Raw genomic sequence first — 262,658 nt, 5'->3', positions numbered from 1 at the left:
ACACTCTCAGACAGAACATTCCAGATCCTAACCACTCGCTGTGTGAATCTGCCTCCACCACACTCTCAGACAGTACATTCCGGATCCTAACCACTCGCTGTGTGAATCTGTCTCCACCACACTCTCAGACTGAACATTCCGGATCCTAACCACTCGCTGTATGAATCTATCTCCACCACACTCTCAGACTGAACATTCCGGATCCTAACCACTCGCTGTATGAATCTGTCTCCACCACACTCTCAGTCAGAACATTCCGGATCCTAACCACTCGCTGTGTGAATCTGTCTCCACCACACTCTCAGTCAGAACATTCCGGATCCTAACCACTCGCTGTGTGAATCTGCCACCACCACACTCTCAGACAGAACATTCCGGATCCTAACCACTCGCTGTGTGTATCTGTCTCCACCACACTCTCAGTCAGAACATTCCAGATCCTAACCACTCGCTGTGTGAATCTGTCTCCACCACACTCTCAGACAGAACATTCCAGATACTAACTACTCGCTGTGTGGATCTGTCTCCACCACACTCTCAGACAGAACATTCCGGATCCTAACCACTCGCTGTGTGAATCTGCCTCCACCACACTCTCAGATGGAACATTCCGGATCCTAACCACTCGCTGTGTGAATCTGTCTCCACCACACTCTCAGACAGAACATTCCGGATCCTAACCACTCGCTGTGTGAATCTGTCTCCACCACACTCTCAGACAGAACATTCCGGATCCTAACCACTCGCTGTGTGAAAAGCTTTCTCCTGTGCTTCAGTAACTGCTCTCTCCACCTGTCCTGCCACTTTCAATGATTTCTGCACATTAACCCCAGCTCGTGCCTGTCCCCCACACTCTCTACACTTCATTCCACTTTCTATTCTGGTTTAGCTCAAAAATAATCTGCCAGGCGATCCTTTCCTGCTCCTAATTCTGACTCCTTGAGCACTGCCAGTTGTGGCTCAGAGTAACTGAGTGACCTGGCATGACTACATCCAAATGATTCATTGAGTGGGAAGAGATCGGAAGGGTGTGGAATTACTGACACCAGAAGTGTGGTCAGATGGTCAATAGGATAGCGGAGGTTTGTGTGGAAATTTAAGAAATTCTAGGTGCTGTTTATTACAGTAAAGTTCAGTGTTTAGGCCTCCTCATTCTCAGCCCATAGTTTTTCAGTTTATTTTAGATTTTTCAGTCAGTTTGTACCAGATTTTGAGTGGAAGATCCAAGTGTGCAGTGTACGTCTGATTACATCATGTTGTGTCGAATATAAGGCCCAGAAACAGATCATTCAGCACAATGAGCCCATGCAGTCCATGTCCAAATGCAGCAAGACCTGGACAATATCCAGGCTTGGACTGACAAGTGGCAAGTTACATTTATACCACACAAGTGCCAGTCAATCAACATCTCCAACAAGAGAGAATCTAACCATCGCCCCTTTACAGTCAATGGCATCACCATCACTCATCCCCACTATCAACATCCTGGGGGTTACCATTGACCAGAAACTGAACTGGATCAGCCATATAAATACTGTGGCTACCAGAGCAGGTCAGAGACTGAATTCAGCAGCGAGAAACCCACCTCCTGTCTCCCCAAACCTTGTCTTTCATCCACAAGGTACAAGTCAGGAGTGTGATGGAATACTTTACACTTTCCTGGATGAGAGCAGCTCCAACAGCACTGAGCAAACCGAAGACCTTCCAAGACAAAGCAGCACGCTTGATTTACACCCCAGCCACCAGCCTCAACATTGTCTTTCCCCAGCACGGACACACAGTCGCAGCCGTCTGTACCATCCACAAGATGCACAGCAGCAACTCACCAAGGCTCCTTTGACAGCATGTTCCAAACCTGTGACCTCTACAATCTAGAAGGACAAGAGCAGCAGATACCTGGGATCACCACCATCTGCAAATTCCCCTCCAAGTCACTCACCATCCTGACTTGGAAATATATCGCTGTTCCTTCACTGTCGCTGGGTCAAAATCCTGGAACTCCCTCCCTAACAGCACGGTGGGTGTACCTACTTCACATGGACTGCAGCGTTTGAGAAGGCAGCTCACCCCCACCTTCACAAGGGGCAGTTAGGGATGGGCAATAAATGCTGGCCTAGTCAGCAACACCCACATGGTGTGAAAGTATTTAAATAACAGTCCATGCCGGTATTTATGCTCGATTTGAACCTCCTGCAATCCTTTCCCATCAAACCATCAACATATCCTGCCTCATCCTTATTTGTTTACTTCACTTCCCCAAAACTGTTTGTCTGCCACTTACTTCAATTCGGAAATAGAGAGGGTTCCAAGTTATTTGTATTTGTGGGGATACAAAGTAAGTTATAGTTTCAAATAAGCTGAATTTTGTGTTTCTGTATTTGTGTGCTAAAAATGAAATAAAACTTCAATTTTAATCTCATTTCTTAAAAGTTGCCTGAAAATCTGTCGGTTGGTTTCGATGCCTGCATTGTAATGATGGTTTTACAAAACAGTGAACAAAAACTAGGCTGTTGCTTAGTAACCAGAAGCCCAGACAAAGACAGTGAGAGCAGTTAGTTCAGGAGAAAGAAGGTAAACGGGGAGTAAGCAGATTTCACAGAAACTGCTGGAACAGACAGCACCATACACAGGGACAGAAAGACACTCCCAAGATAAAGAACAGCAAGTCCTAGAAACCAGGGATTGGGAAAGAACAGAGTTCCAGGAAAACTGTGAAGGCAAAGGAAAGATGAAGAGGAATCTGGAAAAAGGTTCTGTTCAGTGAAGTCAGGAGCAGAGAGAAAGGCTCCCAGTTAAGGTACAGACCTGGGGCATGGCGGCTTGCGAGATGGTAACAACTTATACAGCCTGTGAAAAAGTGGCATTCTGTTGGCACAGCTGGGAACCTGGGGAATTGTGTGAAAGCTTGAAGGCACATGACAATCCAGGGCAGGGGAATACCTGAAGGAGAGTTTGGAACCCTGGAGGTGAATCCTTGGTGAGAACACAGATCCAAAGTTGGCTCAGTAACAGGAAACAAAGGGGAATGGCCAATGGCTGCCCTTGCGAATGGGAAGCTGTTTCAATTGTTGTTCCGCAGGGCTTGGTGTTGGCACCCCTGCTGTTCGTTTTATATATTAACAATTTGGACTTGAACATGGGGTGATGGGGGCAAGATTGGGAAATTTGCAGACAACACACAAATTGTCAGTGCAGTCGATGGTGTAGCGGATAGCTGTCAGCACCAAAATTATATCGGTGGGTTGGTGGAGTTGGCAGAGATTAATCAATGTTTTATTCTTTAGTTAAAAGTTCATGGGCAGTCCTGTGACTCTGTTCTGTAATCTGCCAATTAAGTATCGAAACAGAAATAGCGGGATTCTCTGTCGGCCGACGCTGGAATCAGGAAAGGCGATTGGGCGGAGAAACGGTCGTGAGGCCAAAATGGTGGCCGTTGCTGGCTGCCCGACAGAATGCCGTGCTCCGGTGCCTCAACCGCGGTGTCAATGCGTTCTACTCTGCACGTACAGTAAACGCCGTTCACATATCATTAGCGGCCTGAGCCGGTATTCACCGGGGCTTCCGCGATGCTCCGCCTCCACCGGGAGGAATTACCGACGGCGTGTTTCACTTGTGGTTTCAACAATCGGGAAACAGGCTCCGTGGCTGCTGAGGGAGGGAGAGGGGGCACGAAAAGTGTCCAATATCGCTATAGTGTGCTGATAGTTGTGCCGCCGGCCGGGGAACTTCTGCCAGGGTCTCGGGGGAGTACCGGGGGGCAGCCAAGAGGTGGGGCCGGGCTGGACGGGCACGGAACACCATTGCCGCAGCCGGCAAGGCAGCCACGCGGCTGTGCACGCTGCCGACTGCTCACTGTGAACTTAGTGCCACAGGACTCACCAGGCCACCTCCCCCCCCCCCCCCCCCCAAGTATCCTCTGGCCGCAGCTGACCCAGCAGCGGGATGGGCGCGCTCCAGCACAACCGGTGCCATCCTATTGGCTGGGATGAGTGTGTGTGGGGAGTGGAGTGCGAATATGCAGCTACAGCTTGTCAGCCTCTCGAGTGTCAATCCCGACTCCGGCATATCCAACACCGTTTCCCATTGGAATCGCTCGTGTTCCACAGGGTGCCGCGCTAGCCCCGGAGCACAGTCAGTTCAGGTGAAAGAAGGTAACCACTCTGATACCAGCACGGTAGCACAGTGGTTAGCACACTTGCTTCACAGCTCCAGGGTCCCAGGTTCGATTCCGGCTTGGGTCACTGTCTGTGCGGAGTCTGCACATCCTCCCCGTGTGTGCGTGGGTTTCCTCCGGGTGCTCCGGTTTCCTCCCACAACCCAAAGATGTGCAGGTTAGGTGGTTGCTCGTGGTAAATTGCCCTTAGTGTCCAAAAATAATAAGTGTGGTTTCTGGGTTACGGGGATAGGGTGGAGGTGCGGGCTTAGGTAGGGTCCTCTGGCAAAGGGGCTGTGCAGACTCGATGGGCCGAATGGTCTCCTTCTGCACTTGAAATTCTACGATTCTCAGATTAACGGTTGATTAATTTCTCCGGGAGCGGTGCCAGTCTTGCTGTCGTAGAATTCCATCGGTTCTATCCCGGCGTCAGCACTTAGTCTCTGAAACGGAGAATCCCGCCCAGTATCTCTCAAGCTGGGTTCCACTCTAGCGTCTGATTAGATGCACTAACATCAGCTGGCATCGTAACATTGGAACCACTCAACGTGGGAGCGAGTTCCACATTCCCATCACTCTCTGGGTAAAGGCTGCCCTCTGAATTACCCATTGGATTTATTAGTGACAGCCTGATATCGATGGCCTCTATTTTCACTCTTCACCACAAATGGACACATTCTCTGTTTACTCTTTCAACACCTGCCATCATTTTAAAGATGTTGATCACTCATTTGTCTTCTCTTTTGAAGAGAAAGGGCCCCAGCCTAATTATCTTTTCCCAATTGGAATAGTTTCCAGTCCTGGTGTGAACCTTGTAAATCCTCTTTGCACCTTCTTCAAAGCCTCTATATCATTTAGTCCATGAAAAGAGAATACGTAACAGGTCAACACAAGGTACACAATGTAGTGGGAGAATGATGTTTTAAGAGATAAGTGGTTATATAAGATGTAAGAAGAGGATCTGTGTGAGAGAGCTCCATCCTTCAACAACTAGAATGGACAAGTCTTGGCAGCCTTGTAGGCCTCAGCGACCCTGACATCCGATCCGGTTTCATCACCGGAACCACCAGCCCCGCATAGTTGCTAAAACAAAGTGGCTGAATTATACGTAGGCTCTCCAATCGCTGCAGTTCACCCTCGACCTTCCCAACAATAGCATGAGGGACTGGCCAAACCCTGAAAAAACAGGGCTGGGCCTGCGGATCCACTTGGATTTTCACCACGTCCCCCTTCGTTTTCCCAAGGCCCAGCCCGAAAACACGCGGCACCACTGAGACAGCAGCACCTGTATCCAACTCCATTTGGATTCAATGTCCATTGATCGGCACAGGGATGTGAATCGGTGCCACCCTTGGTGCAGCCACACACTTCAGCTACACTTCCAACTTGTCTCCAGCTTCTTCAATACGGGGCTGCACCTAACTCATCCCGGGCGGGCAGGGCATTGTCCATCACGCTGCCGGCAGCCTCGGCGGCCTTGGTGGCCTCAGAGACCCTGACATCCACACTCCTCGCCGGGGGAGGAGTTGGTACCTCTCGGATCTGGACAGGGTGTGCAGAGTGGCTCAGGGTCTCTATAACTCAGTTCCGCAGCATCGCGGCGGTCCATTCTAGCTCTTGTTGTTCCCAAAGGGAGGAGAATTTGGTTTCAATGATTTTCAATAAATGTTTCCACCATTTACATTTTTGCAGCAAATGTGTCCCTCGCTGTGTGAACTCTTCATGTTAAACCAACTTAATGTGGGCAACTTGCACTCAGTGAATCAGAAACGTCACTTATCAAAATCCACCCAGAAGGGGAGCAGCTATTGGCTCATTGTCGCTGCTTCCTCTTTAACTTCGTTACCTCCTGTGAAAAAGGAGATTAAAGCAGCTTCTGTCGGCTGGGACACTTTGTGTTTCAATGTATTTACTGGACCTGCAATAAACGGTGTGGATAAAGAGGATTGTTATTCTGTTGAGATGATCAGTAAATCTCTTTTTGCTGTGACTCTGTCACTCTGTGTTTCTGGGGGTAAGTACAAGTTTTAGTTTGGTTTGGAGAAGTTTAACTTGTTCTAAAAGAACTCTCCCTGGTTTGTGCTGCGGTGTCTCTGCACCTGTAACTTGTGTGAATTCTAGAGTTAGAACATTCAAACTGGACATGAGAGTTTCAGCAGAATTTATCACCACATTGAGAATGTTCAGTGCACCTGACACAGAGTTACACAGACTGGGAACACGGGTCAGAAAACTCGGTTTCCCATTCTTCTCTGTTACTCATTTAATGTGACAATGGGTTTGAGTGACAGTCTGCACATTGAGTGGGTGTATTTAGGAAGGATTGAATTAATGTGCACATTAAGTGGATGTATTTGGGGTGGTTGAATTAACCTTCACATTAAGTGGGTGTATTTAGGAAGGATTGAATTAATCTGCACATTAAGTGGGTGTATTTAGGAAGGATTGAATTAATCTGCACATTAAGTGGGTGTATTTAGGAAGGATTGAATTAATCTGCACATTAAGTGGGTGTATTTAGGAAGGATTGAATTAACCTTCACATTAAGTGGGTGTATTTGGGGTGGTTGAATTAACTTTCACATTAAGTGGATGTATTTGGGGTGGTTGAATTAACCTTCACATTAAGTGGGTGTATTTGGGGTGGTTGAATTAACCTTCACATTAAGTGGATGTATTTGGGGTGGTTGAATTAACCTTCACATTAAGTGGATGACACAAAGATTGGTCGGGTGTTTAACAGTGAGTTTGAGCTACTTGGGTTACAGGAAGATATATACGGGATGGTCAAATGGGCAAAAAAGCAGCAGATGGAATTCACCCTGAAAAGTGTGAGGTGATCCACTTTGGAAGGAGTAATGTGACAAAGAAGTATTAAATGAATGGCCTGACACTGGGACGTTCCGAGGAACAAAGGGACCTGGCCGTGTTTGTCCATAGATCTCTGAAGGCAGACGCGCAGGCTAATCGGGTGGTAAAAAATGCATATGGGACACTTGCCTTTATCAATCGAGGCATAGATTACAAAGGCAGGGAGGTCGTGTTGGAGTTGTATCGAACTTTGGTGAGGCCACAGCTGGAGTACTGTGTGTAATTCTGATCGCCACATCGCAGGAATGATGATTGAACTGGAGGGGCTGCAGAGGAGATTCACCAGGATATCGCCTGGGGTGGAACGTTTAAGTTATGGAGAGAGGTTGGATAGGATTGGGTTGTTTTCGCTAAAGCAGATAAGACTGAGGGTGACCTGATCGAGGTGCACAGGACTATGAGGGGCATGGACAGTGTGGACAGGGAGCTGCTGTACCCCTTCGTTGAAGGGTGAGTTATGAGGAGAGATAAGTTCAAGGTGAGGGGCAGGAGGTTTAGGGGGGGTTTGAGGAAAAACCTGTTTACCCAGAGGGTGGTGAGGGTCTGGAACGCACTGCCTGGGAGGGTGGTAGAGGGTCTGGAACGCGCTGCCTGGGAGGGTGGTGAGGGTCTGGAACGCACTGCCTGGGAGGGTTGTGAGGGTCTGGAACGCACGGCCTGGGAGGGTGGTGAGGGTCTGGAGCGCACTGCCTGGGAGGGTGGTGAGAGTCTGGAACGCGCTGCCTGGGAGGGTGGTGAGGGTCTGGAATGCGCTGCCTGGGAGGGTGGTGAGGGTCTGGAACGCGCTGCCTGGGAGGGTGGTGAGGGTCTGGAACGCACTGCCTGGGAGGGTGGTGAGGGTCTGGAACGCACTGCCTGGGAGGGTGGTGAGGGTCTGGAACGCACTGCCTGGGAGGGTGGTGAGGGTCTGGAACGCACTGCCTGGGAGGGTGGTGAGGGTCTGGAACGCACGGCCTGGGAGGGTGGGAGAGGCGGGTTGCCTCACATCCTTTAAAAAGTACCTGGATGGGGACTTAGCCGTCTTAACATTCAAGGTAATGGGCCAAGTGCTGGCCAATGGGATTAGGTCGGCAGGTCAGGTGTTTTCCATGTGTGGGTGCAGACTTGATGGGCCGAAGGGCCTCTTCTGCACTGTGTGAATCTGTGATTCTGGGCTTAGCTTCACTGCTGCTGTAGAATGTCAGCCTGCGCTCTCACCAGATCTGTTTCACAGACAGAATACAGTCAGGAACATCCTCATCATCTCCCAACCTGCCGATCAAAGGGACAGGCTCTCTGCCGGGAATGGGATTGGTTAATCTTCCAGAGTTCAGTCCTGCCTTCTCAGAACAAGAAGTGCAAACCGGGCCAGAAAGGGGAAGCACCATTTTCTGCATCAAAGTGGAGCCTCACTGTCCTTGTGATATTGTGATGATCCAAGGGTGATTGCAGAGTGTGGACCCTCCACAGTGTCCTGTAGAGATGGGGGTGGGAAAAATATATCTTCATCTTATTGGGAGTTCTTTTCTGCCTGATTTAACAAGGTCAGTTTTGTGTGAGAAAAGCACACGAGGGATTTAGTACAAATATTTTGCATATTCTCAGGAGAAATATCAGATGGAAATTATACCCCGTTCATCTTGAAATCCTGGATTGCCGAATCCAGTTTGAAACAATCAGACGGGGAGATCAGGGATACCGAAGGTTAGATTAGTTTCAGTGAAGAAAATATGGAAACCAGTTGAACTTTTGTCTGTTGTATTTCCCCCTGAAATACAGTCTCAGTAATGAGCAGTGTGTTCAGCAGCAACATCAGTCTGTCCTGTTGTATTTCCCCCCCTGAAATACAGTCTCAGTAATGAGCAGTGTGTTCTGCAGTAACATCAGTCTGTCCTGTTGTATTTCCCCCTGAAATACAGTCTCAGTAATGAGCAGTGTGTTGTGCAGTAACATCAGTCTGTCCTGTTGTATTTCCCCCTGAAATACAGTCTCAGTAATGAGCAGTGTGTTGTGCAGTAACATCAGTCTGTCCTGTTGTATTTCCCCGTGAAATACAGTCTCAGTAATGAGCAGTGTGTTCAGCAGTAACATCAGTCTGTCCTGTTGTATTTCCCCCTGAAATACAGTCTCAGTAATGAGCAGTGTGTTCTGCAGTAACATCAGTCTGTCCTGTTGTATTTACCCGTGAAATACAGTCTCAGTAATGAGCAGTGCGTTCTGCAGTAACATCAGTCTGTCCTGTTGTATTTCCCCCTGAAATACAGTCTCAGTAATGAGCAGTGTGTTCAGCAGTAACATCAGTCTGTCCTGTTGTATTTCTCCCTGAAATACAGTCTCAGTAATGAGCAGTGTGTTCTGCAGTAACATCAGTCTGTCCTGTTGTATTTCCCCGTGAAATACAGTCTCAGTAATGAGCAGTGTGTTCAGCAGTAACATCAGTCTGTTCTGTTGTATTTCCCCCTGAAATACAGTCTCAGTAATGAGCAGTGTGTTCAGCAGTAACATCAGTCTGTCCTGTTGTATTTCCCCCTGATATGCAGTCTCAGTAATGAGCAGTGTGTTCTGCAGTAACATCAGTCTGTCCTGTTGTATTTGCCCCTGAAATACAGTCTCAGTAATGAGCAGTGTGTTCTGCAGCAACATCAGTCTGTCCTGTTGTCTTTCCCCCCCTGAAATACAGTCTCAGTAATGAGCAGTGTGTTCTGCAGTAACATCAGTCTGTCCTGTTGTATTTGCCCCTGAAATACAGTCTCAGTAATGAGCAGTGTGTTCAGCAGCAACATCAGTCTGTCCTGTTGTATTTCCCCCTGATATACAGTCTCAGTAATGAGCAGTGTGTTCTGCAGTAACATCAGTCTGTCCTGTTGTATTTGCCCCTGAAATACAGTCTCAGTGATGAGCAGTGTGTTCAGCAGCAACATCAGTCTGTCCTGTTGTATTTCCCCCCCTGAAATACAGTCTCATTAATGAGCAGTGTGTTCTGCAGTAACATCAGTCTGTCCTGTTGTATTTGCCCCTGAAATACAGTCTCAGTAATGAGCAGTGTGTTCAGCAGTAACATCAGTCTGTCCTGTTGTATTTCTCCCTGAAATACAGTCTCAGTAATAAGCAGTGTGTTCTGCAGTAAAATCAGTCTGTCCTGTTGTATTTCCCCGTGAAATACAGTCTCAGTAATGAGCAGTGTGTTCAGCAGTAACATCAGTCTGTCCTGTTGTATTTCCCCTCCCTGAAATGCAGTCTCAGTAATGAGCAGTGCGTTCTGCAGTAACATCAGTGTGTCCTGTTGTATTTCCCCCTGATATACAGTCTCAGTAATGAGCAGTGTGTTCAGCAGTAACATCAGTCTGTCCTGTTGTATTTCCCCCTGAAATACAGTCTCAGTGATGAGCAGTGTGTTCAGCAGTAACATCAGTCTGTCCTGTTGTATTTCCCCCTGAAATACAGTCTCAGTAATGAGCAGTGTGTTCTGCAGTAACATCAGTCTGTCCTGTTGTATTTCCCCCTGATATACAGTCTCAGTAATGAGCAGTGTGTTCAGCAGCAACATCAGTCTGTCCTGTTGTATTTCCCCCTGAAATACAGTCTCAGTAATGAGCAGTGTGTTCTGCAGTAACATCAGTCTGTCCTGTTGTATTTCCCCCTGATATACAGTCTCAGTAATGAGCAGTGTGTTCAGCAGTAACATCAGTCTGTCCTGTTGTATTTCCCCCTGAAATACAGTCTCAGTAATGAGCAGTGCGTTCTGCAGTAACATCAGTCTGTCCTGTTGTATATCCCCCCCTGAAATACAGTCTCAGTAATGAGCAGTGTGTTCAGCAGTAACATCAGTCTGTCCTGTTGTATTTCCCCCTGAAATACAGTCTCAGTAATGAGCAGTGCGTTCTGCAGTAACATCAGTCTGTCCTGTTGTATATCCCCCCCTGAAATACAGTCTCAGTAATGAGCAGTGCGTTCTGCAGTAACATCAGTCTGTCCTGTTGTATATCCCCCCCTGAAATACAGTCTCAGTAATGAGCAGTGCGTTCTGCAGTAACATCAGTCTGTCCTGTTGTATATCCCCCCCTGAAATACAGTCTCAGTGATGAGCAGTGTGTTCAGCAGTAACATCAGTCTGTCCTGTTGTATTTCCCCCTGAAATACAGTCTCAGTAATGAGCAGTGTGTTCAGAAGTAACATCAGTCTGTCCTGTTGTATTTCCCCCTGAAATACAGTCTCAGTAATGAGCAGGAAGTTCTGCAGTAACATCAGTCTGTCCTGTTGTATTTCCCCCTGAAATACAGTCTCAGTAATGAGCAGTGTGTTCAGCAGTAACATCAGTCTGTCCTGTTGTATTTCCCCCTGAAATACAGTCTCAGTAATGAGCAGTGTGTTCAGCAGTAACATCAGTCTGTCCTGTTGTATATCCCCCCCTGAAATACAGTCTCAGTAATGAGCAGTGCGTTCTGCAGTAACATCAGTCTGTCCTGTTGTATTTCCCCCTGAAATACAGTCTCAGTAATGAGCAGTGTGTTCAGCAGTAACATCAGTCTGTCCTGTTGTATTTCCCCCTGAAATACAGTCTCAGTAATGAGCAGGAAGTTCTGCAGTAACATCAGTCTGTCCTGTTGTATTTCCCCCTGAAATACAGTCTCAGTAATGAGCAGTGTGTTCAGCAGTAACATCAGTCTGTCCTGTTGTATTTCCCCCTGAAATACAGTCTCAGTAATGAGCAGTGTGTTCAGCAGTAACATCAGTCTGTCCTGTTGTATTTCCCCCTGAAATACAGTCTCAGTAATGAGCAGTGTGTTCAGCAGTAACATCAGTCTGTCCTGTTGTATTTCCCCCCCTGAAATACAGTCTCAGTAATGAGCAGTGTGTTCAGCAGTAACATCAGTCTGTCCTGTTGTATTTCCCCCTGATATACAGTCTCAGTAATGAGCAGTGTGTTCAGCAGCAACATCAGTCTGTCCTGTTGTATTTCCCCCTGAAATACAGTCTCAGTAATGAGCAGTGTGTTCTGCAGTAACATCAGTCTGTCCTGTTGTATTTCCCCCTGAAATACAGTCTCAGTAATGAGCAGTGTGTTCAGCAGTAACATCAGTCTGTCCTGTTGTATTTCCCCCTGAAATACAGTCTCAGTAATGAGCAGGAAGTTCTGCAGTAACATCAGTCTGTCCTGTTGTATTTCCCCCTGAAATACAGTCTCAGTAATGAGCAGTGTGTTCAGCAGTAACATCAGTCTGTCCTGTTGTATTTCCCCCTGAAATACAGTCTCAGTAATGAGCAGTGTGTTCAGCAGTAACATCAGTCTGTCCTGTTGTATTTCCCCCTGATATACAGTCTCAGTAATGAGCAGTGTGTTCAGCAGCAACATCAGTCTGTCCTGTTGTATTTCCCCCTGAAATACAATCTCAGTAATGAGCAGTGTGTTCTGCAGTAACATCAGTCTGTCCTGTTGTATTTCCCCCTGAAATACAGTCTCAGTAATGAGCAGTGTGTTCAGCAGCAACATCAGTCTGTCCTGTTGTATTTCTCCCTGAAATACAGTCTCAGTAATGAGCAGTGTGTTCAGCAGTAACATCAGTCTGTCCTGTTGTATTTGCCCCTGAAATACAGTCTCAGTAATGAGCAGTGTGTTCAGCAGTAACATCAGTCTGTCCTGTTGTATTTGCCCCTGAAATACAGCCTCAGTAATGAGCAGTGTGTTCAGCAGTAACATCAGTCTGTCCTGTTGTATATCCCCCCCTGAAATACAGTCTCAGTAATGAGCAGTGTGTTCAGCAGTAACATCAGTCTGTCCTGTTGTATATCCCCCCCTGAAATACAGTCTCAGTAATGAGCAGTGTGTTCTGCAGTAACATCAGTCTGTCCTGTTGTATTTGCCCCTGAAATACAGTCTCAGTAATGAGCAGTGTGTTCAGCAGTAACATCAGTCTGTCCTGTTGTATATCCCCCCCTGAAATACAGTCTCAGTAATGAGCAGTGTGTTCTGCAGTAACATCAGTCTGTCCTGTTGTATTTGCCCCTGAAATACAGTCTCAATAATGAGCAGTGCGTTCTGCAGCAACATCAGTCTGTCCTGTTGTATTTCCCCCTGAAATACAGTCTCAGTGATGAGCAGTGTGTTCAGCAGTAACATCAGTCTGTCCTGTTGTATTTCCCCCTGAAATACAGTCTCAGTAATGAGCAGTGTGTTCTGCAGTAACATCAGTCTGTCCTGTTGTATTTCCCCCTGATATACAGTCTCAGTAATGAGCAGTGTGTTCAGCAGCAACATCAGTCTGTCCTGTTGTATTTCCCCCCCTGAAATACAGTCTCAGTAATGAGCAGTGTGTTCTGCAGTAACATCAGTCTGTCCTGTTGTATTTCCCCCTGAAATACAGTCTCAGTAATGAGCAGTGTGTTCTGCAGTAACATCAGTCTGTCCTGTTGTATTTCCCCCTGAAATACAGTCTCAGTAATGAGCAGTGTGTTCTGCAGTAACATCAGTCTGTCCTGTTGTATTTCCCCCTGAAATACAGTCTCAGTAATGAGCAGTGTGTTCAGCAGCAACATCAGTCTGTCCTGTTGTATTTCCCCCTGAAATACAGTCTCAGTAATGAGCAGTGTGTTCAGCAGCAACATCAGTCTGTCCTGTTGTATTTCCCCCTGAAATACAGTCTCAGTGATGAGCAGTGTGTTCAGCAGTAACATCAGTCTGTCCTGTTGTATTTCCCCCTGAAATACAGTCTCAGTGATGAGCAGTGTGTTCAGCAGTAACATCAGTCTGTCCTGTTGTATTTCCCCCTGATATACAGTCTCAGTAATGAGCAGTGTGTTCAGCAGTAACATCAGTCTGTCCTGTTGTATTTCCCCCTGAAATACAGTCTCAGTAATGAGCAGTGTGTTCAGCAGTAACATCAGTCTGTCCTGTTGTATTTCCCCCTGAAATACAGTCTCAGTAATGAGCAGTGTGTTCTGCAGTAACATCAGTCTGTCCTGTTGTATTTCCCGCTGATATACAGTCTCAGTAATGAGCTGTGTGTTCAGCAGTAACATCAGTCTTTCCTGTTGTATTTCCCCCTGAAATACAGTCTCAGTAATGAGCAGTGTGTTCTGCAGTAACATCAGTCTGTCCTGTTGTATTTCCCCCTGATATACAGTCTCAGTAATGAGCAGTGTGTTCAGCAGTAACATCAGTCTGTCCTGTTGTACTTCCCCCTGAAATACAGTCTCAGTAATGAGCAGTGCGTTCTGCAGTAACATCAGTCTGTCCTGTTGTACTTCCCCCTGAAATACAGTCTCAGTAATGAACAGTGCGTTCTGCAGTAACATCAGTCTGTCCTGTTGTATTTCCCCCTGAAATACAGTCTCAGTAATGAGCAGTGCGTTCTGCAGTAACATCAGTCTGTCCTGTTGTATTTCCCCCTGATATACAGTCTCAGTAATGAGCAGTGTGTTCAGCAGTAACATCAGTCTGTCCTGTTGTATTTCCCCCTGAAATACAGTCTCAGTAATGAGCAGTGCGTTCTGCAGTAACATCAGTCTGTCCTGTTGTATTTCCCCCCCTGAAATACAGTCTCAGTAATGAGCAGTGTGTTCAGCAGTAACATCAGTCTGTCCTGTTGTATATCCCCCCCTGAAATACAGTCTCAGTAATGAGCAGTGTGTTCAGCAGTAACATCAGTCTGTCCTGTTGTATTTCCCCGTGAAATACAGTCTCAGTAATGAGCAGTGTGTTCAGCAGTAACATCAGTCTGTCCTGTTGTATTTCCCCCTGAAATACAGTCTCAGTAATGAGCAGTGTGTTCTGCAGTAACATCAGTCTGTCCTGTTATATTTCCCCCTGAAATACAGTCTCAGTAATGAGCAGTGTGTTCAGCAGTAACATCAGTCTGTCCTGTTGGCTCCGCTCTAAGTTCCAACAGCTCTTTAAATCCATTCATAAAAAACAGTCCAATTCCAAAAGCAATATTGCAGCTTTCTCCTTTCCCCAGTACTTGTTGTGGAATTGTGGAGTATCTCGGTGTGTGATATTCTGCCTCGAATATACATTATCCAAATTCACAGAGTCCCAGAGTTTTTCCAGCACGGAAAGAGGCTCTTCAGCCCATCATCCCCGTGCTGACCATCCAGCACCGATCTATTCTAACCCCATTCTCCAGCACTTGGTCCGTAGCCTTGTACGTTGTGGTGTTCCAAGTGTTTATCTAAATGGTTGCTCTTTCCCACATTAAAACAGTGACTACACTTCAAAAGAACATCATTGGCTGGAAATCACGTTGAGATGTCGAGTAGATGTGTAAAGTGCTGCATAAATACAAATTGTTCTTTCTTTTACACCCAGATTATTGATGAATTCTGGCTCATTGCTCATTACTAATTCAAATGTGTCCCTAATGCGTCTGAAACATATTCTGAACACTGTTCAACCCACAGGAACCCCTGGCCACGAGCTCACACATCTACACAGAACGTTGTTACTGATGCTGATAAGAAGCTGTCATCAGCCTCAGTAGAGGCCACACACAGAGGCCTCAGGTCAGACAGGAAACAAGGGTGTAAAGAAAAGGCAGCAGCAAACCACATCCTAGAAACCACAAAGTCACCATTTACACCAGAACCTCCTCACAACAGCAAGTGAATTCCAGGTTGTAATGTCCAAGACGTTTTACTTCATTTTTCCCACTCTGTGGAGCGCACGGGAGCACAGTGGTTAGCACTGTTGCTTCACAGCTCCAGGGTCCCAGGTTCGATTCCAGGCTTGGGTCACTGTCTGTGCGGAGTCTGCAAATTAGACCATAAGACCATAAGGCAGAGGAGTGGAAGTAAGGCCATTCGGCCCATCGAGTCCACTCCACCATTCAATCATGGCTGATTTAAACTCCATTTACCCGCTCTCTCTCCATAGCCCTTAATTCCTCGAGAAATCAAGAATTTATCAACTTCTGTCTTAAAGACACTCAACGTCCCGGCCTCCACCGCCCTCTGTGGCAATGAATTCCACAGACCACCACTCTCTGGCTGAAGTTCTCCCCGTTTCTGCGTAGGTTTCCTCCGGGTGCTCCAGTTTCCTCCTGGGGCCTAACCAGCGTTTTATACAGCTCCAGCATAACCTCCCTGCTCTTCTATTCAATGCCTCGGTTAATAAAGACAAGAATCCCATTGGCCTTCTTAACCACCTTATCAACCGTTCCTGCTGTCTTCTGAGATCTGTGAACCTGCATACCAAGGTCCCTTTGATCCTCTCTACTTCCCAGGATCCGACCAGTCATTGGATATTCCTGGGCCTTGTTAGTCCTCCCAAAATGCATCACCTCACACTTTTCATGGTTCAATTCCATTTGTCACTCTTCTGCCCATCTAACCAGCCTGTCCCGCTCATGATACTAAGCTTGGCCAAAACCATCAGCATTTCCTCGTGCCGTATTCCTCTATACCCATCCTATTCATGTGTTTGTCAAGATGCCTTTTGAACGCCATTAATGTATCTGCTTCCACAACCTCCTCTGGCAACGCGTTCCAGGCACTCACCACCCTCTGCGTACAAAACCCTGCCTCTCACATCTCCTCTAACCTTTGCACACGGACCTGAAACCTATGCCTCCTGGCGACTGAACCCTCCACCCTGGGAAAGAGTGTCTGCCCATCCACTCTATCCATGCCTCTCATGATCTTGTCGATCTCTATCAGGCCACCCCTCAACCTCATGCTTCTCATGAAAACAGTCCGAGTCAATTCAGCCTCTTCGAATAGCTAACACCCTCCAGATCAGGCAACATCCTGGTAAACCTCCATTGCACCCTCTCCAAATCCTCCACATCCTTCTGGTAGTGAGGCGACCAGAATTGTGCACAATATTCCAAGCGTAGCCTTGCCAAAGTTCTATACAAATGGAGCATGACTTGCCAGTTTTTATACTCTGTGCCCCATCCAATGAAGGCAAGAATTCCATATGCTTTCTTGACTACCTTGTCCACTTGTGTTGCCACTTTTAAAGATCTGTGGACCAGCACACCCAGATCTCTTTAACTTTCTATATCCATTTACGGTATATTTCCGCTCTATGTTAGATCTACCAAAATGCATTACCTCACATTTGTCTGGATTAAACTCCATTTGCCATTTCTCTGCACAAGTCTCCAACCTATCTATGTCCTCCTGTATCTTCTGACAATCCTCAACACTATCTGCCACTCCTTGGTGTCATCCGCAAACTTACGAATCAGACCAGCGACATTTTCCTCCAAATCGTTTACGTGTACTACAAACAACAGAGGCCCCAGCACAGATCCCTGTGGAACACCACTAGTCCCAACCTTCCATTCAGAAAAGCACCCTTCTACTGCTACCTTTGCCTTCTATGACCGAGCCTGTTCTGTATCCATCTTACCACCTCATCTCTGATCCCGTGTGACTTCACCTTTTGTACCAGTCTGCCATGAAGCACCTTGTCAAAGGCCATCCACCCCCATCCCCTCATCAATCATCTTTGTCACCTCCTCAAAAAACTCAATCAAGTTAGTGAGGCACGACTTCCCCTTCACAAAACCATGCTGTCTATCGCTAATGAGTCATTTGTTTACAAATGGGTATAAATCTATCCCTGCTAATCCCCTCCAACGTTAGCTACTACTGACGTGAGGCTCACCGGCCGATAGTTTCCAGGATTATCCCTGCTACCTTTCTTAAAAAGCGCTACCACATTAGCTATTCGCCAGTCCTCTGGGATCTCACCTGTAGCCAATGAGGATACAAAGATGTGAGTCAAGGCCCCAGCAATTTTCACCCTTGCTCCCCTCAGTATTCTGGGGTAAATCCCATCTGACCCAGGAGACATAGCGACCTTAATATCTTTTGAAAGACTCAATATCTCCTCCTTTTCGATGTCACATGACCCAGACTGTCCACACACCCTACCCAAGAATCATCTTCCACAAACTCCTATTTTTTGGTGAACACTGATGCAAAATATTCATTTAGTACTTGCCCATTTCCTCTGGCTCAACACATAGATTCCCCCCACTGTCCTTAAGTGGTCCAATCCTTTTCCTGGCCACCCCCTTGCTTTTTTACTTGTGAATAAAAAGCTTTGGGATTCACCTTAATCCTACCTGCCAAGGAGGTTTCATGACCCCCTCCTCGCCCTCCTAATTTCCCGCTTAAGTATCTTCCTACTTTCTTTTTCCTCCTCAATGGTTTTGACTGTTCCCACCATTCTAGACCGTACAAAAGCCTCCTTTTTCTTTTTGACGAGGTTCACAATATCCCTCGTTATCATCTGTGAATTTACTTTCATACCTCCCACATTCTGGGTCAAAGTTAATTGGATTAGGCCAGTTTTCAGAGGCTAGATTCACAGTATAAAAGTGATCCCCCACAGTGCAGACTTTGTTTGCACTGAGTGCTGAATTTGGTGCATTTTGAGTGCTATAGTAAGAGTTTGGTGACCGAGGGAGTTAGGTGAGGAGGGAGTAAGGTGCTCCTTTCATTTTGTTTCCGACATTTCCGCAAAGAGTGAGAAGAGAGCCAGGAGTTTACAGACAGTGTAGCTGACTGGAAGCAGAATCGGAGGGCGGAGATCTAGTTAGTCCACAGGGCAGCTATATTCTGTCAGGTAAGAGGGGATGGAGGCTAGGCCAGTTGCATGCTCCTCCTGTAGGATGTGGGTGGTGAGGGACACCACCGGTGTCCCCGCTGACTATACCTGCGGGAAGTGCACCCAACTTCAGCTCCTCAAAGACCGTGTGAGGGAACTGGAGCTGAAGATGGATGAACTTCGGATCATCCGGGAGGCAGAGGGGGTGATTGAGAAGAGTTACAGGGAGGTAACCACACCCAAGGTACAGGACAAGAATAGCTGGGTTACAGTCAGGGGGAAAGGAACAAACAGGCAGTCAGTGCAGGGATCCCTCGTGGCCGTTCCCCTTCAAAACAAGTATACCGTTTTGGATGCTGTTGGGGGGGATGACCTCCCGGGGGAAGGCCCGAGCAGCCAGGTCTCTGGCACTGAGTCTGGCTCTGGGGCTCAGAAGGGAAGGGGGGAGAATAGAAAAGCAATAGTTGTAGGAGATTCAATGGTTAGGGGAATAGATAGGAGATTCTGTGGTCGCGAGCGAGACTCCCGGAAGGTATGTTGCCTCCCGGGTGCCAGGGTCAGGGATGTCTCGGATCGTGTCTTCAGGATCCTTAAGGGGGAGGGGGAGCAGCCAGAAGTCGTGGTGCACATTGGTACCAACGGCGTAGGTAGGAAAAGGGGTGTGGAGGTAATAAACAAGTTTAGGGAGTTAGGCTGGAAGTTAAAAGCCAGGACAGACAGAGTTGTCATCTCTGGTTTGTTGCCGGTGCCACGTGATAGCGAGGCTAGGAATAGGGAGAGAGTGCAGTTGAACACGTGGCTGCAGGAATGGTGTAGGAGGGAGGGCTTCAGGTATTTGGATAATTGGAGTGCATTCTGGGGAAGGTGGGACCTGTACAAGCAGGACGGGTTGTATCTGAACCAGAGGGGCACCAATATCCTGGGAGGGAGGTTTTCTGGTACTCTTCGGGAGGGTTTAAACTAATTTGGCAGGGGAATGGGAACCGGATTTGTAGTCCAGCAACTAAGGTAGCCGATATTCAGGACGCCAAAGCGTGTAATGAGGCAGTGGGGAAGGGAACACTGACAAAGGAGAGTACTTGCAGGCACGGAGATGGGTTGAAGTGTATAGACTTCAACGCAAGAAGCACCAGGAATAAGGTGGGTGAACTTAAGGCATGGATCTGTACTTGGGACTACGATGTGGTGGCCATCACGGAAACTTGGTTAGAAGAGGGGCAGAAATGGTTGTTGGAGGTCCCTGGTTATAGATGTTTCAATAAGATTAGGGAGGGTGGTAAAAGAGGTGGGGGGGTGGCATTGTTAATTAGAGATAGTATAACAGCTGCAGAAAGGCAGTTCGAGGAGTATCACCCGACTGAGGTGGTATGGGTTGAAGTCAGAAATAGGAAAGGAGCAGTCACCTTGTTAGGAGTTTTCCATAGGCCCCCCAATAGTAGCAGAGATGTGGAGGAACAGATTGGGAAACAGATTTTGGAAAGGTGCAAAAGTCACAAGGTAGTAGTCATGGGTGACTTTAACTTCCCAAATATTGAGTGGAAACTCATTAGATCAAATAGTTTGGATGGGGTGGTGTTTGTGCAGTGTGTCCAGGAAGCTTTTCTAACACAGTATGTAGATTGTCCGACCAGAGGAGGGGCAATATTGGATTTAGTTGGTAATGAAACCAATTTACTTGGTAATGAAACAGGGCAAGTGATAGATTTGTTAGTGGGGGAGCATTTTGGAGATAGTGACCACAATTCTGTGACTTTCACTTTAGTAATGGAGAGGGATAGGTGCGTGCAACAGGGCAAGGTTTACAATTGGGGGAAGGGTAAATACGATGTTGTCAGACAAGAATTGAAGTGCATAAGTTGGGAACATAGGCTGTCAGGGAAGGACACAAGTGAAATGTGGAACTTGTTCAAGGAACAGGTACTACGTGTCCTTGATATGTATGTCCCTGTCAGGCAGGGAAGAGATGGTCGAGTGAGGGAACCATGGTTGACAAGAGAGGTTGAATGTCTTGTTAAGAGGAAAAAGGAGACTTATGTAAGGCTGAGGAAACAAGGTTCAGACAGGGCATTGGAGGGATACAAGATGGCCAGGAGGGAACTGAAGAAAGGGATTAGGAGAGCTAAGAGAGGGCATGAACAATCTTTGGCGGGTAGGATCAAGAAAAACGGCAAGGCCTTTTACACATATGTGAGAAATATGAGAATGACTAGAGCGAGGGTAGGTCCGATCAAGGACAGTAGCGGGAGATTGTGTATTGAGTCTGAAGAGATAGGAGAGGTCTTGAACGAGTACTTTTCTTCTGTATTTACAAATGAGAGGGGCGATATTGTTGGAGAGGACAGTGTGAAACAGACTGGTAAGCTCGAGGAAATACTTGTTAGGAAGGAAGATGTGTTGGCCATTTTGAAAAACTTGAGGATAGACAAGTCCCCCGGGCCTGACGGGATGTATCCAAGGATTCTATGGGAAGCAAGAGATGAAATTGCAGAGCCGTTGGCAATGATCATTTTGTCCTCACTGTCAACGGGGGTGGTACCAGGGGATTGGAGAGTGGCGAATGTCGTGCCCCTGTTCAAAAAAGGGACTAGGGATAACCCAGGGAATTACAGGCCAGTTAGTCTTACGTCGGTGGTAGGCAAAGTAATGGAAAGGGTACTGAAGGATAGGATTTCTGAGCATCTGGAAAGACACTGTTTGATTAGGGATAGTCAGCATGGATTTGTGAGGGATAGGTCTTGCCTTACAAATCTTATTGAATTCTTTGAGGAGGTGACCAAGCATGTGGATGAAGGTAAAGCAGTGGATGTAGTGTACATGGATTTTAGTAAGGTATTTGATAAGGTTCCCCATGGGAGGCTTCTGCAGAAGGTAAGGAGGCATGGGATAGTGGGAAATTTGGCCAGTTGGATAACAAACTGGCTAACCGATAGAAGTCAGAGAGTGGTGGTGGATGGCAAATATACAGCCTTGATCCCAGTTAACAGTGGCGTACCGCAGGGATCAGTTCTGGGTCCTCTGCTGTTTGCGATTTTCATTAATGACTTGGATGAGGGAGTTGAAGGGTGGGTCAGTAAATTTGCAGACGATACGAAGATTGGTGGAGTTGTGGATAGTGAGGAGGGCTGTTGTCGGCTGCAAAGAGACATAGATAGGATGCAGAGCAGGGCTGCGAATTTGCAGATGGAGTTTCACCCTGAAAAGTGTGAGGTTGTCCATTTTGGAAGGACAAATATGAATGTGGAATACAGGGTTAACGGTAGAGTTCTTGGCAATGTGGAGGAGCAGAGAGATCTTGGGGTCTATGTTCATTCATCTTTGAAAGTTGCCACTCAAGTGGATAGAGCTGTGAAGAAGGCCTATGGTGTGCTCGCGTTCATTAACAGAGGGATTGAATTTAAGAGCCGTGAGGTGATGATGCAGCTGTACAAAACTTTGGTAAGGCCACATTTGAAGTACTGTGTACAGTTCTGGTCACCTCATTTTAGGAAGGATGTGGAAGCTTTGGAAAAGGTGCAAAGAAGATTTACCAGGATGTTGCCTGGAATGGAGAGTAGGTCTTACGAGGAAAGGTTGAGGGTGCTAGGCCTTTTCTCATTAGAACGGAGAAGGATGAGGGGCGACTTGATAGAGGTTTATAAGATGATCAGGGGAATAGATAGAGTAGACAGTCAGAGACTTTTTCCCCGGGTGGAACAAACCATTACAAGGGGACATAAATTTAAGGTGAAAGGTGGAAGATATAGGAGGGGTATCGGAGGTAGGTTCTTTACCCAGAGAGTAGTGGGGGCATGGAATGCACTGCCTGTGGAAGGAGTTGAGTCGGAAACATTAGGGACCTTCAAGCAGCTATTGGATAGGTACATGGATTACGGGAAATGATATAGTGTAGATTTATTTGTTCTTAAGGGCAGCACGGTAGCATTGTAGATAGCACAATTGCTTCACAGCTCCAGGGTCCCATGTTCGATTCCGGCTTGTGTCACTGTCTGTGCGGAGTTTGCACGTCCTCCCCGTGTCTGCGTGGTTTTCCTCCGGGTGCTCCGGTTTCCTCCCACAGTCCAAAGATGTGCAGGGTAGGTGGATTGGCCATGATAAATTGCCCTTAGTGTCCAAAATTGCCATTGGTGTTGGGTGGAGGTGTTAAGTTTGGGTAGGGTGCTCTTTCCAAGAGTCGACGCAGACTCAGGGGGCCGAATGGACTCCTTCTGCACTGTAAATTCAATGATAATCTATGATTAATCTAGGTCAAAGGTTCGGCACAACATCGTGGGCCGAAGGGCCTGTTCTGTGCTGTATTTTCTATGTATTCACATCCAGATCATTGATGTACACGACAGACAACAAGGGACCCAGCACCGATCCCTGTGGAACATCACTGGACACAGATTTCCAGTCACAAAAACAACCTTCAATCATCACCCTCTGCCTCCTACCACTGAGCCAGGTTTGGATCCAGTTCGACAAATTGCCCTGGATCCCATGGGCTCTTACCTTCTTCAACAGCCTCCCGTGTGGCACTTTGTCAAAAGCCTTACTAAAGTCCATGTAGACTACATCAACTGCATCATCTACACACCTAGTCACTTCCTCAAATAATTCAATTACATTTGGGAGACCTGGGCTGGAGTCTCCGTTTCTGAGACTAAGTGTTGACGCCGACACAGAATTAGTGAAATTTCACGACAGCAAAACTGCCGCCGAACCCGGGTCGATTCAGCTCCTGTGGAGGGGCAGCACCGACACCACGTGGAACACAATCAATTCCAATGGGAAATGGTGCGGGATTGGCCGGGTCCGTGATTGACACTCAGGAGGCTGACAAGCTGCAGCTGCACAGACACAGTACACTCCCCACACACACTCATCCCAGCCACACACACACATTACACTCCCCACACACACTCATCCCAGCCGCACACACACATTACACTCCCCACACACACTCATCCCAGCCACACACACACATTACATTCCCCACACACACTCATCCCAGCCACACACACACATTACACTCCCAACACACACTCATCCCAGCCACACACACACATTACACTCCCCACACACACTCATCCCAGCCACACACACACATTACACTCCCAACACACACTCATCCCAGCCGCACACACACATTACACTCCCCACACACACTCATCCCAGCCACACACACACATTACACTCCCCACACGCACTCATCCCAGCCGCACACACACATTACATTCCCCACACACACTCATCCCAGCCGCACACACACATTACACTCCCCAAACACACTCATCCCAGCCGCACACACACATTACACTCCCCACACACACTCATCCCAGCCGCACACACACATTACACTCCCCCCACACACTCATCCCAGCGCACACACACATTACACTCCCCACACACACTCATCCCAGCTGCACACACACATTACACTCTCCACACACATTCATCCCAGCCGCACACACACATTACACTCCCCACACACACTCATCCCAGCCACACACACACATTACACTCTCCACACACACTCATCCCAGCCGCACACACACATTACACTCCCCACACACACTCATCCCAGCCGCACACACACATTACACTCCCGACACACACTCACTCCAGCCGCACACACACATTACACTCCCCACACACACTCATCCCAGCCGCACACACACATTACACTCCCCACACACACTCATCCCAGCTGCACACACACATTACACTCCCCACACACACTCATCCCAGCCGCACACGCACAGTACACTCCCACACACACTCATCCCAGCTGCACACACACATTACACTCTCCACACACACTCATCCCAGCTGCACACACACATTACACTCTCCACACACACTCATCCCAGCTGCACACACACATTACACTCTCCATACACACTCATCCCAGCTGCACACACACATTACACTCTCCACACACACTCATCCCAGCCGCACACACACATTACACTCCGCACACACACTCATCCCAGCCGCACACACAATTTACACTCCCCACACACACTCATCCCAGCCGCACACACACATTACACTCCCCACACACACTCATCCCAGCCGCACACACACATTACACTCCCCACACACACTCATCCCAGCTGCACACACACATTACACTCCCCACACACACTCACTCCAGCCGCACACACACATTACACTCTCCACACACACTCATCCCAGCCACACACACACATTACACTCCCCACACACACTCATCCCAGCTGCACACACACATTACACTCCCCACACACACTCACTCCAGCCGCACACACACATTACACTCTCCACACACACTCATCCCAGCCACACACACACATTACACTCCCCACACACACTCATCCCAGCTGCACACACATTACACTCTCCACACACACTCATCCCAGCTGCACACACATTACACTCTCCACACACACTCATCCCAGCCGCACACACACATTACACTCCCCACACACACTCATCCCAGCTGCACACACACATTACACTCTCCACACACACTCATCCCAGCCACACACACACATTACACTCCCCACACACACTCATCCCAGCCACACACACACATTACACTCCCCACACACACTCACCCCAGCCGCACACACATATTACACTCCCCACACACACTCATCCCAGCCGCACACACACATTACACTCCCCACACACACTCATCCCAGCCGCACACACACATTACACTCCCCACACACACTCATCCCAGCCGCACACACACATTACTCTCCCCACACACACTCATCCCAGCCGCACACACACATTACACTCCCCACACACACTCATCCCAGCTGCACAGACACATTACACTCCCCACACACACTCATCCCAGCCGCACACACACATTACACTCCCCACACACACTCATCCCAGCCGCACACACACATTACACTCCCCACACACATTCATCCCAGCCGCACACACACATTACACTCCCCACACACACTCATCCCAGCCGCACACACACATTGCACTCCCCACACACACTCATCACAGACACCAAGATGGCACTGATTGTGCTGGAGTGCGCCCACACAGCTGATGGGTTGGCTGGGGCCAGAGGGCACCTAGGCGGTTCTCTGGGGGAGGGACCTCTACATCCCCTGGCCCTAAGTTCACAGTGGGCTGTTAGCTGCATGGCTGCCTTGCCACCTGCGGCAATGGTGTTCCGTGCCCGTCCACCCCGACCCCACAGCCCACCTCCTGACCACCCCCCGCTCCTCCCCCCGGCCCTGGCAGAAGCTCCCGGTGTAGAAGTATAAAAAGATGGCCATGATAAACCGCGAGGCTTGCTGGGACATTATATTTGGTCAGTTTAGGATTCGAGCTTCCTTCAGCAGCTAACACTGATCAAGCTGTCAACCTTTCTAACCACATGTTGCAAACGTTTCTGTAGAAACGTAGACCACCCGTTTCCTTGTTGAAATATAAATACAACAAGGGTGAGATGTCCAACACCAGGCATGAAAATAGCAAAGGGGACAAGGGGAGGTCATTCCTTATAAGGGAATAAGGCTTTAAAGATGAATGCTGATTGGATGGCACTGTTAAAGTGATTAATCAGATAAGAATAACAATGCTGAAAAAGGTGTCGACAAATCGAGAGCTCCGTGTGACGACTCTTCACAGCTCTGTGTGAGAAAGGGACACGTTCAAGCGTACAGACTGAGTGAGGAGATTTGGGCAGCACGGTAGCATAGTGGTTAGCATTATGGCTTCACAGCGCCAGGGTCCCAAGTTCGATTCCCGCTTGGGTCACTGTCTGTGTGGAGTCTGCACGTTCTCCCCGTGTCGGCGTGGGTTTCCTCCGGGTGCTCCGGTTTCCTCCCACAGTCCAAAGATGTGCAGGTTAGGTGGATTGGCCATGATAAATTGCCCTTAGGTTGGATGGGGTTGCTGGATTGCGGGGATGGGGTGGAGGTATGGCCTTGAGTGGGGTGCTCTTTCCAGGAGCTGGTGCGGACTCGATGGGCCGAGTGGCCTCCTTCTGCATTGTAAATTCTAGGAATCTGGATCAAAGCGGGAATTTGGTGCAGAGACAAATTTTTCACCCTTCAGAAAGTTGCCTTATTCTGATACAGGAGAGCAGGCGAGTTATTTGATGAGTATTTCACCTTCTGTGAGGCAGCATTTGGGAAAAAAGACAAATTCAAGGACACAGGAAATTGATGAATTGATTGGTTGGTCAGAGATCAGTGTGAGGAGCAGTGTGTGAAATCCAGTGTCTGAAATAAGGGAAAGTTAGGATCTATATACTGAGGCAATACCAGTCCCAACGTAGAATAGAGTTAATGCTCCAGCAGTAAAGGTAAGACATGGCAGGACAGCTCAGTGGAGTGGAATGTGTGTCCTGTAATGTGGACGCTACCAATTTCCTAAAGGAGCGTGTGTGCAGCAAGTGTTGCCAGCTGCAGAAACCTGAGCTGTGGATTTCAGAGCTGGAGCGCCGGCTGGAGTCACTGTGGCACATCGGCGAGGCTGAGAGCTACGTGGATCGCACGTTCAGAGAGGTGGTCACACCGCAGCTTCAGGGTTTGGAAACAGAGAGGGAATGGGTAACCACCAGGCAGTCCAGGAGCATGAAGCAGGTTGTGCGGGACTCCCCTGGGGTCCCATTCACCAATGGGTTTCTGTTTCAGACACTGGTGAGGGTGTTGATACCTCAGAGGATTACAGTCAGAGTCAGGTTTGTGGCACCGTGAGGGGCTCGGCTGGACAGCAGGAGAGGAAGAAGAAAGGAAAATCAATAGTGATAGGGACTCGATAGTGAGGGGAATAGACGGCCGTTTCTGTCGCCGTAGACGTGATTCCGGGGTGGTATGTTACCCCTCTGGTGCCAGGGTCAAGGGTGAGACAGAGCGGCTGCAGGACATTCATCTGGGGATGGACAAGCAGCCAGAGGTTGTGGTCCACACTGGGACCAATGACTTTAAACAGGAAGGGGGATGGGGTCCTGCAGTCACAATTTAGGGAGCTCATAGGAAATGATCAAGCAGGACCTTGTATGTCATAATCTCTGGATTACCCCCAGTGCCAGATGAAAGTGAGGACAGAAATAGGAGGATGACCGTGAGACATAGAAGTAGAATTAGGCCACTCGGCCCATCAAGATGGCTCCGCCATTCAATCATGACTGATATTTTTCTCATCCCCAGTCTCCTGCCTTCTCCCCATAACCCCTGATCCCGACATTGATCAAGAACCTCTCTATCTCTGTGTTAAAGACACTCAGTGATTTGACCTCCACAGCCTTCTGCGGCAAAGAGTTCCACAGATTCACCACCCTCTGGCTGAAGAAATTCCTCCTCATCTCTGTTTTAAAGGATCGTCCCTTTAGTCTGAGATTGTGTCCTCTGGCTCTAGTTTTTCCCACAAGTGGAAACATCCTCTCCACGTCCACTCTATCCAGACCTCGCAGTATCCTGTACGTTTCAATAGGATTCCCCCTCAGAAGTCCATCCCCGGTCCTGTATTCCCGCCCTCTTGACATGAATGCTAACATTGCATTTGGCGACTCCCGGTGGCGCGTGCGAGCGGAGCGGTCATGCTGGAGAGGGTCTCCCGCTGGTCGGCGGCATTTCGGTGTTTTCCGGGGGTTTCGCCGGTCGGGATTTCTTCGGCCGTTGGGGCCTGAGGGACGGGTGCCGGGTCGGGCAGATTTGGAGCCGGTGGGGACCCCCGTGACCGGCGGAGCAGATGCATCGAGCCCGAAGCAAGCGGCGGGGGAGGAGCGTGGCCTGAGGCGAGGCCTGAATCCAGCCCGAATGTAGAGGGGGAGCAGCGCACACCGGGTGGCCTCCCGCTGAAAATGCATGTTTGGGAAGTTTGAAGTCCGGTCCCAGGGGAAGAGATGTTTTGAACTTTGATTTTTGGAATTTAAAATTTTTTTTATTAAAAAGTTTTTTCTTAATTTAAAAAAAAAATCTAAATGTAGTTTTTCAATTTTTAAAATTTATTTTATTATTTATCTCGAGATTGAAGAAAGAAGAATAAAAATATTAAGTGGTTAAGGGACGCCACAAACAGCTGTGAAGAAGGGAGGAAACGGGGGTTCACCGCCAAAGGAGAGGACCAGTAACAGCGCTGACAAGATGGCAGATGCCGGACCGCGTGGTGGGGCCGCACTGCTTACAGTGGAAAGGATGACCGAGGTGATGGCTGTGGAGCTGGAGAAGCAGTGTGCGAGGCACGTGGAGGCGTTGAGGAAGGAGATGGCGGTCGCACTGAGATCATTGGTGGAGGAGGCAATCGCCCCGGTGAGGGTGGATGTGGCAAAGACATCGGCCGAGGTGAGAGAACAGGGCGAGAAGATGAAGGAAGTGGAGGAGGCCGTGTCGCAGCACAGCGACCAGCTCACCTCGATGGGACACGAACTACAGAGGGTGGTGGAGGCCAACAGAGGACTCCGAGCAAAACCCGAGGACTTGGAGAAACGCTCGAGGCGGCAAAATCTGAGAATTGTGGGCTTACCTGAAGGGGCAGAGGGCTCAAGGCCAACAGAGTACTTTGCTGAGAGGCTGGCGGAGTTGATGGGAGATGGTGAAGACCCCTCCCGGTATGAACTGGACCGAGCTCATCAATCGTTAAGGCCGAAACCCAAAGTAAACGAGCCGCCGAGAGCAGTAATTATCTGTTTCCATAAATACCACATGAAGGAGAAGGTGTTAAACTGGGCGAAGCAGAAGCGGGAGGTGCAGCGGGATGGTGCGAGAGTTCGGATTTACCAGGACTTGGCGGTGGAGTTAGTAAAGAGACGAGCGGCGTCCAGCCGAGTGAAAGCGGCACTGTACAACAAGGGACTGCGATTTGGTATGGTGTACCCGGCAAAGCTGAGGGTGACGGACAACGCCAAAGATCTTTAATTTGAAACGGTGGAGGCGGCTGAGGCGTTCATGAAGGCAGAAGGCTTGGGACAGAAGTGAGCAGTGGAGCTGGAAGAGAGATCATCGACTGTGATTGGGGAGCTGGAAAATGTATAAATGTTATAACTTGCTTTTCACTGACATGTATTGTCACTGACTTGACTTCACATTGTTATAGAGTTTAAGTTTTTGTTTGGTTTGATTGGCATTTTTGCTGCTAGGAGCAGGAGTAGGCCATCTGGCCCCTTCGAGCCTACTCCGACATTCACTGAGATCATGGCTGATCTTTTGTGGACTCAGCTCCACTTTCCGGCCCGAACACCATAACCTTTAATCCCTTTATTCTTCAAAAAACTACCTATCTATCTTTATCTTAAAAACATTTCATGAAGGAGCCTCTACTGCTTCACTGGGCAAGGAATTCCATAGATTCACAACGCTTTCGGTGAAGAAGTTCCTCCTAAACTCAGTCCTTAATGTACTTTCCCTTATTTTGAGGCTATGCCCCCTCGTTCTGCTTTCACCCGCCAGTGGAAACAACCTGCCCGCATCTATCCTATCTATTCCCTTCATAATATTATATGTTTCTATAAGATTCCCCCTCATCCTTCTAAATTCCAACGAGTACAGTCCCAGTCTACTCAACCTCTCCTCGTAATCCAACCCCTTCAGCTCTGGGATTAACCTAGTGAATCTCCTCTGCACACCCTCCAGCGCCAGTACGTCCTTTCTCAAGTAAGGAGACCAACACTGAACACAATAATCCAGGTGTGGACTCACTAACTGATGCACTAAGCATCAAGAACCACAAAGACATGTGAGACTTTAACCAAGGCTTTAATACACTACAAAGGAAGCTTACCCGACACAGACAACCCCAGACAAAATGGGTCAGGTCTCAGAAGCGGGATCTTATACCTAACTCCCGGGGGAGTGGCCAAGGTGGAGCTCTCCGTGACCAGGTCAGGTTACATACAGGTGACCGAACCTCTACAGAGCTACAGTACAATACACAGGATGACAGGGCCACGTTACACACAACTATTACATAACTATGTACAATGCTAGGGAAGTACAGTGGTGTATCACCACACTAACACCTTATACAATTGCAGCATAACCTCCCTAGTCTTAAACTCCATCCCTCTAGCAATGAAGGACAAAATTCCATTCGGATTGGATTGGATTGGATTTGTTTATTGTCACGTGTACCGAGGTACAGTGAAAAGTATTTTTCTGCGAGCAGCTCAACAGATCATTAAGTACATGAGAAGAAAACGGAATAAAATAAAATACATAATAGGGCAACACAAGGTTTACAATGTAACTACATAAGCACTGGCATCGGATGAAGCATACAGGGTGTAGTGTTAATGAGGTCAGTCCATAAGAGGGTCATTTAGGAGTCTGGTGACAGTGGGGAAGAAGCTGTTTTTGAGTCTGTTCGTGCGTGTTCTCAGACTTCTGTATCTCCTGCCCGATGGAAGAAGTTGGAAGAGTGAGTAAGCCGGGTGGGAGGGATCTTTGATCATGCTGCTCGCTTTCCCCAGGCAGCGGGAGGTGTAGATGGAGTCAATGGATGGGAGGCAGGTTCGTGTGATAGACTGGGCGGTGTTCACGACTCTCTGAAGTTTCTTGCGGTCCTGGGCCGAGCAGTTGCCATACCAGGCTGTGATGCAGCCCGATAGGATGCTTTTTATGGTGCATCCGTAAAAGTTGGTAAGGGTTAATGTGGACATGCTAAATTTCCTTAGTTTCCTAAGGAAGTATAGACGCTGTTGTGCTTTCTTCTTGGTAGCGTCGACGTGGGTGAACCAGGACAGATTTTTGGAGATGTGCACCCCTCGGAATTTGAAACTGTTAACCATCTCCGCCTCGGCCCTGTTGATGCTGACAGGGGTATGTACAGTACTTTGCTTCCTGAAGTCAATTACCAGCTCTTTAGTTTTGCTGGCATTGAGGGAGGGATTGTTGTCGCTACACCACTCCACTAGATTCTCTATCTCCCTCCTGCATTCGGACTCTTCGTTATTCGAGATCCGGCCCACTATGGTCGTATCGTCAGCAAATTTGTAGATGGAGTTGGAACCAAGTTTTGCCACGCAGTCGTGTGTGTACAGGGAGTAGAGTAGGGGACTAAGTACGCAGCCTTGCGGGGCGCCGGTGTTGAGGACTATTGTGGAGGAGGTGTTGTTGTTCATTCTTACTGATTATGGTCTGTTGGTCAGAAAATCGAGGATCCAGTTGCAGAGTGCGGCGCCAAGTCCTAGGTTTTGGAGCTTTGATATGAGCTTGGCTGGGATTATGGTGTTGAAGGCGGAGCTGTAGTCAATAAATAGGAGTCTAATGTAGGAGTCCTTGTTTTCGAGATGCTCTAGGGATGAGTGTAGGGCCAGGGAAATGGTGTCTGATGTGGACCGGTTGCAGCTGTGTGCAAATTGCAGTGCATCAAGGTGTTCTGGGAGTATGGAGGTGATGCGCTTCATGATCAACCTCTCGAAGCACTTCATTACGACTGAAGTCAGGGCCACTGGTCGGTAGTCATTGAGACACGTTGCCTGGTTCTTCTTTGGTACCGGTATGATGGTGGTCTTCTTGAAGCAGGTGGGGGCCTCGGAGTGGAGTAAGGACAGGTTAAAGATGTCCGCAAATACCTCTGCCAGCTGGTCCGCGCAGACTCTGAGTGCACGACCAGGGATCCTGTCCGGGTCCGTCGCCTTCAGGGTTCACTTTCAGGAAGGCCAATCTGACTTCGGAAGCTGTGATGATGGGTATGGGTGAATTATGGGCTGCTGGGGCATTCGACAGCGGATTGTTGGTTACCTGCTCGAACCGAGCATAGAATGCATTGAGTTCATCGGGGAAGGGTGCGCTGCTGCCAGAGATACTGTTCGGCTTCGCTTTGTAGCCCGTTATGATGTTTAGTCCTTGCCACAACCGCCGAGAGTCTGTCTGTGACTCTAGCTTGGTTTGATATTCTCTCTTGGCATCTCTGATGGCTTTGCGGAGGTCGTACCTGGATTTCTTGTATAGGTCAGGGTCGTCTTCCTTGAAGGCCTCAGATCCGTCCTTCAGTAGGGAGTCAATCTCGCGATTGAGCCATGGTTTCCGGTTGGGGATTGCACGTACTGCTTTCTTTGGCACGCAGTCGTTCACACATTTGTTGATGAAGTCTGTGACGGTGGTGGCATACTCATTTAAGTTGGTTGCTGAGTTCATAAATATGGACCAGTCCACTGTCTCTAAGCAGTCACGTAAGAGCTCTTCTGTCTCCTCGGAACAGCACTGCACAACCTTCTTAGCTGGATTCTCCTGCTTGAGTTTCTGCTTGTATGCCGGGAGAAGGAGCACGTCTTATGGTCTGATTTCCCAACGTGTGATCGGGGGATGGAACGGGAGGCGCCTTTGATTCTTGAGTAGCAGTGGTCAAGAGTGTTGTCGCCCCTGGTGGGACAGGAGATGAGCTGGTGGAATTTTGGCAGTACACTCTTGAGGTTGGCTTTGTTGAAGTCTCCGGCCATGAGGAACAAGGCCTCGGGGTGTTCTGTTTCGTAGTTGTTTATTACTGTGTATAGTTCGTCAAGCACCTTCCTCACTTCTGCCTGGGGTGAGATGTAGACCGCTGTGATAATGGCTGAAGTGAACTCACGTCTTCTTAATCACCTGCAAATCAACTTTCTGCGACTCATGCACTAGCACACCCAGGTCTCTCTGCACAGCAGCATGTTTTAATATTTGATCATTTAAATAATAATCCCTTTTGCTGTTATTCATACCAAAATGGATTATCTCACATTTGTCAACATTGTATTCCGTCTGCCAGACCCTAGCCCTTGGGTGTAACTCTCGAGCGCCCTGACTGAACCTTCATGTCTCATCTTTACATAAGCCTCCTCCTTCCTCGAGACAAGTGTTTCAACTGCTTTAGTAAACCACGGTTCCCTCGCTCGACCACTTTCTCCCTGCCTAACAGGTACATACTGATCAAGGACGCGCAGTAGGTGTTCCTTGAACAAGCTCCACATTTCCATTGTGCCCATCCCCTGCAGTTTTCCTCTCCATCCGATGCATCCAAAGTCTTACCTCGTCGCATCATAATTATCATAGAATTTACAGTGCAGAAGGAGGCCATTCGGCCCATCGAGTCTGCCCCGGCTCTTGGAAAGAGCACCCTACCCAAGGTCAACACCTCCACTCTATCCCCATAACCCAGTAACCCCACCCAACACTAAGGGCAATTTTGGACACTAAGGGCAATTTATCGTGGCCAATCCACCTAAACTGCGCATCTTTGGACTGTGCGAGGAAACCGGAGCACCCGGAGGAAACCCACGCACACACGGGGAGGATGTGTAGACTGCGCACAGACAGTGACCCAAGCCGGAATTGAACCTGGGACCCTGGAGCTGTGAAGCAATTGTGCTATCCACAATGCTGCCTTTCCCCCAGATATAACTCTTGCCCTGCGGTATATACCTATCCCTTTCCATCACTAAAGTAAACGTAATCGAATTGTGGTCACTATCACCAAAGTGCTCACCTACCTCCAAATCTATCACCTGTCCAATATGGCCTCGCCTCTCGTTGGCCTATCTACATACTGTGTCAGGAAACCCTCCTGCACACATTGGACAAAAACAGACCCATCTAAAGTACTCGGACTTTAGCGTTTCCAGTCAATATTTGGAAAGTTAAAGTCCCCCATAACAACTACCCTGTTGCTTTCGCTCCGATCCAGAATCATCTTTGCAATCCTTTCCTCTACATCTCTGGAACTTTTCGGAGGCCTATAGAAAACCCCTAACTGGGTGACCTCTCGTTTCCGGATTCTAACCTCAGCCCATACGACCTCAGTAGACGAGTCCTCATCAAACGTGGTTTCTGCCACCATTATACTGTCCTTGACTAACAATGCACCCCCCCCCCTCTTTTACCACCATCCCTGAGCTTGCTGAAATATCTAAACCCCGGAACCTGCAACAACCATTCCTGTCCCTGCTCTATCCATGTCTCTGAAATGGCCACAACATTGAAGTCCCAGGTACCAACCCATGCCGCAGGTTCACCCACCTTATTCCGGATGCTCCTGGCATTGAAGTAGACACACTTTAAACCACCTTCCTGCCTGCCGGTACACTGCTGCAACTTTGAAACCTTACTCATGACCTCACTACTCTCAACCTCCTGTATACTGGAGCGACAATTCAGGTTCCCAATCCCAATCCCATCACTACCTCCTTAGAGATAATAATCCTCTCAAGGTCCTCATCTGTCATAACTTCATTTATATCAGTCACTGGCATGTTATTTGTGTCTTCCACTGTGAAGACCGACCCAAAAAATCTGTTCAGTTCCTCGTCCATTTCCTCATCTCCCATTATTTAATCTCCCTTCTCATCCTCTAAAGGACCAATATTTACCTTAGCCACTCTTTTTTGTTTTATAAATTTGTAGAAACTTTTACTATCTGTTTTTATATTCTGAGCAAGTTTACTCTCATAATCTATCTTACTCTTCTTTATAGCTTTTTTAGTAGCTTTCTGTTGCACCCTAAAGATTTCCCAGTCCTCTAGTCTCCCACTAATCTTTGCTACTTTGTATGCTTTTTCCTTCAATTTGATACTCTCCCTTATTTCCTTCGATATCCACGGTTGATTTTCCCTCTTTCTACGTCCTTCCTTTTTGTTGGTATAAACCTTTGCTGAGCACTGTGAAAAATCGCTTGGAAGGTTCTCCACTGTTCCTCAACTGTTTCACCATAAAGCCTTTTCTCCTAGTCTACTTAGCTAGTTCTTCTCTCATGCCATTGTAATCTCCTTTGTTTATGCACAAAACACTAGTGTTTGATTTTACCTTCTCACCCTCCATCTGTATTTTAAATTCCACCATATTGTGATCGCTCCATCCGAGAGGATCCCTAACTATGAGATCATGAATCAATCCTGTCTCATTACACAGCACCAGATCGAGGACCACTTGTTCACTCGTAGGTTCCATTACATACTGTTCTAGGGAACTATTGCGGATACATTCTATAAACTCCTCCTCAAGGCTGCCTTGACCAACCTGGTTAAACCAATCGACATGTAGATTAAAATCCCCCATGATAACTGCTGTACCATTTCTACATGCATCTGTTATATCTTTGTTTATTGCATGCCCCACCATAATGTTACTATTTGGTGGCCTATAGACTACTCCTATCAGTGACTTTTTTGCCTTACTATTCCTGATTTCTACCTAAATGAATTCAACCTTATCCTCCATAGCACCAATGTCATCTCTTACTATTGCCCAGATGTCATCCTTAAATAACAGAGCTACACCCTTACGATCCACTCTGTCCTTCCGAATAGTTTGATACCTTTGGATATTTAACTCCCAGTCGTGACCATTCTTTAACCATGTTTCAGTAATGGCCACTAAATCATAGTCATTCACGATGATTTGCGCCATCAACTCATTTACCTTATTCCGAATACTACGAGCATCCAGGCAAAGTACACTTATGTAGGCTTTTTTACCTCTGTTCTGAATCTTAACATCTCGATCAGTAACCTCTCCTAAGTTATATTTCCTCTTAACGTTTCTCCTAATTTTCCTTGTCGTTGAACCCATATCTTCATGTAACAACCTGCCGTGTCGCTTACCATTAATGTTTTTACTTCCCATTTTTTTCCTTTTAGTATTCCTGGTCCTATTCACTGAGCTCCCCTCAGTCACTGTACCTTGTACTGTCGCCCTTTTTGATTTTTGACTATGGCTTCTCTGCCTTACACTTTCCCCCTTACTGCCTTTTGTTTCTGTCCCTGTTTTACGACCTTCCAACTTCCTGCGTCAGTTCCCATCCACCTGCCACATTAGTTTAAACCCTCCCCAACAACTCGAGCAAACACTAGCAAAAGCTCTAGGACATCGGTTCCAGTCCTGCCCAGGTGCAGAATGTCCAGTTTGTACTGGTCCCACCTCCCTCAGAACTGGTTCCAATGCCCCAGGAATTTGAATCCCTCCCTCTTGCACCATCTCTCGATCCACGCATTCATCCTATCTATCCGGACATTCCTACTCTGACTAGCTCGTGGCACTGGTCGCAATCCTGAGATTACTACATTTGAGGTCCTACTTTTTAGTTTAACTCCAAACTCCCTGAATTCAGCTTGTATGACCTCGTCCTATTTTTTACCTATATCGTTGGTGCCTATGTGCACCACGACAGCTGGCTGTTCACCCCCACCCGCCCCCCCCTCACCCCACCCCTCCCCCCAGATTGTCCTGCAGCCGCACCGCTACATCCTTGACCCTTGCACCAGGGAGGCAACATACCATCCTGGAGTCTCGATTGCATCCGCAGAACTTACGATTGAGTCCCCTATCACTATAGACCTGCCATTCTTCTTCCTGCCCAGCTGCGCAGCAGAGCCAGCCACGGTGCCATGAACCTGGCTGCTGCTGCCTTCCCCTGGTGAGCCATCTCCCTCAACAGTATCCAAAGCGGTAATTCTGTTTTGCAGGGAGATGACCACAGGGCGCACCTTCCTACTCTTGCTCTGTCTTTTGGTCACCCATTTTCTATCTCCCTCAGTACTTTTCACCTGCGGTGTGACCAACTCGCTAAACGTGCTATCCTCAGCATCACGGATGCTCCAAAGTGAGTCCATCTGCAGCTCCAGAGCCATCAAGCGGTCTAACAGGAGCTGCAACTGGACACACTTCTTGCACGTGAAGGAGCCAGGGACAGTGGACGTGTCCCTGAGCTCCCACATCGCACACGAGGAGCATGACACAGGTCTGAGGTCTCCTGCCATGTCTTAAACCGTAGGTAAACTTATACAACTACAATTGCAAAAAATGAAAGAAAAAATAAATAAATTAGACAATGAAAAGAAAAACTACTTACCAGTCACTTCCCAGGGATAAAAAGCACATCCTCCCCACCCAGCTTTGAATTCTCACCTAGATTCAAATTCCTAAACTCACTCTTTGCTGTCTCACTCTGGCTGTGTCTTCTCTGGCTCACTGGGAGAACTCACCTGGAGTGAGTTACAAGTTGCTCTTCTTAAATTGGCCTGAGCTGACTCTCCTCCCCCACCTGTTTGTTATTTCATTGAATTGTATGGGTTAGATTGTTTTTCTTTTTCTTCTGGGACTGGGTGGGAGGGGACAGTACCCTTTTTTGGGGGAGAGGGGGACTACCCGCACTAGCTAACTAAAGTTGGCTAGTGAATGGAGGTGAGTTGAGAGGAGGGCTGCGGAGCCTGGTTAACAGGTTTCAATGGGCCTATGAGGCGAGCAGGCTGGGGGAGGATCGATACTGGGGGAGATTTTCTCGAGGGGAAATGCAGGGGGGGATCCTGGGAGGGGGTTCGATGTTAATAATGGAAAGGAACGGATCAGGCTCACGGGGCAGGACCCGGTGGGAAGATGATGGTGGATAAGAAGGGCGTGAGAGACCTCCAGTTAGGATAGTCACGTGGAACGTGAGGGGGTTCGGAGGCCCAGTCAAGAGGTCAAGGGTGCTTGCGCATCTCGAAAATTTGAAGGCCGTTGTAGCAATGCTGCAGGAGACTCACCTGAGGGTGAAGGACCAAGTGAGACCAAAAAGGGGCTGGGTTGGTCAGGTGTTTCATTCTGGATTTGACGGAAGAGCTCGAGGGGTAGCGGTAATGGTCAGCAAAAGGGTACGGTTCCAGATGGAGAAGGTGGTGGCAGATCAGGGGGTAGGTATGTGATTGTGACGTGGGCGCTGGAGGGGAGGCTAGTGGCGCTGGTAAGTGTATATGGTCCCAATTGGGACGGTGTGGGATTCGCGAAGGTGTGTGGGGCCATCCCTGACTTGGACACAAACTGATAGTGGGTCGGGACCGGAACTTGGTGCAGGAGCCAGAATTGGACAGGTCACAGCCGTGCTCGCTGACCCCATCAGGGGGGGCGAAGGCGCTGGCTGGGCGAATGGTAGAAATGGGAGGGGTGGACCCTTGGAGGTTACTGCACCCGAGGGAGCGGGAGTACTCGTTTTTCTCAGCGGTCCATAAGGTGTCCTCGCGGATTGACCTTTTCATGGTGGGGAATGCGCTGCTGGCTGGGGTCAAAGAGTCGGAGTATTCGGCAATTGCAATATCAGACCATGCTCCGCATTGGGTGGATATGGCACCGGAGAAGGGGATGGTACAGAGACCAGGGTGGAAGTTAGATGTGGGACTGTTGGGGACAGAGGGTTCTGTGACAAAATTGAAAAAGTATTGGAGGAATATCTACGTTTTAACTGCACGGGTGAGGTGCCAAAGGCGGTTGTCTGGGAGGCTTTAAAGGCGGTGGTGAGGGTTGAGGTGATCTCGTTCAAGGCGAGGCTAGACAAAGAGGAGAGGTTGGAACGTCAGAGGGTAATAGATGAGATGCTGGAGGTAGACAGGAGGGATGCAGAAGATAGGGACCCAGCACAGTTGGAAAAGAGGAAGGAACTCCAGGCGAGCTTTGACCGACTATCTACCAGGAAGGCGGTACGCCAATGGAGGCGAGCAAGGGGGGCAGTTTCCGAGCATGGAGAGAAGGCGGGCCATATGATGGTGGGTCAGCTCCGTAGGGAGGCTGTAGCAAGGGAAATTGTGCAGGTGCGGGGCAGGGCAGGGAAGTTGGTGGTAGCTCCAGATCAGATTAACCCGGTCTTTAAGGAATTCTATGAGAGATTGTACAGGTCAGAGCCACCTGGGGGAGGCCAGGAGATGCAGGAATTTCTAGATGGGCTGGAGTACCCGAGGTTAGGGGAGGGGGACAGGGCTACATTAGAGGGGGCGATAATGGAGCAGGAGATAAAAGGTGCGATTGGGAGGATGCAGTCGGGGAAGGTGGCAGGGCCGGATGGGTTTCCGGTGGAATATTATAAAAAATTCAAAAATAAGCTGGTACCGCTGATGGTGGGGATGTTTGAGGAGGCGATAGGGAAGGGGGTGTTACCACAAACCTTGGGGCAGGCATCGATTCCTCTGTTACTTAAGAAAGATAAGGATCCGACAGAATGTGGGTCGTATAGGCCCACATCACGTTTTAACATGGACGCAAAGGTATTGGCGAATGTACTGGAAGGTCGGCTGGAGGAGTGCCTCCCAAAGGTGATAGGTGAAGATCAGACCGGGTTTGTGAGTGTGAGGAAGCTCTTTTCGAACATTAGGAGGATATTGAATGTGGTTATGGTACCGGCAGAGGGGAAGGAAACAGGTGGTTGTGGCATTGGACGCCGAGAAAGCCTTTGACAGGCTAGAAGGGTTTGAAGGGATGATTACCTCGTTCATATGGGGAGGGAAGGTGGCCAGAATTAGAAAGGTGCTACTACAGAGAGGAAGGCAGGCAGGGGGTTTGGGTCTTCCGAACCTGATGGATTATTACTGGGCGGCGAATGTGGAGAAGGTACGGAGCTGGGTCAGAGGGCTTGAATCAGAATGGGTCAGAATGGAGGAGAGTTTGTATGGGGGTTCGGGATTGAAGGTGCGGGCGACAGCGTCGCTCCCGACGGCCTCGAGGGGGATACTCAGGGAGTCCGGTAGTAATAGCTTTGTTGAGAATTTGGAGGCAGTTTCGACAGCGTTTCGGGTTGGGGGCAGGGGCAAGTGAAATGCCAAATCGGGGGAACCATAGATTTGAGCCAGGGAAGTAGGATGGACATTTTCGGAGATGGGAGGAGAAAGGAATTAGAACACTAAAAGATTTATTTCTTGGGGATTGTTTTGCAGGATTGAAGGAGCTGGGAGCGAAGTATGGGCTGCAGCAGGGGGAAATATTTTGATACATGCAGGTTTGACACTTTTCCAGAAAGGAAATACAGAACTTCCCAGTGGAGCCGGCCTCCACATTGCTGGAGGAGGTGCTAACGACACGGAGACTGGAGAAGGGGGTAGTGTCGGCGGTTTACGGGGCTATTTTGGAGGAGGAGAAGGCGCCACTAGAAGGGATTAAGGCAAAGTGGGAGGAAGAGTTGGGAGAGGGTATGGAGGAGGGGTTCTGGTGTGAGGTGCTCCGGAGGGTGAACGCCTCCACCTCATGTGCGAGGTTGGGGCTGATACAGCTGAAGGTGGTGTATAGAGCGCACCGTACAAGGGCGAGGATGAGCCAGCTCTTTGAGGGGGTAGAAGATGTGTGTGAACATTGCGGGGGAGGCCCCGCAAACCACGTTGATATGTTTTGGTCCTGTCCAAAGCTGGAGGATTACTGGAAGGAGGTGGTTCGGGTAATCTCTAAAGTGGTGCACGTGAAACTGGACCCGGGCCCTCGGGAGGCCATATTCCGGATGTCGGACCAACCGGGGATGGAAACGGGCGCTGAGGCAGATGTTGTAGCCTTCGTCTTGTTGATCCTGTTAGGGTGCAGATCAACCTCTCCACCCTGTGCCCTGGAGTGGCGGGGGGACCTGCTGGAATTCGTAACGCTTGAAAAGGTCAAATTTGAACTGAAGGGAAGGATGGAGTGGTTCTACAATTCATGGGCGTTATTCATAGAAGTTACAGTACAGAAGGAGACCATTCGGCCCATCGAGTCTGCACCGGCTCTTGGAAAGAGCACCCTACCGAAGCCCACATCTCCACCCTATCCCCATAATACAGTAACCCCACCCAACACTCAGGGCAATTTTGGACATTAAGGGCAATTTAGCATGGCCAATCCACCTAAACTGCACGTCTTTGGACTGTGGTAGGAAATCGGAGCACCCGGAGGAAACCCACGCACACACTGGGAGAAGGTGTAGACTCCGCACAGACAGTGACCCAGCGGGGAATCGAACCTGGGACCCTGGATCTGTGAAGCAATTGTGCTAACCACTATGTTACCGTGCTGCATGCATTATGCACTTTCGAGAATTGAATTACATCGAACATTAGTGGGGTTGGGGGCTGGGAGGGTGGGGGCGAGGGCGACTGTGCGTGTTAATGCTGACTATGGGTGATTCCTGATTCCTTTTTGTCATTTTTTTATGTTAACATGTGGGCCAATGTCTGGGGTTTGGTGGGAGGGTGGGATCGTTGTTATTGATATGGGGATTGCAATACATTCGTTACTGATTATTGTTTATTGTGGCTGTAAATTTGGGAGAAAATGTGAAAACGGAGGAGAATAAAAAATATTTTCAAAAAACATTCCTGCCTTCCTAACTGCCGACTGAACCTGCAAGTTAACCTTAAGAGAATCGTGAACAAGGACTTCCAAGTCCCTTTCTGCTTCTGATTTCCTAAGCATTTTCCCATTTAGAAAATAGTCCATGCCTCCATTCCTCCTTCCAAAGTACATAACCTCACACTTTTCCACATTGTATCCCACTTCTTTGCCCACTCTCCCAGCCTGTCCAAGTCCTTCTGCAGCCCCCCGCTTCCTCAATAGTACCCGTCCCTCGACACATCTTTGTTTCATCTGCAAACTTAGTAACAGTGCCTTCAGTTCCTTCTTCCAGATCATTAATGTATATTGTGAAAAGCTGTGGTCCCAGCACAGACCCCTGAGGCACACCACTTGTCACCGGCTGCCATCCTGAAAAAGATCCCTTTACCCCCACTCTCTGCCTTCTGCCAGTCAGCCAATCCTCTATCCACACCAGGATCTTACCCTTAACACCTTAACTTATTTAACAGTCCCCCATGTGGCACCTTGTCAAACGCCTTCTGGAAATCTAAATAAATCATATCCACTGGTTCTCCTTTGTCTAACTTCCTTGTTACCTCCTCAAAGAACTCTAACAGATTTGTCAGACATGACCTCCCCTTGACGACGCCGTGTGACTCAGTCCAATTTCACGATGCACTTCCAAGTACTCCGCGATCTCATCTTTAATAATGCACTCGAAAAGCTTACCAATGACCGAAGTCAAGCTATCGGCCTATAAATTCCCGTCTTCTGCTTCCTTCCCTTCTGAAACAGCCGTATTACATTAGCCACTTTCCAGTTCACTGGGGCCCTCCCTGCCTCCAATGATTCCTGAAAGATCATCAGCAATGCCTCTGCAATCTCCTCAGCTTCTCTTTCAGAATCCTGGGGTATAGTCCATCCGGTCCAGGGGATTTATCCACCTTCAGACCTTCCAGTTTCCCCAGAACCTTCTCCTTAGCGATGGCCATGACACTCACCTCTGCCCCCTGATTCTCCTGGAGCTCTGGCATCCCACTGGTGTCTTCCACCATGAATTCTGATGCAAAGTAACTATTCAGTTCCTCGGCCATTTCTTTGTTTCCTATTATTACTTCTTCAGCCTCATTTTTCAGTGGTCCAATCCCTTTACATCTATCTGCACAACTAATTCATCCATTATTTCAAATGATCTGCACGTTCAGGTATAAAACCTTAAGGTTAGTCCTTTTAACGTTCCTTGTTCCATCCCTACACTTTTTTACAACTTCATTATCAGACAAAGGGCCTTGATTTCTCTGCCTATCACTTTTCTTATTTTCCTTCCTGTCGCATCTTCAGAGGTACGATGGTCTGCTCTATGAGGGAGGGTGTGGAGGTGTGAGCAGCGTTGTACCTCTCCTCAGCTCGAGTCTGAGGGTGATGCACCAGAGTCATCAGCCAATGTTAAAGTGGGCAGCCCTGAACCCCCAGCAACCATCGCAGCAGATGTTGTGGATCCAGTTGCTATGGTGATGGACATTCCCACCCTGCCCCATCCCCTCCTCCCCACCCGCACTTGCACAAACCTCCTTCCTCATTGTCCCACTTGTCTTCCTCAGCAACCCGTTCACCACGCACCACACCTCTGGGGGAACGTAGGACCATTGGAGTGGATGGTCCATGGGTCCCGCAGCACATTCTGTCCAAAAAGACCAGCTCTGCTTGGAGCTGAAGGGCACAAACTAGTGGCCCCAGCAGAGAGGTGCTGAGTGTAACAGGAGTGATGCAGCGCGATGGTGGGCAGGATCTGTGTGTTACTCACCTCAACATCTCGAGTGAACATGGAACATAGAACATTACAGCGCAGTACAGGCCCTTTGGCCCTCGATGTTGCACCGACCTCTGAAACCACTCTGAAGCCCATCTACACTTTTCCCTTATCATCCATATGTCTATCCAATGACCATTTGAATGCCCTTAGTGTTGGTGAGTCCACTACTGTTGCAGGCAGGGCATTCCACGCCCTTACTACTCTCTGAGTAAAGGACCTACCTCTGACATCTGTCCTACTTCTATCTCCCCTCAATTTAAAGCTATGTCCCCTCGTGCTAGACGTCACCATCCGAGGAAAAAGGCTCTCACTGTCCACCCTATCTAATCCTCTGATCCTCATGTATGCCTCAATAAAGTCACCTCTTAACCTTCTTCTCTCTAACGAAAACAGCGTCAAGTCCCTCAGCCTTTCCTCATAAGATCTTCCCTCCATACCAGGGAACATCCTGGTAAATCTCCTCTGCACCCTTTCCAATGCTTCCACATCCTTCCTATAATGCGGCGGCCAGAATTGCACGCAATACTCCAAATGCGGCCGCACCAGAGTTTTGTACAGCTGCAATATGACCTCGTGGCTCCGAAACTCAATCCCTCTACCAATAAAAGCTAACACACCGTACGCCTTCTTAACAACCCTCTCAACCTGGGTGGCAACTTTCAGGGATCTATGTACATGGACACCAAGATCTCTCTGCTCATCCACATTGCCAAGAATCTTACCATTAGCACAGTCTTCCTGTTATTCCTTCCAAAATGAATCACCTCACACTTTTCTTCATTAAACTCCATTTGCCACCTCTCAGCCCAACGCTGTAGCTTATCTATGTCCCTCTCGAACTTGTAACATCCTTCCGCACTGTCCACAACTCCACCGACTTTAATGTCATCTGCAAATTTACTCACCCATCCGTCTACGCACTCCTCCAGGTCATTTATAAAAATGACAAACAGCAGTGGCCCCAAAACAGACCCTTGGGGTACACCACTAGTAACTGGACTCCAGTCTGAACATTTTCCATCAACCACCACCCTTTGCCTTCTTCCAGCTAGCCAATTTCTGATCCAAACTGCTAAATCACCCTGAATCCCATGCCTCTGTATTTTCTGCAGTAACCTACCGTGGGGAACCTTATCAAACGCTTTACTGAAATCCACATACACCACATCAACTGCTTTACCCTCATCCACCTGTTTGGTCACCTTCTCAAAGAACTCAATAAGGTTTGTGAGGCACGACCTACCCTTCACAAAACCGCGTTGACTATCTCTAATCAAATTATTCCTTTCCAGATGATTATACATCCTATCTCTTATAAATCTTTCCAAGACTTTGCCCACAACAGAAGTAAGGTTCACTGGTCTATAATTACCGGGGTTGTCGCTACTCCCCTTCTTGAACAAGGGGATAACATTTGCTATCTTCCAGTCTTCTGGCACTCTACCTGCAGACAAAGATGACTTAAAGATCAAAGCCAAAGGCTCAGCAATCTCCTCCCTAGCTTCCCAGAGAATCCTAGGATAAATCACATCCGACCCAGGGGACTTATCTATTTTCACACTTTCCAGAATTGCTAACACCTCGTCCTTATGAACCTCAAGCCCTTCTAGTCAAGTAGCCTGAATCTCAGTATTCTTCGCGACAACATTGTCTTTTTCCTGTGTAAATACTGACGAAAAATATTCATTTAGCACCTCTCCTATCTCCTCAGACTCCACGCGCAACTTCCCACAACTGTCCTTGACTGGCCCTACTCTTACCCTAGTCATTCTTTTATTCCTGACATATCTATAGAAAGCTTCAGGGTTATCCTTGATCCTACCTGCCAAAGACTTCTCATGTCCCCTCCTGGCTCTTCTTAGCTCTCTCTTTAGATCCTTCCTAGCTAACTTGTAACTCTCGAGCGCCCTATCTGAACCTTCATGTCTCATCTTTACATAAACATCCTTCTTCCTCTTGACAAGTGATTCGACTGCTTTAGTAAACCACAGTTCCCTCGCTCAACCATTTCCTCCCTGCCTGACAGGTACATACTTAGCAAGGACACGCAGTAGCTGTTCCTTGAACAAGCTCCACATTTCCATTGCGACCATCCCCTGAAGTTTTCCTCTCCATCCGATGCATCCTAAGTCTTGCCTCATCTCATCGTAATTGCCTTTCCCCCAGATATAACTCTTGCCCTGCGGTATATACCTATCCCTTTCCATCTTTAAAGTAAACATAATCAAATTTTGGTCCCTATCACAAAGTGCTCACTACCTCCAAATCTAACACCTGTCCTGGTTCATTACCCAGTACCAAATATGTCCTCGCCTCTCATTGGCCTATCTACATACTGCGTCAGGAAACCCTCCTGCACACATTGGACAAAAACGGACCCATCTAAGGTATTCAAACTATAGCGTTTCCAGTCAATATTTGGAAAGTTAAAGTCCCCCAGAACTACAACCCTGTTGCTTTCGCTCCTGTCCAGAATCATCTTTGCAATCCTTTCCTCTATATCTCTGGAACTTTTCGGAGGCCTATAGAAAACCCATAACAGGGTGACCTCTCCTTTCCGGTTTCTTACCTCAGCCCATACTACCTCAGTAGACGAGTCCTCATCAAACGTCCTTTCTGCCACCGTAATACTGTTCTTGACTAACAATGTCCCCTCTCCCCTCTTTTACCACCTTCCCTGAGCTTACTGAAATATCTAAACCCCGGCACCTGCAACAACCATTCCTGTCCCTGCTCTATCCATGTCTCCGAAATGGCCACAACATCAAAGTCCCAGGTACCAACCCATGCCGCAAGTTCACCCACCTTATTCCGGATGCTCCTGGCATTGAAGAAGGCACACTTTAAACCACCTTCCTGCCTGCCGGTACACTCCTGCAACTTTGAAACCTTACTCATGACCTCACTACTCTCAACCTCCTGTATACTGGAGCTACAATTCAGGTTCTCAAGCCCCAGCTGAACTAGTTTAAACCCTCCCGAAGAGCATTAGCAAATTTCCCCCCCAGGAGATTGGTACCCCTCTGGTCCAGTTGTAGACCATCCCGTTTGAAGAGGTCGCACCGACCCCAGAATGAGCCCCAATTATCCAGAAATCTGAAACCCTCCCTCCTGCACCAACCCTGTAGCCACGTGTTCAACTCCTCTCTCTCCGTATTCCTCGTCTCGCTAGCACTTGGCACGGGTAACAACCCAGAGATAATAATTTTGTTTGTCCTAGATCTAAGTTTCCACCCTAGCTCCCTGAATTCCTGCCTTACATCCCTATCCCTTTTCCTACCTCTGTCGTTGTACCTATATGGACCACGACTTGGGGCTGCTCCCCCTCCCACTTAAGGATCCCGAAAACACGATGACTGAGGTCCATCTCGTTCATGCTTCTCTTTTTCAATCGGGTTCGAGTCCGACATGATTTCCCGCTGGTGTGATGCACGATAGGAAGGCCTGATGGGATATTGACGAGCGACTGTTAAATTGAATATTCATGAGATGCAAATGAATGCAAATTGCAATCACACCACCAGGCAGCAGGATAACTGAGCCACGAATAATCCGCCTTCAGGGGAATTACAAACTTTTTTATACCCGGGGGTTTCCGGCTTTTCCTCTCCTGCTGGATTCTCTGCTCCCTCCCGTCACCAAACTCTCCCCGGTTGGGATGGGAGAGGGATCATAGAAGCCCTACAGTGCAGAAGGAGGCCATTCGGCCCATCAGAGTCTGCAGTGGCAGAGCACTGCAGCCAGGCTCACTCCCCTGTCCTATCCCCGTCCTATCCCGGTATCCCCGCACATGGCCAAACCACCTAACCTGCACATCTCTGGACTGTGGGAGGAACCCGGAGCTCCCAGAGGAAACCCACGCAGACACGGGGACAATGTACAAACTCCTCACTGACAGCCACCTGAGGCCAGAATTGATCCCGTGTCCCTGGAGCTGTGAAGCAGCAGTGCTAACCACTGTACCACCCAACACCTTCCAGAGCGATCCACTGGTTCACTCACTACCTGAGCTGTATTTCCCACAATTTGCCTCTCCTGGGACCACCACTGGCTCCGTGCCCTTTACCAATATTAAAAATGTCAGTTGGAGGGACAGGGTTTGGCTCCCTCAGGTTTATATCCAGTCTCTCTCAGTTACCCCCACTCCCATGCCCTCTGTGTTGAAGATGGCAGTAGCAGCTGGTAAAGATCCTGTACCTGAGGAATGGAGGGATAGAGACACCATTCTCCCAATCTGACCCTCCGGACCCTAACCTGGGGAGAGGCCTCAGTTTTCACAAACCCAATAGGCTGTGGCTCTGTTGATCCGTGGGGCGGTCCTGTCCCTTTAAATGTCTGACTGCCCCTTCGAATGTTGCAGACACTTCCCATTCTAATTCCCAAACCTACTTCTATTGTGAGAAACACTCTCCCACTATTGGTTCAGTAAAGATAACTCCAATCTCCATGGACTGCAGCAGTTCAAGAAGGCAGCTCACCACCGCCTCCTTCAGGGCAATTAGGGATGGGTAATAAAAGCTGGCCTAGCCAGCGACACCCACATGCCAGGAATTCATTTAGACACTAACTGGGAGAGGTCAGTGTGTTTGAGAGAGCTGTTCCACAGTGTGAGAACAATATTGCATTTCACAATTATATCAACACATCTGTACTGCTGAGATCAGCACAGAGTAACCCCCAGGATAGAAATCATTCACAAACTAACACAACTAGATCAGTCTCAGAAGCTGTTTCCTCTCTTTAACACAGAACTTCTACTGCCTGGACTGTCCCTTTAAATACTCTCAGGAAACTTTCAGCTCAGGATTTAACTCACTGATTTTGTTTTTCTCTTAAAGGTGCGACTGATCCAGTCCTCATCCAGTCTCCGAGTCTGGAACGTGTCACAGAGGGTCAGACTGCACGGTTGCAGTGCACCATGCGGAACGCCGCAGTGAGAGACAACGTGGTTTATTGGTACCGGGAGCGGCCAGGGAAACAGTGGGAGAGCATTTTAACACATTATGCATATAATTACATATACCGGTCTCCAGGTTTCTCTGAGCGTTTCCTGCCTTCCAGACACATCGACTCCAACAGATACATCCTGACAATCAGCAACGTGCAGCCCAGTGACACTGCCGTCTATTACTGCTCAGTGTGGAGCAGGATCGATGGGAGTGGAAGCCGGCTGAATGTAACCAGTGAGTAGAGTTTTCATTCCAATTACCCACAGCAATAGCCTCTTCCAGATGAGTGAATTGGAGATGAGTTTGTGATGATGAAGAGCTAGGAGGTGATGTAAAGTGATCTTACTGATGGGTTCACTGTGGGGAAGAAGCTGAGCTCAGCTTCAGCAATTCCCCAAAGTTCCACATCTCTGGCTGTATCCTGAGGGGGTGTCTGGGGAGGTTAGTGCCGTGTGGCTGTTTACTGAGCTGCAGAGAAACTTTGTCTGAGCCGAGTCCGAATGTTGGACAGACATTTGGAGAGTGTGGAAAGAACATTGGGATCAATGGGGGAGGTGGAGAGACTGATCTGAGTGATGGTGAAGTTGGGAATGTTGACCAGGTTTCTGAGGGTGAAATGAGGATGAGGAGGGAGCCAGGGATGGTGCCCTGGGGACACAGCAGAGGCGATCATTCAGACACTGGAGGAGAAATCCTTTGGTGCTGATATAATGTGGATGATGTGAGCAGCAGGAGTGGGACCGTGAGAGAGCAGTGCCAGGGGCTGGAATGTGGATTCACCGAGACTTTTAAACAGGAACCTGTGCTCAGTGGTGTTAAACAGAGTGGAGAGGTGAAAGATTCTGAGGAGGGATAGACAGTGCCCATCACATTCACACAGATATCAGTTATGATGTTGATCAGTGGAGTGCCAGTGTTGTGGGTGAGAGTGAAGACTGATTGCAGGATCAGGAGCTGGGAGTGGGCAGGAGGTGGCTCCCAATTGCAAACAGCAAGAGTCAGTCGAATGGATGGTTTGATTGTGGAGACAAAGAAATGGCTCCGTTGCTGAGAATGTGTGTGTGAAATGAGCATGGATTGTGTGGGGAGGAGTGGACAGACGGTCAGATCTCAGCACAGCTGTCTTTTCACATCCTGTCATGAATGATGGTGGGGAGCTGTGACGGTCCCGGACCAGACCCCAACTTTTGTTAGGATCCCGGACAGGAAACCCCAAACAATTTACAATTCATAAAACTGTGAGGAAAGGATATTTCACCCCAGGAGTGGTGAGTCTGACCAATAGGCATCTTTTATAGTAAAGCAAACTTTAATTTAAACACAAAATGAACCACATTGTAAGTGTGGTAGTCTGTGTAGCGGTATTACGGTACCTGGTAATGCTGGAACACCATTGGTAGATATTGTATGTTTCCTATTGGTCAAGCTGTATGGTAGCTCCACCCTGCAAGGCGGGGTATAAGAGCCCGTGCCGCCCCTGCATCCTTCACTCTGTACCTGAGCTGCTGGGGGAAACATCTCGCTTATTAAAGCCTTCAGTTGGACTACAACCTCGCTTTAGTGGTCATTGATCGTGCATCAGTGAGTAATTGTAAAGTTACCATAGTCCCAGATGACCACAGGCTGCTTTCCCTTTGAGGGGGAGAGCTGACTGGTGGTGATTTAACCTGAGGGTCACCACACCTCAGGCGAGAGACAAGGTTGAGAAGGCAGGGCCTTAATGAATAACCGCAGACTGTGCGGGAATTGAACCCACGCTGCTGGCCTCGTTCTGCATCACAAGCTAGCTGTCTGGCCCATTGAGCTAACCCGGCCCCTTTAACCACATTGACAGCAAAGAAATAACTATACATTTATCAGTGAAACAGTTCATAAATAAAAGGAAAAAAACTTTCCTCGTGCTCTACTCCTACCAATATATATATTCCAAATAATCAAACCGCTACAGTTCAAAATCATAAATAAAGTTGACAATCAGGGTTACTCCATGTTCTCTGTGCAGACCTTTGGCGAGAGAGGCCCTTTCAAGAACAACCTGAAAATCCTTCTGTCTTGTCAGACTCAAATCCTCTGACAAACCTGTGAAAACCACTGGCAGACCTGGCTCCTCCCATTAATAACATAATCTGTATCCCAATGTGATGTCCCATGACCTGCCCAGCGAAGACTAAACACCATCACTCACCAATTATCTACACTCCAGTGACCTTCCAAAACAGAAACTAGTTCCATTAGCCATCTCTCTGTAAACAAATAAATGGTTAAATTCAACGATGACCTCACATTGACTACTCCTTAATCGCAGCTTTAAGAACAAAGAAAAGTACAGCACAGGACCGGCTCCTTCAGCTCCAAGCCTGCGCCGTCCATATTGCCCATCTAACTGAAAACCTTCTATACTTCCGGGGTACTTATCCCTCTATTCCCATCCTATTTATGGATTTGTCAAGGTGCCCCACAAACGTCACTTTCGTAGCTGAGTTCACCATCTCCTCCGACAGCGAGTTCCAGGCACCCGCTACCCTCTGTGTAATAAAACTTCCCTTGCCCATGTCCTCTAAACTTTGCCCCTTGCATCTTAAACCTGTGTCCCTCAGTAATTGACTCTCCCATCCTGGGACAAAGCTTTTGCCTGTCTACTCTGTCCATGCCCCTCATAATTTTGGAGACTTTTATCAGGATGCCCCTCAACCTCTGCCGCTCTAGTGAGAACAAACCATGTTTCTCCAACCTCTCCTCATAGTTAATGCCCTCCATACCAGGCAACATGCTGGTAAACCTCTGCTAAACCCTATCCAAACCCTCCACATCCTTTTGGTAGTGTGGCGACCAGAATTAAACATTGTATTCCAAGTAGCCTAACTAAGGTTCTATACAACTAGAGCATGACTTGCCAATTTTTATGCTCAATTGCCGGACCGACGAAGGCAAGCATTCCGTATGTCTTCTGGACAACATTCTCCACCTGTTTTGCCACTTCCACTGACCTGTGTACCTGTACACCCACATCCCTCTGCCTGTCAATATTCTCAAGGGTTCTGGCATTTACTGTATATTTCCCAAAGATTTTAGACCTTCCAAAAAGCATAACCTCACATTTAGCCGGATTATAGTCAAGCTGCCATCTCTCTGCGCAAGTCTCCAAACGATCTATATCCTGCCGTATCCTCTGACAGTCCTCATCGCTATCCACAATTCCACCAACCTTCATGTCATCTGCAAACTTATTAACACTGTCCACCAAACAGCAAAGGTCCTCAGCAGGTATCCCTTCACCCTGGGGTGTCCCTCGAAGATGTCGGGGATCTCTGACTGCCCCAGGATGCAGCTGTCGTGCACACTCCCGGGGAAGTGTGCACACACGAGCACGATCTCCATGTGGTGGTCGCTCACAAGTTGGAGGTTCAGAGAGTGGAATCCCTTTTTGTTGGTGAAGGGAACTCCGTGGTACCCGGTGTGTGCAAGTGAACATGTGTGCGATCTATTACCCCCTGGATCTCGGGCATCCCAGTGATGCCCCCCGCCTCCCCCCCCCCCGCCCCGTACAGCTGAGGCAGCAATGGGGCCGTGATTGGAGAACAGGATGCACTCGGCTGGGGGGGTGAGGTGGGGGTGGGGGGTGACGTGAGGGTGGAGGGGTGAGGTGCGGGTGGGGGGGAGGTTGACTGTACACAGCAGCAGAATGATTGTGAGGATTCACTGTCAGGGAAAGTGATCATTCCGAGGGAAGCAGTGAGCAGGATGGGGAGGGGATTAGGGATTTTCCGGCAACATTTCTGCAGCACCGGAGCACAGAGCAGAGAAGCAGAGGAGCTGGAATGTGAGAGGAGGGATTGGGAGATGTGTGGCTCCATGAGTGGGGACAGGGTGTGGGGAGAGCCTGAGGCTGGGAGGTGTAATCAGGAGCTGCCGTCCATCCAGACGCACATCACTCTGCCCACTGACGTAGCTATTCCTCTTCACATTCCCAGCGGCATTCCTGTTGTTCCCTCAGTTCCTATTTCTATTATTTGGTCTCTATCTCTTTTTGTCCATGACCTTTAATTTGAGCAGAAGTGAGGAACACAAGAGTGGGGGTGCTAGATATTACATAGATATTCCATAATAGTTAACCAGTTGTATTTGTTGCTTGTTTAATTAGTTATTTTTAATAAGAAGTTAATTATGTTTAAATGTACAAACCTGGTGACTGTAATTATTGGGCAGCTGAAGACCTCGGGTATTGTAAAATAAAAGTTAACATCAACCATGTTGAGACTCCGGGTCAAGTGGGGCTGGAATTGACCGCGCACTGGCCCAGGGTGTTGTAACAATATGTTTCAACTAATTGACATTTAACTCAGATACTTTTAAACATGAGCTGATGTGTGACTTGCTCAAAGCGAGACAGATACCGGCTGTCTGCAAACAAAAGGAATATGTTCAAGCCGTGCTCCTTTCTTTCAATTCAACAGGAGCTTTGGGAGCCTCTAATTCGAGGTAATTCTCCATGGCAACGTTTCAGTCAATCAGAGTTGACTTTCTTTTTTAATAATCTTTATTGTCACAAATAGGCTTACATTAACACTGTCATGAAGTTACTGTAAAAAGCCCCTAGTCGCCACATTCCGGCGCCTGTTCGGGTACACAGAGGGAGAATTCAGAATGTTCAAATTACCTAACAACTCGTCTTTCGAGACTTGTGGGAGGAAACCGGAGCGCCCGGAGGAAATCCACGCATACACGGGGAGAATGTGCAGACTCCGACAGACAGTGACCCAAACCGGGAATCGAACCTGGGACCCGAGAGCAGTGAAGCAACAGTGCCAACCACTGCGCTACAGTGCCGCCCATTGGCACCATTTCCCCTGTAGAATAAATTGTGATCTTTGAAATTTAACATTCCTGTGTTTTTCTCGATGAGGACAAAATGAAAAACTTCAACAATGTGTCTCTTTTTGACAAGATTCAATCCTAAACAAACAAGTAACTGATTTTTAATTTACTCACACAAATATATTTTGCTTTATTTGAATGAATCAGCCCATCGTTTCAGTCTTAGAATCTGGTTCTCGCTTTTTAACACCGAACATTCCCTTTAAACACTTTGGAACCTTCAGACTGGTGTTTAACTTGTTGATATTTTTCCCTTAAAGGTGCGAATGCTCCAGTCCTTATCCAGTCTCCGAGTCTGGAACGTGTCCCAGAGGGTCAGACTGCACGGTTACAGTGCACCATGCGGAACGCCGCAGTGACACACACCGATGTTCACTGGTACCGGGAGCTGCCAGGGAAAGATACGGAGAGGGTTTTAACACATGATATAAAGAACAACACACGATGGAGTCCAGGTTTCACTGAGCGTTTCTATCCTTCCCGAGACACGTCCAATAAAACCTTCATCCTGACAATCAGCAACATGCAGCCCAGTGACACTGCCGTCTATTACTGCTCCGTGTGGGGAGATATCAGTGGGAATGGATCACAGCTGAATGTAACCAGTAAGTACAGTTTCCATGAGTCTCATGTGGTTTTACTCACAGATAGAATCTTCTTGAACTTATCTTCGAGAACCTTAATTCTTTGACTCCTTTGTTTACTCGGGTTTTTGCCAATGTGGTGCCTCGAGCTGTTTTGTTTTATATTCATACTTTATTGACAAGATGCCATCCCTAACTGCCCTGGAGAAGGTGGTGGTGAGCTGCCTTCTTGAACCGCTGCACTCCATGTGGTGTAGGTACTGCTGTTAGGGAGGGAGTTCCAGGATTGTGACCCAGCGACAGTGAAGGGACGGCGATACATTTTGTTACGACACCCTGGGCCAGCGCACGGTCAGTTCCAGCCCCACAGATCCCAGAGTCCCAACATAAGTGAATTAACCAGTAATTTGTGTATTTTCCTCAGATCTTTGACCCTTGACTTCTCCAATGAGTTACAGGCACCAGATTTGAAATTAAAACATTCGAACTGTTTATTTATAAAAGGAGTAAAAGATGAACAGATAATGGAAATAATGTAACACTGATCTTCTAGTCTAACTATTCCCCAAACACCGTCCCACCCGCCACCCACATGCACACAAGACAGACACACAGGGGAGAAGGGAAAGGATCAAAATGATGGGGATTAAAATGGGTGTGAGATATTTGAGGATATTTGCTGCTGAGTTTGAGGTCCTTGTAGGCCGTGATCTCTTCAGAATGCGAGGTGTTGAACCATCGGAGGGTTTGGAACCTCAAACTGGGCCATTCAGGCCGGATTCTCAGGCCGTAGGATCCCCTCTGGGGACAGGCTTCAACTTGTGTTGAGCTGAGCATTACCCACGGAAGATGCACGTCAAACCTGCTGAGTTTCTGATATGTGGTCAGCTTCAGCAGACTCACCAACAACTTGTCTCAGTTACACAGAATATTAGAGCAGCATTTTCCTGAGGCCTTTGAGAGGTCTGGTACTTTTAATGGAAGAGGAACCGGAAAGGTCCACCTCCCCAGCTCTGTATTCAGGTTTTGAGTACTCACTAACTGCTCTGTGTTCCTGAAGGGGGTTCAAACTGAAATTTGAGAGAGAATCCCCCTCTTCTGGGGGAGAGATTCAAAAGGATTCTGCTCAGCTCTGCAGTTTGGAAAAATCTGGGTTGGCCGGCACCGATTCGTCCTCCAACACGGCCGGAGACTTCTCCGCTCACACTCTCCTTGGCATTCCGTGGGCCACAACAGTTTTACGTGTTTCTGTAACATGGCCAACATGCATTGTCCCCCAGTCTCTAACTGAGACAGAATCTGAGGGTTTAGTTGAGAAGGAGGTGGTTTTGGTGGTTGAACAGGTTTGAAGTCCCCACCATGGGTGGTTAACAGACTGTCCCTGGTACTTCCCTCCAACTTGGTCGACACTCCTTGACACCTTCTCTATACCTGACTCTGTCTGTCCCTCACCACTCGCCATGTGAACCTGTCTACATCACACTCTCAGACAAATAATTCCAGATCCTAACCACTCGCTGTGTGAATCTGTCTCCACCACACTCTCAGGCAGAACATTCTAGATCCTAACCACTCGCTGTGTGAATCTGTCTCCACCACACTCTCAGACAGTACATTCCAGATCCTAACCACCCGCTGTGTGAATCTGTCTCCACCACACTCTCAGACAGTACATTCCACATCCTAACCACTCGCTGAGTGAATCTGTCTCCACCACACTCACAGACAGAACATTCCAGATCCTAACCACTCGCTGAGTGAATCTGTCTCCACCACACTCTCAGACAGAACATTCCAGATCCTAACCACTCGCTGTGTGAATCTGCCTCCACCACACTCTCAGACAGTATATTCCAGATCCTAACCACTCGCTGTGTGAATCTGCCTCCACCACTCTCTCAGACAGAACATTCCAGATCCTAACCACTCGCTGTGTGAATCTGTCTCCACCACACTCTCAGACAGTACATTCCAGATCCTAACCACTGGACCTAATTACTGCTCAATGTGGGGAAGCGTCTATGGGAATGGAAGCCGGCTGAATGTAACCAGTAAGTAGAATTTCATTCCAATTACCCACAGCAATAACCTCTTCCAGATGAGTGAATTGGAGATGAGTTTGTGATGATGAAGAGCTAGGAGGTGATGTAAAGTGATCTTACTGATGGGTTCACTGTGGGGAAGAAGCTGAGCTCAGCTTCAGCAATTCCCCAAAGTTCCACATCTCTGGCTTTATCCTGAGGGGGTGTCTGGGGAGGTTAGTGCCGTGTGGCTGTTCACTGAGCTGCAGAGAAACTTTGAGCCGAGTCCGTATGTTGGACAGACATTTGGAGAGAGTGGAAAGAACATTGGGATCAATGGAGGAGGTGGAGAGACTGATCTGAGTGATGGTGTAGATGGGAATGTTGACCAGGTTTCTGAGGGTGAAATGAGGATGAGGAGGAGCCAGGGATGGTGCCCTGGGGACACAGCAGAGGCGATCATTCAGACACTGGAGGAGAAATCCTTTGGTGCTCATATAATGTGGATGATGTGAGCAGCAGGAGTGGGACCGTGAGAGAGCAGTGCCAGGGGCTGGAATGTGGATCCGAGACTTTTAAACAGGAACCTGTGCTCAGTGGTGTTAAACAGAGTGGAGCGGTGAAAGATTCTGAGGAGGGATAGACAGTGGCCATCACATTCACACAGATATCAGTTATGATGTTGATCAATGGAGTGCCAGTGTTGTGGGTGAGAGTGAGGACTGATTGCCGGATCAGGAGCTGGGAGTGGGCAGGAGGTGGCTCCCAATTGCAAGCAGCAAGAGTCAGTCGAATGGATGGTTTGATTGTGGAGACAAAGAAATGGCTCCGTTGCTGAGAATGTGTGTGTGAAATGAGCATGGATTGTGTGGGAGGAGTGGACAGACGGACAGATCTAAGCACAGCTGTCTTTTCACATCCAGTCATGAATGATGGTGGGGAGCTGTGACGGTCCCGGACCAGACCCCAACTTTTGTTAGGATCCCGGACAGGAAACCCGAAACAATTTACAATTCATAAAACTGTGAGGAAAGGATATTTCACCCCAGGAGTGGTGAGTCTGACCAATAGGCATCTTTTATGGTAAAACAAACCTTAATTCAAACATCCCAATGTGATATCCCATGACCTGCCCAGCGAGGACTAAACACCATCATTCACCAATTATCTACACTCCAGTGACCTTCCAAAACAGAAACTATATCCCATTGGCCATCTCTCTTAAAACAAATAAATGGTTAAATTCAACGATGACCTCACATTGACTACTCCTGAATCGCAGCTTTAAGAACAAAGAAAAGTACAGCACAGGACTGGCTCCTTCAGCTCCAAGCCTGCGCCGTCCATATTGCCCACCTAACTGAAAACCTTCTATACTTCCGGGGTACTTATCCCTCTATTCCCATCCTATTTATGGATTTGTCAAGGTGCCCCATAAACGTCACTTTCGTAGCTGCGTTCACCATCTCCTCCGACAGCGAGTTCCAGGCACCCGCTACCCTCTGTGTAATAAAACGTCCCTTGCACATCGCCTCTAAACTTTGCCCCTTGCACCTTAAACTTGTGTCCCCCAGTAATTGACTCTCCCACCCTGGGACAAAGCTTTTGCCTGTCTACGCTGTCCATGCCCCTCATAATTTTGGAGACTTTTATCAGGATGTCCCTCAACCTCCGCCGCTCTAGTGAGAACAAACCATGTTTCTCCAACCTCTCCTCATAGTTAATGCCCTCCATACCAGGCAACATCCTGGTAAACCTCTGCTATACCATCTCCAAACCCTCCACATCCTTCTGGTAGTGTGGTGACCAGAATTAAACACTGTATTCCAAGTGGCCTAACTAAGGTTCTATACAACTAGAGCATGACGTGCCAATTTTTATGCTCAATTGCCGGACCGATGAAGGCAAGCATTCCGTATGTCTTCTTGACAACCTTCTCCACCTGTTTTGCCACTTCCACTGACCTGTGTACCTGTATACCCAGATCCCTCTGCCTGTCAATATTCTAAAGGGTTCTGGCATTTACTGTACATTTCCCAAATATTTTAGACCTTCCAAAATGCATAACCTCACATTTAGCCGGATTATAGTCAATCTGCCATCTCTCTGCGCAAGTCTCCAAACGATCTATATCCTGCCGTATCCTCTGACAGTCCTCATCGCTATCCACAATTCCACCAACCTTTATGTCATCTGCAAACTTATTAACACTGTCCTCCAAACAGCAAAGGTCCTCAGCAGGTACCCCTTCACCCTGGGGTGTCCCTCAAAGATGTCGGGGATGTTTGACTGCCCCAGGATGCAGCTGTCGTGCACACTCCTGGGGAAGTGTGCACACACGAGCACGATCTCCATGTGGTGGTCGCTCACAAGTTGGAGGTTCAGAGAGTGGAATCCCTTTTTGTTGGTGAAGGGAACTCCGTGGTACCCCGGTGTGTGCAAGTAAACATGTGTGCAATCTATTCCCCCCTGGATCTGGGGCGCCCAGCGATGCCCCCCCCCCCCGCCCCCCCGCGCCGTACAGCTGAGGCAGCCGTGGGGCCGTGATTGGAGAATGGGATACACTCAGTTTGGGGGTGAGGTTGTGAGGGGTGGGTGCATGAGGGGTGAGGTTGGGGGTGAGTTGGGGGTGGGGGGAGGCTGACTGTACACAGCAGCAGAATGATTATGAGGATTCACTGTCAGGGAAAGTGATCATTCCGAGGGAAGCAATGAGCAGGATGGGGAGGGGATTAGGGATTTTCCGGCAACATTTCTGGTGCACCGGAGCACAGAGCAGAGAAGCAGAGGAGCTGGAATGTGAGAGGAGGGATTGGGAGATGTGTGGCTCCATGAGTGGGGACAGTGTGTTGGGAGAGCCTGAGACTGGGAGGTGTAATCAGGAGCTACCGTCCATCCAGACGCACATCACTCTGCTCACTGATGTTGCTATTCCTCTTCACATTCCCAGCGGCATTCCTGTTGTTCCCTCAGTTCCTATTTCTATTATTTGGTCTCTATTTTTTTTTGTCCATGACATTTAATTTGAGCAGAAGTAAGGAACACAATGGTGGGGTGCTAGATATTACATAGATATTTCATAATAGTTAACCAGTTGTATTTGTTGCTTATTTAATTATAGTTATTTTTAATAAGAAGTTAATTATCTTTACATTTACAAACCTGGTGTCTGTAATTATTGGGCAGCTGAAGACCTCGGGTATTGTAAAATAAAAGTTAACATCAACCATGTTGTGACTTCGGGTCAAGTGGGGCTGGAATTGACCGCGCACTGGCCCAGGGTGTTGTAACAATATGTTTCAGCTCATTGACATTTAACTCAGATACGTCTAAACATGAGCTGATGTGTGACTCATTTACACTTGCTCAAAGCGAGACAGAGACCGGCTGTCTGCAAACAAAAGGAATATGTTCAAGCTGTGCTCCTTTCTTTCAATTCAACAGGAGCTTTGGGAGCCTCTAATTCAGGGTAATTCTCATGGCAAAGTTTCAGCCAATCAGATTTGACTTTCTTTTTAATAATCGTTATTGTCACAAATAGGCTTACATTAACACTAATGAAGTTACTGTAAAAAGCCCCTCGTCGCCACATTCCGGCGCCTGTTCGGGTACACAGAGGGAGAATTCAGAATGTTCAAATTACCTAACAACACGTCTTTCGGGACTTGTGGGAGGAAACCGGAGCGCCCGGAGGAAATCCACGCAGACACGGGGAGAATGTGCAGGCTCCGACAGACAGTGACCCAAGCCGGGAATCGAACCTGGGACCCGAGGGCAGTGAAGCAACAGTGCCAACCACTGTGCTACAGTGCCGCCCATTGGCACCATTTCCCCTGTAGAATAAATTATGAATCTTTGAAATTAAACATTCCTGTGTTTTTCTTGATGAGTACAAAATGAAAAACTTCAACAATGTGTCTCTTTTTGACAAGATTCAATCCTAAACAAACAAGTAACTGATTTTTAATTTACTCACACAAATATATTTTGCTTTATTTGAATGAATCAGCCCATCGTTTCAGTCTTAGAATCTGGTTCTCGCTTTTTAACACCGAACATTCCCTTTAAACACTTTGGAACCTTCAGACTGGTGTTTAACTTGTTGATATTTTTCCCTTAAAGGTGCGAATGCTCCAGTCCTTATCCAGTCTCCGAGTCTGGAACGTGTCCCAGAGGGTCAGACTGCATGGTTACAGTGCACCATGCGGAACGCCGCAGTGACACACACCGATGTTCACTGGAACCGGGAGCTGCCAGGGAAAGATATGGAGAGGGTTTTAACACATGATATAAAGAACAACACACGATGGAGTCCAGGTTTCACTGAGCGTTTCCATCCTTCCCGAGACACGTCCAATAAAACCTTCATTCTGACAATCAGCAACGTGCAGCCCAGTGACACTGCCGTCTATTACTGCTCCGTGTGGGGAGATATCAGTGGGAATGGATCACAGCTGACTGTAACCAGTAAGTACAGTTTCCATGATTCTCATGTGGTTTTACTCACAGATAGAATCTTCTTGAACTTATCTTCCAGAACCTTAATTCTTTGACTCCTTTGTTTACTCGGGTTTTTGCCAATGTGGTGCCTCGAGCTGTTTTGTTTTATATTCATACTTTATTGGCAAGATGCCATCCCTAACTGCCCTGGAGAAGGTGGTGGTGAGCTGCCTCTTGAACCGCTGCACTCCATGTGGTGTAGGTACTGCTGTTAGGGAGGGAGTTCCAGGATTGTGACCCAGCGACAGTGAAGGGACGACGATACATTTTGTTACGACACCCTGGTCAGCGCACGCTCAGTTCCAGCCACACAGATCCCAGAGTCCCTACATAAGTGAATTAACCAGTAATTTGTGTATTTTCCTGAGATCTTTGACCCTTGACTTCTCCAATGAGTTACATGCACAAGATTTGAAAGTAAAACATTAGAACTGTTTATTTATAAAGAGAGTAAAATATGAACAAATTATGGAAATAATGTAACACTGATCTACTTGTTTAACTATTCCCCAAACACCGTCCCACCCGCCACCCACATGCACACAAGACAGACGCACAGGGGGGAAGGGAAAGGATCAAAATGATGGGCATTAAACTGGGTGTGAGATATTTGAGGATCTTTGCTGCTGAGGTTGAGGTCTTTGTAGGCAGTGAACTCTTCAGAATGCGAGGTGTTGAACCATCGGTTGGCTTGGACCCTCAAGCTGGGCCATTCAGGCCGGATTCTCAGGCTGTGGGATCCCCTCTGGGGACAGGTTACAACTTGTGTTGAGCTGAGCGTTACCCACGGAAGATGCACTTCAAACCTGCTGAGTTTCTGATATGTGGTCAGCTTCAGCAGACTCACCAACAACTTGTCTCAGTTACACAGAATATTAGAGCAGCATTTTCCTGAGGCCTTTGAGAGGCCTGGTACTTTTAATGGAAGAGGAACCGGAAAGATCCCCACCCCCAGCTCTGTATTCAGGTTTTGAGTACTCACTAACTGCTCTGTGTACCTGAAGGGGGTTCAAACTGAGATTTGAGAGAGAATCCCCTTCTTCTGGGAGAGAGATTCAAGAGGATTCTGCTCAGCTCAGCAGTTTGGAAAAATCTGGGTCGGCCGGCACCGATTCGTCCTCCAACACGGCCGGAGACTTCTCAGCTCACACTCTCCCTGGCATTCCGTGGATCACAACAGTTTTGCGTGTTTCTGTAACATGGCCAACATGCATTGTCCCCCAGTCTCTAACTGAGACAGAATCTGAGGGTTTAGTTGAGAAGGAGGTGGTTTTGGTGGTTGAACAGGTTTGAATTCCCCACCATGGGTGGTTAACAGACTGTCCCTGGTACTTCCCTCCAACTTGGTCGACACTCCTTGGCACCTTCTCTATACCTGACTCTGTCTGTCCCTCGCCACTCGCTGTGTGAATCTGTCTCCAGCACACTCTCAGAGAAATAATTCCAGATCCTAACCACTCGCTGTGTGAATCTGTCTCCACCACACTCTCAGACAGAACATTCCAGATCCTAACCACTCGCTGTGTGAATCTGCCTCCACCACACTCTCAGACAGTACATTCCAGATCCTCACCACTCGCTGTGTGAATCTGTCTCCACCACACTCTCAGACAGTACATTCCAGATCCTAACCACTCGTTGTGTGAATCTGTCTCCACCACACTCACAGACAGAACATTCCGGATCCTAACCACTCGCTGTGTGAATCTGTCACGTCCACACTCTCAGACAGTACATTCCGGATCCTAACCACTCGTTGTGTGAATCTATCTCCACCGCACTCGCAGACAGTACATTCCTGATCCTAACCACTCGCTGTGTGAATCTGTCTCCACCACACTCACAGACAGTACATTCCGGATCCTAACCACTCGTTGTGTGAATCTACCTCCACCGCACTCTCAGACAGAACATTCCAGATCCTAACCACTCGCTGTGTGGAAGAAGTTTTTTCTTCATTTTGCATTTGCCTTTTTTGCAAATTATTTTTTTGCCCTCTGTCTTAATCTTTTCATAAAGGGGAACAGTTTCTCCCTGTCTGCTCTGGTCAGAACTCCAGTGATTTTGAACATCTCTATCAAATCTCCTCTGATCCTTCTTCTCTCCCAGGAGAATGGTCCAACTTCTCCAATATATCCCCGGAACTGAAGTTCCTCATCCCTGGATCCGTTGTTTTGAATCTTTGCTGCTCTCTCTCCGATACCTTCACATCCTTCCTAATGTGCGATACCCAGAACTGGATGTAATATTCTGATTGAGGCTGAACTAATATCTGAAGCTGAATATACTGAAGCTGCCGTGTGTGTAACATTCTGATACTTTACAGAACAATCATCCGACCAGAATCCCGGGACAGCAGATGCGATTGTTTTAAGCACGGGTATAATCCTGGCCTTTGTTGTCTTGTTCTGCTTCGCTCTGCTCACACGTTATCTTGTAAAAACGAGGTTGCACTCTGCAAAGAACTCCACACAAGGGTAAATATGAATCATCTTGTGTCTGATACTGTTACTGCACAGGGTGATTATTTTATAACTTGCTGCTTTTAGTGAGGAGCCACATTCCCCTTGCAGCCTATCGTTCAAGTGTGTGAGCTGCTACTATTGAGACCAACACATGTGCCAGTGCTTGACTGGTGCCAGTCATCTCCAACTGTCCTGGCATCACAACCACCCCAGTATTGACCAACAGGCACCTAACTGCTGCTGCTGAGAGCCAGGATGGTTTTCACAGTTGAAGCACTAAACCTCGCCCTTCGGACATTAGTGCTGGATAATTGCCCCCCTCGCCCTGTGTGCTGGTTCAGTGCCCGTGTCTCGCTGGCTGCACAGTCCCTCATGGTGGTTAGAACAAACAAGTGTTCATGCTCTCTGTCCAAACAGCCCATGTCGGCCTTTATCCTCCCCACAAGGAAATAGTTCTAATCATATTCACACCATATTCCAATATCTCTTCAGCTGTCTTTTTCATCACCTCCCTCTCCAATCTAATCTCAAATGATGACATTATTTCTGCCTCACCCACTAGTCTGGGTGAATCCCACATCCTCCCGACTCTGTGTCAAGATATTTATCTGCCCTATTCTAGTCTCTTCCATAAGCTTGTATCCAGAGCTCCTCAATCTTCACCCTCCCTGTAAAAGTCTGCTTCCATCTCTTCCATCCCAAGTTTAAAGAATTTTGAAGACCTTTGATCATATTGCTCTGCAATCTGGGTTCTGCTAATGATAAAAAATGTCTCCCGTCTTTCTTTGTATTTGTTTTGCTGACACCAGACCCAATCCCAGTGAATCTCTCCTGTTTCCTCACTAACGCCTGACAGCTTAATCAGCTTGGAGTGGAGAGCTCTCTAGCATGTCTTCAAAAACTGAGATAACTTTCACTGTCAGTGAACGACAGACAGTCTCGGTGTTTCGTAACTAACATTCAAAACATTAAAATGTTCCAGGGAATATTTTGCAAAATGGGTGTTGACATTTCCAGGCTGTATCGAGACAGCAGTGAGTGCATGGCCCAGATAGCGGAAAATCCCAGTATTCATTGTGGATTCACTGGGAGCCCAGGGGAATCCTGACCAGTCTGGTTTGGGTGGTGTGACCATGGACATCTGCACAGTTTGCATTGCTTTGATAGAAATGAGATGGATCAGATTTCCCAGGAGAAGTCCGCACTGTTTCCAGCCCTTTCTCAAAGTGTGACATGCTTTGTGTTTATTGAGTTGGGAGGTTAATAGGGGGGTGAAAAAGGCAGATGGGACACTTGCCTTTATCAATCGGGGCATCGATTACAAAAGCAGGGAGGTCATGTTGGAGTTTTATAGAACTTTGGTGAGGCCACAGCTGGATCACTGTGTGCAGTTCTGGGGCGAAATTCTCCGACCCCCCGCCGGGTCGGAGAATCGCCGGGGGCTGGCGTGAATCCCGCCCCCGCTGGTTGCCGAAGTCTCTGGCACCGGAGATTCGGCGGGGGCGGGAATCGCGACGCGACGGTTGGCGGGACCCCCCGTTCGATTCTCCGGCCCGGATGGGCTGAAGTCCCGCCGCTAAAATGCCTGTCCCACCGCGTAAATTAATTCACCTACCTTACCGGCGGGACAAGGTGGCGCGGGCGGGCTCCGGGGTCCTGGGGGGGGCGCTGGGCGATCTGGCCCCAGGGGATGCCCCCACGGTGGCTTGGCTCGCGATCGGCGCCCACCGATCCGCAGGGCGGCCTGTGCCGTGGGGGCACTCTTTCCCTTCCGCCTCCGCCAGGGTCTCCACCATGGCGGAAGCAGAAGTGACTCACTCCACTGCGCATGCGCGGGAATGCTGTCAGCGGCCGCTGACGCTCCCGCGCATGCGCCGCCCGGAGATGTCATTCCGCGCCAGCTGGCGGGGCACCAAAGGCCTTTTCCGCCAGCTGGCGGGGCGGAAATTCCTCCGGCGCCGGCCTAGCCCCTCAATGTTGGGGCTCGGCCCCCAAAGATGCGGAGCATTCCGCACCTTTGGGGCGGCGCGATGCCCGTCTGATTTGTGCCGTTTTGGGCGCCAGTCAGCGGACATTGCGCCGTTTCTGGAGAATTTTGCCCCTGGTAACCATATTATAGGAAGGGTGTGATCGCACTGGAGGGGGTGCAGAGGAGATTCACCAGGATGTTGCCTGGGATGGAACGTTGAAGTTATGGAGAAAGGTTGAATGGATTTGGGTTGTTTACTCTGAAGCAGAGAAGACTGAGGGGTGACCTGATCGAGGTGGACAAGATTATGAGGGGCATGGACTGGGTGGATAGGGAGCAGCTGTACCCCTGAGATGAAAGGTCGGTTACAAGGGGACACAAGTTCAAGGTGAGGGGCAGGCAGTTTCGAGGGGATTAGAGGAAAATCTCTGGCACCGGAGATTCGGCGGTGAGGGTCTGAAACCAACTACCTGGGAGGATGGTGAGGGTCTGGAGCGCACTGCCTGGGAGGGGGGTGAGGGTCTGGAACGCACTGCGTGGGAGGGTGGTGAGGGTCTGGAACGCACTGCCTGGGAGGGTGGTGAGGGTCTGGAACGCACTGCCTGGGAGGGTGGTGAGGGTCTGGAACGCACTGCCTGGGAGGGTGGTGAGGGTCTGGAACGCACTGCCTGGGAGGGTGGTGAGGGTCTGGAACGCACTGCCTGGGAGGGTGGTGAGGGTCTGGAACACGCTGCCTGGGAGGGTGGTGAGGGTCTGGAACGCACTGCCTGGGAGGGTGGTGACGGTCTGGAACGCGCTGCCTGGGAGGGTGGTGAGGGTCTGGAACGCACTGCCTGGGAGGGGGGTGAGGGTCTGGAACGCACTGCGTGGGAGGGTGGTGACGGTCTGGAACGCGCTGCCTGGGAGGGTGGTGAGGGTCTGGAACGCACTGCCTGGGAGGGTGGTGAGGGTCTGGAACGCACTGCCTGGGAGGGTGGTGAGGGTCTGGAACGCACGGCCTGGGAGGGTGGTAGAGGCGGGTTGCCTCACATCCTTTAAAACGTACCTGGATGAGCACTTAGCCGTCATAATATTCAAGGTTATGGACCAAGTGCTGGTCAATGGGATTAGGTCGGCGGGTCAGGTGTTTGTCATGCATCGGTGCCGACTCGATGGGCCGAAGGGCCTCTTCTGCAGAATCTGTGTGATTCGGTGATATAAAGATTAACGTCACCAATCCTGAGCTCCCAGAAGAAAGGGAAGAGACTGAGACAGGTGCTGTCACCTTGTCCCCATCTCAAACTCCCTGTGTTCACTGCTCCTCGCTCTGGACTTTCTCTCTCACTCTCTGGGATACGGGAGGCAAAATAAATCAATCAGGGCTGAAATATTTTCTAAATGATCGGTTTATTGATATTAAGACACAAGGGCAGGGATTCCCCAAAATCGCGGCAAAGTGTTGCCGCCGGAGTAAACACCAGAGTGTTTCACGCTGGCGTCAATGGGCCTCTTGGCCCAGCGATTCTGCACCCCACAGGGGCCCAGCACGGCGCTGGAGTGCTTAACGCAGCTCCGGCTTCCGATACGGGCCCCAGCACATCCGACTGCGGATCCGCGCATGCATACGGCGGCAGGCCGCGGATCCGCGCACGCGCGCGGCTGCCGTATTCACGCCGGCCCCTGCACAACATGGCGGATCCCTTTAGTGGCCCGGCACTGAAGAAGAAATGCCCCCCCGGAGTCTGATCCCCCACAACCCCCCCCCCCCCACAACCAGGACGGCTACTGCAGCCGCGACACCGAGCGCCCGCCGGGTGAAACCATACGGGAACCATGTCGACGGAACTCGGCCGGTCGACCGCAGAGAATCGCCGTGGGGCCTCTTTCAACGGCCCCGGCCGGCGCCGCATCGACTGCGCGCGCTACGGGTGCCGATTCTCCAGCCGGCGGAGAATCACGTCTCGGCGTCAGACCCGATCGCGGGCGTTCTTCGCCCCCGCGCCAATCGCGATTTAAGCGTGGAGGCTCGGAGAATCCCACCCAAGATGTTTCTAAACTTATCCAGGCGTGGAAATTGGAAACAAGGGTCTTCGCTCCCTCCGGGAGACCAAAGGTGAATCGTTCATTTCTCTGATGTTACGGCTGCTTCTTGTCCCGGATGTGAAATCATTGCAAAATGAGAAGTTTCTCAAACAACTCTTTCACTTCCAAAGTCTGAAATTAGAATAAGATGCATGAGCTTGATCAAACTTCCCAGCATGCCTTCTGATTTGGGTCACATTGTGGAGCCAATTCTGCTTATTTAGGAAATGATTCCGGATATCCGGCTCATCCGTGTCATTGTCCTTAAAAACTGGAATCAAAGGCGCATGTTGGAAAACCTAAAATCCGTCTCCGCCAAGAATGTGACCTGTTGTTCTGCAGTAACGCTGCAATGAAGCTAATGTGTGGCATTTCTTTAGGATCCCTGATGAAGACCAGAACCCTGTGCATGCAACAGTGGACGGTGAGTAAACTAATTCAACCATTGTTGCAACGCTCACCGGGAATTACTCTCGATCCCAGATACCCCTTTGATGCTGTTAGTTTTGGGATGTAATTAACATGCTAATAATTTGACCAATTTATTTGTCTGATTTGCAAAGTTTACTATTAAATGCAGTAAAGCTACATCGGACAGAATGAAGATGGTTGGAGGCTGTCCCCAGCCCTGTAGCTGCAGAGTGTGAGACATACCCTCAGGGTGGCAATGTTACAGCGAGTGACCCCAAAAAGATAAACTTTCAGACATAGAAAGTCCACGGAACGGCCTCCTATATTTCACCAGCGTCTGGAATCTCCTTGTAGAGTGATCACATTGTCAGTTCTCAGAGCAATTCCTGGCAATAGAGATGGTTAAGAGTTGACCGATTAGTTTGATATGAGAGTTTTTGATTGAATCGAGAGAGAAAAACTATTTGCTCTGGCGAGTGGGTTAACAACTAGAGATCAGAGATTTAAAATCGTTGGGTAAAGATCGAGAGGGGAGATGGAGAGAAATGTTTTTCACTCAGAGAATTGTCGGGATCTGAAACGCTCGCCCTGAAAATGTGGAGGAAGCTGATTCCAGAAATCATCTTAAAAGAGAGTTGGGCAGGTACTTGCTCTGGAGGGAGAGCAGCGAAGGTTTACCAGGCTGTATCCTGGATGGTGGGACTGTCCTATGAGGAGAGACTAAGTGGGTTAGGATTATATTCATTGGAGTTTAGAAGAGTGAGAGGGAATCTCATAGAAACTTACAAAATTCTAACAGGATTAGACAGGGTAGATCCAGAAAGAATGTTCCCGATGGTGGGGGAGTCCAGAACTAGGGGTCATAGTTTGAGGATAAGGAGTAAACCTTTTAGGACTGAGGTGAGGAGAAATTTCTTCACCCAGAGAGTGGTGAATCTGTGGAATTCGCTACCACAGAAAGTCGTTTGTTAAGTAATGGGTTAAGAGACATTCCTATTAGTTGTCTTATGTTAAGTATCCAATAATTGACACTGATATGTAAAGAGGCTTCAGGTGGCCTTTGTGTCAGGTGATGTGATGTTAGAGTTTTGAGCAGAGTCTGTTGAAGTAAATTAAAGGTGTTTGTGGAAAAGGAGCAGAACTTTTGACTCTTTATACAACAGCAGCTAACCGGCTAACATAGTTGAGGTCAAAACATTGTGTAATTTAAAGAAGGAATTAGATTTTGCTCTTGGGGCTAAAGGAATCCAGGGATATGGGGGGAAGGTGGGATCAGGGTATTGAACTTGATGATCAGCCATGATCATAATGAATGGGGGAGCAGGCTCGAAGGGCCGAATGGCCTCCTCCTGCTTCTATTTTCCATGTTTCTGTGTATGTCTCAGGAATTTACAGGATTCCGGATGAAAAGCAGGAATGTGGGATTGGGCACAATGGCCCTTGAAAGAACCAGCACAGGTTCAATGGGCCGAATGGCCTCCTCCTGTTCTGTGAGTTGCTGATTTCTCTGATGAACTTTATAATGGAGAGGAGGCCTCATGTCTCCCGGGAAAACTGCCCAAGTCACTCCGGAATTTTCATTTGCTGTCATTCCAAGTTTCCAGAGCTCGACCTTTACATGGATTTATTCTGAAGAAACATCTTTGTCTTTTCTTTCAGATAAAACACGGAGCAGCAATCAAGAGGCTGAAGAAGCTCCTTCTGCTCCTTTGGTAAGGAAATGGAAATGGGGCTTAGCTGCTGTTCTTTGCTGAATTTTCGATTTGCTGCCGTTTCCCAAAATAGGCACCACATCAATTAAAGAGGAGGAGTTTGAATGTTACTGTAAGTTTACAAATCAATCCTTGTGTTCCAGACAGGAGAGTGATAGACAACCTGCTCTGATTTCCCCGCTCCACCTGTCTGTCTGCACAACGTGTTTTCAATTATTTTTAAAGTTGGTGGTGGCATATTTTTCAAATCCATGGGTTCTGTGAACCAATTTACTGATAAACTGCAGAAAACTGGAGTTAACAGTAACTCAGAAGGTTAGTTCAAATCTGGGGAGGCAGTTTCATAACTTCCCACTACATCGCACACACCCTCATGCACAACCCTCTCATACACCCTCATGCACCCTCAAACAGCCGCACACTAATAAACTGCAGAAATCTGGAGTTAACAATAACTCAGAAGGTTAGTTTAAACCTGGGGAGGAAGTTTCACAACTTCCCACTCCAAACACACGCACATGCACACGTGCATGCGCACGCACACACTGACCTGATTAACACTACATCCCTGTATGCTTCACCCAATGCCGGTGTTTATGTCGTTACATTGCGTACCTTGTGTTGCCCAATACGTATTTTCTTTTATTTTATTTTCATGTACTTAATGATCTGCTGAGCTGCTCGCAGAAAAATACTTTTCACCCTGCCTCAGTACACGTGACAATAAACAAAATCCAAATCCATACACACTTTCTCTCTCTCATACACACACACACACACACACACACACATCGGGCATCGGGCAGAAGATACAAAAGTCTGAGAACACAAACAGCTTCTTCTCCACTGTTATCAGACGCCGAACGACCCTCTTATGTACTGATCTGATTAATACTCCTGTCTGCTTCACTCGATGCCGGTGTCTATGTATTCACATTGTGGGCCTTGTGTTGCCCTATTATGTATTTTTGTTTCTTGTACTAAATGATCTGTTTGTGCTGCTCGCAGAAAAATACTTTTCACTGTTCCTCGGTCCACGTGACAATAAACAAATCCAATCCAATCCCTACACACACACCCTCTATCTCACACACACACCCTCTATCCCACACACACACCCTCTATCTCACACACACACACACTCACACACACCCTCTATCTCACACACACACCCTCTATCTCACACACACACCCTCTATCTCACACACACACCCTCTATCCCCCACACACACACACACCGTCTCTCACACACACACCGTCTCACACACCCTCTATCTCACACACACACCCTCTATCCCACACACACACACCGTCTCTCACACACACCGTCTCTCACACACACCCTCTATCCCACACACACACACCCTCTATCTCAGACACACACCGTCTCTCACACACACACCCTCTATCCCACACACACACACCGTCTCTCACACACACCGTCTCTCACACACACCCTCTATCTCACACACACACCCTCTATCTCACACACACACCCTCTATCTCACACACACACACACTCACACACACCCTCTATCTCACACACACACCCTCTATCTCACACACACACCCTCTATCTCACACACACACCGTCTCTCACACACACCCTCTATCTCACACACACACTCTATCTCACACACACACCGTCTCACACATACACCCTCTATCCCACACACACACACCCTCTATCTCACACACACACCATCTCTCACACACACACCCTCTATCCCACACACACACACCCTCTATCTCACACACACACCATCTCTCACACACACACCCTCTATCCCACACACACACACACCGCCTCACACACACACACACCCTCACACACACTCACACGCATACACCCTCACACACCCTCACACACACAAACCCTCACAAACCCTCTCACACACACACACTCTTGCATCACTGCTCTCTCCCTCACGCGTGCCACCACCCTCTCTCCTTCATTCTGTCGCAAGCTCTTTATTTCTCTTTCTTCCTCTCTCTCTCTCTCTCTCTCTCTCAAACACTGACTTGCATCATCACTGCTTATTTATATTTTCAGACATTTTTTGAAAAGTTTCTAGCACCTTCTATGTGACCAGGTTAAAGTTGGGGACAGAGTTTCTGTGGGTTTCCAACCTGAAACTTGAGCTGTCATCTTTTGAGTTGTGATTTTTTGAGGGGTGATTTTTTGAGGGGTGATTTTTTGAGGGGTGATTTTTTTGAGCCTCTCCGTCCGTGAGAAAGTCACCGTGGACCCAAACTCTGGAGTGAAGTGAAAAATGTGATTCTCTCCGGCGTGATTGTTGTTTGGAATCTCCCCCCCCACCCCCCCCACCCCCCGCGCCTGGGGAGGAGTGAGAATCACACGGTGCGAGATCAGGAACCTCACTGTAATACATCAGCACACCATTACCCAGCACTCTCTCCAGACCTTACCCCCTCCCTCACGGAATCTTGACTCAGCGTGACGTCCCGCCAGCATCATTTACACCAAGGCTGGCCGGGCGTGAGGCAGTCTCAGAGTCTCCACCTCACCAGAGTGACGCCGGTAACTACACCAATCACTTTTATTTCTGAGAGGCACAAGATTCCATGAGGATTCACACCGTTTTTCCCGTTGAGACTGACCACATTGGAGGCTCGGAATCTAGAAGAGCCTGTGAAGAATATTTAATTCCACAACAAGTCAGGTGCAGGATTCCAAATAAAGTGAAGGAGAAAAGAAAGAGAGAGAGGAGGGACAAAGAGACTGAGAGAAAAAGTGAAAAAGAAATTTCTGAAAATAATTTTTTCCAAATCTCCAACAATAATGAAAAGCTGAATGAATGAGACATGTCGGTTAATTGTCAATTCCAGGGGGGTTCTTTGGCAGCCATTAAGACAGACCATGCCATTAAAAACAATAACTGACATTCCAACACTGGGGACTGGATTCTCGGGCCCCCCAGACACGTGTTCCTCGGCCGCGCGCTGTTCGCTGGCAGCGGGATTCTATCATTGACGAGGTGGGGGTGAGCTGCCTTCTTGAACCGCTGCAGTCCCTGAGGTATGAGGAAATGAAATGTAAAATATTCCCTGGGACTATTTGGAAGATGGGCAAAGGAATCATCCTTTAATGTCCCGGGTTATATTTATCCCCCTAAAAAAATGAGAACTGATTGGTCATTGTCACATTGTTATTTCTGGGATCTTGCTGTGGACAAATTCACAGCTGTAGCAGAGCGACCAGAGTCAATAAAAAGCACATCCCAGCGGCCTGTCAGCATCTTCCAGTGAGAAAGGCAAAGAAGAAGAAACCATTCAGTTATTAATAATAACACCATTTGATCTGTTGACAGACATTCTTTCATTCTGTGTGGAAATAAATACTGATCAATATTTCTACTGGATTACAGTCAGGTGAAGGGGAATGCAAATATGCTGAGCTTCGATTCCATTGCCCAGGCACCAGGCAGCCGGCAGTATCACTGACTGAAAGCACAGCGGAGTATGCTGTTGTTCATCGTTCTTAAACCTCAAAACCAGCAACAATTAACCAGTGGGACAAGCAGCAGTCACCAAAACCTCACCCAATCACAATCACCTCTGCCTTTCCTGCACATTTCAACGGCTTCAATCTCTCAACAATATCAGAGCGAGATTGTAAATCCCAGACCCTGATATTACTGGACACTCAGACCCTGATATTACTGGACACTCAGACCCTGATATTACTGGACACTCAGACCCTGATAATACTGGACACTCAGACCCTCCCAGACCCTGATATTACTGGACACTCAGACCCTGATATTACTGGACACTCAGACCCTGATATTACTGGACACTCAGACCCTCCCAGACCCTGATATTACTGGACACTCAGACCCTGATAGTACTGGACACGCAGACCCTGATAATACTGGACACTCAGACCCTCCCAGACCCTGATATTACTGGACACTCAGACCCTGATATTACTGGACACTCAGACTCTGATATTACTGGACACTCAGACCCTGATATTACTGGACACTCAGACCCTCCCAGACCCTGATATTACTGGACACTCAGACACTGATATTTCTGGACTCTCAGACCCTGATATTACTGGTCACTCAGACCCTGATATTACTGGACACTCAGACACTGATATTACTGGACACTCAGACACTGATATTACTGGACACTCAGACCCTGATATTACTGGACACTCAGACCCTGATATTACTGGACACTCAGGCCCTCACAGACACTGATATTACTGGACACTCAGACCCTGATATTACTGGACACTCAGACCCTGATATTACTGGACACTCACACCCTGATATTACTGGACACTCACACCCTGATATTACTGGACACTCAGACCCTCCAAGACCCTGATATTACTGGACACTCAGACCCTGATATTACTGGACACTCAGACCCTGATATTACTGGACACTCAGACCCTGATATTACTGGACACTCAGGCCCTCCCAGACCCTGATATTACTGGACACTCAGACCCTGATATTACTGGACGCTCAGACCCTGATATTACTGGACACTCACACCCTGATATTAATGGACACTCACACCCTGATATTACTGGACACTCAGACCCTGATATTACTGGGCACTCAGACCCTGGTATTACTGGACACTCGCACCCTGATATTACTGGACACTCACACCCTGATATTACTGGACACTCACACCCTGATATTACTGGACACTCACACCCTCCCAGACCCTGGTTTTACTGGACACTCAGACCCTCCCAGACCCTGGTATTACTGGACACTCAGACCCTGATATTACTGGACACTCACACCCTGATATTACTGGACACTCACACCCTGATATTACTGGACACTCACACCCTGATATTACTGGACACTCACACCCTGATATTACTGGACACTCAGACCCTGATATTACTGGACACTCAGACCCTGATATTACTGGACACTCAGACCCTGATAATACTGGACACTCAGACCCTCCCAGACCCTGATATTACTGGACACTCAGACCCTGATATTACTGGACACTCAGACCCTCCCAGACCCTGATATTACTGGACACTCAGACCCTGATATTACTGGACACTCAGACCCTGATAATACTGGACACTCAGACCCTCCCAGACCCTGATATTACTGGACACTCAGACCCTGATATTACTGGACACTCAGACCCTGATATTACTGGACACTCAGACCCTGATATTACTGGACACTCAGACCCTCCCAGACCCTGATATTACTGGACACTCAGGCACTGATATTTCTGGACTCTCAGACCCTGATATTACTGGTCACTCAGACCCTGATATTACTGGACACTCAGATAATGATATTTCTGGACACTCAGACCCTGATATTACTGGACACTCAGATCCTGATATTACTGGACACTCAGACCCTGATATTACTGGACACTCAGACCCTCCCAGACCCTGATATTATTGGACACTCAGACCCTGATATTACTGGACACTCAGACCCTGATATTACTGGACACTCGACCCTGATATTACTGGACACTCAGACCCTGATATTGCTGGACAGTCAGACCCTGATATTACTGGACACACAGACCCTGATATTACTGGACACTCAGACCCTGATATTACTGGACACTCAGACCCTGATATTACTGGACACTCAGACCCTCCCAGACCCTGATATTACTGGACACTCAGACCCTGATATTACTGGACACTCAGACCCTGATATTACTGGACACTCAGACCCTGATATAACTGGACACTCAGACCCTCCCAGACACTGATATTACTGGACACTCAGACCCTGATATTACTGGACACTCAGACCCTCCCAGATGCTGATATTACTGGACACTCAGACCCTGATATTACTGGACATTCAGAGCCTCCAAGACCCTGATATTACTGGACACTCACACCCTGATATTACTGGACACTCAGACACTGATATTACTGGACACTCAGACCCTGATATTACTGGACACTCAGACCCTGATATTACTGGACACTCAGACCCTGATATTACTGGACACTCAGACCCTGATATTACTGGACACTCAGGCCCTCCCAGACACTGATATTACTGGACACTCAGACCCTGATATTACTGGACACTCAGACCCTGATATTACTGGACACTCACACCCTGATATTACTGGACACTCACACCCTGATATTACTGGACACTCACACCCTGATATTACTGGACACTCACACCCTGATATTACTGGACACTCAGACCCTCCAAGACCCTGATATTACTGGACACTCAGACCCTGATATTACTGGACACTCAGACCCTGATGTTACTGGACACTCAGACCCTGATATTACTGGACACTCAGACCCTGATATTACTGGACACTCAGGCCCTCCCAGACCCTGACATTACTGGACACTCAGACCCTGATATTACTGGACACTCAGACCCTGATATTACTGGACACTCACACCCTGATATTACTGGACACTCACACCCTGATATTACTGGACACTCAGACCCTGATATTACTGGGCACTCAGACCCTGGTATTACTGGACACTCACAGCCTGATATTATTGGACACTCACACCCTGATATTACTGGACACTCACACCCTGACATTACTGGACACTCAGACCCTCCCAGACCCTGGTTTTACTGGACACTCAGACCCTCCCAGACCCTGGTATTACTGGACACTCAGACCCTGATATTACTGGACACTCACACCCTGATATTACTGGACACTCACATCCTGATATTACTGGACACTCACACCCTGATATTACTGGACACTCACACCCTGATATTACTGGACACTCAGACCCTGATATTACTGGACACTCACACCCTGATATTACTGGACACTCACACCCTGATATTACTGGACACTCACACCCTGATATTACTGGACACTCACACCCTGATATTACTGGACACTCACACCCTGATATTACTGGACACTTACACCCTGATATTACTGGACACTCAGACCCTGATATCACTGGACACTCACACCCTGATATTACTGGACACTCACACGCTGATATTACTGGACACTCACACCCTGATATTACTGGACACTCAGACCCTGATATTACTGGACACTCAGACCCTGATATTACTGGACACTCAGACCCTGATATTACTGGACACTCAGGCCCTCCCAGACACTGATATTACTGGACACTCAGACCCTGATATTACTGGACACTCAGACCCTGATATTACTGGACACTCACACCCTGATATTACTGGACACTCACACCCTGATATTACTGGACACTCAGACCCTCCAAGACCCTGATATTACTGGACACTCAGACCCTGATATTACTGGACACTCAGACCCTGATGTTACTGGACACTCAGACCCTGATATTACTGGACACTCAGACCCTGATATTACTGGACACTCAGGCCCTCCCAGACCCTGACATTACTGGACACTCAGACCCTGATATTACTGGACACTCAGACCCTGATATTACTGGACACTCACACCCTGATATTACTGGACACTCACACCCTGATATTACTGGACACTCAGACCCTGATATTACTGGGCAGTCAGACCCTGGTATTACTGGACACTCACAGCCTGATATTACTGGACACTCACACCCTGATATTACTGGACACTCACACCCTGATATTACTGGACACTCAGACCCTCCCAGACCCTGGTTTTACTGGACACTCAGACCCTCCCAGACCCTGGTATTACTGGACACTCAGACCCTGATATTACTGGACACTCACACCCTGATATTACTGGACACTCAGACCCTGATATTACTGGACACTCACACCCTGATATTACTGGACACTCACACCCTGATATTACTGGACACTCAGACCCTGATATTACTGGACACTCACACCCTGATATTACTGGACACTCACACCCTGATATTACTGGACACTCACACCCTGATATTACTGGACACTCACACCCTGATATTACTGGACACTCACACCCTGATATTACTGGACACTCACACCCTGATATTACTGGACACTCAGACCCTGATATCACTGGACACTCACACCCTGATATTACTGGACACTCACACGCTGATATTACTGGACACTCACACCCTGATATTACTGGACACTCAGACCCTGATATTACTGGACACTCACACCCTGATATTACTGGAGAGACTGAAATTGCCCAAATGTGACACTGTGCTCAGAACATTGTTCATGGAATGAAGTCTGTAATTTGTCGAATAAGACATTATTTGCTTTGTGAATGTTGCTACAACCATTTCTGTCTCTCAGGGAACTCTACTGCCACCCACAATGCCTCCTCAGTGTAGGGAAGGCTCTCTCCCTCCCATTGTATCCCAGCGGGAATTTGGAATGTGTGAAAGGGAAATGAGGGTGGGAATTCTCCGGCTGACGGCATTCTCAGTTCCCGCTGGCTGTGTGCCATCGCCACGGTTTCCCGGTGGTGTGGGGGGGCTTCGATGGAAATTCCCATTAACAATTGGCGAGAGTAGAGAATCCGGCTGCCAGCGAACGGCGCTCCGCCGGGAAACACACGGCTGGGGAAGCGGAGAATCCAGCCCCAGATTTATTCAAATCTTTCTTGGGATGTGTGTGTCGCTGGCTCCATCAGGAATTATTGCCCATCCCTAATTGCCTTTGGTAAGGTGGTGGTGAACTGCATTCTTGAACCGCTGCAGTTAATGAGGTGTAGGTACACCCACAGTGCTGTTAGAGTCATAGGCTCATACAGCAGAGAAAATGCCCTTCGGTCCATCGCATCTCTGCTAGTCAAAAACAACCACTGGACTATTCCAATCCCATTCCCCAGCATTTGGCCCAGAGCCTTGTCTGCCCTGGGATCGGGAAGGCACATCTAAATACTTCTTAAATATTCTGAGGGTCTCTGCCTCCACCTCCCTTTCAGGCAGTGAGTTCCAGACTCCCATTCCCCTCTGGGTGAAAAGGGTTTTCCTCACATCCCCTCTGAACCTCCTGCCCCTAACCTGGGCAGCACGGTAGCACAGTGGTTCGCACTGTTGCTTCACAGCGCCAGGGTCCCGGATTCGATTCCCGGCTTGGGTCACTGTGTGGAGTCCACATATTCTCCCCGTGTCTGCGTGGGTTTCCTCCGGGTGCTCCCGTTTCCTCCCACAAGTCCCGAAAGACATCCTTCTTCGGTAAATTGGACATTCTGAATTCTCGGTCTCTGTACCTGAACAGGTGCCGGAATGTGGCGACTGGGGCTTTTCACAGTAACTTCATTGCAGTGTTAATGGAAGCCCACTTGTGACACTAATAAATATTTTTTTTTAAAATTGAACCTATGCCCCCTGGTCATTGATCCCTCCACCAAGGGGAAAAGTTTCTTCCTGTCTACTTTATCCATGCCCCTCATAATTTTACAAATCTCAATCATGTGCCCCTCAGTCTCCTCTACTCAAAGGAAAACAATCCCAGTCAATCCCATCTCTCTTCATAACTAAAACTCTCCAGCCCAGGCAACATCCTGGTAAACCTCCTCTGCACCCTTTCCAGAGCTATCACATCCCTCGTAAAGCTGTGGCCAAACAAATGTTTTACACAGTTCCAACTGAACCTTCCTGCTCTAAACTCTATGCCTCAGTTAATAAAGGCAAGTATACCAGAGGCCTTCTTAACCACTGTATCCACCTGCTCTGCTACATTAAGGGATGGGTGTACATGCACACCAAAATTCCTCGGAAACTCGGTGCTTCCCAGGGTTCTGCCGTTTACCAAGAACCCTCTCTTGTAAGTCCTTCTATATTTATCAAAGTCCTTCTCCCTGGAGATTTATCTACCTTTAAGCCTGCCAGACCACTCCGAACCTCCTCTCTGTCTGTATTAATCTCTTAAATTTTATTACAGTCCTTCTCCCTGATTTCTACACCCACAAGAACATCATTCCTCAGATAAGGACATCAAAACTGCACACAATACTCCAGGTGTGGCCTCACCAATTCCCCATACAATTGTAGTGAAACATCTCTATTCCTATATTCAAATCCTCTCGCTATGAAGGCCAACCTACCATTTGCCGTCTTTCCTGCCTGTTGTTCCTGCGCGCTTACTTTCAGCGACTGACGCACGAGGACACCAAGGTCTCACTGAGTATTCACCTCTCTCAATTTACACCCACTCAAATAATAATTCCCTTCCTATTTTTGCTGCTGAAGTGGATAACCTCACATTTATCCACGTTATACTGCATCTGCCATGCATGTGCCCACGCACTCAGCCTGTCCAAATCCTGCTGAAACATCTCTGCATCCTCCTCACAGCTCAGCCTCCCACCCAACTTTGTATTGTCTGTAAATATGGAGGTACAGGAGAAACTATTCCCACTCAAACGTACATCAAGAACTAGAGGGCACACATTCACAATAATGAGCAAAAGGAGAAGTGAGCCAGAGGTTGAATGAACTTCCTGTGAGGGTGGTGGAGGGAGGTGAAATCGAGGTATTCAAAAGGGAATTGGATTGTTCTCTGGAAAGTGAGACTGTGCAAGGTTCCGGGGATAAGGCAGGGGTGTGGGTCTCGGTCTAATGTTCTTCCAGAGGGCCAGTGCAGACCTGATGGGCCGAGGGGCCTCTTTCTGCACTGGGAAGATTGTGTGAAAGATTCTGAGTGGAATGTACTTTACCTCCTGCTGAATTAAACTGTTTCAGAAATCGGGCACCGTCATGGAAATATAAACCTTCCCAGACTATAATTCCTGACACTTTAGAATCAGGTTTTAGTAAATTCTCATTTTCACAACAGCTACTAAACCCAATCTTCACTGTTTACATTTTGTTACAGAATTTGAAAGATTCCCCAGCAGATTCTGACCCAACGTACATGGTAAATATCTCTCACTACAACAAACTGGGATATGTCTGGTGATCAACATTCACCACAGGATCAAAGTTTCCTCTTTCGACATAGAGTAAAATAAATCCCTTTTTCCCAGAAGCCGCTATGATTAGAATGTAGAACATTTTCAAATAAGCCTCTCATTGTGCACGTGTTACACAATCACAATTTCTAACATGTCTCTATTTTCCCTCAGGCATTACAGCAACCAACTTCATCTGTATACAGTGAGATTAAAGGTATGTTTCTATCGCACTGAACAGAGGTTCAGGAAAAGCAGGTGGATTCTGTCACGTTCTGTATAAATGGTGAAACTGTGGGAAAGCCTGACTCAAAATGGACCCATATCAGCAACACTGCAGAGAATGGACAGAGAGCAGTGAGTCCAGCGTGGAATGGACCATTATTAGCCCCGTGTGGTAATATATGTAATGTTGTGTGTTCAAAGAACAAAGGACAGTACAGCACAGGGACAGGCCCTTCGACCCTCCGAGCCTGCACCGATCGTGATGCCTGTCTGAACTAAAACCTTCTGCAATTCCGGGGTCCATATCCCTCTATTCCCATCCTATTCATGTATTTGTCAAGATGCCTCTTAAACATCGCTATCGTATCTGCTTCCACCACCTCCTCCCGCAGCGCGTTCCAGACACTCACCACCTTCTGTGTCAAAAACCTGCCTCGCACATCTCCTCTGAACTTTGCCCCTCGCACCTGTGACCCTGGGTCAGTGACTTTCCCACCCTGGGCAAAAGCGTCTGACGTTTCACTCTCTCCATGCTCCTCATAATTTTATAAATCTCTGTCAGGTCGCCCCTCCGCCTCCGTCATTCCAATGAAAACAATCCGAGTTTATCCAACCTCCCCTCATAACGAATACATAGAAACAGAGAAAATAGAAGCAGGAGGAGGCCATTCGGCCCTTCGAGCCTGCTCCCCCATTCATTCTGATCATTGCTGATCATCAAGTTCAATACCCTCCAGACCAGGCAACAACCTGGTAAACCTCTTCTGTCCTCTCTCCAAAGCATCCACATCCTTCTGGTAGTGTGGTGACCAGAATTGTACACAATATTCCAAATGCGGCCTAACTGAGGTTCTGTACAGCTGCAGCATGACTTGCCATTTCTTATACTCAATGCCCCGATGGATAAAGGCAAGCATGCCGTGTGCCTTCTTGACTACCCTATCCCCCTGTGTTGCCACTTTCAGTGACCTGTGGACCTGTACGCCCAGATCCCTCTGCCTGGCAATGCTCTGAAGGGCTCTGCCATTTACTGTGTTATTCCCACCTGGATCAGACCTTCCAAAATGCATTACCTCACATTTATCCGTCATATCTCACCAATCGATACACACATATTCACAGGTACAAAGATAGACCTAAATGTCTACAAACAGACACACATTCCCAAATGTACATCGACACACAGACATACAGACACGTGTACACGTTCACATATACTTACACACAGATATTCAATAACGTGTACACACACATTTCCAGCCATGATTCCCAGTGTATGGAGTGGGAATACTGAACTATTTTCCTTTCATATCCACTCGGTGTTCAGACCAACTGTAGCCCCGACTGTCATTCCATCTGGGATCAGCTCACTGTGTGCAGGCTGGAGATGGAGTCTGGGAGTTTCCCGTCATTAAGAACAGAGTTACAATCTGGACAAACTCCTCAGAGGAGCTGAAATTATCCTTTATTCTCACGTTGGCTGCAGCTTGAGTTTTGGAAACTAATCTATTTTTAATTTTGTTTGAACAGGCAACAGACAAGCTCCCGGCTCCTGAACTACAGAAAATATCCTTCGATATGACACCATTCCGAGGCCAGGAGCATAAGGACGATTAGGAACATGATCAAAACAGTGTCCTTATATCAGAGATCAACTCCTTACACTCACATTCTTCCCACATCCCCAATTCTACCCACCACCTTTTTCCATTTCCCCAGGCTGCACTATCAGCTTCTCCCCAATCTATCTCCCTTTATCCCTGTCCCTTTGGTAATTTAAAAGATATAGCCAGCTTTCCGCAAGGAGTTGAAAACTGCAGGAGAGATGGGGTCAGAATCTCAGGAAAACCCAGTCTTATTCAAGTGAGAATGCAGAGTGCTGGGCCACGCTCTTGAAAAGGGTTTTTTGGGTTATTGGATTGTGTTTTTGAATTGGAACAGTTAAGGGGGAATTCATTCAGGGTTATACATAGATTACTGTCACTGTGTGGTGTCTTTATGTTTGTAATTGATAAAAATTCTTGCTGTGTGTTTATATATAAATGTTAACTAAGTTCTTGGAACAAAGCTTGTTTTGATTAAAGTGTCTGGGAAGACTGATGAATCACACCCGAAGGGTCTTGTGCTCAACCTTGCCAAATTCAACAGAACGATTGTAGGTCAGGTGGACTTCATAATATACTTTGGACTTTCTAAGCCCTGGCCCATAAAATTAGACAGAACATTCCAGACCCTAACCACTCGCTGTGTGGCTCTGCCTCCACCACACTCTCAGACAGAACATTCCGGATCCTAACCACTCGCTGTGTGAATCTGCCTCCACCACACACTCAGATAGAACATTCCGGATCCTAACCACTCGCTGTGTGAATCTGCCACCACCACACTCTCAGGCAGAACATTCCGGATCCTAACCACTCACTGTGTGAATCTGTCTCCACCACACTCTCAGACAGAACATTCCGGATCCTAACCACTCGCTGTGTGAATCTGTCTCCACCACACTCTCAGACAGAACATTACGGATCCTAACCACTCGCTGTGTGAATCTGTCTCCACCACACTCTCAGACAGAACATTCCGGATCCTAACCACTCGCTGTGTGAATCTGCCTCCACCACACTCTCAGACAGAACATTCTGGATCCTAACCACTCGCTATGTGAATCTGTCTCCACCACACTCTCAGACAGAACATTCCGGATCCTAACCACTCGCTGTGTGAATCTGCCTCCACCACACTCTCAGACAGAACATTCTGGATCCTAACCACTCGCTGTGTGAATCTGCCTCCACCACACTCTCAGACAGAACATTCCGGATCCTAACCACTCGCTATGTGAATCTGTCTCCACCACACTCTCAGATAGAACATTCCGGATCCTAACCACTCGCTGTGTGAATCTGTCTCCACCACACTCTCAGACAGAACATTCCAGATCCTAACCACTCGCTGTGTGAATCTGCCTCCACCACACTCTCAGACAGTACATTCCGGATCCTAACCACTCGCTGTGTGAATCTGTCTCCACCACACTCTCAGACTGAACATTCCGGATCCTAACCACTCGCTGTGTGAATCTGTCTCCACCACACTCTCAGACAGAACATTACGGATCCTAACCACTCGCTGTGTGTATCTGTCTCCACCACACTCTCAGTCAGAACATTCCGGATCCTAACCACTCGCTGTGTGAATCTGTCTCCACCACACTCTCAGACTGAACATTCCGGATCCTAACCACTCGCTGTGTGAATCTGTCTCCACCACACTCTCAGACAGAACATTACGGATCCTAACCACTCGCTGTGTGTATCTGTCTCCACCACACTCTCAGTCAGGACATTCCGGATCCTAACCACTCGCTGTGTGAATCTGTCTCCACCACACTCTCAGTCACAACATTCCGGATCCTAACCACTCGCTGTGTGAATCTGCCACCACCACACTCTCAGACAGAACATTCCGGATCCTAACCACTCGCTGTGTGTATCTGTCTCCACCACACTCTCAGTCAGAACATTCCAGATCCTAACCACTCGCTGTGTGAATCTGTCTCCACCACACTCTCAGACAGAACATTCCAGATACTAACTACTCGCTGTGTGGATCTGTCTCCACCACACTCTCAGACAGAACATTCCGGATCCTAACCACTCGCTGTGTGAATCTGTCTCCACCACACTCTCAGACAGAACATTCCGGATCCTAACCACTCGCTGTGTGAATCTGCCTCCACCACACTCTCAGATGGAACATTCCGGATCCTAACCACTCGCTGTGTGAATCTGTCTCCACCACACTCTCAGACAGAACATTCCGGATCCTAACCACTCGCTGTGTGAAAATCTTTCTCCTGTGCTTCAGTAACTGCTCTCTCCACCTGTCCTGCCACTTTCAATGATTTCTGCACATTAACCCCAGCTCGTGCCTGTCCCCCACACTCTCTACACTTCATTCCACTTTCTATTCTGGTTTAGCTCAAAAATAATCTGCCAGGCGATCCTTTCCTGCTCCTAATTCTGACTCCTTGAGCACTGCCAGTTGTGGCTCAGAGTAACTGAGTGACCTGGCATGACTACATCCAAATGATTCATTGAGTGGGAAGAGATCGGAAGGGTGTGGAATTACTGACACCAGAAGTGTGGTCAGATGGTCAATAGGATAGCGGAGGTTTGTGTGGAAATTTAAGAAATTCTAGGTGCTGTTTATTACAGTAAAGTTCAGTTTTTAGGCCTCCTCATTCTCAGTCCATAGTTTTTCAGTTTATTTTAGATTTTTCAGTCAGTTTGTACCAGATTGTGAGGGGAAGATCCAAGTGTGCAGTGTACGTCTGATTACATCATGTTGTGTCGAATATAAGGCCCAGAAACAGATCATTCAGCACAATGAGCCCATGCAGTCCATGTCCAAATGCAGCAAGACCTGGACAATATCCAGGCTTGGACTGACAAGTGGCAAGTTACATTTATACCACACAAGTGCCAGTCAATCAACATCTCCAACAAGAGAGAATCTAACCATCGCCCCTTTACAGTCAATGGCATCACCATCACTGATCCCCACTATCAACATCCTGGGGGTTACCATTGACCAGAAACTGAACTGGATCAGCCATATAAATACTGTGGCTACCAGAGCAGGTCAGAGACTGAATTCAGCAGCGAGAAACCCACCTCCTGGCTCCCCAAACCTTGTCTTTCATCCACAAGGTACAAGTCAGGAGTGTGATGGAATACTTTACACTTTCCTGGATGAGAGCAGCTCCAACAACACTGAGCAAACCGAAGACCTTCCAAGACAAAGCAGCACGCTTGATTTACACCCCAGCCACCAGCCTCAACATTGTCTTTCCCCAGCACGGACACACAGTCGCAGCCGTCTGTACCATCCACAAGATGCACAGCAGCAACTCACCAAGGCTCCTTTGACAGCATGTTTCAAACCTGTGACCTCTGCAATCTAGAATGACAAGAGCAGCAGATACCTGGGATCACCACCATCTGCAAATTCCCCTCCAAGTCACTCACCATCCTGACTTGGAAATATATCGCTGTTCCTTCACTGTCGCTGGGTCAAAATCCTGGAACTCCCTCCCTAACAGCACGGTGGGTGTACCTACTTCACATGGACTGCAGCGTTTGAGAAGGCAGCTCACCCCCACCTTCACAAGGGGCAGTTAGGGATGGGCAATAAATGCTGGCCTAGTCAGCAACACCCACATGGTGTGAAAGTATTTAAATAACAGTCCATGCCGGTATTTATGCTCGATTTGAACCTCCTGCAATCCTTTCCCATCAAACCATCAACATATCCTGCCTCATCCTTATTTGTTTACTTCACTTCCCCAAAACTGTTTCTCTGCCACTTGCTTCAATTCAGAAATAGAGAGGGTTCCAAGTTATTTGTATTTGTGGGGATACAAAGTAAGTTATAGTTTCAAATAAGCTGAATTTTGTGTTTCTGTATTTGTGTGCTAAAAATGAAATAAAACTTCAATTTTAATCTCATTTCTTAAAAGTTGCCTGAAAATCTGTTGGTTGGTTTCGATGCCTGCATTGTAATGATGGTTTTACAAAACAGTGAACAAAAACTAGGCTGTTGCTTAGTAACCAGGAGCCCAGACAAAGACAGTGAGAGCAGTTAGTTCAGGAGAAAGAAGGTAAACGGGGAGTAAGCAGATTTCACAGAAACTGCTGGAACAGACAGCACCATACACAGGGACAGAAAGACACTCCCAAGATAAAGAACAGCAAGTCCTAGAAACCAGGGATTGGGAAAGAACAGAGTTCCAGGAAAACTGTGAAGGCAAAGGAAAGATGAAGAGGAATCTGGAAAAAGGTTCTGTTCAGTGAAGTCAGGAGCAGAGAGAAAGGCTCCCAGTTAAGGTACAGACCTGGGGCATGGCGGCTTGCGAGATGGTTGGTAACAACTTATACAGCCTGTGAAAAAGTGGCATTCTGTTGGCACAGCTGGGAACCTGGGGAATTGTGTGAAAGTTTGAAGGCACATGACAATCCAGGGCAGGGGAATACCTGAAGGAGAGTTTGGAACCCTGGAGGTGAATCCTTGGTGAGAACACAGATCCAAAGTTGGATCAGTAACAGGAAACAAAGGGGAATGGCCAATGGCTGCCCTTGCGAATGGGTAGCTGTTTCAATTGGTGTTCCGCAGGGCTTGGTGTTGGCACCCCTGCTGTTTGTTTTATATATTAACAATTTGGACTTGAACATGGGGTGATGGGGGCAAGATTGGGAAATTTGCAGACAACACACAAATTGTCCACGCAGTCGATGGTGTAGAGGATAGCTGTCAGCACCAAAATTATATCGGTGGGTTGGTGGAGTTGGCAGAGATTAATCAATGTTTTATTCTTTAGTTAAAAGTTCATGGGCAGTCCTGTGACTCTGTTCTGTAATCTGCCAATGAAGTATCGAAACAGAAATAGCGGGATTCTCTGTCGGCCGACGCTGGAACCAGGAAAGGCGATTGGGCGGAGAAACGGTCGTGAGGCAAAAATGGTGGCCGTTGCTGGCTGCCCGACAGAATGCCGTGCTCCGGTGCCTCAACCGCGGTGTCAATGCGTTCTACTCTGCACGTACAGTAAACGCCGTTCACATATCATTAGCGGCCTGAGCCGGTATTCACCGGGGCTTCCGCGATGCTCCGCCTCCACCGGGAGGAATTACCGACGGCGTGTTTCACTTGTGGTTTCAACAATCGGGAAACAGGCTCCGTGGCTGCTGAGGGAGAGAGAGGGGGCACGAAAAGTGTCCAATATCGCTATAGTGTGCTGATAGTTGTGCCGCCGGCCGGGGAACTTCTGCCAGGGTCTCGGGGGAGTAGCGGGGGGCAGCCAAGAGGTGGGGCCGGGCTGGACGGGCACGGAACACCATTGCCGCAGCCGGCAAGGCAGCCACACGGCTGTGCACGCTGCCGACTGCTCACTGTGAACTTAGTGCCACAGGACTCACCAGGCCACCTACCGCCCCCCCCCAAGTATCCTCTGGCCGCAGCTGACCCAGCAGCGGGATGGGCGCGCTCCAGCACAACCGGTGCCATCCTATTGGCTGGGATGAGTGTGTGTGGGGAGTGGAGTGCGGATATGCAGCTACAGCTTGTCAGCCTCTCGAGTGTCAATCCCGACTCCGGCATATCCAACACCGTTTCCCATTGGAATCGCTCGTGTTCCACAGGGTGCCGCGCTAGCCCCGGAGCACAGTCAGTTCAGGTGGAAGAAGGTAACCACTCTGATACCAGCACGGTAGCACAGTGGTTAGCACACTTGCTTCACAGCTCCAGGGTCCCAGGTTCGATTCCGGCTTGGGTCACTGTCTGTGCGGAGTCTGCACATCCTCCCCGTGTGTGCGTGGGTTTCCTCCGGGTGCTCCGGTTTCCTCCCACAACCCAAAGATGTGCAGGTTAGGTGGTTGCTCGTGGTAAATTGCCCTTAGTATCCAAAAATAATAAGTGTGGTTTCTGGGTTACGGGGATAGGGTGGAGGTGCGGGCTTAGGTAGGGTCCTCTGGCAAAGGGGCTGTGCAGACTCGATGGGCCGAATGGTCTCCTTCTGCACTTGAAATTCTACGATTCTCAGATTAACGGTTGATTAATTTCTCCGGGAGCGGCGCCAGTCTTGCTGTCGTAGAATTCCATCGGTTCTGTCCCGGCGTCAGCACTTAGTCTCTGAAACGGAGAATCCCGCCCAGTATCTCTCAAGCTGGGTTCCACTCTAGCGTCTGATTAGATGCACTAACATCAGCTGGCATCGTAACATTGGAACCACTCAACGTGGGAGCGAGTTCCACATTCCCATCACTCTCTGGGTAAAGGCTGCCCTCTGAATTACCCATTGGATTTATTAGTGACAGCCTGATATCGATGGCCTCTATTTTCACTCTTCACCACAAATGCAGACATTCTCTGTTTACTCTTTCAACACCTGCCATCATTTTAAAGATGTTGATCACTCATTTGTCTTCTCTTTTGAAGAGAAAGGGCCCCAGCCTAATTATCTTTTCCCAATTGGAATAGTTTCCAGTCCTGGTGTGAACCTTGTAAATCCTCTTTGCACCTTCTTCAAAGCCTCTATATCATTTAGTACATGAAAAGAGAATACGTAACAGGTCAACACAAGGCACACAATGTAGTGGGAGAATGATGTTTTAAGAGATAAGTGGTTATATAAGATGTAAGAAGAGGATCTGTGTGAGAGAGCTCCACCCTTCAACAACTAGAATGGACAAGTCTTGGCAGCCTTGTAGGCCTCAGCGACCCTGACATCCGATCCGGTTTCATCACCGGAACCACCGGCCCCGCATAGTTGCTAAAACAAAGTGGCTGAATTATACGTAGGCTCTCCAATCGCTGCAGTTCACCCTCGACCTTCCCAACAATAGCATGAGGGACTGGCCAAACCCTGAAAAAACAGGGCTGGGCCTGCGGATCCACTTGGATTTTCACCACGTCCCCCTTCGTTCGCCCAAGGCCCAGCCCGAAAACACGCGGCACCACTGAGACAGCAGCACCTGTATCCAACTCCATTTGGATTCAATGTCCATTGATCGGCACAGGGGTGTGAATCGGTGCCACCCTTGGTGCAGCCACACACTTCAGCTACACTTCCAACTTGTCTCCAGCCTCTTCAATACGGGGCTGCACCTAACTCATCCCGGGCGGTCAGGGCGTTGTCCATCACGCTGCCGGCAGCCTCGGCGGCCTTGGTGGCCTCAGAGACCCTGACATCCACACTCCTCGCCGGGGGAGGAGTTGGTACCTCTCGGATCTGGACAGGGTGTGCAGAGTGGCTCAGGGTCTCTATAACTCAGTTCCGCAGCATCGCGGCGGTCCATTCTAGCTCTTGTTGTTCCCAAAGGGAGGAGAATTTGGTTTCAATGATTTTCAATAAATGTTTCCACCATTTACATTTTTGCAGCAAATGTGTCCCTCGCTGTGTGAACTCTTCATGTTAAACCAACTTAATGTGGGCAACTTGCACTCAGTGAATCATAAACGTCACTTATCAAAATCCACCCAGAAGGGGAGCAGCTATTGGCTCATTGTCGCTGCTTCCTCTTTAACTTCGTTACCTCCTGTGAAAAAGGAGATTAAAGCAGCTTCTGTCGGCTGGGACACTTTGTGTTTCAATGTATTTACTGGACCTGCAATAAACGGTGTGGATAAAGAGGATTGTTATTCTGTTGAGATGATCAGTAAAACTCTTTTTGTTGTGACTCTGTCACTCTGTGTTTCTGGGGGTAAGTACAAGTTTTAGTTTGGTTTGGAGAAGTTTAACTTGTTCTAAAAGAACTCTCCCTGGTTTGTGCTGCGGTGTCTCTGCACCTGTAACTTGTGTGAATTCTAGAGTTAGAACATTCAAACTGGACATGAGAGTTTCAGCAGAATTTATCACCACATTGAGAATGTTCAGTGCACCTGACACAGAGTTACACAGACTGGGAACACGGGTCAGAAAACTCGGTTTTCCCATTCCTCTCTGTTACTCATTTAATGTGACAATGGGTTTGAGTGACAGTCTGGACATTAAGTGGGTGTGTTTGGGGTGGATTGAATTAATCTGTACATTGAGTGGATGTATTTGGGGTGGTTGAATTAACCTTCACATTAAGTGGGTGTATTTAGGAAGGATTGAATTAATCTGCACATTAAGTGGGTGTATTTAGGAAGGATTGAATTAATCTGCACATTAAGTGGGTGTATTTAGGAAGGATTGAATTAATCTGCACATTAAGTGGGTGTATTTAGGAAGGATTGAATTAACCTTCACATTAAGTGGGTGTATTTGGGGTGGTTGAATTAACCTTCACATTAAGTGGGTGTATTTGGGGTGGTTGAATTAACTTTCACATTAAGTGGATGTATTTGGGGTGGTTGAATTAACCTTCACATTAAGTGGATGACACAAAGATTGGTCGGGTGTTTAACAGTGAGTTTGAGCTACTTGGGTTACAGGAAGATATATCCGGGATGGTCAAATGGGCAAAAAAGCAGCAGATGGAATTCACCCTGAAAAGTGTGAGGTGATCCACTTTGGAAGGAGTAATGTGACAAAGAAGTATTAAATGAATGGCCTGACACTGGGACGTTCCGAGGAACAAAGGGACCTGGCCGTGTTTGTCCATAGATCTCTGAAGGCAGACGCGCAGGCTAATCGGGTGGTAAAAAATGCATATGGGACACTTGCCTTTATCAATCGAGGCATAGATACAAAGGCAGGGAGGTCGTGTTGGAGTTGTATCGAACTTTGGTGAGGCCACAGCTGGAGTACTGTGTGTAATTCTGATCGCCACATTGCAGGAATGATGATTGAACTGGAGGAGCTGCAGAGGAGATTCAACAGGCTCTCGCCTGGGGTGGAACGTTTAAGTTATGGAGAGAGGTTGGATAGGATTGGGTTGTTTTCGCTAAAGCAGCTAAGACTGAGGGTGACCTGATCGAGGTGCACAGGACTATGAGGGGCATGGACAGTGTGGACAGGGAGCAGCTGTTCCCCTTTGTTGAAGGGTCAGTTATGAGGAGAGATAAGTTCAAGGTGAGGGGCAGGAGGTTTAGGGGGGGTTTGAGGAAAAACCTGTTTACCCAGAGGGTGGTGAGGGTCTGGAACGCACTGCCTGGGAGGGTGGTAGAGGGTCTGGAACGCACTGCCTGGGAGGGTGGTGAGGGTCTGGAACGCACTGCCTGGGAGGGTGGTGAGGGTCTGGAACGCACTGCCTGGGAGGGTGGTGAGGGTCTGGAACGCACTGCCTGGGAGGGTGGTGAGGGTCTGGAACTCAACGCCTGGGAGGGTGGTGAGGGTCTGGAACGCACTGCCTGGGAGGGTGGTGATGGTCTGGAACGCGCTGCCTGGGAGGGTGGTGAGGGTCTGGAACGCACTGCCTGGGAGGGTGGTGAGGGTCTGGAACGCGCTGCCTGGGAGGGTGGTGAGGTTCTGGAACGCACTGCTTGGGAGGGTTGTGAGCGTCTGGAACGCACTGCCTGGGAGGGTGGTGAGGGTCTGGAACGCACTGCCTGGGAGGGTGGTGAGGGTCTGGAACGCACTGCCTGGAGGGTGGTGAGGGTCTGGAACGCACTGCTTGGGAGGGTTGTGAGGGTCTGGAACGCACTGTCTGGGAGGGTGGTGAGGGTCTGGAACGCACTGCCTGGGAGGGTGGTGAGGGTCTGGAACGCGCTGCCTGGGAGGGTGGTGAGGGTCTGGAACGCACTGCCTGGGAGGGTGGTGAGGGTCTGGAACGCACTGCTTGGGAGGGTTGTGAGGGTCTGGAACGCACTGTCTGGGAGGGTGGTGAGGGTCTGGAACGCACTGCCTGGGAGGGTGGTGAGGGTCTGGAACGCGCTGCCTGGGAGGGTGGTGAGGGTCTGGAACGCACTGCCTGGGAGGGTGGTGAGGGTCTGGAACGCACTGCCTGGGAGGGTGGTGAGGGTCTGGAACGCACTGCCTGGGAGGGTTGTGAGGGTCTGGAACGCGCTGCCTGGGAGGGTGGAGAGGGTCTGGAACGCACTGCCTGGGAGGGTGGGAGAGGCGGGTTGCCTCACATCCTTTAAAAAGTACCTGGATGGGGACTTAGCCGTCATAACATTCAAGGTAATGGGCCAAGTGCTGGCCAATGGGATTAGGTCGGCAGGTCAGGTGTTTTCCATGTGTGGGTGCAGACTCGATGGGCCGAAGGGCCTCTTCTGCACTGTGTGAATCTGTGATTCTGGGCTTAGCTCCACTGCTGCTGTAGAATGTCAGCCTGTGCTCTCACCAGATCTGTTTCACAGACAGAATACAGTCAGGAACATCCTCATCATCTCCCAACCTGCCGATCAAAGGGACAGGCTCTCTGCCGGGAATGGGATTGGTTAATCTTCCAGAGTTCAGTCCTGCCTTCTCAGAACAAGAAGTGCAAACCGGGCCAGAAAGGGGAAGCACCATTTTCTGCATCAAAGTGGAGCCTCACTGTCCTTGTGATATTGTGATGATCCAAGGGTGATTGCAGAGTGTGGACCCTCCACAGTGTCCTGTAGAGATGGGGGTGGGGAAAATATATCTTCATCTTATTGGGAGTTCTTTTCTGCCTGATTTAACAAGGTCAGTTTTGTGTGAGAAAAGCACACGAGGGATTTAGTACAAATATTTTGCATATTCTCAGGAGTTTGAAACAATCAGACAGGGAGATCAGGGATACCGAAGGTTAGATTAGTTTCAGTGAAGAAAATATGGAAACCAGTTGAACTTTTGTCTGTTGTATTTCTCCCTGAAATACAGTCTCAGTAATGAGTAGTGTGTTCAGCAGTAACATCAGTCTGTCCTGTTGTATTTCCCCCTGAAATACAGTCTCAGTAATGAGCAGTGTGTTCAGCAGTAACATCAGTCTGTCCTGTTGTATTTCCCCCTGAAATACAGTCTCAGTAATGAGCAGTGTGTTCTGCAGTAACATCAGTCTGTCCTGTTGTATTTCCCCCTGATATACAGTCTCAGTAATGAGCAGTGTGTTCTGCAGTAACATCAGTCTGTCCTGTTGGCTCCGCTCTAAGTTCCAACAGCTCTTTAAATCCATTCATAAAAAACACTCCAATTCCAAAAGCAATATTGCAGCTTTCTCCTTTCCCCAGTACTTGTTGTGGAATTGTGGAGTATCTCGGTGTGTGATATTCTGCCTCGAATATACATTATCCAAATTCACAGAGTCCCAGAGTTTTTCCAGCACGGAAAGAGGCTCTTCAGCCCATCATCCCCGTGCTGACCATCCAGCACCGATCTATTCTAACCCCATTCTCCAGCACTTGGTCCGTAGCCTTGTACATTGTGGTGTTCCAAGTGTTTATCTAAATGGTTGCTCTTTCCCACATTAAAACAGTGACTACACTTCAAAAGAACATCATTGGCTGGAAAGCACGTTGAGATGTCGAGTAGATGTGTAAAGTGCTGCATAAATACAAATTGTTCTTTCTTTTACACCCAGATTATTGATGAATTCTGGCTCATTGCTCATTACTAATTCAAATGTGTCCCTAATGCGTCTGAAACATATTCTGAACACTGTTCAACCCACAGGAACCCCTGGCCACGAGCTCACACATCTACACAGAACGTTGTTACTGATGCTGATAAGAAGCTGTCATCAGCCTCAGTAGAGGCCACACACAGAGGCCTCAGGTCAGACAGGAAACAAGGGTGTAAAGAAAAGGCAGCAGCAAACCACATCCTAGAAACCACAAAGTCACCATTTACACCAGAACCTCCTCACAACAGCAAGTGAATTCCAGGTTGTAATGTCCAAGACGTTTTACTTCATTTTTCCCACTCTGTGGAGCGCACGGGAGCACAGTGGTTAGCACTGTTGCTTCACAGCTCCAGGGTCCCAGGTTCGATTCCAGGCTTGGGTCACTGTCTGTGCGGAGTCTGCAAATTAGACCATAAGACCATAAGGCAGAGGAGTGGAAGTAAGGCCATTCGGCCCATCGAGTCCACTCCACCATTCAATCATGGCTGATTTAAACTCCATTTACCCGCTCTCTCTCCATAGCCCTTAATTCCTCGAGAAATCAAGAATTTATCAACTTCTGTCTTAAAGACACTCAACGTCCCGGCCTCCACCGCCCTCTGTGGCAATGAATTCCACAGACCACCACTCTCTGGCTGAAGTTCTCCCCGTTTCTGCGTAGGTTTCCTCCGGGTGCTCCAGTTTCCTCCTGGGGCCTAACCAGCGTTTTATACAGCTCCAGCATAACCTCCCTGCTCTTCTATTCAATGCCTCGGTTAATAAAGACAAGAATCCCATTGGCCTTCTTAACCACCTTATCAACCGTTCCTGCTGTCTTCTGAGATCTGTGAACCTGCATACCAAGGTCCCTTTGATCCTCTCTACTTCCCAGGATCCCACCATTCATTGGATATTCCTGGGCCTTGTTAGTCCTCCCAAAATGCATCACCTCACACTTTTCATGGTTCAATTCCATTTGTCACTCTTCTGCCCATCTAACCAGCCTGTCCCGCTCATGATACTAAGCTTGGCCAAAACCATCAGCATTTCCTCGTGCCGTATTCCTCTATACCCATCCTATTCATGTGTTTGTCAAGATGCCTTTTGAACGCCATTAATGTATCTGCTTCCACAACCTCCTCTGGCAACGCGTTCCAGGCACTCACCACCCTCTGCGTACAAAACCCTGCCTCTCACATCTCCTCTAACCTTTGCACACGGACCTGAAACCTATGCCTCCTGGCGACTGAACCCTCCACCCTGGGAAAGAGTGTCTGCCCATCCACTCTATCCATGCCTCTCATGATCTTGTCGATCTCTATCAGGCCACCCCTCAACCTCATGCTTCTCATGAAAACAGTCCGAGTCAATTCAGCCTCTCCGAATAGCTAACACCCTCCAGATCAGGCAACATCCTGGTAAACCTCCATTGCACCCTCTCCAAATCCTCCACATCCTTCTGGTAGTGAGGCGACCAGAATTGTGCACAATATTCCAAGCGTAGCCTTGCCAAAGTTCTATACAAATGGAGCATGACTTGCCAGTTTTTATACTCTGTGCCCCATCCAATGAAGGCAAGAATTCCATATGCTTTCTTGACTACCTTGTCCACTTGTGTTGCCACTTTTAAAGATCTGTGGACCAGCACACCCAGATCTCTTTAACTTTCTATATCCATTTACGGTATATTTCCGCTCTATGTTAGATCTACCAAAATGCATTACCTCACATTTGTCTGGATTAAACTCCATTTGCCATTTCTCTGCACAAGTCTCCAACCTATCTATGTCCTCCTGTATCTTCTGACAATCCTCAACACTATCTGCCACTCCTTGGTGTCATCCGCAAACTTACGAATCAGACCAGCGACATTTTCCTCCAAATCGTTTACGTGTACTACAAACAACAGAGGTCCCAGCACAGATCCCTGTGGAACACCACTAGTCCCAACCTTCCATTCAGAAAAGCACCCTTCTACTGCTACCTTTGCCTTCTATGACCGAGCCTGTTCTGTATCCATCTTACCACCTCATCTCTGATCCCATGTGACTTCACCTTTTGTACCAGTCTGCCATGAAGCACCTTGTCAAAGGCCATCCACCCCCATCCCCTCATCAATCATCTTTGTCACCTCCTCAAAAAACTCAATCAAGTTAGTGAGGCACGACTTCCCCTTCACAAAACCATGCTGTCTATCGCTAATGAGTCATTTGTTTACAAATGGGTATAAATCTATCCCTGCTAATCCCCTCCAACGTTAGCTACTACTGACGTGAGGCTCACCGGCCGATAGTTTCCAGGATTATCCCTGCTACCTTTCTTAAAAAGCGCTACCACATTAGCTATTCGCCAGTCCTCTGGGATCTCACCTGTAGCCAATGAGGATACAAAGATGTGAGTCAAGGCCCCAGCAATTTTCACCCTTGCTCCCCTCAGTATTCTGGGGTAAATCCCATCTGACCCAGGAGACATAGCGACCTTAATATCTTTTGAAAGACTCAATATCTCCTCCTTTTCGACGTCACATGACCCAGACTGTCCACACACCCTACCCAAGAATCATCTTCCACAAACTCCTATTTTTTGGTGAACACTGATGCAAAATATTCATTTAGTACTTGCCCATTTCCTCTGGCTCAACACATAGATTCCCCCCACTGTCCTTAAGTGGTCCAATCCTTTTCCTGGCCACCCCCTTGCTTTTTTACTTGTGAATAAAAAGCTTTGGGATTCACCTTAATCCTACCTGCCAAGGAGGTTTCATGACCCCCTCCTCGCCCTCCTAATTTCCCGCTTAAGTATCTTCCTACTTTCTTTATACTCCTCAATGGTTTCGACTGTTCCCACCATTCTAGACCGTACAAAAGCCTCCTTTTTCTTTTTGACGAGGTTCACAATATCCCTCGTTATCATCTGTGAATTTACTTTCATACCTCCCACATTCTGGGTCAAAGTTAATTGGATTAGGCCAGTTTTCAGAGGCTAGATTCACAGTATAAAAGTGATCCCCTACAGTGCAGACTTTGTTTGCACTGAGTGCTGAATTTGGTGCATTTTGAGTGCTATAGTAAGAGTTTGGTGACCGAGGGAGTTAGGTGAGGAGGGAGTAAGGTGCTCCTTTCATTTTGTTTCCGACATTTCCGCAAAGAGTGAGAAGAGAGGCAGGAGTTTACAGACAGTGTAGCTGACTGGAAGCAGAATCGGAGGGCGGAGATCTAGTTAGTCCACAGGGCAGCTATATTCTGTCAGGTAAGAGGGGATGGTGGCTAGGCCAGTTGCATGCTCCTCCTGTAGGATGTGGGTGGTGAGGGACACCACCGGTGTCCCCGCTGACTATACCTGCGGGAAGTGCACCCAACTTCAGCTCCTCAAAGACCGTGTGAGGGAACTGGAGCTGAAGATGGATGAACTTCGGATCATCCGGGAGGCAGAGGGGGTGATTGAGAAGAGTTACAGGGAGGTAACCACACCCAAGGTACAGGACAAGAATAGCTGGGTTACAGTCAGGGGGAAAGGAACAAACAGGCAGTCAGTGCAGGGATCCCTCGTGGCCGTTCCCCTTCAAAACAAGTATACCGTTTTGGATGCTGTTGGGGGGGATGACCTCCCGGGGGAAGGCCCGAGCAGCCAGGTCTCTGGCACTGAGTCTGGCTCTGGGGCTCAGAAGGGAAGGGGGGAGAATAGAAAAGCAATAGTTGTAGGAGATTCAATGGTTAGGGGAATAGATAGGAGATTCTGTGGTCGCGAGCGAGACTCCCGGAAGGTATGTTGCCTCCCGGGTGCCAGGGTCAGGGATGTCTCGGATCGTGTCTTCAGGATCCTTAAGGGGGAGGGGGAGCAGCCAGAAGTCGTGGTGCACATTGGTACCAACGACGTAGGTAGGAAAAGGGGTGTGGAGGTAATAAACAAGTTTAGGGAGTTAGGCTGGAAGTTAAAAGCCAGGACAGACAGAGTTGTCATCTCTGGTTTGTTGCCGGTGCCACGTGATAGCGAGGCTAGGAATAGGGAGAGAGTGCAGTTGAACACGTGGCTGCAGGAATGGTGTAGGAGGGAGGGCTTCAGGTATTTGGATAACTGGAGTGCATTCTGGGGAAGGTGGGACCTGTACAAGCAGGACGGGTTGTATCTGAACCAGAGGGGCACCAATATCCTGGGAGGGAGGTTTTCTGGTACTCTTCGGGAGGGTTTAAACTAATTTGGCAGGGGAATGGGAACCGGATTTGTTGTCCAGCAACTAAGGTAGCCGATATTCAGGACGCCAAAGCGTGTAATGAGGCAGTGGGGAAGGGAACACTGACAAAGGAGAGTACTTGCAGGCACGGAGATGGGTTGAAGTGTATAGACTTCAACGCAAGAAGCACCAGGAATAAGGTGGGTGAACTTAAGGCATGGATCTGTACTTGGGACTACGATGTGGTGGCCATCACGGAAACTTGGATAGAAGAGGGGCAGAAATGGTTGTTGGAGGTCCCTGGTTATAGATGTTTCAATAAGATTAGGGAGGGTGGTAAAAGAGGTGGGGGGGTGGCATTGTTAATTAGAGATAGTATAACAGCTGCAGACAGGCAGTTCGAGGAGTATCACCCGACTGAGGTGGTATGGGTTGAAGTCAGAAATAGGAAAGGAGCAGTCACCTTGTTAGGAGTTTTCCATAGGCCCCCCAATAGTAGCAGAGATGTGGAGGAACAGATTGGGAAACAGATTTTGGAAAGGTGCAAAAGTCACAGGGTAGTAGTCATGGGTGACTTTAACTTCCCAAATATTGAGTGGAAACTCATTAGATCAAATAGTTTGGATGGGGTGGTGTTTGTGCAGTGTGTCCAGGAAGCTTTTCTAACACAGTATGTAGATTGTCCGACCAGAGGAGGGGCAATATTGGATTTAGTTGGTAATGAAACCAATTTACTTGGTAATGAAACAGGGCAAGTGATAGATTTGTTAGTGGGGGAGCATTTTGGAGATAGTGACCACAATTCTGTGACTTTCACTTTAGTAATGGAGAGGGATAGGTGCGTGCAACAGGGCAAGGTTTACAATTGGGGGAAGGGTAAATACGATGTTGTCAGACAAGAATTGAAGTGCATAAGTTGGGAACATAGGCTGTCAGGGAAGGACACAAGTGAAATGTGGAACTTGTTCAAGGAACAGGTACTACGTGTCCTTGATATGTATGTCCCTGTCAGGCAGGGAAGAGATGGTCGAGTGAGGGAACCATGGTTGACAAGAGAGGTTGAATGTCTTGTTAAGAGGAAAAAGGAGACTTATGTAAGGCTGAGGAAACAAGGTTCAGACAGGGCATTGGAGGGATACAAGATGGCCAGGAGGGAACTGAAGAAAGGGATTAGGAGAGCTAAGAGAGGGCATGAACAATCTTTGGCGGGTAGGATCAAGAAAAACGGCAAGGCCTTTTACACATATGTGAGAAATATGAGAATGTGAGAATGACTAGAGCGAGGGTAGGTCCGATCAAGGACAGTAGCGGGAGATTGTGTATTGAGTCTGAAGAGATAGGAGAGGTCTTGAACGAGTACTTTTCTTCTGTATTTACAAATGAGAGGGGCGATATTGTTGGAGAGGACAGTGTGAAACAGACTGGTAAGCTCAAGGAAATACTTGTTAGGAAGGAAGATGTGTTGGGCATTTTGAAAAACTTGAGGATAGACAAGTCCCCCGGGCCTGACGGGATATATCCAAGGATTCTATGGGAAGCAAGAGATGAAATTGCAGAGCCGTTGGCAATGATCATTTTGTCCTCACTGTCAACGGGGGTGGTACCAGGGGATTGGAGAGTGGCGAATGTCGTGCCCCTGTTCAAAAAAGGGACTAGGGATAACCCAGGGAATTACAGGCCAGTTAGTCTTACGTCGGTGGTAGGCAAAGTAATGGAAAGGGTACTGAAGGATAGGATTTCTGAGCATCTGGAAAGACACTGCTTGATTCGGGATAGTCAGCACGGATTTGTGAGGGGTAGGTCTTGCCTTACAAATCTTATTGAATTCTTTGAGGAGGTGACCAAGCATGTGGATGAAGGTAAAGCAGTGGATGTAGTGTACATGGATTTTAGGAAGGCATTTGATAAGGTTCCCCATGGTAGGCTTCTGCAGAAGGTAAGGAGGCATGGGATAGTGGGAAATTTGGCCAGTTGGATAACAAACTGGCTAACCGATAGAAGTCAGAGAGTGGTGGTGGATGGCAAATATACAGCCTTGATCCCAGTTAACAGTGGCGTACCGCAGGGATCAGTTCTGGGTCCTCTGCTGTTTGCGATTTTCATTAATGACTTGGATGAGGGAGTTGAAGGGTGGGTCAGTAAATTTGCAGATGATACGAAGATTGGTGGAGTTGTGGATAGTGAGGAGGGCTGTTGTCGGCTGCAAAGAGACATAGATAGGATGCAGAGCAGGGCTGCGAATTTGCAGATGGAGTTTCACCCTGAAAAGTGTGAGGTTGTCCATTTTGGAAGGACAAATATGAATGTGGAATACAGGGTTAACGGTAGAGTTCTTGGCAATGTGGAGGAGCAGAGAGATCTTGGGGTCTATGTTCATTCATCTTTGAAAGTTGCCACTCAAGTGGATAGAGCTGTGAAGAAGGCCTATGGTGTGCTCGCGTTCATTAACAGAGGGATTGAATTTAAGAGCCGTGAGGTGATGATGCAGCTGTACAAAACTTTGGTAAGGCCACATTTGAAGTACTGTGTACAGTTCTGGTCACCTCATTTTAGGAAGGATGTGGAAGCTTTGGAAAAGGTGCAAAGAAGATTTACCAGGATGTTGCCTGGAATGGAGAGTAGGTCTTATGAGGAAAGGTTGAGGGTGCTAGGCCTTTTCTCATTAGAACGGAGAAGGATGAGGGGCGACTTGATAGAGGTTTATAAGATGATCAGGGGAATAGATAGAGTAGACAGTCAGAGACTTTTTCCCCGGGTGGAACAAACCATTACAAGGGGACATAAATTTAAGGTGAAATGTGGAAGATATAGGAGGGGTATCAGAGGTAGGTTCTTTACCCAGAGAGTAGTGGGGGCATGGAATGCACTGCCTGTGGAAGTAGTTGAGTCGGAAACATTAGGGACCTTCAAGCAGCTATTGGATAGGTACATGGATTACGGGAAATGATATAGTGTAGATTTATTTGTTCTTAAGGGCAGCACGGTAGCATTGTGGATAGCACAATTGCTTCACAGCTCCAGGGTCCCATGTTCGATTCCGGCTTGTGTCACTGTCTGTGCGGAGTTTGCACGTCCTCCCCGTGTCTGCGTGGTTTTCCTCCGGGTGCTCCGGTTTCCTCCCACAGTCCAAAGATGTGCAGGGTAGGTGGATTGGCCATGATAAATTGCCCTTAGTGTCCAAAATTGCCATTGGTGTTGGGTGGAGGTGTTAAGTTTGGGTAGGGTGCTCTTTCCAAGAGTCGGCGCAGACTCAGGGGGCCGAATGGCCTCCTTCTGCACTGTAAATTCAATGATAATCTATGATTAATCTAGGTCAAAGGTTCGGCACAACATCGTGGGCCGAAGAGCCTGTTCTGTGCTGTATTTTCTATGTTCTATGTATTCACATCCAGATCATTGATGTACACGACAGACAACAAGGGACCCAGCACCGATCCCTGTGGAACATCACTGGACACAGATTTCCAGTCACAAAAACAACCTTCAATCATCACCCTCTGCCTCCTACCACTGAGCCAGGTTTGGATCCAGTTCGACAAATTGCCCTGGATCCCATGGGCTCTTACCTTCTTCATCAGCCTCCCGTGTGGCACTTTGTCAAAAGCCTTACTAAAGTCCATGTAGACTACATCAACTGCATCATCTACACACCTAGTCACTTCCTCAAATAATTCAATTACATTTGGGAGACCTGGGCTGGAGTCTCCGTTTCTGAGACTAAGTGTTGACGCCGACACAGAATTAGTGAAATTTCACGACAGCAAAACTGCCGCCGAACCCGGGTCGATTCAGTGACTGTGGAGGGGCAGCACCGACACCACGTGGAACACAATCAATTCCAATGGGAAATGGTGCGGGATTGGCCGGGTCCGTGATTGACACTCAGGAGGCTGACAAGCTGCAGCTGCACAGACACATTACACTCCCCACACACACTCATCCCAGCCGCACACACACATTACACTCCCAACACACACTCATCCCAGCCGCACACACACATTACACTCCCCACACACACTCATCCCAGCCACACACACACATTACACTCCCCACACACACTCATCCCAGCTGCACACACACATTACACTCCCCACACACACTCATCCCAGCCACACACACACATTACACTCCCAACACACACTCATCCCAGCCGCACACACACATTACACTCCCCACACACACTCATCCCAGCCGCACACACACATTACACTCCCCACACACACTCATCCCAGCCGCACACACACATTACACTCCCCACACACACTCATCCCAGCCGCACACACACATTACACTCCCCACACACACTCATCCCAGCCACACACACACATTACACTCCCCACACACACTCATCCCAGCCGCACACACACATTACACTCCCCCCACACACTCATCCCAGCCGCACACACACATTACACTCCCCACACACACTCATCCCTGCCGCACACACACATTACACTCCCCACACACACTCATCCCAGCCGCACACACACATTACACTCCCCACACACACTCATCCCAGCCGCACACACAGTACACTCCCCACACACACTCATCCCAGCTGCACACACACATTACACTCTCCACACACACTCATCCCAGCTGCACACACACATTAAACTCTCCACACACACTCATCCCAGCTGCACACACACATTACACTCCCCCCACACACTCATCCCAGCCGCACACACACATTACACTCCCCACACACACTCATCCCTGCCGCACACACACATTACACTCCCCACACACACTCATCCCAGCCGCACACACACATTACACTCCCCACACACACTCATCCCAGCCGCACACACAGTACACTCCCCACACACACTCATCCCAGCTGCACACACACATTACACTCTCCACACACACTCATCCCAGCCACACACACACATTACACTCCCAACACACACTCATCCCAGCCGCACACACACATTACACTCCCCACACACACTCATCCCAGCCGCACACACACATTACACTCCCCACACACACTCATCCCAGCCGCACACACACATTACACTCCCCACACACACTCATCCCAGCCGCACACACACATTACACTCCCCACACACACTCATCCCAGCCACACACACACATTACACTCCCCACACACACTCATCCCAGCCGCACACACACATTACACTCCCCCCACACACTCATCCCAGCCGCACACACACATTACACTCCCCACACACACTCATCCCTGCCGCACACACACATTACACTCCCCACACACACTCATCCCAGCCGCACACACACATTACACTCCCCACACACACTCATCCCAGCCGCACACACAGTACACTCCCCACACACACTCATCCCAGCTGCACACACTCATTACACTCTCCACACACACTCATCCCAGCTGCACACACACATTACACTCTCCACACACACTCATCCCAGCTGCACACACACATTAAACTCTCCACACACACTCATCCCAGCTGCACACACACATTACACTCTCCACACACACTCATCCCAGCCGCACACACACATTACACTCCCCACACACACTCATCCCAGCCACACACACACATTACACTCCTCACACACACTCATCCCAGCCGCACACACACATTACACTCCCCACATACACTCATCCCAGCTGCACAGACACATTACACTCCCCACACACACTCATCCCAGCCGCACACACACATTACACTCCCCACACACACTCACCCCAGCCGCACACACACATTACACTCCGCACACACACTCATCCCAGCCGCACACACACATTACACTCCCCACACACACACATCCCAGCCGCACACACACATTACACTCCCCACACACACTCACCCCAGCCGCACACACACATTACACTCCCGACACACACTCACCCCAGCCGCACACACACATTACACTCCCGACACACACTCATACCAGCCGCACACACACATTACACTCCCCACACACACTCACCCCAGCCGCACACACACATTACACTCCCCACACACACTCATCCCAGCCGCACACACACATTACACTCCCCACACACACTCATCCCAGCCGCACATACACATTACACTCCCCACACACACTCATCCCAGCCGCACACACACATTACACTCCCCACACACACTCATCCCAGCCGCACACACACATTACACTCCCCACACACACTCACCCCAGCCGCACACACACATTACACTCCCCACACACACTCATCCCAGCCGCACACACACATTACACTCCCCACACACACTCATCCCAGCTGCACAGACACATTACACTCCCCACACACACTCATCCCAGCCGCACACACACATTACACTCCCCACACACACTCACCCCAGCCGCACACACACATTACACTCCCCACACACACTCATCCCAGCCGCACACACACATTACACTCCCCACACACACTCATCCCAGCCGCACATACACATTACACTCCCCACACACACTCATCCCAGCCGCACACACACATTACACTCCCCACACACACTCACCCCAGCCGCACACACACATTACACTCCCCACATACACTCATCCCAGCCGCACACACACATTACACTCCCCACACACACTCATCCCAGCCGCACACACACATTGCACTCCCCACACACACTCATCCCAGACAACAAGATGGCACTGATTGTGCTGGAGTGCGCCCACACAGCTGATGGGTTGGCTGGGGCCAGAGGGCACCTAGGCAGTTCTCTGGGGGAGGGACCTCTACATCCCCTGGCCCTAAGTTCACAGTGGGCTGTTAGCTGCATGGCTGCCTTGCCACCTGCGGCAATGGTGTTCCGTGCCCGTCCACCCCACCCCACAGCCCACCTCCTGACCACCCCCCGCTCCTCCCCCCGGCCCTGGCAGAAGCTCCCAGTGTAGAAGTATAAAAAGATGGCCATGATAAACCGCGAGGCTTGCTGGGACATTATATTTGGTCAGTTTAGGATTCGAGCTTCCTTCAGCAGCTAACACTGATCAAGCTGTCAACCTTTCTAACCACATGTTGCAAACGTTTCTGTAGAAACGTAGACCACCCGTTTCCTTGTTGAAATATAAATACAACAAGGGTGAGATGTCCAACACCAGGCATGAAAATAGCAAAGGGGACAAGGGGAGGTCATTCCTTATAAGAGAATACGACCTGAAAGATGAATGCTGATTGGATGACACTGTTAAAGTGATTAATCAGATAAGAATAACAATGCTGAAAAAGGTGTCGACAAATCGAGAGATCCGTGTGACGACTCTTCACAGCTCTGTGTGAGAAAGGGACACGTTCAAGCGTACAGACTGAGTGAGGATATTTGGGCAGCACGGTAGCATAGTGGTTAGCATTATGGCTTCACAGCGCCAGGGTCCCAAGTTCGATTCCCGCTTGGGTCACTGTCTGTGTGGAGTCTGCACGTTCTCCCCGTGTCGGCGTGGGTTTCCTCCGGGTGCTCCGGTTTCCTCCCACAGTCCAAAGATGTGCAGGTTAGGTGGATTGGCCATGATAAATTGCCCTTAGGTTGGATGGGGTTGCTGGATTGCGGGGATGGGGTGGAGGTATGGCCTTGAGTGGGGTGCTCTTTCCAGGAGCTGGTGCGGACTCGATGGGCCGAGTGGCCTCTGCATTGTAAATTCTAGGAATCTGGATCAAAGCGGGAATTTGGTGCAGAGACAAATTTTTCACCCTTCAGAAAGTTGCCTTATTCTGCTACAGGAGAGCAGGCGAGTTATTTGATGAGTATTTCACCTTCTGTGAGGCAGCATTTGGGAAAAAAGACAAATTCAAGGACACAGGAAATTGATGAATTGATTGGTTGGTCAGAGATCAGTGTGAGGAGCAGTGTGTGAAATCCAGTGTCTGAAATAAGGGAAAGTTAGGATCTATATACTGAGGCAATACCAGTCCCAACGTAGAATAGAGTTAATGCTCCAGCAGTAAAGGTATGACATGGCAGGACAGCTCAGTGGAGTGGAATGTGTGTCCTGTAATGTGGACGCTACCAATTTCCTAAAGGAGCGTGTGTGCAGCAAGTGTTGCCAGCTGCAGAAACCTGAGCTGTGGATTTCAGAGCTGGAGCGCCGGCTGGAGTCACTGTGGCACATCGGCGAGGCTGAGAGCTACGTGGATCGCACGTTCAGAGAGGTGGTCACACCGCAGCTTCAGGGTTTGGAAACAGAGAGGGAATGGGTAACCACCAGGCAGTCCAGGAGCATGAAGCAGGTTGTGCGGGACTCCCCTGGGGTCCCATTCACCAATGGGTTTCTGTTTCAGACACTGGTGAGGGTGTTGATACCTCAGAGGATTACAGTCAGAGTCAGGTTTGTGGCACCGTGAGGGTCTCGGCTGGACAGCAGGAGAGGAAGAAGAAAGGAAAAGCAATAGTGATAGGGACTCGATAGTGAGGGGAATGGACGGCCGTTTCTGTCGCCGTAGACGTGATTCCGGGGTGGTATGTTACCCCTCTGGTGCCAGGGTCAAGGGTGTGACAGAACGGCTGCAGGACATTCATCTGGGGATGGACAAGCAGCCAGAGGTTGTGGTCCACACTGGGACCAATGACTTTAAACAGGAAGGGGGATGGGGTCCTGCAGTCACAATTTAGGGAGCTCGTAGGAAATGATCAAGCAGGACCTTGTATGTCATAATCTCTGGATTACCCCCAGTGCCAGATGAAAGTGAGGACAGAAATAGGAGGATGACCGTAAGACATAGAAGTAGAATTAGGCCACTCGGCCCATCAAGATGGCTCCGCCATTCAATCATGACTGATATTTTTCTCATCCCCAGTCTCCTGCCTTCTCCCCATAACCCCTGATCCCGACATTGATCAAGAACCTATCTATCTCTGTGTTAAAGACACTCAGTGATTTGGCCTCCACAGCCTTCTGCAGCAAATAGTTCTGCAGATTCACTGCCCTCGGATGAAGAAATTCCTCCTCAACTCTGTTTTAAAGGATCGTCCCTTTAGTCTGAGATTGTGTCCTCTGGCTCTAGTTTTTCCCACAAGTGGAAACATCCTCTCCACGTCCACTCTATCCAGGCCTCGCAGTATCCTGTACGTTTCAATAGGATTCCCCCTCAGAAGTCCATCCCTGGTCCTGTATTCCCGCCCTCTTGACATGAATGCTAACATTGCATTTGGCGACTCCCGGTGGCGCGTGCGAGCGGAGCGGTCGTGCTGGAGAGGGTCTCCCGCTGGTCGGCGGCATTTCGGTGTTTTCCGGGGGTTTCGCCGGTCGGGATTTCTTCGGCCGTTGGGGCCTGAGGGACGGGTCCCGGGTCGGGCAGATTTGGAACCGGTGGGGACCCCCGTGACCGGCGGAGCAGGGGCATCGAGCCCGAAGCAAGCGGCGGGGGAGGAGCGTGGCCTGAGGCGAGGCCTGAATCCAGCCCGAATGTAGAGGGGGAGCAGCGCACACCGGGTGGCCTCCCGCTGAAAATGCATGTTTGGGAAGTTTGAAGTCCGGTCCCAGGGGAAGAGATGTTTTGAACTTTGATTTTTGGAATTTAAAATTTTTTTTATTAAAAAGTTTTTTCTTAATTTAAAAAAAAAATCTAAATGTAGTTTTTCAATTTTTAAAATTTATTTTATTATTTATCTCGAGATTGAAGAAAGAAGAATAAAAATATTAAGTGGTTAAGGGACGCCACAAACAGCTGTGAAGAAGGGAGGAAACGGGGGTTCACCGCCAAAGGAGAGGACCAGTAACAGCGCTGACAAGATGGCAGATGCCGGACCGCGTGGTGGGGCCGCACTGCTTACAGTGGAAAGGATGACCGAGGTGATGGCTGTGGAGCTGGAGAAGCAGTGTGCGAGGCACGTGGAGGCATTGAGGAAGGAGATGGCGGTCGCACTGAGATCATTGGTGGAGGAGGCAATCGCCCCGGTGAGGGTGGATGTGGCAAAGACATCGGCCGAGGTGAGAGAACAGGGCGAGAAGATGAAGGAAGTGGAGGAGGCCGTGTCGCAGCACAGCGACCAGCTCACCTCGATGGGACACAAACTACAGAGGGTGGTGGAGGCCAACAGAGGACTCCGAGCAAAACTCGAGGACTTGGAGAAACGCTCGAGGCGGCAAAATCTGAGAATTGTGGGCTTACCTGAAGGGGCAGAGGGCTCAAGGCCAACAGAGTACTTTGCTGAGAGGCTGGCGGAGTTGATGGGAGATGGTGAAGACCCCTCCCGGTATGAACTGGACCGAGCTCATCAATCGTTAAGGCCGAAACCCAAAGTAAACGAGCCGCCGAGAGCAGTAATTATCTGTTTCCATAAATACCACATGAAGGAGAAGGTGTTAAACTGGGCGAAGCAGAAGCGGGAGGTGCAGCGGGATGGTGCGAGAGTTCGGATTTACCAGGACTTGGCGGTGGAGTTAGTAAAGAGACGAGCGGCGTTCAGCCGAGTGAAAGCGGCACTGTACAACAAGGGACTGCGATTTGGTATGGTGTACCCGGCAAAGCTGAGGGTGACGGACAACGCCAAAGATCTTTAATTTGAAACGGTGGAGGCGGCTGAGGCGTTCATGAAGGCAGAAGGCTTGGGACAGAAGTGAGCAGTGGAGCTGGAAGAGAGATCGTCGACTGTGATTGGGGAGCTGGAAAATGTATAAATGTTATAACTTGCTTTTCACTGACATGTATTGTCACTGACTTGACTTCACATTGTTATAGAGTTTAAGTTTTTGTTTGGTTTGATTGGCATTTTTGCTCCTAGGAGCAGGAGTCGGCCATCTGGCCCCTTCGAGCCTACTCCGACATTCAATGAGATCATGGCTGATCTTTTGTGGACTCAGCTCCACTTTCCGGCCCGAACACCATAACCTTTAATCCCTTTATTCTTCAAAAAACGACCTATCTATCTTTATCTTAAAAACATTTCATGAAGGAGCCTCTACTGCTTCACTGGGCAAGGAATTCCATAGATTCACAATGCTTTCGGTGAAGAAGTTCCTCCTAAACTCAGTCCTTAATGTACTTTCCCTTATTTTGAGGCTATGCCCCCTCGTTCTGCTTTCACTCGCCAGTGGAAACAACCTGCCCGCATCTATCCTATCTATTCCCTTCATAATATTATATGTTTCTATAAGATTCCCCCTCATCCTTCTAAATTCCAACGAGTACAGTCCCAGTCTACTCAACCTCTCCTCGTAATCCAACCCCTTCAACTCTGGGATTAACCTAGTGAATCTCCTCTGCACACCCTCCAGCGCCAGTACGTCCTTTCTCAAGTAAGGAGACCAAAACTGAACACAATACTCCAGGTGTGGCCTCACTAACTGATGCACTAAGCGTAAAGAACCACAAAGACATGTGAGACTTTAACCAAGGCTTTAATACACTACAAAGGAAGCTTACCTGACACAGACGACCCCAGACAAAATGGGTCAGGTCTCAGAAGCGGGGTCTTATACCTAACTCCCGGGGGAGTGGCCAAGGTGGAGCTCTCCGTGGCCAGGTCAGGTTACATACAGGTGACCGAACCTCTACAGAGCTACAGTACAATACACAGGATTACAGGGCCACATTACACACAACTATTATATAACTATGTACAATGCTAGGGAAGTACAGTGGTGTATCACCACACTAACACCTGATACAATTGCAGCATAACCTCCCTAGTCTTAAACTCCATCCCTCTAGCAATGAAGGACAAAATTCCATTCGGATTGGATTGGCTTGGATTTGTTTATTGTCACGTGTACCGAGGTACAGTGAAAAGTATTTTTCTGCGAGCAGCTCAACAGATCATTAAGTACATGAGAAGAAAAGGGAATAAAAGAAAATACATAATAGGGCAACACAAGGTTTACAATGTAACTACAGAAGCACTGGCATCGGATGAAGCATACAGGGTGTAGTGTTAATGAGGTCAGTCAGAAAGAGGGTCATTTAAGAGTCTGGTGACAGTGGGGAAGAAGCTGTTTTTGAGTCTGTTCGTGCGTGTTCTCAGACTTCTGTATCTCCTGCCCGATGGAAGAAGTTGGAAGAGTGAGTAAGCCGGGTGGGAGGGATCTTTGATTATGCTGCTCGCTTTCCTCAGGCAGCGGGAGGTGTAAATGGAGTCAATGGATGGGAGGCAGGTTCGTGTGATAGACTGGGCGGTGTTCACGACTCTCTGAAGTTTCTTGCGGTCCTGGGCCGAGCAGTAGCCATACCAGGCTGTGATGCAGCCCGATAGGATGCTTTTTATGGTGCATCTGTAAAAGTTGGTAAGGGTTAATGTGGACATGCCAAATTTCCTTAGTTTCCTGAGGAAGTATAGGCGCTGTTGTGCTTTCTTGGTGGTAGCGTCGACGTGGGTGGGCCAGGACAGGTTTTTGGAGATGTGCACCCCTAGGGATTTGAAACTGCTAACCATCTCCGCCTCGGCCCCGTTGATGCTGACAGGGGTATGTACAGTACTTTGCTTCCTGAAGTCAATTACCAGCTCTTTAGTTTTGCTGGCATTGAGGGAGGGATTGTTGTCGCTACACCACTCCACTAGGTTCTCTATCTCCCTCCTGTATTCAGACTCGTCGTTATTCGAGATCCGGCCCACTATGGTCGTATCGTCAGCAAATTTGTAGATGGAGTTGGAACCAAGTTTTGCCACGCAGTCATGTGTGTACAGGGAGTAGAGTAGGGGGCTAAGTACACAGCCTTGCGGGGCGCCGGTGTTGAGGACTATTGTGGAGGAGGTGTTGTTGTTCATTCTTACTGATTATGGTCTGTTGGTCAGAAAATCGAGGATCCAGTTGCAGAGTGCGGCGCCATGTCCTAGGTTTTGGAGCTTTGATATGAGCTTGGCTGGGATTATGGTGTTGAAGGCGGAGCTGTAGTCAATAAATAGGAGTCTAATGTAGGAGTCCTTGTTTTCGAGATGCTCTAGGGATGAGTGTAGGGCCAGGGAAATGGTGTCTGATGTGGACTGGTTGCAGCGGTATGCGAATTGCAGTGCATCAAGGTGTTCTGGGAGTATGGAGGTGATGCGCTTCATGATCAACCTCTCGAAGCACTTAATTACGACTGAAGTCAGGGCCACTGGTCGGTAGTCATTGAGGCACGTTGCCTGGTTCTTCTTTGGTACCGGTATGATGGTGGTCTTCTTGAAGCAGGTGGGGACCTCGGAGTGGAGTAAGGACAGGTTAAAGATGTCCGCAAATACCTCTGCCAGCTGGTCCGCGCAGGCTCTGAGTGCACGACCAGAGATCCTGTCCGGGTCCGTCGCCTTCCGAGGGTTCACTTTCAGGAAGGCCAATCTGACTTCGGAAGCTGTGATGGTGGGTATGGGTGAATTATGGGCTGCTGGGGCATTCGAAAGCGGATTGTTGGTTACCTGCTCGAACCGAGCATAGAATGCATTGAGTTCATCGGGGAAGGGTGCGCTGCTGCCAGAGATACTGTTCGGCTTCACTTTTTAGCCCGTTATGTTGTTTAGTCCTTGCCACAACCGCCGAGAGTCTGTCTGTGACTCTAGCTTGGTTTGATATTCTCTCTTGGCATCTCTGATGGCCTTGCGGAGGTCGTACCTGGATTACTTGTTTCGGTCAGGGTCGTCTGCCTTGAAGGCCTCAGATCCGTCCTTCAGTAGGGAGGCAATCTCGCGATTGAGCCATGGTTTCCGGTTGGGGAATGCACGTACTGCTTTCTTTGGCACGCAGCCGTCCACACATTTGCTGATGAAGTCTGTGACGGTGGTGGCATACTCATTTAAGTTGGTCGCTGAGTTCTTAAATATGGACCAGTCCACTGTCTCTAAGCAGTCACGTAAGAGCTCTTCTGTCTCCTCGGAACAGCACTGCACAACCTTCTTAGCTGGATTCTCCCGCTTGAGTATCTGCTTGTATGCCGGGAGAAGGAGCACCGTCTTATGGTCTGATTTCCCAACGTGTGATCGAGGGATGGAACGGTAGGCGCCTTTGATTCTTGAGTAGCAGTGGTCAAGAGTGTTGTTGCCCCTGGTGGGACAGGAGATGTGCTGGTGGAATTTTGGCAGTACACTCTTGAGGTTGGCTTTGTTGAAGTCTCCGGCCATGAGGAACAAGGCCTCCAGGTGTTCTGTTTCGTAGTTGTTTATTACTGTTTATAGTTCGTCAAGCACCTTCCTCACTTCTGCCTGGGGTGGGATGTAGACTGCTGTGATAATGGCTGAAGTGAACTCACGTCTTCTTAATCACCTGTAAACCAACTTTCTGCGACTCATGCACTAGCACACCCAGGTCTCTCTGCACAGCAGCATGTTTTAATATTTGATCATTTAAATAATAATCCCTTTTGCTGTTATTCATACCAAAATGGATAATCTCACATTTGTCAACATTGTATTCCGTCTGCCAGACCCTAGCCCTTGGGTGTAACTCTCGAGCGCCCTAACTGAACCTTCATGTCTCATCTTTACATAAGCCTCCTCCTTCCTCGAGACAAGTGTTTCAACTGCTTTAGTAAACCACGGTTCCCTCGCTCGACCACTTTCTCCCTGACTAACAGGTACATACTTATCAAGGACGCGCAGTAGCTGTTCCTTGAACAAGCTCCACATTTCCATTGTGCCCATCCCCTGCAGTTTTCCTCTCCATCCGATGCATCCTAAGTCTTGCCTCATCGCATCATAATTATCATAGAATTTACAGTGCAGAAGGAGGCCATTCGGCCCATCGAGTCTGCCCCGGCTCTTGGAAAGAGCACCCTACCCAAGGTCAACACCTCCACCCTATCCCCATAACCCAGTAACCCCACCCAACACTAAGGGCAATTTTGGACACTAAGGGCAATTTATCGTGGCCAATCCACCTAAACTGCGCATCTTTGGACTGTGCGAGGAAACCGGAGCACCCGGAGGAAACCCACGCACACACGGGGAGGATGTGCAGACTCCGCACAGACAGTGACCCAAGCCGGATTCGAACCTGGGACCCTGGAGCTGTGAAGCAATTGTGCTATCCACAATGCTACCTTGCTGCCTTTCCCCCAGATATAACTCTTGCCCTGCGGTATATACCTATCCCTTTCCATCACTAAAGTAAACGTAATCGAATTGTGGTCACTATCACCAAAGTGCTCACCTACCTCCAAATCTAACACCTGTCCAATATGGCCTCGCCTCTCGTTGGCCTATCTACATACTGTGTCAGGAAACCCTCCTGCACACATTGGACAAAAACAGACCCATCTCAAGTACTCGGACTATAGCGTTTCCAGTCAATATTTGGAAAGTTAAAGTCCCCCATAACAACGACCCTGTTGCTTTCGCTCCGATCCAGAATCATCTTTGCAATCCTTTCCTCTACATCTCTGGAACTTTTCGGAGGCCTATAGAAAACCCCTAACTGGGTGACCTCTCCTTTCCGGTTTCTAACCTCAGCCCATACGACCTCAGTAGACGAGTTGCTCACGGATGGGTGAGTAAATTTGCAGATGACATTAAAGTCGGTGGAGTTGTGGACAGTGCGGAAGGATGTTACAAGATCGAGAGGGACATAGATAAGCTACAGCGTTGGGCTGAGAGGTGGCAAATGGAGTTTAATGAAGAAAAGTGTGAGGTGATTCATTTTGGAAGGAATAACAGGAAGACAGAGTACTGGGCTAATGGTAAGATTCTTGGCAATGTGGATGAGCAGAGAGATCTTGGTGTCCATGTACATAGATCCCTGAAAGTTGCCACCCAGGTTGAGAGGGTTGTTAAGAAGGCGTACGGTGTGTTAGCTTTTATTGGTAGAGGGATTGAGTTTCGGAGCCACGAGGTCATGTTGCAGCTGTACAAAACTCTGGTGCGGCCGCATTTGGAGTATTGCGTGCAATTCTGGCCGCCGCATTATAGGAAGGATGTGGAAGCATTGGAAAGGGTGCAGAGGAGATTTACCAGGATGTTCCCTGGTATGGAGGGAAGATCTTATGAGGAAAGGCTGAGGGACTTGACGCTGTTTTCGTCAGAGAGAAGAAGGTTAAGAGGTGACTTTATTGAGGCATACATGAGGATCAGAGGATTAGATAGGGTGGACAGTGAGAGCCTTTTTCCTCGGATGGTGACGTCTAGCACGAGGGGACATAGCTTTAAATTGAGGGGAGATAGAAGTAGGACAGATGTCAGAGGTAGGTCCTTTACTCAGAGAGTAGTAAGGGCGTGGAATGCCCTGCCTGCAACAGTAGTGGACTCACCAACACTAAGGGCATTCAAATGGTCATTGGATAGACATATGGATGATAAGGGAAAAGTGTAGATGGGCTTCAGAGTGGTTTCAGAGGTCGGTGCAACATCGAGGGCCAAAGGGCCTGTACTGCGCTGTAATGTTCTATGTTCCATGTTCACTCGAGATGTTGAGGTGAGTAACACACAGATCCTGCCCACCATCGCGCTGCGTCACTCCTGTTACACTCAGCACCTCTCTGCTGGGGCCACTAGTTTGTGCCCTTCAGCTCCAAGCAGAGCTGGTCTTTTTGGACAGAATGTGCTGCGGGACCCATGGACCATCCACTCCAATGGTCCTACGTTCCCCCAGAGGTGTGGTGCGTGGTGAACGGGTTGCTGAGGAAGACAAGTGGGACAATGAGGAAGGAGGTTTGTGCAAGTGCGGGTGGGGAGGAGGGGATGGGGCAGGGTGGGAATGTCCATCACCATAGCAACTGGATCCACAACATCTGCTGCGATGGTTGCTGGGGGTTCAGGGCTGCCCACTTTAACATTGGCTGATGACTCTGGTGCATCACCCTCAGACTCGAGCTGAGGAGAGGTACAACGCTGCTCACACCTCCACACCCTCCCTCATAGAACAGACCATCGTACCTCTGAAGATGCGACAGGAAGGAAAATAAGAAAAGTGATAGGCAGAGAAATCAAGGCCCTTTGTCTGATAATGAAGTTGTAAAAAAGTGTAGGGATGGAACAAGGAACGTTAAAAGGACTAACCTTAAGGTTTTATACCTGAACGTGCAGATCATTTGAAATAATGGATGAATTAGTTGTGCAGATAGATGTCAAGGGATTGGACCACTGAAAAATGAGGCTGAAGAAGTAATAATAGGAAACAAAGAAATGGCCGAGGAACTGAATAGTTACTTTGCATCAGAATTCATGGTGGAAGACACCAGTGGGATGCCAGAGCTCCAGGAGAATCAGGGGGCAGAGGTGAGTGTCATGGCCATCGCTAAGGAGAAGGTTCTGGGGAAACTGGAAGGTCTGAAGGTGGATAAATCCCCTGGACCGGATGGACTATACCCCAGGATTCTGAAAGAGAAGCTGAGGAGATTGCAGAGGCATTGCTGATGATCTTTCAGGAATCATTGGAGGCAGGGAGGGCCCCAGTGAACTGGAAAGTGGCTAATGTAATACGGCTGTTTCAGAAGGGAGGGAAGCAGAAGACGGGAATTTATAGGCCGATAGCTTGACTTCGGTCATTGGTAAGCTTTTCGAGTGCATTATTAAAGATGAGATCGCGGAGTACTTGGAAGTGCATCGTGAAATTGGACTGAGTCACACGGCGTCGTCAAGGGGAGGTCATGTCTGACAAATCTGTTAGAGTTCTTTGAGGAGGTAACAAGGAAGTTAGACAAAGGAGAACCAGTGGATATGATTTATTTAGATTTCCAGAAGGCGTTTGACAAGGTGCCACATAGGAGACTGTTAAATAAGTTAAGGTGTTAAGGGTAAGATCCTGGTGTGGATAGAGGATTGGCTGACTGGCAGAAGGCAGAGAGTGGGGGTAAAGGGATCTTTTTCAGGATGGCAGCTGGTGACAAGTGGTGTGCCTCAGGGGTCTGTGCTGGGACCACAGCTTTTCACAATATACATTAATGATCTGGAAGAAGGAACTGAAGGCACTGTTACTAAGTTTGCAGATGAAACAAAGATGTGTCGAGGGACGGGTACTATTGAGGAAGCGGGGGGCTGCAGAAGGACTTGGACAGGCTGGGAGAGTGGGCAAAGAAGTGGGATACAATGTGGAAAAGTGTGAGGTTATGTACTTTGGAAGGAGGAATGGAGGCATGGACTATTTTCTAAATGGGAAAATGCTTAGGAAATCAGAAGCAGAAAGGGACTTGGAAGTCCTTGTTCACGATTCTCTTAAGGTTAACTTGCAGGTTCAGTCGGCAGTTAGGAAGGCAGGAATGTTTTTTGAAAATATTTTTTATTCTCCTCCGTTTTCACATTTTCTCCCAAATTTACAGCCACAATAAACAATAATCAGTAACGAATGTAATGTCAATCCCCATATCAATAACAACGATCCCACCCTCCCACCAAACCCCAGACATTGGCCCACATGTTAACATAAAAAAATGACAAAAAGGAATCAGGAATCACCCATAGTCAGCATTAACACGCACAGTCGCCCTCGCCCCCACCCTCCCAGCCCCCAACCCCACTAATGTTCGATGTAATTCAATTCTCGAAATTGCATAATGCATGCAGCACGGTAACATAGTGGTTAGCACAATTGCTTCACAGATCCAGGGTCCCAGGTTCGATTCCCCGCTGGGTCACTGTCTGTGCGGAGTCTACACCTTCTCCCAGTGTGTGCGTGGGTTTCCTCCGGGTGCTCCGATTTCCTACCACAGTCCAAAGATGTGCAGTTTAGGTGGATTGGCCATGCTAAATTGCCCTTAATGTCCAAAATTGCCCTTAGTGTTGGGTGGGGTTACTGTATTATGGGGATAGGGTGGAGATGTGGGCTTCGGTAGGGTGCTCTTTCCAAGAGCCGGTGCAGACTCGATGGGCCGAATGGCCTCCTTCTGTACTGTAACTTCTATGAATAACGCCCATGAATTGTAGAACCACTCCATCCTTCCCTTCAGTTCAAATTTGACCTTTTCAAGCGTTACGAATTCCAGCAGGTCCCCCCGCCACTCCAGGGCACAGGGTGGAGAGGTTGATCTGCACCCTAACAGGATCAACAAGACGAAGGCTACAACATCTGCCTCAGCGCCCGTTTCCATCCCCGGTTGGTCCGACATCCGGAATATGGCCTCCCGAGGGCCCGGGTCCAGTTTCACGTGCACCACTTTAGAGATTACCCGAAACACCTCCTTCCAGTAATCCTCCAGCTTTGGACAGGACCAAAACATATCAACGTGGTTTGCGGGGCCTCCCCTGCAATGTTCACACACATCTTCTACCCCCTCAAAGAGCTGGCTCATCCTCGCCCTTGTACGGTGCGCTCTATACACCACCTTCAGCTGTATCAGCCCCAACCTCGCACATGAGGTGGAGGCGTTCACCCTCCGGAGCACCTCACACCAGAACCCCTCCTCCATACCCTCTCCCAACTCTTCCTCCCACTTTGCCTTGATCCCTTCCAGTGGCGCCTTCTCCTCCTCCAAAATAGCCCCGTAAACCGCCGACACTACCCCCTTCTCCAGTCTCCGTGTCGTTAGCACCTCCTCCAGCAATGTGGAGGCCGACTCCACTGGGAAGTTCTGTATTTCCTTTCTGGAAAAGTGTCAAACCTGCATGTATCGAAATATTTCCCTCTGCTCCAGCCCATACTTCGCTCCCAGCTCCTTCAATCCTGCAAAACAATCCCCAAGGAATAAATCTTTTAGTGTTCTAATTCCTTTCTCCTCCCATCTCCGAAAATGTCCATCCTACTTCCCTGGCTCAAATCTATGGTTCCCCCGATTTGGCATTTCACTTGCCCCTGCCCCCAACCCGAAGCGCTGTCGAAACTGCCTCCAAATTCTCAACAAAGCTATTACTACCGGACTCCCTGAGTATCCCCCTCGAGGCCGTCGGGAGCGACGCTGTCGCCCGCACCTTCAATCCCGAACCCCTATACAAACTCTCCTCCATTCTGACCCATTCTGATTCAAGCCCTCTGACCCAGCTCCGTACCTTCTCCACATTCGCCGCCCAGTAATAATCCATGAGGTTCGGAAGACCCAAACCCCCTGCCTGCCTTCCTCTCTGTAGTAGCACCTTTCTAATTCTGACCACCTTCCCTCCCCATATGAACGAGGTAATCATCCCTTCAAACCCTTCTAGCCTGTCAAAGGCTTTCTCATCGTCCCCCCCCCCCCCTCTTTTACCACCTTCCCTGAGCTTACTGAAATATCTAAACCCCGGCACCTGCAACAACCATTCCTGTCCCTGCTCTATCCATGTCTCCGAAATGGCCACAACATCAAAGTCCCAGGTACCAACCCATGCCGCAAGTTCACCCACCTTATTCCGGATGCTCCTGGCATTGAAGTAGACACACTTTAAACCACCTTCCTGCCTGCCGGTACACTCCTGCAACTTTGAAACCTTACTCATGACCTCACTACTCTCAACCTCCTGTATACTGGAGCTACAATTCAGGTTCTCAAGCCCCAGCTGAACTAGTTTAAACCCTCCCGAAGAGCATTAGCAAATTTCCCCCCCAGTAGATTGGTACCCCTCTGGTCCAGGTGTAGACCATCCCGTTTGTAGAGGTCGCACCGACCCCAGAATGAGCCCCAATTATCCAGAAATCTGAAACCCTCCCTCCTGCACCAACCCTGTAGCCACGTGTTCAACTCCTCTCTCTCCGTATTCCTCGTCTCGCTAGCACTTGGCACGGGTAACAACCCAGAGATAATAATTTTGTTTGTCCTAAATCTAAGTTTCCACCCTAGCTCCCTGAATTCCTGCCTTACATCCCTATCCCTTTTCCTACCTCTGTCGTTGTACCTATATGGACCACGACTTGGGGCTGCTCCCCCTCCCACTTAAGGATCCCGAAAACACGATGACTGAGGTCCATCTCGTTCATGCTTCTCTTTTTCAATCGGGTTCGAGTCCGACATGATTTCCCGCTGGTGTGATGCACGATAGGAAGGCCTGATGGGATATTGACGAGCTGCTGTTAAATTGAATATTCATGAGATGCAAATGGTTGCAAATTGCAATCACACCACCAGGCAGCAGGATAACTGAGCCACGAATAATCCGCCTTCAGGGGAATTACAAACTTTTTTATGCCCGGGGGTTTCCGGCTTTTCCTCTCCTGCTGGATTCTCTGCTCCCTCCCGTCACCAAACTCTCCCCGGTTGGGATGGGAGAGGGATCATAGAATCCCTACAGTGCAGAAGGAGGCCATTCGGCCCATCGGAGTCTGCAATGACAGAGCACTGCAGCCAGGCTCACTCCCCCACCCTATCCCTGTCCTATCCCGGTATCCCCGCACATGGCCAAGCCACCTAACCTGCACATCTCTGGACTGTGGGAGTAACTCGGAGCTCCCAGAGGAAACCCACGCAGACACGGGGACAATGTACAAACTCCTCACAGACAGCCACCTGAGGCCAGAATTGATCCCGTGTCCCTGGAGCTGTGAAGCAGCAGTGCTAACCACTGTACCACCCAACACCTTCCAGAGCGATCCACTGGTTCACTCACTACCTGAGCTGTATTTCCCACAATTTGCCTCTCCTGGGACCACCACTGGCTCCGTGCCCTTTACCAATATTAAAAATGTCAGTTGGAGGGACAGGGTTTGGCTCCCTCAGGTTTATTTCCAGTCTCTCTTAGTTACCCCCACTCCCATGCCCTCTGTGTTGAAGATGGCAGTAGCAGCTGGTAAAGATCCTGTACCTGAGGAATGGAGGGATAGAGACACCATTCTCCCAATCTGACCCCCCGGACCCTAACCTGGGGAGAGGCCTCAGTTTTCACAAACCCAATAGGCTGTGGTTCTGTTGATCCGTGGGGCGGTCCTGTCCCTTTAAATGTCTGACTGCCCCTTCGAATGTTGCAGACACTTCCCATTCTAATTCCCAAACCTACTTCCTATTGTGAGAAACACTCTCCCACTATTGGTTCAGTAAAGATAACTCCAATCTCCATGGACTGCAGCAGTTCAAGAAGGCAGCTCACCACCGCCTCCTTCAGGGCAATTAGGGATGGGTAATAAAAGCTGGCCTAGCCAGCGACACCCACATGCCAGGAATTCATTTAGACACTAACTGGGAGAGGTCAGTGTGTTTGAGAGAGCTGTTCCACAGTGTGAGAACAATATTGCATTTCACAATTATATCAACACATCTGTACTGCTGAGATCAGCACAGAGTAACCCCCAGGATAGAAATCATTCACAAACTAACACAACTAGATCAGTCTCAGAAGCTGTTTCCTTTCTTTAACACAGAACTTCTACTGCCTGGACTGTCCCTTTAAATACTCTCAGGAAACTTTCAGCTCAGAATTTAACTCACTGATTTTGTTTTTCTCTTAAAGGTGCGACTGATCCAGTCCTTATCCAGTCTCCGAGTCTGGAACGTGTCCCAGAGGGTCAGACTGCACGGTTACAGTGCACCATGCGGAACGCCGCACTGAGAGACAACGTGGTTTATTGGTACCGGGAGCGGCCAGGGAAACAGTGGGAGAGCATTTTAACACATTATGCATATAATGACATATACCGGTCTCCAGGTTTCTCTGAGCGTTTCCTGCCTTCCAGACACATCGACTCCAACAGATACATCCTGACAATTAGCAACGTGCAGCCCAGTGACACTGCCGTCTATTACTGCTCAGTGTGGAGCAGGATCTATGGGAGTGGAAGCCGGCTGAATGTAACCAGTGAGTAGAGTTTTCATTCCAATTACCCACAGCAATAGCCTCTTCCAGATGAGTGAATTGGAGATGCGTTTGTGATGATGAAGAGCTAGGAGGTGATGTAAAGTGATCTTACTGATGGGTTCACTGTGGGGAAGAAGCTGAGCTCAGCTTCAGCAATTCCCCAAAGTTCCACATCTCTGGCTTTATCCTGAGGGGGTGTCGGGGAGGTTAGTGCCGTGTGGCTGTTTACTGAGCTGCAGAGAAACTTTGTCTGAGCCGAGTCCGAATGTTGGACAGACATTTGGAGAGAGTGGAAAGAACATTGGGATCAATGGGGGAGGTGGAGAGACTGATCTGAGTGATGGTGAAGTTGGGAATGTTGACCAGGTTTCTGAGGGTGAAATGAGGATGAGGAGGGAGCCAGGGATGGTGCCCTGGGGACACAGCAGAGGCGATCATTCAGACACTGGAGGAGAAATCCTTTGGTGCTCATATAATGTGGATGATGTGAGCAGCAGGAGTGGGACCGTGAGAGAGCAGTGCCAGGGGCTGGAATGTGGATTGGAGACTTTTAAACAGGAACCTGTGCTCAGTGATGTTAAACAGAGTGGAGAGGTGAAAGATTCTGAGGAGGGATAGACAGTGGCCATCACATTCACACAGATATCAGTTATGATGTTGATCAGTGGAGTGCCAGTGTTGTGGGTGAGAGTGAAGACTGATTGCAGGATCAGGAGCTGGGAGTGGGCAGGAGGTGGCTCCCAATTGCAAACAGCAAGAGTCAGTCGAATGGATGGTTTGATTGTGGAGACAAAGAAATGGCTCCGTTGCTGAGAATGTGTGTGTGAAATGAGCATGGATTGTGTGGGGAGGAGTGGACAGATGGTCAGATCTAAGCACAGCTGTCTTTTCACATCCTGTCATGAATGATGGTGGGGAGCTGTGACGGTCCCAGACCAGACCCCAACTTTTGTTAGGATCCCGGACAGGAAACCCCAAACAATTTACAATTCATAAAACTGTGAGGAAAGGATATTTCACCCCAGGAGTGGTGAGTCTGACCAATAGGCATCTTTTATAGTAAAGCAAACTTTAATTTAAACACAAAATTAACCACATTGTAAGTGTGGTAGTCTGTGTAGCGGTATTACGGTACCTGGTAATGCTGGAACACCATTGGTAGATATTGTATGTTTCCTATTGGTCGAGCTGTATGGTAGCTCCGCCCTGCTAGGCGGGGTATAAGAGCCCGTGCCGCCCCAGCAGCCTTCACTCTGTACCTGAGCTGCTGGGGGAAACATCTCGCTTATTAAAGCCTTCAGTTGGACTACAACCTCGCTTTAGTGGTCATTCATCGTGCGTCAGTGAGTAATTGTAAAGTTACCATAGTCCCAGATGACCACAGGCTGCTTTCCCTTTGAGGGGGAGAGCTGACTGGTGGTGATTTAACCTGAGGGTCACCACACCTCAGGCGAGAGACCAGGTTGAGAAGGCGGGGCCTTAATGAATAACCGCAGACTGTACGGGAATTGAACCCACGCTGCTGGCCTCGTTCTGCATCACAAGCTAGCTGTCTGGCCCATTGAGCTAACCCGGCCCCTTTAACCACATTGACAGCAAAGAAATAACTTTACATTTATCAGTGAAACAGTTCATAAATAAAAGGAAAAAAACTTTCCTCGTGCTCTACTCCTACCAATATATATATTCCAAATAATCAAACCGCTACAGTTCAAAATCATAAATAAAGTTGACAATCAGGGTTACTCCATGTTCTCTGTGCAGACCTTTGGCGAGAGAGGCCCTTTCAAGAACAACCTGAAAATCCTTCTGTCTTGTCAGACTCAAATCCTCTGACAAACCTGTGAAAACCACTGGCAGACCTGGCTCCTCCCATTAATAACATAATCTGTATCCCAATGTGATGTCCCATGACCTGCCCAGCGAAGACTAAACACCATCACTCACCAATTATCTACACTCCAGTGACCTTCCAAAACAGAAACTAGTTCCATTAGCCATCTCTCTGTAAACAAATAAATGGTTAAATTCAACGATGACCTCACATTGATGACTCCTGAATCGCAGCTTTAAGAACAAAGAAAAGTACAGCACAGGACCGGCTCCTTCAGCTCCAAGCCTGCGCCGTCCATATTGCCCATCTAACTGAAAACCTTCTATACTTCCGGGGTACTTATCCCTCTATTCCCATCCTATTTATGGATTTGTCAAGGTGCCCCACAAACGTCACTTTCGTAGCTGAGTTCACCATCTCCTCCGACAGCGAGTTCCAGGCACCCGCTACCCTCTGTGTAATAAAACTTCCCTTGCCCATGTCCTCTAAACTTTGCCCCTTGCATCTTAAACCTGTGTCCCTCAGTAATTGACTCTCCCATCCTGGGACAAAGCTTTTGCCTGTCTACTCTGTCCATGCCCCTCATAATTTTGGAGACTTTTATCAGGATGCCCCTCAACCTCCGCCGCTCTAGTGAGAACAAACCATGTTTCTCCAACCTCTCCTCATAGTTAATGCCCTCCATACCAGGCAACATGCTGGTAAACCTCTGCTAAACCCTATCCAAACCCTCCACATCCTTTTGGTAGTGTGGCGACCAGAATTAAACATTGTATTCCAAGTAGCCTAACTAAGGTTCTATACAACTAGAGCATGACTTGCCAATTTTTATGCTCAATTGCCGGACCGACGAAGGCAAGCATTCCGTATGTCTTCTGGACAACATTCTCCACCTGTTTTGCCACTTCCACTGACCTGTGTACCTGTACACCCAGATCCCTCTGCCTGTCAATATTCTCAAGGGTTCTGGCATTTACTGTATATTTCCCAAAGATTTTAGACCTTCCAAAAAGCATAACCTCACATTTAGCCGGATTATAGTCAATCTGCCATCTCTCTGCGCAAGTCTCCAAACGATCTATATCCTGCCGTATCCTCTGACAGTCCTCATCGCTATCCACAATTCCACCAACCTTCATGTCATCTGCAAACTTATTAACACTGTCCACCAAACAGCAAAGGTCCTCAGCAGGTACCCCTTCACCCTGGGGTGTCCCTCGAAGATGTCGGGGATGTCTGACTGCCCCAGGATGCAGCTGTCGTGCACACTCCCGGGGAAGTGTGCACACACGAGCACGATCTCCATGTGGTGGTCGCTCACAAGTTGGAGGTTCAGAGAGTGGAATCCTTTTCTGTTGGTGAAGGGAACACCGTGGTACCCCGGTGTGTGCAAGTGAACATGTGTGCGATCTATTCCCCCCTGGATCTGGGGCATCCCAGTGATGGCCCCCCCCCCCGCCCCGTACAGCTGAGGCAGCAATGGGGCCGTGATTGGAGAACAGGATGCACTCGGCTGGGGGGGTGAGGTGGGGGTGGGGGGTGACGTGAGGGTGGAGGGGTGAGGTGCGGGTGGGGGGGAGGTTGACTGTACACAGCAGCAGAATGATTGTGAGGATTCACTGTCAGGGAAAGTGATCATTCCGAGGGAAGCAGTGAGCAGGATGGGGAGGGGATTAGGGATTTTCCGGCAACATTTCTGCAGCACCGGAGCACAGAGCAGAGAAGCAGAGGAGCTGGAATGTGAGAGGAGGGATTGAGAGATGTGTGGCTCCATGAGTGGGGACAGGGTGTGGGGAGAGCCTGAGACTGGGAGGTGTAATCAGGAGCTGCCGTCCATCCAGACGCACATCACTCTGCTCACTGACGTTGCTATTCCTCTTCACATTCCCAGCGGCATTCCTGTTGTTCCCTCAGTTCCTATTTCTATTATTTGGTCTCTATCTCTTTTTGTCCATGACCTTTAATTTGAGCAGAAGTGAGGAACACAAGGGTGGGGGTGCTAGATATTACATAGATATTCCATAATAGTTAACCAGTTGTATTGGTTGCTTGTTTAATTAGTTATTTTTAATAAGAAGTTAATTATGTTTAAATGCACAAACCTGGTGACTGTAATTATTGGGCAGCTGAAGACCTCGGGTATTGTAAAATAAAAGTTAACATCAACCATGTTGAGACTCCGGGTCAAGTGGGGCTGGAATTGACCGCGCACTGGCCCAGGGTGTTGTAACAATATGTTTCAACTAATTGACATTTAACTCAGATACTTTTAAACATGAGCTGATGTGTGACTTGCTCAAAGCGAGACAGATACCGGCTGTCTGCAAACAAAAGGAATATGTTCAAGCCGTGCTCCTTTCTTTCAATTCAACAGGAGCTTTGGGAGCCTCTAATTCGAGGTAATTCTCCATGGCAACGTTTCAGTCAATCAGAGTTGACTTTCTTTTTTAATAATCTTTATTGTCACAAATAGGCTTACATTAACACTGTCATGAAGTTACTGTAAAAAGCCCCTAGTCGCCACATTCCGGCGCCTGTTCGGGTACACAGAGGGAGAATTCAGAATGTTCAAATTACCTAACAACTCGTCTTTCGAGACTTGTGGGAGGAAACCGGAGCGCCCGGAGGAAATCCACGCAGACACGGGGAGAATGTGCAGACTCCGACAGACAGTGACCCAAGCCGGGAATCGAACCTGGGACCCGAGAGCAGTGAAGCAACAGTGCCAACCACTGTGCTACAGTGCCGCCCATTGGCACCATTTCCCCTGTAGAATAAATTATGAATCTTTGAAATTAAACATTCCTGTGTTTTTCTTGATGAGTACAAAATGAAAAACTTCAACAATGTGTCTCTTTTTGACAAGATTCAATCCTAAACAAACAAGTAACTGATTTTTAATTTACTCACACAAATATATTTTGCTTTATTTGAATGAATCAGCCCATCGTTTCAGTCTTAGAATCTGGTTCTCGCTTTTTAACACCGAACATTCCCTTTAAACACTTTGGAACCTTCAGACTGGTGTTTAACTTGTTGATATTTTTCCCTTAAAGGTGCGAATGCTCCAGTCCTTATCCAGTCTCCGAGTCTGGAACGTGTCCCAGAGGGTCAGACTGCACGGTTACAGTGCACCATGCGGAACGCCGCAGTGACACACACCGATGTTCACTGGAACCGGGAGCTGCCAGGGAAAGATATGGAGAGGGTTTTAACACATGATATAAAGAACAACACACGATGGAGTCCAGGTTTCATTGAGCGTTTCCATCCTTCCCGAGACACGTCCAATAAAACCTTCATCCTGACAATCAGCAACGTGCAGCCCAGTGACACTGCCGTCTATTACTGCTCCGTGTGGGGAGATATCAGTGGGAATGGATCACAGCTGACTGTAACCAGTAAGTACAGTTTCCATGATTCTCATGTGGTTTTACTCACAGATAGAATCTTCTTGAACTTATCGTCCAGAACTTAAATTCTTTGACTCCTTTGTTTACTCGGGTTTTTGCCAATGTGGTGCCTCGAGCTGTTTTGTTTTATATTCATACTTTATTGGCAAGATGCCATCCCTAACTGCCCTGGAGAAGGTGGTGGTGAGCTGCCTTCTTGAACCGCTGCACTCCATGTGGTGTAGGTACTGCTGTTAGGGAGGGAGTTCCAGGATTGTGACCCAGCGACAGTGAAGGGACGACGATACATTTTGTTACGACACCCTGGTCAGCGCACGCTCAGTTCCAGCCACACAGATCCCAGAGTCCCAACATAAGTGAATTAACCAGTAATTTGTGTATTTTCCTGAGATCTTTGACCCTTGACTTCTCCAATGAGTTACATGCACAAGATTTGAAAGTAAAACATTAGAACTGTTTATTTATAAAGAGAGTAAAATATGAACAAATTATGGAAATAATGTAACACTGATCTACTAGTCTAACTATTCCCCAAACACCGCCCCACCCTCCACCCACATGCACATAAGACAGACACACAGGGGAGAAGGGAAATGATCGAAATGATGGGCATTAAACTGGGTGTGAGATATTTGAGGATCTTTGCTGCTGAGGTTGAGGTCTTTGTAGGCAGTGAACTCTTCAGAATGCGAGGTGTTGAACCATCGGTTGGCTTGGACCCTCAAGCTGGGCCATTCAGGCCGGATTCTCAGGCTGTGGGATCCCCTCTGGGGACAGGTTACAACTTGTGTTGAGCTGAGCCTTACCCACAGACAGAGAACTTCAAACCTGCTGAGTTTCTGATATGTGGTCAGCTTCAGCAGACTCACCAACAACTTGTCTCAGTTACACAGAATATTAGAGCAGCATTTTCCTGAGGCCTTTGAGAGGTCTGGTACTTTTAATGGAAGAGGAACCGGAAAGGACCCCCTCCCCAGCTCTGTATTCAGGTTTTGAGTACTCACTAACTGCTCTGTGTACCTGAAGGGGGTTCAAACTGAGATTTGAGAGAGAATCCCCTTCTTCTGGGAGAGAGATTCAAGAGGATTCTGCTCAGCTCAGCAGTTTGGAAAAATCTGGGTTGGCCGGCACCGATTCGTCCTCCAACACGGCCGGAGACTTCTCAGCTCACACTCTCCTTGGCATTCCGTGGGCCACAACAGTTTTACGTGTTTCTGTAACATGGCCAACATGCATTGTCCCCCAGTCTCTAACTGAGACAGAATCTGAGGGTTTAGTTCAGAAGGAGGTGGTTTTGGTGGTTGAACAGGTTTGAAGTCCCCAAAATGGGTGGTTAACAGACTGTCCCTGGTACTTCCCTCCAACTTGGTCGACACTCCTTGGCACCTTCTCTATACCTGACTCTGTCTGTCCCTCGCCACTCGCTGTGTGAATCTGTCTCCAGCACACTCTCAGAGAAATAATTCCAGATCCTAACCACTCGCTGTGTGAATCTGTCTCCACCACACTCTCAGACAGAACATTCCAGATCCTAACCACTCGCTGTGTGAATCTGCCTCCACCACACTCTCAGACAGTACATTCCAGATCCTCACCACTCGCTGTGTGAATCTGTCTTCACCACACTCTCAGACAGTACATTCCAGATCCTAACCACTCGTTGTGTGAATCTGTCTCCACCACACTCACAGACAGAACATTCCGGATCCTAACCACTCGCTGTGTGAATCTGTCTCCACCACACTCTCAGACAGTACATTCCGGATCCTAACCACTCGTTGTGTGAATCTATCTCCACCGCACTCGCAGACAGTACATTCCTGATCCTAACCACTCGCTGTGTGAATCTGTCTCCACCACACTCTCAGACAGAACATTCCGGATCCTAACCACTCGCTGTGTGAATCTGTCTCCACCACACTCTCAGACAGAACATTCCGGAGCCTAACCACTCGCTGTGTGAATCTGCCTCCACCACACTCTCAGACAGAACATTCCGGATCCTAACTACTCACTGCGTGAATCTGCCTCCACCACACTCTCAGACAGTACATTCCGGATCCTAACCACTCGCTGTGTGAATCTGTCTCCACCACACTCTCAGACAGAACATTCCGGATCCTAAACACTCGCTGTGTGAATCTGTCTCCACCACACTCTCAGACAGAACATTACGAATCCTAACCACTCGCTGTGTGCACCTGGCTCCACCACACTCTCAGACAGTACATTCCAGTTCGTAAACACTCCGTGTGTAAATCTGTCTCTATAACACTCAGGCAGAACATTCTAAATCCTAACCACTCGCTGTGTGAATCTGTCTCCACCACACTCTCAGACAGAACATTACGGATCCTAATCACTCGCTGTGTGAATCTGCGTCCACCACACTCTCAGACAGAACATTCCGGATCCTAACCACTCGCTGTGTGAATCTGCCTCCACCACACTCTCAGACAGAACATTCCGGATCCAAACCATTTGCTGTGTGAATCTGTCTCCACCACACTCTCAGACAGTACATCCCGGATCCTAACCACTCGCTGTGTGAATCTGTCTCCACCACACTCTCAGACAGTACATTCCGGATCCTAACCACTCGCTGTGTGAATCTGTCTCCACCTCACTCTCAGACAGAACTTTACGGATCCTAACCACTCGCTGTGTGAATCTGTCTCCACCACACTCTCAGACAGTGCATTCCGGATCCTAACCACTCGCTGTGTGAATCTGTCTCCACCACACTCTCAGACAGTACATCCCGGATCCTAACAAATCGCTGTGTGCATCTGTCTCCACCACACTCACAGACAGAACATTCCGGATCATAACCACCCGCAGTGTGAATCCGGCTCCACCACACTTTCAGACAGAACATTCCGGATCCTAACCACTTGTTGTGTGAATCCGCCTCCACCACACTCACAAACAGTACATTCCGGATCCTAACCACTCGCTGTGTGAATCTGTCTCCACCACACTCTCAGACAGAACATTCCGGATCCTAACCACTCGCTGTGTGAATCTGCCTCCACCACACTCTCAGACAGAACATTCCCGATTCTAACCACTCGCTGTGTGAATCTCCCTTCACCACAATCACAGACAGAACATTCCGGATCCTAACCACTCGTTGTCTGAATCTGGCTCCACCACACTCTCAGACAGAACATTCCGGATCCTAACCACTCGCTGTGTGAATCTGTCTCCACCACACTCACAGACATTACATTCCGGATCCTAACCACTCGTTGTCTGAATCTGTCTACACCACACTCTCAGACAGAACATTCCCGATTCTAACCACTCGTTGTCTGAATCTGTCTCCACCACACTCTCAGACAGAACATTCCGGATCCTAACCACTCGCTGTGTGAATCTGTCTCCACCACACTCTCAGACAGAACATTACGGATCCTAACCACTCGCTGTTTGAATCTGTCTCCACCACACTCACAGACAGAACATTCTGGATCCTAACCACTCGTTGTGTGAATCTGACTCCACCACACTCTCAGACAGAACATTACGGATCCTAACCACTCACTGTTTGAATCTGTCTCCACCTCACTCTCAGACAGAACATTCCGGATCCTAACCACTCGCTGTGTGAATCTGGCTCCACCACACTCTCAGACAGTACATTCCGGATCCTAACCACTCGCTGTGTGAATCTGCCTCCACCACACTCTCAGACAGAACATTACGGATCCTAACCACTCACTGTGTGAATCTGTCTCCACCACACTCTCAGACAGAACATTCCGGATCCTAACCACTCGCTCTGTGAATCTGTCTTCACCACAATCACAGACAGTACATTCCGGATCCTAACCACTCGCTGTGTGAATCTGTCTCCACCACACTCTCAGACAGAACATTCCGGATCCTAACCACTCGCTGTGTGAATCTGCCTCCACCACACTCTCAGACAGAACATTCCGGATCCTAACTACTCACTGCGTGAATCTGCCTCCACCACACTCTCAGACAGTACATTCCGGATCCTAACCACTCGCTGTGTGAATCTGTCTCCACCACACTCTCAGACAGAACATTACGAATCCTAACCACTCGCTGTGTGCATCTGGCTCCACCACACTGTCAGACAGTACATTCCAGTTCGTAAACACTCCCTGTGTAAATCTGTCTATATAACACTCAGGCAGAACATTCTAAATCCTAACCACTCGCTGTGTGAATCTGTCTCCACCACACTCTCAGACAGAACATTACGGATCCTAATCACTCGCTGTGTGAATCTGCGTCCACCACACTCTCAGACAGAACATTCCGGATCCTAACCACTCGCTGTGTGAATCTGCCTCCACCACACTCTCAGACAGAACATTCCGGATCCTAACCACTCGCTGTGTGAATCTGTCTCCACCACACTCTCAGACAGAACATTCCGGATCCTAACCACTCGCTGTGTGAATCTGTCTCCACCACACTCTCAGACAGAACATTCCGGATCCTAACCACTCGCTGTGTGAATCTGTCTCCACCACACTCTCAGACAGAACATTCCGGATCCTAACCACTCGCTGTGTGAATCTGTCTCCACCACACTCTCAGACAGAACATTCCGGATCCTAACCACTCGCTGTGTGAATCTGCCTCCACCACACTCTCAGACAGTACATTCCAGTTTGTAAACACTCCCTGTGTAAATCTGTCTCTATAACACTCAGGCAGAACATTCTAAATCCTAACCACTCGCTGTGTGAATCTGTCTCCACCACACTCTCAGACAGAACATTACGGATCCTAACCACTCGCTATTTGAATCTGTCTCCACCACACTCTCAGACAGAACATTCCGGATCCTAACCACTCGCTGTGTGAATCTGTCTCCACCACACTCTCAGACAGTGCATTCCGGATCCTAACCACTCGCTGTGTGAATCTGTCTCCACCACACTCTCAGACAGTACATCCCGGATCCTAACCACTCGCTGTGTGCATCTGTCTCCACCACACTCACAGACAGAACATTCCGGATCATAACCACCCGCAGTGTGAATCCGGCTCCACCACACTTTCAGACAGAACATTCCGGATCCTAACCACTTGTTGTGTGAATCCGCTCCACCACACTCACAAACAGTACATTCCGGATCCTAACCACTCGCTGTGTGAATCTGTCTCCACCACACTCTCAGACAGAACATTCCGGATCCTAACCACTCGCTGTGTGAATCTGCCTCCACCACACTCTCAGACAGAACATTCCCGATTCTAACCACTCGCTGTGTGAATCTCCCTTCACCACAATCACAGACAGAACATTCCGGATCCTAACCACTCGTTGTCTGAATCTGGCTCCACCACACTCTCAGACAGAACATTCCGGATCCTAACCACTCGCTGTGTGAATCTGTCTCCACCACACCCACAGACATTACATTCCGGATCCTAACCACTCGTTGTCTGAATCTGTCTACACCACACTCTCAGACAGAACATTCCCGATTCTAACCACTCGCTGTGTGAATCTGTCTCCACCACACTCACAGACAGCACATTCCGGATCCTAACCACTCGTTGTCTGAATCTGTCTCCACCACACTCTCAGACAGAACATTCCGGATCCTAACCACTCGCTGTGTGAATCTGTCTCCACCACACTCTCAGACAGAACATTACGGATCCTAACCACTCGCTGTTTGAATCTGTCTCCACCACACTCACAGACAGAACATTCTGGATCCTAACCACTCGTTGTGTGAATCTGACTCCACCACACTCTCAGACTGAACATTACGGATCCTAACCACTCACTGTTTGAATCTGTCTCCACCTCACTCTCAGACAGAACATTCCGGATCCTAACCACTCGCTGTGTGAATCTGGCTCCACCACACTCTCAGACAGAACATTCCGGATCCTAACCACTCGCTGTGTGAATCTGCCTCCACCACACTCTCAGACAGAACATTACGGATCCTAACCACTCACTGTGTGAATCTGTCTCCACCACACTCTCAGACAGAACATTCCGGATCCTAACCACTCGCTCTGTGAATCTGTCTTCACCACAATCACAGACAGTACATTCCGGATCCTAACCACTCGCTGTGTGAATCTGTCTCCACCACACTCTCAGACAGAACATTCCGGATCCTAAACACTCGCTGTGTGAATCTGTCTCCACCACACTCTCAGACAGAACATTCCAGATCCTAACCACTCGCTGTGTGAATCTGTCTCCACCACACTCTCAGACAGAACATTCCGGAGCCTAACCACTCGCTGTGTGAATCTGCCTCCACCACACTCTCAGACAGAACATTCCGGATCCTAACTACTCACTGCGTGAATCTGCCTCCACCACACTCTCAGACAGTACATTCCGGATCCTAACCACTCGCTGTGTGAATCTGTCTCCACCACACTCTCAGACAGAACATTCCGGATCCTAAACACTCGCTGTGTGAATCTGTCTCCACCACACTCTCAGACAGAACATTACGAATCCTAACCACTCGCTGTGTGCATCTGGCTCCACCACACTCTCAGACAGTACATTCCAGTTCGTAAACACTCCCTGTGTAAATCTGTCTCTATAACACTCAGGCAGAACATTCTAAATCCGAACCACTCGCTGTGTGAATCTGTCTCCACCACACTCTCAGACAGAACATTACGGATCCTAATCACTCGCTGTGTGAATCTGCGTCCACCACACTCTCAGACAGAACATTCCGGATCCTAACCACTCGCTGTGTGAATCTGCCTCCACCACACTCTCAGACAGAACATTCCGGATCCTAACCACTCGCTGTGTGAATCTGTCTCCACCACACTCTCAGACAGAACATTCCGGATCCTAACCACTCGCTGTGTGAATCTGTCTCCACCACACTCTCAGACAGAACATTCCGGATCCTAACCACTCGCTGTGTGAATCTGTCTCCACCACACTCTCAGACAGAACATTCCGGATCCTAACCACTCGCTGCGTGAATCTGTCTCCACCTCACTCACAGACAGTACATTACAGATCCTAACCACTCGCTGTGTGAATCTGCCTCCACCACACTCTCAGACAGTACATTCCAGTTCGTAAACACTCCCTGTGTAAATCTGTCTCTATAACACTCAGGCAGAACATTCTAAATCCTAACCACTCGCTGTGTGAATCTGTCTCCACCACACTCTCAGACAGAACATTACGGATCCTAACCACTCGCTATTTGAATCTGTCTCCACCACACTCTCAGACAGAACATTCCGGATCCTAACCACTCGCTGTGTGAATCTGCCTCCACCACACTCTCAGACAGACCATTCCGGATCCTAACCACTCGCTGTGTGAATCTGTCTCCACCACACTCTCAGACAGAACATTACGGATCCTAACCACTCGCTATTTGAATCTGTCTCCACCACACTCACAGACAGAACATTCCGGATCCTAACCACTCGCTGTGTGAATCTGCCTCCACCACACTCTCAGACAGACCATTCCGGATCCTAACCACTCGCTGTGTGAATCTGTCTCCACCACACTCTCAGACAGAACATTACGGATCCTAACCACTCGCTATTTGAATCTGTCTCCACCACACTCTCAGACAGAACATTACGGATCCTAACCACTCGCTGTGTGAATCTCCCTCCACCACACTCTCAGACAGAACATTCCGGATCCTAACCACTCGCTGTGTGAATCTGTCTCCACCACACTCTCAGACAGAACATTCCCGATTCTAACCTCTCGCTGTGTGAATCTGCCTCCACCACACTCTCAGAGAGAACATTCCAGATCCTAACCACTCGCTGTGTGAATCTATCTCCACCACACTCTCAGACAGAACATTCCGGATCCTAACCACTCGCTGTGTGAATCTGTCTCCACCACACTCTCAGACAGATCATTCCGGATACTGACCACTCGCTGTGTGAATCTGTCTCCACCACACTCTCAGACAGAACATTACGGATCCTAACCACTCGCTGTGTGAATCTCCCTCCACCACACTCTCAGACAGAACATTCCGGATCCTAACCACTCGCTGTGTGAATCTGTCTCCACCACACTCTCAGACAGAACATTCCCGATTCTAACCTCTCGCTGTGTGAATCTGCCTCCACCACACTCTCAGAGAGAACATTCCAGATCCTAACCACTTGCTGTGTGAATCTATCTCCACCACACTCTCAGACAGAACATTCCGGATCCTAACCACTCGCTGTGTGAATCTGTCTCCACCACACTCTCAGACAGAACATTCCGGATACTGACCACTCGCTGTGTGAATCTGTCTCCACCACACTCACAGACAGAACATTCCAGATCCTAACCACTCGCTGTGTGAATCTCCCTTCACCACACTCAACGACAGAACATTCTGGATCTTAACCACTCGTTGTGTGAATCTGTCTCCACCACACTCTCAGACAGAACATTACGGATCCTAACCACTCGTTGTTTGAATCTGTCTCCACCTCACTCTCAGACAGAACATTCCGGATCCTAACTACTCGCTGTGTGAATCTGTCTCCACCACACTCTCAGACAGTACATTCCGGATCCTAACCACTCGCTGTGTGAATCTGTCTCCACCACACTCTCAGACAGTACATTCCGGATCCTAACCACTCGCTGTGTGAATCTCTCTCCACCACACTCTCAGACAGAACATTCCGGATCCTAATCACTCGCTGTGTGAATCTGTCTCCACCTCACTCTCAGACAGAACATTCCGGATCCTAACCACTCGCTGTGTGAATCTGTCTCCACCACACTCTCAGACAGTACATTCCGGATCCTAACCACTCGCTGTGTGAATCTGTCTCCACCGCACTCTCAGACAGTACATTCCGGATCCTAACCACTCGCTGTGTGAATCTGTCTCCACCTCACTCTCAGACAGAACATTCCGGATCCTAACCACTCGCTGTGTGAATCTGTCTCCACCACACTCTCAGACAGTGCATTCCGGATCCTAACCACTCGCTGTGTGAATCTGTCTCCACCACACTCTCAGACAGTACATCCCGGATCCTAACCACTCGCTGTGTGAATCTGTCCCCACCACACTCTCAGACAGTACATTCCGGATCCTAACCACTCGCTGTGTGAATCTGTCTCCACCTCACTCTCAGACAGAACCTTACGGATCCTAACCACTCGCTGTATGAATCTGTCTCCACCACACTCTCAGACAGTGCATTCCGGATCCTAACCACTCGCTGTGTGAATCTGTCTCCACCACACTCTCAGACAGTACATCCCGGATCCTAACCACTCGCTGTGTGAATCTGTCTCCACCACACTCTCAGACAGTACATTCCGGATCCTAACCACTCGCTGTGTGAATCTGTCTCCACCTCACTCTCAGACAGAACATTACGGATCCTAACCACTCGCTGTGTGAATCTGTCTCCACCACACTCTCAGACAGTACATTCCAGATCATAACCACTCGTTGTGTGAATCTGCCTCCACCGCACTCTCAGACAGTACATCCCGGATCCTAACCACTCGCTGTGTAAATCTGTCTCCACCACACTCTCAGAAAGTACATTCCGGATCCTAACCACTCGTTGTGTGAATCTGCCTCCACCACACTCTCAGACAGTACATTACAGATCCTAACCACTCGCTGTGTGAATCTGTCTCCACCACACTCTCAGACAGAACATTCCAGATCCTAACCACTCGCTGTGTGAATCTGTCTCCACCACACTCTCAGACAGTACATTCCGGATCCTAACCACTCGCTGTGTGAATCTGTCTCCACCACACTCTCAGACAGTACATTCCGGATCCTAACCACTCGCTGTGTGAATCTGTCTCCACCTCACTCTCAGACAGAACATTCCGGATCCTAACCACTCGCTGTGTGAATCTGTCTCCACCACACTCTCAGACAGTGCATTCCGGATCCTAACCACTCGCTGTGTGAATCTGTCTCCACCACACTTTCAGACAGTACATCCCGGATCCTAACCACTCGCTGTGTGAATCTGTCTCCACCACACTCTCAGACAGTACATTCCGGATCCTAACCACTCGCTGTGTGAATCTGTCTCCACCTCACTCTCAGACAGAACATTACGGATCCTAACCACTTGCTGTGTGAATCTGTCTCCACCACACTCTCAGACAGTACATTCCAGATCATAACCACTCGTTGTGTGAATCTGCCTCCACCGCACTCTCAGACAGTACATCCCGGATCCTAACCACTCGTTGTGTGAATCTGTCTCCACCTCACTCTCAGACAGAACATTACGGATCCTAACCATTCGCTGTGTGAATCTGTCTCCACCACACTCTCAGAAAGTACATTCCGGATCCTAACCACTCGTTGTGTGAATCTGCCTCCACCACACTCTCAGACAGAACATTCCAGTTCCTAACCACTCGCTGTGTGAATCTGTCTCCACCACACTCTCAGACAGAACATTCCGGATCCTAACCACTCGCTGTGTGAATCTGCCTCCACCACACTCTCAGACAGAACATTCCAGATCCTAACCACTCGCTGTGTGAATCTGTCTCCACCACACTCTCAGACACAACATTCCGGATCCTAACCACTCACTGTGTGAATCTGTCTCCACCACACTCTCAGACAGAACATTCCGGATCCTAACCACTCGCTGTGTGAATCTGTCTCCACCACACTCTCAGACAGAACATTCCAGATCCTAACCACTCGCTGTGTGAATCTGTCTCCACCACACTCTCAGACAGTACATTCCGGATCCTAACCACTCGCTGTGTGAATCTGTCTCCACCACACTCTCAGACAGTACATTCCGGATCCTAACCACTCGCTGTGTGGAAGAGGTTTTTTCTTCATTTCGCATTTGCCTTCTTTGCAAATTATTTTTTTGCCCTCTGTCTTAATCTTTTCAGAAAGGGGAACAGTTTCTCCCTGTCTGCTCTGGTCAGAACTCCAGTGATTTTGAACATCTCTATCAAATCTCCTCTGATCCTTCTTCTCTCCCAGGAGAATGGTCCAACTTCTCCAATATATCCCCGGAACTGAAGTTCCTCATCCCTGGATCCGTTGTTTTGAATCTTTGCTGCTCTCTCTCCGATACCTTCACATCCTTCCGAATGTGCGATACCCAGAACTGGATGTAATATTCTGATTGAGGCTGAACTAATATCTGAAGCTGAATATACTGAAGCTGCCGTGTGTGTAACATTCTGATACTTTACAGAACAATCATCCGACCAGAATCCCGGGACAGCAGATGCGATTGTTTTAAGCACGGGTATAATCCTGGCCTTTGTTGTCTTGTTCTGCTTCGCTCTGCTCACACGTTATCTTGTAAAAAAGAGGTTGCACTCTGCAAAGAACTCCACACAAGGGTAAATATGACTCGTCTTGTGTCTGATACTGTTACTGCACAGGGTGATTATTTTATAACTTGCTGCATTTAGTGAGGAGCCACATTCTCCTTGCAGCCTATCATTCAAGTGTGTGACCTGCTACTGTTGAGACCAACACATGTGCCAGTGCTTGACTGGTGCCAGTCATCTCCAACTGTCCTGGCATCACAACCACCCCAGTATTGACCAACAGGCACCTACCTGCTGCTGCTGAGAGCCAGGATGGTTTTAACAGTTGACGCACTAAACCTCGCCCTTCGGACATTAGTGCTGGATAATTGCCCCCCTCGCCCTGTGTGCTGGTTCAGTGCCCGTGTCCCCTTGTATCCAGAGCTCCTCAATCTTCACCCTCCCTGTAAAAGTCTGCTTCCATCTCTTCTATCCCAAGTTTAAAGAATTTTGAAGACCTTTGATCATATTGCTCTGCAATCTGGGTTCTGCTAATGATAAAAAATGTCTCCCGTCTTTCTTTGTATTTGTTTTGCTGACACCAGACCCAATCCCAGTGAATCTCTCCTGTTTCCTCACTAACGCCTGACAGCTTAATCAGCTTGGAGTGGAGAGCTCTCTAGCATGTCTTCAAAAACTGATATAACTTTCACTGTCAGTGAATGACAGATGTCTCGGTGTTTCGTAACTAACATTCAAAACATTAAAATGTTCCAGGGAATATTGTGCAAAATGGGTGTTGAAATTTCCAGGTTGTAACGAGACAGCAGTGAGTGCATGGCCCAGATAGCGGAAAATCCCAGTATTCATTGTGGATTCACTGGGAGCCCAGGGGAATCCTGACCAGTCTGGTTTGGGTGGTGTGACCATGGACATCTGCACAGTTTGCATTGCTTTGATAGAAATGAGATGGATCAGATTTCCCAGGAGAAGTCCGCACTGTTTCCAGCCCTTTCTCAAAGTGTGACATGCTTTGTGTTTACTGAGTTGGGAGGTTAATAGGGGGGTGAAAAAGGCAGATGGGACACTTGCCTTTATCAATCGGGGCATCGATTACAAAAGCAGGGAGGTCATGTTGGAGTTTTATAGAACTTTGGTGAGGCCACAGCTGGAGCACTGTGTGCAGTTCTGGGGCGAAATTCTCCGACCCCCCGCCGGGTCGGAGAATCGCCGGGGGCTGGCGTGAATCCCGCCCCCGCTGGTTGCCGAAGTCTCTGGCACCGGAGATTCGGCGGGGGCGGGAATCGCGACGCGACAGTTGGCGGGCCCCCCCGTTCGATTCTCCGGCCCGGATGGGCTGAAGTCCCGCCGCTAAAATGCCTGTCCCGCCGCGTAAATTAATTCACCTACCTTACCGGCGGGACAAGGTGGCGCGGGCGGGCTCCGGGGTCCTGGGGGGGGGGGCGCGGGGCGATCTGGCCCCAGGGGGTGCCCCCACGGTGGCCTGGCTCGCGATCGGCGCCCACCGATCCGCAGGGGGGCCTGTGCCGTGGGGGCACTCTTTCCCTTCCGCCTCCGCCAGGGTCTCCACCATGGCGGAAGCGGAAGTGACTCACTCCACTGCGCATGCGCGGGAATGCTGTCAGCGGCCGCTGACGCTCCCGCGCATGCGCCGCCCGGAGATGTCATTCCGCGCCAGCTGGCGGGGCACCAAAGGCCTTTTCCGCCAGCTGGCGGGGCGGAAATTCCTCCGGCGCCGGCCTAGCCCCTCAATGTTGGGGCTCGGCCCCCAAAGATGCGGAGCATTCCGCACCTTTGGGGCGGCGCGATGCCCGTCTGATTTGTGCCGTTTTGGGCGCCAGTCAGCGGACATTGCGCCGTTTCTGGAGAATTTTGCCCCTGGTAACCACATTATAGGAAGGGTGTGATCGCACTGGAGGGGGTGCAGAGGAGATTCACCAGGATGTTGCCTGGGATGGAACGTTGAAGTTATGGAGAAAGGTTGAATGGATTTGGGTTGTTTACTCTGGAGCAGAGAAGACTGAGGGGTGACCTGATCGAGGTGGACACGATTATGAGGGGCATGGACTGGGTGGATAGGGAGCAGCTGTACCCCTGAGATGAAAGGTCGGTTACAAGGGGACACAAGTTCAAGGTGAGGGGCAGGCAGTTTCGAGGGGATTAGAGGAAAATCCTTTTTACCCAGAGGGTGGTGAGGGTCTGAAACCCACTACCTGGGAGGATGGTGAGGGTCTGGAGCGCACTGCCTGGGAGGGGGGTGAGGGTCTGGAACGCACTGCGTGGGAGGGTGGTGACGGTCTGGAACGCGCTGCCTGGGAGGGTGGTGAGGGTCTGGAACGCACTACCTGAGAGGGTGGTGAGGGTCTGGAACGCGCTGTCTGGGAGGGTGGTGAGGGTCTGGAACGCACTACCTGCGAGGGTGGTGAGGGTCTGGAACGCACGGCCTGGGAGGGTGGTAGAGGCGGGTTGCTCACATCCTTTAAAACGTACCTGGATGGGCACTTAGCCGTCATAACATTCAAGGTTATGGACCAAGTGCTGGTCAATGGGAGTAGGTCGGCGGGTCAGGTGTTTGTCATGCATCGGTGCAGACTCGATGGGCCGAAGGGCCTCTTCTGCAGAATCTGTGTGATTCGGTGATATAAAGATTAACGTCACCAATCCTGAGCTCCCAGGAGAAAGGGAAGAGACTGAGACAGGTGCTGTCACCTTGTCCCCATCCCAAACTCCCTGTGTCCACTGCTCCTCGCTCTGGACTTTCTCTCTCACTCTCTGGGATACGGGACGCAAAATAAATCAATCAGCGCTGAAATATTTTCTAAATGATCGGTTTATTGATATTAAGACACAAGGGCAGGGATTCCCCCAAATCGCGGCAAAGTGTTGCCGCCGGAGTAAACACCAGAGTGTTTCACGCTGGCGTCAATGGGCCTCTTGGCCCAGCAATTCTGCACCCCACAGGGGCCCAGCACGGCGCTGGAGTGCTTAACGCAGCTCCGGCTTCCAATACGGGCCCCAACACTTCCGACTGCGGATCCGCGCATGCATACGGCGGCAGGCCGCAGATCCGCGCACGCGCGCGGCTGCCGTATTCACGCCGGCCCCTGCGCAACATGGCGGAGCCCTTTAGTGGCCCGGCGCTGAAGAAGAAATGCCCCCCCGGACTCTGATCCCCCACAACCCCACCCCCCCCAACCAGGACGGCTACTGCAGCCGCGACACCGAGCGCCCGCCGGGTGAAACCGTACGGGAACCATGTCGACGGAACTCGGCCGGTCGACCGCAGAGAATCGCCGTGGGGCCTCTTTCAACGGCCCCTGGCCGGCGCCGCATCGACTGCGCGCGACTGGCGCCGATTCTCCGGTCGGCGGAGAATCACGTCTCGGCGTCGTACCCGATTGCGGGCGTTTTTCGTCCCCGCGCCAATCGCGATTTAAGCGTGGAGGCTCGGAGAATCCCACCCAAGATGTTTCTAAACTTATCCAGGCGTGGAAATTGGAAACAAGGGTCTTCGCTCCCTCCGGGAGACCAAAGGTTAATCGTTCATTTCTCTGATGTTACAGCTGCTTCTTGTCCCGGATGTGAAATCATTGCAAAATGAGAAGTTTCTCAAACAACTCTTTCACTTCCAAAGTCTGAAATTAGAATAAGATGCATGAGCTTGATCAAACTTCCCAGCATGCCTTCTGATTTGGGTCACATTGTGGAGCCAATTCTGCTTATTTAGGAAATGATTCCGGATATCTGGCTCATCCGTGTCATTGTCCTTAAAAACTGGAATCAAAGGCCCATGTTGGAAAATCTAAACTCCGTCTCCGCCAAGAGTGTGACCTTGCAGTAACGCTGCAATGAAGCTAATGTGTGGCATTTCTTTAGGATCCCTGATGAAGACCAGAACCCTGTGTATGCAACAGTGGACGGTGAGTAAACTAATTCAACCATTGTTGCAACGCTCACCGGGAATTACTCTCGATCCCAGATACCCCTTTGATGCTGTTAGTTTTGGGATGTAATTAACATGCTAATAATTTGACCAATTTATTTGTCTGATTTGCAAAGTTTACTATTAAATGCTGTAAAGCTACATCGGACAGAATGAAGATGGTTGGAGGCTGTCCCCAGCCCTGTAGCTGCAGAGTGTGAGACATACCCTCAGGGTGGCAATGTTACAGAGAGTGACCCCAAAAAGATAAACTTTCAGACATAGAAAGTCCACGGAACGGCCTCCTATATTTCACCAGCGTCTGGAATATCCTTGTAGAGTGATCACATTGTCAGTTCTCAGAGCAATTCCTGGCAATAGAGATGGTTAAGAGTTGACCGATTAGTTTGATATGAGAGTTTTTGATTGAATCGAGAGAGAAAAACTATTTGCTCTGGCGAGTGGGTTAACAACTAGAGATCAGAGATTTAAAATCGTTGGGTAAAGATCGAGAGGGGAGATGGAGAGAAATGTTTTTCACTCAGAGAATTGTCGGGATCTGAAACGCTCGCCCTGAAAATGTGGAGGAAGCTGATTCCAGAAATCATCTTAGAAGAGAGTTGGGCAGGTACTTGCTGTGGAGGGAGAGCAGTGAAGGTTTACCAGGCTGAATCCTGGATGGTGGGACTGTCCTATGAGGAGAGACTAAGTGGGTTAGGATTATATTCATTGGAGTTTAGAAGAGTGAGAGGGAATCTCATAGAAACTTACAAAATTCTAACAGGATTAGACAGGGTAGATTCAGAAAGAATGTTCCCGATGGTGGGAGAGTCCAGAACTAGGGGTCATAGTTTGAGGATAAGGAGTAAACCTTTTAGGACTGAGGTGAGGAGAAATTTCTTCACCCAGAGAGTGGTGAATCTGTGGAATTCGCTACCACAGAAAGTCGTTTGTTAAGTAATGGGTTAAGAGACATTCCTATTAGTTGTCTTATGTTAAGTATCCAATAATTGACACTGATATGTAAAGAGGCTTCAGGTGGCCTTTGTGTCAGGTGATGTGATGTTAGAGTTTTGAGCAGAGTCTGTTGAAGTAAATTAAAGGTGTTTGTGGAAAAGGAGCAGAACTTTTGACTCTTTATACAACAGCAGCTAACCGGCTAACATAGTTGAGGTCAAAACATTGTGTAATTTAAAGAAGGAATTAGATTTTGCTCTTGGGGCTAAAGGAATCCAGGGATATGGGGGGAAGGTGGGATCAGGGTATTGAACTTGATGATCAGCCATGATCATAATGAATGGGGGAGCAGGCTCGAAGGGCCGAATGGCCTCCTCCTGCTTCTATTTTCCATGTTTCTGTGTATGCCTCAGGAATTTACAGGATTCCGGATGAAAAGCAGGAATGTGGGATTAGGCACAATGGCCCTTTAAAGAACCAGCACAGGTTCAATGGGCCGAATGGCCTCCTCCTGTTCTGTGAGTTGCTGATTTCTCTGATGAACTTTATAACGGAGAGGAGGCCTCATGTCTCCCGGGAAAACTGCCCAAGTCACTCTGGAATTTTCATTTGCTGTCATTCCAAGTTTCCAGAGCTCGACCTTTACATGGATTTATTCTGAAGAAACATCTTTGTCTTTTCTTTCAGATAAAACACGGAGCAGCAATCAAGAGGTTGAAGAAGCTCCTTCTGCTCCTTTGGTAAGGAAATGGAAATGGGGCTTAACTGCTGTTCTTTGCTGCATTTTAGATTTGCTGCCGTTTCCCAAAATAGGCACCACATCAATTAAAGAGGAGGAGTTTGAATGTTACTGTAAGTTTACAAATCAATCCTTGTGTTCCAGACAGGAGAGTGATAGACAACCTGCTCTGATTTCCCCGCTCCACCTGTCTGTCTGCACAACGTGTTTTCAATTATTTTTAAAGTTGGTGGTGGCATATTTTTCAAATCCATGGGTTCTGTGAACCAATTTACTGATAAACTGCAGAAAACTGGAGTTAACAGTAACTCAGAAGGTTAGTTCAAATCTGGGGAGGCAGTTTCATAACTTCCCACTACATCGCACACACCCTCATGCACAACCCTCTCATACACCCTCATGCACCCTCAAACAGCCGCACACTAATAAACTGCAGAAATCTGGAGTTAACAATAACTCAGAAGGTTAGTTTAAACCTGGGGAGGAAGTTTCACAACTTCCCACTCCAAACACACGCACATGCACACGTGCATGCGCACGCACACACTGACCTGATAGCATTGTGGATAGCACAAATGCTTCACAGCTCCAGGGTCCCAGGTTCGATTCCGGCTTGGGTCACTGTCTGTGCGGAGTCTGCACATTCTCCCCGTGTGTGCGTGGGTTTCCTCCGGGTGCTCCGGTTTCCTCCCACAGTCCAAAGATGTGCGGGTTAGGTGGATTGGCCATGCTAAATTGCCCATAGTGTCCAAAATTGCCCTTAGTGGTGGGTGGGGTTACTGGGTTATGGGGATAGGGTGGACGTGTGGACCTTGGGTAGGGTGCTCTTTCCAAGAGCCGGTGCAGACTCGATGGGCCGAATGGCCTCCTTCTGCTCTGTAAATTCTATGAACACTACATCCCTGTATGCTTCACCCAATGCCGGTGTTTATGTCGTTACATTGCGTACCTTGTGTTGCCCAATACGTATTTTCTTTTCTTTTATTTTCATGTACTTAATGATCTGCTGAGCTGCTCGCAGAAAAATACTTTTCACCCTGCCTCAGTACACGTGACAATAAACAAAATCCAAATCCATACACACTCTCTCTCTCTCCCATACACACACACACACACATCGGGCATCGGGCAGAAGATACAAAAGTCTGAGAACACAAACAGCTTCTTCTCCACTGTTATCAGACGCCTAACGACCCTCTTATGTACTGATCTGATTAATACTGCTGTATGCTTCACTCGATGCCGGTGTCTATGTATTCACATTGTGGGCCTTGTGTTGCCCTATTATGTATTTTTGTTTCTTGTACTAAATGATCTGTTTGTGCTGCTCGCAGAAAAATACTTTTCACTGTTCCTCGGTCCACGTGACAATAAACAAATCCAATCCAATCCCGACACACACACACCCTCTATCTCACACACACACCCTCTATCCCACACACACACCCTCTATCTCACACACACACACACTCACACACACCCTCTATCTCACACACACACCCTCCATCTCACACACACACCCTCTATCTCACACACACACCCTCTATCTCACACACACACCCTCTATCTCACACACACACCCTCTATCCCACACACACACATACACACCGTCTCTCACACACACACCGTCTCACACACACACCCTCTATCTCACACACACACCCTCTATCCCACACACACACACCGTCTCTCACACACACCGTCTCTCACACACACCCTCTATCTCACACACACATCCTCTATCTCACACACACACCCTCTATCTCACAACACACACCCTCTATCCCACACACACTCACACCATCTCTCACACACACACCGTCTCACACACACACCCTCTATCCCACACACACACACCCTCTATCTCAGACACACACCGTCTCTCACACACACACCCTGTATCTCACACACACACCCTCTATCCCACACACACACACCGTCTCTCACACACACCGTCTCTCACACACACTCTATCTCACACACACCCTCTATCTCACACACACACCCTCTATCTCACACACACAGCCTCTATCTCACACACACACACACTCACACACACCCTCTATCTCACACACACACCCTCTATCTCACACACACACCCTCTATCTCACACACACACACACTCACACACACCCTCTATCTCACACACACACCGTCTCTCACACACACAGCCTCTATCTCACACACACACACACTCACACACACCCTCTATCTCACACACACACCCTCTATCCCACACACACACCCTCTATCTCACACACACACCCTCTATCTCACACACACACCCTCTATCTCACACACACACCCTCTATCTCACACACACACCCTCTATCTCACACACACCCCCTCTATCTCACACACACCCCCTCTATCTCACACACACACCCTCTATCTCACACACACACCCTCTATCTCACACACACACACACACCGTCTCTCACACACACACTCTATCTCACACACACACCGTCTCACACACACACCCTCTATCCCACACACACACACCCTCTATCTCACACACACCGTCTCTCACACACACACCCTCTATCCCACACACCCACACACCGCCTCACACACACACACCCTCACACACACTCACACGCATACACCCTCACACACCCTCACACACACAAACCCTCTCACACACACACACTCTTGCATCACTGCTCTCTCCCTCACGCGTGCCACCACCCTCTCTCCTTCATTCTGTCGCAAGCTCTTTATTTCTCTTTCTTCCTCTCTCTCTCTCTCTCTCTCAAACACTGACTTGCATCATCACTGCTTATTTATATTTTCAGACATTTTTTGAAAAGTTTCTAGCACCTTCTATGTGACCAGGTTAAAGTTGGGGACAGAGTTTCTGTGGGTTTCCAACCTGAAACTTGAGCTGTCATCTTTTGAGGGGTGATTTTTTTGAGCCTCTCCGTCCGTGAGAAAGTCACCGTGGACCCAAACTCTGGAGTGAAGTGAAAAATGTGATTCTCTCCGGCGTGATTGGTGTTTGGAATCTCTCCCCCCCCCCCACCCCGCCGGGGGAGGAGTGAGAATCACACGGTGTGAGATCAGGAACCTCACTGTAATACAGCAGCACACCATTACCCAGCACTCTCTCCAGACCTTACCCCCTCCCTCACGGAATCTTGACTCAGCGTGACGTCCCGCCAGCATCATTTACACCAAGGCTGGCCGGGCGTGAGGCAGTCTCAGAGTCTCCACCTCACCAGAGTGACGCCGGTAACTACACCAATCACTTTTATTTCTGAGAGGCACAAGATTCCATGAGGATTCACACCGTTTTTCCCGTTGAGACTGACACTTTGGAGGCTCGGAATGTAGAAGAGCCTGTGAAGAATATTTAATTCCACAACAAATCTGGTGCAGGATTCCAAATAAAGTGAAGGAAAAAAGAAAGAGAGAGAGGAGGGACAAAGAGACTGAGAGAAAAAGTGAAAAAGACATTTCTGAAAATAATTTTTTCCAAATCTCCAACAATAATGAAAAGCTGAATGAATGAGACATGTCGGAGTTAATTGTCAATTCCAGGGGGGTTCTTTGGCAGCCATTAAGACAGACCATGCCATTAAAAACAATAACTGACATTCCAACACTGGGGACTGGATTCTCGGGCCCCCCAGACACGTGTTCCTCGGCCGCGCGCTGTTCGCTGGCAGCGGGATTCTATCATTGACGAGGTGGGGGTGAGCTGCCTTCTTGAACCGCTGCAGTCCCTCAGGTATGAGGACATGAAATGTAAAATATTCCCTGGGACTATTTGGAAGATGGGCAGAGGATTCATCCTTTAATGTCCTGGGTGATATTTATCCCGAAAAAACATGACAACTGATTGGTCATTGTCACATTGTTATTTGTGGGATCTTGCTGTGTACAAATTCACAGCTGTAGCAGAGCGACCAGAGTCAATAAAAAGCACATCCCAGCGGCCTGTCAGCATCTTCCAGTGAGAAAGGCAAAGAAGAAGAAATCATTCAGTTATTAATAATAATACCGTTTGATCTGTTGACAGACATTCTTCCACTCTGTGTGGAAATAAATACTGATCAATATTTCTATTGGATTACAGTCAGGTGAAGAGGAATGCAAATATGCTGAGCTTCGATTCCATTGCCCAGGCACCAGGCAACCGGCAGTATCACTGACTGAAAGCACAGCGGAGTATGCTGTTGTTCAACATTCTTAAACCTCAAAACCAGCAACAATTAACCAGTGGGACAAGCAGCAGTCACCAAAACCTCACCCAATCACAATCATCTCTGCCTTTCCTGCACATTTCAACGGCTTCAATCTCTCAACAATATCAGAGCGAGATCGTAAATCCCAGACCCTGATATTACTGGACACTCAGACCCTGATATTACTGGACACTCAGACCCTCCCAGACCCTGATATTACTGGACACTCAGACCCTGATATTACTGGACACTCAGACCCTGATATTACTGGACACTCAGACCCTGATATAACTGGACACTCAGACCCTCCCAGACCCTGATATTACTGGACACTCAGACCCTGATATTACTGGACACTCAGAGCCTCCAAGACCCTGATATTACTGGACACTCAGACCCTGATATTACTGGGCACTCAGGCCCTCCCAGACACTGATATTACTGGACATTCAGATCTTGATATTACTGGACACTCAGACCCTGATATTACTGGACACTCACACCCTGATATTACTGGACACTCACACCCTGATATTACTGGACACTCAGACCCTCCAAGACCCTGATATTACTGGACACTCAGACCCTAATATTACTGGACACTCAGACCCTGATATTACTGGACACTCAGACCCTGATATTACTGGACACTCAGGCCCTCCCAGACCCTGATATTACTGGACACTCACACCCTGATATTACTGGACACTCAGACCCTGATATTACTGGACACTCACACCCTGATATTACTGGACACGCACACCCTGATATTACTGGACACTCAGACCCTGATATTACTGGGCACTCAGACCCTGGTATTACTGGACACTCAGACCCTGATATTACTGGACACTCACACCCTGATATTACTGGACACTCAGACCCTGATATTACTGGACACTCACACCCTGATATTACTGGACACTCAGACCCTGATATTACTGGGCACTCAGACCCTGCTATTACTGGACACTCAGACCCTGATATTACTGGACACTCAGACCCTGATTTTACTGGACACTCAGACCCTGATATAACTTGACACTCAGACCCTCCCAGACCCTGATATTACTGGACACTCAGACCCTCCCAGACCCTGGTATTTCTGGACACTCAGACCCTGGTATTACTGGACACTCAGACCCTGATATTACTGGACACTCACACCCTGATATTACTGGACACTCACACCCTGATATTACTGGACACTCAGACCCTGATATTACTGGACACTCACACCCTGATATTACTGGACACTCAGACCGTGATATTACTGGACACTCAGACCCTGATATTACTGGACACTCATACCCTGATATTACTGGACACTCACACCCTGATATTACTGGACACTCACACCCTGATATTACTGGACACTCACACCCTGATATTACTGGAGAGACTGAAATTGCCCAAATGTGACACTGTGCTCAGAACATTGTTCATGGAATGAAGTCTGTAATTTGCCGAATAAGACATTATTTGCTTTGTGAATGTTGCTACAACCATTTCTGTCTCTCAGGGAACTCTACTGCCACCCACAATGCCTCCTCAGTGTAGGGAAGGCTCTCTCCCTCCCATTGTATCCCAGCGGGAATTGGGAATGTGTGAAAGGGAAATGAGGGCGGGAATTCTCCGGCTGACGGGATTCCCAGTTCCCGCTGGCTGTGTGCCATCGCCACGGTTTCCCGGCGGTGTGGGGTGGCTTCGATGGAAATTCCCATTAACAATTGGCGAGAGTAGAGAATCCGGCTGCCAGCGAACGGCGCTCCGCCGGGAAACACACGGCTGGGGAAGCGGAGAATCCAGCCCCAGATTTATTCGAATCTTTCTTGGGATGTGTGTGTAGCTGGCTCCATCAGGAATTGTTGCCCATCCCTAATTGCCTTTGGTAAGGTGGTGGTGAACTGCATTCTTGAACCGCTGCAGTTAATGAGGTGTAGGTACACCCACAGTGCTGTTAGAGTTATAGGCTCACACAGCAGAGAAAATGCCCTTCGGTCCATCGCATCTCTGCTGGTCAAAAACAACCACTGGACTATTCCAATCCCATTCCCCAGCATTTGGCCCAGAGCCTTGTCTGCCCTGGGATCGGGAAGGCACATCTAAATACTTCTTAAATATTCTGAGGGTCTCTGCCTCCACCTCCCTTTCAGGCAGCGAGTTCCAGACTCCCACCCCCCTCTGGGTGAAAAGGGTTTTCCTCACATCCCCTCTGAACCTTCTGCCCCTAACCTGGACAGGACGGCAGCACAGTGGTTCGCACTGTTGCTTCACAGCACCAGGGTCCCGGGTTCGATTCCCAGCTTGGGTCACTGTGTGGAGTCTACATATTCTCCCCGTGTCTGCGTGGGTTTCCTCCGGGTGCTCCGGTTTCCTCCCACAAGTCCCGAAAGACATCCTTCTTCGGTAAATTGGACATTCTGAATTCTCTGACTCTGTACCTGAACAGGTGCCGGAATGTGGCGACTGGGGCTTTTCACAGTAACTTCATTGCAGTGTTAATGGAAGCCTACTTGTGACATTAATAAATATTTTTTAAAAAAATTGAACCTATGCCCCCTGGTCATTGATCCCTCCACCAAGGGGAAAAGTTTCTTCCTGTCTACTTTATCCATGCCCCTCATAATTTTACAAATCTCAATCATGTGCCCCTCAGTCTCCTCTACTCAAAGGAAAACAATCCCAGTCGATCCAATCTCTCTTCATAACTAAAACTCTCCAGCCCAGGCAACATCCTGGTAAACCTCCTCTGCACCCTTTCCAGAGCTATCACATCCCTCGTAAAGCTGTGGCCAAACAAATGTTTTACACAGTTCCAACTGAACCTTCCTGCTCTAAACTCTATGCCTCAGTTAATAAAGGCAAGTATACCAGAGGCCTTCTTAACCACTGTATCCACCTGCTCTGCTACATTAAGGGATGGGTGTACATGCACACCAAAATTCCTCGGAAACTCGGTGCTTCCCAGGGTCCTGCCATTTACCAAGAACCCTCTCTTGTAAGTCCTTCTACATTCATCAAAGTCCTTCTCCCTGGAGATTTATCTACCTTTAAGCCTGCCAGACCACTCAGAACCTCCTCTCTGTCTGTGTTAATCTCTTAAATTTTATTACAGTCCTTCTCCCTGATTTCTATACCCACAAGAACATCATTCCTCAGATAAGGACATCAAAACTGCACACAATACTCCAGGTGTAGCCTCACCAATTCCCCATACAATTGTAGTGAAACATCTCTATTCCTATAGTCAAAACCTCTCGCTATGAAGGCCAACCTACCATTTGCCGTCTTTCCTGCCTGTTGTTCCTGCGTGCTTACTTTCAGCGACTGACGCACGAGGACACCAAGGTCTCACTGAGTATTCACCTCTCTCAATTTACACCCACTCAAATAATAATTCCCTTCCTATTTTTGCTGCTGAAGTGGATAACCTCACATTTATCCACGTTATACTGCATCTGCCATGCATGTGCCCACGCACTCAGCCTGTCCAAATCCTGCTGAAACATCTCTGCATCCTCCTCACAGCTCAGCCTCCCACCCAACTTTGTATTGTCTGTAAATATGGAGGTACAGGAGAAACTGTTCCAACTCGAACGTACATCAAGAACTAGAGGGCACACATTCACAATAATGAGCAAAAGGAGAAGTGAGCCAGAGGTTGAATGAACTTCCTGTGAGGGTGGTGGAGGGAGGTGAAATCGAGGTGTTCAAAAGGGAATTGGATTGTTATCTGGAAAGTGAGACTGTGCAAGGTTCCGGGGATAAGGCAGGGGTGTGGGTCTCGGTCTAATGTTCTTCCAGAGGGCCAGTGCAGACCTGATGGGCCAAGGGGCCTCTTTCTGCACTGGGAAGATTGTGTGAAAGATTCTGAGTGGAATGTACTTTACCTCCTGCTGAATTAAACTGTTTCAGAAATCGGGCACCGAAATATAAACCTTCCCAGACTATAATTCCTGACACTTTAGAATCAGGTTTTAGTAAATTCTCATTTTCACAACAGCTACTAAACCCAATCTTCACTGTTTACATTTTGTTACAGAATTTGGAAGCTTCTCCAGCAGATTCTGACCCAACGTACACGGTAAATATCTCTCACTACAACAAACTGGGATATGTCTGGTGATCAACATTCACCACAGGATCAAAGTTTCCTCTTTCGACATAGAGTAAAATAAATCCCTTTTTCCCAGAAGCCGCTATGATTAGAATGTAGAACATTTTCAAATAAGCCTCTCATTGTGCACGTGTGCCAGGGGCTTAGACGGGGCAGAGTTTGTAAGGAGCATCCAGGAGGGCTTCTTAAAACAATATGTAAACAGTCCAACTAGGGAAGAGGCGGTACTGGACCTGGTATTGGGGAATGAGCCCGGCCAGGTGGTAGATGTTTCAGTAGGGGAGCATTTCGGTAACAGTGACCACAATTCAGTAAGTTTTAAAGTACTGGTGGACAAGGATAAGAGTGGTCCGAGGATGAATGTGCTAAATTGGGGGAAGGCTAATTATAACAATATTAGGCGGGAACTGAAGAGCATAGATTGGGGGCGGATGTTTGAGGGCAAATCAACATCTGACATGTGGGAGGCTTTCAAGTGTCAGTTGATAGGAATACAGGACAGGCATGTTCCTGTGAGGAAGAAAGACAAATACGGCAATTTTCGGGAACCTTGGATGACGAATGATATTGTAGGCCTCGTCAAAAAGAAAAAGGAGGCATTTGTCAGGGCTAAAAGGCTGGGAACAGACGAAGCCTGTGTGGCATATAAGGAAAGTAGGAAGGAACTTAAGCAGGGAGTCAGGAGGGCTAGAAGGGGTCATGAAAAGTCATTGGCAAATAGGGTTAAGGAAAATCCCAAGGCTTTTTACACTTACATAAAAAGCAAGAGGGTAGCCAGGGAAAGGGTTGGCCCACTGAAGGATAGGCAAGGGAATCTATGTGTGGAGCCAGAGGAAATGGGCGAGGTACTAAATGAATACTTTGCATCAGTATTCACCAAAGAGAAGGAATTGGTAGATGTTGAGTCTGGAGAAGGGGGTGTAGATAGCCTGGGTCACATTGTGATCCAAAAAGACGAGGTGTTGGGTGTCTTAAAAAATATTAAGGTAGATAAGTCCCCAGGGCCGGATGGGATCTACCCCAGAATACTGAAGGAGGCTGGAGAGGAAATTGCTGAGGCCTTGACAGAAATCTTTGGATCCTCGCTGTCTTCAGGGGATGTCCCGGAGGACTGGAGAATAGCCAATGTTGTTCCTCTGTTTAAGAAGGGTGGCAGGGATAATCCCGGGAACTACAGGCCGGTGAGCCTTACTTCAGTGGTAGGGAAATTACTGGAGAGAATTCTTCGAGACAGGATCTACTCCCATTTGGAAGCAAATGGACGTATTAGTGAGAGGCAGCACGGTTTTGTGAAGGGGAGGTCGTGTCTCACTAACTTGATAGAGTTTTTCGAGGAGGTCACTAAGATGATTGATGCAGGTAGGGCAGTAGATGTTGTCTATATGGACTTCAGTAAGGCCTTTGACAAGGTCCCTCATGGTAGACTAGTACAAAAGGTGAAGTCACACGGGATCAGGGGTGAACTGGCAAGGTGGATACAGAACTGGCTAGGCCATAGAAGGCAGAGGGTAGCAATGGAGGGATGCTTTTCTAATTGGAGGGCTGTGACCAGTGGTGTTCCACAGGGATCAGTGCTGGGACCTTTGCTCTTTGTAGTATATATAAATGATTTGGAGGAAAATGTAACTGGTCTGATTAGTAAGTTTGCAGACGACACAAAGGTTGGTGGAATTGCGGATAGCGATGAGGACTGTCTGAGGATACAGCAGGATTTAGATTGTCTGGAGACTTGGGCGGAGAGATGGCAGATGGAGTTTAACCTGGACAAATGTGAGGTAATGCATTTTGGAAGGGCTAATGCAGGTAGGGAATATACAGTGAATGGTAGAACCCTCAAGAGTATTGAAAGTCAAAGAGATCTAGGAGTACAGGTCCACAGATCACTGAAAGGGGCTACACAGGTGGAGAAGGTAGTCAAGAAGGCATACGGCATGCTTGCCTTCATTGGCCGGGGCATTGAGTATAAGAATTGGCAAGTCATGCTGCAGCTGTATAGAACCTTAGTTAGGCCACACTTGGAGTATAGTGTTCAATTCTGGTCGCCACACTACCAGAAGGATGTGGAGGCTTTAGAGAGGGTGCAGAAGAGATTTACCAGAATGTTGCCTGGTATGGAGGGCATAAGCTATGAGGAGCGATTGAATAAACTCGGTTTGTTCTCACTGGAACGAAGGAGGTTGAGGGGCGACCTGATAGAGGTATACAAAATTATGAGGGGCATAGACAGAGTGGATAGTCAGAGGCTTTTCCCCAGGGTAGAGGGGTCAATTACTAGGGGGCATAGGTTTAAGGTGAGAGGGGCAAAGTTTAGAGTAGATGTACGAGGCAAGTTTTTTACGCAGAGGGTAGTGGGTGCCTGGAACTCACTACCGGAGGAGGTAGTGGAGGCAGGGACGATAGGGACATTTAAGGGGCATCTTGACAAATATATGAATAGGATGGGAATAGAAGGATACGGACCCAGGAAGTGTAGAAGATTGTAGTTTAGTCGGGCAGTATGGTCGGCACGGGCTTGGAGGGCCGAAGGGCCTGTTCCTGTGCTGTACATTTCTTTGTTCTTTGTTCTTTGTGTTACACAATCACAATTTCTAACATGTCTCTATTTTCCCTCAGGCATTACAGCAACCAACTTCATCTGTATACAGTGAGATTAAAGGTATGTTTCTATCGCACTGAACAGAGGTTCAGGAAAAGCAGGTGGATTCTGTCACTTTCTGTATAAATGGTGAAACTGTGGGAAAGCCTGACTCAAAATGGACCCATATCAGCAACACTGCAGAGAATGGATAGAGAGCAGCGAGTCCAGCGTGGAATGGACCATGATTAGCCCCGTGTGGTAATATATGTAATGTTGTGTGTATAAAGAACAAAGAGCAGTACAGCACAGGGACAGGCCCTTCGGCCCTCCGAGCCTGCATCGATCGTGATGCCTGTCTGAACTAAAACCTTCTGCAATTCCGGGGTCCGTATCCCTCTATTCCCATCCTATTCATGTATTTGTCAAGATGCCTCTTAAACATCACTATCGTATCTGCTTCCACCACCTCCTCCCGCAGCGCGTTCCAGACACTCACCACCTTCTGTGTCAAAAACCTGCCTCGCACATCTCCTCTGAACTTTGCCCCTTGCACCTGTGACCCTGGGTAAGTGACTTTCCCACCCTGGGCAAAAGCGTCTGACGTTTCACTCTCTCCATGCTCCTCATAATTTTATAAATCTCTGTCAGGTCGCCCCTCCGCCGCCGTCATTCCAATGAAAACAATCCGAGTTTATCCAACCTCCCCTCATAACGAATACATAGAAACAGAGAAAATAGAAGCAGGAGGAGGCCATTCGGCCCTTCGAGCCTGCTCCCTCATTCATTCTGATCATTGCTGATCATCAAGTTCAATACCCTCCAGACCAGGCAACAACCTGGTAAACCTCTTCTGTCCTCTCTCCAAAGCATCCACATCCTTCTGGTAGTGTGGTGACCAGAATTGTACACAATATTCCAAATGCGGCCTAACTGAGGTTCTGTACAGCTGCAGCATGACTTGCCATTTCTTATACTCAATGCCCCGATGGATAAAGGCAAGCATGCCGTATGCCTTCTTGACTACCCTATCCCCCTGTGTTGCCACTTTCAGTGACCTGTGGACCTGTACGCCCAGATCCCTCTGCCTGGCAATGCTCTGAAGGGCTCTGCTATTTACTGTGTTATTCCCACCTGGATCAGACCTTCCAAAATGCATTACCTCACATTTATCCGTCAAATCTCACCAATCGATACACACATATTCACAGGTACAAAGATAGACCTAAATGTCTACAAACAGACACACATTCCCAAATGTACATCGACACACAGACATACAGACACGTGTACACGTTCACATATACTTACACACAGATATTCAATAACGTGTACACACACATTTCCAGCCATGATTCCCAGTGTATGGAGTGGGAATACTGAACAATTTTCCTTTCATATCCACTCAGTGTTCAGACCAACTGTAGCCCCGACTGTCATTCCATCTGGGATCAGCTCACTCTGTGCAGGCTGGAGATGGAGTCTGGGAGTTTCCCGTCATTAAGAACAGAGTTACAATCTGGATAAACTCCTCAGAGGAGCTGAAATTATCCTTTATTCTCACGTTGGCTGCAGCTTGAGTTTTGGAAACTAATCTATTTTTAATTTTGTTTGAACAGGCAACAGACAAGCTCCCGGCTCCTGAACTACAGAAAATATCCTTCGATATGACACCATTCCGAGGCCAGGAGCATAAGGACGATTAGGAACATGATCAAAACAGTGTCCTTATATCAGAGATCAACTACTTACACTCACATTCTTCCCACATCCCCAATTCTACCCACCACCTTTTTCCATTTCCCCAGGCTGCACTATCAGCTTCTCCCCAATCTATCTCCCTTTATCCCTGTCCCTTTGGTAATTTAAAAGATATAGCCAGCTTTCCGCAAGGAGTTGAAAACTGCAGGAGAGATGGGGTCAGAATCTCAGGAAAACCCAGTCTTATTCAAGTGAGAATGCAGAGTGCTGGGCCACGCTCTTGAAAAGGGTTTTTTGGGTTATTGGATTGTGTTTTTGAATTGGAACAGTTAAGGGGGAATTCATTCAGGGTTATACATAGATTACTGTCGCTGTGTGGTATCTTTATGTTTGTAATTGATAAAAATTCTTGCTGTGTGTTTATATATAAATGTTAACTAAGTTCTTGGAACAAAGCTTGTTTTGATTAAAGTGTCTGGGAAGACTGATGAATCACACCCGAAGGCTCTTGTGCTCAACCTTGCCAAATTCAACAGAACGATTGTAGGTCAGGTGGACTTCATAATATCCTTTGGAGTTTCTAAGCCCTGGCCCATAAAATTAGACAGAACATTCCAGACCCTAACCACTCGCTGTGTGGCTCTGCCTCCACCACACTCTCAGACAGAACATTCCGGATCCTAACCACTCGCTGTGTGAATCTGCCTCCACCACGCACTCAGATAGACCATTCCGGATCCTAACCACTCGCTGTGTGAATCTGCCACCACCACACTCTCAGGCAGAACATTCCGGATCCTAACCACTCACTGTGTGAATCTGTCTCCACCACACTCTCAGATAGAACATTCCGGATCCTAACCACTCGCTGTGTGAATCTGTCTCCACCACACTCTCAGACAGAACATTCCGGATCCTAACCACTCGCTGTGTGAATCTGTCTCCACCACACTCTCAGACAGAACATTCCGGATCCTAACCACTCGCTGTTTGAATCTGCCTCCACCACACTCTCAGACAGTACATTCCGGATCCTAACCACTCGCTGTGTGAATCTGCCTCCACCACACTCTCAGACAGAACATTCCGGATCCTAACCACTCGCTGTGTGAATCTGTCTCCACCACACTCTCAGATAGAACATTCCGGATCCTAACCACTTGCTGTGTGAATCTGTCTCCACCACACTCTCAGACAGAACATTCCAGATCCTAACCACTCGCTGTGTGAATCTGCCTCCACCACACTCTCAGACAGTACATTCCGGATCCTAACCACTCGCTGTGTGAATCTGTCTCCACCACACTCTCAGACTGAACATTCCGGATCCTAACCACTCGCTGTGTGAATCTGTCTCCACCACACTACTCTCAGTCAGAACATTCCGGATCCTAACCACTCGCTGTGTGAATCTGTCTCCACCACACTCTCAGTCAGAACATTCCGGATCCTAACCACTCGCTGTGTGAATCTTTCTCCACCACACTCTCAGACAGAACATTCCGGATCCTAACCACTCGCTGTGTGTATCTGTCTCCACCACACTCTCAGTCAGAACATTCCAGATCCTAACCACTCGCTGTGTGAATCTGTCTCCACCACACTCTCAGACAGAACATTCCGGATCCTAACCACTCGCTGTGTGAATCTGTCTCCACCACACTCTCAGACAGAACATTCCGGATCCTAACCACTCGCTGTGTGAATCTGTCTCCACCACACTCTCAGACGGAACATTCCGGATCCTAACCACTCGCTGTGTGAAAAGCTTTCTCCTGTGCTTCAGTAACTGCTCTCTCCACCTGTCCTGCCACTTTCAATGATTTCTGCCCATTAACCCCAGCTCGTGCCTGTCCCCCACACTCTCTACACTTCATTCCACTTTCTATTCTGGTTTAGCTCAAAAATAATCTGCCAGGCGATCCTTTCCTGCTCCTAATTCTGATTCCTTGAGCACTGCCAGTTGTGGCTCAGAGTAACTGAGTGACCTGGCATGACTACATCCAAATGATTCATTGAGTGGGAAGAGATCGGAAGGGTGTGGAATTACTGACACCAGAAGTGTGGTCAGATGGTCAATAGGATAGCGGAGGTTTGTGTGGAAATTTAAGAAATTCTCGGTGCTGTTTATTACAGTAAAGTTCAGTGTTTAGGCCTCATTCTCAGCCCATAGTTTTTCAGTTTATTTTAGATTTTTCAGTCAGTTTGTACCAGATTGTGAGGGGAAGATCCAAGTGTGCAGTGTACGTCTGATTACATCATGTTGTGTCGAATATACGGCCCAGAAACAGATCATTCAGCACAATGAGCCCATGCAGTCCATGTCCAAATGCAGCAAGACCTGGACAATATCCAGGCTTGGACTGACAAGTGGCAAGTTACATTTATACCACACAAGTGCCAGTCAATCAACATCTCCAACAAGAGAGAATCTAACCATCGCCCCTTTACAGTCAATGGCATCACCATCACTGATCCCCACTATCAACATCCTGGGGGTTACCATTGACCAGAAACTGAACTGGATCAGCCATATAAATACTGTGGCTACCAGAGCAGGTCAGAGACTGAATTCAGCAGCGAGAAACCCACCTCCTGGCTCCCCAAACCTTGTCTTTCATCCACAAGGTACAAGTCAGGAGTGTGATGGAATACTTTACACTTTCCTGGATGAGAGCAGCTCCAACAACACTGAGCAAACCGAAGACCTTCCAAGACAAAGCAGCACGCTTGATTTACACCCCAGCCACCAGCCTCAACATTGTCTTTCCCCAGCACGGACACACAGTCGCAGCCGTCTGTACCATCCACAAGATGCACAGCAGCAACTCACCAAGGCTCCTTTGGCAGTATGTTTCAAACCTGTGACCTCTGCAATCTATAATGACAAGAGCAGCAGATACCTGGGATCACCACCATCTGCAAATTCCCCTCCAAGTCACTCACCATCCTGACTTGGAAATATATCGCTGTTCCTTCACTGTCGCTGGGTCAAAATCCTGGAACTCCCTCCCTAACAGCACGGTGGGTGTACCTACTTCACATGGACTGCAGCGTTTGAGAAGGCAGCTCACCCCCACCTTCACAAGGGGCAGTTAGGGATGGGCAATAAATGCTGGCCTAGTCAGCAACACCCACATGGTGTGAAAGTATTTAAATAACAGTCCATGCCGGTATTTATGCTCGATTTGAACCTCCTGCAATCCTTTCCCATCAAACCATCAACATATCCTGCCTCATCCTTATTTGTTTACTTCACTTCCCCAAAACTGTTTCTCTGCCACTTGCTTCAATTCGGAAATAGAGAGGGTTCCAAGTTATTTGTATTTGTGGGGATACAAAGTAAGTTATAGTTTCAAATAAGCTGAATTTTGTGTTTCTGTATTTGTGTGCTAAAAATGAAATAAAACTTCAATTTTAATCTCATTTCTTAAAAGTTGCCTGAAAATCTGTCGGTTGGTTTCGATGCCTGCATTGTAATGATGGTTTTACAAAACAGTGAACAAAAACTAGGCTGTTGCTTAGTAACCAGGAGCCCAGACAAAGACAGTGAGAGCAGTTAGTTCAGGAGAAAGAAGGTAAACGGGGAGTAAGCAGATTTCACAGAAACTGCTGGAACAGACAGCACCATACACAGGGACAGAAAGACACTCCCAAGATAAAGAACAGCAAGTCCTAGAAACCAGGGATTGGGAAAGAACAGGGTTCCAGGAAAACTGTGAAGGCAAAGGAAAGATGAAGAGGAATCTGGAAAAAGGTTCTGTTCAGTGAAGTCAGGAGCAGAGAGAAAGGCTCCCAGTTAAGGTACAGACCTGGGGCATGGCGGCTTGCGAGATCGTTGGTAACAACTTATACAGCCTGTGAAAAAGTGGCATTCTGTTGGCACAGCTGGGAACCTGGGGAATTGTGTGAAAGCTTGAAGGCACATGACAATCCAGGGCAGGGGAATACCTGAAGGAGAGTTTGGAACCCTGGAGGTGAATCCTTGGTGAGAACACAGATCCAAAGTTGGCTCAGTAACAGCAAACAAAGGGGAATGGCCAATGGCTGCCCTTGCGAATGGGAAGCTGTTTCAATTGGTGTTCCGCAGGGCTTGGTGTTGGCACCCCTGCTGTTCGTTTTATATATTAACAATTTGGACTTGAACATGGGGTGATGGGGGACGATTGGGAAATTTGCAGACAACACACAAATTGTCCACGCAGTCGATGGTGTAGAGGATAGCTGTCAGCACCAAAATGATATCGGTGGGTTGGTGGAGTTGGCAGAGATTAATCAATGTTTTATTCTTTAGTTAAAAGTTCATGGGCAGTCCTGTGACTCTGTTCTGTAATCTGCCAATTAAGTATCGAAACAGAAATAGCGGGATTCTCTGTCGGCCGACGCTGGAACCAGGAAAGGCGATTGGGCGGAGAAACGGTCGTGAGGCCAAAATGGTGGCCGTTGCTGGCTGCCCGACAGAATGCCGTGCTCCGGTGCCTCAACCGCGGTGTCAATGCGTTCTACTCTGCACGTACAGTAAACGCCGTTCACATATCATTAGCGGCCTGAGCCGGTATTCACCCGGGCTTCCGCGATGCTCCGCCTCCACCGGGAGGAATTACCGACGGCGTGTTTCACTTGTGGTTTCAACAATCGGGAAACAGGCTCCGTGGCTGCTGAGGGAGGGAGAGGGGGCACGAAAAGTGTCCAATATCGCTATAGTGTGCTGATAGCTGTGCCGCCGGCCGGGGAACTTCTGCCAGGGTCTCGGGGGAGTAGCGGGGGGCAGCCAAGAGGTGGGGCCGGGCTGGACGGGCACGGAACACCATTGCCGCAGCCGGCAAGGCAGCCACGCGGCTGTGCACGCTGCCGACTGCTCACTGTGAACTTAGTGCCACAGGACTCACCAGGCCACCTCCACCCCCCCCCCCCCCCCCCAAGTATCCTCTGGCCGCAGCTGACCCAGCAGCGGGATGGGCGCACTCCAGCACAACCGGTGCCATCCTATTGGCTGGGATGAGTGTGTGTGGGGAGTGGAGTGCGGATATGCAGCTACAGCTTGTCAGCCTCTCGAGTGTCAATCCCGACTCCGGCATATCCAACACCGTTTCCCATTGGAATCGCTCGTGTTCCACAGGGTGCCGCGCTAGCCCCGGAGCACAGTGAGTTCAGGTGAAAGAAGGTAACCACTCTGATACCAGCACGGTAGCACAGTGGTTAGCACACTTGCTTCACAGCTCCAGGGTCCCAGGTTCGATTCCGGCTTGGGTCACTGTCTGTGCGGAGTCTGCACATCCTCCCCGTGTGTGCGTGGGTTTCCTCCGGGTGCTCCGGTTTCCTCCCACAACCCAAAGATGTGCAGGTTAGGTGGTTGCTCGTGGTAAATTGCCCTTAGTGTCCAAAAATAATAAGTGTGGTTTCTGGGTTACGGGGATAGGGTGGAAGTGCGGGCTTAGGTAGGGTCCTCTGGCAAAGGGGCTGTGCAGACTCGATGGGCCGAATGGTCTCCTTCTGCACTTGAAATTCTACGATTCTCAGATTAACGGTTGATTAATTTCTCCGGGAGCGGCGCCAGTCTTGCTGTCGTAGAATTCCATCGGTTCTATCCCGGCGTCAGCACTTAGTCTCTGAAACGGAGAATCCCGCCCAGTATCTCTCAAGCTGGGTTCCACTCTAGCGTCTGATTAGATGCACTAACATCAGCTGGCATCGTAACATTGGAACCACTCAACGTGGGAGCGAGTTCCACATTCCCATCACTCTCTGGGTAAAGGCTGCCCTCTGAATTACCCATTGGATTTATTAGTGACAGCCTGATATCGATGGCCTCTATTTTCACTCTTCTCCACAAATGGAGACATTCTCTGTTTACTCTTTCAACACCTGCCATCATTTTAAAGATGTTGATCACTCATTTGTCTTCTCTTTTGAAGAGAAAGTGCCCCAGCCTAATTATCTTTTCCCAATTGGAATAGTTTCCAGTCCTGGTGTGAACCTTGTAAATCCTCTTTGCACCTTCTTCAAAGCCTCTATATCATTTAGTACATGAAAAGAGAATACGTAACAGGTAAACACAAGGTACACAATGTAGTGGGAGAATGATGTTTTAAGAGATAAGTGGTTATATAAGATGTAAGAAGAGGATCTGTGTGAGAGAGCTCCATCCTTCAACAACTAGAATGGACAAGTCTTGGCAGCCTTGTAGGCCTCAGCGACCCTGACATCCGATCCGGTTTCATCACCGGAACCACCGGCCCCGCATAGTTGCTAAAACAAAGTGGCTGAATTATACGTAGGCTCTCCAATCGCTGCAGTTCACCCTCGCCCTTCCCAACAATAGCATGAGGGACTGGCCGAACCCTGAAAAAACAGGGCTGGGCCTGCGGATCCACTTGGATTTTCACCACGTCCCCCTTCGTTCTCCCAAGGCCCAGCCCGAAAACACGCGGCACCACTGAGACAGCAGCACCTGTATCCAACTCCATTTGGATTCAATGTCCATTGATCGGCACAGGGATGTGAATCGGTGCCACCCTTGGTGCAGCCACACACTTCAGCTACACTTCCAACTTGTCTCCAGCTTCTTCAATACGGGGCTGCACCTAACTCATCCCGGGCGGTCAGGGCGTTGTCCATCACGCAGCCGGCAGCCTCGGCGGCCTTGGTGGCCTCAGAGACCCTGACATCCACACTCCTCGCCGGGGGAGGAGTTGGTACCTCTCGGATCTGGACAGGGTGTGCAGAGTGGCTCAGGGTCTCTATAACTCAGTTCCGCAGCATCGCGGCGGTCCATTCTAGCTCTTGTTGTTCCCAAGGGGAGGAGAATTTGGTTTCAATGATTTTCAATAAATGTTTCCACCATTTACATTTTTGCAGCAAATGTGTCCCTCGCTGTGTGAACTCTTCATGTTAAACCAACTTAATGTGGGCAACTTGCACTCAGTGAATCATAAACGTCACTTATCAAAATCCACCCAGAAGGGGAGCAGCTATTGGCTCATTGTCACTGCTTCCTCTTTAACTTCGTTACCTCCTGTGAAAAAGGAGATTAAAGCAGCTTCTGTCGGCTGGGACACTTTGTGTTTCAATGTATTTACTGGACCTGCAATAAACGGTGTGGATAAAGAGGATTGTTATTCTGTTGAGATGATCAGTAAAACTCTTTTTGCTGTGACTCTGTCACTCTGTGTTTCTGGGGGTAAGTACAAGTTTTAGTTTGGTTTGGAGAAGTTTAACTTGTTATAAAAGAACTCTCCCTGGTTTGTGCTGCGGTGTCTCTGCACCTGTAACTTGTGTGAATTCTAGAGTTAGAACATTCAAACTGGACATGAGAGTTTCAGCAGAATTTATCACCACATTGAGAATGTTCAGTGCACCTGACACAGAGTTACACAGACTGGGAACACGGGTCAGAAAACTCGGTTTCCCATTCTTCTCTGTTACTCATTTAATGTGACAATGGGTTTGAGTGACAGTCTGCACATTAAGTGGGTGTATTTAGGAAGGATTGAATTAATGTGCACATTAAGTGGATGTATTTGGGGTGGTTGAATTCACCTTCACATTAAGTGGGTGTATTTAGGAAGGATTGAATTAATCTGCACATTAAGTGGGCGTATTTAGGAAGGATTGAATTAATCTGCACATTAAGTGGGTGTATTTAGGAAGGATTGAATTAATCTGCACATTAAGTGGGTGTATTTAGGAAGGATTGAATTAATCTGCACATTAAGTGGGTGTATTTAGGAAGGATTGAATTAATCTGCACATTAAGTGGGTGTATTTAGGAAGGATTGAATTAACCTTCACATTAAGTGGGTGTATTTGGGGTGGTTGAATTAACCTTCACATTAAGTGGGTGTATTTGGGGTGGATTGAATTAACCTTCACATTAAGTGGGTGTATTTGGGGTGGTTGAATTAACCTTCACATTAAGTGGGTGTATTTGGGGTGGTTGAATTAACCTTCACATTAAGTGGGTGTATTTGGGGTGGTTGAATTAACTTTCACATTAAGTGGGTGTATTTGGGGTGGTTGAATTAACCTTCACATTAAGTGGATGACACAAAGATTGGTCGGGTGTTTAACAGTGAGTTTGAGCTACTTGGGTTACAGGAAGATATATACGGGATGGTCAAATGGGCAAAAAAGCAGCAGATGGAATTCACCCTGAAAAGTGTGAGGTGATCCACTTTGGATGGAGTAATGTGACAAAGAAGTATTAAATGAATGGCCTGACACTGGGACGTTCCGAGGAACAAAGGGACCTGGCCGTGTTTGTCCATAGATCTCTGAAGGCAGACGCGCAGGCTAATCGGGTGGTAAAAAATGCATATGGGACACTTGCCTTTATCAATCGAGGCATAGATTACAAAGGCAGGGAGGTCGTGTTGGAGTTGTATCGAACTTTGGTGAGGCCACAGCTGGAGTACTGTGTGTAATTCTGATCGCCACATTGCAGGAATGATGATTGAACTGGAGGAGCTGCAGAGGAGATTCACCAGGCTCTCGCCTGGGGTGGAACGTTTAAGTTATGGAGAGAGGTTGGATAGGATTGGGTTGTTTTCGCTAAAGCAGATAAGACTGAGGGTGACCTGATCGAGGTGCACAGGACTATGAGGGGCATGGACAGTGTGGACAGGGAGCAGCTGTTCCCCTTTGTTGAAGGGTCAGTTATGAGGAGAGATAAGTTCAAGGTGAGGGGCAGGAGGTTTAGGGGGGGTTTGAGGAAAAACCTGTTTACCCAGAGGGTGGTGAGGGTCTGGAACGCACTGCCTGGGAGGGTGGTAGAGGGTCTGGAACGCGCTGCCTGGGAGTGTGGTGAGGGTCTGGAACGCGCTGCCTGGGAGGGTGGTGAGGGTCTGGAACGCACTGCCTGGGAGGGTGGTGAGGGTCTGGAACGCACGGCCTGGGAGGGTGGTGAGGGTCTGGAACTCAACGCCTGGGAGGGTGGTGAGGGACTGGAACGCACTGCCTGGGAGGGTGGGGAGGGTCTGGAACGCGCTGCCTGGGAGGGTGGTGAGGGTCTGGAACGCACTGCCTGGGAGGGTGGTGATGGTCTGGAACGCGCTGCCTGGGAGGGTGGTGAGGGTCTGGGACGCACTGCCTGGGAGGGTGGTGAGGGTCTGGAACGCACTGCCTGGGAGGGTGGTGAGGGTCTGGAACGCGCTGCCTGGGAGGGTGGTGAGGGTCTGGAACGCACTGCCTGGGAGGGTGGTGAGGGTCTGGAACGCACTGCTTGGGAGGGTTGTGAGGGTCTGGAACGCACTGCCTGGGAGGGTGGTGAGGGTCTGGAACGCGCTGCCTGGGAGGGTGGGAGAGGCGGGTTGCCTCACATCCTTTAAAAAGTACCTGGATGGGGACTTAGCCGTCTTAACATTCAAGGTAATGGGCCAAGTGCTGGCCAATGGGATTAGGTCGGCAGGTCAGGTGTTTTCCATGTGTGGGTGCAGACTCGATGGGCCGAAGGGCCTCTTCTGCACTGTGTGAATCTGTGATTCTGGGCTTAGCTCCACTGCTGCTGTAGAATGTCAGCCTGTGCTCTCACCAGATCTGTTTCACAGACAGAATACAGTCAGGAACATCCTCATCATCTCCCAAGCTGCCGATCAAAGGGACAGGCTCTCTGCCGGGAATGGGATTGGTTAATCTTCCAGAGTTCAGTCCTGCCTTCTCAGAACAAGAAGTGCAAACCGGGCCAGAAAGGGGAAGCACCATTTTCTGCATCAAAGTGGAGCCTCACTGTCCTTGTGATATTGTGATGATCCAAGGGTGATTGCAGAGTGTGGACCCTCCACAGTGTCCTGTAGAGATGGGGGTGGGAAAAATATATCTTCATCTTATTGGGAGTTCTTTTCTGCCTGATTTAACAAGGTCAGTTTTGTGTGAGAAAAGCACGCGAGGGATTTAGTACAAATATTTTGCATATTCTCAGGAGAAATATCAGATGGAAATTATACCCCGTTCATCTTGAAATCCTGGATTGCCGAATTCAGTTTGAAACAATCAGACGGGGAGATCAGGGATACCGAAGGTTAGATTAGTTTCAGTGAAGAAAATATGGAAACCAGTTGAACTTTTGTCTGTTGTATTTCCCCCTGAAATACAGTCTCAGTAATGAGCAGTGTGTTCAGCAGCAACATCAGTCTGTCCTGTTGTATTTCCCCCCCTGAAATACAGTCTCAGTAATGAGCAGTGTGTTCTGCAGTAACATCAGTCTGTCCTGTTGTATTTCCCCCCGAAATACAGTCTCAGTAATGAGCAGTGTGTTGTGCAGTAACATCAGTCTGTCCTGTTGTATTTCCCCCTGAAATACAGTCTCAGTAATGAGCAGTGTGTTGTGCAGTAACATCAGTCTGTCCTGTTGTATTTCCCCGTGAAATACAGTCTCAGTAATGAGCAGTGTGTTCAGCAGTAACATCAGTCTGTCCTGTTGTATTTCCCCCTGAAATACAGTCTCAGTAATGAGCAGTGTGTTCTGCAGTAACATCAGTCTGTCCTGTTGTATTTACCCGTGAAATACAGTCTCAGTAATGAGCAGTGCGTTCTGCAGTAACATCAGTCTGTCCTGTTGTATTTCCCCCTGAAATACAGTCTCAGTAATGAGCAGTGTGTTCAGCAGTAACATCAGTCTGTCCTGTTGTATTTCTCCCTGAAATACAGTCTCAGTAATGAGCAGTGTGTTCTGCAGTAACATCAGTCTGTCCTGTTGTATTTCCCCGTGAAATACAGTCTCAGTAATGAGCAGTGTGTTCAGCAGTAACATCAGTCTGTTCTGTTGTATTTCCCCCTGAAATACAGTCTCAGTAATGAGCAGTGTGTTCAGCAGTAACATCAGTCTGTCCTGTTGTATTTCCCCCTGATATACAGTCTCAGTAATGAGCAGTGTGTTCTGCAGTAACATCAGTCTGTCCTGTTGTATTTGCCCCTGAAATACAGTCTCAGTAATGAGCAGTGTGTTCTGCAGTAACATCAGTCTGTCCTGTTGTATTTCCCCCCCTGAAATACAGTCTCAGTAATGAGCAGTGTGTTCTGCAGTAACATCAGTCTGTCCTGTTGTATTTGCCCCTGAAATACAGTCTCAGTAATGAGCAGTGTGTTCAGCAGCAACATCAGTCTGTCCTGTTGTATTTCCCCCTGATATACAGTCTCAGTAATGAGCAGTGTGTTCTGCAGTAACATCAGTCTGTCCTGTTGTATTTGCCCCTGAAATACAGTCTCAGTGATGAGCAGTGTGTTCAGCAGCAACATCAGTCTGTCCTGTTGTATTTCCCCCCCTGAAATACAGTCTCATTAATGAGCAGTGTGTTCTGCAGTAACATCAGTCTGTCCTGTTGTATTTGCCCCTGAAATACAGTCTCAGTAATGAGCAGTGTGTTCAGCAGTAACATCAGTCTGTCCTGTTGTATTTCTCCCTGAAATACAGTCTCAGTAATGAGCAGTGTGTTCTGCAGTAAAATCAGTCTGTCCTGTTGTATTTCCCCGTGAAATACAGTCTCAGTAATGAGCAGTGTGTTCAGCAGTAACATCAGTCTGTCCTGTTGTATTTCCCCTCCCTGAAATACAGTCTCAGTAATGAGCAGTGCGTTCTGCAGTAACATCAGTGTGTCCTGTTGTATTTCCACCTGATATACAGTCTCAGTAATGAGCAGTGTGTTCAGCAGTAACATCAGTCTGTCCTGTTGTATTTCCCCCTGAAATACAGTCTCAGTGATGAGCAGTGTGTTCAGCAGTAACATCAGTCTGTCCTGTTGTATTTCCCCCTGAAATACAGTCTCAGTAATGAGCAGTGTGTTCTGCAGTAACATCAGTCTGTCCTGTTGTATTTCCCCCTGATATACAGTCTCAGTAATGAGCAGTGTGTTCAGCAGCAACATCAGTCTGTCCTGTTGTATTTCCCCCTGAAATACAGTCTCAGTAATGAGCAGTGTGTTCTGCAGTAACATCAGTCTGTCCTGTTGTATTTCCCCCTGATATACAGTCTCAGTAATGAGCAGTGTGTTCAGCAGTAACATCAGTCTGTCCTGTTGTATTTCCCCCTGAAATACAGTCTCAGTAATGAGCAGTGCGTTCTGCAGTAACATCAGTCTGTCCTGTTGTATATCCCCCCCTGAAATACAGTCTCAGTAATGAGCAGTGTGTTCAGCAGTAACATCAGTCTGTCCTGTTGTATTTCCCCCTGAAATAGAGTCTCAGTAATGAGCAGTGCGTTCTGCAGTAACATCAGTCTGTCCTGTTGTATATCCCCCCCTGAAATACAGTCTCAGTAATGAGCAGTGCGTTCTGCAGTAACATCAGTCTGTCCTGTTGTATATCCCCCCCTGAAATACAGTCTCAGTAATGAGCAATGCGTTCTGCAGTAACATCAGTCTGTCCTGTTGTATATCCCCCCCTGAAATACAGTCTCAGTGATGAGCAGTGTGTTCAGCAGTAACATCAGTCTGTCCTGTTGTATTTCCCCCTGAAATACAGTCTCAGTAATGAGCAGTGTGTTCAGAAGTAACATCAGTCTGTCCTGTTGTATTTCCCCCTGAAATACAGTCTCAGTAATGAGCAGGAAGTTCTGCAGTAACATCAGTCTGTCCTGTTGTATTTCCCCCTGAAATACAGTCTCAGTAATGAGCAGTGTGTTCAGCAGTAACATCAGTCTGTCCTGTTGTATTTCCCCCTGAAATACAGTCTCAGTAATGAGCAGTGTGTTCAGCAGTAACATCAGTCTGTCCTGTTGTATATCCCCCCCTGAAATACAGTCTCAGTAATGAGCAGTGCGTTCTGCAGTAACATCAGTCTGTCCTGTTGTATTTCCCCCTGAAATACAGTCTCAGTAATGAGCAGTGTGTTCTGCAGTAACATCAGTCTGTCCTGTTGTATTTCCCCCTGATATACAGTCTCAGTAATGAGCAGTGCGTTCTGCAGTAACATCAGTCTGTCCTGTTGTATTTCCCCCTGAAATACAGTCTCAGTAATGAGCAGTCTGTTCAGCAGCAACACCAGTCTGTCCTGTTGTATTTCCCCCTGAAATACAGTCTCAGTAATGAGCAGTGTGTTCAGCAGTAACATCAGTCTGTCCTGTTGTATTTCCCCCTGAAATACAGACTCAGTAATGAGCAGTGTGTTCAGCAGTAACATCAGTCTGTCCTGTTGTATATCCCCCCTGAAATACAGTCTCAGTAATGAGCAGTGCGTTCTGCAGTAACATCAGTCTGTCCTGTTGTATATCCCCCCCTGAAATACAGTCTCAGTAATGAGCAGTGTGTTCAGCAGTAACATCAGTCTGTCCTGTTGTATTTCCCCCTGAAATACAGTCTCAGTAATGAGCAGTGTGTTCAGCAGTAACATCAGTCTGTCCTGTTGTATTTCCCCCTGAAATACAGTCTCAGTAATGAGCAGGAAGTTCTGCAGTAACATCAGTCTGTCCTGTTGTATTTCCCCCTGAAATACAGTCTCAGTAATGAGCAGTGTGTTCAGCAGTAACATCAGTCTGTCCTGTTGTATTTCCCCCTGAAATACAGTCTCAGTAATGAGCAGTGTGTTCAGCAGTAACATCAGTCTGTCCTGTTGTATTTCCCCCTGAAATACAGTCTCAGTAATGAGCAGTGTGTTCAGCAGTAACATCAGTCTGTCCTGTTGTATTTCCCCCCCTGAAATACAGTCTCAGTAATGAGCAGTGTGTTCAGCAGTAACATCAGTCTGTCCTGTTGTATTTCCCCCTGATATACAGTCTCAGTAATGAGCAGTGTGTTCAGCAGCAACATCAGTCTGTCCTGTTGTATTTCCCCCTGAAATACAGTCTCAGTAATGAGCAGTGTGTTCTGCAGTAACATCAGTCTGTCCTGTTGTATTTCCCCCTGAAATACAGTCTCAGTAATGAGCAATGTGTTCAGCAGTAACATCAGTCTGTCCTGTTGTATTTCCCCCTGAAATACAGTCTCAGTAATGAGCAGGAAGTTCTGCAGTAACATCAGTCTGTCCTGTTGTATTTCCCCCTGAAATACAGTCTCAGTAATGAGCAGTGTGTTCAGCAGTAACATCAGTCTGTCCTGTTGTATTTCCCCCTGAAATACAGTCTCAGTAATGAGCAGTGTGTTCAGCAGTAACATCAGTCTGTCCTGTTGTATTTCCCCCTGATATACAGTCTCAGTAATGAGCAGTGTGTTCAGCAGCAACATCAGTCTGTCCTGTTGTATTTCCCCCTGAAATACAATCTCAGTAATGAGCAGTGTGTTCTGCAGTAACATCAGTCTGTCCTGTTGTATTTCCCCCTGAAATACAGTCTCAGTAATGAGCAGTGTGTTCAGCAGCAACATCAGTCTGTCCTGTTGTATTTCTCCCTGAAATACAGTCTCAGTAATGAGCAGTGTGTTCAGCAGTAACATCAGTCTGTCCTGTTGTATTTGCCCCTGAAATACAGTCTCAGTAATGAGCAGTGTGTTCAGCAGTAACATCAGTCTGTCCTGTTGTATATCCCCCCCTGAAATACAGTCTCAGTAATGAGCAGTGTGTTCAGCAGTAACATCAGTCTGTCCTGTTGTATATCCCCCCCTGAAATACAGTCTCAGTCATGAGCAGTGTGTTCTGCAGTAACATCAGTCTGTCCTGTTGTATTTGCCCCTGAAATACAGTCTCAGTAATGAGCAGTGTGTTCAGCAGTAACATCAGTCTGTCCTGTTGTATATCTCCCCCTGAAATACAGTCTCAGTAATGAGCAGTGTGTTCTGCAGTAACATCAGTCTGTCCTGTTGTATTTGCCCCTGAAATACAGTCTCAGTAATGAGCAGTGCGTTCTGCAGCAACATCAGTCTGTCCTGTTGTATTTCCCCCTGAAATACAGTCTCAGTGATGAGCAGTGTGTTCAGCAGTAACATCAGTCTGTCCTGTTGTATTTCCCCCTGAAATACAGTCTCAGTAATGAGCAGTGTGTTCTGCAGTAACATCAGTCTGTCCTGTTGTATTTCCCCCTGATATACAGTCTCAGTAATGAGCAGTGTGTTCAGCAGCAACATCAGTCTGTCCTGTTGTATTTCCCCCCCTGAAATACAGTCTCAGTAATGAGCAGTGTGTTCTGCAGTAACATCAGTCTGTCCTGTTGTATTTCCCCCTGAAATACAGTCTCAGTAATGAGCAGTGTGTTCTGCAGTAACATCAGTCTGTCCTGTTGTATTTCCCCCTGAAATACAGTCTCAGTAATGAGCAGTGTGTTCTGCAGTAACATCAGTCTGTCCTGTTGTATTTCCCCCTGAAATACAGTCTCAGTAATGAGCAGTGTGTTCAGCAGCAACATCAGTCTGTCCTGTTGTATTTCCCCCTGAAATACAGTCTCAGTAATGAGCAGTGTGTTCAGCAGCAACATCAGTCTGTCCTGTTGTATTTCCCCCTGAAATACAGTCTCAGTGATGAGCAGTGTGTTCAGCAGTAACATCAGTCTGTCCTGTTGTATTTCCCCCTGAAATACAGTCTCAGTGATGAGCAGTGTGTTCAGCAGTAACATCAGTCTGTCCTGTTGTATTTCCCCCTGAAATACAGTCTCAGTAATGAGCAGTGTGTTCAGCAGTAACATCAGTCTGTCCTGTTGTACTTCCCCCTGAAATACAGTCTCAGTAATGAGCAGTGCGTTCTGCAGTAACATCAGTCTGTCCTGTTGTACTTCCCCCTGAAATACAGTCTCAGTAATGAACAGTGCGTTCTGCAGTAACATCAGTCTGTCCTGTTGTATTTCCCCCTGAAATACAGTCTCAGTAATGAGCAGTGCGTTCTGCAGTAACATCAGTCTGTCCTGTTGTATTTCCCCCTGATATACAGTCTCAGTAATGAGCAGTGTGTTCAGCAGTAACATCAGTCTGTCCTGTTGTATTTCCCCCTGAAATACAGTCTCAGTAATGAGCAGTGCGTTCTGCAGTAACATCAGTCTGTCCTGTTGTATTTCCCCCCCTGAAATACAGTCTCAGTAATGAGCAGTGTGTTCAGCAGTAACATCAGTCTGTCCTGTTGTATATCCCCCCCTGAAATACAGTCTCAGTAATGAGCAGTGTGTTCAGCAGTAACATCAGTCTGTCCTGTTGTATTTCCCCGTGAAATACAGTCTCAGTAATGAGCAGTGTGTTCAGCAGTAACATCAGTCTGTCCTGTTGTATTTCCCCCTGAAATACAGTCTCAGTAATGAGCAGTGTGTTCTGCAGTAACATCAGTCTGTCCTGTTATATTTCCCCCTGAAATACAGTCTCAGTAATGAGCAGTGTGTTCTGCAGTAACATCAGTCTGTCCTGTTGTATTTCCCCCCCTGAAATACAGTCTCAGTAATGAGCAGTGTGTTCAGCAGTAACATCAGTCTGTCCTGTTGGCTCCGCTCTAAGTTCCAACAGCTCTTTAAATCCATTCATAAAAAACAGTCCAATTCCAAAAGCAATATTGCAGCTTTCTCCTTTCCCCAGTACTTGTTGTGGAATTGTGGAGTATCTCGGTGTGTGATATTCTGCCTCGAATATACATTATCCAAATTCACAGAGTCCCAGAGTTTTTCCAGCACGGAAAGAGGCTCTTCAGCCCATCATCCCCGTGCTGACCATCCAGCACCGATCTATTCTAACCCCATTCTCCAGCACTTGGTCCGTAGCCTTGTACGTTGTGGTGTTCCAAGTGTTTATCTAAATGGTTGCTCTTTCCCACATTAAAACAGTGACTACACTTCAAAAGAACATCATTGGCTGGAAATCACGTTGAGATGTCGAGTAGATGTGTAAAGTGCTGCATAAATACAAATTGTTCTTTCTTTTACACCCAGATTATTGATGAATTCTGGCTCATTGCTCATTACTAATTCAAATGTGTCCCTAATGCGTCTGAAACATATTCTGAACACTGTTCAACCCACAGGAACCCCTGGCCACGAGCTCACACATCTACACAGAACGTTGTTACTGATGCTGATAAGAAGCTGTCATCAGCCTCAGTAGAGGCCACACACAGAGGCCTCAGGTCAGACAGGAAACAAGGGTGTAAAGAAAAGGCAGCAGCAAACCACATCCTAGAAACCACAAAGTCACCATTTACACCAGAACCTCCTCACAACAGCAAGTGAATTCCAGGTTGTAATGTCCAAGACGTTTTACTTCATTTTTCCCACTCTGTGGAGCGCACGGGAGCACAGTGGTTAGCACTGTTGCTTCACAGCTCCAGGGTCCCAGGTTCGATTCCAGGCTTGGGTCACTGTCTGTGCGGAGTCTGCAAATTAGACCATAAGACCATAAGGCAGAGGAGTGGAAGTAAGGCCATTCGGCCCATCGAGTCCACTCCACCATTCAATCATGGCTGATTTAAACTCCATTTACCCGCTCTCTCTCCATAGCCCTTAATTCCTCGAGAAATCAAGAATTTATCAACTTCTGTCTTAAAGACACTCAACGTCCCGGCCTCCACCGCCCTCTGTGGCAATGAATTCCACAGACCACCACTCTCTGGCTGAAGTTCTCCCCGTTTCTGCGTAGGTTTCCTCCGGGTGCTCCAGTTTCCTCCTGGGGCCTAACCAGCGTTTTATACAGCTCCAGCATAACCTCCCTGCTCTTCTATTCAATGCCTCGGTTAATAAAGACAAGAATCCCATTGGCCTTCTTAACCACCTTATCAACCGTTCCTGCTGTCTTCTGAGATCTGTGAACCTGCATACCAAGGTCCCTTTGATCCTCTCTACTTCCCAGGATCCGACCAGTCATTGGATATTCCTGGGCCTTGTTAGTCCTCCCAAAATGCATCACCTCACACTTTTCATGGTTCAATTCCATTTGTCACTCTTCTGCCCATCTAACCAGCCTGTCCCGCTCATGATACTAAGCTTGGCCAAAACCATCAGCATTTCCTCGTGCCGTATTCCTCTATACCCATCCTATTCATGTGTTTGTCAAGATGCCTTTTGAACGCCATTAATGTATCTGCTTCCACAACCTCCTCTGGCAACGCGTTCCAGGCACTCACCACCCTCTGCGTACAAAACCCTGCCTCTCACATCTCCTCTAACCTTTGCACACGGACCTGAAACCTATGCCTCCTGGCGACTGAACCCTCCACCCTGGGAAAGAGTGTCTGCCCATCCACTCTATCCATGCCTCTCATGATCTTGTCGATCTCTATCAGGCCACCCCTCAACCTCATGCTTCTCATGAAAACAGTCCGAGTCAATTCAGCCTCTTCGAATAGCTAACACCCTCCAGATCAGGCAACATCCTGGTAAACCTCCATTGCACCCTCTCCAAATCCTCCACATCCTTCTGGTAGTGAGGCGACCAGAATTGTGCACAATATTCCAAGCGTAGCCTTGCCAAAGTTCTATACAAATGGAGCATGACTTGCCAGTTTTTATACTCTGTGCCCCATCCAATGAAGGCAAGAATTCCATATGCTTTCTTGACTACCTTGTCCACTTGTGTTGCCACTTTTAAAGATCTGTGGACCAGCACACCCAGATCTCTTTAACTTTCTATATCCATTTACGGTATATTTCCGCTCTATGTTAGATCTACCAAAATGCATTACCTCACATTTGTCTGGATTAAACTCCATTTGCCATTTCTCTGCACAAGTCTCCAACCTATCTATGTCTTCCTGTATCTTCTGACAATCCTCAACACTATCTGCCACTCCTTGGTGTCATCCGCAAACTTACGAATCAGACCAGCGACATTTTCCTCCAAATCGTTTACGTGTACTACAAACAACAGAGGCCCCAGCACAGATCCCTGTGGAACACCACTAGTCCCAACCTTCCATTCAGAAAAGCACCCTTCTACTGCTACCTTTGCCTTCTATGACCGAGCCTGTTCTGTATCCATCTTACCACCTCATCTCTGATCCCGTGTGACTTCACCTTTTGTACCAGTCTGCCATGAAGCACCTTGTCAAAGGCCATCCACCCCCATCCCCTCATCAATCATCTTTGTCACCTCCTCAAAAAACTCAATCAAGTTAGTGAGGCACGACTTCCCCTTCACAAAACCATGCTGTCTATCGCTAATGAGTCATTTGTTTACAAATGGGTATAAATCTATCCCTGCTAATCCCCTCCAACGTTAGCTACTACTGACGTGAGGCTCACCGGCCGATAGTTTCCAGGATTATCCCTGCTACCTTTCTTAAAAAGCGCTACCACATTAGCTATTCGCCAGTCCTCTGGGATCTCACCTGTAGCCAATGAGGATACAAAGATGTGAGTCAAGGCCCCAGCAATTTTCACCCTTGCTCCCCTCAGTATTCTGGGGTAAATCCCATCTGACCCAGGAGACATAGCGACCTTAATATCTTTTGAAAGACTCAATATCTCCTCCTTTTCGATGTCACATGACCCAGACTGTCCACACACCCTACCCAAGAATCATCTTCCACAAACTCCTATTTTTTGGTGAACACTGATGCAAAATATTCATTTAGTACTTGCCCATTTCCTCTGGCTCAACACATAGATTCCCCCCACTGTCCTTAAGTGGTCCAATCCTTTTCCTGGCCACCCCCTTGCTTTTTTACTTGTGAATAAAAAGCTTTGGGATTCACCATAATCCTACCTGCCAAGGAGGTTTCATGACCCCCTCCTCGCCCTCCTAATTTCCCGCTTAAGTATCTTCCTACTTTCTTTTTCCTCCTCAATGGTTTTGACTGTTCCCACCATTCTAGACCGTACAAAAGCCTCCTTTTTCTTTTTGACGAGGTTCACAATATCCCTCGTTATCATCTGTGAATTTACTTTCATACCTCCCACATTCTGGGTCAAAGTTAATTGGATTAGGCCAGTTTTCAGAGGCTAGATTCACAGTATAAAAGTGATCCCCCACAGTGCAGACTTTGTTTGCACTGAGTGCTGAATTTGGTGCATTTTGAGTGCTATAGTAAGAGTTTGGTGACCGAGGGAGTTAGGTGAGGAGGGAGTAAGGTGCTCCTTTCATTTTGTTTCCGACATTTCCGCAAAGAGTGAGAAGAGAGGCAGGAGTTTACAGACAGTGTAGCTGACTGGAAGCAGAATCGGAGGGCGGAGATCTAGTTAGTCCACAGGGCAGCTATATTCTGTCAGGTAAGAGGGGATGGAGGCTAGGCCAGTTGCATGCTCCTCCTGTAGGATGTGGGTGGTGAGGGACACCACCGGTGTCCCCGCTGACTATACCTGCGGGAAGTGCACCCAACTTCAGCTCCTCAAAGACCGTGTGAGGGAACTGGAGCTGAAGATGGATGAACTTCGGATCATCCGGGAGGCAGAGGGGGTGATTGAGAAGAGTTACAGGGAGGTAACCACACCCAAGGTACAGGACAAGAATAGCTGGGTTACAGTCAGGGGGAAAGGAACAAACAGGCAGTCATTGCAGGGATCCCTCGTGGCCGTTCCCCTTCAAAACAAGTATACCGTTTTGGATGCTGTTGGGGGGGATGACCTCCCGGGGGAAGGCCCGAGCAGCCAGGTCTCTGGCACTGTGTCTGGCTCTGGGGCTCAGAAGGGAAGGGGGGAGAATAGAAAAGCAATAGTTGAAGGAGATTCAATGGTTAGGGGAATAGATAGGAGATTCTGTGGTCGCGAGCGAGACTCCCGGAAGGTATGTTGCCTCCCGGGTGCCAGGGTCAGGGATGTCTCGGATCGTGTCTTCAGGATCCTTAAGGGGGAGGGGGAGCAGCCAGAAGTCGTGGTGCACATTGGTACCAACGGCGTAGGTAGGAAAAGGGGTGTGGAGGTAATAAACAAGTTTAGGGAGTTAGGCTGGAAGTTAAAAGCCAGGACAGACAGAGTTGTCATCTCTGGTTTGTTGCCGGTGCCACGTGATAGCGAGGCTAGGAATAGGGAGAGAGTGCAGTTGAACACGTGGCTGCAGGAATGGTGTAGGAGGGAGGGCTTCAGGTATTTGGATAATTGGAGTGCATTCTGGGGAAGGTGGGACCTGTACAAGCAGGACGGGTTGTATCTGAACCAGAGGGGCACCAATATCCTGGGAGGGAGGTTTTCTGGTACTCTTCGGGAGGGTTTAAACTAATTTGGCAGGGGAATGGGAACCGGATTTGTAGTCCAGCAACTAAGGTAGCCGATATTCAGGATGCCAAAGCGTGTAATGAGGCAGTGGGGAAGGGAACACTGACAAAGGAGAGTACTTGCAGGCACGGAGATGGGTTGAAGTGTATAGACTTCAACGCAAGAAGCACCAGGAATAAGGTGGGTGAACTTAAGGCATGGATCTGTACTTGGGACTACGATGTGGTGGCCATCACGGAAACTTGGTTAGAAGAGGGGCAGAAATGGTTGTTGGAGGTCCCTGGTTATAGATGTTTCAATAAGATTAGGGAGGGTGGTAAAAGAGGTGGGTGGGTGGCATTGTTAATTAGAGATAGTATAACAGCTGCAGAAAGGCAGTTCGAGGAGTATCACCCGACTGAGGTGGTATGGGTTGAAGTCAGAAATAGGAAAGGAGCAGTCACCTTGTTAGGAGTTTTCCATAGGCCCCCCAATAGTAGCAGAGATGTGGAGGAACAGATTGGGAAACAGATTTTGGAAAGGTGCAAAAGTCACAAGGTAGTAGTCATGGGTGACTTTAACTTCCCAAATATTGAGTGGAAACTCATTAGATCAAATAGTTTGGATGGGGTGGTGTTTGTGCAGTGTGTCCAGGAAGCTTTTCTAACACAGTATGTAGATTGTCCGACCAGAGGAGGGGCAATATTGGATTTAGTTGGTAATGAAACCAATTTACTTGGTAATGAAACAGGGCAAGTGATAGATTTGTTAGTGGGGGAGCATTTTGGAGATAGTGACCACAATTCTGTGACTTTCACTTTAGTAATGGAGAGGGATAGGTGCGTGCAACAGGGCAAGGTTTACAATTGGGGGAAGGGTAAATACGATGTTGTCAGACAAGAATTGAAGTGCATAAGTTGGGAACATAGGCTGTCAGGGAAGGACACAAGTGAAATGTGGAACTTGTTCAAGGAACAGGTACTACGTGTCCTTGATATGTATGTCCCTGTCAGGCAGGGAAGAGATGGTCGAGTGAGGGAACCATGGTTGACAAGAGAGGTTGAATGTCTTGTTAAGAGGAAAAAGGAGACTTATGTAAGGCTGAGGAAACAAGGTTCAGACAGGGCATTGGAGGGATACAAGATGGCCAGGAGGGAACTGAAGAAAGGGATTAGGAGAGCTAAGAGAGGGCATGAACAATCTTTGGCGGGTAGGATCAAGAAAAACGGCAAGGCCTTTTACACATATGTGAGAAATATGAGAATGACTAGAGCGAGGGTAGGTCCGATCAAGGACAGTAGCGGGAGATTGTGTATTGAGTCTGAAGAGATAGGAGAGGTCTTGAACGAGTACTTTTCTTCTGTATTTACAAATGAGAGGGGCGATATTGTTGGAGAGGACAGTGTGAAACAGACTGGTAAGCTCGAGGAAATACTTGTTAGGAAGGAAGATGTGTTGGCCATTTTGAAAAACTTGAGGATAGACAAGTCCCCCGGGCCTGACGGGATGTATCCAAGGATTCTATGGGAAGCAAGAGATGAAATTGCAGAGCCGTTGGCAATGATCATTTTGTCCTCACTGTCAACGGGGGTGGTACCAGGGGATTGGAGAGTGGCGAATGTCGTGCCCCTGTTCAAAAAAGGGACTAGGGATAACCCAGGGAATTACAGGCCAGTTAGTCTTACGTCGGTGGTAGGCAAAGTAATGGAAAGGGTACTGAAGGATAGGATTTCTGAGCATCTGGAAAGACACTGCTTGATTCGGGATAGTCAGCACGGATTTGTGAGGGATATGTCTTGCCTTACAAATCTTATTGAATTCTTTGAGGAGGTGACCAAGCATGTGGATGAAGGTAAAGCAGTGGATGTAGTGTACATGGATTTTAGGAAGGCATTTGATAAGGTTCCCCATGGTAGGCTTCTGCAGAAGGTAAGGAGGCATGGGATAGTGGGAAATTTGGCCAGTTGGATAACAAACTGGCTAACCGATAGAAGTCAGAGAGTGGTGGTGGATGGCAAATATACAGCCTTGATCCCAGTTAACAGTGGCGTACCGCAGGGATCAGTTCTGGGTCCTCTGCTGTTTGCGATTTTCATTAATGACTTGGATGAGGGAGTTGAAGGGTGGGTCAGTAAATTTGCAGACGATACGAAGATTGGTGGAGTTGTGGATAGTGAGGAGGGCTGTTGTCGGCTGCAAAGAGACATAGATAGGATGCAGAGCAGGGCTGCGAATTTGCAGATGGAGTTTCACCCTGAAAAGTGTGAGGTTGTCCATTTTGGAAGGACAAATATGAATGTGGAATACAGGGTTAACGGTAGAGTTCTTGGCAATGTGGAGGAGCAGAGAGATCTTGGGGTCTATGTTCATTCATCTTTGAAAGTTGCCACTCAAGTGGATAGAGCTGTGAAGAAGGCCTATGGTGTGCTCGCGTTCATTAACAGAGGGATTGAATTTAAGAGCCGTGAGGTGATGATGCAGCTGTACAAAACTTTGGTAAGGCCACATTTGAAGTACTGTGTACAGTTCTGGTCACCTCATTTTAGGAAGGATGTGGAAGCTTTGGAAAAGGTGCAAAGAAGATTTACCAGGATGTTGCCTGGAATGGAGAGTAGGTCTTACGAGGAAAGGTTGAGGGTGCTAGGCCTTTTCTCATTAGAACGGAGAAGGATGAGGGGCGACTTGATAGAGGTTTATAAGATGATCAGGGGAATAGATAGAGTAGACAGTCAGAGACTTTTTCCCCGGGTGGAACAAACCATTACAAGGGGACATAAATTTAAGGTGAAAGGTGGAAGATATAGGAGGGGTATCGGAGGTAGGTTCTTTACCCAGAGAGTAGTGGGGGCATGGAATGCACTGCCTGTGGAAGGAGTTGAGTCGGAAACATTAGGGACCTTCAAGCAGCTATTGGATAGGTACATGGATTACGGGAAATGATATAGTGTAGATTTATTTGTTCTTAAGGGCAGCACGGTAGCATTGTAGATAGCACAATTGCTTCACAGCTCCAGGGTCCCATGTTCGATTCCGGCTTGTGTCACTGTCTGTGCGGAGTTTGCACGTCCTCCCCGTGTCTGCGTGGTTTTCCTCCGGGTGCTCCGGTTTCCTCCCACAGTCCAAAGATGTGCAGGGTAGGTGGATTGGCCATGATAAATTGCCCTTAGTGTCCAAAATTGCCATTGGTGTTGGGTGGAGGTGTTAAGTTTGGGTAGGGTGCTCTTTCCAAGAGTCGACGCAGACTCAGGGGGCCGAATGGACTCCTTCTGCACTGTAAATTCAATGATAATCTATGATTAATCTAGGTCAAAGGTTCGGCACAACATCGTGGGCCGAAGGGCCTGTTCTGTGCTGTATTTTCTATGTATTCACATCCAGATCATTGATGTACACGACAGACAACAAGGGACCCAGCACCGATCCCTGTGGAACATCACTGGACACAGATTTCCAGTCACAAAAACAACCTTCAATCATCACCCTCTGCCTCCTACCACTGAGCCAGGTTTGGATCCAGTTCGACAAATTGCCCTGGATCCCATGGGCTCTTACCTTCTTCAACAGCCTCCCGTGTGGCACTTTGTCAAAAGCCTTACTAAAGTCCATGTAGACTACATCAACTGCATCATCTACACACCTAGTCACTTCCTCAAATAATTCAATTACATTTGGGAGACCTGGGCTGGAGTCTCCGTTTCTGAGACTAAGTGTTGACGCCGACACAGAATTAGTGAAATTTCACGACAGCAAAACTGCCGCCGAACCCGGGTCGATTCAGCTCCTGTGGAGGGGCAGCACCGACACCACGTGGAACACAATCAATTCCAATGGGAAATGGTGCGGGATTGGCCGGGTCCGTGATTGACACTCAGGAGGCTGACAAGCTGCAGCTGCACAGACACAGTACACTCCCCACACACACTCATCCCAGCCACACACACACATTACACTCCCCACACACACTCATCCCAGCCGCACACACACATTACACTCCCCACACACACTCATCCCAGCCACACACACACATTACATTCCCCACACACACTCATCCCAGCCACACACACACATTACACTCCCAACACACACTCATCCCAGCCACACACACACATTACACTCCCCACACACACTCATCCCAGCCACACACACACATTACACTCCCAACACACACTCATCCCAGCCGCACACACACATTACACTCCCCACACACACTCACCCCAGCCACACACACACATTACACTCCCCACACGCACTCATCCCAGCCGCACACACACATTACATTCCCCACACACACTCATCCCAGCCGCACACACACATTACACTCCCCAAACACACTCATCCCAGCCGCACACACACATTACACTCCCCACACACACTCATCCCAGCCGCACACACACATTACACTCCCCCCACACACTCATCCCAGCGCACACACACATTACACTCCCCACACACACTCATCCCAGCTGCACACACACATTACACTCTCCACACACATTCATCCCAGCCGCACACACACATTACACTCCCCACACACACTCAACCCAGCCGCACACACACATTACACTCCCCACACACACTCATCCCAGCCGCACAGACACATTACACTCCCCACACACACTCATCCCAGCCGCACACACACATTACACTCTCCACACACACTCATCCCAGCCGCACACACACATTACACTCCCCACACACACTCATCCCAGCCGCACACACACATTACACTCCCGACACACACTCACTCCAGCCGCACACACACATTACACTCCCCACACACACTCATCCCAGCCGCACACACACATTACACTCCCCACACACACTCATCCCAGCTGCACACACACATTACACTCCCCACACACACTCATCCCAGCCGCACACGCACAGTACACTCCCACACACACTCATCCCAGCTGCACACACACATTACACTCTCCACACACACTCATCCCAGCTGCACACACACATTACACTCTCCACACACACTCATCCCAGCTGCACACACACATTACACTCTCCATACACACTCATCCCAGCTGCACACACACATTACACTCTCCACACACACTCATCCCAGCCGCACACACACATTACACTCCGCACACACACTCATCCCAGCCGCACACACAATTTACACTCCCCACACACACTCATCCCAGCCGCACACACACATTACACTCCCCACACACACTCATCCCAGCTGCACACACACATTACACTCCCCACACACACTCACTCCAGCCGCACACACACATTACACTCTCCACACACACTCATCCCAGCCACACACACACATTACACTCCCCACACACACTCATCCCAGCTGCACACACATTACACTCTCCACACACACTCATCCCAGCAGCACACACACATTACACTCCCCACACACACTCATCCCAGCCGCACACACACATTACACTCCCCACACACACTCATCCCAGCCGCACACACACATTACACTCTCCACACACACTCATCCCAGCCACACACACACATTACACTCCCCACACACACTCATCCCAGCCACACACACACATTACACTCCCCACACACACTCACCCCAGCCGCACACACACATTACACTCCCCACACACACTCATCCCAGCCGCACACACACATTACACTCCCCACACACACTCATCCCAGCCGCACACACACATTGCACTCCCCACACACACTCATCACAGACACCAAAATGGCACTGATTGTGCTGGAGTGCGCCCACACAGCTGATGGGTTGGCTGGGGCCAGAGGGCACCTAGGCGGTTCTCTGGGGGAGGGACCTCTACATCCCCTGGCCCTAAGTTCACAGTGGGCTGTTAGCTGCATGGCTGCCTTGCCGGCTGCGGCAATGGTGTTCCGTGCCCGTCCACCCCGACCCCACAGCCCACCTCCTGACCACCCCCCGCTCCTCCCCCCGGCCCTGGCAGAAGCTCCCGGTGTAGAAGTATAAAAAGATGGCCATGATAAACCGCGAGGCTTGCTGGGACATTATATTTGGTCAGTTTAGGATTCGAGCTTCCTTCAGCAGCTAACACTGATCAAGCTGTCAACCTTTCTAACCACATGTTGCAAACGTTTCTGTAGAAACGTAGACCACCCGTTTCCTTGTTGAAATATAAATACAACAAGGGTGAGATGTCCAACACCAGGCATGAAAATAGCAAAGGGGACAAGGGGAGGTCATTCCTTATAAGGAAATAAGGCTTTAAAGATGAATGCTGATTGGATGGCACTGTTAAAGTGATTAATCAGATAAGAATAACAATGCTGAAAAAGGTGTCGACAAATCGAGAGCTCCGTGTGACGACTCTTCACAGCTCTGTGTGAGAAAGGGACACGTTCAAGCGTACTGACTGAGTGAGGAGATTTGGGCAGCACGGTAGCATAGTGGTTAGCATTATGGCTTCACAGCGCCAGGGTCCCAAGTTCGATTCCCGCTTGGGTCACTGTCTGTGTGGAGTCTGCACGTTCTCCCCGTGTCGGCGTGGGTTTCCTCCGGGTGCTCCGGTTTCCTCCCACAGTCCAAAGATGTGCAGGTTAGGTGGATTGGCCATGATAAATTGCCCTTAGGTTGGATGGGGTTGCTGGATTGCGGGGATGGGGTGGAGGTATGGCCTTGAGTGGGGTGCTCTTTCCAGGAGCTGGTGCGGACTCGATGGGCCGAGTGGCCTCCTTCTGCATTGTAAATTCTAGGAATCTGGATCAAAGCGGGAATTTGGTGCAGAGACAAATTTTTCACCCTTCAGAAAGTTGCCTTATTCTGATACAGGAGAGCAGGCGAGTTATTTGATGAGTATTTCACCTTCTGTGAGGCAGCATTTGGGAAAAAAGACAAATTCAAGGACACAGGAAATTGATGAATTGATTGGTTGGTCAGAGATCAGTGTGAGGAGCAGTGTGTGAAATCCAGTGTCTGAAATAAGGGAAAGTTAGGATCTATATACTGAGGCAATACCAGTCCCAACGTAGAATAGAGTTAATGCTCCAGCAGTAGAGGTACGACATGGCAGGACAGCTCAGTGGAGTGGAATGTGTGTCCTGTAATGTGGACGCTACCAGTGTCCGAAAGGAGCGTGTGTGCAGCAAGTGTTGCCAGCTGCAGAAACCTGAGCTGTGGATTTCAGAGCTGGAGCGCCGGCTGGAGTCACTGTGGCACATCGGCGAGGCTGAGAGCTACGTGGATCGCACGTTCAGAGAGGTGGTCACACCGCAGCTTCAGGGTTTGGAAACAGAGAGGGAATGGGTAACCACCAGGCAGTCCAGGAGCACGAAGCAGGTTGTGCGGGACTCCCCTGGGGTCCCATTCACCAATGGGTTTCTGTTTCAGACACTGGTGAGGGTGTTGATACCTCAGAGGATTACAGTCAGAGTCAGGTTTGTGGCACCGTGAGGGTCTCGGCTGGACAGCAGGAGAGGAAGAAGAAAGGAAAATCAATAGTGATAGGGACTCGATAGTGAGGGGAATAGACGGCCGTTTCTGTCGCCGTAGACGTGATTCCGGGGTGGTATGTTACCCCTCTGGTGCCAGGGTCAAGGGTGTGACAGAGCGGCTGCAGGACATTCATCTGGGGATGGACAAGCAGCCAGAGGTTGTGGTCCACACTGGGACCAATAACTTTAGACAGGAAGGGGGATGGGGTCCTGCAGTCACAATTTAGGGAGCTCGTAGGAAATGATCAAGCAGGACCTTGTATGTCATAATCTCTGGATTACCCCCAGTGCCAGATGAAAGTGAGGACAGAAATAGGAGGATGACCGTAAGACATAGAAGTAGAATTAGGCCACTCGGCCCATCAAGATGGCTCCGCCATTCAATCATGACTGATATTTTTCTCATCCCCAGTCTCCTGCCTTCTCCCCATAACCCCTGATCCCGACATTGATCAAGAACCTATCTATCTCTGTGTTAAAGACACTCAGTGATTTGGCCTCCACAGCCTTCTGCGGCAAAGAGTCCCACCGATTCACCACCCTCTGGCTGAAGAAATTCCTCCTCATCTCTGTTTTAAAGGATCGTCCCTTTAGTCTGAGATTGTGTCCTCTGGCTCTAGTTTTTCCCACAAGTGGAAACATCCTCTCCACGTCCACTCTATCCAGGCCTCGCAGTATCCTGTACGTTTCAATAGGATTCCCCCTCAGAAGTCCATCCCTGGTCCTGTATTCCCGCCCTCTTGACATGAATGCTAACATTGCATTTGGCGACTCCCGGTGGCGCGTGCGAGCGGAGCGGTCGTGCTGGAGAGGGTCTCCCGCTGGTCGGCGGCATTTCGGTGTTTTCCGGGGGTTTCGCCGGTCGGGATTTCTTCGGCCGTTGGTGCCTGAGGGACGGGTGCCGGGTCGGGCAGATTTGGAGCCGGTGGGGACCCCCGTGACCGGCGGAGCAGGGGCATCGAGCCCGAAGCAAGCGGCGGGGGAGGAGCGTGGCCTGAGGCGAGGCCTGAATCCAGCCCGAATGTAGAGGGGGAGCAGCGCACACCGTGTGGCCTCCCGCTGAAAATGCATGTTTGGGAAGTTTGAAGTCCGGTCCCAGGGGAAGAGATGTTTTGAACTTTGATTTTTGGAATTTAAAATTTTTTTTATTAAAAAGTTTTTTCTTAATTTAAAAAAAAAATCTAAATGTAGTTTTTCAATTTTTAAAATTTATTTTATTATTTATCTCGAGATTGAAGAAAGAAGAATAAAAATATTAAGTGGTTAAGGGACGCCACAAACAGCTGTGAAGAAGGGAGGAAACGGGGGTTCACCGCCAGAGGAGAGGACCAGTAACAGCGCTGACAAGATGGCAGATGCCGGACCCCGTGGTGGGGCCGCACTGCTTACAGTGTAAAGGATGACCGAGGTGATGGCTGTGGAGCTGGAGAAGCAGTGTGCGAGGCACGTGGAGGCGTTGAGGAAGGAGATGGCGGTCGCACTGAGATCATTGGTGGAGGAGGCAATCGCCCCGGTGAGGGTGGATGTGGCAAAGACATCGGCCGAGGTGAGAGAACAGGGCGAGAAGATGAAGGAAGTGGAGGAGGCCGTGTCGCAGCACAGCGACCAGCTCACCTCGATGGGACACGAACTACAGAGGGTGGTGGAGGCCAACAGAGGACTCCGAGCAAAACTCGAGGACTTGGATAAACGCTCGAGGCGGCAAAATCTGAGAATTGTGGGCTTACCTGAAGGGGCAGAGGGCTCAAGGCCAACAGAGTACTTTGCTGAGAGGCTGGCGGAGTTGATGGGAGATGGTGAAGACCCCTCCCGGTATGAACTGGACCGAGCTCATCAATCGTTAAGGCCGAAACCCAAAGTAAACGAGCCGCCGAGAGCAGTAATTATCTGTTTCCATAAATACCACATGAAGGAGAAGGTGTTAAACTGGGCGAAGCAGAAGCGGGAGGTGCAGCGGGATGGTGCGAGAGTTCGGATTTACCAGGACTTGGCGGTGGAGTTAGTAAAGAGACGAGCGGCGTCCAGCCGAGTGAAAGCGGCACTGTACAACAAGGGACTGCGATTTGGTATGGTGTACCCGGCAAAGCTGAGGGTGACGGACAACGCCAAAGATCTTTAATTTGAAACGGTGGAGGCGGCTGAGGCGTTCATGAAGGCAGAAGGCTTGGGACAGAAGTGAGCAGTGGAGCTGGAAGAGAGATCGTCGACTGTGATTGGGGAGCTGGAAAATGTACAAATGTTATAACTTGCTTTTCACTGACATGTATTGTCACAGACTTGACTTCACATTGTTATAGAGTTTAAGTTTTTGTTTGGTTTGATTGGCATTTTTGCACCTAGGAGCAGGAGTCGGCCATCTGGCCCCTTCGAGCCTACTCCGACATTCAATGAGATCATGGCTGATCTTTTGTGGACTCAGCTCCACTTTCCGGCCCGAACACCATAACCTTTAATCCCTTTATTCTTCAAAAAACTACCTATCTATCTTTATCTTAAAAACATTTCATGAAGGAGCCTCTTCTGCTTCACTGGGCAAGGAATTCCATAGATTCACAACGCTTTCGGTGAAGAAGTTCCTCCTAAACTCAGTCCTTAATGTACTTTCCCTTATTTTGAGGCTATGCCCCCTCGTTCTGCTTTCACCCGCCAGTGGAAACAACCTGCCCGCATCTATCCTATCTATTCCCTTCATAATATTATATGTTTCTATAAGATTCCCCCTCATCCTTCTAAATTCCAACGAGTACAGTCCCAGTCTACTCAACCTCTCCTCGTAATCCAACCCCTTCAGCTCTGGGATTAACCTAGTGAATCTCCTCTGCACACCCTCCAGCGCCAGTACGTCCTTTCTCAAGTAAGGAGACCAACACTGAACACAATAATCCAGGTGTGGACTCACTAACTGATGCACTAAGCGTCAAGAACCACAAAGACATGTGAGACTTTAACCAAGGCTTTAATACACTACAAAGGAAGCATACCCGACACAGACAACCCCAGACAAAATGGGTCAGGTCTCAGAAGCGGGATCTTATACCTAACTCCCGGGGGAGTGGCCAAGGTGGAGCTCTCCGTGACCAGGTCAGGTTACATACAGGTGACCGAACCTCTACAGAGCTACAGTACAATACACAGGATGACAGGGCCACGTTACACACAACTATTACATAACTATGTACAATGCTAGGGAAGTACAGTGGTGTATCACCACACTAACACCTTATACAATTGCAGCATAACCTCCCTAGTCTTAAACTCCATCCCTCTAGCAATGAAGGACAAAATTCCATTCGGATTGGATTTGTTTATTGTCACGTGTACCGAGGTGCAGTGAAAAGTATTTTTCTGCGAGCAGCTCAACAGATCATTAAGTACATGAGAAGAAAACGGAATAAAATAAAATACATAATAGGGCAACACAAGGTTTACAATGTAACTACATAAGCACTGGCATCGGATGAAGCATACAGGGTGTAGTGTTAATGAGGTCAGTCCATAAGAGGGTCATTTAGGAGTCTGGTGACAGTGGGGAAGAAGCTGTTTTTGAGTCTGTTCGTGTGTGTTTTCAGACTTCTGTATCTCCTGCCCGATGGAAGAAGTTGGAAGAGTGAGTAAGCCGGGTGGGAGGGATCTTTGATCATGCTGCTCGCTTTCCCCAGGCAGCGGGAGGTGTAGATGGAGTCAATGGATGGGAGGCAGGTTCGTGTGATAGACTGGGCGGTGTTCACGACTCTCTGAAGTTTCTTGCGGTCCTGGGCCGAGCAGTTGCCATACCAGGCTGTGATGCAGCCCGATAGGATGCTTTTTATGGTGCATCCGTAAAAGTTGGTAAGGGTTAATGTGGACATGCTAAATTTCCTTAGTTTCCTAAGGAAGTATAGACGCTGTTGTGCTTTCTTCTTGGTAGCGTCGACGTGGGTGAACCAGGACAGATTTTTGGAGATGTGCACCCCTCGGAATTTGAAACTGTTAACCATCTCCGCCTCGGCCCTGTTGATGCTGACAGGGGTATGTACAGTACTTTGCTTCCTGAAGTCAATTACCAGCTCTTTAGTTTTGCTGGCATTGAGGGAGGGATTGTTGTCGCTACACCACTCCACTAGATTCTCTATCTCCCTCCTGCATTCGGACTCTTCGTTATTCGAGATCCGGCCCACTATGGTCGTATCGTCAGCAAATTTGTAGATGGAGTTGGAACCAAGTTTTGCCACGCAGTCGTGTGTGTACAGGGAGTAGAGTAGGGGACTAAGTACGCAGCCTTGCGGGGCGCCGGTGTTGAGGACTATTGTGGAGGAGGTGTTGTTGTTCATTCTTACTGATTATGGTCTGTTGGTCAGAAAATCGAGGATCCAGTTGCAGAGTGCGGCGCCAAGTCCTAGGTTTTGGAGCTTTGATATGAGCTTGGCTGGGATTATGGTGTTGAAGGCGGAGCTGTAGTCAATAAATAGGAGTCTAATGTAGGAGTCCTTGTTTTCGAGATGCTCTAGGGATGAGTGTAGGGCCAGGGAAATGGTGTCTGATGTGGACCGGTTGCAGCGGTGTGCAAATTGCAGTGCATCAAGGTGTTCTGGGAGTATGGAGGTGATGCGCTTCATGATCAACCTCTCGAAGCACTTCATTACGACTGAAGTCAGGGCCACTAGTCGGTAGTCATTGAGACACGTTGCCTGGTTCTTCTTTGGTACCGGTATGATGGTGGTCTTCTTGAAGCAGGTGGGGGCCTCGGAGTGGAGTAAGGACAGGTTAAAGATGTCCGCAAATACCTCTGCCAGCTGGTCCGCGCAGACTCTGAGTGCACGACCAGGGATCCTGTCCGGGTCCGTCGCCTTCCGAGGGTTCACTTTCAGGAAGGCCAATCTGACTTCGGAAGCTGTGATGATGGGTATGGGTGAATTATGGGCTGCTGGGGCATTCGACAGCGGATTGTTGGTTACCTGCTCGAACCGAGCATAGAATGCATTGAGTTCATCGGGGAAGGGTGCGCTGCTGCCAGAGATACTGTTCGGCTTCGCTTTGTAGCCCGTTATGATGTTTAGTCCTTGCCACAACCGCCGAGAGTCTGTCTGTGACTCTAGCTTGGTTTGATATTCTCTCTTGGCATCTCTGATGGCTTTGCGGAGGTCGTACCTGGATTTCTTGTATAGGTCAGGGTCGTCTTCCTTGAAGGCCTCAGATCCGTCCTTCAGTAGGGAGTCAATCTCGCGAGTGAGCCATGGTTTCCGGTTGGGGATTGCACGTACTGCTTTCTTTGGCACGCAGTCTTTCACACATTTGTTGATGAAGTCTGTGACGGTGGTGGCATACTCATTTAAGTTGGTCGCTGAGTTCATAAATATGGACCAGTCCACTGTCTCTAAGCAGTCACGTAAGAGCTCTTCTGTCTCCTCGGAACAGCACTGCACAACCTTCTTAGCTGGATTCTCCTGCTTGAGTTTCTGCTTGTATGCCGGGAGAAGGAGCACGTCTTATGGTCTGATTTCCCAACGTGTGATCGGGGGATGGAACGGGAGGCGCCTTTGATTCTTGAGTAGCAGTGGTCAAGAGTGTTGTCGCCCCTGGTGGGACAGGAGATGAGCTGGTGGAATTTTGGCAGTACACTCTTGAGGTTGGCTTTGTTGAAGTCTCCGGCCATGAGGAACAAGGCCTCGGGGTGTTCTGTTTCGTAGTTGTTTATTACTGTGTATAGTTCGTCAAGCACCTTCCTCACTTCTGCCTGGGGTGAGATGTAGACCGCTGTGATAATGGCTGAAGTGAACTCACGTCTTCTTAATCACCTGCAAATCAACTTTCTGCGACTCATGCACTAGCACACCCAGGTCTCTCTGCACAGCAGCATGTTTTAATATTTGATCATTTAAATAATAATCCCTTTTGCTGTTATTCATACCAAAATGGATTATCTCACATTTGTCAACATTGTATTCCGTCTGCCAGACCCTAGCCCTTGGGTGTAACTCTCGAGCGCCCTGACTGAACCTTCGTGTCTCATCTTGACATAAGCCTCCTCCTTCCTCGAGACAAGTGTTTCAACTGCTTTAGTAAACCACGGTTCCCTCGCTCGACCACTTTCTCCCTGCCTAACAGGTACATACTTATCAAGGACGCGCAGTAGCTGTTCCTTGAACAAGCTCCACATTTCGATTGTGCCCATCCCCTGCAGTTTTCCTCTCCATCCGATGCATCCAAAGTCTTACCTCGTCGCATCATAATTATCATAGAATTTACAGTGCAGAAGGAGGCCATTCGGCCCATCGAGTCTGCCCCGGCTCTTGGAAAGAACACCCTACCCAAGGTCAACACCTCCACTCTATCCCCATAACCCAGTAACCCCACCCAACACTAAGGGCAATTTTGGACACTAAGGGCAATTTATCGTGGCCAATCCACCTAAACTGCGCATCTTTGGACTGTGCGAGGAAACCGGAGCACCCGGAGGAAACCCACGCACACACGGGGAGGATGTGTAGACTGCGCACAGACAGTGACCCAAGCCGGAATTGAACCTGGGACCCTGGAGCTGTGAAGCAATTGTGCTATCCACAATGCTGCCTTTCCCCCAGATATAACTCTTGCCCTGCGGTATATACCTATCCCTTTCCATCACTAAAGTAAACGTAATCGAATTGTGGTCACTATCACCAAAGTGCTCACCTACCTCCAAATCTATCACCTGTCCAATATGGCCTCGCCTCTCGTTGGCCTATCTACATACTGTGTCAGGAAACCCTCCTGCACACATTGGACAAAAACAGACCCATCTAAAGTACTCGGACTTTAGCGTTTCCAGTCAATATTTGGAAAGTTAAAGTCCCCCATAACAACTACCCTGTTGCTTTCGCTCCGATCCAGAATCATCTTTGCAATCCTTTCCTCTACATCTCTGGAACTTTTCGGAGGCCTATAGAAAACCCCTAACTGGGTGACCTCTCGTTTCCGGATTCTAACCTCAGCCCATACGACCTCAGTAGACGAGTCCTCATCAAACGTGGTTTCTGCCACCATTATACTGTCCTTGACTAACAATGCACCCCCCCCCCCTCTTTTACCACCATCCCTGAGCTTGCTGAAATATCTAAACCCCGGAACCTGCAACAACCATTCCTGTCCCTGCTCTATCCATGTCTCTGAAATGGCCACAACATTGAAGTCCCAGGTACCAACCCATGCCGCAGGTTCACCCACCTTATTCCGGATGCTCCTGGCATTGAAGTAGACACACTTTAAACCACCTTCCTGCCTGCCGGTACACTGCTGCAACTTTGAAACCTTACTCATGACCTCACTACTCTCAACCTCCTGTATACTGGAGCGACAATTCAGGTTCCCAATCCCAATCCCATCACTACCTCCTTAGAGATAATAATCCTCTCAAGGTCCTCATCTGTCATAACTTCATTTATATCAGTCACTGGCATGTTATTTGTGTCTTCCACTGTGAAGACCGACCCAAAAAATCTGTTCAGTTCCTCGTCCATTTCCTCATCTCCCATTATTTAATCTCCCTTCTCATCCTCTAAAGGACCAATATTTACCTTAGCCACTCTTTTTTGTTTTATAAATTTGTAGAAACTTTTACTATCTGTTTTTATATTCTGAGCAAGTTTACTCTCATAATCTATCTTACTCTTCTTTATAGCTTTTTTAGTAGCTTTCTGTTGCACCCTAAAGATTTCCCAGTCCTCTAGTCTCCCACTAATCTTTGCTACTTTGTATGCTTTTTCCTTCAATTTGATACTCTCCCTTATTTCCTTCGATATCCACGGTTGATTTTCCCTCTTTCTATGTCCTTCCTTTTTGTTGGTATAAACCTTTGCTGAGCACTGTGAAAAATCGCTTGGAAGGTTCTCCACTGTTCCTCAACTGTTTCACCATAAAGCCTTTTCTCCTAGTCTACTTAGCTAGTTCTTCTCTCATGCCATTGTAATCTCCTTTGTTTATGCACAAAACACTAGTGTTTGATTTTACCTTCTCACCCTCCATCTGTATTTTAAATTCCACCATATTGTGATCGCTCCATCCGAGAGGATCCCTAACTATGAGATCATGAATCAATCCTGTCTCATTACACAGCACCAGATCGAGGACCACTTGTTCACTCGTAGGTTCCATTACATACTGTTCTAGGGAACTATTGCGGATACATTCTATAAACTCCTCCTCAAGGCTGCCTTGACCAACCTGGTTAAACCAATCGACATGTAGATTAAAATCCCCCATGATAACTGCTGTACCATTTCTACATGCATCTGTTATTTCTTTGTTTATTGCATGCCCCACCATAATGTTACTATTTGGTGGCCTATAGACTACTCCTATCAGTGACTTTTTTGCCTTACTATTCCTGATTTCTACCTAAATGAATTCAACCTTATCCTCCATAGCACCAATGTCATCTCTTACTATTGCCCAGATGTCATCCTTAAATAACAGAGCTACACCCTTACGATCCACTCTGTCCTTCCGAATAGTTTGATACCTTTGGATATTTAACTCCCAGTCGTGACCATCCTTTAACCATGTTTCAGTAATGGCCACTAAATCATAGTCATTCACGATGATTTGCGCCATCAACTCATTTACCTTATTCCGAATACTACGAGCATCCAGGCAAAGTACACTTATGTAGGCATTTTTACCTCTGTTCTGAATCTTAACATCTCGATCAGTAACCTCTCCTAAGTTATATTTCCTCTTAACCTTTCTCCTAATTTTCCTGGTCATCGAACCCATATCTTCATGTAACAACCTGCCGTGTCGCTTACCATTAATGTTTTTACTTCCCATTTTTTTCCTTTTAGTATTCCTGGTCCTATTCACTGAGCTCCCCTCAGTCACTGTAACTTGTACTGTCGCCCTTTTTGATTTTTGACTATGGCTTCTCTGCCTTACACTTTCCCCCTTACTGCCTTTTGTTTCTGTCCCTGTTTTACGACCTTCCAACTTCCTGCATCAGTTCCCATCCACCTGCCACATTAGTTTAAACCCTCCCCAACAACTCGAGCAAACACTAGCAAAAGCTCTAGGACATCGGTTCCAGTCCTGCCCAGGTGCAGAATGTCCAGTTTGTACTGGTCCCACCTCCCTCAGAACTGGTTCCAATGCCCCAGGAATTTGAATCCCTCCCTCTTGCACCATCTCTCGATCCACGCATTCATCCTATCTATCCGGACATTCCTACTCTGACTAGCTCGTGGCACTGGTCGCAATCCTGAGATTACTACATTTGAGGTCCTACTTTTTAGTTTAACTCCAAACTCCCTGAATTCAGCTTGTATGACCTCGTCCTATTTTTTACCTATATCGTTGGTGCCTATGTGCACCACGACAGCTGGCTGTTCACCCCCACCCGCCCCCCCCCTCCCCCCACCCCTCCCCCCAGATTGTCCTGCAGCCGCACCGCTACATCCTTGACCCTTGCACCAGGGAGGCAACATACCATCCTGGAGTCTCGATTGCATCCGCAGAACTTACGATTGAGTCCCCTATCACTATAGCCCTGCCATTCTTCTTCCTGCCCAGCTGCGCAGCAGAGCCAGCCACGGTGCCATGAACCTGGCTGCTGCTGCCTTCCCCTGGTGAGCCATCTCCCTCAACAGTATCCAAAGCGGTATATCTGTTTTGCAGGGAGATGACCACAGGGCGCACCTTCCTACTCTTGCTCTGTCTTTTGGTCACCCATTTTCTATCTCCCTCAGTACTTTTCACCTGCGGTGTGACCAACTCGCTAAACGTGCTATCCTCAGCATCACGGATGCTCCAAAGTGAGTCCATCTGCAGCTCCAGAGCCATCAAGCGGTCTAACAGGAGCTGCAACTGGACACACTTCTTGCACGTGAAGGAGCCAGGGACAGTGGACGTGTCCCTGAGCTCCCACATCGCACACGAGGAGCATGACACAGGTCTGAGGTCTCCTGCCATGTCTTAAACCGTAGGTAAACTTATACAACTACAATTGCAAAAAATGAAAGAAAAAATAAATAAATTAGACAATGAAAAGAAAAACTACTTACCAGTCACTTCCCAGGGATAAAAAGCACATCCTCCCCACCCAGCTTTGAATTCTCACCTAGATTCAAATTCCTAAACTCACTCTTTGCTGTCTCACTCTGGCTGTGTCTTCTCTGGCTCACTGGGAGAACTCACCTGGAGTGAGTTACAAGTTGCTCTTCTTAAATTGGCCTGAGCTGACTCTCCTCCCCCACCTGTTTGTTATTTCATTGAATTGTATGGGTTAGATTGTTTTTCTTTTTCTTCTGGGACTGGGTGGGAGGGGACAGTACCCCTTTTTGGGGGAGAGGGGGACTACCCGCACTAGCTAACTAAAGTTGGCTAGTGAATGGAGGTGAGTTGAGAGGAGGGCTGCGGAGCCTGGTTAACAGGTTTCAATGGGCCTATGAGGCGAGCAGGCTGGGGGAGGATCGATACTGGGGGAGATTTTCTCGAGGGGAAATGCAGGGGGGGATCCTGGGAGGGGGTTCGATGTTAATAATGGAAAGGAACGGATCAGGCTCACGGGGCAGGACCCGGTGGGAAGATGATGGTGGATAAGAAGGGCGTGAGAGACCTCCAGTTAGGATAGTCACGTGGAACGTGAGGGGGTTCGGAGGCCCAGTCAAGAGGTCAAGGGTGCTTGCGCATCTCGAAAATTTGAAGGCCGTTGTAGCAATGCTGCAGGAGACTCACCTGAGGGTGAAGGACCAAGTGAGACCAAAAAGGGGCTGGGTTGGTCAGGTGTTTCATTCTGGATTTGACGGAAGAGCTCGAGGGGTAGCGGTAATGGTCAGCAAAAGGGTACGGTTCCAGATGGAGAAGGTGGTGGCAGATCAGGGGGTAGGTATGTGATTGTGACGTGGGCGCTGGAGGGGAGGCTAGTGGCGCTGGTAAGTGTATATGGTCCCAATTGGGACGGTGTGGGATTCGCGAAGGTGTGTGGGGCCATCCCTGACTTGGACACAAACTGATAGTGGGTCGGGACCGGGACTTGGTGCAGGAGCCAGAATTGGACAGGTCACAGCCGTGCTCGCTGACCCCATCAGGGGGGGCGAAGGCGCTGGCTGGGCGAATGGTGGAAATGGGAGGGGTGGACCCTTGGAGGTTACTGCACCCGAGGGAGCGGGGTACTCGTTTTTCTCAGCGGTCCATAAGGTGTCCTCGCGGATTGACCTTTTCATGGTGGGGAATGCGCTGCTGGCTGGGGTCAAAGAGTCGGAGTATTCGGCAATTGCAATATCAGACCATGCTCCGCATTGGGTGGATATGGCACCGGAGAAGGGGATGGTACAGAGACCAGGGTGGAAGTTAGATGTGGGACTGTTGGGGACAGAGGGTTCTGTGACAAAATTGAAAAAGTATTGGAGGAATATCTACGTTTTAACTGCACGGGTGAGGTGCCAAAGGCGGTTGTCTGGGAGGCTTTAAAGGCGGTGGTGAGGGGTGAGGTGATCTCGTTCAAGGCGAGGCTAGACAAAGAGGAGAGGTTGGAACGTCAGAGGGTAATAGATGAGATGCTGGAGGTAGACAGGAGGGATGCAGAAGATAGGGACCCAGCACAGTTGGAAAAGAGGAAGGAACTCCAGGCGAGCTTTGACCGACTATCTACCAGGAAGGCGGTACGCCAATGGAGGCGAGCAAGGGGGGCAGTTTCCGAGCATGGAGAGAAGGCGGGCCATATGATGGTGGGTCAGCTCCGTAGGGAGGCTGTAGCAAGGGAAATTGTGCAGGTGCGGGGCAGGGCAGGGAAGTTGGTGGTAGCTCCAGATCAGATTAACCCGGTCTTTAAGGAATTCTATGAGAGATTGTACAGGTCAGAGCCACCTGGGGGAGGCCGGGAGATGCAGGAATTTCTAGATGGGCTGGAGTACCCGAGGTTAGGGGAGGGGGACAGGGCTACATTAGAGGGGGCGATAATGGAGCAGGAGATAAAAGGTGCGATTGGGAGGATGCAGTCGGGGAAGGTGGCAGGGCCGGATGGGTTTCCGGTGGAATATTATAAAAAATTCAAAAATAAGCTGGTACCGCTGATGGTGGGGATGTTTGAGGAGGCGATAGGGAAGGGGGTGTTACCACAAACCTTGGGGCAGGCATCGATTCCTCTGTTACTTAAGAAAGATAAGGATCCGACAGAATGTGGGTCGTATAGGCCCACATCACGTTTTAACATGGACGCAAAGGTATTGGCGAATGTACTGGAAGGTCGGCTGGAGGAGTGCCTCCCAAAGGTGATAGGTGAAGATCAGACCGTGTTTGTGAGTGTGAGGAAGCTCTTTTCGAACATTAGGAGGATATTGAATGTGGTTATGGTACCGGCAGAGGGGAAGGAAACAGGTGGTTGTGGCATTGGACGCCGAGAAAGCCTTTGACAGGCTAGAAGGGTTTGAAGGGATGATTACCTCGTTCATATGGGGAGGGAAGGTGGCCAGAATTAGAAAGGTGCTACTACAGAGAGGAAGGCAGGCAGGGGGTTTGGGTCTTCCGAACCTGATGGACTATTACTGGGCGGCGAATGTGGAGAAGGTACGGAGCTGGGTCAGAGGGCTTGAATCAGAATGGGTCAGAATGGAGGAGAGTTTGTATAGGGGTTCGGGATTGAAGGTGCGGGCGACAGCGTCGCTCCCGACGGCCTCGAGGGGGATTCTCAGGGAGTCCGGTAGTAATAGCTTTGTTGAGAATTTGGAGGCAGTTTCGACAGCGCTTCGGGTTGGGGGCAGGGGCAAGTGAAATGCCAAATCGGGGGAACCATAGATTTGAGCCAGGGAAGTAGGATGGACATTTTCGGAGATGGGAGGAGAAAGGAATTAGAACACTAAAAGATTTATTTCTTGGGGATTGTTTTGCAGGATTGAAGGAGCTGGGAGCGAAGTATGGGCTGCAGCAGGGGGAAATATTTCGATACATGCAGGTTTGACACTTTTCCAGAAAGGAAATACAGAACTTCCCAGTGGAGCCGGCCTCCACATTGCTGGAGGAGGTGCTAACGACACGGAGACTGGAGAAGGGGGTAGTGTCGGCGGTTTACGGGGCTATTTTGGAGGAGGAGAAGGCGCCACTAGAAGGGATCAAGGCAAAGTGGGAGGAAGAGTTGGGAGAGGGTATGGAGGAGGGGTTCTGGTGTGAGGTGCTCCGGAGGGTGAACGCCTCCACCTCATGTGCGAGGTTGGGGCTGATACAGCTGAAGGTGGTGTATAGAGCGCACCGTACAAGGGCGAGGATGAGCCAGCTCTTTGAGGGGGTAGAAGATGTGTGTGAACATTGCGGGGGAGGCCCCGCAAACCACGTTCATATGTTTTGGTCCTGTCCAAAGCTGGAGGATTACTGGAAGAAGGTGTTTCGGGTAATCTCTAAAGTGGTGCACATGAAACTGGACCCGGGCCCTCGGGAGGCCATATTCCGGATGTCGGACCAACCGGGGATGGAAACGGGCGCTGAGGCAGATGTTGTAGCCTTCGTCTTGTTGATCCTGTTAGGGTGCAGATCAACCTCTCCACCCTGTGCCCTGGAGTGGCGGGGGGACCTGCTGGAATTCGTAACGCTTGAAAAGGTCAAATTTGAACTGAAGGGAAGGATGGAGTGGTTCTACAATTCATGGGCGTTATTCATAGAAGTTACAGTACAGAAGGAGGCCATTCGGCCCATTGAGTCTGCACCGGCTCTTGGAAAGAGCACCCTACCGAAGCCCACACCTCCACCCTATCCCCATAACACAGTAACCCCACCCAACACTAAGGGCAATTTTGGACATTAAGGGCAATTTAGCATGGCCAATCCACCTAAACTGCACATCTTTGGACTGTGGTAGGAAATCGGAGCACCCGGAGGAAACCCACGCACACACTGGGAGAAGGTGTAGACTCCGCACAGACAGTGACCCAGCGGGGAATCAAACCTGGGACCCTGGATCTGTGAAGCAATTGTGCTAACCACTATGTTACCGTGCTGCATGCATTATGCACTTTCGAGAATTGAATTACATCGAACATTAGTGGGGTTGGGGGCTGGGAGGGTGGGGGCGAGGGCAACTGTGCGTGTTAATGCTGACTATGGGTGATTCCTGATTCCTTTTTGTCATTTTTTTATGTTAACATGTGGGCCAATGTCTGGGGTTTGGTGGGAGGGTGGGATCGTTGTTATTGATATGGGGATTGACATTACATTCGTTACTGATTATTGTTTATTGTGGCTGTAAATTTGGGAGAAAATGTGAAAACGGAGGGGAATAAAAAATATTTTAAAAAAACATTCCTGCCTTCCTAACTGCCGACTGAACCTGCAAGTTAACCTTAAGAGAATCGTGAACAAGGACTTCCAAGTCCCTTTCTGCTTCTGATTTCCTACGCATTTTCCCATTTAGAAAATAGTCCATGCCTCCATTCCTCCTTCCAAAGTACATAACCTCACACTTTTCCACATTGTATCCCACTTCTTTGCCCACTCTCCCAGCCTGTCCAAGTCCTTCTGCAGCCCCCCGCTTCCTCAATAGTACCCGTCCCTCGACACATCTTTGTTTCATCTGCAAACTTAGTAACAGTGCCTTCAGTTCCTTCTTCCAGATCATTAATGTATATTGTGAAAAGCTGTGGTCCCAGCACAGACCCCTGAGGCACACCACTTGTCACCAGCTGCCATCCTGAAAAAGATCCCTTTACCCCCACTCTCTGCCTTCTGCCAGTCAGCCAATCCTCTATCCACACCAGGATCTTACCCTTAACACCTTAACTTATTTAACAGTCTCCTATGTGGCACCTTGTCAAACGCCTTCTGGAAATCTAAATAAATCATATCCACTGGTTCTCCTTTGTCTAACTTCCTTGTTACCTCCTCAAAGAACTCTAACAGATTTGTCAGACATGACCTCCCCTTGACGACGCCGTGTGACTCAGTCCAATTTCACGATGCACTTCCAAGTACTCCGCGATCTCATCTTTAATAATGCACTCTAAAAGCTTACCAATGACCGAAGTCAAGCTATCGGCCTATAAATTCCCGTCTTCTGCCTCCCTCCCTTCTGAAACAGCCGTATTACATTAGCCACTTTCCAGTTCACTGGGGCCCTCCCTGCCTCCAATGATTCCTGAAAGATCATCAGCAATGCCTCTGCAATCTCCTCAGCTTCTCTTTCAGAATCCTGGGGTGTAGTCCATCCGGTCCAGGGGATTTATCCACCTTCAGACCTTCCAGTTTCCCCAGAACCTTCTCCTTAGCGATGGCCATGACACTCACCTCTGCCCCCTGATTCTCCTGGAGCTCTGGCATCCCACTGGTGTCTTCCACCATGAATTCTGATGCAAAGTAACTATTCAGTTCCTCGGCCATTTCTTTGTTTCCTATTATTACTTCTTCAGCCTCATTTTTCAGTGGTCCAATCCCTTTACATCTATCTGCACAACTAATTCATCCATTATTTCAAATGATCTGCACGTTCAGGTATAAAACCTTAAGGTTCGTCCTTTTAACGTTCCTTGTTCCATCCCTACACTTTTTTACAACTTCATTATCAGACAAAGGGCCTTGATTTCTCTGCCTATCACTTTTCTTATTTTCCTTCCTGTCGCATCTTCAGAGGTACGATGGTCTGCTCTATGAGGGAGGGTGTGGAGGTGTGAGCAGCGTTGTACCTCTCCTCAGCTCGAGTCTGAGGGTGATGCACCAGAGTCATCAGCCAATGTTAAAGTGGGCAGCCCTGAACCCCCAGCAACCATCGCAGCAGATGTTGTGGATCCAGTTGCTATGGTGATGGACATTCCCACCCTGCCCCATCCCCTCCTCCCCACCCGCACTTGCACAAACCTCCTTCCTCATTGTCCCACTTGTCTTCCTCAGCAACCCGTTCACCACGCACCACACCTCTGGGGAAACGTAGGACCATTGGAGTGGATGGTCCATGGGTCCCGCAGCACATTCTGTCCAAAAAGACCAGCTCTGCTTGGAGCTGAAGGGCACAAACTAGTGGCCCCAGCAGAGAGGTGCTGAGTGTAACAGGAGTGATGCAGCGCGATGGTGGGCAGGATCTGTGTGTTACTCACCTCAACATCTCGAGTGAACATGGAACATAGAACATTACAGCGCAGTACAGGCCCTTTGGCCCTCGATGTTGCACCGACCTCTGAAACCACTCTGAAGCCCATCTACACTTTTCCCTTATCATCCATATGTCTATCCAATGACCATTTGAATGCCCTTAGTGTTGGTGAGTCCACTACTGTTGCAGGCAGGGCATTCCACGCCCTTACTACTCTCTGAGTAAAGGACCTACCTCTGACATCTGTCCTACTTCTATCTCCCCTCAATTTAAAGCTATGTCCCCTCGTGCTAGACGTCACCATCCGAGGAAAAAGGCTCTCACTGTCCACCCTATCTAATCCTCTGATCCTCATGTATGCCTCAATAAAGTCACCTCTTAACCTTCTTCTCTCTGACGAAAACAGCGTCAAGTCCCTCAGCCTTTCCTCATAAGATCTTCCCTCCATACCAGGGAACATCCTGGTAAATCTCCTCTGCACCCTTTCCAATGCTTCCACATCCTTCCTATAATGCGGCGGCCAGAATTGCACGCAATACTCCAAATGCGGCCGCACCAGAGTTTTGTACAGCTGCAACATGACCTCGTGGCTCCGAAACTCAATCCCTCTACCAATAAAAGCTAACACACCGTACGCCTTCTTAACAACCCTCTCAACCTGGGTGGCAACTTTCAGGGATCTATGTACATGGACACCAAGATCTCTCTGCTCATCCACATTGCCAAGAATCTTACCATTAGCACAGTCTTCCTGTTATTCCTTCCAAAATGAATCACCTCACACTTTTCTTCATTAAACTCCATTTGCCACCTCTCAGCCCAACGCTGTAGCTTATCTATGTCCCTCTCGAACTTGTAACATCCTTCCGCACTGTCCACAACTCCACCGACTTTAATGTCATCTGCAAATTTACTCACCCATCCGTCTACGCACTCCTCCAGGTCATTTATAAAAATGACAAACAGCAGTGGCCCCAAAACAGACCCTTGGGGTACACCACTAGTAACTGGACTCCAGTCTGAACATTTTCCATCAACCACCACCCTTTGCCTTCTTCCAGCTAGCCAATTTCTGATCCAAACTGCTAAATCACCCTGAATCCCATGCCTCTGTATTTTCTGCAGTAACCTACCGTGGGGAACCTTATCAAACGCTTTACTGAAATCCACATACACCACATCAACTGCTTTACCCTCATCCACCTGTTTGGTCACCTTCTCAAAGAACTCAATAAGGTTTGTGAGGCACGACCTACCCTTCACAAAACCGCGTTGACTATCTCTAATCAAATTATTCCTTTCCAGATGATTATACATCCTATCTCTTATAAATCTTTCCAAGACTTTGCCCACAACAGAAGTAAGGTTCACTGGTCTATAATTACCGGGGTTGTCGCTACTCCCCTTCTTGAACAAGGGGATAACATTTGCTATCTTCCAGTCTTCTGGCACTCTACCTGCAGACAAAGATGACTTAAAGATCAAAGCCAAAGGCTCAGCAATCTCCTCCCTAGCTTCCCAGAGAATCCTAGGATAAATCACATCCGACCCAGGGGACTTATCTATTTTCACACTTTCCAGAATTGCTAACACCTCGTCCTTATGAACCTCAAGCCCTTCTAGTCAAGTAGCCTGAATCTCAGTATTCTTCGCGACAACATTGTCTTTTTCCTGTGTAAATACTGACGAAAAATATTCATTTAGCACCTCTCCTATCTCCTCAGACTCCACGCGCAACTTCCCACAACTGTCCTTGACTGGCCCTACTCTTACCCTAGTCATTCTTTTATTCCTGACATATCTATAGAAAGCTTCAGGGTTATCCTTGATCCTACCTGCCAAAGACTTCTCATGTCCCCTCCTGGCTCTTCTTAGCTCTCTCTTTAGATCCTTCCTAGCTAACTTGTAACTCTCGAGCGCCCTATCTGAACCTTCATGTCTCATCTTTACATAAACATCCTTCTTCCTCTTGACAAGTGATTCGACTGCTTTAGTAAACCACAGTTCCCTCGCTCAACCATTTCCTCCCTGCCTGACAGGTACATACTTAGCAAGGACACGCAGTAGCTGTTCCTTGAACAAGCTCCACATTTCCATTGCGACCATCCCCTGAAGTTTTCCTCTCCATCCGATGCATCCTAAGTCTTGCCTCATCTCATCGTAATTGCCTTTCCCCCAGATATAACTCTTGCCCTGCGGTATATACCTATCCCTTTCCATCTTTAAAGTAAACATAATCAAATTTTGGTCCCTATCACAAAGTGCTCACTACCTCCAAATCTAACACCTGTCCTGGTTCATTACCCAGTACCAAATATGTCCTCGCCTCTCATTGGCCTATCTACATACTGCGTCAGGAAACCCTCCTGCACACATTGGACAAAAACGGACCCATCTAAGGTATTCAAACTATAGCGTTTCCAGTCAATATTTGGAAAGTTAAAGTCCCCCAGAACTACAACCCTGTTGCTTTCGCTCCTGTCCAGAATCATCTTTGCAATCCTTTCCTCTATATCTCTGGAACTTTTCGGAGGCCTATAGAAAACCCATAACAGGGTGACCTCTCCTTTCCGGTTTCTTACCTCAGCCCATACTACCTCAGTAGACGAGTCCTCATCAAACGTCCTTTCTGCCACCGTAATACTGTTCTTGACTAACAATGTCCCCTCTCCCCTCTTTTACCACCTTCCCTGAGCTTACTGAAATATCTAAACCCCGGCACCTGCAACAACCATTCCTGTCCCTGCTCTATCCATGTCTCCGAAATGGCCACAACATCAAAGTCCCAGGTACCAACCCATGCCGCAAGTTCACCCACCTTATTCCGGATGCTCCTGGCATTGAAGAAGGCACACTTTAAACCACCTTCCTGCCTGCCGGTACACTCCTGCAACTTTGAAACCTTACTCATGACCTCACTACTCTCAACCTCCTGTATACTGGAGCTACAATTCAGGTTCTCAAGCCCCAGCTGAACTAGTTTAAACCCTCCCGAAGAGCATTAGAAAATTTCCCCCCCAGTAGATTGGTACCCCTCTGGTCCAGGTGTAGACCATCCCGTTTGTAGAGGTCGCACCGACCCCAGAATGAGCCCCAATTATCCAGAAATCTGAAACCCTCCCTCCTGCACCAACCCTGTAGCCACGTGTTCAACTCCTCTCTCTCCGTATTCCTCGTCTCGCTAGCACTTGGCACGGGTAACAACCCAGAGATAATAATTTTGTTTGTCCCAGATCTAAGTTTCCACCCTAGCTCCCTGAATTCCTGCCTTACATCCCTATCCCTTTTCCTACCTCTGTCGTTGTACCTATATGGACCCCGACTTGGGGCTGCTCCCCCTCCCACTTAAGGATCCCGAAAACACGATGACTGAGGTCCATCTCGTTCATGCTTCTCTTTTTCAATCGGGTTCGAGTCCGACATGATTTCCCGCTGGTGTGATGCACGATAGGAAGGCCTGATGGGATATTGACGAGCGACTGTTAAATTGAATATTCATGAGATGCAAATGAATGCAAATTGCAATCACACCACCAGGCAGCAGGATAACTGAGCCACGAATAATCCGCCTTCAGGGGAATTACAAACTTTTTTATACCCGGGGGTTTCCGGCTTTTCCTCTCCTGCTGGATTCTCTGCTCCCTCCCGTCACCAAACTCTCCCCGGTTGGGATGGGAGAGGGATCATAGAAGCCCTACAGTGCAGAAGGAGGCCATTCGGCCCATCGGAGTCTGCAATGACAGAGCACTGCAGCCAGGCTCACTCCCCCACCCTATCCCTGTCCTATCCCGGTATCCCCGCACATGGCCAAGCCACCTAACCTGCACATCTCTGGACTGTGGGAGTAACTCGGAGCTCCCAGAGGAAACCCACGCAGACACGGGGACAATGTACAAACTACTCACTGACAGCCACCTGAGGCCAGAATTGATCCCGTGTCCCTGGAGCTGTGAAGCAGCAGTGCTAACCACTGTACCACCCAACACCTTCCAGAGCGATCCACTGGTTCACTCACTACCTGAGCTGTATTTCCCACAATTTGCCTCTCCTGGGACCACCACTGGCTCCGTGCCCTTTACCAATATTAAAAATGTCAGTTGGAGGGACAGGGTTTGGCTCCCTCAGGTTTATTTCCAGTCTCTCTCAGTTACCCCCACTCCCATGCCCTCTGTGTTGAAGATGGCAGTAGCAGCTGGTAAAGATCCTGTACCTGAGGAATGGAGGGATAGAGACACCATTCTCCCAATCTGACCCCCCGGACCCTAACCTGGGGAGAGGCCTCAGTTTTCACAAACCCAATAGGCTGTGGTTCTGTTGATCCGTGGGGCGGTCCTGTCCCTTTAAATGTCTGACTGCCCCTTCGAATGTTGCAGACACTTCCCATTCTAATTCCCAAACCTACTTCCTATTGTGAGAAACACTCTCCCACTATTGGTTCAGTAAAGATAACTCCAATCTCCATGGACTGCAGCAGTTCAAGAAGGCAGCTCACCACCGCCTCCTTCAGGGCAATTAGGGATGGGTAATAAAAGCTGGCCTAGCCAGCGACACCCACATGCCAGGAATTCATTTAGACACTAACTGGGAGAGGTCAGTGTGTTTGAGAGAGCTGTTCCACAGTGTGAGAACAATATTGCATTTCACAATTATATCAACACATCTGTACTGCTGAGATCAGCACAGAGTAACCCCCAGGATAGAAATCATTCACAAACTAACACAACTAGATCAGTCTCAGAAGCTGTTTCCTTTCTTTAACACAGAACTTCTACTGCCTGGACTGTCCCTTTAAATACTCACAGGAAACTTTCAGCTCAGGATTTAACTCACTGATTTTGTTTTTCTCTTAAAGGTGCGACTGATCCAGTCCTTATCCAGTCTCCGAGTCTGGAACGTGTCCCAGAGGGTCAGACTGCACGGTTACAGTGCACCATGCGGAACGCCGCACTGAGAGACAACGTGGTTTATTGGTACCGGGAGCGGCCAGGGAAACAGTGGGAGAGCATTTTAACACATTATGCATATAATGACATATACCGGTCTCCAGGTTTCTCTGAGCGTTTCCTGCCTTCCAGACACATCGACTCCAACAGATACATCCTGACAATCAGCAACGTGCAGCCCAGTGACACTGCCGTCTATTACTGCTCAGTGTGGGGAAGGGTCTATGGGAGTGGAAGCCGGCTGAATGTAACCAGTGAGTAGAGTTTTCATTCCAATTACCCACAGCAATAGCCTCTTCCAGATGAGTGAATTGGAGATGCGTTTGTGATGATGAAGAGCTAGGAGGTGATGTAAAGTGATCTTACTGATGGGTTCACTGTGGGGAAGAAGCTGAGCTCAGCTTCAGCAATTCCCCAAAGTTCCACATCTCTGGCTTTATCCTGAGGGGGTGTCTGGGGAGGTTAGTGCCGTGTGGCTGTTTACTGAGCTGCAGAGAAACTTTGTCTTAGCCGAGTCCGAATGTTGGACAGACATTTGGAGAGAGGAAAGAACATTGGGATCAATGGGGGAGGTGGAGAGACTGATCTGTGTGATGGTGAAGATGGGAATGTTGACCAGGTTTCTGAGGGTGAAATGAGGATGAGGAGGGAGCCAGGGATGGTGCCCTGGGGACACAGCAGAGGCGATCATTCAGACACTGGAGGAGAAATCCTTTGGTGCTGATACAATGTGGATGATGTGAGCAGCAGGAGTGGGACCGTGAGAGAGCAGTGCGAGGGGCTGGAATGTGGATTCACCGAGACTTTTAAACAGGAACCTGTGCTCAGTGATGTTAAACAGAGTGGAGAGGTGAAAGATTCTGAGGAGGGATAGACAGTGCCCATCACATTCACACAGATATCAGTTATGATGTTGATCAGTGGAGTGCCAGTGTTGTGGGTGAGAGTGAAGACTGATTGCAGGATCAGGAGCTGGGAGTGGGCAGGAGGTGGCTCCCAATTGCAAACAGCAAGAGTCAGTCGAATGGATGGTTTGATTGTGGAGACAAAGAAATGGCTCCGTTGCTGAGAATGTGTGTGTGAAATGAGCATGGATTGTGTGGGGAGGAGTGGACAGATGGTCAGATCTAAGCACAGCTGTCTTTTCACATCCTGTCATGAATGATGGTGGGGAGCTGTGACGGTCCCGGACCAGACCCCAACTTTTGTTAGGATCCCGGGCAGGAAACCCCAAACAATTTACAATTCATAAAACTGTGAGGAAAGGATATTTCACCCCAGGAGTGGTGAGTCTGACCAATAGGCATCTTTTATGGTAAAACAAACCTTAATTCAAACATCCCAATGTGATATCCCATGACCTGCCCAGCGAAGACTAAACACCATCATTCACCAATTATCTACACTCCAGTGACCTTCCAAAACAGAAACTATATCCCATTGGCCATCTCTCTGTAAACAAATAAATGGTTAAATTCAACGATGACCTCACATTGACTACTCCTGAATCGCAGCTTTAAGAACAAAGAAAAGTACAGCACAGGACTGGCTCCTTCAGCTCCAAGCCTGCGCCGTCCATATTGCCCATCTAACTGAAAACCCTCAATACTTCCGGAGAACTTATCCCTCTATTCCCATCCTATTTATGGATTTGTCAAGGTGCCCCATAAACGTCACTTTTGTAGCTGCGTTCACCATCTCCTCCGACAGCGAGTTCCAGGCACCCGCTACCCTCTGTGTAATAAAACTTCCCTTGCACATCGCCTCTAAACTTTGCCCCTTGCACCTTAAACCTGTGTCCCCCATTAATTGACTCTCCCACCCTGGGACAAAGCTTTTGCCTGTCTACTCTGTCCATGCCCCTCATTACTTTGGAGACTTTTATCAGGTTGCCCCTCAACCTCCGCCGCTCTAGTGAGAACAAACCATGTTTCTCCAACCTCTCCTCATAGTCAATGCCCTCCACACCAGGCAACATCCTGGTAAACCTCTGCTATACCATCTCCAAACCCTCCACATCCTTCTGGTAGTGTGGTGACCAGAATTAAACACTGTATTCCAAGTGGCCTAACTAAGGTTCTACACAACTAGAGCATGACGTGCCAATTTTTATGCTCAATTGCCGGACCAATGAAGGCAAGCATTCCGTATGTCTTCTTGACAACCTTCTCCACCTGTTTTACCACTTCCACTGACCTGTGTACCTGTACACCCAGATCCCTCTGCCTGTCAATATTCTCAAGGGTTCTGGCATTTACTGTATATTTCCCAAATATTTTAGACCTCCCAAAAAGCATAACCTCACATTTAGCCGGATTATAGTCAATCTGTCATCTCTCTGCGCATGTCTCCAAACGATCTATATCCTGCCGTATCCTCTGACAGTCCTCATCGCTATCCACAATTCCACCAACCTTTAGGTCATCTGAAAACTTATTAACACTGTCCTCCAAACAGCAAAGGTCCTCAGCAGGTACCCCTTCACCCTGGGGTGTCCCTCGAAGATGTCGGGGATGTTTGACTGCCCCAGGATGCAGCTGTCGTGCACACTCCCGGGAAAGTGTGCACACACGAGCACGATCTCCATGTGGTGGTCGCTCACAAGTTGGAGGTTCAGAGAGTGGAATCCCTTTCTGTTGCTGAAGGGAACTCCGTGGCGCCCCGGTGTGTGCAAGTGAACATGTGTGCGATCTATTACCCCCTGGATCTGGGGCATCCGAGCGATGCCCCCCCCCCCTCCCATCCCGTACAGCTGAGGCAGCCATGGGGCTGTGATTGGAGAACGGGATACACTCAGTTTGGGGGTGAGGTTGGGAGGCGGGGTGGCGTGAGGGGTGAGGTGGGGGGTGAGTTGGGGGTGGGGGGGAGGCTGACTGTACACAGCAGCAGAATGATTCTGAGGATTCACTGTCAGGGAAAGTGATCATTCCGAGGGAAGCAGTGAGTAGGATGGGGAGGGGATTAGGGATTTTCCGGCAACATTTCTGCAGCACCGGAGCACAGAGCAGAGAAGCAGAGGAGCTGGAATGTGCGAGGAGGGATTGGGAGATGTGCGGCTCTATGAGTGGGGACAGGATGTGGGGAGAGCTTGAGACTGGGAGGTGTAATCAGGAGCTGCCGTCCATCCAGACGCACATCACTCTGCTCACTGACGTTGCTATTCCTCTTCACATTCCCAGCGGCATTCCTGTTCTTCCCTCAGTTCCTATTTCTATTATTTGGTCTCTATCTTTTATGGTCCATGACCTTTAATTTGAGCAGAAGGGAGGAACACAAGGGTGGGGGTGCTGGATATTACATAGATATTCCATAATAGTTAACCAGTTGTATTTGTTGCTTGTTTAATTAGTTATTTTTAATAAGAAGTTAATTATGTTTAAATTTACAAACCTGGTGACTGTAATTATTGGGCAGCTGAAGACCTCGGGTATTGTAAAATAAAAGTTAACATCAATCATGTTGTGACTCCGGGTCAAGTGGGGCTGGAATTGACCGCGCACTGGTCCAGGGTGTTGTAACAATATGTTTCAACTAATTGACATTTAACTCAGATACTTTTAAACATGAGCTGATGTGTGACTCATTTACACTTGCTCAAAGCGAGACAGAGACCGGTTGTCTGCAAACAAAAGGAATATGTTCAAGCCGTGCTCCTTTCTTTCAATTCAACAGGAGCTTTGGGAGCCTCTAATTCGGGGTAATTCTCCATGGCAACGTTTCAGCCAATCAGAGTTGACTTTCTTTGTTAATAATCTTTATTGTCACAAATAGGCTTACATTAACACTGTAATGAAGTTACTGTAAAAAGACCCGAGTCGCCACATTCCAGCACCTGTTCGGGTACACAGAGGGAGAATTCAGAATGTTCAAATTACCTAACAACACGTCCTTCGGGACTTGTGGGAGGAAACCGGAGCGCCCGGAGGAAATCCACGCAGACACGGGGAGAATGTGCAGACTCCGACAGACAGTGACCCAAGCCGGGAATCAAACCTGGGACCCGAGAGGAGTGAAGCAACAGTGCCAACCACTGCGCTACAGTGCCGCCATTGGCACCATTTTCCCTGCAGAATAAATTGTGATTCTTTATAATTTAACATTCCTGTGTTTTTCTCGGTGAGTACAAAATGAAAAACTTCAACAATTTGTCTCTATTTGACAAGATTCAATCCTCAACAACCAAGCAACTGATTTTTAATTTACTCACATAAATATATTTTGCTTTATTTGAATGAATCAGTCCATCGGTTCAGTCTTAGAATCTGGTTCTCGCTTTTTAACACCGAACATTCCCTTTAAACACTTTGGAACCTTCAGACTGGTGTTTAACTTGTTGATATTTTTCCCTTAAAGGTGCGAATGCTCCAGTCCTTATCCAGTCTCCGAGTCTAGAACGTGTCACAGAGGGTCAGACTGCACGGTTACAGTGCACCATGCGGAACGCCGCAGTGACACACACCGATGTTCACTGGAACCGGGAGCTGCCAGGGAAAGATATGGAGAGGGTTTTAACACATGATATAAAGAACAACACACGATGGAGTCCAGGTTTCACTGAGCGTTTCCATCCTTCCCGAGACACGTCCAATAAAACCTTCATCCTGACAATCAGCAACGTGCAGCCCAGTGACACTGCCGTCTATTACTGCTCCGTGTGGGGAGATATCAATGGGAATGGATCACAGCTGAATGTAACCAGTAAGTACAGTTTCCATGATTCTCATGTGGTTTTACTCAGGTAGAATCTTCTTGAACTTATCGTCCAGTTCTTAAATTCTTTGACTCCTTTGTTTACTCGGGTTTTTGCCAATGTGGTGCCTCGAGCTGTTTTGTTTTATATTCATACTTTATTGACAAGGTGCCATCCCTAACTGCCCTGGAGAAGGTGGTGGTGAGCTGCCTTCTTGAACCGCTGCACTCCATGTGGTGTAGGTACTGCTGTTAGGGAGGGAGTTCCAGGATTGTGACCCAGCGACAGTGAAGGGACGGCGGTACATTCTGTTACGACACCCTGGGCCAGCGCACGGTCAGTTCCAGCTACACAGATCCCAGAGTCCCAACATAAGTGAATTAACCAGTAATTTGTGTATTTTCCTGAGATCTTTGATCCTTGACTTCTCCAATGAGTTACAGGCACCAGATTTGAAATTAAAACATTCAAACTGTTTATTTATAAAAGGAGTAAAAGATGAACAGATAATGGAAATAATGTAACACTGATCTACTAGTCTAACTATTCCCCAAACACCGTCCCACCCGCCACCCACATACACACAAGACAGACACACAGGGGGAAGGGAAAGGATCAAAATGATGGGGATTAAACTAGGTGTGAGATATTTGAGGATCTTTGCTGCTGAGGTTGAGGTCTTTGTAGGCAGTGATCTCTTCAGAATGCAAGGTATTGAACCATCGGTTGGTTTGGACCCTCAAGCTGGGCCATTCAGGCCGGATTCTCACGCTATGGGATCCCCTCTGGGGACAGGTTACAACTTGTGTTGAGCTGAGCCTTACCCACAGACAGAGAACTTCAAACCTGCTGAGTTTCTGATATGTGGTCAGCTTCAGCAGACTCACCAACAACTTGTCTCAGTTACACAGAATATTAGAGCAGCATTTTCCTGAGGCCTTTGAGAGGTCTGGTACTTTTAATGGAAGAGGAACCGGAAAGGACCCCCTCCCCAGCTCTGTATTCAAGTTTTGAGTACTCACTAACTGCTCTGTGTACCTGAAGGGGGTCCAAACTGAGATTTGAGAGAGAATCCCCCTCTTCTGGGGGAGAGAGTCAAAAGGATTCTGCTCAGCTCTGCAGTTTGGAAAAATCTGGGTTGGCCGGCACCGATTCGTCCTCCAACACGGCCGGAGACTTCTCCGCTCACACTCTCCTTGGCATTCCGTGGGCCACAACAGTTTTACGTGTTTCTGTAACATGGCCAACATGCATTGTCCCCCAGTCTCTAACTGAGACAGAATCTGAGGGTTTAGTTGAGAAGGAGGTGGTTTTGGTGGTTGAACAGGTTTGAAGTCCCCACCATGGGTGGTTAACAGACTCCCCCTGGTACTTCCCTCCAACTTGGTCGACACTCCTTGACACCTTCTCTATACCTGACTCTGTCTGTCCCTCACCACTCGCCATGTGAACCTGTCTACATCACACTCTCAGACAAATAATTCCAGATCCTAACCACTCGCTGTGTGAATCTGTCTCCACCACACTCTCAGGCAGAACATTCTAGATCCTAACCACTCGCTGTGTGAATCTGTCTCCACCACACTCTCAGACAGTACATTCCAGATCCTAACCACTCGCTGTGTGAATCTGTCTCCACCACACTCTCAGACAGTACATTCCACATCCTAACCACTCGCTGAGTGAATCTGTCTCCACCACACTCTCAGACAGAACATTCCGGATCCTAACCACTCGCTGAGTGAATCTGTCTCCACCACACTCTCAGACAGAACATTCCAGATCCTAACCACTCGCTGTGTGAATCTGTCTCCACCACACTCACAGACAGAACATTCCAGATCCTAACCACTCGCTGTGTGAATCTGCCTCCACCACACTCTCAGACAGTACATTCCAGATCCTAACCACTGGACCTAATTACTGCTCAGTGTGGGGAAGGGTCTTTGGGAGTGGAAGCCGGCTGAATGTAACCAGTAAGTAGAGTTTTCATTCCAATTACACACAGCAATAGCCTCTTCCAGATGAGTGAATTGGAGATAAGTTTGTGATGATGAGGAGCTAGGAGGTGATGTAAAGTGATCTTACTGATGGGTTCACTGTGGGGAAGAAGCTGAGCTCAGCTTCAGCAATTCCCCAAAGTTCCACATCTCTGGCTTTATCCTGAGGGGGTGTCTGGGGAGGTTAGTGCCGTGTGGCTGTTTACTGAGCTGCAGAGAAACTTTGTCTTAGCCGAGTCCGAATGTTGGACAGACATTTGGAGAGAGTGGAAAGAACATTGGGATCAATGGAGTAGGTGGAGAGACTGATCTGTGTGATGGTGAAGATGGGAATGTTGACCAGGTTTCTGAGGGTGAAATGAGGATGAGGAAGGAGACAGGGATGGTGCCCTGGGGACACAGCAGAGGCGATCATTCAGACACTGGAGGAGAAATCCTTTGGTGCTGATACAATGTGGATGATGTGAGCAGCAGGAGTGGGACCGTGAGAGAGCAGTGCCAGAGGCTGGAATGTGGATCCGAGACTTTTAAACAGGAACCTGTGCTCAGTGGTGTTAAACAGAGTGGAGAGGTGAAAGATTCTGAGGAGGGATAGACAGTGGCCATCACATTCACACAGATATCAGTTATGATGTTGATCAGTGGAGTGCCAGTGTTGTGGGTGAGAGTGAAGACTGATTGCAGGATCAGGAGCTGGGAGTGGGCAGGAGGTGGCTCCCAATTGCAAGCAGCAAGAGTCAGTCGAATGGATGGTTTGATTGTGGAGACAAAGAAATGGCTCCGTTGCTGAGAATGTGTGTGTGAAATGAGCATGGATTGTGTGGGGAGGAGTGGACAGATGGTCAGATCTAAGCACAGCTGTCTTTCCACATCCAGTCATGAATGATAGTGGGGAGTTGTGAAGGTTCCCGGACCAGACCCCAACTTTTGTTAGGATCCCGGACAGGAAACCCCAAACAATTTACAATTCATAAAACTGTGAGGAAAGGATATTTCACCCCAGGAGTGGTGAGTCTGACCAATAGGCATCTTTTATGGTAAAATAAACCACATTATGGTAATTTAAACACAGAATTAACCACATTGTAAGTGTGGTAGTCTGTGCAGAGGTATTACGGTACCTGGTAATGCTGGAACACCATTGGTCGATATTGTATGTTTCCTATTGGTCGAGCTGTATGGTAGCTCCGCCCTGCAAGGCGGGGTATAAGAGCCCCTGCCGCCCCAGTAGCCTTCACTCTGTACCTGAGCTGCTGGGGGAAACATCTCGCTTATTAAAGCCTTCAGTTGGACTACAACCTCGCTTTAGTGGTCATTGATCGTGCATCAGTGAGTAATTGTAAAGTTACCACAGTCCCAGATGACCACAGGCTGTTTTCCCTTTGAGGGGGAGAGCTGACTGGTGGTGATTTAACCTGAGGGTCACCACACCTCAGGCGAGAGACAAGGTTGAGAAGGCAGGGCCTTAATGAATAACCGCAGACTGTACGGGAATTGAACCCACGCTGCTGGCCTCGCTCTGCATCACAAACCAGCTGTCTGGCCCATTGAGCTAACCCGGCCCCTTTAACCACATTGACAGCAAAGAAATAACTTTACATTTATCAGTGAAACAGTTCATAAATAAAAGTAAAAAAACTGACCTCGTGCTCTACACCTACCAATATATATATTCCAAATAAGCAACCCGCTACTGTTCAAAATCCACTCATAAATAAAGTTGACAATCAGGGTTACTCCGTGTTCTCTGTGCAGACCTTTGGCGAGAGAGGCCCTTTCAGGAACAACATGAAAATCCTTCTGTCTTGTCAGACTCAAATCCTCTGACAAAACTGCGAAAACCACTGGCAGACCTGGCTCCTCCCATTAATTACATAATCTGTATCCCAATGTGATATCCCATGACCTGCCCAGCGAGGACTAAACACCATCCCTCACCAATTATCTGCACTCCAGTGACCTTCCAAAACAGTAACTATATCCCATTGGCCATCGCTCTGTAAACAAATAAATGGTTAAATTCAACCATGACCTCACATTGACTACTCCTGAATCACAGCTTTAAGAACAAAGAAAAGTACAGCACAGGACCGGCTCCTTCAGCTCCAAGTCTGCGCCGTCCATATTGCCCATCTACCTGAAAACCTTCTATACTTCCGGAGTACTTATCCCTCTATTCCCATCCAATTTATGGATTTGTCAAGGTGCCCCATAAACGTCACTTTCTTAGCTGCGTTCACCATCCCCTCTGACAGCGAGTTCCAGTCACCCACTACCCTCTGTCTAATAAAACTTCCCTTGCACATCTCCTCTAAGCTTTGCCCCTTGCACCTTAAACTTGTGTCCCCCAGTAATTGACTCTCCCACCCTGGGACAAAGCTTTTGCCTGTCTACTCTGTCCATGCCCCTCATAATATTGGAGACTTTTATCAGGATGCCCCCCAACCTCCCCCACTCTAGTGAGAACAAACCATGTTTCTCCAAACTCTCCTCATAGTTAATGCCCTCCATACCAGGCAACATCCTGGTAAACCTCTGCTATACCCTCTCCAAACCCTCCACATCCTTCTGGTAATGTGGCGACCAGAATTAAACATTGTATTCCAAGTAGCCTAACTAAAGTTCTATACAACTAGAGCATGACGTGCCAATTTTTATGCTCAATTGCCAGACCGACAAAGGCAAGCATTCCGTATGTCTTTTGACAACCTTCTCCACCTATTTTGCCACTTCCACTGACCTGTGTACCTGTACACCCAGATCCCTCTGCCTGTCAATATTCTCAAGGGTTCTGGCATTTACTGTATATTTCCCAAATATTTTAGACCTTCCAAAAAGCATAACCTCACATTTAGCCAGATTATAGTCAATCTGCCATCTCTCTGCGCAAGTCTCCAAACGATCTATATCCTGCCGTATCCTCTGACAGTCCTCATCGCTATCCACAATTCCACCAATCTTTATGTCATCTGCAAACTTATTAACACTGTCCTCCAAACAGCAAAGGTCCTCAGCAGGTACCCCTTCACCCTGGGGTGTCCCTCGAAGATGTCGGGGATGTCTGACTGCCCCAGGATGCAGCTGTCATGCACACTCCCGGGGAAGTGTGCACACACGAGCACGATCTCCATGTGGTGGTCGCTCACAAGTTGGAGGTTCAGAGAGTGGAATCCCTTTCTGTTGATGAAGGGAACTCCGTGGTACCCGGTGTGTGCAAGTGAACATGTGTGCGATCTATTACCCCCTGGATCTGGGGCATCCCAGCGATGCCCCCCCCCCCCCCGCTCCCCCCCCCCCCCCGCCCCGTACAGCTGAGGCAGCCGTGGGGCCGTGATTGGAGAACGGGATACACTCGGTTGGGGGGGGTGAGGTGGGGGTGGGGGGTGGCGTGAGGGTGGAGGGGTGAGGTGCGGGTGGGGGGGAGGCTGACTGTACACAGCAGCAGAATGATTGTGAGGATTCACTGTCAGGGAAAGTGATCATTCCGAGGGAAGCAGTGAGCAGGATGGGGAGGGGATTAGGGATTTTCCGGCAACATTTCTGCAGCACCGGAGCACAGAGCAGAGAAGCAGAGGAGCTGGAATGTGAGAGGAGGGATTGGGAGATGTGTGGCTCCATGAGTGGGGACAGGGTGTGGGGAGAGCCTGAGACTGGGAGGTGTAATCAGGAGCTGCCGTCCATCCAGACGCACATCACTCTGCTCACTGACGTTGCTATTCCTCTTCACATTCCCAGCGGCATTCCTGTTGTTCCCTCAGTTCCTATTTCTATTAATTTGTCTCTATCTTTTTTGGTCCATGACCTTTAATTTGAGCAGAAGTGAGGAACACAAGGGTGGGGGTGCTAGATATTACATAGATATTCCATAATAGTTAACCAGTTGTATTTGTTGCTTGTTTAATTAGTTATTTTTAATAAGAAGTAAATTATGTTTAAATTTACAAACCTGGTGACTGTAATTATTGGGCAGCTGAAGACCTCGGGTATTGTAAAATAAAAGTTAACATCAACCATGTTGTGACTCTGGGTCAAGTGGGGCTGGAATTGACCGCGCACTGGCCCAGGGTGTTGTAACAATATGTTTCAACTAATTGACATTTCACTCAGATACTTTTAAACATGAGCTGATATGTGACTCATTTACACTTGCCAATCACTGCGCTACAGTGCCGCCCATTGGCACCATTTCCCCTGTAGAATAAATTGTGATTCTTTGAAATTTAACATTCCTGTGTTTTTCTCGATGAGTACAAAATGAAAAACTTCAACAATGTGTCTCTTTTAAACAAGATTCAATCCTAAACAACCAAGCAACTGATTTTTAATTTACTCACACAAATATATTTTGCTTTATTTGAATGAATCAGCCCATCGTTTCAGTCTTAGAATCTGGGGAAAAATTCTCCGTTATCGGCGGAAAGTCCGCCGATCGGCGCAAAAAACAGCGCAAATCCGACTTGCGTCACGTGGGAAAAATGGGTCGATATGGGCTAGCAGCGACGTAACGGGATCCGCGCTTGCGCAGTGGTTCACGCTGTGCAGCGTCATACGCGCTGCACGGCGTGACAGCTCATAAGGCCGCGCTGCTCCCCCCCACCCGACCGGAACACCCGACCGCAACACCCGACTGGATGGCTGGCCGCCGCTCAGCCCCGAGGTTCGAGTCACGCGATGTGGAGGCGCTCCTGGACGCGGTGGAGCAGAGGAGGGACGCCCTGTATCCCGGGCACGGCCGCAGAGTTGCCCCACGCCACAGCCAGCGTCTGTGGAGGGAAGTGGCAGAGGCCGTCACCGCTGTGGCCCTGACACCACGGACAGGCACCCAGAGCCACAAGAAGGTGAACAACCTCGTCAGAGCAGGCAGGGTGAGCCTCCCCCATATCCCCCCTCCCCCATATCCCCCCTCCCCATATCCCCCCTCCCCATATCCCCCCCTCCCCCATATCCCCCCTCTCCCATATCCCCCCTCCCCCATATCCCCCATATCCCCCCTCCCCCATATCCCCCATATCCCCACTCCCCCATATCCCCCCTCCCCCATATCCCCCCTCCCCCATATCCCCCATATCCCCCTCCCCCATATCCCCCCTCCTCCATACCCCCCTCCCCCATATCCCCCCTCCCCATATCCCCCCTCCCCCATATCCCCCCTCCCCCATATCTCCCCTTCCCCATATCCCCCCTCCCCCATATCCCCCTTCCCCATATCCCCCTTCCCCATATCCCCCCTCCCCCATATCCCCCCTCCCCATATCCCCCCTCCCCCATATCCCCCCTCCCCCATATCCCCCCTCCCCCATATCCCCCCCTCCCCCATATCCCCCCTCCCCCATATCCCCCCTCCCCCATATCCCCCCTCCCCCATATCCCTCCCTCCCGCATAACCCCCCTCCCGCATATCCCCCAAGTGAATCCAGCCCTAACCTTAACCTCTGCAATGCACGCGCAACCGATGGCGTGCATTCATATACCTGCCTAACAGTGTTGCCTTTTACCCCTGCCACCCCCCCCCCCCACCCCCCCCCCCCCCCACAGGAGAAGCGCGCACACAACAATAGGGAGCATGTGAGGACTGGAGGAGGCCCCGCTGATGAGAGGCCACTGACCGTACACGAGGAAAGGGCCCTGGAACTGGCTAGCGGACCTGAGGACCGGGAGGTTGCTGATGCAGAGGTCGGGGGCGTACTAGCAAGTGAGCCACCGACAGCCCGTCCCCATATCCCCCCTCCCCTATATCCCCCTCCCCCGTATCACCTGATCACTGCCTGATGTCTAACCATGCATGCTTCATTGTGTATCGCAGGACCAAACGTCCAGGCACCCATCCCCGCAGATGCAGACAGCAGGATGCCCCTCGGAGACCACGGGAGACGGAGAGACCTGCACCCTCCAGCATGCGACGCCCGCAGGATGCCCCTCGCACACCACGGGAGACGGAGAGACCTGGAGCAACAGGGAGACGACACCCCCGTCACGTGCGGGAGCGACCACCCAGCGACGAGGGGGGCAGCCACAGGCCCCCGTCACATCCGAGCCAAGACACCACTACCCAGGACACCACTAGCCAGGACACCACTACCCAGGACACCACTACCCAGGACACCACTACCCGGGACACCACTACCCGGGACACCACTACCCGGGACACCCCTACCCGGGACACCACTACCCGGGACACCACTATCCGGGACACCACTACCCGGGACACCACTACCCGGGACACCACTACCCGGGACACCAGTACCCGGGACAGCACTACCCAGGAAGACGAAATACCGGACAGTGACTCAGAGTGGATGGGTGGAGACGAACCCCCACCCCAAAGTGCCATGGACTCAGAGTGGGACGAAGAGCACGACACAACGCCACTGCTGTCACCAACACCCTCCACCATCGCAGAAACACTCACCACGGTTGGGCACTTTAGTGATGAGGCGTCTGGTACACTCACTGGTGCGCACAACACAGCCGTCCCGGTACAGCAGGTGGAGGTAGGAGCAGCAGAGGGGCCGGGCGGTCGGAGGGCAGCCCAGCCCAACCGAATATCTGCCGCCCAGATGGATCCCGGGTTCCTGGAGTTACCACACTCACACATAGATCCGATGCAACCACCGACCCGGAGATGAGCGAAGAGGATGACGGGCGGCTTGCGGCGGCTGCGGTCGCAGGTGGAAGAGTCCACCCGCGTCCAGGAGCTGGGAGTCGTGCCGGTCATGCGTGCCACCCAAGCCGACACCGCACGGGTGGCGTCCGCGGTGGAGGCAATGGGTGCGACAGTGTAAGAAATGGGGAACGGTTTGCGAGGCCTGGGGCTTTCCGTGCAGGCGGCGTCTGTGGCCCAGGAAATGGCTGCCCTCTCACAGGAGGCCATGGCCCAGTCTCAGCAGGCCATGGCCCAGTCTCTGCAGGCCATGGCCCAGTCTCAGCAGGCCATGGCCCAGTCTCTGCAGGCCATGGCCCAGTCTCAGCAGGCCATGGCCCAGTCTCTGCAGGCCATGGCCCAGTCTCAGCAGGCCATGGCCCAGTCTCTGCAGGCCATGGCCCAGTCTCTGCAGGCCATCGCTGAGGGCATCGGCGCCAGTGGCCATGTGCGAGCCGGCGTCGCACTGTCACAGACAGGGTTTGCCAACCCCCTGGGCTCCATGGCTGCAAACCTGCAGACCCCTGTCGATACCAGCACGGGCCTCCAGGACTGGCAGCGCCAGACGTCGGGGGGGGCGTCGGATGGCCAGTCCGTTCGCATCCCCCACCCATGTAGAGGCCTGGGGGCCATCGGGCACCCCGAGGGAGGAGGAGGTGGTGTGGTCCATCCCGGCTCCCTCTGAAGGGGAGGTCCCGGTACACCGCGACACCTCGGACTCCCCCCCTTCCGTCCCAGGTGCATCGGGTGGGCAACGGGCAGGACAGGTTGGCAGCTCGCCATCCCAGTCGCCCGGGCCGCAGCCTGGCCCATCTAGGCCAGGACGCCCCAGGAAACGGCCACCAAAGGGATTGCGTGTCAGAGGGCTGGAATCACAGGAGTCCACCTCCAGTTCTGCTGTACCGTCTGGGGAACCACGTAGACGTAGTCAAAGGGCCCGTAAGGCCAAACAATTAGACACTGAGTAAGTTGGCACGGGTGCAGGGCACAGATGAGTTTTAGGGGCTAGGGCACGTGCATGAACTCCTTTGGTTATTAAAGTCAATGTTACACCTACCGAAGCTGCCTTTGTGCTCTGTCCAAAGTGTGCGGGGGTGTCATGTACGTTGAGCTCAAGTGTGTGTGTGAGGGGTGGTCTTACCTCAGCCCCAGGTGAGTCTGCCCCCTTCCCCCTGGACCGCCATCAACATCCCCCGGGCAGAGGACGGGACTGTGCGCTGCAGTGTCACAGCCGCATGCAGGGATGGTCCGGGTGGATGGTGGTACTGTGGCCATGGGTCAGACATAGTCCAACGATGTAGAGCCAGGAGCTCACCGCAGGGCGGGTTGTCATCATCCTCCATGGCCTGCGATAGACACGCGTCCACCTGCAACTGTGTGAGCCCGGCCCGTTGTGCCGCAGGTGGATCGGCAATGGGGGGGGGGGTGGTGTGCATGCGGGTGGGGTGGGTGGGGTTGGGGAGGGGGGTGAGGGTGCTGGGTGGGTGGATGGGTGGGGGGTGTGGGTGGTCGGCTGTTGCCATGGTGTGCGGTCTGTGGCCTTACTACCCGATTCCCAAGCCCATCTAGTCAGTGAAGCGGGCGTCTATCAGTCTGTCCCGTGCCCGCTGGGCCAGCCGGTATCGGTGGACAGCCACCCGCCTGTGTCTACCCCGTCTGCCCTGACCATTGCCCCCATCCCCCTCATCTGGGGAGGACTGCACCTCTTCCTGCTGCTCCTCCACTCCGCCCTCCTCTGCCTGCGGCACATTGCCCCTCTGTTGGGCTATGTTGTGCAGGACGCAGCACACCACAATGATGCGGCCGACCCTATCTGACCGATACTGGAGGGCGCCCCCAGAGAGGTCCAGGCACCTGAAACGCATCTTCAGCACGCCAAAGCACCTCTCTATCACTCCACTTGTCGCTACATGGGCATCATTGTAGCGGTTCTCCACCTCATTGCGTGGCCTCCGATTAGGCGCATCAGCCACGATCGCAATGGGTAGCCTCTGTCACCCAGCAACCAGCCCCTCAGCCGGGGATGGCGTCCCTCGTACATGCCGGGGATGGATGACCGCGACAACACGAATGAGTCGTGTACACTGCCTGGGTGACTGGCGCAGACGTGCAGGATCATCATGCGGTGGTCGCAGACCACCTGTACGTTCATCGAATAGGTCCCCTTCCTATTAGTGAACACGGGGGCCCTGTTATCTGCAGGTGGCCGCACGGCGATGTGCATCCCATCGATCGCGCCCTGGACCATGGGGAACCCGGCCACGGCAGAGAAGCCCACGGCCCGGGCACCTTGGCTGGCCCAGTCAACGGGGAAGCGAATGTAGCGGTGCGCCATGGCATATAGGGCATCTGTCACTGCCCGGATGCACAGGTGCACCGATGTCTGCGATATGCCGGACAGGTCCCCACTCGGTGCCTGGAGTGACCCCATTGCATAAAAGTTCAGGGCCACCGTAACCTTGACGGACACGGGGAGAGGGTGCCCCCCACCAGTGCCACGCGGTGACAGGTGTGCCAGCAGGTGGCAGATGTGTGCCACGGTTTCCCGGCTCATCCGGAGTCTCCTCCTGCATTCCCGGTCCGTGAGGTCCTGGTATGACTGCCTGGGCCGGGACACACGGGGCGCCCTCGGGTGCCTCCGTTGCCGTGGGGCCACGACGTCCTCCTCCCCCTCCTCGTCCTGTCGGTCAGGTCTCCCTGCAGCCTGGGCGGCTGCCGCCAGCCCCTCTGCAGCAGCCTGCGCCGCCTCTCTGGCACGCTCCTCCTCCTCCTCCTCCTCATCCAGGGCAACATAGACATGAGCGGCAGCCGCCACGGCGCCCAACATCGCTGGATGATCTGAAAACATGACGGCCTGGTGGGGGGGGAGGGGAACGACGACATGTCATCATTGCCCATATCCCCTCCTCCCCCCAGCCATGTGGCATGGACCGCATGGGTCCAACTGTTGGAGGCTGGCACCTGGCAAGGTGGACCAACTCACTTGCCCTCCCATCCCCCTCCCCGGCACGGACCCCCCCCCCCATCCCCCTCCCCGGCACGGACACCCCCCCGTCCAACCTCCACCCCGGCACGGACCCCCCCATCCCCCTTCCCGGCACGGACCCCCCCCCCAACCGCCACCCCGGCACGGACGCCCCCAACCCCCTCCCCAGCACGGACCCCCCAACATCCCCCTCCCCAGCACGGAACCCCCCCCCCCAACCCCCTCCCCAGCACGGACCCCCCCCCCATCCCCCTCCCCAGCACGGAACCCCCCATCCCCCTCCCCAGCACGGATCCCCCCCCATCCCCCCCTCCCGGCACGGACCCCCCCCCACCCAACCTCCACCCTGGCACGGACCCCCCCATCCCCCTCCCCGGCACGGACCACCCCCAACCTCCAGCCCGGCACGGACCCCACCCCCCAAACTCCACCCCGGCAAACTCCACCCCGGCACGGACCCCCCATCCCCCTCCCCGGCACGGACCCCCCCCCCAACCTCCACCCCGGCACGGACCCCCCCATCCCCCTCCCCGGCACGGACCCCCCCCCGAACCTCCACCCCGGCACGGACCCCCCCCATCCCCCTCCCCAGCACGGACCCTCCCCGGCACGGACCCCCCCCCCCAACCTCCACCCCGGCACGGAACCCCCCCCAATCTCCACCCCGGCACGGACCCCCCCATCCCCCTCCCCGGCACGGACCCCCCCCCAACCTCCACCCCGGCACGGACCCCCCCATCCCCCTCCCCGGCACGGACCCCCCCCCCAACCTCCACCCCGGCACGGACCCCCCCCATCCCCCTCCCCAGCACGGACCCCCCCATCCCCCTCCCCAGCACGGACCCCCCCCATCCCCCTCCCCGGCACGGACCCCCCCCCCCCCAACCTCCACCCCGGCACGGAACCCCCCCCAATCTCCACCCCGGCACGGACCCCCCCATCCCCCTCCCCCTCCCCGGCACGGACCCCCCCCCCAACCTCCACCCCGGCACGGACCCCCCCAATCCCCCTCCCCAGCACGGACCCCCCCCCATCCCCCTCCCCGGCACGGACCCCCTCCCGGCACTCCCCCGGAGCCCAGCCTACTCTAACCACCACCCCCCCCCCCCCCCCCCCCCCGCCGCACACACACACACACAAGCCGAGACACACCTCTCCTCACGCATTCAGACTGCGGCCACGCCATTGCCTGCCCAGAGCCAACCCCCCCGGCCGTCACTCACCTCCACGCTGGTCGGCGTGAGCCTGGAGCACAGGGTCACGCCGATGAAAAGGAGGTTTAATTTACGTCGACGTGAACGGTCATCACGTCGACGGGACTTCGGCCCATCCGGAAGGGAGAATATCGGCAGGCCGAAAATCGGCTGCCTTGCGCAGACCCGTGACATTCTCCGTGGCAGCGGCGACATTAACGCCCCGCCGACTTTTCTTCCTTCGGAGACTTCGGCAACCGGCGGGGGCGGGATTCACGGCGGCCAACGGCCGTTCTCCGACCCGCTGATGAGAATGACGCCCCTGGTTCTCGCTTTTTAACACCGAACATTCCCTTTAAACACTTTGGAACCTTCAGACTGGTGTTTAACTTGTTGATATTTTTTTCTTAAAGGTGCGAATGCTCCAGTCCTTTTCCAGTCTCCGAGTCTGGAACGTGTCCCAGAGGGTCAGACTGCACGGTTACAGTGCACCATGCGGAACGCCGCAGTGACACACACCGATGTTCACTGGAACCGGGAGAGGCCAGGGAAAGATATGGAGAGGGTTTTAACACATGATATAAAGAACAACACACGATGGAGTCCAGGTTTCACTGAGCGTTTCCATCCTTCCCGAGACACGTCCAATAAAACCTTCATCCTGACAATCAGCAACGTGCAGCCCAGTGACACTGCCGTCTATTACTGCTCCGTGTGGGGAGACATCAGTGGGAATGGATCACAGCTGAATGTAACCAGTAAGTACAGTTCCCATGATTCTCCTGTGGTTTTATTCACAGATAGAATCTTCTTGAACTTATCTTCCAGAACTTAAATTCTTTGTCTCCTTTGTTTACTCGGGTTTTTGCCAATGTGGTGCCTCGAGCTGTTTTGTTTTTTATTCATACTTTATTGACAAGATGCCATCCCGAACTGCCCTGGAGAAGGTGGTGGTGAGCTGCCTTCTTGAACCGCTGCACTCCATGTGGTGTAGGTACTGCTGTTAGGGAGGGAGTTCCAGGATTGTGACCCAGCGACAGTGAAGGGACGGCGATACATGTTGTTACGACACCCTGGTCAGCGCACGCTCAGTTCCAGCCCCACAGATCCCAGAGTCCCAATATAAGTGAATTAACCAGTAATTTGTGTATTTTCCTCAGATCTTTGACCCTTGACTTCTCCAATGAGTTACAGGCACCAGATTTGAAAGTAAAACATTTGAACTGTTTCTTTATAAAAAGAGTAAAAGATGAACATATAATGGAAATAATGTAACACTGATCTACTAGTCTGACTATTCCCCAAACACCGTCCCACCCTCCACCCACATGCACACAAGACAGACACACAGGGGGGAAGGGAAAGGATCAAAATGATGGGGATTAAACTGGGTGTGAGATATTTGTGGATCTTTGCTGCTGAGGTTGAGGTCTTTGTAGGCCGTGATCTCTTCAGAATGCGAGGTGTTGAACCATCGGATGGTTTGGAACCTCAAACTGGGCCATTCAGGCCGGATTCTCACGCTATGGGATACCCTCTGGGGACAGGCTTCAACTTGTGTTGAGCTGAGCGTTATCCACGGAAGATGCACTTCAAACCTGCTGAGTTTCTGATATGTGGTCAGCTTCAGCAGACTCACCAACAACTTGTCTCAGTTACACAGAATATTAGAGCAGCATTTTCCTGAGGCCTTTGAGAGGCCTGGTACTTTTAATGGAAGAGGAACCGGAAAGATCCCCCTCCCCAGCTCTGTATTCAGGTTTTGAGTACTCACTAACTGCTCTGTGTTCCTGAAGGGGGTTCAAGCTGAGATTTGAGAGAGAATCCCCCTCTTCTGGGGGAGAGATTCAAGAGGATTCTGCTCAGCTCTGCAGTTTGGAAAAATCTGGGTTGGCCGGCACCGATTCGTCCTCCAACACGGCCGGAGACTTCTCCGCCCACACTCTCCTTGGCATTCCGTGGGCCACAACAGTTTTACCTGTTTCTGTAACATGGCCAACATGCATTGTCCCCCAGTCTCTAACTGAGACAGAATCTGAGGGTTTAGTTGAGAAGGAGGTGGTTTTGGTGGTTGAACAGGTTTGAAGTCCCCACCATGGGTGGTTAACAGGCTGCCCCCTGGTACTTCCCTCCAACTTGGTCAACACTCCTTGGCACCTTCTCTATACCTGATTCTGTCTGTCCCTCACCACTCGCTGTGCGAAACTGTCTACATCACACTCTCAGACAGTACATTCCAGATCCTAACCACTCGCTGTGTGAATCTGCCTCCACCACACTCACAGACAGTACATTCCAGATCCTAACCACTCACTGCGTGAATCTGCCTCCACCACACTCTCAGGCAGAACATTCCGGATCCTAACCACTCGCTGTGTGAATCTGTCTCCACCACACTCTCAGACAGAACATTCCGGATCCTAACCACTCGCTGTGTGAAGAAGTTTTTTCTTCATTTCGCATTTGCCTTTTTTGCAAATTATTTTTTTGCCCTCTGTCTCAATCTTTTCACAAAGGGGAACAGTTTCTCCCAGTCTGCTCTGGTCAGAACTCCTGTGATTTTGAACATCTCTATCAAATCTCCCCTGATCCTTCTTCTCTCCAAGGAGAATGGTCCAACTTCTCCAATATATCCCCGGAACTGAAGTTCCTCATCCCTGGATCCATTGTTTTGAATCTTTGCTGCTCTCTCTCCGATACCTTCACATCCTTCCGAATGTGCGATACCCAGAACTGGATGTAATATTCTGATTGAGGCTGAACTAATATCTGAAGCTGAATATACTGAAGCTGCCGTGTGTTTAACATTCTGATACTTTACAGAACAACCATCCGACCAGAATCCCGGGACAGCAGATGCGATTGTTTTAAGCACGGGTATAATCCTGGCCTTTGTTGTCTTGTTCTGCTTCGCTCTGCTCACACGTTATCTTGTAAAAAAGAGGTTGCACTCTGCAAAGAACTCCACACAAGGGTAAATATGACTCGTCTTGTGTCTGATACTGTTACTGCACAGGGTGATTATTTTGTAACTTGCTGCGTTTAGTGAGGAGCCACATTCCCCTTGCAGCCTATCATTCAAGTGTGTGACCTGCTACTGTTGAGACCAACACATGTGCCAGTGCTTGACTGGTGCCAGTCATCTCCAACTGTCCTGGCATCTCAACCACCCCAGTATTGACCAACAGGCACCTACCTGCTGCTGCTGAGAGCCAGGATGGTTTTAACAGTTGAAGCACTAAACCTCGCCCTTCGGACATTAGTACTGGATAATTGCCCGCCTCGCCCTGCGTGCTGGTTCAGTGCCCGTGTCCCCTTGTATCCAGAGCTCCTCAATCTTCACCCTCCCTGTAAAAGTCTGCTTCCATCTCTTCTATCCCAAGTTTAAAGAATTTTGAAGACCTTTGATCATATTGCTCTGCAATCTGGGTTCTGCTAATGATAAAAAATGTCTCCCGTCTTTCTTTGTATTTGTTTTGCTGACACCAGACCCAATCCCAGTGAATCTCTCCTGTTTCCTCACTAACGCCTGACAGCTTAATCAGCTTGGAGTGGGGAGCTCTCTAGCATGTCTCCAAAAACTGATATAACTTTCACTGTCAGTGAACAACAGACGTCTCGGTGTTTCGTAACTAACATTCAAAACATTAAAATGTTCCAGGGAATATTGTGCAAAATGGGTGTTGAAATTTCCAGGTTGTAACGAGACAGCAGTGAGTGCATGGCCCAGATAGCGGAAAATCCCAGTATTCATTGTGGATTCACTGGGAGCCCAGGGGAATCCTGACCAGTCTGGTTCGGGTGGTGTGACCATGGACATCTGCACAGTTTGCATTGCTTTGATAGAAGTGAGATGGATCAGATTTCCCAGGAGACGTCCGCACTGTTTCCAGCCCTTTCTCAAAGTGTGACATGCTTTGTGTTTATTGAGTTGGGAGGTTAATAGGGGGGTGAAAAAGGCAGATGGGACACTTGCCTTTATCAATCGGGGCATCGATTACAAAAGCAGGGAGGTCATGTTGGAGTTTTATAGAACTTTGGTGAGGCCACAGCTGGAGCACTGTGTGCAGTTCTGGTCGCCACATTATAGGAAGGATGTGATTGCACTGGAGGGGGTGCAGAGGAGATTCACCAGGATGTTGCCTGGGATGGAACGTTTAAGTTATGAAGAGAGGTTGAATGGATTTGGGTTGTTTACTCTGGAGCAGAGAAGACTGAGGGGCGACCTGATCGAGGTGGACAAGATTATGAGGGGCATGGACAGGGTGGATAGGGAGCAGCTGTTCCCGTGAGATGAAATGTCGGTTACAAGGGGACACAAGTTCCAGGTGAGGGGCAGGCGGTTTCGAGGGGATTAGAGGAAAAACCTTTTTACCCAGAGGGTGGTGAGGGTCTGGAACGCACGGCCTGGGAGGGTGGTGAGGGTCTGGAACGCACTGCCTGGGAGGGTTGTGAGGGTCTGGAACGCACTGCCTGGGAGGGTGGTGACGGTCTGGAATGCACTGCCTGGGAGGGTGGTGAGGGTCTGGAATGCACTGCCTGGGAGGGTGGTGAGGGTCTGGAACGCACTGCCTGGGAGGGTGGTGACGGTCTGGAACGCACTGCCTGGGAGGGTGGTGAGGGACTGGAACGCACTGCCTGGGAGGGTGGTGAGGGTCTGGAACGCGCTGCCTGGGAGGGTGGTGAGGGTCTGGAACGCGCTGCCTGGGAGGGTGGTGAGGGTCTGGAACGCACTGCCTGGGAGGGTGGTGAGGGTCTGGAACGCAATGCCTGGGAGGGTGGTGAGGGTCTGGAACGCACGGCCTGGGAGGGTGGTAGAGGCGGGTTGCCTCACATCCTTTAAAACGTACCTGGATGAGCACTTAGCCGTCATAACATTCAAGGTTATGGCCAAGTGCTGGTCAATGGGATTAGGTCGGCGGATCAGGTGTTTGTCATGTGTCGGTGCAGACTCGATGGGCCGAAGGGCCTCTTCTGCAGAATCTGTGTGATTCTGTGATAAAAGATGAAAGTCACCAATCCTGAACTCCCAGGAGAAAGGGAAGAGACTGAGACAGGTGCTGTCACCTTGTCCCCATCCCAAACTCCCTGTGTCCACTGCTCCTCGCTCTGGCCTTTCTCTCTCACTCTTTGGGATATGGGAGGCAAAATAAATCAATCAGGGCTGAAATATTTTCTAAATGATCGGTTTATTGATATTAAGACACAAGGGCAGGGATTCCCCAAAATCGCGGCAAAGTGTTGCCGCCGGAGTAAACACCAGAGTGTTTCACGCTGGCGTCAATGAGCCTCTTGGCCCAGCAAATCTGCACCCCACAGGGGCCCAGCACGGCGCTGGAGTGCTTAACGCAGCTCCGGCTTCCGATACGGGCCCCAGCACTTCCGACTGCGGATCCGCGCATGCATACGGCGGCAGGCCGCGGATCCGCGCACGCGCGCGGCTGCCGTATTCACGCCGGCCCCTGCGCAACATGGCGGAGCCCTTCAGTGGCCCGGCGCTGAAGAAGAAAGGCCCCCCCGGAGTCTGATCTCCCCACCCCCCCTACCCCCCACCAGGACGGCTACTGCAGCCGCGACACCGAGCTCCCGCCGGGTGAAACCGTACGGGAACCACGTCGGCGGAACTCAGCCGGTCGACCGCAGAGAATCGCCGTGGGGCCTCTTTCAACGGCCCCTGGCCGGCGCCGCATCGACTGCGCGCGACTGGCGCCGATTCTCCGGTCGGCGGAGAATCACGTCTCGGCGTCAGACTCGATCGCGGGCATTCTTTGCCCCCGCGCCAATCGCGATTTAGGCGTGGAGGCTCGGAGAATCCCACCCAAGGTGTTTCTAAACTTATCCAGGCGTGGAAATTGGAAACAAGGGTCTTCGCTCCCTCCGGGAGACCAAAGGTGAATCGTTCATTTCTCTGATGTTACGGCTGCTTCTTGTCCCGGGTGTGAAATCATTGCAAAATGAGAAGTTTCGCAAACAACTCTTTCACTTCCAAAGTCTGAAATTAGAATAAGATGCATGAGCTTGATCAAGCTTCCCAGCATGCCTTCTGATTTTGGTCACATCCTTTTCCTCATTGTGGAGCCAATTCTGCTTATTTAGTAAATGATTCCGGATATCTGGCTCATCCGTGTCATCGTCCTTAAAAACTGGAATCAAAGGCCCATGTTGGAAAATCTAAACTCCGTCTCCGCCAAGAATGTGACCTGTTGTCCTGCAGTAACGCTGCAATGAAGCTAATGTGTGGCATTTCTTTAGGATCCCTGATGAAGACCAGAACCCTGTGTATGCAACAGTGGACGGTGAGTAAACTAATTCAACCATTGTTGCAACGTTCACCGGGAATTACGCTCGATCCCAGATAACCCTTTGATGTTGTTAGTTTTGGGATGTAATTAACATGCTAATAATTTGACCAATTTATTTGTCTGATTTGCAAAGTTTACTATTAAATGCGGTAAAGCTACATCGGACAGAATGAAGATGGTTGGAGGCTGTCCCCAGCCCTGTAGCTGCAGAGTGAGACATACCCTCAGTGTGGCAATGTTACAGCGAGTGACCCCAAAAAGATAAACTTTCAGACATAGAAAGTCCACGGAACGGCCTCCTATATTTCACCAGCGTCTGGAATATCCTTGCAGAGTGATCACATTGTCAGTTCTCACAGAGGTTCCTGGGAATAGAGATGGTTAAGAGTTGACCGATTAGTTTGATATGAGAGTTTTTGATTGAATCGAGAGAGAAAAACTATTTGCTCTGGCGAGTGGGTTAACAACTAGAGATCAGAGATTTAAAATCATTGGGTAAAGATCGAGAGGGGAGATGGAGAGAAATGTTTTTCACTCAGAGAATTGTTGGGATCTGAAACGCTCGCCCTGAAAATGTGGAGGAAGCTGATTCCAGAAATCATCTTAAAAGAGAGTTGGGCAGGTACTTGCTGTGGAGGGAGAGCAGCGAAGGTTTACCAGGCTGAATCCTGGATGGTGGGACTGTCCTATGAGGAGAGACTAAGTGGGTTAGGATTATATTCCTTGGAGTTCAGAAGAGTGAGAGGGAATCTCATAGAAACTTACAAAATTCTAACAGGATTAGACAGGGTAGATTCAGAAAGAATGTTCCCGATGGTGGGGGAGTCCAGAACTAGGGGTCAGGGTTTGAGGATAAGGGGTAAATCTTTTAGGACTGAGGTGAGGAGAAATTTCTTCACCCAGAGAGTGGGGAATCTGTGGAATTCGCTACCACAGAAAGTAGTTTGTTAAGTAATGGGTTAAGAGACATTCCAATTAGTTGTCTCATTTATGTTAAGTATCCAATAATTGACACTGATATGTAAAGAGGCTTCAGGTGGCCTTTGTGTCAGGTGATGTGATGTTAGAGTTTTGTGCAGAGTCTGTTGAAGTAAATTAAAGGTGTTTGTGGAAAAGGAGCAGAACTTTTGACTCTTTATACAACAGCAGCTAAACGGCTAACATAGTTGAGGTCAAAACATTGTGTAATTTAAAGAAGGAATTAGATTTCGCTCTTGGGGATAAAGGGATCAAGGGAGATGGGGGGAAGGTGGGATCACGGTATTGAACTTGATGATCAGCCATGATCATAATGAATGGGGGAGCAGGCTCGAAGGGCCGAATGGACTCCTGCTGCTTCTATTTTCCATGTTTCTGTGTATGTCTCAGGAATTTACAGGATTCCGGATGAAAAGCAGGATTGTGGGATTGGGCACAATGGCCCTTGAAAGAATCAGCACAGGTTCAATGGGCCGAATGGCCTCCTCCTGTTCTGTGAGTTGCTGATTTATCTGATGAACTTTATAAAGGAGAGGAGGCCTCATGTCTCCCGGGAAAACTGCCCAAGTCACTCCGGAATTTTCATTTGCTGTCATTCCAAGTTTCCTGAGCTCGACCTTTACATGGATTTATTCTGAAGAAACATCTTTGTGTTTTCTTTCAGATAAAACACGGAGCAGCAATCAAGAGGTTGAATAAGCTCCTTCTGCTCCTTTGGTAAGGAAATGGAAATGGGGCTTAGCTGCTGTTCTTTGCTGCATTTTAGATTTGCTGCCATTTCCCAAAATAGGCACCACATCAATTAAAGAGGAGGAGTTTGAATGTTACTGTAAGTTTACAAATCAATCCTTCTGTTACAGACAGGAGAGTGATAGACAACCTGCTCTGATTTCCCCGCTCCACCTGTCTGTCTGCACAACGTGGTTTCAATTATTTTTAAAGTTGCTGGTGGCATATTTTTCAAATCCATTGGGTTCTGTGAACCAATTTACTGATAAACTGCAGAAAACTGGAGTTAACAGTAACTCAGAAGGTTAGTTCAAATCTGGGAAGGCAGTTTCGTAACTTCCCACTACACCGCACACACCCTCATGCACAACCCTCTCATACACCCTCACACAGCCGCACACTAATAAACTGCAGAAATCTGGAGTTAACAATAACTCAGAAGGTTAGTTTAAACCTGGGGAGGAAGTTTCACAACTTCCCACTCCATACACACACACACGTGCACACACACACACACACACACGTGCACACACACGCACACGTGCACACACACACGTGCGCGCGCGCGCGCACGCACACAAACCCTCTCACACAACCTCACACACACAAACCCTCTCACACACCCACCCACTGTTGCATCACTGCTCTCTCCCTCACGCGTGCCACCGCCCTCTCTCCTTCATTCTGTCGCAAGCTCTTTATTTATCTTTCATCCTCTCTCTCTCTCTCTCTCTCTAACACTGACTTGCATCATCATGGCTTATTTATATTTTCAGACATTTTTTGAAAAGTTGCTAGCACCTTCTATGTGACCAGGTTAAAGTTGGGGACAGTTTCTGTGGGTTTCCAACCTGAAACTTGAGCTGTCATCTTTTGAGGGGTGATTTTTTGAGGTGTGATTTTGAGCCCCTGTCTGTCCGTGAGAAAGTCACCGTGGACCCAAACTCTGGAGTGAAGTGAAAAATGTGATTCTCTCCGGCGTGATTGGTGTTTGGAATCTCCCCCCCCCCCCCCCCCACCCCGCCGGGGGAGGAGTGAGAATCACACGGTGTGAGATCAGGAACCTCACTGTAATACATCAGCACATCATTACCCAGCACTCTCTCCAGACCTTACCCCCTCCCTCACGGAATCTTGACTCAGCGTGACGTCCCGCCAGCATCATTTACACCAAGGCTGGCCGGGCGTGAGGCAGTCTCAGAGTCTCCACCTCACCAGAGTGACGCCGGTAACTACACCAATCACTTTTATTTCTGAGAGGCACAAGATTCCATGAGGATTCACACCGTTTTTCCCGTTGAGACTGACACTTGAGGGTCGGAATCTAGAAGAGCCTGTGAAGAATATTTAATTCCACAACAAATCAGGTGCAGGATTCCAAATAAAGTGAAGGAGAAAAGAAAGCGAGAGAGGAGGGACAAAGAGACTGAGAGAAAAAGAGAAAAATAAACTTCTGAGAATATTTTTTCCCAAATCTCCAACAATGATGAAAAGCTGAATGAATGAGACATGTCGGAGTTAATTGTCAATTCCAGGGGGGTTCTTTGGCAGTCATTAAGACAGACCATGCCATTAAAAACAATAACTGACATTCCAACACTGGGGGCTGGATTCTCGGGCCCCCCAGACACATGTTCCTCGGCCGCGCGCTGTTCGCTGGCAGCGGAATTCTATCATTGACGAGGTGGGGGTGAGCTGCCTTCTTGAGTTGGGTTGTTACCCGTGCCACGTGATAGCGAGACGAGGAATAGGGAGAGAGACGAGTTGAAGAACTGGCTACAGGGAGGGTTTCAGATTTCTGGATAATTGGGGCTCATTCTGGGGTCAGCGGGACCTCTACAAACGGGATGGTCTGCACGTGGACCAGAGGGGTACCAATATCCTGGGGGGGGAAATTTGCTAATGCTCTTCGGGAGGGTTTAAACTAGTTCAGCAGAGGCTTGGGAACCTGAATTGTAGCTCCAGTAGACAGGAGGTTGAGAGTAGTGAGGTCATGAGTAAGGTTTCAAAGTTGCAGGAGTGTACCGGCAGGCAGGAAGGTGGTTTAAAGTGTGTCTACTTCAATGCCAGGAGCATCCGGAATAAGGTGGGTGAACTTGCGGCATGGGTTGGTACCTGGGACTTCGATGTTGTGGCCATTTTGGAGACATGGATAGAGCAGGGACAGGAATGGTTGTTGCAGGTGCTCGGATTTAGATATTTCGGTAAGCTCAGGGAAGGTGGTGAAAGAGGGGGAGGGGTGGCATTGTTAGTCAAGGACAGTATTACGGTGGCAGAAAGGACGTTTGATGAGGACCCGTCTACTGAGGTAGTATGGGCTGAGGTTAGAAACAGGAAAGGAGAGGTCACCCTGTTAGGGGTTTTCTATAGGCCTCCGAAAAGTTCCAGAGATGTAGAGGAAAGGATTGCAAAGATGATTCTGGATAGGAGCGAAAGCAACAGGGTAGTTGTTATGGGGGACTTTAACTTTCCAAATATTGACTGGAAACGCTATAGTTTGAGTACATTAGATTGGTCCGTTTTGGTCCAATGTGTGCAGGAGGGTTTCCTGACACAGTATGTAGATAGGCCAACGAGAGGCGAGGCCATATTGGATTTGGTACTGGGTAATGAACCAGGACAGGTGTTAGATTTGGAGGTAGGTGAGCACTTTGGTGATAGTGACCACAATTCGATTACGTTTACTTTAGTGATGGAAAGGGATAGGTATATACCGCAGGGCAAGAGTTATATCTGGGGGAAAGGCAATTATGATGCTATGAGGCAAGACTTAGGATACATCGGATGGAGAGGAAAACTGCAGGGGATGTACACAATGGAAATGTGGAGTTTGTTCAAGGAACAGCTACTGCGTGTCCTTGATAAGTATGTACCTGTCAGGCAGGGAGGAAGTGGTTGAGTGAGGGAACCGTGGTTTACTAAAGCAGTCGAAACACTTGTCAAGAGGAAGAAGGAGACTTATGTAAAGATGAGACATGAAGGTTCAGTTAGGGCGCTCAAGAGTTACAAGTTAGCGAGGAAGGACCTAAAGAGAGAGCTAAGAAGAGCCAGGAGGGGACATGAGAAGTCTTTGGCAGGTAGGATCAAGGATAACCCTCAAGCTTTCTATAGATATGTCAGGAATAAAAGAATGACTAGGGTAAGAGTAGGGCCAATCACGGACAGTAGTGGTAAGTTGTGCTTGGAGTCCAAGCAGATAGGAGAGGTGCTAAATGAATATTTTTCGTCAGTATTCACACAGGAAAAAGACAATGTTGTCGAGGAGAATACTGAGATTCAGTCTACTAGTCTAGAAGGGCTTGAGGTTCATAAGGAGGAAGTGTTAAGGAGTTTAGGAGCCATGAGGTCTTGTTGCAGTGTGAAAATAGATGTCACCTGGGCCGATGGGATTTATCCTAGGATTCTCTGGGAAGCTAGGGAGGAGATTGCTGAGCCTTTGGCCTTGATCTTTAAGTCATCTTTGACTACAGGAATAGTGCCAGAAGACTGGAGGATAGCAAATGTTGTCCCCTTGTTCAAGAAGGGGAGTAGAGATAACCCCGGTAACTATAGACCAGTGAGCCTTACTTCTGTTGTGGGAAAGATCTTGGAAAGGTTTCTCAGAAATAGGATGTATAATCATCAGGAAAGGAATAATTTGATTAGAGATAGTCAACACGGTTTTGTGAAGGGTAGGTCGTGCCTCACAAACCTTATAGAGTTCTTTGAGAAGGTGACCAAACAGGTGGATGAGGGTAAAGCAGTTGATGTGGTGTATATGGATTTCAGTAAAGTGTTTGATAAGGTTCCCCATGGTAGGCTACTGCAGAAAATACGGAGGCATGGGATTCAGGGTGATTTAGCAGTTTGGATCAGAAGTTGGCTAGCTGGAAGAAGACAAAGGGTGGTGGTTGATGGGAAATGTTCAGACTGGAGTCCAGTTACTAGTGGTGTACCACAAGGATCTGTTTTGGGGCCACTGCTGTTTGTCATTTTTATAAATGACCTGGAGGAGGGCGTTGAAGGATGGGTGAGTAAATTTGCAGATGACACTAAAGTCGGTGGGGTTCTTGCTATGTGAGGCACGATCAATTTGACTGGAGACGAAGTTGAATCCAAGCTGAGGCTTTATTAGTATCAGATATGTGGCCTCCCACAGCAGCTGGCGAAATGGCTGCGAGCTGGAGGCCACGCATATTTATAACCTGCCTCCTGGGCGGAGCCAGAATGCAGGGGCCACAGGTGAATCTGTAGTGCAGGTTCTACCGTACAACCTCTAATATCAGAACACAGCGGTTTATCACATTCACCCCCTGTTAAAATTGAGTCTGGCGGGGGTGGTGGATAACTATATACAATTAGAAATATTAATATTTACAGAGCAGTAATAAAATGTCTCTGGTCATCCGACGGGCCAGTCAGAGGTTCAGCCGGTCCAGTGCCTTGATGGTTCTTTGAGATCGACGAAGTGGTGACGGCGATGTTAGCACTGTCATGGTCGAAGTTGACTCCAGGAGCGTGCCAAAATCCTCTTCATCAACGGGGTGGGCAGGGAGAGGACGGGCGGTCCAAGGGGGGGGGGGGGTGATGGGGACGGCGGGGGAGGGGAAGGTGGCACCGGGGGTGACGGGGGTGGTGTGGGGGTGGAACCTGCTGGTGCCAGGTCCCTGAGGGAGACGGCCGTCGGGGAACGCCACGTAGGCGTACTGTGGGTTTGTGTGGAGCAGGTGCACCCTTTCCATCAACGGATCTGCCTTGTGGAGCCGCACATGTTTACGGAGAAGCACGGTTCCCGGAGCTGTGAGCCAAGTTGGGAGCGATACCCCAGATGTGGACTTCCTGGGGAAGGCAAAAAGACGTTCATGGGGTGTACTGTTAGTAGCGGTGCAGAGTAATGAGCGAATGGAATGTAGTGCATCAGGGAGGACCTCTTGCCAGCGGGAGGCTGGGAGATTTCTGGACTGCAGGGCCAGCTGGACGGCCCTCCATACCGTCCCATTCTCACTTTCTACCTGTCCGTTTCCCCGGGGGTTGTAGCTCGTCGTTCTGCTGGAGGTGATACCCCTGCTGAGCAGGAACTGAAGTAGCTCATCACTCATTACATGCTTTGGCGTCCTGAATATCGGCTACCTTAGTTGCTGGACTACAAATCCGGTTCCCATATAGAATTCAGGTTTGCACTGAGTGCTGAATTTGGTGCTTTTTGAGTGCGATAGTGAGAGTTTGGTGACCGAGGGAGTGCTGAATTTGGTGCTTTTTGAGTGCGATAGTGAGAGTTTGGTGACCGAGGGAGTTAGGTGAGGAGGGAGTAAGGTGCTCCTTTCATTTTGTTTCCGACATTTCCGCAAACAGTGAGAAGAGAGCCAGGAGTTTACAGGAAGTGTAGCTGACTGGGAGCAGAGTCGGAGGGCGGAGATCTAGTTAGTCCACACAGCAGCTATATTCTGTCAGGTAAGAGGGGATGGAGGCTAGGCCAGTTACATGCTCCTCCTGTAGGATGTGGGTGGTGAGGGATACCACCAGTGTCCCCACTGACTATACCTGTGGGAAGTGCACCCAACTTCAGCTCCTCAAAGACAGTGTTAGGGAACTGGAGCTGAAGCTGGATGAATTTCGGATCATCCGGGAGGCAGAGGGGGTGATTGAGAAGAGTTACAGGGAGGTAACCACACCCAAGGTACAGGACAAGAATAGCTGGGTTACAGTCAGGGGGAAAAAAACAAACAGGCAGACAGTGCAGGGATCACTCGTGGCCGTTCCCCTTCAAAACAAGTATACCGTTTTGGATGCTGTTGGGGGGGATGACCTACCGGGGGAAGGCCCTAGCGGCCAGGTCTCTGGCACTGAGTCTGGCTCTGGGGCTCAGAAGGGAAGGGGGGAGAATAGAAAAGCAATAGTTGTAGGAGAGTCAATGGTTAGGGGAATAGATAGGAGATTCTGTGGTCGCGAGCGAGACTCCCGGAAGGTATGTTGCCTCCCGGGTGCCAGGGCCAGGGATGTCTTGGATCGTGTCTTCAGGATCCTTAAGGGGGAGGGTGAGCAGCCAGAAGTCGTGGTGCACATTGGTACCAACGACATAGGTAGGAAAAGGGGTGTGGAGGTAATAAACAAGTTTAGGGAGTTAGGCTGGAAGTTGAAAGCCAGGACAGACAGAGTTGTCATCTCTGGTTTGTTGCCGGTGCCACGTGATAGCGAGGCTAGGAATAGGGAGAGAGTGCAGTTGAACACGTGGCTGCAGGAATGGTGTAGGAGGGAGGGCTTCAGGTATTTGGATAATTGGAGCGCATTCTGGGGAAGGTGGGACCTGTACAAGCAGGACGGGTTGCATCTGAACCAGAGGGGCACCAATATCCTGGGAGGGAGGTTTGCTAGTACTCTTCGGGAGGGTTTAAACTAATTTGGCAGTGGAATGGGAACCGGATTTGTAGTCCAGCAACTAAGGTAGCCGATATTCAGGACGCCAAAGCATGTAATGAGGCAGTGGGGAAGGGAACACTGACAAAGGAGAGTATTTGCAGGCACGGAGATGGGTTGAAGTGTGTATAGTTCAACGCAAGAAGCACCAGGAATAAGGTGGGTGAACTTAAGGCATGGATCGGTACTTGGGACTACGATGTGGTGGCCATCACGGAAACTTGGATAGAAGAGGGGCAGAAATGGTTGTTGGAGGTCCCTGGTTATAGATGTTTCAATAAGATTAGGGAGGGTGGTAAAAGATGTGGGGGGGTGGCATTATTAATTAGAGATAGTATAACAGCTGCAGAAAGGCAGTTCGAGGAGTATCACCCTATTGAGGTAGTATGGGTTGAAGTCAGAAATAGGAAAGGAGCAGTCACCTTGTTAGGAGTTTTCTATAGGCCCCCCAATAGTAGCAGAGATGTGGAGGAACAGATTGGGAAACAGATTTTGGAAAGGTGCAGAAGTCATAGGGTAGTAGTCATGGGCGACTTTAACTTCCCAAATATTGAGTGGAAACTCTTTAGATCAAATAGTTTGGATGGGGTGGTGTTTGTGCAGTGTGTCCAGGAAGCTTTTCTAACACAGTATGTAGATTGTCCGACCAGAGGAGGGGCAATATTGGATTTAGTACTGGGCAATGAGCCAGGGCAAGTGATAGATTTGTTAGTGGGGGAGCATTTTGGAGATAGTGACCACAATTCTGTGACTTTCACTTTAGTAATGGAGAGGGATAGGAACGTGCAACAGGGCAAGGTTTACAATTGGGGGAAGGGTAAATACGATGTTGTCAGACAAGAATTGAAGTGCATAAGTTGGGAACATAGGCTGGCAGGGAAGGACACAAGTGAAATGTGGAACTTGTTCAAGGAACAGGTGCTTCGTGTCCTTGATATGTATGTCCCTGTCAGGCAGGGAAGAGATGGTCGAGTGAGGGAACCATGGTTGACAAGAGAGGTTGAATGTCTTGTTAAGAGAAAAAAGGTGACTTATGTAAGGCTGAAGAAACAAGGTTCAGACAGGGCATTGGAGGGATACATGATAGCCAGGAGGGAACTGAAGAAAGGGATTAGGAGAGCTAAGAGAGGGCATGAACAATCTTAGGCGGGTAGGATCAAGGAAAACCCTAAGGCCTTTTACACATATGTGAGAAATATGAGAATGACTAGAGCGAGGGTAGGTCCGATCAAGGATAGTAGCGGGAGATTGTGTATTGAGTCTGAAGAGATAGGAGAGGTCTTGAATGAGTACTTTTCTTCTGTATTTACAAATGAGAGGGGCGATATTGTTGGAGAGGACAGTGTGAAACAGATTGGTAAGCTCGAGGAAATACTTGTTAGGAAGGAAGATGTGTTGGGCATTTTGAAAAACTTGAGGATAGACAAGTCCCCCGGGCCTGACGGGATATATCCAAGGATTCTATGGGAAGCAAGAGATGAAATTGCAGAGCCGTTGGCAATTATCTTTTCGTCCTCACTGTCAACAGGGGTGGTACCAGGGGATTGGAGAGTGGCGAATGTCGTGCCCCTGTTCAAAAAAGAAACTAGGGATAACCCTGGGAATTACAGGCCAGTTAGTCTTACTTCGGTGGTAGGCAAAGTAATGGAAAGGGTACTGAAGGATAGGATTTCTGAGCATCTGGAAAGACACTGCTTGATTCGGGATAGTCAGCACGGATTTGTGAGGGGTAGGTCTTGCCTTACAAATCTTATTGAATTCTTTGAGGAGGTGACCAAGCATGTGGATGAAGGTAAAGCAGTGGATGTAGTGTACATGGATTTTAGTAAGGCATTTGATAAAGTTCCCCATGGTAGGCTTCTGCACAAAGTAAGGAGGCATGGGATAGTGGGAAATTTGGCCAGTTGGATAACGAACTGACTAACCGATAGAAGTCAGAGAGTGGTGGTGGATGGCAAATATTCAGCCTGGATCCCCGTTACCAGTGGTGTACCGCAGGGATCAGTTCTGGGTCCTCTGCTGTTTGTGATTTTCATTAATGACTTGGATGAGGGAGTTGAAGGGTGGGTCAGTAAATTTGCAGACGATACGAAGATTGGTGGAGTTGTGGATAGTAAGGAGGGCTGTTGTCGGCTGCAAAGAGACATAGATAGGATGCAGAGCTGGGCTGAGAAGTGGCAGATGGAGTTTAACCCTGAAAAGTGTGAGGTTGTCCATTTTGGAAGGACAAATATGAATGCGGAATACAGGGTTAACGGTAGAGTTCTTGGCATTGTGGAGGAGCAGAGAGACCTTGGAGTCTATGTTCATACATCTTTGAAAGTTGCCACTCAAGTGGATAGAGCTGTGAAGAAGGCCTCTGGGGTGCTCGCGTTCATTAACAGAGGGATTGAATTTAAGAGCCGTGAGGTGATGATGCAGCTGTACAAAACTTTGGTAAGGCCACATTTGGAGTACTGTGTACAGTTCTGGTCGCCTCATTTTAGGAAGGATGTGGAAGCTCTGGAAAAGGTGCAAAGAAGATTTACCAGGATGTTGCCTGGAATGGAGAGTAGGTCTTACGAGGAATGGTTGAAGGTGCTAGGCCTTTTCTCATTAGAGCGGAGAAGGATGAGGGGCGACTTGATAGAGGTTTATAAGATGATCAGGGGAATAGATAGAGTAGACAGTCAGAGACTTTTTCCCCAGGTGGAACACACCATTACAAGGGGACATAAATTTAAGGTGAAAGGTGGAAGATATAGGAGGGATATCAGAGGTAGGTTCTTTACCCAGAGAGTAGTGGGGGCATGGAATGCACTGCCTGTGGAAGTAGTTGAGTCGGAAACATTAGGGACCTTCAAGCAGCTGTTGGATAGGTACATGGATTACGGGAAAATTATATAGTGTAGATTTATTTGTTCTTAAGGGCAGCACGTTAGCATTGTGGATAGCACAATTGCTTCACAGATCCATGGTCCCAGGTTCGATTCCGGCTTGGGTCATTGTCTGTGCGGAGTCTGCACGTCCTCCCCGTGTCTGCGTGGGTTTCCTCCGGGTGCTCCGGTTTCCTCCCACAGTCCAAAGATGTGCGGGTTAGGTGAATTGGCCAATGATAAATTGCCCTTAATGTCCAAATTGCCCTTGGTGTTGGGTGGAGGTGTTGAGTTTGGGTAGGGTGCTCTTTCAAAGAGCTGGTGCAGACTCAAGGGGCCGAGTGGCCTCCTTCTGCACTGTAAATTCAATGATAATCTATGATTAATCTAGGACAAAGGTTCGGCACAACATCGTGGGCCGAAGGGCCTGTTCTGTGCTGTATTTTCTATGTTCTATGTTCTATGTTCATGAATGAGGATCCCCTGTCACTGTGGATGTAGGTGGGGAAGCCGAACAGAGTGAAGATAGAATTAAGGGCTTTAATGACAGTGGCAGACGTCAAGTCGGGGCATGGGATGGCGAAGGGAAACAGGGAGCATTCATCGATCACACTGAGGAAATGTGTGTGTCGATCGGAGGAGGGGAGGGAGCCTTTGAAATCCAGGCTGAGACGTTCAAAGGGGCGGGAGGCCTTCACCAGGCGCGCGCGGTCCGGCCAGTAGAAGTGCGGCTTGCACTCCGCACAGACCTGGCAGTCCTTGGTGATTGTCCTTACTTCCTCAACGGAGTAGGGCAGATTTCATGCCTTAATGAAATGGTACAACCGAGTGACCCCTGGGTGACAAAGGCTGTCGTTCAGGGTCCGGAGTCGGTCTACTTGTGCGCTGGCACATGTACCTCGGGATAGGGCGTCTGGGGGCTCGTTGAGTTTGCCGGGGCGATACTTCATCTTGTAATTATAGGTGGAGAGCGCGATTCTCCACCGCAAGATTTTATCAGTTTTGATCTTGCCCCGCTGTGTGATGTTGAACATGAAGGCTACCGACTGTTGGTCAGTGAGGAGAGTGAATCGCCTGCCGGCCAGGTAATGCTCCAATGTCGCACAGCCTCAATGATAGCCTGGGCCTCTTTTTCGACAGATGAGTGCCGAATTTCAGAGGCATGGAGGGTACGGGAAAAGAATGCCACGGGCCTGCCTGCCTGGTTGAGGGTGGCGGCAAGGGCGACGTCCGCTGCCTTGCTTTCTACTTGGAAAGGAAGTGTTTCGGCTACAGCGTGCATTCCAGCTTTGGTAATATCAGCTCTGATCCGGGCGAAAGCCTGTTGGGCCTCGGCCGTCAGGGGGAAATGAGTGGACTGTATGAGTGGGCGGGCCTTGTCCGCATAGTTTGGGACCCACTGAGCGTAATATGAGAAGAACCCCAGGCAACGTTTGAGGGCCTTGGGGCAGTGGGGGAGGGGGAGCTCCATGAGGGGGTGCATGCGGTCGGGATCGGGCCCCAGAACTCCGTTCTGGACCACGTAGCCGATGATGGCTAAGCGGTTTGTGCGGAACACACACTTCTCCTCGTTATACGTGAGGTTGAGGAGATTGGCGGTGCGGAGAAATTTAGCGAGGTTGGCGTCGTGGTCCTGCTGGTCATGGCCGCAGATGGTCACATTGTCTAGGTACGGAAACGTGGCCCGCAAAACGTACCGGTCGACCATTCGGTCCATCTCCCTTTGGAAGACTGAAACCCCGTTGGTGACGCCGAAGGGGACCCTAAGGAAGTGATATAGACAGCCGTCTGCCTCGAAGGCGGTGTATGGCCGGTCCGATTTACGGATGGGGAGCTGGTGGTAAGCGGATTTCAGGTCCGCCGTTGAGAAGACCTGGTACTGTGCAATCTGGTTAACCATGTCAGATATGCGTGGGAGGGGGTACGCGTTGAGCTGCGTGTCCCTGTTGATGGTCTGTCTGTAGTCCATGACCATTCGGATTTTCTCCCCAAACTTAACCACAACCACTTGGGCTCTCCAGGGGCTGTTGCTGGCCTCGATGACGCCTTCCCGAAGCAACCGCTGGACCTTGGACCTGATGAAGGCCTTATCCTGGGTGCTGTACCGTCTGCTCCTGGTGGCGACGGGTTTGCAATCTGGAGTTAGATTGGCAAAGAGGGAAGGAAGATCGACCTTTAGGGTCGCGAGGCCGCACACAGTGAGGGGTGGTAAGGGTCCGCCGAATTTAAGGGTCAGGCTCTGGAGGTTGCACTGGAAGTCCAGGCCGAGGATAAGTGCAGCGCAGAGGTTAAGGAGGATGTAGGGGCGAAAGCCGTGGAACTCTACGCCTTGGACTGTGAGCGTGACCATGCAGTACCCCCAGATCGCTATGTGATGGGATCCGGAGGCCTGGGAGATTTTTGATTGGTAGGGTGTACCTTAAGGGAGCTGCGCCTGACTGTATTTGGGTGTACAATGCTTTCGGTGCTCCCGGAGTCCAGTAGGCAGGAGGTCACAGGCCGTTGATGTTCACGCTGGTGGATGCGTTGGTCAGATTATGTGGTCGGGACTGGTCGATTGCCATGGAGGCGAGCCGTGGCTGCCTGATAACATCAGACCCAATCCCAGTCACAAAAGCGTCCTGCATAAGGAGATCTGAGTGTTCCTTAGCTGTAATGTCCTGGCAGTCACAGTCCCGAACTAGTGGATCAGGGCCCTCCAGAAGTCCTCGATTGACTCACCAGGTAGGTGTTGCCAGCGCGTGTCTGGCGAAGAGCGTGTTCGTCTTCTGTTCATAATTTTCTTTGAGTCGAGTCATGGCATCAGCATAATTGGGCGCATCCTGGATCAGCGGGAAGACTTTGGAGCTGAGTCTGGAGTACAAGATTTGGATCTTCTGAGCCTCTGGAACAGGGGTCGGCGCCGCGTTGATATACGCTTCAAAACAAGCTCGCCAGTGCTGGAAGTCATTTCTGGCATCGCTTGAGTGTGGATCCAGCTGCAGGCGATCTGGTTTAATCCGGAGGTCCATCTTCTGAATCTGATACTAATAAATTGAAGCACGATCAATTTGACTGGAGACAAACTTGAATCCAAACTGAGGCTTTATTAGTATCAGATGTGAGGCCTCCCACAGCAGCTGGTGAAATGGCTGCGAGCTGGAGGCCACGCATATTTATAACCCACCTCCTGGGCGTGGCTAGCATGCAGGGGCCACAGGTGAACCTGTAGTGCAGGTTCTACCGTACAACCTCTAATATCAGAACACAGTGGTTTACCACACTGTGGTTTACCACACTGTGTACAAATTCACAGCTGTAGCAGAGCGACAAGAGTCAATAAAAAGCACATCCCAGCGGCCTGTCAGCATCTTCCAGTGAGAAAGGCAAAGAAGAAGAAATCATTCAGTTATTAATAATAATACCATTTGATCTGTTGACAGACATTCTTTCATTCTGTGTGGAAATAAATACTGATCAATATTTCTATTGGATTACAGTCAGGTGAAGGGGAATGCAAATATGCTGAGCTTCGATTCCATTGCCCAGGCACCAGGCAGCCGGCAGTATCACTGACTGAAAGCACAGCGGAGTATGCTGTTGTTCAACATTCTTAAACCTCAAAACCAGCAACAATTAACCAGTGGGACAAGCAGCAGTCACCAAAACCTCACCCAATCACAATCATCTCTGCCTTTCCTGCACATTTCAACAGCTTCAATCTCTCAACAATATCAGAGCGAGATCGTAAATCCCAGACCCTGATATTACTGGACACTCAGACCCTGATATTACTGGACACTCAGACCCTGATATTACTGGACACTCAGACCCTGATATTACTGGACACTCAGACCCTCCCAGACCCTGATATTACTGGACACTCAGACCATGATATTACTGGGCACTCAGACACTGATATTACTGGGCACTCAGACACTGATATTACTGGGCACTCAGACCCTGATATTACTGGGCACTCACATCCTGATATTACTGGACACTCAGACCCTCCCAGACCCTGATATTACTGGACACTCAGACCATGATATTACTGGACACTCAGACACTGATATTACTGGGCACTCAGACACTGATATTACTGGGCACTCACACCCTGATATTACTGGACACTCACACCCTGATATTACTGGACACTCACACCCTGATATTACTGGACACTCACACCCTGATATTACTGGACACTCACACCCTGATATTACTGGACACACACACCCTGATATTACTGGACACTCACACCCTGATATTACTGGACACTCAGACCCTGATATTACTGGACACTCAGACCCTCCCAGACCCTGATATTACTGGACACACACACCCTGATATTACTGGACACTCAGACCCTCCCAGACCCTGATATTACTGGACACTCACACCCTGATATTACTGGACACTCAGACCCTGATATAACTGGACACTCAGACCCTGATATTACTGGACACTCAGACCCTCCCAGACCCTGATATTACTGGACACTCAGACCATGATATTACTGGGCACTCAGACACTGATATTACTGGGCACTCAGACACTGATATTACTGGGCACTCAGACCCTGATATTACTGGGCACTCACATCCTGATATTACTGGACACTCAGACCCTCCCAGACCCTGATATTACTGGACACTCAGACCATGATATTACTGGACACTCAGACACTGATATTACTGGGCACTCAGACACTGATATTACTGGGCACTCACACCCTGATATTACTGGACACTCAGACCCTGATATTACTGGACACTCACACCCTGATATTACTGGACACTCACACCCTGATATTACTGGACACTCACACCCTGATATTACTGGACACACACACCCTGATATTACTGGACACTCACACCCTGATATTACTGGACACTCAGACCCTGATATTACTGGACACTCAGACCCTCCCAGACCCTGATATTACTGGACACTCACACCCTGATATTACTGGACACTCAGACCCTCCCAGACCCTGATATTACTGGACACTCACACCCTGATATTACTGGACACTCAGACCCTGATATAACTGGACACTCAGACCCTGATATAACTGGACACTCAGACCCTCCCAGACCCTGATATTACTGGACACTCAGACCCTGATATTTCTGGGCACTCAGACCCTGATATTACTGGACACTCAGTCCCTGATATTACTGGACACTCAGTCCCTGATATTACTGGACACTCAGTCCCTGATATTACTGGACACTCAGTCCCTGATATTACTGGACACTCAGTCCCTGATATTACTGGACACTCAGACCCTGATATTACTGGACACTCAGACACTGATATTACTGGACACTCAGACCCTGATATTACTGGGCACTCACACCCGGATATTACTGGGCACTCACACCCTGATATTACTGGACACTCAGACCCTGATATTACTGGAAACTCAGACCCTGATATTACTGGACACTCACACCCTGATATTACTGGACACTCACACCCTGATATTACTGGACACTCACACCCTGATATTACTGGACACTCACACCCTGATATTACTGGACACTCAGACTCTGATATTACTGGACACTCAGACCCTGATATTACTGGACACTCAGACCCTGATATAACTGGGCACTCACACCCCTGATATTACTGGACACTCACACCCTGATATTACTGGACACTCAGAACCACCCAGACCCTGATATTACTGGACACTCAGACCCTGATATTACTGGACACTCAGACCCTGATATTACTGGACACTCAGACCCTGATATTACTGGACACTCAGACCCTGATATTACTGGACACTCACACCCTGATATTACTGGACACTCAGACCCTGATATTACTGGACACTCACACCCTGATATTACTGGACACTCACACCCTGATATTACTGGACACTCACACCCTGGTATTACTGGACACTCACACCCTGGTATTACTGGACACTCACACCCTGGTATTACTGGACACTCACACCCTGATATTACTGGACACTCAGACCCTGATATTACTGGGCACTCAGACCCTGATATTACTGGACACTCACACCCTGATATTACTGGACACTCACACCCTGATATTACTGGACACTCACACCCTGATATTACTGGACACTCACACCCTGATATTACTGGACACTCACACCCTGATATTACTGGACACTCACACCCTGATATTACTGGGCACTCACACCCTGATATTACTGGACACTCAGACCCTGATATTACTGGACACTCAGACCCTGATATTACTGGACACTCAGACCCTGATATTACTGGACACTAAGACCCTGATATTACTGAACACTCACACCCTGATATCACTGGACACTCACACCCTGATATTACTGGACACTCAGACCCCGATATTACTGGACACTCAGACCCTGATATTACTGGACACTCACACCCTGATATTACTGGACACTCACACCCTGATATTACTGAACACTCAGACCCTGATATTACTGGACACTTAGGCTCTGATATTACTGGACACTCAGACCCTGATATTACTGGACACTCAGACCCTGATATTACTGGACACTCAGACCCTGATATTACTGGACACTCAGACCCTGATATTACTGGACACTCAGACCCTGATATTACTGGACACTCAGACCCTGATATTACTGGACACTCAGACCCTGGTATTACTGGACACTCAGACCCTGGTATTACTGGACACTCAGACCCTGGTATTACTGGACACTCAGACCCTGGTATTACTGGACACTCAGACCCTGGTATTACTGGACACTCAGACCCTGATATTACATGACACTCAGAACCTGATATTACTGGACACTCAGACCCTGATATAGCTGGACACTCACACCCTGATATTGCTGGACACTCACACCCTGATATTGCTGGACACTCACACCCTGATATTGCTGGACACTCACACCCTGATATTGCTGGACACTCACACCCTGATATTGCTGGACACTCACACCCTGATATTGCTGGACACTCACACCCTGATATTGCTGGACACTCACACCCTGATATTGCTGGACACTCACACCCTGATATTGCTGGACACTCACACCCTGATATTGCTGGACACTCACACCCTGATATTGCTGGACACTCACACCCTGATATTGCTGGACACTCACACCCTGATATTGCTGGACACTCACACCCTGATATTGCTGGACACTCACACCCTGATATTGCTGGACACTCACACCCTGATATTGCTGGACACTCACACCCTGATATTGCTGGACACTCAGACCCTCCCAGACCCTGATATTACTGGACACTCAGACCCTGATATTACTGGACACCCAGACCCTGATATTACTGGACACTCAGACCCTGATATTACTGGACACCCAGACCCTGATATTACTGGACACTCACACCCTGATATTACTGGACACTCACACCCTGATATTACTGGACACTCAGACCCTCCCAGACCCTGATATTACTGGACACTCAGACCCTGATATTACTGGACACCCAGACCCTGATATTACTGGACACCCAGACCCTGATATTACTGGACACTCACACCCTGATATTACTGGACACTCAGACCCTGATATTACTGGACACTCAGACCCTGATATTACTGGACACTCAGACCCTGATATTACTGGACACTCAGACCCTGATATTACTGGACACTCAGACCCTGATATTACTGGACACTCAGACCCTGATATTACTGGACACTCAGACCCTGATATTACTGGACACCCAGACCCTGATATTACTGGACACCCAGACCCTGATATTACTGGACACTCGACCCTGATATTACTGGACACCCAGCCCCTGATATTACTGGACACTCAGACCCTGATATTACTGGACACTCAGACCCTGATATTACTGGACACCCAGACCCTGATATTACTGGACACTCAGACCCTGATATTACTGGACACCCAGACCCTGATATTACTGGACACTCAGACCCTGATATTACTGGACACCCAGACTCTGATATTACTGGACACTCACACCCTGATATTACTGGACACCCAGACCCTGATATTACTGGACACTCACACCCTGATATTACTGGACACTCACACCCTGATATTACTGGACTCTCAGACCCCGATATTACTGGACACTCACACCCCGATATTACTGGACACTCACACCCCGATATTACTGGACACTCAGACCCTGATATTACTGGACACTCAGACCCTGATATTACTGGACACTCAGACCCTGGTATTACTGGACACTCAGACCCTGGTATTACTGGACACTCAGACCCTGATATTACATGACACTCAGAACCTGATATTACTGGACACTCAGACCCTGATATAACTGGACACTCAGACCCTGATATTGCTGGACACTCAGACCCTGATATTGCTGGACACTCACACCCTGATATTGCTGGACACTCACACCCTGATATTGCTGGACACTCACACCCTGATATTGCTGGACACTCACACCCTGATATTGCTGGACACTCACACCCTGATATTGCTGGACACTCACACCCTGATATTGCTGGACACTCAGACCCTCCCAGACCCTGATATTACTGGACACTCAGACCCTGATATTACTGGACACCCAGACCCTGATATTACTGGACACCCAGACCCTGATATTACTGGATACCCAGACCCTGATATTACTGGACACTCACACCCTGATATTACTGGACACCCAGACCCTGATATTACTGGACACCCAGACCCTGATATTACTGGACACCCAGACCCTGATATTACTGGACACTCACACCCTGATATTACTGGACACCCAGACCTGATATTACTGGACACTCAGATCCTGATATTACTGGACACTCAGACCCTGATATTACTGGACACTCAGACCCTGATATTACTGGACACTCAGACCCTGATATTACTGGACACTCAGACCCTGATATTACTGGACACTCAGACCCTGATATTACTGGACACTCAGACCCTGATATTACTGGACACTCAGACCCTGATATTACTGGACACTCAGACCCTGATATTACTGGACACCCAGACCCTGATATTACTGGACACCCAGACCCTGATATTACTGGACACCCAGACCCTGATATTACTGGACACTCGACCCTGATATTACTGGACACCCAGACCCTGATATTACTGGACACCCAGACCCTGATATTACTGGGCACTCAGACCCTGATATTACTGGACACTCACACCCTGATATTACTGGACACTCACACCCTGATATTACTGGGCATTCACACCCTGATATTACTGGGCACTCACACCCTGATATTACTGGGCACTCACACCCTGATATTACTGGACACTCAGACCCTGATATTACTGGACACTCAGACACTGATATTACTGGGCACTCAGACCCTGATATTACTGGACACTCACATCCTGATATTACTGGACACTCACATCCTGATATTACTGGACACTCAGACCCTCCCAGACCCTGATATTACTGGACACTCAGACCATGATATTACTGGACACTCAGACACTGATATTACTGGGCACTCAGACACTGATATTACTGGGCACTCAGACACTGATATTACTGGACACTCACACCCTGATATTACTGGACACTCACACGCTGGTATTACTGGACACTCACACCCCTGATATTACTGGGCACTCAGAACCTGATATTACTGGACACTCAGGCCCTGATATTACTGGACACTCACACCCTGATATTACTGGACACTCACACCCTGATATTACTGGACACTCAGACCCTGATATTACTGGACACTCACACCCTGATATTACTGGACACTCACACCCTGATATTACTGGACACTCACACCCTGATATTACTGGACACTCACACCCCTGATATTACTGGGCACTCAGAACCTGATATTACTGGACACTCAGACCCTGATATTACTGGACACTCAGACCCTGATATTACTGGACACTCAGACCCTGATATTACTGGACACTCAGACCCTGATATTACTGGACACTCACACCCTGATATTACTGGACACTCACACCCTGATATTACTGGACACTCAGACCCTCCCAGACCCTGATATTACTGGACACTCACACCCTGATATTACTGGACACTCAGACCCTCCCAGACCCTTATATTACTGGAGACTCACACCCTGATATTACTGGACACTCAGACCCTCCCAGACCCTGATATTACTGGACACTCAGTCCCTGATATTACTGGACACTCAGTCCCTGATATTACTGGACACTCAGTCCCTGATATTACTGGACACTCAGACCCTGATATTACTGGGCACTCAGACCCTGATATTACTGGGCACTCACACCCTGATATTACTGGGCACTCACACCCTGATATTACTGGACACTCAGACCCTGATATTACTGGAAACTCACACCCTGATATTACTGGACACTCACACCCTGATATTACTGGACACTCACACCCTGATATTACGGGACACTCAGACCCTGATATTACGGGACACTCACACCCTGATATTAATGGACACTCACACCCTGATATTACTGGACACTCAGACCCTGATATTACTGGACACTCAGACCCTGATATTACTGGACACTCAGACCCTGATATTACTGGACACTCAGACCCTCCCAGACCCTGATATTACAGGACACCCAGACCCTGATATTACTGGACACTCAGTCCCTGATATTACTGGACTCTCAGACCCCGATATTACTGGACACTCAGACCCTGATATTACTGAACACTCAGACCCTGATATTACTGGACACCCAGACCCTGATATTACTGGACACTCAGACCCTGATATTACTGGACACTCAGACCCTGATATTACTGGACACTCAGACCCTCCCAGACCCTGATATTACTGGACACTCAGACCCTGATATTACTGGACACTCAGACCCTGATATTACTGGACACTCAGACCCTGATATTACTGGACACTCACACCCTGATATTACTGGACACTCACACCCTGATATTACTGGACACTCACACCCTGGTATTACTGGACACTCACACCCTGATATTACTGGGCACTCAGACCCTGATATTACTGGACACTCACACCCTGATATTACTGGGCACTCACACCCTGATATTACTGGGCACTCACACCCTGATATTACTGGGCACTCACACCCTGATATTACTGGACACTCAGACCCTGATATTACTGGACACTCAGACCCTGATATTACTGGACACTAAGACCCTGATATTACTGAACACTCAGACCCTGATATCACTGGACACTCACACCCTGATATCGCTGGACACTCACACCCTGATATTGCTGGACACTCAGACCCTCCCAGACCCTGATATTACTGGACACTCAGACCCTGATATTACTGGACACCCAGACCCTGATATTACTGGACACCCAGACCCTGATATTACTGGACACCCAGACCCTGATATTACTGGACACCCAGACCCTGATATTACTGGACACCCAGACCCTGATATTACTGGACACTCACACCCTGATATTACTGGACACTCAGACCCTGATATTACTGGACACTCAGACCCTGATATTACTGGACACTCAGACCCTGATATTACTGGACACTCAGACCCTGATATTACTGGACACCCAGACCCTGATATTACTGGACACCCAGACCCGGATATTACTGGACACTCGACCCTGATATTACTGGACACCCAGACCCTGATATTACTGGACACTCAGACCCTGATATTACTAGACACTCAGACCCTGATATTACTGGACACCCAGACCCTGATATTACTGGACACTCACACCCTGATATTACTGGACACCCAGACCCTGATATTACTGGACACTCACACCCTGATATTACTGGACACTCAGTCCCTGATATTACTGGACTCTCAGACCCCGATATTACTGGACACTCAGACCCTGATATTACTGGACACTCCGACCCTGATATTACTGGACACTCCGACCCTGATATTACTGGACACTCAGACCCTGATATTACTGGACACTCAGACCCTGATATTACTGGACACTCAGACCCTGGTATTACTGGACACTCAGACCCTGGTATTACTGGACACTCAGACCCTGATATTACATGACACTCAGAACCTGATATTACTGGACACTCAGACCCTGATATAACTGGACACTCACACCCTGATATTGCTGGACACTCACACCCTGATATTGCTGGACACTCACACCCTGATATTGCTGGACACTCACACCCTGATATTGCTGGACACTCACACCCTGATATTGCTGGACACTCACACCCTGATATTGCTGGACACTCACACCCTGATATTGCTGGACACTCAGACCCTCCCAGACCCTGATATTACTGGACACTCAGACCCTGATATTACTGGACACCCAGACCCTGATATTACTGGACACTCAGACCCTGATATTACTGGACACCCAGACCCTGATATTACTGGACACCCAGACCCTGATATTACTGGACACTCACACCCTGATATTACTGGACACTCACACCCTGATATTGCTGGACACTCACACCCTGATATTGCTGGACACTCACACCCTCCCAGACCCTGATATTACTGGACCTCAGACCCTGATATTATTGGACACCCAGACCCTGATATTACTGGACACCCAGATCCTGATATTACTGGACACTCAGACCCTGATATTACTGGACACTCACACCCTGATATTACTGGACACCCAGACCTGATATTACTGGACACTCAGACCCTGATATTACTGGATACTCAGACCCTGATACTACTGGACACTCAGACCCTGATATTACTGGACACTCAGACCCTGATATTACTGGACACTCATACCCTGATATTACTGGACACTCAGACCCTGATATTACTGGACACCCAGACCCTGATATTACTGGACACCCAGACCCTGATATTACTGGACACTCAACCCTGATATTACTGGACACCCAGACCCTGATATTACTGGACACTCGACCCTGATATTACTGGACACCCAGACCCTGATATTACTGGACACCCAGACCCTGATATTACTGGACACTCAGACCCTGATATTACTGGACACCCAGACCCTGATATTACTGGACACTCACACCCTGATATTACTGGACACTCACACCCTGATATTACTGGACACTCACACCCTGATATTACTGGACACTCACACCCTGATATTACTGGACTCTCAGACCCCGATATTACTGGACACTCAGACCCTGATATTACTGGACACTCAGACCCTGATATTACTGGACACTCAGACCCTGATATTACTGGACACTCAGACCCTCCCAGACCCTTATATTACTGGACACTCACACCCTGATATTACTGGACACTCAGACCCTCCCAGACCCTGATAATACTGGACACTCAGTCCCTGATATTACTGGACACTCAGTCCCTGATATTACTGGACACTCAGTCCCTGATATTACTGGACACTCAGACCCTGATATTACTGGGCACTCAGACCCTGATATTACTGGGCACTCACACCCTGATATTACTGGGCACTCACACCCTGATATTACTGGACACTCAGACCCTGATATTACTGGAAACTCACACCCTGATATTACTGGACACTCACACCCTGATATTACTGGACACTCACACCCTGATATTACTGGACACTCACACCCTGATATTACTGGACACTCAGAACCACCCAGACCCTGATATTACTGGACACTCAGACCCTGATATTACTGGACACTCACACCCTGATATTACTGGACACTCACACCCTGATATTACTGGACACTCAGAACCACCCAGACCCTGATATTACTGGACACTCAGACCCTGATATTACTGGACACTCAGACCCTGATATTACGGGACACTCAGACCCTGATATTACGGGACACTCACACCCTGATATTAATGGACACTCACACCCTGATATTACTGGACACTCAGACCCTGATATTACTGGACACTCAGACCCTGATATTACTGGACACTCAGACCCTGATATTACTGGACACTCAGACCCTCCCAGACCCTGATATTACAGGACACCCAGACCCTGATATTACTGGACACTCAGTCCCTGATATTACTGGACTCTCAGACCCCGATATTACTGGACACTCAGACCCTGATATTACTGAACACTCAGACCCTGATATTACTGGACACCCAGACCCTGATATTACTGGACACTCAGACCCTGATATTACTGGACACTCAGACCCTGATATTACTGGACACTCAGACCCTCCCAGACCCTGATATTACTGGACACTCACACCCTGATATTACTGGACACTCAGACCCTCCCAGACCCTGATATTACTGGACACTCAGTCCCTGATATTACTGGACACTCAGTCCCTGATATTACTGGACACTCAGTCCCTGATATTACTGGACACTCAGACCCTGATATTACTGGGCACTCAGACCCTGATATTACTGGGCACTCACACCCTGATATTACTGGGCACTCACACCCTGATATTACTGGACACTCAGACCCTGATATTACTGGAAACTCACACCCTGATATTACTGGACACTCACACCCTGATATTACTGGACACTCACACCCTGATATTACTGGACACTCAGAACCACCCAGACCCTGATATTACTGGACACTCAGACCCTGATATTACTGGACACTCACACCCTGATATTACTGGACACTCACACCCTGATATTACTGGACACTCAGTCCCTGATATTACTGGACACTCACACCCTGATATTACTGGACACTCACACCCTGTTATTACTGGACACTCAGACCCTGATATTACTGAACACTCAGACCCTGATATTACTGGACACCCAGACCCTGATATTACTGGACACTTAGGCTCTGATATTACTGGACACTCAGACCCTGATATTACTGGACACCCAGGCCCTGATATTACTGGACACTCAGACCCTGGTATTACTGGACACTCAGACCCTGATATTACATGACACTCAGAACCTGATATTACTGGACACTCAGAACCTGATATTACTGGACACTCAGACCCTGATATTACTGGACACTCAGACCCTGATATTACTGGACACTCAGACCCTGATATTACTGGACACTCAGACCCTGATATTGCTGGACACTCAGACCCTGATATTGCTGGACACTCACACCCTGATATTGCTGGACACTCACACCCTGATATTGCTGGACACTCACACCCTCCCAGACCCTGATATTACTGGACACTCAGACCCTGATATTACTGGACACCCAGACCCTGATATTACTGGACACCCAGGCCCTGATATTACTGGACACTCAGACCCTGATATTACTGGACACTCACACCCTGATATTACTGGACACCCAGACCCTGATATTACTGGACACTCACACCCTGATATTGCTGGACACTCACACCCTGATATTGCTGGACACTCAGACCCTCCCAGACCCTGATATTACTGGACACTCAGACCCTGATATTACTGGACACCCAGACCCTGATATTACTGGACACCCAGACCCTGATATTACTGGACACTCACACCCTGATATTACTGGACACCCAGACCCTGATATTACTGGACACTCAGACCCTGATATTACTGGACACTCAGACCCTGATATTACTGGACACCCAGACCCTGATATTACTGGACACTCAGACCCTGATATTACTGGACACTCAGACCCTGATATTACTGGACACTCAGACCCTGATATTACTGGACACTCAGACCCTGATATTACTGGGCACCCAGACCCTGATATTACTGGACACTCACACCCTGATGTTACTGGACACTCAGACCCTGATGTTACTGGACACTCAGACCCTGATGTTACTGGACACTCAGACCCTCCCAGACCCTGATGTTACTGGACACTCAGACCCTGATATTACTGGACACTCTGACCCTGATATTACTGCAGAGACTGAAATTTCCCAAATGCGACACTGTGTTGAGAGCATTGTTCATGGAATGAAGTCTGTAATTTGCCTAATAAGACATTTGCTTTGTGAATATTGCCAAAACCATTTCTGTCATAAAAACACATTGCATTGATCATGTCCTTTCATTGAGCGAAGTATTTGTAACGGTTGGTTTTGCTTTGCAGTATTAAGGACTAATAATTGTGAAATATTGGTCAGTGACTAATCCTTTCTCCTGGGTGTCAGTGTGGATTGTGGAGAGATTGTTGAGGTATGGATTAGTCTGGGCTCAATTCTAGAGGCCCCGGTGATGGAGAGAAACCTGTGCTCTGCCTCCTCCTGGATCCCTGGGTAGGGGTTTGAATGGGACACGGTGCTGTGGCGAGTGGCCAGAGATCACTGGAGATTTCGGAGCCGGACTGGGTTGGTGACCAATTTGAAATCAGCTGATGATAGCGCCAAGGAGCGTTTGCAGAACGGAATTCAAATGTGGTCAAAGGGCCAATTACCACAACTCCAGGACATCAGAGTTGTCTCCTAGGCTCAGCCATCTTCCGCTGCTTCAATAATCTCCTGGATCTGTGTCAATAAGGAGGGTATTTGCTGATCATTTCACACTCGCCCTCCACCCCTGCTCATGATGAAGCTGATGCTGGTCTACAATTAGACCTGGTTAACAGCCATTCATCTGGGACAACTGGTTCACCTTCTAACCCCTCACAGCTTCCTCACAATCTAAAAGGCAGGTTAGATGTGCACTTGAACACTTGCTCCTTGCCTGGGTGGGTCAGCCTGCAGCAACATTTGAGAATCTGGGCACCGGTGGGGACAGAGCAGTTCACTGGGGGTTGGTGGTGTTTCCCATTTCCACCAGCAGCGCACTCTGGTGGCTGGTCTACACGATGCACCGCAGCAGCTCGCTGAAGGTTATTTGGGCCACACTGCCCTCCCCTGGTTTCTCTACCACCAAGAAACACAGCAGCAGCATCATTGTGGCAACATCTTCAATTCCAAGTTAGCTCCCAGTCACACACCATCCAGATTGTTTATATCAGCCATTTCTTCATCATCCATTCATTGGAATGTGTCACCTATCGGAACATTGGGAATACTGTCAGTACACAGCCTGCAGTGGGTCCAGTGTCACAGATTCACTAGGATTAGGAAAGAAAGAAATTAAGGAAAAATACTTGGGATAAATTTATCCACATTATTGGAGAAATATTTTTTGAGAGTTTGATATTAAAATGTTGATTGTATACACAGGAAATATTAGAAACTGATAAATAAAATGGTGGAGAAACTGTTTTGTGTGATTGGCTGGGTTTATTTTTAATTGTTTATTCTTGGCTGGTCTGCAGTGTGAGATGTTTCTGGAGGTTTTTGCCGGTAATTTCCGATTGTTTCTCTCACTTTTGTTTGAAGTGTTTCTCCATCTCCAACCAGCCAATCAGCAGGATGCGACCATGCAAATAAGGGCCTGGCTTTCACACTGGGGCATTTTTAGGCGAGGGGTGAATGTGAAACAGCACAAATGGACTTCCCGTTGGGTTCCCGCGCACCCTGACCTCGCGGCCATTTTACACTGGGACCGGGGAGGCCTCGGACAGGCTGCTCACCCTTTCCCCAAGTCAGGCCCTTAAGTAGCCAATTATTGACCACAAGGGCCATTTAATGCCCAGCTTCAATTGGAGGATTTCGCACCAATTGGAGAAGCCCAAATATGTTTGGGTCTCGGTAGAAAATGGGGGGGGGTTGCGGGGGGAGGGTCCCGCGATGAGGAGGGGCCTCTATCAGAAGCCAACTGTAACTTTGTGTGCCCTCCCCTTAAGGACCGGTTGCTGCTGAATGTTCCTGTACCTCCCCCATCCCCACGTCTCACTCAACACCCCAATCCCCCACTCTCCACTCTACAAAATTATGAGAGGTATGGACAGGGTGGATAGCAACAAGCGTTTTCCAAGAGTGGGGGTGTCAATTACAAGGGGTCACGATTTCAAGGTGAGAGGGGGAAAGTTTAAGGGAGATGTGCATGGAAAGTTTTTACGCAGAGGGTGGTGGGTGCCTGGAACGCTTTGCCAGAGGAGGTGGTAGAGGCGGGCTCGATAGCATCATTTAAGATGCATCTAGACAGATATATGAACGGGCGGGGAACAGAGGGAAGAAGATCCTTGGAAAATAGAAGACGGGTTTAGATAAAGGATCTGGATCGGCGCAGGCTGGGAGGGCCGAAGGGCCTGTTCCTGTGCTGTAATTTTCTTTGTTCTTTGTTCTCCCCTCCACCTTCCCTACTCTCCCCACCTTAATTCTCTGAAAATGTCCCTTTACCTGTTTTCCCAGGACCTCGTCCCCAGGGACTGCATGCAATTCCACTTCTGTCCACAGCAGCCTCTGGCGCTGCAGGCATCTGGGCCCAGCCAGCAGATTAGCCAGCAGCTGTCTAAGGCGGGACTTCTTCCCGGGTGAGGGGTGGAGGTCCCACCTCCAGCCAATCAGTGCTCAATGGAGTGTGAAATGGGTGCGGTGTTGGTGGGGATGTGATACCCACCTACACTTTGGATGGCAGAATGGGAAATGTCGCTATTCGAAAACCCCCGTCTAGATCAGAAACTAGAACAATAGAAGTTAGTGTGACATCAGGAAACGTGTGTTACTCACACATTAGTAACAGAACAGTTAATGAGCTCATCACAATACAATATAGGGTATGAGCTGTACCTTACTGTCTGTGTGAGCTCCTTATCATTGGCACTATCTCTGTCGCTTCCTTGTTATTTGATGTGGAGATGCCGGCGTTGGACTGGGATGAGCACAGTAAGAAGTTTTACAACACCAGGTTAAAGTCCAACAGGTTTGTTTCGATGTCACTAGCTTTCGGAGCGCTGCTCCTTCCTCAGGTGAATCAACCTCTTCATTCACCTGAGGAAGGAGCAGCACTCCGAAAGCTAGTGACATCGAAACAAACCTGTTGGTCTTTAACATGGTGTTGTAAGACTTCTTACTGTTGTTATTTGATGTTTATATTCTAGATGTTTTCTGTTTTCTCTTCCTTCACTTCCTGTGTTTCCATGGATGGGTTAATGGGAGAATCCATTAAATATTCTTTCTTCCTCTCTCTTTCATACCCCTCCATTCTTGGATTTCCAGTCCTCTCCCTCACCCTCTCCCTTTCCCGTATTCTGGACACTCCCAGCAAAGAAGGACCAAGGGATTGATTACGAAGGGGAAAATAGAGTACATGGGGGAAACATACAAACTGACTAAGAAAGTTTCTTTAGGTGCATGAAGAGAAAAATATTGGTGAAGGCAAATGTAGGACCCTTACAGTCAGAAACAGGGGAATTTACAACAGGGGCAAAGAAATGGCTGAGCAACCAAACACCGACTTTTGTTCTGTCTTCACAAATGAGAACACAAATCAGATACCAGGAATGTTGGGGAATGCAGAGTTTAGTAACAGGGAGGAACTGAAGGAGATCAATATTAGTAGAGAAATAGTGTTGGAGAAATTGATGGGATTGAAGGCTGATAAATCCCCAGGGCCTGAGAATCTACATCCCAGAGAACTTAAGGAAGCGGCTCTGGAAATAGTGGATGCATTGGTGGTCATCTTCCGGGATTCTATCGACTCCCCAATAGTTCCTGCAGGTTGGAGGGTAGTTCATGTAACTCCCCTATTTAAAAAAGGAGATAGGGAGAAAACAGGGAATTATAGACCAGGAAGCTTGATGTCAGTAGTGGGGAAAATTCTAGGATCCATAATCAAAGATTTTATAGCAGAGCACTTAGAAAACTGTGGCAGGGTCGGACGGAGTCAGCATGGATTTACGAAAGAGAAATCGTGCTTGACAAATCTACCAGAATTATTCGAGGATGTAGCTTGTAGAGATGACAGGGGGGAGCCTGTGGATGTGGTTTATTCGGACTTTCAGAAGGCTTTTGGCGAAGTCCCGCATAAGAGCTTAGTGTAAAATTAAGTGCATGGGATTAGGGATAGAGTATCGAGATGGATACAAAACTGGTTGGCAGACGGGAAACAAAGGCTAGGAACGAACGGGTCTTTATCAAATTGGCAAGTAGTGACTCATGGGGTATCGCAGGGATCAGTGCTGGGACCCCAGCTATTCACAATATATATTAATGATTTAGATGAAGGAACAAAATGTCAGATCTACAAATTTGCAGCTGACACCAAGTTGGGTGGGAGGGTGAGCTGTGAGGATGCAGAGATACGTCAGTGTGATTTGGACAGGCTGAGTGAGTGGGCAAATGAATGGCAGATGCTGTATAATTTGGAGAAATGCGAGGTTATCCACTTCGGTAGCAAAAACAAGAAGGCAGACTATTATCTGAATGGCCATAAATGAGGAGAGGGGAATGTGCAATGAGACCTGGATGCCCTCATACACCAGTCACTGAAGGTAAGCATGCAGGTATAATAATCTTTATTATTGTCAACAGTAAGCTTACATTAACACAGCAATGAAATTACTGTGAAAATCCCCTCGTCACCACATCCCGGTGCCTGTTCGGGTACACTGAGGGAGAATTCAGAATGACCAATTCACCCAACAGCACGTCTTTCGGGACTTGTGGGAGAAAACTGGAGCACCTGGAGGAACCCCATGCAGACATGGAGAGAGCGTGCAGACTCCCCCAGACAGTGACTCACACCAGGAATCAAACCTGGGACCCTGGCACTGTGAAGCAACAGTGCTAACCACTCTGCTGTACCGACTACACAAACGGAACAAACACCAGAAAACGTCTCTGAAACTGAAAGGGCATTGAGAAGATTGAAAAGAATAAGGAAACCACACAATAGATTTAATTTGGAGAAACACTAACGACGGCAACTCTGAAAGTGAAATAATGATATGCAATATTAGTTGAAAGCATTAACTGTATGAAAGCATTCTCAAATATGTCTGTAAAAATTAATGTTATGAAGGATTTCACCCATTTATTTTCTCAAAGAAAGGGGGATGTGACATTATGGAAATGTTCATAATTCAAAGTGTTATTGCCATATCACAATTAATCATGAGGTGGAGCTAGACGCAGAACTATATAAAGCACTGACTCACAGATTTCTGGAGAGATCTGGAGAGAGCAGTGGTGGGGAGGACAGTACAGTTATAGATAGAGTGGAGAGACTAGTGTTAGTTGAGTGGAGATTGTAGATTATTAGACTATTGTTTACGACAGGAGTAAATGGTCAAGCTTAATTAAGTAGTGTAAATAAATGTTAGCTTTGTTAATGAACTTAGCTTCTGTGATCTTTGTGAACTTTACAACATCCATCCTCAGAACAAGAATCACAGAGAACACCGCATTCCTCTGGGCCCTTTCCAAGGCCACCACATCCTTCCTTAGATATGGGGCCCAAAACTGCTCACAATACTCCAAATGGGGTCTGACAAGAGCCTTATACAGCCTCAGAAGTACATCTCTGCTCTTGTATTCTTGCCCTCTTGACATGAATGTGAACATTGCATTTGCCTTCTCAACTGCTGACTGAAGCTGCCCATTAAACTTAGCTCATTTTACACTTGGCTCCTGAGTCCCTTTGTGCTTCTGATTTCCCATTGATAAAATAGTCTCTACCTCCCTCCTTCCTATCAAAGTGCATAAGCTCACACTTTCCCACATTATATTCCATCTGCCCCTGCTTCCACAATGCTACCTGTCCCTCTGCATATCATTGTATCATCTGTGGGCAGCACGGTGGCGCAGTGGTTAGCACTGCTGCCTCACGCCGCTGAGGTCCCAGGTTCGATCCCAGCTCTGGGTCACTGTCCGTGTGGAGTTTGGACTTTCTCCCAGTGTTTGCGTGGGTTTCACCCCCACAACCCAAAGATGTGCAGGGTAGGTGGATTGGCCACGTTAAATTGCCCCTTAATTGGAAAAAATGAATTGGATACTCAAAATAATTTTTTTAAATCTTTGTATGAACTGCAAACTTAGTAACAGTGCCTTCAGTTCCTTCTTCCAGATCATGAATGTATATTGTGAAAAGTTGTGGTCCCAGCACCGACCCCTGAGGCACACCACTAGTCACCGGCTGGCATCCTGAAAAAGACCCCTTTATCCCCACTCTCTGCCTTCTGCCAGTCAGCTAATCCTCTGTCCCTGGCAGTATCTTACCCTGAACACCATGGGCTCTTAACTTATTTGTTTTTTATATAATCTTTATTATCACAAGTAGGCTTCCATTGCAATGACATTACTGTGAAAAGCCCTAATCGCCACATTTCGACGCCTGTTCGGGTGCACAGAGGGAGAATTGAGAATGTCCAAATTACCGAACAGCACGTCTTTCGAGGCAAGTGGGAGGAAACCGGAGAACCCGCAAGAAACCCATGCAGACATGGGGAGAGCGTGCAGACTCTGCACAGACAGTGACCCAAGCCGGGAATCAAACCTGGGACCCTGGTGTTGGGAACCCACAGTGCTAACCACTGTGCTACCGTGCTGGCTCAACAGCCTCCTATATGGCAACTTGTCAAAGATCTTCTGGAAATGAAAATAGATCACATCCACTGGTTCTCCTTTGTCTAACTTCCCTGTTATATCCTCAAAGAAGTCTAACAGATTTGTCAGACACGACCTCCCCTTGACGAAGCCTTGCTGACTCAGTCCTATTTTATCATGCACTTCCCAATACTCCGCGATCTCATCTTTAATAATGAATCCTGTCACTGGGGTTGAAAACTGGGCTGGGGGATGATTCTGTTCGGGTGGGCAGTGGGACACAGGAGCCACATTTTACTGGAGGGCAGCCACTTAATGTGGTCGTTGCCAGGATGGTGATTCTATTAAAGTTAGCAGCCTGCTCGAAAGAGCTACTGACCAATCAGAGGTTGGCAGTTCAGCAGAGCTATTTCTTGGGCCTGTGCCTGCAGGATGAGGGCACATCGATGGGCGTCTGCCTTCAACCTCTGAGGACGCGTGGGCTGGGAAGGCAAGCGCCAACGAGAAGGGGGCAGATTACCAACAGGAGGCAACACTGTTGTTGTGGGGCGGCCGATTCCCCAGCCGACGCTCCGCAGGATGCTGGAATTCCCAAAAGGGAAGGCACTGTCACAACATCCACTCATGTATATAATGAGATGCAGACAGGCAGTGATTGACACATAGGATGACCAGTAATCATACAACACAGCACAGCCAATCACCAGACAGGACACTACCACTATAAAGCCAGAGGGCACTAGGTTTCCCGCTCTCTCGGGACCCAGCTACTGAGACAGTCAGAGTCCACGAGCTGGCAAGCACAAACACCATGCAGTAGTTAGTAAGTCTGGTCAGGCTACTACAAGGTCACTCGTCAGATCAGTATAGTGTCGACACACAGCTGAATATGTACAGCATTTCATCTACATAGAACATAGAACGATACAGCGCAGTTCAGGCCCTTCGGCCCATGATGTTGCACCGAAACAAAAGCCATCTCACCTACACTATGCCATTGTCATCCATATGCTTATCCAATAAACTTTTAAATGCCCTCAATGTTGGCGAGTTCACTACTGTTGCAGGTAGGGCATTCCACGGCCTCACCACTCTTTGCGTAAAGAACCTACCTCTGACCTCTGTCCTATATCTATTACCCCTCAGTTTAAAGCTATGTCCCCTCGTGCCAGCCATTTCCATCCGCGGGAGAAGGCTCTCACTGTCCACCCTATCTAACCCCCTGATCATTTTGTATGCCTCTATTAAGTCTCCTCTTAACCTTCTTCTCTCCAACGAAAACAACCTCAAGTCCATCAGCCTTTCCTCAGAAGATTTTCCCTCCATACCAGGCAACATCCTGGTAAATCTCCTCTGCACCCGCTCCAAAGCCTCCACGTCATTCCTATAATGCGGTGACCAGAACTGTACGCAATACTCCAAGTTGATCTAGTTGATTAAAACAGTGTTGGATCTTATCCTGTGTTAGACGTCTGTTTTTAACTTCCCTGCATCGAGTGCAGTCCACATCGAACCAGTCAGCCTAACACATCATGGTACCAGAGTGATATTGATCTTGACGGACCTACCTCGAGTGAATCAGCATCGACCAGCAAGCAGCCATCCGGTGAAATGGAAAACATCCAGCCTCCTCCGCAACTCCGCATCTCCGGCAACCTCGGCGCCAACCAGAAAATCTTCAAGCAAAAGTTCCTCTTGTGCATCGAGGCCTCCGACCTCGAGGCAGCATCGGATGCCAGGAAGATCGCGCTGTTTCTCTCCACCGCGGGGAACCACGCCATCCATATCTACAATTCGCTTAAGTTCGCCGACAGCGAAGAGAAAACAAAATTCAAAACAGTCCTGCTGAAGTTCGACAGCCACTGCGACATTGAGGTGAATGAGAGCTTTGAACAGTACATCTTCCAGCGGGGACTTCAGGGTAAAGATGAACCTTTTCAGTCCTTCTTGACCCATCTCCGCTTCCTAGCGCAGTCATGTAAC

The 262,658-nt window shown here is 48.9% G+C and overlaps 3 protein-coding genes and 2 long non-coding RNA genes across 5 annotated transcripts; all 5 read left to right on the top strand.

Moving 5' to 3' along the window:
• Positions 1 to 5,848: 5,848 nt before the first annotated feature.
• On the top strand, positions 5,849 to 67,193 carry LOC140423994 (uncharacterized). The gene is made up of 5 exons (XM_072507833.1): positions 5,849 to 6,167; positions 48,176 to 48,520; positions 53,422 to 53,766; positions 62,593 to 62,743; positions 67,142 to 67,193. The coding sequence occupies exons 1-5, from the start codon at positions 5,849 to 5,851 to the stop codon at positions 67,191 to 67,193; spliced, it is 1,212 nt and encodes a 403-aa protein (XP_072363934.1).
• Positions 67,194 to 68,834: 1,641 nt separating this feature from the next.
• On the top strand, positions 68,835 to 82,066 carry LOC140428435 (uncharacterized). Its single transcript, XR_011948777.1, has 4 exons — positions 68,835 to 68,884; positions 79,657 to 79,698; positions 79,907 to 79,949; positions 81,488 to 82,066. It is a non-coding gene; the product is annotated as an uncharacterized lncRNA (long non-coding RNA).
• Positions 82,067 to 89,088: 7,022 nt separating this feature from the next.
• LOC140428429 (uncharacterized) lies at positions 89,089 to 155,473 on the top strand. The gene is made up of 9 exons (XM_072514870.1): positions 89,089 to 89,214; positions 119,257 to 119,601; positions 124,492 to 124,836; positions 136,036 to 136,186; positions 139,994 to 140,037; positions 141,684 to 141,736; positions 149,971 to 150,012; positions 152,659 to 152,701; positions 154,240 to 155,473. Exons 1-9 carry the CDS (start codon positions 89,163 to 89,165, stop codon positions 154,263 to 154,265), a joined length of 1,101 nt encoding a protein of 366 aa, XP_072370971.1. The 5' UTR covers positions 89,089 to 89,162; the 3' UTR covers positions 154,266 to 155,473.
• Positions 155,474 to 161,182: 5,709 nt separating this feature from the next.
• On the top strand, positions 161,183 to 208,408 carry LOC140423837 (uncharacterized). The gene is made up of 3 exons (XM_072507820.1): positions 161,183 to 161,501; positions 203,576 to 203,920; positions 208,020 to 208,408. The coding sequence occupies exons 1-3, from the start codon at positions 161,183 to 161,185 to the stop codon at positions 208,406 to 208,408; spliced, it is 1,053 nt and encodes a 350-aa protein (XP_072363921.1).
• A 15,602-nt stretch (positions 208,409 to 224,010) lies between these two features.
• LOC140428424 (uncharacterized) lies at positions 224,011 to 229,148 on the top strand. The gene is made up of 3 exons (XR_011948774.1): positions 224,011 to 224,149; positions 227,428 to 227,471; positions 229,120 to 229,148. It is a non-coding gene; the product is annotated as an uncharacterized lncRNA (long non-coding RNA).
• Positions 229,149 to 262,658: the final 33,510 nt, after the last annotated feature.

This window comes from Scyliorhinus torazame, chromosome 1 (assembly GCF_047496885.1).
Source record: "Scyliorhinus torazame isolate Kashiwa2021f chromosome 1, sScyTor2.1, whole genome shotgun sequence".
Lineage (NCBI taxonomy): Eukaryota > Metazoa > Chordata > Chondrichthyes > Carcharhiniformes > Scyliorhinidae > Scyliorhinus > Scyliorhinus torazame.
The sequence above is the reverse complement of the archived record's forward strand: the minus strand, read 5'-3'. Positions and strand labels throughout refer to the sequence as shown.

Bases quoted from the DNA above. Each gene is read 5' to 3' on its own strand.
- LOC140423994 (XM_072507833.1), top strand. From the start codon at position 5,849: ATGTGTCCCTCGCTGTGTGAACTCTTCATGTTAAACCAACTTAATGTG. The intron at 53,767-62,592 runs GTAAGTACAGTT...GATACTTTACAG, and splicing joins ATCACAGCTGAATGTAACCA to AACAATCATCCGACCAGAAT. The intron at 62,744-67,141 runs GTAAATATGAAT...GCATTTCTTTAG, and splicing joins GCAAAGAACTCCACACAAGG to GATCCCTGATGAAGACCAGA.
- LOC140428429 (XM_072514870.1), top strand. From the start codon at position 89,163: ATGATCAGTAAAACTCTTTTTGTTGTGACTCTGTCACTCTGTGTTTCT. The intron at 89,215-119,256 runs GTAAGTACAAGT...TTTCTCTTAAAG, and splicing joins GTCACTCTGTGTTTCTGGGG to GTGCGACTGATCCAGTCCTT. The intron at 119,602-124,491 runs GTGAGTAGAGTT...TTTCCCTTAAAG, and splicing joins AAGCCGGCTGAATGTAACCA to GTGCGAATGCTCCAGTCCTT.
- LOC140423837 (XM_072507820.1), top strand. From the start codon at position 161,183: ATGTGTCCCTCGCTGTGTGAACTCTTCATGTTAAACCAACTTAATGTG. The intron at 161,502-203,575 runs GTAAGTACAAGT...TTTCTCTTAAAG, and splicing joins GTCACTCTGTGTTTCTGGGG to GTGCGACTGATCCAGTCCTT. The intron at 203,921-208,019 runs GTGAGTAGAGTT...TTTCCCTTAAAG, and splicing joins AAGCCGGCTGAATGTAACCA to GTGCGAATGCTCCAGTCCTT.